Raw genomic sequence first — 288,358 nt, 5'->3', positions numbered from 1 at the left:
TCTACCTTGGCTGCACATTATTATTGCAATGGTGGTAGATGCGTTTGGTCTTGATATCCCATCTCTGTGGAAACTTGCTGCCAGCACAGGTCTGTCATACAGCGATTTGTGTGCTGTTATCAAGTCACCCCTGGCTGCAGCTGAAATAACTGAGAAGCTCCTGCTGAAGGTAAACCAGGTTGGAGTAACATCTGAATTACGTTTTGCATTGAGCATGATAAACTTCGTTGAATCGGTTGTGGGCTCAATCCCAAGGGGCAGATGTTATCGGGTAATGGAGAAAGCTATGCCTATTATCCTCAGAGAACTTGCTGATGATGCTCAGAGGGTCTTTCAAAGAGTTCTGGCCTGATTTTGTAAAGTAGTGACACTTTTGAAACTAGCATAGATCTACAAACAAGCTTTTAACTTGTTCTAATTAGACAGTGTTTGTTTCAAAATAATAAAATTCATAATCTCACTGCATCCTCACAGCTGATCAGTCTGTCCGAGGCCTCAGCAGGTCTTATCTCCTCTGATCAGAGCAGAAACAGCATTGTAACTTCTCCCACCATCACACACTAATATGTAATCTTTTTTTTTTTTTTTTTGTGTCCCGTTTGGATCTTTAGCCATCAGAATTGTTGTCTTAAGGCCAAGAAAGATGCCAAGCGGATTTATTTTACCAAGTGGATCATCATGGCCTTGCCATATTGGTCCATTTGATTGACCTTTATTATAATTATGAATTTATTTTATTTTCGGTTGCTACAAACGGGACAGACATGACTGGGGGATAGGACAGGGAGAGAGAATGAAAGAAAGAGAGGGAGAGAGAATGAAAGAAAGAGAGGGAGAGAAAGAAAACCAAAGGGGAGAAGAGAGGGTGAGAAGGGGGGGAAGAAAGAAAAAAAACAAAAAAAACAAAAAACAAACAAAGCACCTGGGTCACCTGTATGGAGAAAAAAAACAGAAGAGAAAGCAAACAGCAAAGAGCAACATAATAAAAAAAACAGCACCATCACAATAAACTAGCTAGCAGTAGATATCAGTAGATACTAAATAATAAACAATATTGTCCAGCACGCAAGATAGACAGCGCACAATGTGCTTTGAGGCAGCAGCCAAGAAAGCTGTAATCCGCGTCTGTGAATACCCGTGTGTACACCTGTGTGCATACCTGTGTGGATCAGCATGCTTGTATTCCAAAGGTTTCTCCATGTAACGATCTGCTAGGGAGTGTGGGGAGCCACAGCCCCGTCCTCCAGGGTATGAAGCAGGTATGGAGGAGATCAAAACTCCAGACATCCAGAGGCCCCCAGAACAGAAGAGACCATGGAAGACCAACAGAGGGGCAGCCGCGCCACTGTCCCAGTAAGAGCTGAGGAGAGTCCCAGATGAGGGCTCACTCAGCAGCCGCGGAGCAGAAGCCAGGGGGAGTTGCAGTGACGCGCCCGTGAGCTCCGCCGGCAGCCACCTGTGCCTGAGTGACCGAGCCCCAGGCCGAGAGGCCGGGGGCACCCCACCTCCGAAGTGGCCGGAGCGAGCCCCAGGCTCCAGGCCCCGATAAGCGGCCGCCAAGGAGTGAGCCGGTGTGTACCTGGACGCCCATCCCCAGACACAAAGAACCACCAACGCACCGATACCTGAGGGAGTCCGCCACTGGCAGGGGAAGTGGTGGTGGGTGGAGATAGGCCTCCAAACCTTGGAGGGCCTGAGATGTCCCCCGAGAGGTGGCGTCTGATACCCAACCTGACATATAGACACAGACATACAGGCACATACAGACACAAACATCCATTCCCCCCCTCATGCTCTCATATGCACTTACTCCACACTCAACCAACGTGGAGACAGACATAAAGAGACGCTGTACACACGATCACACTCCCCAAGCGTACTCTACAAACCGAGTCTAGGTACCCTTGCCCCTGGAGGGGGGAACTGCACCCAGACCCAGGTGGTGTTACCCTTTTCCCTGCGGTGGGGAGAGGCAGACCGCCCCGACTCCATAGCAGCAGGGAGGCCCCACACTCCAGACGGCAGTCGGACGGCCAACTCCTCCTAGCCCTCCCGCTCCAGCAGGCCGCAGAGAATGGGGGTGAGAGAAGACTCCAAACCTCCCTCCACCCGCTCATTGTAGTGTTGATGCATGTGTGTTCTAAGGTGCATTTAAAACCCAGGAGGGCATGGAGCTACCTGCCAGAGAGCAGCAGGTAAGCGCATAGTCCCTCCTGCTAGCCCTCAATGTCTAAGTGTATTTAAAATTGAGAGGTGGGCAACGACGCCAGGGGTGAGGTGTACACCCTGATGGTAATATGGACTCCGTGATTGTGCCCACCCCCAAGATCCTATATGTATGTGTAATGAGAGTGTGAGTAATGTGAATGTCTAAGTTGTGGGATAAAATTGAGGCAGAGGCAGCCAGAAGGGGACAGAGGGGGGGGGGGGGGGGGGGGTAGCCTCCTCTGCACCCTGGTGACATACCCCTACTCCAAGGCCCTGCATGTGTGGGTGGTTGTGGTGGAGCGGGAAGAGGGAGGCAGCTGGAGATGGGGAGGGAAGGAAGGGAGGGGCAGTGACCCCTCCCTGGGGCCAGCTGCCCCGCTGACCCCAGTAGGCACTCCCACACTCCGCGACCCACCAGGGAAAGGGGGCCCAGGCCCATCCAGACCGGGGCCCAGTGCAGCAGCGCCTCCCGGCCCCACAGAGCCCGGGACAGTCCACCCAACCCCACCACAGAGAAAACTGCACCCACCCCACCATCCACTCATCTTCCAGACTACATAAGACAATAGACGTCCAGGCTGAGATCTTCCTCCACCTCTCCTGTATCTCCCCCTCCTGCAGAGAGAGTTCCTGAAGAGAGGAAAGCTCCTGCAAGATGTGACAATCTCCCCCACCAGTTGAAGAGCCCCCCAGGTGGCTCGACGCACCGGCGGCACCCTGCTCCAGGGCTGGGCCCACATGCACCCACCTGCCCACAACCCCGGCAACACACCAACCAGGACCCAAGCCCCCGAGGCCCGGCCCGGGCCCCAGCCCAGAGACTGAGCGCCCCCAGAACCTCACGCCCATCCCGGACCCACCCAGGGGCAGCCAGGCTACCAGGTCAGTAACCCACGTCCGTCAGCACAGACCCTCCCCTAGCCCCGCTGCACGCAGCCACGAGGAAACCGTCACCTGAGAGCCAACAGAGCCCCTAACCGGACATGACCGCTACCCCGGGTTGAGCCCCCCAAGGAAGATGCCTCCGGGGAACCCCCCGATGCCCTAAGCCTGTCCCTACCCCCACACCAATCACAACAGTGAAGGCGGGACCAAACTATGACCCCCCACCCCCACTAGGTGATGGAGCTGATCAAAGGAGCCCAGAGCAATTGATCTGATGTGGTGGCAGAGGCTGTATCAAGACTAATGTAATCTAATAGATAATTTCTATATTGGTTAGAATTAAGATTATTTTTATTTTTCCAGTTCATGAGGACTGTTTTCTTGGCTAATATGTAATCTTAAGGCAGCTATTAATAGCATTGTTATTAGCATCAGCATCAGCAGTTATTATTATTATTATTGAACATATATTGTCTTTTCAGTGTTTTAATAAACTGTGATTACATTTGTCGTTTTGTTTTATATTTAAATGAGATTTCCGATAAATATACAAAACCTTTTAATGAATAAATATAAATTTGATTAAAAGAAATCATTAATATTATTGTTATGCAGAGTTATCATAATAGAGGTTGAACATTTTATCTTTCAGCATAATAAATACTTTAACACGTTTTAAACCCTTGCTCTGTGGTGCTTGTGTGCTGTTGACTGTGATGAGTGTTCACTGCCCTCCAGTGGTCGCAATGAGGAACTACAACACAATACAAACATGAACTGTAATATATTGTTTTTGTCTATGCGTGCATTATATTATTGTTTTTCAGCATTCCAGTTATTGATAAAATATTACTGATGAAAAATGTTGGCATTGTTACTTATAACAATAAGATGATTTTCTGACCTAATGTTGATAAAATAAGATAAGATAAGATAACCTTTATTAGTCCCACACGTGGGAAATTTGTTTTGTCACAGCAGGAAGTGGACAGTGCAAAAGTTATGAGGCAAAAATTAGGATACAATAAGAATAAATACAGTACACAACTGTACAGAATAGAATAAAATAAAATACTATATACAGTAGAATAAAATAAAATAAATATTCAATAAGATAAAAATAGAATACAAATACAAATGCTATATACAACTGAGTAAAAATACAACGATGACAGAAAGGATTATTGCACTTAGTATTATTGCATATGTATGGATGTGTGTGTTTGATCAGTTAAAGTCTTTATTATGGAGTCTGACAGCAGTGGGGAGGAAAGACCTGCGAAATCTCTCCGTCCCACACCGTGGGTGCCGCAGTCTCCCACTGAAGGAGCTGCTCAGTGCTGTCACAGTCTGCTGCATGGGGTGGGAGATGTTGTCCAACAGTGATGACAGCTTAGCCACCATTCTCCTGTCACTCACCACCTCCACTGGGTCCAGAGGGCATTCTAGAACAGAGCTGGCCCTTCGGATCACCCTGTTCAGTCTCTTCCTGTCCCCAGCAGAGATGCTGCCGCCCCAGCAGACCACACCATAAAAGATAGCAGAAGCCACAACAGAGTCATAGAAGGTCTTCAGGAGTGGGCCCTCCACTCCAAATGACCTGAGTCTCCGCAGCAGGTACAGCCTGCTCTGCCCTTTCCTGTAGAGGGCGTCTGAGTTATGAGTCCAGTCCAGTCTATTGTTCAGATGAACACCAAGGTACCTGTAGCTGTCCACAGCCTCAATGTCCATACCTTGGATGTTCAGTGGTTGCAGTGGAGAATGCTTGTGCCTGCGGAAGTCTACCACCAGTTCCTTGGTTTTACTGGCGTTGATCTGGAGGTAGTTCAGCTGGCACCAGTCCACAAAGTCTTGAGTCAGTCCTCTGTACTCCTTGTCGTCCCCATCAGTGATGAGGCCGACTATTGCAGAGTCATCAGAGAACTTCTGCAGGAAGCACTGGGTGGAATTGTGGGAGAAGTCTGCAGTGTAGATGGTGAAGAGGAACGGAGCCAGAACCGTTCCCTGTGGGGCCCCCGTACTGCAGACGACCCTGTAACAGAATGTAACAGAACAAAATGTAACAGAAGCCGTCACAACAATGTCTCCATTTGTTGGAAATATCAAATTACTCCCTGTGACATGTTCATTTGATCCGTGCATGTGCAGAATAAAATTCTATATCAGTCTAACATCTTTGGATTATTGTCCTCTGTGGGAAATCACAAGCATCTGACAGAACTCGTGCAGGAGGTGAAGGTGTCCTCGTGTCTTTGAATGATGGAGCAGGATGCAGGTGTGGGTATGTCTGAAATGACAGCTCTGACTCTGAGCACGCTCTTTATATCCTGTCAATAAAACATCCAGCCTCAAAGTGAGCACATAATGCATCCTGCCTACACAAGTTATTTATGGACAAATGATTCTTATTGTGATTTTAACAAAGCAGCTGAAATCCCAGAGATGCTCTCCTATGAACAGTGTTAAAAATGTTTCAGTCTAACGACGTACAGAGGAAGGCTCTCCTGAAGAAGATAGAACAGTTCAGTTATGCAGGAAAAATAGGTGAGTGTGATGATTTGAGCGGGTTTGACCCAGTCACCTCGCCATCAGTGTTTTTGTTAAAGCGTCTGTGTGGGGCTTTGTCAGTCTGCAGTGGTCAGTATCTTTCAAAGGTGGTCCGGGGAAGGAACAGCGGTGAACCAGTGACAGGGTGATGGGCAGTCAGGGCCCACTGATGTGCGTGGGGAGCAAAGGCTGGTCCTGTTGTCTGATCCAACAGACGAGCTGCTGTAGTTCAAAGGTCAGAATACACAGAGCACCACAGGTGCACAAGGAATAATTTACTTGACAGTGAATTCAGGTTCCTCAGATTTTAACACATCATTATATGAATATCATCATATGTGTACAAACTGTGTAGTGTACAAATCTTCTGGGTCAGTGGACACTGGCTCCACTGGTTTTAGAATAGAATAGAATAGAATGCTTTTATTTGTCAATTTCTTCAAATGTACTTGCCATACAAAGGAATTGAAATTACGTTTCACACTGTCCCATGCGTAGACATTGACAACAATAAGGTGCAGATGCACAACAAAAACAGCCTTAACAATAAGGTAATAAATAGTAATATAATAATATAAATAGTGCTAAGAGAAATACTAAAAATATATAGCAGCAGGTGTTTGCAATTGCCATGCAGAGGTAGTTGTTTCCGGTCAGGAATGTTTTCCAGTTCTTGGTTCAGAGAGTGTTTCCTTGTTGGAGAGTGTGCGTGGGTGGGGGGGGGGAGGGGTAGAGTCCAATCTGTCTTCCTATACTTCTGCCAATCTGGTGATTCTGCTGGCTGGGAGCCGGGAGGGAAGAGAGTTCAGCAGTCTCACAGCCTGGTGGATGGTGTAATTATTTTAATTCTTCGTAGACTTATTTTTATTAGTTATTACTCAGCTTAGCATCTCTTTGTCTACTTAGCAGTGGTTGTTATTAAAGGATTCAAGGAGCTTTATTGTTATTCGCATCACGTTTATAAGAATTGGAACGAAATTAAGTACACACGGTCCCGGAGCGAAAAGAAACAGAATAACAAAGAAGTAGAATTTAAGAAAATAGTTACACTCCATCATTGCCTACTGGAGTTTTGTTTTGTCCGCCTTCTCTCTGTTGCTGTTGCTCTGCCTTCCTGAACTGGAAGCGTCTATATGATGAGAATTGGCAGCGTTCCTGTGGAGTTTATGCACCTGGATTCAACTGGTTTCCATCTTCCACCCAGTAACTCAGAACACAGCAGCTGAGCTTCAACTTATTTACTCTGACCACCGGTGTTTCAGATTATTTGGTGTTTCAGATTATCTGGCGTTTCAAATGAGTCATGAACTTACTTTTCAGCCGCTGCTACTGACAAACCACAAAATCATTATTGGGTCTTTAAAGATGCATTTCTGTGTTTTTGTTTTTAACACATCTGCTGACACTTTGTTTTAGAAAAACACGAACATGTGAGGTTACCTGGTGACCCAAACAGCGCTGAAGAGAGAGTCCGCACTGATCAGCGCTCCAAAGTACGTCGGTAAATGTTATTCTTCACACACACTTTTTTCTGTGACGTGAGGATGATCTAAATACTAGTCTGTATGCTGTAAATGATTCAGTCCGATCCTATCATTTAAAGAATGTAAGTGCCATTTATAGTTATTTCATGTTTTATTTTATTATTTTTTAACTTCTTACAAAATAAGACAACGAGAGTGTTTTGGTCTTAAGAAAGATGACATGTTTATACCATTTATAAGAGCTTTTGACCATACTATTCATGACAAGACTGACAGTGACAGGTTATATTACCTTGAACAGTTCACCAGAGGTGAACCCAGATCCTTTGTTTGGTGACATTAAGGATGCTGAAGAAAAAGCAAAAACATCTGCAATTGTGAGAATGAACAGGTCATCCAGGCAAAGGGAAAGCACAATTGTCAACAGATTCAAGAACTAACAAGTTTATTGTCATATACACCACAAAATACAAGTGTTACCCAGAGCAATGAAATTCTTACTTTGCAAGTTCCCTTCACACAACTAATACAAAGTAAATTAAAGAATTAACTTAACTCTGAGCACAGAAAATTAAAAAATAAAGTAAAACAAGTGCTTATGTAGCACATATAGCTTATGTATGAGTGCAGTCAGACAACAGCGCATCAGCAACAGAAAAGAGCGGAAGTGGAAGACTCACAGACTGAATATCCAAGAAATCAGAACCAGAAAACAGCAGAAGCTCTCTCTAAGGTCTAACGTAAGAGAGAAGTTGTACAGGTGGAGATCAAAGTTGGACTTGATGCATAAATCTTTCAGTCCTGTGTCGAAGACAGAGTACACAGTGTGACTGTTAGATGTAAATGATAAAATATGCTGAAACTTAGTTTTCTCATTCAGCTGATTCAGTGACTCCCCTGGGTTTATAGACCTGTAATGGAGTTTAGTGGGTAGTTTATTGGTTTGATCCTGTGTCATCAGCGAGGAGACTCTCAGTTATGGCTCTGATCCATAGTCAGTCAGGAGAATGCCTGAAAACATCTGGATGTGTTCACCGTGCCCTACACTCAGACGTCGATAGAGCGATGCACATTTATTGAAATACCCCCGGTGTGGGCATCCAAATTGTAAGTTAACCCTTTAAGACCTACCATAGAACCAAGTCCGCCAGAGCTTATATTATATTTTTACATGCTGTGGAGCCATTTTTGGGAGCATTTCAAGTTGCTATACATCAATACAACCATTATAGTCCAGATTTTAATAATATGTATGCATTAAGTGCATTACATAAATTGCAAAAAAGTGCAATAAACTACAAAAAAATTGAAAATCGTTTTTGCTTTTTTAACATATATTTCTAGTTAGAAATATTTAAGAGGCTTATCCCTCAAAACTGTAAATACAAAAAAGTTGCACAAAATAGTTTCCTACCACAGGAAATTTATTTTGAGTGTCTTCATAGTTTTATTTTTGAAATACACCAATTTTTATATACTGCAGGAAAAACGAAAATGAACATTATAATGCAAATTTGCAAAAAAGCAGCATGTGCATCAAAATAAACTATTTCCAGCAGTGCAATATGAGTCCTAAGCATCACAGAAACGACACAGAAAGTCGTAAAGTCAAAGATAACTTTTAAAAACACCAGTATAAGCTCATGAGACTATATGGTAAAAAAAACTACATTTCCGCGAAAATGACGTCACTTGCGGTTTCGGGAAAAGTTTGCACTGACGTCTATTCCAACGTAGGAAGTGTTATGAACAGCTGATCGGATCGGCAAAGCGTGTTTCTGGAATATTATGTTTTTGTTGCTGCAAGTGCTTTTTATGCAGTTTTTGCAAAGCTATATGTGGAAGGAAACTGTGACCTAGGACAAGCTGATGGCATAAGATGTAAGTACAACTCCTCCGGTTTCATATGCAAAAAAAATTATTGCGCTAGCTTACATGGTTGCAGTGCTACCGGGATTTAAAAATAGTTACGCAAAACAGAGCGTGCCCGCTCCGACCGGTTTTAAAGGGTTAATAGCGCCGATACATAGTGATTTTTTTTTTCAAGACAAACTTCTGCTTAATGGTGTTGACTTGGGTCTAAAATTTGTGAGGTCGAAAGATAAATTTTCTTTCATGGCCAATCAGAATGCTCAATACCACACTAAGATAGTGTTTGTAAGCTTGTTCATACAAAAGGTGAGTGTATCACCAACTGTCAGGTTGGCACACAGCAAAGCCCTACAACATGCTAATGCTAAATACCCAATAGACAGTGTGGGTTAAAGACATTCTCCATCCCCGGAAGGACCCGCGTTTCTTCACAGGATCATGGATTTACAGGAACTCTACCAAAGTTTGTCATAGTTGGTTTTGTCAGTGAGGGATTTACAGCAAGCTATACATGCGAACCTTTTAATTTTGAAAACTGCGGCATTGAGTTCATGCGTCTGCGTGTCGATGGCCACTCTTACCCCACTAAACTGTTCCAGGAACATTTTCATAGGCGTCAATATGTTAGAGAGTATAACCAGCACGGGGCATCACCTAAAGGACAGACCTCTGGCTACAACCCGTGAGGATTTTGGTGTTGGTCACTCATTGTTCTGCTTTAACCTGGAAGCCGATGAAGGTCATTCAGGTAATGTCAGTAACCTGTGGACAACATTGTGTGTTTTTTTTTAATATCATATACAAAAAGGGATCTCTTATTCAAGACTAATTAATATGTACGGCGACGATCTTGTCTGTACTGATGCAATGGTTTGTCATTTTGTTTAAAAAAATAAAAAAGACCCGTTTCTGTATGTTTTGGAATAACTTGTGCTGTGTGGTGTTACGAGTTCAAAATATTGGGGATGGACACCAGAGGAAAAACCCACAATAACAACACTGGTCCGGTCGGGTTGAGTCAAACGATGATTTTAATGGTCACACGTGGGAGATGGACACTGTATGCAGACAGCCTCAGATCTCATCTCAAAAAACACATCACCATAGTTTTGTAAAATCAGGGTATTAGAACGCCCCTTCATGCGTAGTGACAGGTGTAATACAATCAATGTTGACAATTTTATTTAACACAAAAAATAACATTGTCTCCTTCCCGAGGGCAGACGCTGACTGCCCCCGTCTCCTGGAACCGTCTGTACCCCTGCTAAGACACAACATGGCAGCTATAAGGACTCTTTCATTTATTAAGACCATCAGTGTGTATTGCTCTAAATCAAGTATATAATATTAAATGAATATTGCTGGATCAGCTACTTCTACTTAAAACATATTAAAACATGACTAAGCACAAAATCACCAAGAATAACATCGTATAAGTGCTGTGTAAGCGCGTGCGGCCTTCCAAGCTCAAAGCCTTTGCCCTCCATAGATCAGCCAGACATCACGCTGGCTGTAGCTTTTAACCCTTAATTAACTTGAGCACAATTCTAGAATAAGCAACAAACTGCAATGTGTATGGAGTGATCATGGTTACATCTGCAATGAAAAATCATGTTATTATTCTGGTACCTGTAAGGAAAAGATCAAACTAAAGTTATAACCATCACTGTAATACAAAGGATAATATAAGGTCAAAAACTTCAATTTATGTTTAATGCAAAGCTGGTTATATACTTCTGATGAACTAATAATGCCATATTAAAATAATGAATGATAATAAGAAAAACATCCCCTCCTTATTCTACAGTGGATACTGATTTTATGTAACAAATGATAATAAAAGATGACAAAAGAGAACATTATTTAGCAATACTACAAACATCCGCTTTAACAAACTTTTCTTTAAAAACATCATCATGATTGAGAAGTAAATAAAAGGGAAAAGCAATATGCACAGCAGCTCAAGTAGTAAGTAATGAATGGTAAATGGCCTGCATTTGTATAGCGCTTTACACTACATTCAGTCATCCACCCATTCACACACACATTCACACACGGGCAATGGCAAGCTACGTTGTAGCCACAGCTGCCCTGGGGCGAACTGACAGAGGCGAGGCTGCCGGACACTGGCGCCACCGGGCCCTCTGACCACCACCAGTAGGCAAAAAACTACTTTATCTTGCCCAAGGATATTTGGCATGCAGCCAGGAGGAAGCCTGGGATCGAACCACCGACCTTATGATTAGTGTCTCACTATGGGGAACGCCTCCCGCGTGACCTCATCAGAAGCTCAAAAAAGGCAGAGCATGCAGCTGCACACACCTCCTGGATAGAAACTCCCCTAAAGAGAGCCCATGAGGTTGCCAGACCTCTAGTGGAATGCGCACGCAAGCCAGCAGGAGGTTGAAGGCCCCTGCTAGTATAGGCCAGGGCAATTGCTCCCACTATCCAATGGGAGAAGCGCTGTTTAGACACAGGCTTTTCCATATATGGTTTAGCCCAGGACACAAACAGCTGGTCACTTTTCCTGACACTCTGGGTTCTGTCCATATAAATGCGCAGAGCACGGACTGGACACAAGGTATGTAGCTGCTGTTGCTCCTCTGAGGAGAAAGGCGGTGGGCAAAAGGCCGGCAGTTCTATAGGGGAACATGTGCAGACAACCTTTGGGATGAAGTCGGGGTTGAGTTGCATACTGACCCTTGTGGGATTATAATATTATTTTATGCCATGTTAGACCCCTAATTAAAGATTGTGAATTATTATGTAGTTTTAGTTTGCATTATTCTCCTGAATTAGAAGAAGCTGATAACTATTGCATTTGTTAAACTGATTTGCATTACATTAGACTGCTGATTTTGTCACGGTTCTGGGTCCGTTGGACCCAGTATTTTGAGTTTATTATGTTTTGGTTTTAGTTTGCATCAGGGATTGTTTTCTTGTTCTCTTGTGGTGTTTATGATGATGATTAGGATTATTATTTGAGTTTCATGTTTAAGGATTTGTTCTCTGTTGTATCTCACGTTTAGTTTAGTTCAGGTTCCATGTGTCATTCTGTCTGTCTCTCAGTGTCAGGTCTGCGTCTTGGTGTGGTGTTCTCATTTCCTGTTTTATTGTGAAGGTCTGGGTCTCATGTGAGTGTGTTCAGTTTTACCTCTGTCTCGTCTTGTTGATCATTCCCAGCTGTGTCCACCACCTGTGTGTAATTCCCCTGTGTTTCTCTGGGTGTATTTAAGTCATGTCCTCCGTTATTGTAGTTGCTGGTCCGTCTGTGTATCTACCATGTCTCACCCGTGTGTTCTCCCTGCTGTCCATCATCATTCTCCTCTGCTCATTCTCATTCAGGTTTGTGCTTTGTAGTTTTAGTTGTTTCCCAGTATAGTTTAGTTCTCCGTGTTGCCGTTTGCCTCTCCTTTTGTGTCCAATAAATCACCTTTTACACCTTCACGACTGCCTGCGTGTGGATCCTCCTTTTCCTTTTCTACACGGCTCTTCTCACTCGCCGTGACAGATTTATTGTGAATGAATGATATTGTTATATGATGCATTATACTGCTGAGTTATAAGAAATACTGTTCGCAGAAAGTCATCGCCTTATTTGCCTGATTAGAAGAGAACAGACCATACTGGAGAGGTTTTCTGCCCCATCTCAGCAGGAGCAGATAAACAGGGAGCCAAGGTCGTAGCTTAGGCGCCGTGTGAGAGAAAGAAGGTGAATGTTTAGGCTTTTATGATTAGGTGGGGGCCACTAGAGGCTATAAGAGTTTGATCAATGCTCCACCATTTTGAGATCTGATGCTGTCTGCGTACGGTGTCCATCTCCCACGCGTGTGATCATTAAAATCATCGTTTGACTGAACCCAGCCGGACCAGTGTTGTTATTTTGGTTTTTCCTCTTGTATCCATCCCCAATATTTGAATCCGTAACACCCTCGTATTATCCGAGGAGAACTGAATGCATGACTGATGCACTGAGAGAGCGTGGATCTCTCCTACACGCTTAACCGAAGCTAAAGCAATTAATAGAGCTGTCTTCAAGGACAGAAATTTTAACTCAACCTGTTCCAGGGGTTCAAACGGGCAACAGGAGAGCGCAGCTAATACTGTGGGAAGGTCCCACAATGGAGCCAGTGGCCTAAATGTGGGCAATTTACGCCGTGCACCCTTCATGAAACGCCATATTAAGGGATGCTGGCCAACAGTCTTCCCCTCAAAACCAATATGACAAGCTGAAATTGCTGCCAAATACACCTTGATGGTGGAGAAGGCTTTACCCTTATCAATCAGGGCCTGAAGAAATGACAGAATCACTGCCACAGAGCACTGAAAAGGGATGGCCTGTGATTCTAAGCACCAGCTTTCAAACACACGCCACTTGTGCTCATATAGCGTCCTAGTAGACAATGCTCTAGAACACTGAATAGTGTCGATAACACTATGAGGGAGCCCCACCGTGTTCAGGTTAAACCACTCACGGGCCAAGCCCATAGAGCTAGCCTCTCTGGGTGGGGGTGGAATATTCCCCCCCCTGCCTGAGACAGGAGGTCTCTGCGTAGTGGTAACGGCCAAGGTGGGCCGCACAGCATTTGAATAGTGACTTCTCTAACCAATATTAACCCTTTAAAGCCGGTCGGAGCGGGCACACTCCGTTTTGCATAACTATTTTTAAATCCCGGTAGCAATGCAACCATGTAAGCTAGCGCAATAATTTTTTTTGCGTATGCAACCGGAGGAGTTGTACTTACATCTTATACCATCAGCTTGTCCTAAGTCACAGTTTCCTTCCACATATAGCTTTGCAAAAGCTCCATAAAAAATGCTTGCAGGAACAAAAACATAATTTTCCAGAAACATACTTTGCCGATCCGATCAGCTGTTCACAACACTTCCCACATTGAAATAGACGTCAGCAGGTCCGCCATTACCTGCCCGAAACCGGAAGTGGTGTCATTTTCGCGGAAAATGTAGTTTTTTTACTTGTAGCCCTTAGAAGCCTATACTGGTGTTTTTATAAGTCATGTTTGACTTTATGCTTTTCTGAATAGTTTCTGTGATGCTTAGAACTCAAATTGCACTGCTTAAAATAATTTATTTTGATGCACATGCTGTTTTCTTTGCAAATTTGCATCATAAGATTGTTTTCGTTTTTTCTGAAGTAGATAAAAATTGGTGTATCTCAAAAATAAAACTATGAAGACACTCAAAATAAATTTCCTGTTGTTGTAAACTATTTTTTGCAACTTTTTTGTATTTAAAGTTTTGAGGGATAAGCCTCTTAAATTTCTCCAAGTAGAAATATATGTTAAAAAAACAAAAACGATTTTCAATTTTTTTGTAGTTTATTGCACTATTTTGCAATTTATGTCGTTACTATAGACTTAATGCATATATATTATTAAAATGTGGGCTATAACAGTTGTATTGATGTATATCAACTTGATATACTCCCTAAAATGGCACTACAGCATGTAAAAATATAAAGTAAGCTCTGGCGGCCTTGGTTCTATGGTAGGTCTTGAAGGGTTAAAGAAACCAAATTTGGACCCATCTCTTCCAAGCAGTTACAGGCCAATATCAAAATGACCATTGGAGTCAAAGATGTTGGAAAAAACAGTTGCAGAACAAGTTAACAACGTTTTGGAGAAGAACAATGTTCTGGACATTTTCCAGTCTGGTTTCTGCACATTACACTCCACTGAAACCACTTTTCTGTTCTGTTCTGGTTCTGCTGGATCTCAGCTCTGCTTTTGATATTGTTGATCACAGCATCCTGATAAATAGGCTGAAGGACTTGTTTGGGATTACTGGTGTTGTTTTAAATGGTTTATGTCGCATCTATCTCAGAGATCCTTTACTGTCTGTATGAATCATGTGTTGTCTGAAACATCAGTTATGCCTTCTGGGGCACCTCAAGGATCTGTTTTAGGTCTGATTCTCTTTTTGATGTATATCCTCCCTCTAGGCCAAATTATCAGACGTTACAATAATATTTCTTATCATCTCTATGCTGATGACATTCAGTTATACTGTTCTTTCAAAGCTTCTGAGTTTTATAAATTGTCGTGTTTAAATAATTGTCTGTCTGAGATCAATGGTTAAATGACAGTTTCCTCCAGTTAAATGCAGATAAAACAGAAACCTTGATTATTGCACCTGATCACATGCTCTCAGAAATTAAGCAGCATATCAGTTTTTTAGACCCTTCATTTCAGTCGAGTCTCAGAAACGTAGGTGTTATATTTGACAGTTCAATGTCTCTTGAGAAACAACTTGTCCAGAACTGTTTTTATCATCTAAGAAACATTTCTAAACTCAGACTACTGGTGTCAAAGGCAGAACTTGAGATGATTCATGCTTTTATGTCTTCTCGTTTGGATTATTGTAACGGTCTTTTTACGTGTCTCAACAAATCAGCTCTGGATCACCTTCAGACTGTACAGAATGCAGCAGCAAGACTTTTAACTGGTACAAACAAGAGGTCACACATTACTCCAGTTTCGGCTTCTCTTCATTGGGTAAATTTTTAGGGTTCATTTTAAAATTTTAGTTGTAACTTTTAGAGCTCTGCACGGTGAAGCTCCCCAGTACATCTCTGACCTGCTGAAACCTCATGCTTCATCTCGAGCACTCAGGTCGTCAGGTCAGAGGCTACTGGTGGTCCCACGTACTGGGTTTAAAACACGTGGGGATCGAGCTTTTCAGGCACCGAGGCTGTGGGACTCCCTGCCGTTGTCTTTACGCTGTGTAGACTCTACTGACTCCTTTAAAAAGCAGCTGAAGACATTTTTATACAAACGGGCGTTTAATTAATTTTAACTTGCATGTCTGATCTAATTGTGAAGCACTTTGTGATTTTTATCTGTGAAATGTGCTATATAAATAAATTTTACTTACTTACTCTCTCTCTCTCTCACTCTGGCCAAAGTTGGAGAAATGAGGGCCACTGGGGGAAAAGCATAGAGAAGGGTTCTTGGCCACTCGTGAGTTAGAGCAGGGGTGTTAAACTCAAATACACAGTGGGCCAAAATTCCAAACTGGAACAAAGTCGTGGGCTAACATTAATATTTATTAAAAAAAAAAATCTTCCTCCAGATATAGGAATGAATCTTTTCTTATGGACTCAAATAAGTTTTGCTGGAAAACTGAATATGGAACAAGCAAAGCTTAATACTAAACAATATATATATTAGCTTTATAATACCAGTAGGCCAGCTCTAATAGTAATTTGGCCCGCAGCCTAATTACATTTGGCCAGAGGGCCCCATTCCCCATTCACTGTTCTGCCTTCGTGGGTGCCCCCCCAGCCTGAAAGATAGGCATCTGTGGAGACCACCTTCCTGGCTGAGGTGACGGGCTCATCTACATTATCACAGCCATGGAAAATCGAGTCTCCACGGGCTGCGTTATGGCAGACATTGCTCTGTTTTTCACCATGTTTGATTTTTTTCACGTGTTTTACAACACTCGACAGCGCCCTCGGCAAACTGCCTGGATGCACGTGTCAGGACTTTTTTACTGACAGAGCCGCTGCCTTGTAGCACTTATCTGTGAGGCTAGACTGGAAGCAGTCTGTTTTGGGGCGAAGGGATGGAGCCGATGAGGACAGAGACGTCTTCGGGTGAAGATGGCTCACTACCAACGGCTCCACTTGTGGCATCTGGTGGAGGCCGATAGACTCCATCCCCTCACAATCCAGCAGAGAGCTCCCTGTGATGGGGTGTTTCTTGCTGTGAGATAGCAGCCATGTCGCCGCTATGTCATTGAGTAGTTTTGGGAAAACAGGCAACACATGCTTCCCTGTCTTTGTCACCTTTGGCAATTTCTTACCGTCAAACGAGCTTTTACAACCTCGATTTGTACGTCGGGCCACGGGATGTTGAGCCTAGCAGCTGCGCGTTTGCACGTCCTGCATGTCGAGATCCAGGGGAGACGGCGGCGTCGGTTTTTCAACCCCGCCAGTAGCAGAGGGCTTTGTAGCCCAGCTCATGCTAGCCAAGGAGGTGGAATCTTCCTCGTCGTCGTCAGACAGCAGGAGTTCCGAGTCAGCCGACTCATCTCCATCCTTGTTAGCATCTCCTCCCCGGGTGACTCCAGCATGGGGGAAATAAACTCCCATTCTCCGTGTGCCTCCAGCGACGGGAAAGCAGTCGTAATGGGCTGAGGGTCTTCCTCTGCCCAGCTCGGCCCTGGCGTTGTGGCCAAATCATTGGGCATCTCAATTTCTCCTTGCGTTGAAGCAGCCTCACACAGCAAAGGGTCACCACCCGACAGGTTAGCCTGGCGAGCTAGCCTGCGGTGGAGTAGTTTGCATGGGAAAGCCGCGCAGTGGACACAGTCGTGTGTGGGTGTCAAGGCAGCCTGAGCGCGTGATAAGCCTAGCCATGCCACACACACACACAGGGTGTGTATCCCAGGCAGAAATCTTCTTGCTGCAAGGACAATGTTTTACAACTTCGTTGTCAGTCATAGCCATGGCTAGCTAGAGGGTTGCGCACGTTAGCGAGACCGACACTGAGTGTGGAGAATATTGCTATTCCTCAGCTAGCGTGGGGTGAAAAGTAGTGCTACTTTTCTACAGGTATTGCTACCTAACATCTGAAACTGCTAGCGCCAAAGGGTATTGCTACCTGATGGTGAAGCTAGTGGTACCTTTATTAGTGTTGCTACTTTGCTTTAGGAAAGTATTGCTACTTGACACCAGCACTAGCTACTGAACAGTATTGCTACTGCTTGTATGCTAGTGGACAACTGAAAAGCTGGGAACAAAACGCCCGGTGACCGAGTTGTTCACTCAAATCTGTGGACAGTTTAGCTTAGCACCCAATAGCACAGTTGTCTACAGGCGTCTGTGAGAAGCGAGAAGAGGTTTTTCAGTGACATCTGATGCTATGTCAGCCTATTATATAGGGAAGCACGAGCCCTCCTGACATGGGCATCACTTAGTCAGCCTCTAAGGGCTGGCGTGATGGTATTTGAGCTTCTGATGAGGTCACACAGGAGGTGTTCCCATAGTGAGACACGGAACGAATGCTATGAAAGAGAACCTCTGATTACTTGTTTGTCAATAATAATCTCGCCCCATTATTTCACGAAACACCCGATGCACGGGTGAGGGCTGTTAAAATAAGCTCTGCATTTTTGGCATATATGATAAAACCTCATCCACAAACATGTCCTTTTGTCTGTCACCACCACCACGACCTCCGCCGACATTAGCTTGACAGTCAGACGCATCCTGACTAGCATCATCGGGCAAAGAGAGTCAGTACATTTTTTCCACTCTTGCCCTGTCTCACAAGTGAAAGGCATCTCTGAAGAATACCAGAATACTTTTCAGCCTTCTCATATACTTCCAAATCTGATAGCTGCAGCACTTCAACCATAGCTTTGTTGAGCTCATTTTGCACTACATGTCTGATGGAAGCTGCATTTTGCTGCTGATGGTTTAACATGTCCAACTGCTGCTGTGGAACCAAAAACATTTTCTGTGTGTGCTCCATTTTCACCTTTTGCTGTAAGACTGGTGATGAAGGGTATGGCAGCCCCTAATAACAGCAACAAAAATCCTCCAGATTAGTTGATGGATCTGTCTGCAACCAGCCTGATCCCCCCCCCCCCCCCTCCCTTTTTTTTTTTGCTGTCTGCTGTTGGTCAGTCAGCAGGACGTTACCCTTCAAAGCACTGAGAGCCATCTCACACAGCCCATTAATAAAATCCATGTTAGGCATTACTAATAATATTCCTCCATACACTAGGCAGGGATTTATACAACTCCTCCAGCAGTGCAAAGTTTTTCCACATCCGTGAAGACGACATCCTTTTTTACCTCTTTAACAACTTGACGGTCTGATAACAATTTGGTTCCAAGTCTTAAATAGTCAGGCACTCTCGATTTATAATCTATTAGAAAATACCTGTATGAGGTAGATGTGTCATCATTAAAAGCTTCTAAGTAGTATTTTGTACTACGTGGAAACATCCGTCTACCTAAAATTGAGATTTGGTATTTATCTGTAGGGTTAATAAACAGAATTAAGTAACTAGTGTTCAGTGAAATTGTTCTACTGGATTTTCCCTGCCTAAACCAATTCTGAACTAAACACATGCAGCCCAAGTTCCTCTAATGAACGTATTGTGTGAACATGTTTTGAAGTTCTACGCTGTTAGAAGCTGTAACATCGTTGATAATGTGCAAGTTGCTCTTATCGGGAGGTAAAAGGTCATCGTCACGCAGAGATTCTGGTACAGCATTCACAAAGGTGATTTTTCTTATCTGGAGAAGCTGTTTAAAGGCTGCCAGCAGGAGTAGATGTAAACAATATTATCAGTTTTGGTTGAAATAATGCTGGACGCATTTTCAATGACGCTTTTGACAAAGAAAGTCTTTCTACAATTACTCAGCCCACTAATAACCAGACTAAATGGGTGTTGAAGCGTTCCATCAAAGGCTTGATCCTGCTCAGTATCCATGAGGGAGCGTTGTATAATCAGGCAGCACCTTCCCTTGTTATAGACCACCTGACCTGATGGTGTCAGACACAGCAACTAAATGTGCATCCCCTGTTGGCCACAAATACCCGGACTAAGCCTTTCAATGATTCGGGGGTAACGACTTTAGAGTTAACAGCACTGAATGTTACACCTTTACACTTAACCTGAGTCTTACCCTTTTTTGTGCTAAAGCATAGGGTTTTGGACCACCGGAGACAAACTCTGTACTGTGATCATCCTCCTCTCCAGACCCACCATCACTGAGCTCATCAGTCAGCTCGCCGAGATATGAGCCTAATGGAAGCACCCACTCACTGGGATGAGAGGTGAAGACAACTGAATCTGTAACAAGTCATACAACACGAGCCTTGCATAAGCTGTTGTCATTGACAAAGACATTCACATCCTTCACCGGCGACCCTCTACCATCAGCGTGACACCACTGGACCATAGCTACATCATCAGAGATGAAACAAAGCTGATGTCATAGTGGTCACTAAACATCACTAATCATCTGTCAGGGTCTGTAATCAGCTCACAAGATGGCATTTCTGCTCACATGGAGAACCGCAGTTTATTACAACTGCTGATTTGTGTTTAAAGAAAAAACAAAAACAAAACAATCTTAGTGGGTTCTGATGTCCTTTGTCTTCAAACTTCTGCTGTTTCTCAGCTGCTTTCACATTTTTTGGGTAACCAGATGCCTGCTGCTTGAATTTCAAAAATGTTTTGACATATGGTATAAACAGTGTGTCAGTCTTGTTCTCAGAGCAACCACCTTCTCACAACTCGCGTAATACAGCTCACCATATCAGAGCTTAGGGTTAGGGTACATGCACGAGCAGAGGTAGCAAAGCTGAGGTCTGCTGTGTTGGTGTTTATTATGGAAAGTTAGTTGTAGTAGCTCAGCCTTCACCCACAGCCCAGAGTCTGAACAGCAGTAACAAGAAATCAGGTTACAGAATCATTAATGACCCTTTACAGAAAGGACACCGAGGGAGTCTAACAAACAGTAATGTTTGCCTAAAGCTGATGCAAAGCTACTTTAATACATTAAAAAAAGAAAATCTGCTGTTATCAGCCTAAAATATATCAAGAAAGGATCAGCAAGCTAAGAGGAGCCAAACCAATAATTTTAATTTGTGTTGAGTGTTAAAAACCACTGGGGAAAAAAAAAAAAAAAAAAAAAAAGCTGCATCGCCATCATTAGGAAGAGGGCCGTTTTCCTCCAGGGAGACGCATCCCAGAAAACATCCCAAAATTTGTCTCACTCTGAAATACATGATCACATAGGAAACTCACCTTCCTACAGGAAGTCTCCTCTTTGCTTGAGTCTCTTTCTTTTCTCAGCTTGTATATTGTTGTCAATCTTTGAGCGAACGAAGCAGAACAGTTCTTGTGAGCATGCTCACAAGAACAAATGTTATGATATTCTTGTGAATATCATAACATTTTAAAACTTAGCATACTCTGCTTAATGTGTCACAATTAAGTTAATAAAAATGAAATGAAAAACAAACATTTGATCTATGCTGAAGTGAAATTCTGCAGATACAAAATTTAAAAAAGAACAATATTAAGTAGAGCACTGATATAATTTTAGTTCAATGAAAATAATATTTCAGTTAAATTCATTTCTCATTGAGTCAAATGTCTTCATTCACAAACAGTGCTGTCTTACACGCCACACATCTGAACATCAGACTCATCGTTTGGCTGAATGTAGTGTGAGTCCTCTTATCTCTGTGTTTATTATTCTCCTGTTTCAGAGTTGTTGATTTGATTGTTGTTAATTACATTCACCTGCGTCTCCTCCCCCTCCTGCGTCTAATCTACAATCATTTACTTCTGCATGAAATGATTCGAGTGTCGCCTCCTCCAATGAGAAACATCATTAAATGACGATAAAACAGTGATTAAAAATCTCTGAAGAACTGCAGCAACTAAAAAGACAAAGGATGAATGCTGCAGAAATAAAGGTTGATTCTGTTCATCTGAATGTGAACCTTTTGCGATTTACTTACCTGGATGACTGAGCATCCATCAAGACCTTCATTGAAGGAATCAGATTTCTAATTTTGTTCACATTTATTTTATGCTCCTTTTGCAACCTTTCAATTTTATTTCCCAAAGACTCTGCAGTGAGTTTGACATTGTGTTTTGCAGCCAGACCCTCAAATGCTTCAAGTTTTTGGAGACTTTTCTAGTCATTCTGACTTTAGAAAAATCCCTGACTCAGCTTATTACAGATGATTCAAACCACATTTTGACAAATCAGTCATTTCAAATTCATAATGAACGCGATAAGTTACACGTCTTTAATGCATCATAAACAGCTCAGCAGACTTTTCACCAGTGGACACGTCACAAATAACCGCTGCAATCAGTGTTTTCTTCCATACACAGCCGTTTATTGCATGTCTGGCTTTATGTTTCCACAGCTGAGATTCTGTGTGTACAATTACAGTTTCAGTGCAGCGTGAGTCTGTTCACACTGAAGTGATTCCATTTCTCAATGACCTCTTGAAATCCATAAAAGCAAATAACTGCAGTATTTCAATGTGGATGAAGTGACTTGATATCAATGAATCCACTCCAAGGATGAAGTAGGGAATGCTGCTTTGCTGTTTTTAATCAGTCTCCAAACATTTTCCACTGAGCATTTATCGAATATTTCAGCAATCCATCCACATCGCAGTCAAACCCGAGCACGTACAAACTACTTGAAGGCTCGAGACAAGACAAGACGACTGACACGCACAAGCGAACACGGTCAACAAAAACCACACTGTCCCTACTCACCCATTCTCCAGGCCGCCCGACCGGTAACCAGGTGAATGTATTTCCCACTCATTCATTAACATATTCACACTGAAATTTTAAAATTTAAAAAAAAAAAATCTTTTGACAAGTTTGGTTATATTCCACTGAACACAGTGAGGCATGAGGGTAACACCTCCCACGTGACAAAGAAGCTAACCGTAATCCCTGGAATAGACAAGCAACACCATACACACAACACTTTATCACCACAAAGTCCATATGGCTCCAACACTGTGTTTGGAAAGTGTTTGTTTTTCTAAATTTTAACAAAAAAAGATTTTCAAAGATATATTGCAGCAATGCAAAGTTTGTACAAGACAAATGTTGTTGTTGTTTTTTTTGCAAATGTTGATATTTTACCTACAAATTGATGTGAAATATGATGTCTGCAAAGACCTAAGTTGTGGATTTTAGCTAGAACAGCATAATTAATATCTGTATTATTCCTCTGACCCTGTCTGCTGACAGGTCCTCTGGTGCTGAGGTGGACTCCTCCTGTGATTTAGCCCACTTACTTACAGAGACAGAGAGACTGATTCCCTTCTTTTCCACTGTCTCATCCACACTTTCACACACAGCTGGTGATGCTTAAGACCACTGACTCACATTTTTGGATTCTTATTTTCTTTTGAACCCAGAGATTTTTGGACTCTACCCTTCAGATAAGTTTTTATTTGGGTCTGTGTACAATAAGCTGCTGTGAGGGATGTTCTCTTTGTGTGAGTGATGTTTGGGATTTTCATGGAAATTCAACTTGTGTAATCAGATTTTTCTAGAAGCGTTTCAAAGTCAGGTTACCAGGGTGCGCCCGACATTGAGACCTGAGGACTAACACGTGGCCAAGTCTTTATGCTGGTAGTTTTATGTATTAAAATGTTTTTGTCATTTTCTTTTTCATCATTGTAGCATAAACCTGTGGTTGTCAAATCTGTGGTTCGGTTCACTAAAGCTGGTTTGTTCTTTAAATTTGCATCCCTGCCTCTGGACTCATTTAAACACACGGCTGTGCTCCTGTAATCAAACCTGTTGGTCCATTAATATAATCTATTCAATAATTGTCACCACTGTGTGACAAGAATAAAACAACATCCTCCAAACCTGCAGCAGGAGAATAAAAACTGTTCAGGGTTCTTGATGTTTAAGATCAGATTTTTGAAACTAGATGAAAACACGAGGAATGTTTAATTTTCCTGTAAATCTTTCCTCTATTTATTATCCTTATATAGTTTGCTATTATTAATACACACAGCATCACAACCAATTGTTAAATTTAAAAACTGCAGTCAGTTTATCATTTCAGACCAGGCCACCAAACTGCATTTTATTTTTATTTTATTTTATCCATTTTATTCTACTGACCCTCATCCACCTTTTACCAGCTTGTCCTTCATTTGCTTTTTGTATTTCCAGCCTATAAAATTTCTTCCTGTCTTGTTTTGTGTGTTTGCTCCTTGAATTCAGAGCTCTGACCTTCTGTCCTTCTCTCTGCTGTGTTTCTGTCACAGCCACTTCTCTCTGACTGGGATTGGCTGCTCAGCCTGAAATGTTCTGCAGGAAAACCAAGACTCATATTTCCAATGACTGTAAAATTACTGTAGGTTCATTTTTAGAACAAGTCACTGAAAGTCGCTCAGTTTAGTTTCAGATTATAATTATAGATTTGTATACATGTACCAAATAAATTATTGCGTTATGGAGTAAACAGGGACCTCTATATTACATTTAAGCTGAGAGTTCAGTGATTCACCAGGTTTACTTATCCCACCCCCCAGTTTAGGAGGATATTATGAAATATGCTAAAATACATTTTATTAATACCAGACAGGAATGATGAAGATGAACATTACTGTTCATAGGGATCGTTTGTGTTGTAGTTCCTCACTGTGACCACTGGAGGGCAGTGAACTCTGATCACACTCTACAGTCAACAGCAAACAAACGCCACAGAGCAGTTTCTTTTCTACACACGTCTGCTTATCACATGACATCAAACACTCAGATTCAAAAAATCAGTTTCATCATTTTATTAAATCAGAGAAAATGTAATTTTCGATGAGAGATGCCACATCAAAAAGTGTTTAAACTCATTACACAAAAAATAGAAAAAACAACACTATTCAGCAGCTCTTCTACATTTTACAAAGTTTATAATGTTGCCACAGTTCATATCTGTGATCACATTTGTTCCTGTGTTGATGTGAAGCTGGGAGAAGTTACTGTTGTTTCTGCTGTGATCAGAGGAAATGAGACCTGCTGAGGCCTCGGACACACTGATCAGTTTCATTGTCTTTTATTTTTACAGACCCAGAGCTTTTTCAAACACCTTCTCAGCAATTTCAGTGAGCTGGTTGAGGACAACATTCATAACTTTGTTGTGAAAGAGAGACGCATTGCTGCTGGGATTCCAATGAATGGAATAAATCTGGATGCTTCCTCTGCTACAATTAATGTAGCTACGCACCCAAGTTGGGTCATGACCTTCTGGAGGAGCTTTTTAGTTATTTCTGCTGCAGTCAGTGGTGAAATGATGACAGCACGCAGATAAGAGTAGGGCACACCTGTTCTGTAAAAAGGTCTCTTCAAAAACAGGATATTGAGACCAAATGCATGAACATAATCTGTGACTGCACCAACCAGCACAGCAGCATCAACTTTAGCAGAGAGACCAGGAACTGGAACAGCTGCTCCAGCTGCAGACAGAGTGGCCAACCAATATAATCGGCGCTTGAGAGCTTATTTCTTCTTGCTGATTATCTCTGGGTTGATCACTCAGGTGATTTTTCTCTAGGGCAGTCTCCTGTTCAGATGACCTCAGTTCAGTCTCCAGTGTCACCGCTACCTGTAGCTCAGTCTTCAGTTCTGTCGGCCACTCAACCATCCATCATCTCTATGCAGCGAGAAAATCTCATATCTATCGATCGATCGATAGATAGATATGCTATACAAATAATATGTTATGTGATAGTATGAACATTTACTTAAAAGCTCTTGTAGTGTACATAGTAATAGTGTGATGCAGAATGAACCTGTTGGAGGCTGGGACAGCACAGTGTGAGGACACAGCATAGAGCTTTATACCAGCAGACAAAGGAACTCAGTGTTCAGGTGACTATTCTTTATGGAGACAGGATATTCTTCATTTCCCTGGAAGAATGTGATAAGTGGACTTTAGTGTACAGGAAAGGGTAACGGTTAATTCCACAGAGCAGTCTTTGTGGTTCACATAAAAGTTTGTAGATTAAATCATCTCCATGGAAACCAGTTATGTTTATTCACTAGCTGATAAAGAAAGGTCTGAGTCTGGGAAATTCAAAACTGTGCATGTTTAAACAAGGCTATAATCATGTTGGGTTTAACCAAATTTAGTTCAACGGTATTTCTGTGACAGAAACTCATACTGTGGTGTCACCTAAAAAAACTTAACAGGGAAGCAAAGTTGTTTGCACAGACGCACATAATAGATTTCTAATCGTTTGGAGTCTTGTGTTGTCTCAGCATGTCAAAAGAAAGACTCTCCTTATGCAATTTTCTGATACCCAGAGTCTGTATTAGTGTGAATGTATTAATATGTTGAAAGTATCAACTGATATTTACACGGATTTGTCACTTAATCTTGAAAATAAAGAGACAAACACGTTGCAGTCAATGATTAATGCAGTAGTGTGAAAAGAAGCCAGTGAAGAAAAAATGCTCAATGTGTTATGTCAAGCTGGATGATTCTACTGCAGTGGAACAAAGTAATGGCTCCCTGGCTTCAATCAGGCGGTGGGGGTGTGTAGTCGAGGTGTAGTCGCTGGTTGTGTCCCAATTCAGGAGCTGCATCCTTCTGAGGACCCGGCCTTCACGCTCTACATGGGCCGGGTCCTCCAAAGACCAAGAAGGCTGGAAGTGCGAGGCTGTGAAATTGGACGGTCTAGCCTTCAGATTTGCGTCACCGCTGTCTCGGTTTAGTTTAATAAACTCGGCCGTCTGCTCCTTTCTATCTAAAATATAACAGGACACTGGAGTAAATTCTTGACCATCTCACACATCTGTTTGATCAGTTTTCTGTTTGATTTTATTCACCTGCGCTATGAATTCTGGGATTGGTTGGGCCATGAAGGATACACCTGACCCATCCTTCAAATCTGGGGAAATTAAGGACGAATTTGTCGGCCGCATTTGGAGCAGCCTTTGAATTGGGATGGCCTTTGTCGCCTCGCTGTGACATAATTGGCCTTCAAATGTTGCCTCCGAAGGACACGGCCCCTTCATTGGGACATAGCATTTGTCTCAGCTGCAGAGGAGGGGTGGTGCAGCAGGCTCGTGGAGGCTGGCACGCCAGCTGCAGCTCATCAAGCGATCACGCTCTTCCTTCTTGAGTGCCAGCAGTTCCAGGGAGAAGTAGTGTGGTGGGGAGAGAGCTGGAAAGCTGTCTGGAACAACAAAATCTAACAATATAAGCTATTGACAAACACTCTGAGTGTTGCAAGTGGTGACTGGGGTTTACAGATCATTTTTCTACCAAAACCTAACAATGAGAAATGTTTACAAAGCACTAGCATCTTAGCACAACACATTAGGTTATATATATTTGCCATTACAGCCAAAATCTTGCTCCAGCCAGTTTGGATGAAAAATAAGTTGTGGGATCAACCTATAGCCCCTGTTGATCTACAACAGGCTTGGGATGAGTGGGAGAGTGAGCTCCCAAATCCAAAATTGAATGTGAACAACACACCAGCAATTCTGTGAGCCAAGACAAATAACATCAGTGTAGTTTTTCATACAAGCAAACTGTTTCAAAAGAACTGCTCAAGACTCGTAGCTGCAGAGTCTCTTCCCATTTCCATGAAGAGAGATGAGATAATACTGATATATATGAAAGAAGCATTTACATCTAATTTGCATAACAGAGACACGTCGGTGCAGCCGTTATAAAACCCTCGAGCCGCCACACTGAGCTTCAGTCACCAAACAGCAACCCGTCGACTCCACAGGTGAGACGATTCGACTCCGGCTCTTAGGTGAGTTTGATTCTGTCGTGCAGTGTGGCAGACACTTTGGCAGAAGTCAGCCTGTGCTGAGCTGTAATAACACCAATGTGACCTGTGCAGGTGTGCAGTTTACATCATGTCAGGTATGCAAAGGTCTCTGCTGTCCTGGACCGTGCTGGCCCTGCTGCTGTCAGCTGGAACCAGTCTGGGGGATGTTAATGTGAAGTGGCTGACTAAAACTGTAGAAATCATCAGGACGAGGTGAGGACACCAACAGCATCAGTCACACATCAAAGGCTTTCTCTAAAGTTTGCATTATTTGGCAGGTATACAGAAAGGGACCAGTTTTGTGCTGCTGTGAAGATCCCAGGGAACCTGGTGAACCAGGAGAATCAGCTGAATCAGGACCTTGAAGCGGTGCTTTCACGCGACACAGATGCAAAGATGCAAGAGTCTTTCAACGGAAATGCGAAATTTTATTATGGTGACTCAGTGGTTGCAGCAAAACCTTATGGTAACCATGCAGAATACCGTGTTTTGAAACACATTATGGATGAGTGGAAGGATGAACGCACTGATAACTTCTTGCTCATCTACACATATCTGTCTCCATGTTCAGACAGATGTGCAGACAAAGATAGCAAGAAACATATCCTTGAATTTATTGATTTTATGACAAGCTGGGGCAAAGAGTATGCACTTGTGTTTCAGAAACCTTACTCTGAACCGGAAAACCAAAGGTCCATTCCTGAAGATGAGTTGAAAAAAGCTCTGACTGCAATTGCAGAGGTGATTGGTGATCAATATATATTCCGTTGTTACAAACCAGAGAGCGGTCCATTTCACTGCATCAGATGCTTCTCAGAAACAAACGACATTGTTGATGAGTGCTATGAGACTAACCAGGAAAAGCAAAGTGCAAAGAGAGCTCATTCACTAGACTCAGGCAGTCAGACAGACAGTGATGTAAAGAAAAGGAAGAGCTAGACAGTGACAAAAGTAGCGGTTGCAGCAGCACCAATACAAGTTAAAATTTATCAAACAAACCTACATCATCGCTGAACTCACATCTGAGTGATTGAAACTTTATTCATGCTTAAAATAATTTGTTTTCAAACTGATGATTTAAATTCTGTTTAAAATGTTTAAACATTAAATTGTGTTTAAAATGTGAATAAAGTCAATCTTAAAGCTGCTCTGTCTGTCCCTTCTGTTGCAGTCACTCAGAACATCAGCAGAGCTGTGACCGTCACCTGATTAAACTATTATTGGTTTAAATGTAGCACACTATTTACAGGCTGTTCGATAACCTCACCCATTCATGGATCACTCAGCACATCTGCTGCCTTTTTTCTTACCTTCACATTAAAGCAGGTCAACTGTTATATTTCTTGTTTTTAGTTTTTAGAGTCGATTTAGGAGCTGGCCTCATTTTTGCTATAAGTCAAATAAGAATAATAGAATTGAAATCAGCTGCTCCTCCCGCCGGGCCCTCAGCCCGAGCCCTGCCCGAACTCTGGCCAGTACTTGACCCTGCACCTGCTGTTTTTGGGCGTGTGGGAAAGTTACTCAGCAGCAGGAGGTGGGACTACTGGTACCTTTAAAAGGGGGCCTGGGAAAGCCCTCGGGGCTTTTTTCCTGCTGTCTGTCCTTTGGGGTTGGTCCCAACCTGCATGCGCTTACAGAAAACACCCTAGGGGAGCTTTGCTTTTCCTTCTGTTTTGCTGAGCTGCACTGTTCAATAAAACAGCTGGCAGAGAACTTTGCTCCTCTCCTGTGATTTTTGTGTTTTTGACTTTAATTGAAATTGGGAAGCTGAGATTCACCTATTGCTAATCTGAAGAATTACTCTCAATTGTGACAACTACAGCGTCTCTTTGTCTACTTAACAGTGGTTATTATTCAAGGATTCAAGGAGCTTTATTGCCTTCGCGTCACATGCTTATATGGGGTAGAACGAAATTACGTAGACACGGTCCCGGAACGAAAAGAAACAGAATAACGAAGAAACAGAATTTAAGAAAATACTTGCACTCCATCATTGCCTACCGGAGTTTTGCTTTGTCCGCCTTCTCTCTGTTGCTGTTGCTCTGCCTTCCTGAACTGGAAACGTCTATGTGATGAGAATTGGTAGCGTTCCTGTGGAGCTTGCTCATCTGGATTCAACTGGTTTCCATCTTCCACCCAGTAACTCAGAAGATCCTTTGTTTGGTGACATTAAGGATGCTGAAGATAAAGCAACAGTCAGGAAGACTCAAACTGAATATCCAGGAAATCAGAAAACAGCAGAAGCTCTCTTTAAGGTCTCATGTAAGAGACAGAAGTCGTACAGGTGGAGATTAAACTTGGACACCAAGAAGACCTGTTGAGACTCGATGCCTAAATCTTTGAGTCCGCTGTCAAAGGAGGAGTACACAGTGTGACAGTAGTTTATTGGTTTAGTCTTGTGTCATCAGCGAGGAGGCTTATTTCTTTTCTCAGTGCTGTACAATTACAAAACTGGACTTAAACTTAACACAGTAAGGATGAGACACACTTGTTTGAACTGTAATATAACAGCACCAAAAAACATACTGTTGAGTTCAAGCAGGATAAAGTGATATATTGTGATTGTATCGTGGTGTCTGGTGATTCCCACCAGCTTGACATTTGTGTTCACATCTCACTGTCTTTGTAAATGCTGTAACAGACCCAGGAAGTCTGTGTAGAGTCTGTCTTTGATAACTGATGTCTTCAAGGGTCACTCTTCATGCATCAGTTATCATGAGTGGATGCTGCATAGATCTGCCTTAAAGATTTATTCTTTTTTACATATGCTTCATATTAGTACCACTGATTTTCACTGTGTTATACTATACATACTAGAGGAGAGAAAATAAATGCATTTGCCATCATCAGAGATTTTGGTTTTTTTTTTATAAACAGTAAAAATGTGATTTAACCCTTTGGCGTCGACAAACATACCAGTGTCCAAATCACATGAAGATGCAGCAACTTCAAAGTACAGACCAGTTTTTAAATTGAATTGACAGGCCGAGTAAAACCAGAGCTATGATTAAATAATTAGCTCAAAGTGCGTTTTCTGAATACTGTCGTCACATTTGGTGCAGGAAGAAACGGTACAGACTGGATTTTCAAAGGATAGCTTTTGGGGGGGAACAGACATCCAACCTGTTGTTGAAGCATGAGTGACAAAGTGATTCTATACATGTTTGTGTGAGACAGCCAATACACATGTCACTTCAGACATGGGGTAATATGGGCAAATGTGAATTTAAACATCAAACATTTACCTATAGTTCAGTGGGTGGGGTGTGTTTGTTTTGTTTTTTTTATCTTGTTTTTGTTTTCTTTGGGGGGGGGGACATTAGTAACTTTATTCCAGTGGCCTGTAATATCTAAGGCAGCTCATCAAAATGTCACTAAAAGTATTTTGATTTATCCTCTCCAAATACTGAAATCCTATGTCGATCAGACCAAGCAGTGTTCAAAAGCTTTGAGCTGTGAAGCAGACACACACATCAATGAAAGTTGTTAATTATGTTTTAGACCTTATATTATTTATAATTACAAATATTTAGCTTAAATTATCTTTAGGGTGAGATAGGGTGAGAAGTTCGGCCATCCGGGAGGGGCTCAGAGTAGAGCAGCTGCTGCTCCACATCGAAAGGAGTCAGCTGAGGTGGTTCGGGCATCTGACAAGGATGCCCCCTGGGTGAGGTGTTCCAGGCATGTCCCACCGGGAGGAGGCCCCGGGGCAGACCCAGGACACGCTGGAGAGATTATATCTCTCGGCTGGCCTGGGAACGCCTTGGTATTCCCCCGGATAGGCTGGAGGAGGTGGCTGGGGAGAGGGAGGTCTGGGCCTCTTTGCTTAGGCTGCTGCCCCCGCGACCCGGCCTCGGATAAAGCGGATGAAGATGGATGGATGGATGGATTATCTTTAGTTTTCAATGTCAATTGTCTGTGTATGAAATGCATAGCTTAATGAATACTCCCAACAGTACAGCACCTAAATCACAGAGGTCCCTCTGGCATACTTGCCAACCTCGAGACCTCAGAGGTAGGGAGACATTCAAAAGGGCTGTTGGGGTGGGGGGGGGGGTATACATATACATACAAGACATTTGAATTTTACAGTGTTTACTTATCGGATAAAATAAGTTAAATGTCACCGTTATTATTGTCCAGCCGGAAACAGGCCGGGGTGTCCAAATTCAGAGGCTGCATCCACCTGAGGACCTGGCCTTCGCGGTCTAGGTCCTCCGAAAGCCGGGAGATGAGCGACTGTGAAATGGGACGGTCTAGCCTTCAGAATTAAGTCATGAGCTCTCTCAGTGGAGTGAAACTCAGCCGTCTGCTCCTTGCTGTCTAAAATATAATCAGACGCTGACGTAGATTCTCGACCATCTCACACTTCTGTTTAATCAGTTTTCTGTTTGACGTTTAGTCAGCTGTGTGAAAATCCCGGAGGAACCCTCCCGAGGGATTAATAAAGTTTTTATTTAATCTAATCTAATAACTTTAATCTCAGCCAAACCGATTTCCTCACGAACAAATAAAATACTGAAAAAGGCCAAACAATAACATCTTTAAGTTATTTGAAGTTTACTCAGCTACATTCTCGCCTGAAAATATGTTAAAAGTTTATTTTGCGACCCAGAAAGAGTAACAAGAGTAATGGTGGCTCCGGGAGATTTTCGGGAGGGGCACTGAAATTCGGGATTCTCCTGGAAAAATCGGAAGGGTTGGCATGTACGCACTCTGGAGGAACATGTTATGGCATGACCAACACCAGGGATCTATATAGCAAAAAGAAGAAAGGATCTTTGTATTAGGAACGTTAGAAAAACCAAAAGTAAACCTACTCTAAGCTGTAGCTGGCAGGACTTTTATTGTAACAAACTCAGTGCGAGTGATTTACCAGTAATAACAGTTTAACACTAAAATGGTGGAAGGTGTGGGTCCATCAAGAAGTGAGCAGCTTTCTAAATGCTGTGCATGATGTTTACAAAATGAAACGATGGACAGGTCATTACTATGCTGACTATGGAGCTAGCGTGAAGCTTAGATTAGCTGGAAACTCAATGCTTTCTTTCACTCGCTGTCCTTCCACTGTCCTTATTTATATTATAGCATTTCGGTCTGTGTGACCTTCGTCAGGTACAGAGATGAAGGTCGCATTAGCATGTTCGTGTGACTTGTTATTTGAATGCTTCAGAAATCCAGAGGTCAATAACAACAGGTCGAGTCTCCTAAAATAGCCACATAATAAAAATAAAGCTGAAAACACGGTTCAGAGTAGAGTAACATGCACATTTTATTTCTCACCTTTCTAAAACTAAAACTACTCTTCTGAAAATGTAGCTTACACCAGTGGTGGCAGCAGTAGAAGGACAGTATGGTGGCTGTGACAGGTTTTGGTGACATTGTTTGTAGATGAAAACAGGTTTATTCTGCAAAGTTCAGATGTGCCAACAGTACAGACATTCTGTGCTTAAGTAGAAGTACAGATACTAGTGTTGAAAAATACTCCAGTAAAGTCAAAGTACTGATTCAACTTTTACTCAAGTAAAAAAGTACAGGCTCAGAAATGTACTGAAAGTAAAAAGCACCTCTTTGGAGGACATTTCTATTCAATTCAATACAATTATTTATACAATGTCAAATCACAACCACAGCTGTGGCTCCAGCTATTTGTGTCTAAAGCTGCCTGAACCATGTGCTATATTAATGTAATGGTAAAATAATATTATTTGAAAGGAATACAAACTTTATTTCAGTCTAAATTTTCATTCTAATAATTCTACTCATCTTGAATCAGTTCAGTTGAACATGAGCAGAGAAAAAGAAGGAAAGTAAAAATATGTTTCTATTTCCTGTTGCCTCCATTGTAGAGGGGACTTTGCCTCTAAACAGGAAATGTGTGCAGTCAGGGGTTAAAGTGGATTCAGGAGGTGGGGGAACACTAAAAGTGGTTATAATGTCTCAGTGTGGGGAAAAGAATCAAGCTCACAATAATTAAAAGCTCCAGTAGATTTTCTTAGTGCACAGGCTGTGATCAGCTGACCTGCTGCTCTCTGTGGATGTACACACCTGGATTCATCCAGATGTGAGCAGATGTTTCATGAGTTGTCCTGGCTGATTTCATCCTCTACACTGACAGTACGCTGTTTATGCTGTCTTTATATTAGACACTATACAACCATCATCAGATAAAATTCATATGAGTCTCTGCTACACTTGATGTAAGCTAACTGTGTCCATGAAACGAGAGCCACTGTGCAGCAGTCACGCACTGTTCTTTACTTTAAGCCATCACAGTGCAGCAAACTAACCTGTTTATCCTGCAGAGGATTTTCATACAGCCTTTAAATAACACAGTTAGTCTGCCTCAGTTTGATTAGCAGCAGAAAAACATAATGTCACTTGTACAGATTTAAAAACATGATGACTTGCATGTAAGCTTTAACTGAGCATCCTTCCCTTTAAATCTAAGCTCTCTTCTTCCTCTCCCGTCCTTCTTTCTTATCTTTCTCCATCTCTGAGTGAACTTAGCTCTTTTTCTTTTTTTCTCCCTGTGAAATAAGCAGCTGGACCTTTAGCTGCAACACACTGTGAGACAAACTGCACACAGTTTGTGTTTTTGCTGATGTTTGTCGAACTGATAGAAACACTGCATTTTAAATTACCTGACACAAAAACCACAAAAAACGTTACTACCTTTATACTCGCTCCTCTTCTGTAATGCCAGCTAGATGCTGAACTACCACAACCAGAATGTACAGACAACTTATAGACAAATATGGTACTCATGGTTCTCAAAGCTCAAGTCCAAGTCAAGTCTGAAGTTTTTGTGACTTAAGTGTGACTCGAGTCTAAGTCCCAGGTGTTAGTCACCATCTCTGCGCCACAGTCACTTTCTGCAAACTCATTTATTTTCACCTGAGAAATGGTCAGTGTTGCCTCCTCTCTTTCAGGAGTATCACCTCCTCTTCCTCGAGCCTTTTACAGCCATTACCTTGTCAAAGACCTTTTTAGACAGAATACCAAGCATGGCTTAAATTAAAAGAACAGTAGAAACTTTTACCTTCTGTTAATTTTCACTGACAGCACATTTTACTTAAACATTACTAAAGTAAATAATAACAAAGTTTGAATGCAACAGCAAAACATATCTGTGAAGATTGTCCACAGGCCTAACTCCACCAAGATGTCTTCTATTGTTTGCTTTTCCAAATTCTCACAACTGTCGACATTCACGCAACTTTACTTTAAGTTTACTTAATAATTCCACTGGGAAATACCAGCGTCACAGTGAACTAACCTGATGGAAATGAATTTCGTTGTGAAGTTAAGACAAAAAACTGTTTGTTCATTCCACTTCCTGACCCACAGTGGACGCTGCTCTGATCTGGTCTTCACCTCTCCACCTGATCTAAAAACAGAAGCATGAAATCTAGAGCTGACATGTCTGGGTTATGATCAACTTGGTGATGTGACAGAGTAGCAAAAACAGATTTACCAGATTTAAGATCTGGTCCTTTGGAAAGGGTAAAACGGGGGTCGGCAACCTTTCTGATGATGAGTGCATCTAAAATTTCCTCAGAAGTCAGTGTGCCATATGATTGCATTAGCAATAAATTTCATAACGCTCTATATTAACTGTTGCACACTATATAGAACAACTTTATAGAATTATTTGTTCGCAGGTGTTGGCAGCTATCAGCGAAAAAAAGACACTTTATATCCATAACAGCAAATGAACTGTACAACAGAAAATGCAAATGCTATTTATGGTCTCCTCACAACAATGATAAGAAAAATAAACTGGGCCAATATGGCATGTTTTTTAATACAGAGACACACATGTTAATGTGATCTTAGATTAATTCACTGCATGTCGTGTCCAGGGCTGGACTGGGACAAAAAAAATCAGCCCGGGCATTTAGACTAGAGACCGGCCCACCAGGTATTAAAGCCTTTGAATGAAAACAGACGCTGCTGTGACAGTGATGTACAGTCTTGTTGGTATATGTATGATTTCTATGCATTTTACGTCAGATAAAAACTTTGGTTGTGAGATTCAGATAATTATTTAGGGCTGTGCGATATGACCAAAATCTCATATCCCGATATAAGAATTCTATTGTCCCGGTAACGATATAAATCACAAAAATGTAACATTTTCTGTAAATTCTGTGTATCTCGGGCAGCTCGACTTGCGGGAAGTGTTTCCAGCTGCGCCTCATGTAGCTGGAGTCGAGTGTTTTACCGTATTTTCACGACCATAAGGCGCACTTAAAAGTCTTAGATTTTCTTCAAAAAGTGCGGCGCGCCCTATAGCGCGGTGCGCCCTATGTGTTGTAAGGAGGACGTAGTAGAGAACACCATGAGAACGCTAAAGGGTGAAGTGTGGGCATTGATCGTATATACCGGGACAATCGCACATACCTGTATAAAAGAACAGGTATGTGCATTATGCAGGACATCGTTGTTTTAACAACCCTGAAAATGGCAAAGAGACACGCTTACGAAGCACAGTTTAAACTGAAGGCCATCAGCTACGCGGAGGAACATGGAAATCGAGCAGCGGCGAGAGAATTTAAGATTAACGAATCGATGGTTCGCAAATGGAGGAAGCTGGAAAACAAGCTCCGGCAGGTCAAGAAAACGCAGCTGAGTTTCCGCGGACATAAGGCGAGGTGGCCCGAGCTGGAGGAAAGACTCGAGCGGTGGATCATCGAGCAAAGAGCGAGCGGGAGAAGCGTTTCGACGGTCACCATTCGGCTAAAAGCAGTTTCACTAGCTTAAAGATGAACATTGAACATTTCCAAGGAGGTCCGTCTTGGTGCTTTCGTTTTATGAAACTGTGCCATTTTTCCATCCGGACCAGGACTATGGTAGCGCAGCAACTTCCAGCGGATTACCGGTATAAGGAAAAGCTGGCCATCTTCCGCTCCTACTGCAGCAAACACATCGGCGACAAAAACATCCAGCCCAGCCACATCACAAACATGGACGAGGTCCCGCTCACTTTTGACATCCCGGTGAGTCACACTGTGGAGAAGAAGGGGACCAGCACGGTAGTGATACGCACAACGGGGTATGAAAAGTCTTCTTTCACTGTTGTGCTTGGCTGCCATGCTAATGGACAGAAACTGCCGCCTATGGTGATTTTTAAGCGAAAGACTTTGCCTAAAGAGAAGTTTCCAGCAGAAATCATCATTAAGGCAAATGAAAAGCGCTGGATGGATGAGGAAATGATGAAAGAGTGGCTGAGGGAGGTGTATGTAAGGAGACCAGGTGGTTTTTTCCACGCATCACCATCGCTGTTGATCTGTGACTCTATGCGTGCCCATCTCACAGCCGATGTGAAAAAACTTGTGAAGCAAATGAACTGTGAGCTTGCTGTCATTCCGGGAGGCCTGACAAAGGAACTCCAACCGCTGGACATCGGTGTGAACCGCCCGTTCAAAGTAAGGCTGCGAGCGGCGTGGGAGCGATGGATGACCGGTGGAGACCACAGTTTCACTAAGAGTGGAAGGCAGCGCCGGGCGAGTTACGCCACAATTTGCCAATGGATTGTACATGCTTGGGCTAACATGTCTGCTGGCACTGTTGTTCGAGCTTTCGCAAAAGCCGGCATCGTTTCCGAGGAGCCGCACGGCACGGAAAGTGACTCTGACGGTGAAGACCGTGAACCTGGCATGTTTGATGGAGATTTAGCGCAGCTGTTCAATTCAGACACAGAGGATGAGGACTTTGATGGGTTTGATTGATGATAAAAATGTGAGTACCAAACTTTGTTTTGCTCCTGCTTTATTTTTAAATACGCACACTTGTATGCTTGTGTGTTGTTGATGATGACAATTACCGGTAATAGAAATGTGAGTAAGGTACCGAACTCGGGTTTGCTCCCGCTTTATTTTTAAATACGCATACGGTACTTGTATGCGCCCTATGGTCCAGTGCGCCTTATGTGTGTGTTAAATACAGTAAGGGCACACATAACTGAGACTGCGCCTTTTAGCACAGTGCGCCTTATGGTCGTGAAAATACGGTAACTAATGCGTGAATTTTTAGACATAAGTTGTAACGGCCGCCGTTTTCTTTGAGTGTTTATTACACGTCGTGCTGCGGGGAAAAGCCTGTATTTTTTAGCACCTGGCGGCTCTTGTTTTGCTTCTCATCCGTAAATAATCTGCTCTTTCACGTGATTCAGTTTATTTTGAAAAGTCTTAACAGGATATTGAGCTTTATTGTGAAAGGTTTATGTGGAACATAAGCAGACACGCAATGGTGTTACCGTCGTTGTTGCTAACCTCAACGCATAAAAACAGGCGCTTGTCCGTCAGTAGTGTGGTTATATTAAATATAAGAGAAAGAGAGAACTTTAAGAAATGAATATAGCCACAACAGTGACCAACAAAACCATAAAAATATTGCCGTAAACAGTTTATTTTGCGACACCACGAAACAAACGATAGCGTAAAATGAAACGATAGACGTTTTTATATCATCATCCGATATACAGTGGGGCAAAAAAGTATTTAGTCAGCCACCGATTGTGCAAGTTCCCCCACTTAAAATGATGACAGAGGTCAGTAATTTGCACCAGAGGTACACTTCAACTGTGAGAGACAGAATGTGAAAAAAAAAATCCATGAATTCACATGATAGGATTTGTAAAGAATGTATTCGTAAATCAGGGTGGAAAATAAGTAGGGGAGACCAGGGATAGTTGTAACGTGGGTCAGTTGTAACACTTCCAATTTCTCCAATCAGGGCTAAGTTTCAAATGATGTGACTCATCCTGTGCATGCCCAACTCAGTTCTGCTATCACATGTGGAAAATCAGCACATTTTGTCAAACACAGACAATTTAACATGAAAAAAAGTAATTTGTATGCCAAAAAATAAGTTTTTCTACTTTATTTCAATTTGTAATAGCATTATCTGCTTTGCAGTTAAACTCATCAAACCTAAATTGTTATTTGTATGTCTATGGGGATATATTCTGTGTAGGTCTTTAGTGCTAATGTTTTAGCCGTTGGCTGTAATGTTAGCTAGTTCATGGCTATAGGAGCCTGGGTCAGTTGTAACAGCAACAGTCTGGGTCAGTTGTAACAATAATGCAGATGTTACAACTTACCACACTATTACTTTAACTTATATTAAACAAGTTGGGGCAACGACATCAGCAGAGAGAGGTTCACTGGTCGCATTTGTATATGCGGTTAATGCCATTGGCAACACAATTCCTCCACTGTTTGTGTTCCCACACATACATTATGCAGACCACTGTGTCAGAGATGGACCAGTAGGAAGTACTGGCAGTGGAAATAAATCAGGATGGGTGCAAGAAACAGATTTCCTCATCTTTATGAAGCACTTTGCAAACCACACCAAGGTAAGCCATGATAAAAAGTAATGGAATTGCGATGCTGGTGAACAACTAAATTTTTTCAGCTTCATTGTTATGTTCAAAATTGGTGCAAGAGTTGTAGGTTACGATGCCCACTGAGCCAATGAGGCCAAACTCAAGGAAGACCAACCAAAATTAATGAAATATTCAGTTGCAGAAAATTCCATAACTTGTCTTTTTTGGGGGGGTTGGAATATGTTCAAAAGCTAGATTTCTGCATTCTGTCACACACACACACAGCTACATAAATGGATGTAAGTGCATTCATGTGTTGAATAAACAAAGATTACATGTTAATGTTTTGTTAGTACCCTTATTTCATTGTGTTACATTTCACCCCAGGATGTTACAACTAACCCAGACTATGGGGTTAATTGTAACATTTCACTCTTTGTGTTTGAGACCATACCATGCAATGGGTAATTGTGCTGCAGAGAAAATAGCTGCACTATTTAATAGCCGAGACATGTAAATACTTTGCATTACATTTTGAATCCACTACCTTAAAAGAGCTCCAATTTACAGACAGAAATGTCAAAAATGTTACAACTATCCCCGGTCTCCCCTATTTGGTCACCTCAAACAAGGAAAATCTCTGGCTCTCACAGACCTGTAATGTCTTCTGTAAGAAGCTTTTCTGTCCCCCACTCGTTACCTGTATGAATGGCACCTGTTTGAACTCATCATCTGTATAAAAGACACCTGTCCACAGCCTCAAACAGTCAGACTCCAAACTCCGCCATGGCCAAGACCAAAGAGCTTTCGAAGGACACCAGGAAAAGTATTGTAGACCTGCACCAGACTGGGAAGAGTGAATCTACAATAGGCAAGCAGCTTGGTGTGAAAAAATCAACTGTGGGAGCAATCATCAGAAAATGGAAGACATACAAGACCACTGATAATCTCCCTCGATCTGGGGCTCCACGCAAGATCTCATCCCGTGGGGTCAAAATGATCATGAGAACGGTGAGCAAAGATCCCAGAACCACACGGGGGGACCTGGTGAATGACCTGCAGAGAGCTGGGACCAAAGTAACAAAGGTCACCATCAGTAACACACTACAACGGCAGGGAATCAAATCCCGCAGTGCCAGACGTGTTCCGCTGCTGAAGCCAGTGCATGTCCAGGCCCGTCTGAAGTTTGCCAGAGAGCACATGGATGATACAGCAGAGGATTGGGAGAATGTCATGTGGTCAGATGAAACCAAAGTAGAACTTTTTGGTATAAACTCAACTCGTCGTGTTTGGAGGAAGAAGAATACTGAGTTGCATCCCAAGAACACCATACCTACTGTGAAGCATGGGGGTGGAAACATCATGCTATGGGGCTGTTTTTCTGCCAAGGGGACAGGACGACTGATCCGTGTTAAGGACAGAATGAATGGGGCCATGTATCGTGAGATTTTGAGCCAAAACCTCCTTCCATCAGTGAGAACTTTGAAGATGAAACGAGGCTGGGTCTTCCAACATGACAATGATCCAAAACACACCGCCCGGGCAACAAAGGAGTGGCTCCGTAAAAAGCATTTGAAAGTCCTGGAGTGGCCTAGCCAGTCTCCAGACCTCAACCCCATAGAAAATCTGTGGCGGGAGTTGAAAGTCCATGTTGCTCGGCGACAGCCCCAAAACATCACTGCTCTCGAGAAGATCTGCATGGAGGAATGGGTCAAAATACCAGCTACTGTGTGTGCAAACCTGGTAAAGACCTATAGTAAACGTTTGACCTCTGTTATTGCCAACAAAGGTTATGTTACAAAGTATTGAGTTGTATTTTTGTTATTGACCAAATACTTATTTTCCACCCTGATTTACGAATAAATTCTTTACAAATCCTACCATGTGAATTCATGGATTTTTTTTTTCACATTCTGTCTCTCACAGTTGAAGTGTACCTCTGGTGCAAATTACTGACCTCTGTCATCATTTTAGGTGGGGGAACTTGCACAATCGGTGGCTGACTAAATACTTTTTTGCTCCACTGTATATCGTTATATCGAACAGCCCTAACTGATGAAGAAATTTTTTCACCTTTTCATCATGGAAGACCAAATGCAGTGAACCTCTCCAGTCAGATAGCCCCTGGTTAACCAGCTAACGTTATGGAGAATGTGCCTTCCACATCACAGGAGTCCCCCACAATGGGTCCCATCTACAATGTGCACAACAGTTAATTTGTTTAATTGTGGAAACATGCGATTTCTTTAATATTTCACGTCCCGTAACCTTAATCTGCAAACATTGTGTAAAAGTAAAGCACATCAGTTGCATAAAATGTACTTAATGTACATAAAAATGCATAATTTTTGTCAGTATATAATTTAATGAAACTTTTTTTAAAGCAACAAAAAGTACTCCGTGAATTTAAGAAAATATTTTTATGTGATTGTTAAGTTTCTCCACCCACCCATCTCACTATCTTACATCATCTACTAGAGGTGGGAATCACCATACATCCCACGATACGATATTATTGCAATTTTTTAAAAATATTTTGCGATATTCAGATTCTGTACATAAAGGTAAACTTCATCAATATTCATTTTATCTAATAACAAAGTCTCGCACTCAGTCTTTCTCTCATTTCACTCAGTTTTAATGTTGACAAACTGAACGGTTTGTATTACAGTCTAGTCCAACTTAACTGAATGCAACCATCTGGTACAATTATAGCTATTCTGAACTATGCAATTTGTGAAAACTATGCAGCCCATTCAGCAACTGAAGAATTTGAAAGTAAATTAAAACAAAATATAATTTTACATTAAATAAAAAAGTTTTAAACTTAAAATAAAACATGTCTTAAATTAAAATAAGTAAACTGTCATGTTTATTGCTGCCAAAAAAAAAGTTAAACACATTTGGACAGTGAAGGAATGTCAGGGTTCTTGCTCAGAAAAAGGATCAACATGCTCTGAAGTCAGTCCACAAAAACTTTTTTTGTAACAAAATATCGATTTCTGCTGTCCCTGTATCGATACATTATTAGCAAACAAAATATCACGATACTACACAGTATCGATTTTTTTTCCCCACCCCTTTCATCTACCCATCCATTCATCCATCCATTCTCTTCCACTTATCCAATTCAGGATTCCAAGAGCCTATCCTAGCTACCATGGGGCTAGAGGGTGTTTATTAATTGGACATGTGTACAGCATGGTGTATTTTTTTTTAATAAAATGTACTTCATTGATCAGAGAAGTGTGAGTATATTACATGCAGAAATGTTTACTTTGCCTTTATCCTCCATTAGGTTTCCAGCACAGCTAAGCAGGTCACATTCTGTGGCTCAGTCTTTCACCAAAGAAGAGATTCTCTTGCCAGACCATCTAACTGCACATGTGCCAAGGCGTAACAAAAAAGCTTGGCTTTTTGAAAATGGGCATATAAAATCTGCACTGGAGTTTAATTCAATTCAATTTTATTTATATAGCGCCAAATCACAACAAAAGTCAAGGCGCTTCATAGGTACAGAGAAAAACCCAACAATCATATGACCCCCTATGAGCAAGCACTTTGGCGACAGTGGGAAGGAAAAACTCCCTTTTAACAGGAAGAAACCTCCAGCAGAACCAGGCTCAGGGAGGGGCGGGGCCATCTGCTGGGACCAGTTGGGGTGAGAGAAGGAAGACAGGATAAAGACATGCTGTGGAAGAGAGACAGAGGTTAATAACAGATATGATTCAATGCAGAGAGGTCTGTTAATACATAGTGAGTGAGAAAGGTGACTGGAAAGGAAAGACTCAATGCATCATGGGAATCCCCGGCAGCCTACGCCTATTGCAGCATAACTAAGGGAGGATTCAGGGTCACCTGGTCCAGCCCTACCTATATGCTTTAGCAAAAAGGAAAGTTTGAAGCCTAATCTTGAAAGTAGAGATAGTGTCTGTCTCCTGAATCCAAACTGGAAGCTGGTTCCACAGAAGAGGGGCCTGAAAACTGAAGGCTCTCCCTCCCATTCTACTTTTAAATACTCTAGGAACAACAAGTAGGCCTACAGAGCGAGAGCAAAGTGCTCTAATAGGGTGATATGGTACTACAAGGTCATTAAGATAAGATGGGGCCTGATTATTTAAGACCTTGTATGTGAGGAGCAGGATTTTGAATTCAATTCTGGATTTAACAGGAAGCCAATACAGGAGAAATCTGCTCTCTCTTTCTAGCCCCTGTCCGGACTCTTGCTGCAGCATTTTGGATTAGCTGAAGGCTTTTCAGTAAGTTTTTAGGACATCATGATAATAATGAATTACAGTCGTCCAGCCTGGAAGTAATAAATGCATGAACTAGTTTTTCAGCGTCACTCTGAGACAGGATATTTCTAATTTTAGAGATGTTGCGCAAATGGAAGAAAGCAGTCTTACATATTTGTTTAATATGTGCGTTGAAGGACATGTCCTGGTCAAAAATGAGTCCAAGGTTCCTCACAGCGTTACTGTGGTAATGCCATCCAGAGTAAGAATCTGCTTAGACACTATATTTCTAAGCTTTTCAGGGCCGAGTACAATAACCTCAGTTTTATCTGAATTAAGAAGCAGAAAGTTAGCGGCCATCCAGGTCTTTATGTCTTTAAGACATTCCTGCAGTTTAACTAATTGGTGTGTGTTATCTGGCTTCATGGACAGATAGAGCTGGGTGTCATCTGCATAGCAGTGTAAATGTCTTCTAATGATGCTGCCTAAGGGAAGCATGTATAATGTAAACAGAATTGGTTCTAGCACTGAACCCTGTGGAACTCCATAATTAACCTCAGTGTGTGAAGAGGACTCTCCATTTACATGAACAAATTGGAGTCTATTAGATAGATATGATACAAACCACTGCAGTGCAGTACCTGTAACACCTACACAGCATGTTCTAATCGCTCTAATAGGATATTATGGTCAACAGTATCGAACGCTGCGCTAAGGTCTAGCAGGACAAGCACAGAGATGAGTCCACTGTCAGAGGCCATAAGAAGATCATTTGTAACCTTCACTAAAGCTGTTTCTGTGCTGTGATGAGCTCTGAAACCTGACTGAAACTCTTCAAATAAGCCATTCCTCTGCAGATGATCTGTTAGCTGTTTGACAACTACTCTTTCAAGGATTTTTGATATGAAAGGAAGGTTGGAGATTGGCCTATAATTAGCTAAGACTGCTGGGTCTAGAGATGCTTTTTAAGTAAAGGTTTAACTACAGCCAGCTTGAAGGCCTGTGGTACATAGCTGATTATTAGAGATAGGTTGATCATATTTAAGATTAAAGCATTAATTAATGGCAGGACTTCATTGAGCAGTTTTGTAGGAATGGGGTCTAAAAGACACGTTGATGGTTTGGAGGAAGTAATTATTGAAGTTAACTCAGAAAGATCAGAGAGAAAGAGTCTAAAATATCAGCAGTTATCAAATTTGGCTTTTTTATTTCAGTAATGGTTACATTTTATTTGTAAAGAAGTTCATGAAATCATTACTAGTCAAAGCAGGGGTGGGGAACTCCAGGTACCAGGGCCCGGTGTGCTGCAAGTTTTAGATAACACGCCCTGGGTCAGCACACCTGAATCAAATGATTAGTTCATTAGCAGGCCTCTGGAGAACTTTAAGACATGTTGAGGAGGTAATTTAGCCATTTAAATCAGCTGTGTTGGATCAAGGACACATCTAAAACCTTCGGGACCTGAGGCCTGGAGTTCCCCCACCTCTGTTTTAAAGGGACTGTTGGCTCAACAGAGCTCTGACTGTTTGTCAGCCTGGTTACAGAGCTGAACCTGTACCTGAACCTGGGGTTGTCCTTTCATTTTCATTTATTTATTTATTTCACACTTGGTACAACAGATCAAACAAACCAACCACACTTTCTATCAAAAAGCACTACAACCATGTGGTAAAAGGAGCAGGAAGAAGAAAATCTTCTTATTAAACCCTGCCCGCTAGCTACATTCCAACGTATATTACAAGTGGGCACCAAAAATCAGGGAACAAACTAACATTAACATTTATCTCCGGTCCTAACCCAAACCAAACAACAAATTTACAATCAGAATATACCACTCCACATAGTAACAAGGAGAAAAATAAAATTAAAACAAAACAAAATTATAAAGGATCCTTTTTCAATGAACTCCAATTTCATTCATATTGAGTTATCATTTTAAGCATGTAACACTTTTTAAAACAATGTAAACTTATACAATTCTTTAAATTATAATGAAGAGAGTTCCACAGTCATATACCGCTAACCGTTGTACTCATTAATCTTTGTGTTGTCCTAGCTAACTGATGCTTAAAATAAAATTTCCTTCTGCTATCTTCTCCCCCTGAACACATTAAAAATACTCTTTGTAATTTAAAGGGCAAAATATTATTTTTAGCCTTAAACATAATAAATAGTGTCCGTAGTTTCACTAAATCTCCTAATTTTAATAATTTTGATTTTATAAATAATTTATTTGTATGTTCTCTATATTTAACATTATGAATCATTCGTATCACTTTCTTCTGTAATAAGTTTAGAGGTTTTATAGTATTCTCATATGTATTCCCCCAAATTTCCACACAGTAACTAAAATATGAGAAAAACAATGAAAAATATAAAATGCGCATTGTTTTATAGTCTAATAAATCTCTAACATTTCCCAAAATATAAATGTTTTTAACCATCTTCTTTCTAATATACTCAATATGTGATTTCCACGTAAAATTTTCATCTACTATTACACCCACAAAGCGAAATTCAGTAACTCTATCAATCAATTCTCCATCAATGGACATAATAACTTCTTCCTCCTTTACACGACTGCCAAATATCATGAATTTCGTTTTTGTCAAATTCAAGGGTAATTTATTTACATCAAACCATATTTTTAATCTTAACATCTCAGAAGTCATAATTTCAACCAAATCTTTCAAATTCTCTCCAGAGCAATAAAAATTTGTGTCATCTGCAAATAAAATAGAATTTTACCTTTTTGATACGTCACAGATATCATTAATATATAAATTAAAAAGTTTAGGTCCCAAAACAGAACCTCGAGGAACGCAACATACAATCTTCAATATTTCAGAGGTGTTACCGAGATAATGTACATATTGTGACCTATTTTCTAAATAACTCCTTAACCAATTCAATGCCACTCATCTCACACCATAATTATACAATTTAGAAATCAAAATATAATGTTGTAACGTATCAAAAGCTTTTTTTAAATCAACAAATACCCCAACTGTATATTTATTAGAGTTCTTAGGGTTGTAGTGAGATGTTCTGGCTTTGTAGAGGTCTTTCTTATAAAGCAACAAACTATTTCTCCAGGCTAAATGATGATCCTCTAAATTTGTGACACGGCATTTCCTCTCCAGCTTACGAGTCATCTGCTTTAACTCAGTAACCAGTAGGTGGCAGACAGTCACTCTGACAAATAAGTGACTGGCCAAGTAATCCCTTACAAAAGGAACACAGGACAGTTATGGTAACAAAAGCCGTCAGTAACACAGAACTGCTGTTTTGCTGTGTTTCAGAGCAATAAGCCTCAGTGTGCACCTGGATGAACCTCGTCCTCCTTCAGTGTGTAACAGTGACAGTAAAACTAAGACACAGCAGTGAATGTTTGGAGTGGGGGCTCGATGAACAGGTTGGTTAATGGAGGTATGGAGAAGCTGCAATTGGGGACGGTGAAACAGATTGATTCCTCTTCTAGTCTTAAATACTGCCTGCAGATTGGCCTGGATCTCCCACAGGTGAGTATAACAGGTGTAGTGACGAGGGCTCCGCCCAGAGGCGGGAACACAGGGACGCCATGGAAAAATCCAGATAACTCAGCCGGCCCATGACCACTTCTCATTTGAGACTTTTGTTAACAGCAGATCCTTAAACTTTGTTACAGCACTTTCAGAAAGACACCTACTGTGATCAGAGTCCTCATGTGTAATCCATTATTCTAAATGTAAAGGCTACCGTAACTGATTTTCAACATCTGGATGTTAAAATCATCTACAATTAATATTTTTATCAGAACTGAGCACTAAATGAGATAAAAGTATGACAATCAGAAACTCTAAGGCCCAGATGGACGATCGATAACAACAAATAAAACTGTTTTTTTTAGTTTTCTGGCTTTCAAGTGAATTAAAACTACGTCTACATTGTTGGGTGATTGATGAGTGTAAGAATGCTGCCACTCCTCAGCCTGTGCTTCGTGTGTGTGTGTGTGTAACTTCCGCCCAAACTCAGGTACAACCAGTCGAACTTAAAACACAACAAAACGAACATTCTTTGGTTTTGACTCATCGCCCATCACAGCAGCAAACACAGTGATCTTATTGGCTGAGCTCTGCTGTAGGCGGTGCTCGTGGATTTTAAGTATTAGACTCTAATTGTCCAAACAGTGTCTGTGGTTCACTTCATTAACCATGATGTTTGCTGCTCTTGCAGGTGCAGCTCTGTTATCAACACACAGCCTTCCTCTCTGTTTCCAACAACACCTGGGCCCTATTTCAGGAAGCCAGTTTGGAAAACTCAGAGTGAAAAACGATACTCGGGGTTGAGTAACCCCGAACTGTCCAACTCGGAATATTCGGTTTCAGAAAGGCTGATAACAATTAGTTCAGTCAACGCGGAGTTGCTTTAACCCCAAGTTAAACGCGCGCATGAGGATACATAAAGCCCTGATTAGTGGAGCACAGATTAAGCGAGTCACCATGGAGACGGAGGGAAAGAAGGCGCGGTCAATGTATTTTACATCGCTTGAGGCCGAAATTCTGATGGCAGCATATGCCGATAACATGCAAATTTTGCAGAAAAAAAGTAACACAGCCTCAGCTGCAAAAGAAAGGGAGCATGCATGGCAAAACATAGCCGACAGAGTCAATGCGTGAGTGTTAATTTAAACATTGATCTAGGGATTTCCACCCATTTTACACGTTATTTTTTTTATTTTATACATTTGATTTTGTGACGTGATGTGAGCGCAGGTGCAACCCAACAGGCCCCAAACGTTCCTGGCAGCAAGTAAAAATGAAATATAAAAATATAGTCCAAACAGGTAAGGTGTAATTGTATCATGAGCCATAGTGCTTGGTCTGTTTGTCCTATGTAAATCAATTGCAGTTAGAGGCTACATTAATTTTCTTTCTGTAAGCACATTGAAATTATCTGAGCACATTACAAGTACATATTTGCTTAGTCTGTATGCTCAAATGTGACCCGTTATAGCCAACAGAAAAAAAGCGGAGGCCCGAAAAACAGGTGGGGGTCCTCCACCACCACCACTCACAGAGGCTGAGCAGTTGGCTTCCACATTTGTCATAATGTTGGCAGCATCACATATGATCTTCACAGTGCAGAGAACACAAATTAGCATCCATTACTATAATGAAATAATTTGTTAGTTTGAAATGCTACAGGGAACTATGTACCTGTACATTAATGCTGTGGAAAGACTTCCTGTTCACATAGTCTCCTTCATTTACTGAAGGAGCAATGATTGGAATGTGAGTGCCATCTATACAGCCAATCACGCCTGGGAACCGTGAACATAAATGTAAAATTTAAGTAGTAGTTCAAGTATCACCATATAATGAATTAAGTTTTCTTCATCCTGATACCTGCAATTTTGTGGAATCCCTCTTTGATAAATCTTGTGGGTCTATGACCGGGGAACACCACAAACGAGTGCAGGAGACGTTTCAGTGCAACTGTAACATTCCTGACTGCCCGACAGACGGTAGCCTTGGAAACGTGCTCAGCGTCACCAATATTATACAGAAAGCTCCCGTTTGCAAAAAACGAAGTGCAATACAAATAATATGTACAGAACTGAGAGAATGTCCGCGATGTGTCACATGAGCAATATTAGGCCTGAGGATGTTATTCAAAGAAATTATAGATTGTGCTGAAAAACGGTAACGTTCACACAGAAAATCATCAGGAAATGATAAAATGTCCAAACGCGCTCTAATCACTCTCTCCCGGCGGAGAGCTCTGCGGAGAATTTGGGCTTCAACATCTACTGGCTCTTCAAGGAAGGGGCACGCCATGTCTGACACTTCCTACAGTCAGGTTTCCGACAAAGAGGCGGGGACAGTCAGGGTTAGTTGAAGCTAACCTGCTAGGGGGCAGGTTAGCTTCACGGAGTGTGTCGTCATAGTAACTCACTCAGAATTAATCTAAACTCGCTTTGTGAAACCGAAAACCCAGAGTTTTCGTTAACTCAGGGTATACTTACTCAGAGTTTGCACTAAACCGGCTTCCTGAAATAGGGCCCTGCAGTTAAAAAAAGAGTAAAAACAAACTGGTTGGTTCAGTTTGCAGCATTTTCATCGGTCGCTCTCTGTGGATCTGCCCTCACCTGTTCTGCACCTCTATAACAACCAGGTGAGAACAAACTGAAGCACCGATCGCTGTTGTTGCTGATCCAGCTGTGTGTGTGTCAACAGTACGAAGAATCCAGTGAGTACCTGCTGTTACCTTAAACTTAGTTAAGTGACAGGTTTGCTGTCCTATCAGAACAAGAATGAGAATAAGCACAAATTATTTTTTCAAGTCAAGGAAAAGGAAAAGTTTCAGGTTTATAGAAAGATATTATTTGTAAATTAATGTTAATGTTGGATGTAAAAATACTCAACAAACCCCAGGAAGAGACTTTGGTGGCCTCAGTGTTTTCTCATATAAACACGTCTTTTACCGACATTTAACGTTTTACCTTTAATCACTTACTGCCCACATGTGCTGTGTCCGTGTGCCGTCAGTAACATTACTGATTATCAATAGTATATGTCTGCATTCCAAAATAAAAGTCTTTATGTTTTTCTTTCTGTCAGGATGAGCATGGAGGATCCAGATGATTCGTGCCCAGAACAAATTCCTGGAGTTAAAGAAGCCCTGAAGAACAACGACACGGCCGGAGCAGCAAAAAGGATTAAAGAATATTTAGAAAAGCAAACCAATGTCTCGTTAAATATCGCCATCACAGGAGAAAGTGGTGCAGGTAAATCCACCTTTATTAATGCCTTCAGGGGGATAAAGAACAGAGACGAGGGAGCTGCTCCTACTGGTGTTACAGAAACGACGTCGGAGGTCACACCGTACCCCCATCCAGATAATCCCAACGTCACTTTATGGGATCTTCCTGGAATCGGAACCAAAGACTTCCCAGCAAGGAAATACCTGAAGCTTGTTGGGTTTGACAAGTATGACTTCTTCCTCATCATCTCAGACACTCGCTTCAGAGAAAATGACGTGAAACTCGCTCAGAAGATTCAGAAGATGAAGAAAAATTTCTACTTTGTTCGCTCAAAGATTGACAACGATATCCGAGCCGAGGAAAGTGTTTCCGACTCCAGCAAAGAGAAAACTCTCACAAAAATCAGAGACGACTGCGTTCAACGTGAGTGAGGTCGAGTTTTCAAAATCATTTAAATCTCGTTTTTAATCGTTTTTTATTTGTATGAATCTGATGGTGTTGACATGTTTCCTCTGTGACGCAGGACTCAAAGACTTGGGCATCGAGTCTCCACGAGTCTTCCTAATGTCGAGTTTTCAGCTCCACAAGTACGACTTCTCTCTCTTACAAGAGACCTTAGAGACAGAGCTTCCCAAAGATAAGAGAGACACTCTGCTGTATGTCATGCCCAACGTCAACCCCGACGTCATCAGCAAGAAGAAAAAGGCTTTAAAGGTACACTTATACCTCTTGGCCACTCTGTCTGCAGCTGCTGCAGCTGTTCCCGTTCCTGGGCTTTCTGTTGCTGTTGATGTTGCTGTGCTCATTGGTGCTGTCACACATTTTGTACATGCGTTTGGTCTCGATGTCCAATCTCTGAAGAGACTCGCTATCAGAACAGCTGTGTCATACACTGAGCTGCGTGATGTCATCATTTCACCAGTGGCTGCGAAGGAAATTACTAAAGAGCTCTTCCTGAAGGTGTTCGCCCAACTTGGAGGAGCAGCTGGATTAATTGGAGCAGAGGAAGTATCCAGATTCATTCCGATAGTGGGAATCCCGGTAGCCATGAGCCTCTCCTTCGTCACAACCTACAGAGTTCTGAACTTTATCCTCAACCAGCTCGCTGAAGACGCTCAGAAGGTGTTAAATAAGGCTCTGGTCTGAGCGTGAAAGGAAAAGGCAATGAAACTCAGTGAAACTGGGATTTACACATGAAACTCAGTAAACCAGTCTCCTTGCACAGCTGGTCAGCTTCACACTCAAACTTTTCTCATCATCACATACATACAGAAACAAACATCATCATATTATTCAGATATGAACTGTGTAAAGTGTAGAAGTCTGAGTCATTGTCATGTTTTTTCCTTTGTGTAAGTGCTTCCTCAGGACATCAGGAGATACGATGACCCAGCTTCAACTAGTTGCGGCAGATGGCTGAACTTCCTGGGTCTCCTTCCTGTTAAAGGCAGTTTTTCCTTCCCTCTGTCACCAGGTCTTTCGTCATAGAGTGATGTCTGATTGTTGGGGTTTTCTCTGATTTGTAGGGACTTCACTGAACTTAATTTATCTGAGCTGTTTCTACCTTTACTCAAACATGTCTTGTTGTTTGAATAAATTGTGATGAAACTGGTTGTTTTGCTGTATTATATTTTCACATCATAGCTTCCAGAGTTAAACAGACTGTTTGATGTAATGTGAGAATCAGGGGTTGTTTTGATGTTTTTACTTGCTGTTGACTGTGGATTGTGATGAGTGTTCACTGCCCTCTGGTGGCCAAAGTGAGAAACTACAACACAAATAATAACGATATGAATTATATTACTTATCACCATCACACCTGTTTATTATTAATAAAATGTTATTGATAAATAAATATCAGTGTTAGTGTGTAGGTCAGCCACTATATCATTTATAACTTACCTCAGCACTTCAGTCATCTGATACTCTTCTACACCACCCAGAGGCTGTCTCCACCTTACAGTTTCCTGTCTGTTTCAGAGTGCACCTTCTGCATAAGACGTCGTCCACCTGTGTGCATGTACAGGGTGCAGGGTGGACGCAATATTAGATACCTTGACTCTGTGGTGTAGATTTACGTTATGCACAAAACAGAATGAGGATTAATGGTGGAGAATACTAACGCATCTAGGAAATAACAGAACAGACTGCAGCCATCAGATGTATCCTGAGTCCTTCGATGACAGCCTCATCACCTGTAACAAAGACAGGAAGGATGAACTTGAACTGGCTGTGACGTCAGTGAAATGCATCGCATAGACACGAGGTGGCGCCATTTCACTACCAAATACTGTCAGTTTGTTTTGGAGCCACAAACAGCAGCAGGAGAGGAAACAGGAGACGCACTGCAGTGAACATTCACACAGAGAAATCTAAATCTAAACACGGAGCACACGCTGATCAGTGATCAATCGTTTACTGGGTTGTGATCAGTTACAGGGATGGAAAATAATCACAGGTGATGTTGTGAATATCTGACTGACATTAATATCACAGGTCTGTCAGTAAACTCGGCCTCATCTGTTTGATTCGTATTATTATCTCCAGTTTTTTCCACCTGCTCTTCATCCCTGTGAAGCTGAATCTTTGGATTTAAAACTCAGATGTGAAATTTGGCAGAACTGCAGTTTTATCTATAATCTACAAGTTGGCCAGATGGTGACTGAGTGATGATGATGCCCCACATTGATCGTCTTCATCTTCCTCAGTTCCCTGAAGCTCTGCTCGTTGTTTACCCGTTGCCACAGTGAATCTGTCCTGTCACCTACATGCGTTTCTGTGAAACTGGAAACTCTGAGTTAAAAGTTAGAGTTTGGTGAACTTGGTGCTTTGTGGAGCAATCTCTGATTGTTGTCTCAGATATTATCCCGTAAATACAGAGAAATAAAGTTCAGCTTTGCTCTCAAACTCCCAGAAAACCTGCAGCTGACGTCTGACATCATCAGTTTCTGTTCAAAGTTAGAAAACAACAGAGATGGAGGCAAACTTCCTGCAAAAACCTCAAATGTTTTGAAGTTTATTTACTTATTAACTGTTATTTTGAATGGAATTTATTTTATTAAATAAAGTATAACATGTTATATTATGTAAAACTGTATTAAAAATACAGAAAGAAAGAAACTTGGATTCTTCTGGATGTTTGATTTGGTATCCAGTATTTATTTGTACATTTACCTGTTTTCCACTGATAATGCTGTTAATAAATAACTAATAAAAATCCCAGAAATGCTTTTTAGATTTCCTCTGTGTGGGATCATTGTTCTGTTGATTGTTTGGTCCCAGTTTGGTCCCAGTTGTAGCTGTGGAACAGACGACCTCACAGATGAGTAAATACTACTTTGATGTACACAGGATTTATGACTCACATCAGGCCTGGTGCTGCAAACATCTGCACGCTGGTCTCGTCTGTCCAAAGAAGATCGTTCTTGCTGTGTTTGATAAAGGATGAATTTCATGATTCCCTGATATGTAAAGACCTCAGAATAGAGGAAAGGTGTACTTTATTTTTACTATTACTGTAACAAACCACTGTCACTGGTGTTACTGTAACAGTGCGGTGTATGGAGCACACGGATGACACACAATGCAAATATTGTGGGTTCTCCTTCCAAATCTAGGCCGGGTTTATTTAACTAATGTATCTCATAACTCTAAAGTTGTTGTTTGTTTGTTTTAAGGCAACAGATTAGCATTTTTAAATAAAGCCAGCAAATCAAATGTTACAGTTTCCCACAAAAAAGAGAAATCCTTCGTGTCAGACGTGACCTTTGTGGGGGCGGGTAAATCGCGTAGGGAGAACGTCCCCACGCGGCTGGTGACGGCTTTGCTGATCAAACCATCAGATAAGGAAGCTCCGTGTGAGTGCGAAGATCAGAGGAGCTTTTCACAGTCATCGAGCCCGAGAGAACGTGGCTTTGACTGTGCCTGCTTTGAGGTTTTGTTCTTTGTGGTGCCATCACCGTCTTCTTACCCACACAGAGCGAGGAGCTGTTAAAGAGCCGCCGCTCTGTCAGGAGTCAGAAAAATATCGGCTCAGGGAGAACGCTCTGCAAGGTATGCATGCTCTACACTTTACTGTCTCACTGCATTGTGATTTTAGTGTGTCTGTTTTCACTGTGCTGCATCTAAAGAAACGTTTGTTTAGATGCAACACAGAATTAATTTTAAAGTTTTAAAGAAATGATCAGACTTTAAAGGATAAAATGCCTTTCACAGATATTATTTCATATTTGGAGAACTGCCAGTTCTGCAAAAACATGAAACCCTGTTTGTTCCCAGTTTGCATTTTTAGAAAGGTGTTGTCTTTTCTTTACTGCCTTTCTCATTAATAACAGCCTCACTGAGGGTAGTGAGAACTGAAAGAGGTAAAGTGAGAGCAATATCAGCCTGTCACATTTGTTCCTCACGGCAGGTTTTTAAAGAAGTTCAAGTTCTTGTTTGTGTCTTTATCGCGGCGCTGCAGGGTCCATTTACTCAGAACTTAAATGTGTTTCCTCAAAGCTGTGAAAACAGCATCCATGTCCTGCCTCCTCATTCCAGAAACAGAACGATACATATCAGGTAATCACGTAATTAAGACGATCGTGGGGTCAAATACAGATTAATCTGACTGCTACCTGCTCCACATGCTAATACGAGCCTCGAAGGTTTACCCAGAATGCACTGTGATTTATCAGAAACAGATCAAACATCAGGACACTGAGGTTGGTTTCTGCTCCTCTGTGTCACAGATATCAAACCGCTGCAGTTTATTTATACCGATGCTCACAGCCTGTCAGCGAAAACCATCTGTAGCTCTGGACTCTTGTGGCTCCAACACTTTGGTTTTTAAACAGAGCTTCAATGTGTTTCTCAGCTTTGAACATTTCATGTGAACATCTGATGGATTTGTGACATTGTTAAAAAATGCTGGAATTTTTTTTCAATGCTTAAATCTGAACCCACTGGCTGTGGATTTCAGGGCCTGGAACTCAGAAAACATCCACAGTATGAAAGTAAAGTGTAGCAATGTTTCATTAAAACAATAATAATAATGCTTCATTAAAAAAACGAGTTAATGTACCTAAAAAAAAAGATTCTGAGGCGTTCGGGTGGGAGGAGCCATGACCTTGTTTTTTTGTGTCATCTATCATAATTATAAGAAGCACGAATGCTGTGTGAGGAAAAAGCAAACGAAAACAAGTGACTGGAACATTAAGTTGTCCTGATGCTTCCTCCTCTCGTGCGGATCCATCGCGCTCTGATTTCATGTGAAATAACTGACGCCTTCTTGCTCGCCCAAACTCTTTCCATCCCTCGTTTCTATCTGCTTTGATGGTTTTTCCACAACTGCTGTGACTCAAATCTCTAAACCCCAAACTCAACTTTCAAACCTCACCAATGCACCAAAACTGTCTTATTGGCAAACCACACATTAGGAGACAGACACAGTCAGTCAGACTAATGACGGCGCTGCAGAGGCTTCATTGTTAACGCAGCTACAGAAACGTGTTACAGCAATTCTACAAACACGTGAAGTAAAAGCAGAGCTGGACCTCAGATTACAGACGAGTCACACCTGCAGCTAATTTACAGCCACTAATTAACCCTACATGCAAGTCTGTGGCCTGCAGGAGGAAACCAGAGCACCGGCACACTCAGCCCACACTTAAATATTATTATTATCATGTCCATGTAAAGCTTCATGTGTTAAACATAGCATTTTAATTTGGTGGGAAGCGTGAAAAGGTGTGAAATATGTGAGCCGGCGTCCCAGTGACTGCTGGGCCCTGACCTCAGGACCCACAGGAGTCTCCTCAGATCAATGAATTAAAATTTAACAAAGAAACAACACATAATATTAATTATTAATGCTGCTTAAAAGTTTTTACTTTGAAGGTCAGCTCTCTCCGTTTCCTGCTGTTTTCATTATAAACAGCTGAACAAGCAGAATTATTATCATGTTGGATTTTTTTAGTTAAATTTAAACAGATTTTTTTGATTTAGTTGCTTTATAAGTTTTAGTTTTCATTTCATGTAATTTCTGGGATTAATAATAATAATAATAATAATGATAATAATAATTATTATTATTATTATTATTATTATTATTATTATTATTATTATTATTATTATTATTGTTGTTGTTGTTGTTGTTATGTGGGCTTATTTTTGTTACAGGCATGTTTAACTCAAACACTACTGTTGGTGGAGAGGAACTAAAAATGAAACTTTTCCTGTTTAATTATCTGTATTTTAGCAGCTTTGTAATCACACGTTGTTCAAAGACACAATGAACGAGCTCATGTGGGAAACAGCTTCAAAGCCTGCAGACGGATCCTTGCACAGACCCACGTTCATGAATGCATCAAAAGTGAGACATTTAAATCTCACACTTTGCATGTCCTCTGCTTTTTATATGGGTTAGGACTGTCTGTACGCGCTGCCCTCCATCTTCCTCCCTTCATCCTCCTCTGCCTCTCACACTCTCCCACCCTCGCTGCTTTATATCAGCTCAGATCAGAAAAACTGTGAACAGTTCTGAGTCGTCGTGTTTAAGAAGTGACGTTTGAAGTCTTAGATGATTTAATTCTGCGAAAGGATTTCAAAGAAGGTCAAATGAGGTACTTTAATCTCATCAAGGTGACACACTGTCTGTAGGTCACGGCCCACGTGTGGCCTGGTTTGATCTCAAGTAAAAATGCTTTATTAAAAAAAAAAAACTTCAAAATTTATTTTTTTTACTAAAAATAGTTTAAAGATTTCTCCTGGAAAAAGCACAAAATTTAACAGCGAGGTGATAAAATCTAGATTCAGTGAATCTGAAACTGTTACATTTTATCCACACGTTTAGTTCATCACGTTAGTTCCTCTGATTCTCAACAATAACAATAATAAATCTGATCTTGTTTTTTATGTTAGTAATGATTCAAACGAGCTCTGAAACAGTTTTACAGCCACAGATGTGACGACCTCACAGCCACAAACTGAAATGAAGCATAAAAACTCTAAAATTGACCCAACAATTTCATTGTTCTCTGACAATGACAATAAATAAATAAATACTAAATACTAAACAGTTAAACTCAGCAGTAAAAGCCAGTCTGTGAAGATTCTGACTGTTTGGATTTGACATCATTATATTTGGTTTGTCTGCATCTAGACCGATTTTAACTTCTCATCCGACAGCATAGTTTTATTGACAAATAAATAAATTAACGAGTGAATGAAATGTTATCCGGACTGGAGGTTAGAGCTCGCCGGCTTCTTCAGAAATCAGAATCTGATTCAGAGAATCTTCGTTTGTGTTTGAACAATGCAAAAAAGTGCAGTTCTGCAGACACAAAGCCTCTGCACTCCCTTTTTTGTGATTTTCTCACTTCAGTTTGGCTCTTAGTGTTTGTTTTTTGACCTCATTACATCTGAGATGCCCTCTGATAACAATCGGATCATTTTCTAAGCGAAGCACAAAGCACGGCGTACCTGTGCAGGCGTCGCCTCGGGCTGAAAGTGGGTCATTCATAACCAGAGGAACAGCTGACACAGAACGATGGTTTATTTTCTGAAACCACCAGAAAAGGTGTGAGGAGTCTCAACCCCCGGTGTGTGCAGGGTGCACGCTGTGCTGGATTGATTTGTATTGTTGGTGCTGAACTCTTCATATCTTCTTTCATCAGACAGCGCAGTGGTCTGTCAGAGGTCAAACCTGCTTTCTAATGATGGCACAGGGCTTTCCTTTGGTGTCATCACACAGATGATTAATTTTGGCTTTTTTTTTGGCACCACAGATTTCTACATCTGGAAGTAAAACTGCAGCTTTAGATCAGGACAGAAATCACAGTAATTCAGCTGTTTGTGAGAATCACATCACAAACTACCCAACACAACTGATGTTACAAAGTTTTCCTTCAAATCAAAGGATCTGATTCAAATTAAAATTGGTTCAATGTTAAAAATTATTATTACAATATTATTCGTCACACGATCATACATTTAGAAATCAGGCGGTGTGTAAACTTTTACAACTTCAGTGTCCTGAAACTTTTGCATCTGCGTCTCAGACTCGTTCTGCTGAGTTTGCTGTTAAATGGATGAGACAGACTCATCTGGAGAAGAGATCGTTATGTGGCACAGAGCAGACAGGAACACAAAAACCACCAAAGACACTGTGCTGAAGTTTAAGGTCGGAGCTGCTGTGGCGGCTTTATGTGGATACGTGGCAGAAACAGGAAGCTATTAGAGGCACAGACCAAAACACCCACATGTGACTGCGAGACCTTCACTGACTGGTGGAAGCAGACGCCGCGGCTTCAGCTCATGTAGCACGTCAGACACTTCACGCTGGAGGGATCCTTGATGTCAACATGACTGACCCAAAGACACGAGAAAGGTCGGCTCCAGGACGGCGAACCCAGGCAGCGCAGCAGCTGGACAGCTTTCAGGAAACATTCACAATTTATGTGTTTTAATTCTTTATAAACAAGCGTTTTTTACAATGTACAACGTCTGGTTTCTGTGAGCGGTGGAGCATTAAATAACACGTCAGATCTACTGGGAACAATGGAGGCCGGAGATCCTCTCTGAAGTCTCTTTTCTCATTGCTCAACCTGAACAACATCACATGATCAAAGCTTCACTGACAGCGTGTTTCAGGTCCTTCTGCAAATGTCTCCAGTCAGTGCTTCACTCATCATGTTTCTTTTCTTCTCCAGGTCGCAAACATGACGGAGAGTCCTGCAAACGCGACATTCGGTGACTATGACAACGGTACTGAGACATATATCGATGACGACGGCTTCTGCATCATGGATCCTGACGCCAGTGAGGTCATCACCCAGACTTTGATCCACTCCATCATCTGCGGATTCGGCCTGATTGGCAACGTCCTGGTGATGGTGACTTACAGCTTCTACAAGAGAACCAAGACCATGACGGACGTCTACCTCTTCAACATGGCCGTGGCCGACCTGATCTTCGTGGCTACACTTCCGTTCGTCATATACAACGAGCAGCACGATTGGTCGATGGGCAGGGTGGCCTGTAAGGTGCTCCGGTCGTCCTACAGCATTAACCTCTACAGCGGCATGCTGCTGCTCGCCTGTATCAGCTGCGATCGGTACATCGCGATTGTTCGGGCGACGCGCTCCTTTGGGACGCGCTCCCGTGCCCTCGTCTACAGCCGCCTGATCTGCTTGGCGGTTTGGGTGTTTGCAGTGGCGTTAACTCTCCCCACGCTCATCTACACTGAACCCTCTGAAGATAACTCCCCGGGGTCTGACCGCGTCACCGTGATGTGTCAGATGTCTTTCAACCAGACTGAAACTGCGGCGCTCGTGAAGCTGCTGGTACCCAGCCTCCAGATGGCTGTTGGCTTCCTGCTGCCACTGTGCATGATGGCGTTCTGCTACTCCTGCATCATCTACACGCTGCTGAGGGCGCAGAGCAACCAGCGGCACAAGGCCGTCCGGGTGGTGTTGGCGGTCGTTGCTGTCTTCATCGTCTGCCATCTTCCGTACAACGTGACCCTGCTGATCCACATGCTGTCTCTGTTCAAGCAGAGGAGCTGCGACGCCGAGAACCTTAAACTCAAATTTCTCAACATCTGCAGGACCGTCGCTTACCTGCACTGCTGTCTCAATCCCTTCCTCTACGCCTTCGTCGGGGTCAAGTTCAGGAACCACTTCCGCCAGATCATGCTGGACCTCTGGTGCTTCAGCAAAAGGTACATCTACACCGCTCGCTCGTCACGTGGCACGTCCGAGATCTGCGTGTCAGGGCTGAAGTTGTCGGAAGGCTCCAACAACATGTCGTCGTTCAGCGCTTAACACTTCAGCTATAAAGGGAAATCAGTCTGGCGCTCATCGCTCTCAAGCTTTGCTATGAAACTGTGCTTTAATCATAGAGACTGTGAGATGTTCTCATCTACTGCATCCAGTTTATATGACACAAAACTGGACATCAAGTCCAACAGCTGTCCTCAGAAACACAGGTGACCACAGCAGCTTATTATCCATCAAACTAAAAACACAGCAGCAGAATCTCACGCTTTGACTTCACGTATTGTTCTTGTGATTTAGAAGTAACTGTGTCGTGCAGGTTGCAACTGTACTCTTTGCTAATGAAGTTTGATGCTATAAACCGCATCTCTAACTGAACTAAACATAATGTACTTTTTTTAACGGGCAGGTTTGGATGTTTGGGACATCGAGGTCGGTTTTCTGTGACATGAACATGTAAACACATAATCCTGCAATCTGAGAATGAAGCGCCCTGTTGGAATAATTTGGTATTACAGTCGAGGCGTTTATTCCTGTTCTCGTGTCACCAGCAGGAGCTTCTTTTTTGTGTATGATGATTAAATCTGCTGTTTTTAAAGATAAGAAGCTAAACTTCTTCATTTTCTGGATCTTCCCATAACTGTCACTTGAACCTCATCTTCTTTTCTTGAAGCATGCTGTACACCTGCCCTGCTGTTTTTAATATTTGGCATTTTGTAGACCTGTGTTTTGTTTTGTTTTTGCATTATCTGAATAAAACTGTATGAAAATATCAGGGTTTTAATCAATATTAATTATTAATTTAACTGGATGTGCCAAAAGTTTGCAGACTAAAATGTATTTTTAAGATATTGTGTGCGTGGTTTCTCTGTGGATAGATATCATCGTACAGTTCTGAGTATCATGTCTGAGAGGAAGTGGGTAACCCGAGCAGAGCAGTGGGCCGAGCACGGGGCTCTGGGGAACACCACAGCTAAACTGGGCTTTGGAGAAACAGGAAGATGGGAAAACTAGATGTAGATCAGATTAACAGTGAAAAGAGAAGTGTGGCAGCAGATTGTGACACCGTGTGCGGTTTCCAACAATGACTTTCTCAGATGTGCTGATGTGCTCCTGCAGCCTGCTGTGGAGGACAGGGACCTCTGCGCAGGTCAGACTTTTGAAAGCACACATAAAACATTTTATTGAGCACTGATGTGTGAGTTCATGTTGTACCTCACATGTCATTGTTTGTGCCACGTAAAGGCCTCAGGACAGGAAATGACACATGAAACTGTCATTAATGGAGAAATTATGATCACTGGAGCAGGAAACTGTGTCTCTAATACACTAAATTAGTTTCAGTCAAAATCTGTGCTGGCGTTTGTAGTTCCTCTGCAAAGTTTCCATAGAGATAAAAAACACTGAGGACAAAGCTGCCGTACTGACCAGAAAAATGTGTAAAACCTTTAAAAAGTATCACAAAGTGTTAGACTGTGTGTTTGAACAGCTGTACCTCAGACATAAAGCACTTTATCAAACGCTGGCTGACCTAAAACTGAAACTCCAAACTGTGTCAGTCACTGCTCCAGAAACCTCTATAACAACAAGATCAGTCCACGCTTGAACAATGGCAGCGCTCTGCTGGAAGCTGCTGCATCAGCATGAACTGTGAACACATTACTACAGTACAGGCAAATGTGCACTAGTAACACTGTTGAATTATTACTGTTAAAGTTTTACCCATAGCTTCTCAATCCTTACACGGTCACATAACTAGATCCAGGCTTTGTTTGTTCGATCCAGACAAAGGTGACTGCGTCTGTGTGACCTGTTATGTAAATACAGTCGTGTGGGAGCCACAAAAACCCTGAATCTCAAATAAAAGCTCATAAAAATATTTCTACGACCATCAAACAGGTAAAATAACAAACAATTAAAAGAGCATCATTTCACCAACTGTATGGAAACAAAAAACAACCGAAGCTCAGATTTACTGGAGCGAACGTCACAAATCAGACGACGCTTTCATTACGCTCCGAACCGCAGACGTTTCACGTTCGATAAACTACAACATGAAGCGATTCCACAAAACTGCTACGACCCTTCTGTGAGGCCTCCACCTTGGACACCAACACAGAGCCGTTCACATCAAATCGCCATTTCCAGCCCAGTTAGAGAGTCGTAAATTGTTGTAAATTTTACAGCACGTTTTTCTCACCTTGCAACTTTTGACTTGTGGGACTGATGTAAATGTAGTGACGTTACTGTGATTCTACTGTCAGCCATGCAAATCAGCCAATAGAAGCCGAAGTTCAGCCTATTTAATCAACTCTGGGGCACAACGTCAACCATCCCATCATACTGAGAGTGTTGGTAATTCTTCAAAAAATATTCAAACAACAAACATTTTTTAGGCCTGTAAATAAAGTTCAATCATTTCTGCTGTTCAACAGAAATTTCTACTCACAGATGTGTCACAATGTGCCAAACGCCGGCCTGTGTCCTCATTAAACCCACTGTGTAATTTCTGTGTTTGCACAGATGATGCTCATATGTGGTTTCCTGGAGTTTATTGTCCACTGTGCATATTTTCAAAGAGTTTATAACCAATATAATACAAACAAATTAGGTGATAAAAAATATTCTTACTTCTTTTTGCTCCAGCCTTGGTAACTTTGACACAGTAACTTCTGCTGTAATATTTACACCTCTAAAGAAATCTCACAAGCGTTCGCTTTACTTTGATACCAAGATGTTTACACAGAGTCTGTAATTGCAGAGAAATACATGACTGGAGCACATGTAGAATTGACGGCTCCTTTTTCTTTTTCCACTGCTTTGCTTCTAACAAGCAGACACATGCACTGTAGAAAAACGCAGCTGCAGCCACTGCGGGCTGTCCGCTTACATGCATACATACATACGACCACCAGGGGGCAGGATAGGATCATTACTGCATGCCTAGCTTTGTTGGTAGTTTCATGGATGTGAGGAGCGTCTACGCAGGGAACGGCAGCGGTCTCTGCGGTCAGGACTCACAGCATCAGCTGATTTATGAGCATCCACCTCTCGTCACAGAAATGGCAGCTTGTAAAACGTTAGCGTGTTGACTGAGAGAGCCCATCAGCCCCGGGCTCATTCCAGATGACTCGTTTTATGTTTTTCAGTTATTATGGATGAGCTGAGATAGATAGATACCTCAGGGCCTCAGAGAGGTCTCTCCTGTGCGGCCTTTTCATGAGGAACGTCAAAACATCTGGTACCTGATAACGAAAGCACTGGTTTCTCTCTTACAGCTGAGTGATTATCTCAGGAGTCGTCACTGACGCATCGTGGGGGCTCATTTGGTTATCTGTGAGCTTTAACTGGAGCTGCACTCAGAAACGGCCCTAACCAATCTGGCGCCCTAGGCAAGATTTTAGGTGGCGCCCCCCTACATCAGCAGTGTAGTGTAATGTTGTAACAAATAATATTTCTATTAAATAAGCTTTACTTTGCATTTTAATTAACGTGGGATTATTTTTTGTATTTAGAAATAATAGTACCAACTTTTTTTTTTTTTCTTTCAACATTTGTGGCACTGGCGTGGCGCCCCCTGATGGACGGCGCCCTTAGCATTTGCCTATACGGCCTATGCCACGGGCCGGCCCTGGCTGCACTGGTCCTAGTTAGCAAATCTACACCTGGTTAAATGAGACAAATCACAGCTAATAACACTTTGAGTTCCTTTGCTGGTTGATTAGAAGTTAAATTTGGAGACGTGCAACATTTCTTACACGGATTACAAAAGTGAAGCCAGTGCCATAGTACCTTAAACCTGTATTTTTCTCTCATGTCCAGCAGGGGGCGACTGTGCTGTAAACAAAAATGCAATTTTTGAAGTCTTTCAATGGTGTTTTTCACTCATTTCCAGATGTTGTTCACTTGTATCTGAACGTTTTCAGAGGAGTGTTTTTGAGCTATGAATCATTCCAGTGTTGTGTTGTCACAGCTTAGCTTAGAGCTGCATCTTTGGCCTCTTTGTCATCAGCAGCCTGTCACACAAACACATTTATTCACCGTTCTTTAGTTGCATTTTTTTTAAAAATCCCAAAGATAACACAGTGAAACAGCATATTTTTTGCACCAACAGGGTGATTCCTGAAGAACTGAAAACTTGTGGAGAAAAGGCCTGAGAACAATTATCTACAGCTGACGAATCTGAAAGTACGTTCTTTAGAAAAGAGCAAAAGATCCAGCAGAAACCTGACGGAGGCCCTGAGAGATGATCTGGACCTTCAGCCGATCATCTTCTGTTCATTGAAGCCTGGGTTAGTGAACCCTAACCCCTGACCCTAGCTTCATCAGAAACTCTCTCAGTGAAGGACGGCTGTCAGCAAGTCAATCTTAATGAAGGGAAACAGGAGCAAAGGCTGATGTATGAAAATGACACAAGAACTGAACTGAAGATCCGAGGAACAGGTCTGACGGAGAGATGGATCCACACCCTGATCCTTATGTTTGAGGTCTGCTGTGTGTACACCACAGCGGAGGCTGTCATGGTGTCAAATCTTTAAGAAAGTAAAAACAAAAAAAGTGTCTTATCATCTGCGTATGAATATTTTTTCACTTTTAGATCTCTGAGAGCGATTTCAACAGATTAGTAAAAGACCCCAAACTCTTTGAGCCTCCACCGTGGTGTCACACAAAGGTGTGTGAAGACGAGACAAAGACAAATATCCACCAACAAAGTACCAAAGGAAACAGAATATCACACACAAACAGGGCACGACTTCAGCGAAACAAACTGAAGTTTTGACAAAGAGCTGAAGAAACGGGGCGAAATATGGAGAACATGCAGAGAACTGACTGAAGACTAGACACAGGTGAGGGCCAAGAGCAGCACGGCTGGGCACAGAAACACAAAGTATGAAGAAAAACCTCAAACAAGACGAGAAAAGCCAAGTGAACAAACAGCCGCGAGCACTGAAACAGCCAAGAAATCCAAACAGAAACTCAATCGCATCAATCAGGAGTGCAGAACTCAAACCCTGAGACCAGGACCAGGAGACATGTCCAAGTCTTTGTATGCTAACACGCTGTCATGTAGTCAACCGAGGGGCAACACCCTGAGCTGCAGACACCCCCCCCCCCCCTCACTGAGCACCTGACATCAGCCCGTCAGCGCCGACAGGCCTCAGAGATACGGTCGCAGATGAACTCCATCGATGAAAACCAACATGCATTCGTTTTGATTCCTCGTGCATCCAAGTGTCTCTCAGTGGTTTTGCTGATTTAGAGTTTTATTTTCTCCCAGGCTCTGTGAAGAAAGCTGCAGACAGGTCATTTATCTTTCTTTTTTAAGAGATGCAGACAGATGGTTCTTTTTGGCGTCACAGTCTGTGTTTGTGTGCCTGTGAACATACATTCCTCCAGTGTGTGCTTGGCCCATTTTATGCCTGAAGGAGGGCCGATTAGGGGGTCCTGGAGGCGAGGAGAGGATTATCACGCTGGGTCAGACTGTACCCCGCTGGCGTCCACCGAGGAATGCGGGCAAATCAACCAGCGGGCCGATCAGTCAGTCACGCACCGAGTCATCCCATCTGCCAGTCAGTCATCTGCCAGCAAGGCACTCGGCCAGTCCTCACATGCTTGGCTCTCTATCAGCAACCGTTACTCTGCCCAGCACTCACACGCCTGAAATAATCGTATCTAACCTGGAGAACACTGACGATCAAACCTCCTCTTATCTGTGTCTGCGTTTCAGCCACAGGAGACACTCTGCTTAGGCAATCACACTTTACAGACCTGGGAAAGCAGTTTGGTATTTTCATAAGGGGGGAAAGACTCCCCCTGGTGGGAGGGGGGTCATATGTAGCACTCTATTTGGCGTCGAGTTACAGCTGTAAATCTAATTTGTGTAACTTAAACGCTGGAAGCTGAAAAGAGCAAAGCTGAGAATGAAATCAGAGACTGAGGAGGAAAGAGGAACAAACAACCCAGCCTTCACTTTCACACAGACTAATGCAGCAACGCCACACAGGCTTCAACCCTTTCAGCATCTGTTTTCAACATGCAGGGCAGTGTGGTGGAGTTCATCCGGAGCCACTCGTGTCTGCAGGAGATGTGATGAAAGTGGGTCCGAGTTCAGGGACTGAGAGCAGCACCAGCCAGCGGGGCAGCAGGTAGTGCTGCCGTGTGCTTTAGCATGTGCAACAGAGACAAATCTGTCACTCTCAGCTCATCATGGCCCAATGAGCAGTTTACTGCCTGTAAGGAAATCTTTTTACACCAAGTGATGAAATGTTCCTGAACCTAAAGTGAGCAAAAGTTTAAAAAAAAAAAATCATATTTTGTTCTCAAGTCCTCAGACAGCTCTCTGCTCTCCTTTCTGTCCTCCGTGCAGCACACTCACGCTACTACTGGCTTCAGGTGTGATTGCTTCATTGCCAGCACCTGTTTCCTGCCACAGGTGATTTCAAACAAGCGTCATACGCTTGACATAAGACAATTCACCAACAATATTGAAAAGATGCCAATAATTTTGTCCAGCCCGAGTTCTGTGTGAAACGCTTCAAATGTGACTTTTGTTCTTTTGGGGTTTTTTGATCAAATGCAAATAAACGAAATAAAGTGTAAACCAAAACATTTGTAACTGTAACAATATTCTGGGAGAAATGGTGCTTTTTCTGGAAAGATTTCAGGGGTGCTGATTATTTCGGCTGTGACTGTACATAAATAACATTGTTTGCCATCCCATCCCCTCCAGTGCACAGGAATCATTATGTCATGTATGCACGATGCTTCCAGTGTTAAGACGACACTTTTATTTGAGGATACGATGCCTGAACACATCTGCAGTAGCTTGTTAGGATTACCTTTTCTGCTGCTGATGGCGCCTCTGTGCAAGATGCATATTTGTGGTGGTCCCATCTGTTACCAGTTATAAATAAAACTGAGGTCTTTGTGCGTGTAAAGCAGCCATACTTATCAACGTGAGCATCCTCTCAGATTCACGAGTCTAAATATGGAAGGCTGCCGTTTGACATAAGGAGGTGCTTGCTTCACTTTTTTTTAAAGCGCTCGAGGCGAGCGTTCAGGACAAAAACACGAGTTTCACAAACATGTCGAAGATCATCGAGCAGCTGGAAGGAATAAATGAGTCAAACATGCCTCGTGTTTTCTGAGTATCACTGCCACTGAATGAATTAAGTCCAGTCCAAAGCACACTGGACACAAAGAACAGGAAGTAATCATGCTGAATGAAAAGATGCTTTGTTAGCAGTTAGCTGCTGATGCTAACATCACAGTAGATGTGATACAAACAGAAACGTTGAGGACATCAGGCTGAAGCTCCACAGAGACCTCCTGAGAGGCAGTTACTGCAAATGAGGCCAATAAGCTCTCTGCCAGGTTTGATGAGCACAACTTTTCCACTGAGCATGCAAACATTTCCTCATCACTGTCTCCCATTACGATCGCTCTGGATTGCCATCGTTAATGCTGGCAGATAAGCACGCAAGCATTTAGAGTGAAGCTTGCTTATGAACTTTACATGCAGTCTTCAGTAAAATCTGCCCAACCCTGCATTCAGCACTGCAGCACAGGTGACTAATAATCTGTGCACTGAAGTCAGAACATCTGAACATTTACAGGAAGGATGAGAACTTTTCTGTGGGGCTCACAGCAGATTTGCTCCCTGACTGATGGGTTCTTGGTTTTAAACCTGGAACCTGTAAAAAGCCTGTACACAGAGTCTGACTCATGTGAGTGGCTAGGGGACGGGCTATGGGCAGAAATCTGTGCCATCAGAAACTGAATTTGAATAAGTTCAATTTGAATTTGAATTGCTCAGATTGAATCTGAACTGTAACTTGAATAAATGCTTTTGAAAACTGAATTTGAATTAGTCTAATTTGAAATTGAATTTATGGTTTGAAAATGATCATCACTAAATTGAAATTGAATTTTATATTTTGAAAATGAATTGATTTGCTTTGAAACTGCATTTTATCCTTTAAAAATTCAGCTCTCGAATAATTTCAGTTTCACTTCTTACCATTCAGTTTCAGTTCTACAATTCAGTTTTTTTGGAACTTACATCCGGTTCCGGTTCAAGCGCAGATTAATAGAACTACGTTTTACTAGCGGACCGAAAGTGTTACTGACAGGAATCTACAGCGTCTTGAGCTGAATTAAGACTTCAGAAGTCATTCGTCATGTCGAATGACCAGCGGATAAACTCTCAGGTTGGTAAAAAATGTATTACATGTATAAGAACAAGCGTCATGTTAACAAAAGATAGCCGTACAGTAACTGTTATGCTTATTGTAGCTGTTAGCTAAAAACGGTAATTTAGCGTAGTTTGCCCTGAATTCAGCTTTGACAAACAAATATGATCGACTGTTTCTAGAAGAATTCCAAAGTTGTCATCTTGTACCCTCTCAGAATGCTTGCAGAGACCCCTACAGTAGGGAAACATGCAAAACGGTGCCCAAACCTTTGTATTTTAGCTTTATTTATGCCTTACACAGCATCCAACTCTTTAGCTAACTTAATAACTTTAGCTAAAGTGAATAGTTAGTCTAATTCATTAGTGCAGCATTACTGGGTCACCTCTGTTTGAAGTGATATAATGTGATATACAACTATCACTGAAACAGCAAACTTTGTAAATAAGCAAACAGCACTTCTCATTCTCTAAACGTTTGGCCACAGCTGTAGATTACACTATCAGTGCTTGTTCACTCTTGACATTAATTACATTTCTAAATTTACTTTGTGCATTTACAGGTAAACAACAGAGGTGGGACCAAGTCATTGTTTTGCAAGTCTCAAGTAAGTCTCAAGTCTTTATCCTCAAGTCACAAGTCAAGTCTCAAGTAATGTCAGGCAAGTCAGAGTCGAGTCTCAAGTCACTGGTGTAAAAGTCCGAGTAAAGTCACAAGTCTGAACTTTTGAATTTCAAGTCCTTTTGAGTCTTTAAAAAAAAAAACGAAAAAATAATGTTGCAGTTATGCTAAATGTAAATATTAGACCATGTAATTGTTAAATCTGTGTTTTTCTCAACACATGACGAAATAGTGAACGTAGAAAATATACACAAATTGTGTATAAAGCATGCACTCTTTAAAATGCAGCTCAATTAAACCTAGCTCCTAGAATAATTTTCACCGACTGTTCTGAGATAAGCTGCATGTTATTCTTGGATGCGGTTGTAGGACCGGCTTTAAAATCGCATGACAAAAATATCATACACATTAAAAAAAACTGCATCACCAACGTAGCCTGGACAACATTTGCTAGTTAGATGAAGTCAGCTATCTCATCCTAGCATATTTATATGCATATTTATAATCATACGGTTCTTGGAGTGAGTGCATACACTCATGAAAGTTTAGTAACTTCAGGTCACTGCAACAAGCCCAGGTACAGTTTACCGACGGATGGGTGCAGGACCTTGAAATGCACCGTGTAGAAAGTAAAGACCATCGTACGAACAAAGGTAAGTTTACCAGTCTCACAAATCGTCTTCATAAATACAGATTCGTTAACCGTTTATTAATATAACCTTTGAGCTCAACGGTAATTAATTAGTAGTGGAAATAATTTCTGGTTCGCATTACAGAAATGTAGCAGTGACAATAATACTGTGTGCTGTAATCGTACTGGGCAATTAGTGATACAAAAAACCGGTTTTATCCTGTGAATAAAAGTATATGTTTTTGTCAATGTACCATAATAACAGAAGCGAAACACAATATTGTGTCAGGACAATTCACTATTTATGCACAATAAATAAAGGAGCATAGCGCGACAATTTCTGTTCAGCGCCAGACTTGCTTGTAACCTATATCACCAGTTATGTTAAGAAAATGACGCATTAACTACAACAGCAGACTGACCTTTGTGGGAATGCTTGGAGCAGACTAACCTGTGAGCTGGAGTGTTCTGGGACGTTATATTTGGTCTTTGAATGGCTGCAATCCAGTCGCGTCTTTGTTACTTCGGAAACATGGCTCGAACAATTTCTCTTCAACGACGTAATCCGATAACAACCGATCTCTTTACCCGTCGGCTTCCCGTGGCTGTCATGTGACTGGCTATTGCAGTTAATAATACAACAGCTTCTTGACATTTTTGTGTTTCTTTTTATCGCTGTGTAACTGAGTTCAATTGAAAGCCTGCGTGCGCTAGTACCTCTTGCCACGAGTTCCCAGAATCCTTTGCGGTTCTACCCCGGAATGACGTCACATTTTCAATCTCTATATAATATGCATGTTAAATTTTGTATTTGGGGTAAAATATCAAGTCTTTTCAAGTAAACCGGTTCAAGTCCAATTCAAGTCCCAAGTCATTGGTGTAAAAGTCCAAGTCAAGTCACAAGTCTTAGAACATTTTTTCAAGTCAAGTCTAAAGTCATAAAATTAATGACTAGAGTCTGACTCGAGTCCACACCTCTGGTAAACAATATCTAATATTTTATCTAAATGACTGCTTTGTCTTTGAAAAGGGTGAAGAGCCTGAGTAGAACAGTCCAGTTCTACTCCAAGTACATCCTTACAGTGGCTCACAGGACAAGGCCACATTCCTGTCCTGCCAGAAGAGAAGACAAACTTCAGAGTCTTCATGCAGTTCAACCACACCTGTCATATTCCATATGACAGGGGTCTCAAACTCCAGTCCTCAAGGGACTGGAGTTTGAGACACCTGCCGTATGGTGTTCATGCTGTTTTCTACCCCACAGTTACAGCATGTCTGACTGCCTGTTCAGCATATGCAAAAATATATGATGAGTTTAAGCATGTGATGACTAAGGCCTTCCATTATGGTGTTTGTCATCACATGTCACAGACATCTGGATGATCATTTGGAATAAATAAAATACTAAAAACGTGTTACTTCATCTTTTATCTTTATTATTATTATTATTATTATTATTATTGTGTGGATGCTTTAAGCATCCACACTATTGAGTTCCTGTTTCTCTTTATTCTTTATTATTCTTAGGACTTCCGTACACTTTTCGCCGTTTAACTACTTCCACAGTTTTTGTGCTATTTTCACCGTTCAAACTTTAAACTATTCAGCTATTTTTGCTAATTCCTGCTATATCTTTTGGTATTTTTAACTATTATACTTTTTAAAATATTCCACTTTTTTCCTTTAATTTGTCCCATTGAAATGAATGGGAAACTTCAGCAATTCTGCTAAAATTTGCTTGTTTTTGAAACTTAACTACTTCCTCATATTTTCACCTAGAACAACCATTCAAACTTTAAAATGTTCACAAATTATTGGGCTATTCAGGTATGATTCAGCTTTTTCAAATCTTTTACTGTTTTACTTTTATGCCTCTTACAGTTTTGAGTTGCAAAATTGTGATTTTTCACAAAATACATGTGTTGTTATGGTTGCTATGCTCTTGGCTTCCAGTGTGCCACTGAAGGTTTTGCAATTTTCACTTCATGTCCGAACAACTTCCTGCTACTTGCTCAATTTTCACTCAACTTCCACAAATTATACATCAAAACGTAGGTATTTTTGCTGGCTTTCAGAAAATGTCACCATCATTGTTGTGGGATTTATAGAATTTTTGCAAATCTCCTCAGACTAACACAAGGTCAGAAAACTCTCCATATAAAGTGAATGGAGAGCTTGTTCAAAATCACCGCTGGATTTCTGTAATGAGAGGCATATTCGAATCGTCATATCTCCTTAACGAAGCAAAGTTAAGACATGAGGCTTGTCCCCGAATATCTTCAGACACCCCTGACGCTCACAATTCAAGAATTTCTTTCTCACCTATTACCGTTCTGAAATGAGTTGGACTTGTTTGAGGGTAGGAAATTCGTCCTTCGCTCAGATTTCTTCAGATTTCAAACTGTGGAAATGAACCACTTTTTTCTCTCGTCATAACTTTTTGTTGGATTTCCACAGAGACCTGAAAATTTCCATGATTGTTCACCAAAGCCTGCTGTCTCTTACGGTGAAAGAATGATATCGATACTCCAAATAGATTTCAAGTCACAAAGCGTTGTTTGAGGGCAAGTCAAGGCAGTTTTTGCTTCGCTCTACTCAGTTATGGTGCATTACAAGTCAAATATCTTTAATAATTCATATTTTAATGATAAATTGTAAACACTGGAAGATTCCCCCATCTCTTCTGAACAAAACGGTGTAAGAATGACCGCTCTAGCCCCTACGGTTTGGAAATTATGGTCATTTGTTTGAGGGGAGTCCTCACTATGAGAAATAGGCTGCAATAATCCTGTGCCTCTCTGTGCTGCGTGTGTAAAAAGAGGCACATGTTTTGGCGGGAAAAAGTACACAGGCTCTCTGATTGGTGGATTCAAATTCAGCAGCTCCCAGGCTGACCTAGAAACTTACTTCTCTCTCCCTGTGCATTTTTTTGCTGATTTTTTCATTTAACAAGTATATTTGAGGGACCCTCAGCATGTTCAGCATTTTTTCAGCTGTCCATTTTGCTTTTCCAATTTTTCTGTTTAACTTATTACTATTGTGCTAAATAATACTATTTCTGCTATTTTATAAGATTTGTGCCTAATATAGTATTTCTGCTAAATTACAATATTTCTGCTTTTTATACTATTTGTGCTAAAACATAGTATTTCTACTAAATGTAGTATTTATGCTTAATCATACTATTTCTGCTTTTTATGGGATTTGTGCCTAATATAGTATTTCTGCTTTTTATAGGATTTTTGCTCAAACATAGTATTTCTACTAAATGTAGTGTTTATGCTTAATCATCCTATTTCTGCTTTTTATAGGATTTGTGCTTAATATAGTATTTCTGCTAAATTATAGTATTTCTGCTTTTTATAGGATTTGTGCCTAACATAGTATTTCTGCTAAATTATAGTATTTCTGCTTTTTATAGGATTTGTGCCTAACATAGTATTTCTGCTAAATTATAGTATTTCTGCTTTTTATACTATTTGTTCTAAATTATAGTATTTCTGCTTTTTATAGGATTTGTGCTTAATATAGTATTTCTGCTAAATTATAGTTTTTCTTCTTTTTATAATATTTGTGCTAAAACATAGTATTTCTACTAAATGTAGTATTTATGCTTAATAATAGTATTTCTATATATTTCTGCCAGGTCCCCAGGCAGCCAATCCTCTGTGAGGACTGAGACATTCAAATTTTCAAATCAGGGCCTGCACGGTTTCCCAGCCAATCAAATAAGTGTCCTGAGGCATTCAAATTTGCATATTGGGGCCTTCGTGGCTTCTAAGCCAGCCAATCATATCTGAGGGCTGAGGAATTCAAATCCACAAATCAGGGCCTGCACAGCTTCCCAGCCAGCCAATCATGTATGTGGGCTCCAGGTATTCAAATTTGCATATTGGGGAATTCGTGGCTTCTAAGTCAACAAGTCATCCGTGTCATATATCTCTAAAAATTCATATTTTAATGATAAATTGTCAACACTTGAAGATTCCCCCATCTCTTCTGAACAAAACGGTGTAAGAATGACCGTTCTAGCTCCTACGGTTTGGAAATTATGGTCATTTGTTTGAGGGGAGTCGTCATTATGAGAAATAGACTGCAATGATCCTGTGTCTCTCTGTGCTGCGTGTGTAAAAAGGATGCACCTGTTTTGGAGGGAAAGAGTGCACAGGCTCTCTGATTGGTGGATTCAAATTCAGCAGCTCCCAGGCTGACCTAGAAACTCACTTTTCTCTCCCTGTGTGTGTGTGTGTGTGTGTGTGTGTGTGTGTGTGTGTGTGTGTGTGTGTGTGTGTGTGTGTGTGACAGAGAGAGAGAGAGAGAGAGAGAGAGAGAAAGGCTTTTAATGGGATGATCTCATTCTAATATTCAAATTCAATATATTTAGACTGGTTGACTGAATTGGATCTTGTGTGTGTGTCTCTCTGTGCATGTGTGTTTTCTTATGTGTACATATTTGTGATTGTGTGGCTGTTATAGATTTTTTTGCTGATTTTTTTCATTTAACAAGTATAGTTGAGGGACGTTCACCATGTTCATCATTTTTTCAGCTGTCCATTTTTGCTTTTCCAATTTTTCTGTTTAACTTATTACTATTGTGCTAAATCATACTATTTCTGCTATTTTATAAGATTTGTGCCAAACACCGTATTTCTGCCAAATATAGTATTTCTGATTAATTATAGTTTTTTCTACCAAATCATAGTACAGTATTTCTGCTTTTTATAGGGTTTGTGCTTAATATAGTATTTCTGCTAAATTATAGTATTTCTGCTTTTTATAGTATTTGTGCTAAATTATAGTATTTCTGCCAAATTATAATATTTGTGCTAAAACATAGTCTTAATTTAAAATTACAATATTCATAGTTCATCACAGTGTCTCTGGTAAATCACAATATTTCTGCTCTGTTGTACTATTTTTCTAAATCATAGTGTTTCTGTAATGTTTAAGTATTTTTGGCTAAATATATTCTTTCTGTTATCTTATACTATTTCTCCTAAATTCTTGTATTTTTGAGAAGTTATCATGTTTCTGGTAAGTTACAATATTTCTGCTAAATTCTGCTATGCTATTGTATTTCTGCCAAGTATTATGTTTCCTCTAAGATATTGCAGTTCTGCTAAGTTATTCCATTTTAGCAAACTTCTTTTGCTTCTGCAAAGCTTTTACAATTTCTGCAACTTTTCAGCTTTTTCAGCTAGTTTTTGCATACAGCTTCAGCTTTAAGCATCCACACTGCATTTTCGCAGGAAATGCAAATTTTTCTAGTTATTATTGTTCTTATTTTACACTTTTCATTGTTAGGCATTAGGTTTATTTGTAGTAGTCCTTTCCAACGTCTTTCCCTCTTCCATGTTACTGTGTCAGCTTGTCAGCATCTATTTGGGTTTGGAAGTGGAACAGAAAGTAAAGAAATCCAAAGTGCCATTAAAACCAGCAGAGGTTCTTATATTTCAGAAGAAGGGATTAATTCAAAAGAAATGACCTCAATGCCATATTTTATTTAGGAACCCTAGAGAGCACTTTGCAAAATAACACATTCTTATAATTTCACCCACAGATGAGCCAAGCTACGACTGTCAGGGAAGGTGATGTAGGTACAGAGCATATGAGAGTGGTTAAGTTAATGTCTCTTGTCTATATGAGGGCACAAGAGGGATCAATGGCAAGGCATAGAGATTCAGTATCTTCAGTCTTCAGTGGACACTCCATTTCTGGCACAAAACACCTGTAAAAGATGGTCGATTTAGGAGGTGACCCGACAACTTCAGCCTGTCAAACATAGTAATGGAGCAGTATGTTTAAAAAATATATCTAATTAAGCATGCACTCAGTACCCTAAGAATTATTATGGTAGTTAAACACAGTGATAGTCACATATCATATCACTTCAAACAGAGGTGACCCAGTAATGCTGCACTAATGAATTAGACTAACTATTCACTTTAGCCAAAGTTATTAAGTTAGCTAAAGAGTTGGATGCTGTGTAAGGCATAAATAAAGCTAAAATACAAAGGTTTGGGCACCGTTTTGCATGTTTCCCTACTGTAGGGGTCTCTGCAAGCATTCTGAGAGGGTACAAGATGACAACTTTGGAATTCTACTAGAAACAGTCGATCATATTTGTTTGTCAAAGCTGAATTCAGGGCAAACTACGCTAAATTACCGTTTTTAGCTAACAGCTACAATAAGCATAACAGTTACTGTACGGCTATCTTTTGTTAACATGACGCTTGTTCTTATACATGTAATACATTTTTTACCAACCTGAGAGTTTATCCGCTGGTCATTCGACATGACGAATGACTTCTGAAGTCTTAATTCAGCTCAAGACGCTGTAGATTCCTGTCAGTAACACTTTCGGTCCGCTAGTAAAACGTAGTTCTATTAATCTGCGCTTGAACCGGAACCGGATGTAAGTTCCAAAAAACTGAATTGTAGAACTGAAACTGAATGGTGAGAAGTGAAACTGAAATTATTCGAGAGCTGAATTTTTAAAGGATAAAATGCAGTTTCAAAGCAAATCAATTCATTTTCAAAATATAAAATTCAATTTCAATTTAGTGATGATCATTTTCAAACCATAAATTCAATTTCAAATTAGACTAATTCAAATTCAGTTTTCAAAAGCATTTATTCAAGTTACAGTTCAGATTCAATCTGAGCAATTCAAATTCAAATTGAACTTATTCAAATTCAGTTTCTGATGGCACAGATTTCTTCCCATAACGGGCTCCCACAGGAACCAATACACAGCAGATGCTGCCTATAGATTCCAACATCTGCTCGTGATTATAATCTGTTCTCCTAAGGCACTAAGGCACCTGGCTCTGAACCAGCACCTAAAGATGTGTCCAGTTTGTTGTGACCACAGAGACGAGTCAGACGGGCAGATAGGACCGGAGCACACGCCCACTCATGGCGTCTGCAGCTAGAATTCTCAGGGCAAGAATCACAGCGCGAGTCTGAACCCAACCACCAGTTTCATCCAGGTTCACTCCGTGTGCAGGGAGACTACGCTGCATATCAGCGCGTCCTCGCAGGCGTGAGCTGGCTGATAATTCCACGTGGGCTCAGAAAACGACCAGCTGTGATCAAAAGGTCCAGTAAGAAACATCCATAAAAACATAACTGATGTAAATTTGTTCACTCTCACACTCATGGTGATCTTCTCGAGCAGCTCTGGACTGTTTCCTGCAGTCCTGCTGTGTATTCTTGTACTCGTCTCTCTGTGACGGATGCTCGACCGCCTCCCGCGAGTCAAACCGTTGATCCTCCAGTTTGAGTTTTGTTTTCAGGAAGTGGGACAGGTCACAGGCCGAGAGATGTGATGAGTGATTCATGTGGGGAGTGATTGTGTTGGTTGCTTGCTTTCCTTTGTTTTTTTACTGGTGCATTATGGGTAGCCTCAGGCTCTAACTGAGCATGCTCCAGTGACAGGCCAGCACCTCATGGTCAGGTTTCAGGTTTTTGACTTTTATAGACGTATTTTCCAGTTTTGTGATTACACTTCATACACATGGTATCGTGATGATTTACATGTATTTTTGTAAACCTGAAATAAACGTTTGATCTACTTCAAGGCAGCAGAAGCAAACTCCAACAAAGCTGTCGTATAACTAATGACATTATGACATCAATAGACTAAAAGTAATAAACCAGAATAAAGTGAACATACAGGCAGGAAATGGGCGGGTTGCTCATGTCAACAAGGGGAGAGACGAGAGCTGAGAGTGTGGAGCTTTTGAAAAGCTGTTGAAAAGATAAACACTCAGCTGCAGTCCATCAGCACAGACCTGCTTACAGTTTGCTTGTCTGGACTCTGGCAGGAGGCTCACAGGAAGCTGCAAGTCCACGAGCTCTCAAAAAGATCCCCCCCGTGCCTCCAGCAGGACTAAGATTACGTCTGCATGAAATAAAGCGCCTGTAATTCTTAATAACTCGGTGAAGCACATTAAACTGCATCTCTTGTGATTTCAGCAGTTGCTTTATGCAAACACCTGCCCTGTAAACTCTCTGCCTCATGTGTCAGAGCCAAAAACGCTAGCGGGAATCCATCTCATGACACTTCCTACCCGCCGGGGTCACAAGCCATCGCCGCAGTCCTTTGAGTGCTGGGATGCAAAACCCATTTTCCCTCAGCAGGACACCACTTCTCTGGCTTTCATCCGCCCCGCTCTGGAAATGAGAATGACGTTCCATTAGCGAGGGGAAAGAATCCCCCACCTTGGCGAGCGAGAGGTGCATCGCTGAGGGCCAATTGCCTAAATGAAATTCCAGTATGTGATGAGTGGGAAGCAGGCGGCTCGCCGGGTAGCCAGGACTGTGCAGCTGCAGACTCGTGTCCTTTTCAAACCCTGAAGTTTAGCTCCAGTGCTCTGCCTCAAACTCTGACACACACTGCATGGAGATCCAGATCTCAGGGTTGCTTTAGATTTTGTAGGTCTGCATTGCTTTGCTGAGTGTGTGTGTGAGACGTGCTGGTCTAATCTAGCCCGTCCACAACACTTACATAATCAGATTTTCCACCTCTCTCTGAATCGCTCAGTCTGGACCTTTGGCTTTCATGTTAAACTCTGCAGCAGACAAGGAAACAACCAGACACAGTCCATGTGTGTATTCCTGTTTGGATCTCCAAGTGAGCCAGGTCCCTTGTTGTCAGGGCGATAATGTGTTTTCCTGCCAAAGATTGAGGCTCTTTTATCTGTGCAGCACTGGAAACCTCATTTCCCGGTCCGGTTTTCCTTCCAGAGGCTCTGTCCACTCCGGTCCGGCTGCCAGAGCCGAGTCTGTGGGGAGAAGCGTGGAAGACCAGGCGTAGAGTTCAACGAGACAACTCCCAGAGCAGAGTTCATTTACTTCAACCCACATGTGGCCAGCAGTCTGAAGCTGCTAATATTACTCACCTTGCAAACATCCCTCACAGCTGCTTTCTGCTTGTCTGCACATAGTTTAGATGCTGTTGTTGCTCTTGGCAAAAGCTGGCAGTTAGTGTGCTAACATGCTAATGTTTAAAGGCACAGCATACTCAGTCTTGTCGCCTTCATGTTTGCAGGTGTGTTACTGATTTGCTCTCATCCACAGAGCTGCCAGAGCGACCAGCGATCACTGAAGGTCAGTGACACGGTGAACGGTAGCAACAGGTGGAGCAACTGTTAGCAACACAGAGTAGGCGGTGTCCCTGCTGAGGTGAGCGACTGCAGCAAAGGATGGGTCTGATTAACCTGACACAGTGGAGCACAGGTTAGAAGGTTATTTACTGAACCGGAGCCTGAAGGTAGCAAAGAGCAGAACAGCTCCTGTGAGGTTTTAGGATGTTTGCAGATTACTGCAGTTTCCATGTTTGCATGAAACATGCAGGCCTGCGTGACTGAGGCCTTTTAACCTGCAGACGAGTTTTCAGAGACGATCAGATGTTCGGGCCGAGACGTCCTCTTCCATCTGCTGCATGAATTGGCCGTTGACTCTGGAGCCTGGGTAGGAGATGATGTTCACATTTGGAGAGTCACACCAATAAACTGAACTCAGCTCAGCTCCACTTTCAGCCCTTTATGAGCTTATTGGTGCGACCCTCCACAACAGTCCCAGTTTTTCATGTGGCTGTTGGGGCAAAGAATTGCTGGGTCCGCTCTGGAGCGTCTGCTGTAGCAGCAGATATCTCAGCCAAGACTTCCTGTTTTGTCTGCTGGTCAGTTTCCAAAAGCAGATTGATTTCAAAGAGTGAAATGCACTTCAGCAGTTAGAAGAGGACAAATGAAAAACTGATGGTCATCGATGATTCTGAGATTAGACCAGGTGGGTACTACACTAAAGGGTTAACTACTGTTAGCCCCAAATCTACTGACAGGTTTCATTTTATATGCAGATGACAGTTTAACCTCAGCAGGAAGTTTATGTGAGGACAGATCTGCAGAGTTCCTGTTGCACGTGAGAGTCGTGGTCAAGATGAATTTCAAAAAGTTCCTAAAAGGCTAAATATTCACAGGTATGGATGGAGGTGGACTCACCGTACTGATAGTCGATGTCTGCGGACACATCGTCTTGTCCTGGTTTCAGCCCCCCCCCCAAGGATAAGTGGGATGGATGGGTCTAAAACTGTAATGGGACCCATCCAGTCATGACTGACAGACCAACTAACAAACCAAACAGGAAGTGCAGGAACTTGAGAGTAATCAGAGTCAAATGCAAACTTGTAGGCTCTGTAGTTTGGACCTGATCAAGTATCTGCTTTAAACCAGAACACTAAATCAGACGAGTCATGTTCAGTGAAACAAAAGTCATTTTGTGATGAGCAAATAAAAAAGTCCTCTCATTAATGATGAGCTGACAAAGAACAGGCACCAACATGTGACTGTAATTCAAATGTGGCTTTTTTATTTATTATTACTGTTGAGAGGCATACATTACAGTGCAAACCATTCTTTGGCAAAGGTACAATACAACTGTCATGACAGGCACTAGGTTGTCCACAATGACCACTGGTTAGGACAGTGTAGGTAACACACGTTCAGTACTGTAGGGCAGTGCGCTCCACTGACACTGGGAACCTTTTCAAGGGGAAATAAAAAGAGGGACTCACAAATACACACATCTATCAACACACACAGACGGGTAACGCAAAGAGCTCACAGAGCTTCGGGGCGCAAGCCAAAGCTAGTAGCTGTGACCGAGACACGGGGACACGAACACACAGTAACATGGTGCTGCAGGAGAAGGAGACACCACTGTAAACACAGTTCGTCCAGTATGAGGTGATACTGTTTACCAGTGTGACTGTTGGTGCTCTGACATCTTTACTGTCACCGATCAGCCCCTCAGCTCGCAGGATGTTACCACTGAAGAAGAAAACACAGGAAAGGAAAACTGCACACGCTCCGACACAATCGGAGGAAAACAGGAAGACGAGATCGGGAATTGTGTCGCACGGAGCGAGTCAGTGCACGGAGAGTACGAGGAGTACAGTACGTGTGAAAGGCGGTAAATCGGTCTGACAAACAGCCCCCCCGACCCTGAGCGCCCCTCCCCCAACATCACTTCCTCTCTCATATGGCTTCAATTATGAAGGAATGAGGGTCAGAGGCCCGCGCCACACATGCTCGGCTACATGGCGTCATCCTCCATATCTCAGAGCATTCCTAACCTATATAAACACCCAACGGGGGGGGAGCGAGGAGGGGGGCTGCTGGACAAAGGAATGCAAGCGTGTCCTTGGACCGAGAGAGCTGCAGAGCAGAGCTGCTCGCAGTCCTCCAACGGTGTCGTCGGCGCCAGCGGAGCCGCAGGCTGTGACCCCGCCCCCCCAGCACCTCTCACTTTATTCTTTTAAACTGGATCTAAACAACTTTTAGCCAAACTGTCCATAAATGCACAAACTGGCAGCAATATTCTGCTACTTATTAGAGCATTAAGTCTGTTATGGACAGCAGCCATTTCTGTTATATTTCAGCTGTTCATTGTTTGTCACGCTGACCTTTAAATGTGCAGCTTTATAACTGTAATCAAGAGAAAGAAAAGTTTCTCTGTTTTTCATATCAGGGCAAAATAAAGTCTGTAAAATTAGGTAAATACGACCTGGAATAAGCGACACATTAATTCATTATTCATGCAGACGGCGTGTATGCGAGTCCAGCCTGTGATTCATGGAGGAGCACTGGAAGTTTCCTGTGTGACCGCCTCAGTCGGTCTCTCCACTGTGAGGTTTCAGCATCTTTGGAGTTCATGGTCCAGCTGTTAGGTTGGTGGACAAACATCTGCCCTCTGTTCAGCTTCCAAACGACCCACGCTTGTTCTGTTTTCTTCTGCTTGTCGTGACCTTTAACCTTTCACATGCTAGCTGAGTTTGAGCCGGAACTCTTGGGTCTGACCTCACGGTGAATTTTCTAGGACGTCCACTGCTGTGAAGATCCAGACCTGCAAACTGACACAGCTCCTGCTTTTATAGAGGCGCTGGTGATGATGACGATGATGATGATTAATTAATCAATGCATCTGATTGGCAGCTCCACGCTGACGCTGACTCCTGCAGAAGCATTAAGAGTGGACTCGGTTTATCACGTTGTTTCTGCATTTTGCATTAGCGTCTGCAGGATAGATGATAACAGGTTGTGTTAACCTCATTTAGACACCTGATGAGAATCGAATTGTTTATATTTGATATTAGCGCACACGACTGTGGCTGAGTGTTTCTGGCAGGTAAGCATCGTTTCAGCTACTTAATAAACAGACACTGGTTTGTTTGGCTTTAAGCCTTTGTGCTAAAACTTGTTCAGATCCAGTCAAATATTCGTTTCATTGAAATTACTGAGCTCATCTTCCCACGACTGCAGAAGCACCGGTCCGAACATGAGCAGGTCAAAGTGAGAATACTGAACCAGGACAACATTCAAACATAAACTCATAAAATCATACTTTTGGCTTTAAAACACTGAGGAAAATACTGGAATAAAGTCCGCGGCACGTGAACACAGTGGTACAAACAGGGTTTCTTTCAAAGGCGCCGGAGCGAGAGCCGGCCGAGCGTCCGGCACACACAGCGAGGGAGTCGTCAGTGGACCGACGAGCAGAGATCAGTAGACATTTCTTTTGCATTACAAACATTTTTGTAGGGCTTCACATTTTCTTCATATGCAACAATTTATACAAAAAGGGAAAAGAAGAGAATAACATGATAAAAAGCACCGCGGGTTAAAGATGCAGTAACTCTACTCATAAGTACAACAGTCGTCTCAACTGTGATGTAGCATTAAGGACATACTGAGTGTATATAGGCTGCTTTGCATATACAACAAAATACTTTGAAGGTTTAGTGATTAAACTGTGATAAAATCGGGGGATAGCACCAGTTTTCGGCATCTCTAACCTGAGAATATTGTGTGAGACAAGAAAATGGCGACCGCCTTTCCATCTACTTCCCTGCCCTGCGATTTATCGTCGAGCGGGAGGAGCAGGACGGCAAACGGCGGCTGGTCGCGGCTCTTCGGGAGCCTCGGCGCAGGGAGGAAGGAGAGGCCGGCCCATCTCACGCCCGTTCGTCCATCCGGCGGGTCAGAAATAAATCCACGTAGTGACAGCGGCTCGTCGCCGGAGGATTTCGAAGCGAGCCTCGCGCCGCTGGGTGCAACAAACAGGAAACAAAATAAAATCCCTCCCTGGGTCAAGAAAACGAAAAACTGAGACGAGGCTGTTGGGTCTGTCGAGGTTGTTGGCGGCGGTGGAGCCGCGCAATTTCACGAGTCTCATGTCCTCTCCGTGCGTCTGATTGCGAGCGTGTGACGTTCAGACGCCAGAGGGCGTGTTTGCGGGGGTCCTGAGGGTCGTTACGGGCGGCGGGCGGGCGCCGTCAGCTGCTCGAGGCACACCGGGCAGCAGCTGCCTTTTAGCTTGACGGGCCGTTTGCACTCGGTTGCTGGGCAGGACTCCACGAAGCAGGTCACCTGGGCGTCCTGTCGGGGCGGGAAAACACAACAAGGGCGACAAGTCATGACGTCGTTACGTGTGAGATGTGAGGCGAAACTGACAGAAAAGACGCCAAAAACACCAAAACGGGAAAGAAAACTTAAACTGACATCATTTAGCTCACGTGATCAACAGCCAATCACATGGCTGCAAACCAGGGCAGGTCGACATGATCGCGTTCAAACCCAGGTTTGATTTTGGGTTCTGTTTGTTTGCTTGTGACAATAACACCATGTGACCCTCAGCCGGTCACTCCGCCTCCTGCCACCAGGACCACCTGACCTGGGACTGACCTGCCCGTCATGCTCGCTGTGTCGTCGTGCGGTCTGTTTGCTCGCAGGCTGTCTTCCTCGTCTGCTTCTGCCTGCCAAGCTCAATTACTGCAAACATCCCTCTGAATGCAGAGAGGTGTGGAAGAGGAGAGCGAAAGATGGCAACACAGCGGCGTGGAGGCCAGGCCTGCAGGAGGTGGGAAGGTCTGGCATCGGAGCGCCATCGCCAGCAGCAACACAGTCAGACACGAAAACTGAACATGATACCAAGAGCTGCTCAAAGAGACGAGACGCTTCCAGACTCTCAGAAACATTTAAACGGCGTCTGACAGAGGACGTGTTCACGTGTTAACTCACAGCCCTGCCCGCTACACTCACTCTGCATTCACATGTGGCGCACGGGTCCTTTTTCCACCGCTCGCCGTCCGCTCGCTCGCGGCCTTCGCTGTCAGTGCAGTCAGTGGTGCTCAAACGGGCTTCAAGTCTTTTAATCTGCAGAAACATGAGAACAACACATTTTAAAAGTCAGAACACACACCTCACCTCCCCAAACACACTGACACCTGCAGCTGACCAGAGGGCGGAGCCAGCACACCGACCTCGGCACGCCGACCCCTTCTTGAGGAATTAACTGTGCTCTGAGCAGTGAGACATGGCAACGTTTTTAAGATGGTTAGAAGTTTCAGACACTTTGATCACAAACATCACAATCTGGATTTAAAGGATAAAGAACAGCTGCAAACATCTGTCTGTGGATGCAGACACACCTGCTTTCGTAAGCTGGTGATGGTCTTCTGCATGTCGGAGACAAAATCCTGGAAGTCGTTGATGGAGGGCTCAGTGCTCTTCCTGGAAGTCGCAGAGACATTTCCCAGACTGCCCGGGGTCTCCTCCACTGAGCTGCACACACACACAAACCAAATGACTGAAGATGTTCACAGTTAACAGTTTACAGGACAAAGATGCACAAATGAGTGTTTTACTTATTCTACACCTCAAATATCTGTTATCGAGGTATTGTCAGGACAGCATTCCTCGCCACATCGCAGGTCACCTGACTCACACATCTGTAAGTGTATGTTGCAGGTTTCTGAGGCCTACAAGTGTTTTTATTTTTGCTGTAAAACAAGAATTTTCTGGCCTAAAAACTGATGCCAGACTTTCCCACGCTCCAGGACTGCTGACACCGAGGGAACGCTGTAAGATTACACAGGAGGCAGCAGTGAGTCAGCCATGTTCAAACTTTACAGCACATATAAACATGTTTACAGCCTGATACACAAACTGGTTGGTCTCCATGGATACTTCCTGAAGGTTTGCATGATTAGGGGCGTGCCCTGCTAGCTATCTGCTGGACTCGGGTAACCAGAGTCCCTGAACTGGACCTCTGGACAACGTCTGTGCTGTTGGAGCAGTTTAAGTTTACAGGTGTTGTTACCTGTTCTCCTGGGAGCTGCTGGCAGGTTTGTACTCTTTGTAGCTGTGCTCAGCTGACCGGCGTCCCCTGAAGTGGTACGACAGGGCGTTGAACTGGCCCTTAGTTCTGCAGTCTGGTGGGTTAAACACAACACACTGAAAATCAGTAGAAGAAGAAAACAGAGTCGCTGAGGCCAACAGAAGGACCGTTTACGACCTGACTGCAGTGCTTTTAGGCTGAAGTGCTGGAATCAACCACAGGAGCACACGGTACCCTCATCTCTTAGCGCGAGTTGTTTAAATCTTCTCTGACGTGCTTCGTCTTGCACTGTATCGGCTCCTTTAGACTCTCTGCTATGCAGACGACTCACCCATTTATCGAGCTGTGAGGGAGACGACCGCGACCCCCCTAACGATCCCGCTTTTGTCATCCTGGAGGATGAAAAAACTGACAAATCCTTCTCCACTGTCACAGTGACGCAGCTTCCAGGTTTACGAGCGCCGCGTCTTTATGTAAACGCTCAAATCTCAGCTGCGGTTGATTCACAGACTGCGTGTAGAAGACGAGAACAACAACACTTCCTCTCTTGTGCCGACACATAAAAGCGAACACACACGTGTCACTGTTAGCAAACGCAGCTATATTCTCTGTTTATTGTTTCTGCTCTCCTCATACAGTGAATATGTGCAGTATGTAAGAGGCTGCAGTCAGAGAGCAGACTCATCACCAGCGTCTGCTTCCTCTTTAAAGAAGAAAACATGTTTCCATCCTGTGATTAAACTCCTGACTAAACCTTTACATCAAACACTGAGATCACTCCAACCGCAATAAAAGCCTCTTTTTAATAATGGAGGTTTGTTTTCATGCACCAGTATAAAATAATAAAACTGGGATCAGATTTGTGCAACAAATTCACACTACGGGCCAAAAATAAACTTTAAAAGGTTGAAGCAGAGACAGCGACCTCTGTGACCACAGAGCCACTTTGTCTCAGCTAAGATCAGAAAAACAACCAAAACCAAACAACGTCCTGAAAGCTCCTCTCGCCCTCACGGGTCTGCAGGCTGTTCTATTTGTTGTTCTGCGCTTGCTCAGGGCTGCAGCTGTACAACACATCTGGGATACACTCGAATGCTAATATTCAACCAGTGATTTATTCAGTGGAGTTTAATTTATTCAAGCTTAAAATAAATGTTTGTGTTTTGAAAACAACAAACGTCTGCTAAGGTATCCTGGTCGTCGTGATCTGAGCTGTCGAGTAAACTGAAGAATAAAGCGAGCGTTTGCTGACTCTTACCTTCGCAGCAGTCCTGCCACATGCGCAGGTCGATCTGAGGGACGTCGTCACAGCTGATGTAGCCGTGAGGCAGCTCGGCCACCCTGAACACGTCGCGCTGTACGCGCGTGATGTTGTCGCCGTTATCGCACAGCACCCGGGCGAGGGACGCCTGCTTCAGCTGGGTCAGCTGGGCAGGCGTGAACACGCCGGGGTTCTCGTACCAGAACCTGAACACGGCAGGAAGGAGAGAAATAGGATTCATTTGTTGCGGTCACGTGACGCTCGGCGACAGTTCGGTACTGAAAGGTTGACCTACCTGTCGCCGTCACGCACGCGTTTGAACTGAGTGGTGAGGAGACACATGAGGGTGGGGCCCAGCCTGCTGCCGGGGACCAGATCTTCAGCCATGAGGGCGGGGAACAGGTCGATGTTCAGAGGCGTGCCGTACAGCCTGCAACACGAGGAAATAGAAACACGCTGAGCTCATACCATAACTCTGGCGAGTCACACTGAGCCTGTCTGAGGCCACGCCCACCTCTGCAGCTTCTCTCTGACCGACGGATTCTTAATCTCGTTCTTTAGGTCATCAAAGGTCCGAGCAGACGTCAGGTTACAGAAGGTCCTGTAGTCGTTATACGGCGGGATGCCGTGGTCCCTCCCTCGCTGTATATTCATGGCGGCCAGGTCCAGAGCCACGGCGTGGGCCATGGAGAACAACCGCTCCGTCAGCTCGGTGTTCAGAAGCTGCGTGGTGACACGCATTTTACCGGCGACGCCGAAGAGCCCGCGAAGCAGCGGGTCGATGCCGCCCTCGTTCACGATGCGGAATGGCGAGAAGAAGGCCCGGTGCAGCGAGATGTGGCCCTGCGGGATCGGCTGGAAGTCCTCATCTAACCTGTACAGGATCGGGTTGATGAGGGTGTGGCCAAAGCGGAACGCGGCGGTGGCAAACGCGTTGAAGACGCCGGCGTTCACGTTGGGGTCGTAGCCCCCGTACGGCCCCATCATCTTCATGCCAACCTCACCTAAGATCTGAGAGAAGAGGAGGGTTAGTCTGCCTGCTGTGACATCATCAGAGAAGCGTTTCATTGGCTGCAACTTTTACATTAAACAGCTGAATGAAGTGAGCCCCTCCCTCTCTCTGTGTCCCGGGCTGTCACACTCATGCTAACCCTGAGCTCACCTGATGATCAGCTGAGCAGCGCGGGCGCCATCAGCTCGGAGCCGTTACCTTGGGCAGCCAGTGGCTGTAGGTGATGTGCTGCATCTGGGCGCCGACGATCTTCCGGGCCTCGTGGTAGATGGTGTCCCCGTCCCAGTGGGGGTTCAGCCTCAGCAGCTCTGTAGCGATGCGGTTGTGCTCCCTGAACCACGCGGTGTGCATGGCGGTCAAACCCAGCTGCTCGTTGGCTCGGTGGTCTCCGGCGAGGAAGCACGGAATGGGACTCTCGTTCTCGTCCCTCATGCACTCGGTTGGCGGCCCGCTGGCGAACGGCAGGAGCGGCTTGCCCGTCCGCTGTATGATGCCCTGCCGCAGGAGACCCCTCTGGCTCGCCAAGTCGCGGACTTCCTCCGATTCGTGCCGCGAGCTGCCGTAGACGTTGGAGGCGTCGATGTAGGAGGTCAGCTGGTTGATTTGCTCTCTCGGGTAAACGCTGTTCATCAGCAGAGACGTCATCCCGCTGCCGCACACCGGGCTGGACCGGACGAAGAACATGCAGCGGGCGCCGCTCCGCAGCTGCCGCTGGTCGTTGGGCGGGAACTGGATGGGGAAGCAGGGCGGGTCGTTGGTGCACACCTGAGCGCACAGCTGGCCGTCGGAGAACCGGGACTGGCTCAGAGCCACCACCGTGGAGTCCAGGTCGTGGTCCAGGAACTGACCCCACTGCATCAGCATGTGTGTGTAGCGGTCGTCGGGGGTGATGGTCTCCGATCCGATCATGGTGGTGGACACCAGCCTCGGCAGCGGCAGCTTGTAGCCGTTATGGACGCGGTCGGTGGCGCCTCGCGGAAGGTTGAAACCGTTATCGTAGACGGACTTCAGCAGCCGCTCGAAGGCGGTGAGCGAGGCGCCCCACATCGGGTGCTGCAGGTTGTTGCAGGTGCCGTCGTGGCTGCGGTACTTCTGGTGGAAACAAATGTCCGAGCAGTTGTTGATGCGGCGGTGGGCCGTGCAGCCAGACAGGTTGGCGATCATGTCCAGGAAGCGGGGGGACACCAGGTCGTTGTAGCGAAACGCTGCGGAAAGGAAACACACGCTTAGACGTCCATCACAGAGTAATCATAGCAGCCCGGCTATTACACTCGGCCCCGCCCCCTCTGTTAACGCCAACACCTCCCAAACCAAAGCCTAAGATGTCACGGTGGATATGGCCATCTTTTATATACAGTCTATCACTTCCAGCTTCAGCCCACAGCGCCTCCTGGAGACGCCGCGGGTTAGAGACCTGCTCACATTCATCAGGTAATCCACAGGATCAGGCCCTGGAGCCCCTCCCACAGAGGCCACAGGGCGCCCTCCATCAGCTTTGAAATGAGAGCACAGCACATTCAGGTGTGTTAGCAGTGCAGCGTTGCACTTATGCATGACAGCAAGTGTCAAGCGTGTGTGAGGTGAGACTTCCTGTGTGAACGTTCCCACACATCACTGCTGCGTGTTTGTTTACTGGGGAGTTAAAAGGAGAACGTGGGAGCCGGCGTTTCCCTCCACGAACGTTTGTTCAAACTCGCCGTCTGTTGTGTTCATCGCTGTTCCTGCGTTTCCCCGTGAACCTGAAACTGTCACTATTGGTCTCACTACATTTACACCACATGAGGCGTCAACTACACTCAGCCTTTGTTATCATTTCAAGGATGAAAATATCCCAAAGAGCAAAAACAGGAAGTGAAAAAATGGTGAAAAAATTAACTAAAATAAAAATCTTGCAAAGAGAAAACTGCAGATTTATGAGGGAAACACTGACACATTTCAATATGACAAAAAAATGAACAAAACTCTTTAGAAGAACTTGCAGATTCAGGAGAATTAAAGCCAGAAATTTAATTTCAAAACTAAGAAAAACTCGATTTCCCGTCACACTGATGGTGAAATGTAGATCAGCTGACCTTCGTGCTGTTAAAATTAAACCCCCAGAACAACGACTGCTTCATGAGCCAGAAACTAAAACAACCCCCCCACATGCTTTTGCACATAAACATCAAAATCCCCCCGTGCTCCCCCCACGCGCAGGTATAATTGACCCAGTGTGAACACAAACCACGTAGGTGAGGCGCTGCGGCCAACCGAGGACTAATAAAAGTGTTTACGGCTCCTCGTCAGCGGGCCGTGGTCACGTGTCCGTCCCTCGGCTGTCGCTGAGGAGAAAATGACGCACGGATGGAGGCGTGCACAGCAACGAGAGATTCATAGACAGAATTAAATTATTGGCACCACAAGACTCCACTCAGGAAACTGTGTGGAAGCTGTTTACTGAACAGCAGCTTCATTCTGCAAAGTCTGAAACTGCATATGTGCCCAAAATATCAGCACAGCAGAGATGACCGATCAGTTTAAACCGATCAGCGAGCGCGCTCAGTGTTCACGAGGGTGTGGTTTTGCATTTTCAGCAGCGTGTCGAGTCTGAATCTGCTCACCGGTGCCGTTGGTGTCCACCATGAGACCCTGGTTGACGTGGTTCTGGATGAGCAGCAGCGTCTGCTCGAAGATCTCTCCGGCCCGCGCCTGCTCCACGGTGTAGGGGTCCCGCGGATACCGGAAGAGAGCCAGCAACTCCCCGGGGGTGCGAGGCTGACTGCAGGGCGAGGGAGGAGAGGGAACAATAAATATGACAGATCACAGAGACAGTAAGTGTGGAAGTAAGAGACAAAGACAGGTTAAACAAAAGCAGGAGGAAAGATTGCTCCGGTCTTTGGGGATTTTCCGTTAGAGCTCGAGGACTAGAACATCAGGCGGGAATTTCTCCAGTGCAGGTCGGAGAGTTTAAACACGCAGCAGCGTCTGAGTCACTGCGCAGCTGAGTCGCCGCCATCATTTCACTCTTTGTCGTTCCTGCTTCCTCCCAAACATCAGCTCGGTGGTTTTCAGCACAGCTATTCTAAACTTGCACTGAGCCTCGGGCTGTTGAAACTCAGCGAGGTGCTGCAGCCACGATCACACCGCCACCGTCAACGCCAGCGCTGTTGGCGAGCAGGACTTCCTAACCTGGTCACATGACCCCAGGACACCTCACCGGTACACATGTTCTCATCCTGACCCATCATACGTCTCACCATTACACTCAATCCCATGATGCACTGCAGCAATAACGACAAGATGAAGATCAGGCTCAGGGAAGAGGGACACACGTGGTGGCGTAGGAAAATGGAGACACTTCAGAGCCTTCCAGGTTTTTATCCTCGAGGCCGTCGTGAGGGTCAGAGTCTCATATCGCGTGTTTGTCATATCCTACCCGTCAAAGAGACGCCTCCTCGTCGACTCGATGGCGCTGTCCACAGTACGGATGGCCTGCTCTATGGACGTGCTGACGAAGGTGTCGCCCTCCCTGCTGATGGCGGGCACTGTAGAGACACACAGGTGGAACATCAGCAAGCACGAGCAGAGCTCGGCCAGGGTTTACATCTCAAACAGAACCAGAGTTTTCAATAAAGAGGTTGGTGTCATCCCTAACACAAGCCCCGCCCACCTCCCCCACAGTGATGCACAAAGTTGCACAAAGGCCTGTTATGAGATAAAAACAATGAATCGTGCAGAGCTGCTCCAGTAGAGCCACAAAATAAAAGTACGGAGGTATATCCGAGTAAGGCCGTGAGGCAGACTGCGGTCTAAACCCAACAGGAAGTCGTGTCCATCTTTCATACATTTAAGTAACGGCCGTAAGCAGCTCCAGTTCACCGGTGTTCTTTAGTTCACTGAAATCCTGTGAGCTCTTCCCTCCTGAGTGATTTCTGGCGCTCCTTCGTCTTCGTGTGCCACTGAAAACATCCAGCAGCTGATGCAGTTTAAGGTTCGGTTGCAGAGCGCTGACCTCCAAAAGTCTCAGCAGGAAACAGCAACACACTCCGAGACCCGACAGCGCGGCTACATCGGCTGAGCAGCAGATCACACACACCGAGCAGCGCCACAGACCTTTGGTCCCGGCGGCGCTCTGATATCACTGCTTACCTGTCACAGTTAGCACCATGCTAGCCACCTGGTAGCCGATGGGGTTGCGTGCGACACACTCGTAGCGTCCAGCATCAGCCGTGCCCACGTCCTTCACTTCCAGGTAACCATCGGGGCTGATGTGGAACTTTCCACTTTCTGTCACCTGAACGCCATCCTGAGAGACAGACAGAGGTCAGAGGTCACGGTGCTGAGAGCTGGTGCCTGAACTAAGCCCTCGGTGCATGCTTGTGTAAGGACACAGACGTCTGAGTTTTACAAAGGCTCTCAGCGTCTGGTTTGAGCGTTAGGACCCTCTCGGTCTGATTGACCTGACCTCCTGACCTCTGCACCTGCACTGAGGTCGCCTCTTTACCCGCTCACCTTGTTCCAGGTGAGGACCGGCTGCGGCTGGCCCTGAGCGCTGCAGGGAATCTGCACATCCTGCCCGGACTCCACCGTCAGGTCCCTCGGGGCATTCGTGAAAACAGGCGTCACTGAATGAGTAACACACACACACACACACAAGTTAATGAGCGGGCAGCAAAGGGTCCATATGTGAAGTGCATTTTGTAATCAATCACAGCCGACATCAAACATTTTACTGTCGCAGTGTTTGTGCTTCACCAGAGCTGCTGCTTCCCTCTGCTCACACACAGGAGCATCAATCAGCTTAATGTGAAGCTCAGAGCAAGACAGAACACACACACACACACACACACACACACACACACACACACACACACACACACACACACACACACACACACACACACACACACAGACAGTCATATTACATAAATACAAACAGATTTCTGATTGAACCCTTGCGTCACTGTCAGAGTCTTGACCCCGCCCCCTGCGGTTCCTGTGCAGAGCGAGCAGCACGAACACAAAGACTCATCGACATCTAAACACCTGAAAGTCTTTGTGCCTGAGAATGAAGAACTCTCTCTGTGCGTGTTCACCCGACCCACACTCGCCGGCGTGCTGCTAACGGCTGAATTTGAGGTTGTCTAATTTTTACAGGTCACCTCTGCAGGCATTCCCCCGGTGGTCGTTGACAGTACTGCAGGTCTTTTCCAATATTCATGTTTTATATTTATAATATATATTTTTGCAAACAGATATTCTTAATTCTTAATTCTAATAAAACATGAATGTGTTTTAAAACGTGTTTAAAAACTGTACACGGCTTGATCCTACGGGATAAACTTGGGACTTTCCCGTTGCTTTCATGATTCGCGCTCGTGTCACTTCACGCTCTCTACGTCGGCTTCTCCATGAAACAGCTGTGGGCTCACACAGTGCTCCAGTGTGCAACCATTACGCAACTAGTACTTTGCAGCGTGTTAACAGGCATTACAACATGGAAAAACATGGCGTCACCTCAGGATTACAGGCTGCCGTGTTTTCCTGTGCCACGCCAGGCCTGTCATTGCAGAACACGCACACACACAAACACACACCTTCCAATGAGCTGTGACTTAAACGCTGCACACCACTCCCACCCTCCCCTCCACCTACACAAACAAACAGCCTGTGATTGGCAGCCATATTTCATCTATGCACCACCTGCTCTTAGAGCCTAAAGCTCCGCCCCCCTCCTCACCTCTCTGCTGGATGCTGAGCTGCACGGCGGTGCGCGTGGTGCCCACGGGGCTGACTGCCTGGCACTCGTACTGGCCCTCATCGTGGGCTGCCACCCGAGTGATGCGCAGCGTGCCGGAGGGCAGGGTCACGTGACGGCGGTCCGAGGGTAACGGGCTGCCGCCTCGAGTCCAGGCGATCACCGGCTGAGGATAGCCGGTCGCCTCGCAGGGGAAATCCACCGTGTGGCCTTCCAGGGCTAGCTGGTCCTGCGGCGTGACGGTGAACTGAGGGATCGCTACAGGCAGAGCAGGAAATGATGTTTTAATTGGTCAACAAAGGCACACAGCACCCACACCTTTCATCGATCTTCTGATTTACCTTGTACGATGATGTGCGCCGTAGCGTGTATGGTATCAACATTATTGGAGGCGAAGCACGTGTACTGTCCTCCATCAGCCTGCTCCACGTTCTGGATGTAGAGCCCTCCGGAGGGGGTGATGGTGATGCGGGCGTCGTTGGGCAGGGGCGTCCGGTCACCCTTCGTCCAGGACACCCGAGGCTGCGGCTGGCCCGTGGCGCTGCACTCCAGGGTCACGCTCTCCCCCACCAGGACCTCCGTGTTCTGGGGCTGGATCACAAAACTGGGCCGTGCTGGAGGAGCAGACATGGGAACGGTGGTGACCTCACTTTTTCTAAAATAAAGATCTGAAGATGTGAAGCGGCAGCTCGTGCTGGGATCGATGATGCCACTCTGAAACCATCCCAGTTTGTCACGGCACGCAGCTGTGCCCTGTCCTTATTTGGCAGTGATTACAGTGGAGTCAGAGCAGTGTGTACACAGCCGGGGACCTGAGGTTTACAGCCACACAGAGACAGGAAATGCACAACATCTGCTCCCAGAGGCTGGCCGTGACCTTCAGCTCAGATTTTAGCTCATTCATGTGGTTTCAGCCTTTTCCCAAAGCTTTGCAACTTTAATACCAGTTTAGCTAGCTGTAGTTTCAGTTGTCATGGAAACATGACAGATAATCTGATGCAGGTTAAATAAGTCAGCCATGAACTCCAGACTTGCTGTTGCTGCCACATCCATACAGGAAACCTGGTTATTCTACACACGGCTTCTTCCTTTTGCTTCTTTTCACAATAAAAGCCCCTCACATATACAGAAGTGCACTGAAGTTTTTCACACTGGTTCTGGGATAAAAGTGAAACGATATCTTTGATTCTTCTGGTAACCAGATGTGAAACTCACTGATGTTTCATAAAGCGTTTAGAAACCAGCCTCAACATCAATCATGACCATAAAATGCATGAAAGAATAAACAGAAATGAAAAAAGGCAAACAGGACTGCATCCCATAATGCATTGCATCCACAGCTTTAGCTGCATAGAGTGCATAAAAAACATGGCACCTACATTTCACTGACATCAGTGTGAAGATGATACGCAAACAGGTAACCACAGTAACTTTAATTAGTCTGGAGCGTTGACAGGAAGTAACTAGTAATAAGTAATGAAACTTAATGAAATCAGACTGTATGTGTGGCTGAGAGTTTGTAGCTGTGAATGTTTCTGTAACACCTGACCTGCTGACCTCGGAACTCTTGGTGCAAACACCGTCTTTAAACGTCTCAGTGGGATGTCGTGTATTTTATGGCTGTCACAGTGAACGGGCTCGGGAGCGCACACTTACACGGAGCTCCGAAGTATCGCAGCGTGACCTCGGACGTTTTGACCTCTCCGGCCACATTTTTGGCCATGCACTGGTACACTCCCTGATCCGTCTCCCTGGTGTTCTGGATCATCAGCGTCCCGTCCTCCAGCAGGTTCAGACGGCTGTCGTCGCGCATGTTTAGCGCATTGCTACGAGGAAGACGCACCGATAAAAACCAGAGCTCGTAAATGCGTGCGATGCGTTTCGATGTTAACCCACCCACCCGTTAGCCTTACTTGTTCCTGAGCCAGATAATCTGTGGTTTAGGGTTGCCTTCGGCTCTACAGGTGAAGTAGACGGTGTTTCCCGACGTCACGTCCACATCGTGAGGCTCCGACGTGATCCTGGGAACCTCTGCAGGAGAAGATCAGACAGAAAACCGATGTAATGTATAAGCAAGCACACGTCTCTTCATATGTATTTCTTAGCCTACTGAATCGAGCTTCTGCTGAGTCTGTCTCGTCTTTTTGAACCTGCTCAATAATATCAGGGCTAAAATCCAGATCCAGAGGGAGGTCGGACAGGGACGATGCAAACTTCATGAGGCTTTTTGTTCAAAGATCATCGTCATTCTGACCCACAGAGCGGAGAATGACTCGTTCAGCAGCTGCACATGGAGACCAGTGGAGGAGTCCCCCAGGGTTCAATATTAGGGCCTCATTTTTTCCTGTTTTTTGGTTGGTAGGAGACTTTGTGCTGAGTTTGAAGCACAAACAGACACAAAGCTCCCAAACACAAGCGGGATGATATATGAACGTCCAGATCTGAAAAGTGAAGCCAGGTTCCTTAAAGCTGCACTTTATTTACAGACCACCAGGGGGCGACCCTCATGGTTACAGATATGCTGGTTTTGGGGATTCATTTCGTCAATTTTGGTCATTATTTAAGTCATAAAGGAGACTATTTTGGAAACCCTCCTCCACACACTTCACACCGCCCTCCTGTTTATCTCCACCAACAGGAGGCGAGTGTCCCCACCAGAAACAGCTCGTGTGAGGAGATGGCACTTCACCTCCAGCCACTGCTTTGTTTTGACAGCTCCTCCACCCACCGTGCAGGGGGGGAGGAGGGCGTGGAAAGGCTTCCACCGCGTTTTCAGGCAGACATTCCAGACAGGGCCACGCCAAGCAGGCCCGGGCACGTTTGGGGGCCATCGAATTAGCTGCTGAGGTTTAAATGTGGCGGAGACACAAGCAGCTGCCAGCCGGCTCAGCGTGCAGCCATGGCCGCAGGAAACGCAGAACTGAGACGGCGGGATTTACAGCTGCTCATAAAACCGGGTGAACATCAGGACACAGACGAGCGAGGAAAAGCAGTTCAACCTGAGCTGAAGCAGCCTCTCTGTGACAGAGCTCAACAGATTTTCTTCTTCTCTTTTGTTTTACGGCACTCAGCTGCACAGAAATGAAACTTTACAGAGTTCACTTGTTAACTGATGAAACAACTTTAAATAAAATATGAATTTTTGTGTCGACTGATGAGAAAAACAAGCAAAATACTAACATGACGGTTTCACACCAGACTAAGCACTTCTCAAACTAAAGTGTCTCACAATGAGGACAAAGGCCTCCTGTGGGCCTCCATCCTCACACACACACACACACACACACACACACACACACACACACACACACACACACACACACACACACACACACACACACAGCTATCAGCCAGCCCATCTCAGCAGCTGCTGGTGGTCTGACGCAGGGCCCACAGACACGTTGAGCTCCCTTCGCCCTCAGACTGTTTGTGGTGTGTGAAGGATGGAAGTGGGGGCTGCAGACACAAAGAGAGGATACACCTGTGTGTGTCTCAGCTTACCTGCAGGGAGGGGGGCTGGGGGGGCTGTCTGAGAGTTTGCAGAGTTTGGCTATAAAAATAAGTGGATGTGTGTAACGCATGACTTCCGACGTGCTTCCTGTTAGGCTCCAAAGTCTTGAAGCTTTCTGCTTCCTTTGTCCAGCAGAGATGAGAGGAGACGTTCAGGAAACCAGGAATGCAAGCTGCACATCCAGCTGCTGTTAAACAGCTGTAACTTCTCCACTTTATAGCCAGTGATGGGGGGAGACTGTTTCTATAACTCATTCTGTAACTGTTCTCAGTACCGCAGTTGAGCTCCTCAGCGGTGAGCGTCGCCACCGATCTGCCCTGCAGGCGGCTCGGGTAGTCGCAGGTGGCAGCAGCCTGAGCGTTGCCCGACTCGGCGTACTGCTTCAGCAGGTCGGCCAGCCAAAGCAGCTCGCAGTCACAGTTCAAGGAGTTGGAATCCAGTCGCCTGCACACACAGAAACACAGAGACAAGTGGGCATGTGTGGATAGATGGAGCCCGCAGTCTGGATAAGCAGTAAACCCTCCCTCACACTGGACACGCCCCCTTCCTGACGTGAGCACAGGTTTTTCAGGGACGAGGCTCTCGAATATTTATTTGAATCTAAAACTTCACAAATGACCGAGGCTCATTTATAAGTAATAAAGGAAACCTGGTTATTGTTGTGGAGCCTCCTCCACCTGCTCATAGCTCTGTATGTTTATTTGCTCTACATCAGCATCATGATTACTGAGACCCAAACTCCTCCGCTCATGTCTGAGCCAGCTGCAGTACCTCTAGCATCCAGCAGGGGCTCCAGCAGTGAGTCAGTCTGCTTAAATTTTAATAAGGCTTAAAGTTTGCAAACTGGGGGCGTGGCCTCTTTGACTGACAGGTGGTTGGTGACACAGGTGGCAGCAGCTCGCTGTCTGCTAACAGGACCTCTGAGCAGTGTCTGTGCTGTTGGAGCATTTTAACGATGTCATGTGACCAATAACATCGCTGCTGTACTAACAGCAGCTCCAGTTTCACTGTTTGGACACAGATACATGTCTGCTTGCATCATCTGGTCACCTCTGGCTCCACAAAAGCAACATGGCGGCAGCGCTGTAAACGGCGTGCGGCACAACGTGACGTCTGGAATCAAAGAGCTGCAGGCTGTTTGGTAACTAAAGCAAACAGGAAGTCTCTGTTTGGTAATCAGAGTCCTCTGAGACACACAAACATGCTGTGATGACATCGTTATTACCCAGGAAAATATGCAGAGCGGTAGGCGGGGCTGTGCGACCATGTAAGCATGTCTGTTCCTAATGACATCATGTAGATCCTGTGGCTCAGGAGGATTCACAGAAACGTGTTTATTATGAACACTTACTCGTGAGCCGGAGAGACACGACAGAAAATAAAGAAAAGCACAAACTCTAAAGACTTCGTATTCTCTTAAATGGAGTCATTTATATGAGCGACGTCTCAGATGGACTCAGATCTGCTGCAGCTCAACGGGAGGAAAAGCTGTGGGAGGGCCGAGCGCTGCAGGCGAGCGTGAGAACAGCGCGCTGCGGTTTCATGGCATCTAACCGATAAACACGCCTGTCTGATAGTGAGCACAGAGTCTCGCATGTGTTTGTGAGCTTGTCTTTTCCACTTACAGTCGCTTCATGGCCTGAAGATGAGAGAAAGTTCCCGGCACCAGCTGGGTGATCCTGTTGTTGTGCAGAAACCTGAGAGAGGCAGAAAAACATCACAGTCGTCAAGCAGGAATCTGTCGTTTCAGTGAGGAAACACTCTGAGGGCTCACACAGTCCCAAAATCGATCTGCTCAACTAATAACAGGACATATTTGCCTTTAATAGCATCTTTTGGGATGGGAGAAGAAATATGATCGTTTTCCCAGATGATGACTCACGCTGGCTAAAACGCAGGCATGAAAACATTTTCCTGTGTACACGAGTCTCAGGCCAAACACATTTTTAATACTACAAAATGACATTAATTTTCCATCCCGCCCTCAGGAACGTCATCCTGCTCTCCATCTCTCTCTCGATGCTTTGACCGCAGAGAAATTTCCCAACCATGACCGGAGTGTGCGCCTGGGAATTCCACCCTCAGGTGTTTTCCCCGTGCAGCAGGTGTCCTTCCTCTCCTTTACTCAGGAGACTGGGAGGAGTGGAAACCCTGCTGGCTCATAAACAGTGAAAGAGATCAGGACACCTGCTGCCGATCGCTCGTCACGCCTGAAAGTCGGCACACGTCTGTGCGCGCCGCGTTTACACTGTAAGAAGGTGCTTACAGTGTGCACAGCACAAGCAGTGCACTGCTGCAGGATAGTTAAACTGGGATGTATCCCATAATACTGATGGTCAAAACTGGTCAGGCAAAAATAATCACACTTGATTTGTCTCAAAACTGCTGAAGAAATAGTGAAAGCCAAAGTCGAGGTCCTGAAACCGTGTGTGTGTGGAGGGGCTTAGCACACAGCCCTGCACACCCTGCAGCACACACATGCAGGGAGCGACGGTGCTACCAACCCTGCACGACTTCCTGCAGCCGTTCCTCAGAAACCGTCCTGCAGCCTCTGACATCAGTGAAATGTCTGAGCGCTCTTCCAGTCCACATTCCTTCAGCTGAAGGATGTTCGAGCGCTTCCTGGCATGTACCGTCTGCTTCAAATTCAGATCTGGGCTCCGCGAGCCTCTCCGTTCTTTGTTCCCAAGCCATTCCTTCCATTCCCCGCCAACTACATCATGCTAGTTATTGCTTTCTGGTTTCTATCAACTGTCACAGTAAATCCAGTCGCACCGGTGGCTCTATTATTCCACGGATCTTAAAATTACCGTTCGGAAAAGCTTTTGGTGAACGCTCAGGCAGGATGAACTTACAGTCGCTCCAGCTTTGGTAGATGAGTGAAGGACTCTGGTTCCAAGGACTCGATGTTGTTGAAGTGCAGGTACCTGCAGAAGAGAGCAGAATGTAGATAAAGCAGAGTAAAACTGGATTATGTGATCTTAGTGTCCTGATGAGCTTCACCGGCTCTTATCTTAAAGCTACAGGGCCAGATTTACTTCGCACAGGCTGCAACCATGAAGATGCTACAGAGGGAGAGCAAAGGTTTGGGTTGTAATATGAAGAAGGTCTGATGAGGTCACACAAACACAGGGCAGCGTTAACTCGTCTCTGCCTCTTTGGAAACCGCCGCCTGTTAGGATCATGGAGGCAGCTCTGAGAGAATCAATGATTTTATCATCAGGGCAAACTGATGGAAACTGGTGGGGTCTCTGAGGCTGGGCAGCAGGCAGCCATCCCGCAGGATGTGCAGAAGAAGAACACTGAGCATTACTGTCAGACCCACGTGTGTTAATGACGTTAGAGCGCTACGTGCATGAGCGTGCACGCTGTCATTGTTCTCTCCGTGCTGCATGAGGCCGCAGGGATTTATTAAAGTCAGAGGAAGGACTCTGACTCACAGCCAACTGTGGCCAACAAACAGACTGAAAAATCACAGATTACAGCCAGCGCAGCACGCCGTGACGCTGCGATGGTGCAGCCTGATGGAAACCTTCACAAGGCACCTTTGTGTGGTTTAAATGCTCTAAATCAAGTGGAACAATTAATTAACTGTACCCAGACCTTTGTGTAACAAACGCCACCGACACTCGTTTGTAAATCACAAAAGTACTTTTTAAAGCTGAAGCAGTCTTTAGTAAATCTGGCTCTTTGTCTACAGCAGGGGCCTCGAGGGCCGGGGTCCTGCAGGTTTTAGTTCTCAGCCTGGGTCAGCACACCAGAGTCACATGATCAGTTCATTACCAGCCTCTAGAGACGAGGTTAACTGAGCTGTGTTGGATCGAGGACACGTCTGAAACCTGCAGGACACCCTCGAGGCCTGCAGTTGGACACCCCCTTGTGTTTGTCTGTGTGACTCTCTATCATTGATTCTGAGTGAAAAGCAGGGACGCTGATTGTTTACTGGAGAGCAAACAGAATGAAGCTCATATACAAGATCGGGGTAAACAAATCCAACAGCTGTGAGGTTCAGCCGGGTGAGGGTCAGAGCAGCAGAGCAGACGTCATGTACACCACACCTTTGAGTTTAGAACAGAAACACCTCCAGACGAGCGCACCGATCGTATCGTCACGCTTTCAGAACCATCCCAGTGTGGCTGCTACGGGAACCAAACAAACGCAGACGAGCTGGAAATATTTAACTCGGTGAAACGTTTCCTCGAACGTGTCGCGAAAGCCTGTCAGCTCTGCCGAAGCCTCCAACACTCAGAGAGGGAGGAGCTTACTGTCGCTGTCTGAGGCGCGACTCGTTTCACTTTTATACAAAGAACAAAACGCAGAACCAGGAGAAACTCAGACACAGGTCAGTGCTGAAAGCAGGTTATCACTGCTCATTCAAGCTTTCCTTGTACTGAAGGAAGGAAGCAGCGGGCGTCCGAGGCACCTGATGTCCCAGTGTTGGTTTGTGGATCATCACAATTCATGTTTGTCGAGGTTTCAAGTGCACAGTCACTAGGGCTGCCACAAACGATTATTTTGATAGTCGACTAGTCACCGATTATTTTTGCGATTAGTCGACTAATCAGATCATCATCCATACAGCTTATTGCACCAGCAGCATCTGCTCTTATATAACTATCATTAGCTTACAGCTTTAAGTGTTTAAGGTCTGTGCTAACTAAAAATAAAGACAAGATGATAGTTTATTAAATTTTAATGAAATGTGCAGATTGTTTCGGTGAAGTTTAATAAACTCCTTGCTATCTAAAATATAACAGGACACCGGAGTAAATTCTCGAGAATCTCACACTTCTGATAATCAGCTGTCTGCTTGACGTTTATTCAGCTGTGTAAAAACTATAACTTTAATCTCAGCCAAACCGATTTATTCAGGAACAATAACATTTTAAGTTATCTAAGTGACTTATATATGTTTAACCTGAGTAGTGAAAGACGGCGGTGGGTTTGAAGCCGGGAGTCCGGTGTTCTCACGGCTCTAGTGAGCCTTGCCCCGGCTCGCTATGAGCTAGTGGGTAACAGACGTCTCCGAAAATGTCGGAGCGCTTTTGAAAATATGTGGTGTCCTGATAAACTGAGCAGATATTTGAGGTTTACACAGCTACATTCTCGCCTGAAAATATGTTAAACGTTTATTTTGTGACCCAGAAAGAATAATAAGAGTAACATTAAAACTAACTAGCTGCCGCCATTGTTGGAAACTGGGCTGGGCCGCGCTATGAATTCTGGGACAGAGCTACTTCTTCTTCTTCTTCAGGGTTTAACGGCAGCTGGCATCCTTGTACATGCAGTGCTGCCATCTTCTGTTTCAGTCCGTTATTACACTCTTAAATCCTACTACTCATTCCTGCGTCTTTTGTGATCTTACAAAGCTTCAAACGAGCGTCGACTATTAAATTAGTCGTCGACGATTCTGATAGTCGACGTAATCGTGACTAGTCGACTAATCGTGGCAGCCCTAACAGTCACACTGCTGTGATGTCATAGTTGTGCAACTGCTTACGTCCACTCAGAAAAAAATTTTAAAAAATTGGGCGCTCAAGGTCCGAGTCGGGGTCAGGGTTGGAAGTTCGGTGGGTGGGGGGTGATGATGCAAAACTATGACATCACTACAGCGTGATATCCAACATTACGATGACGATCCAGGCACCCTCGCGTACACGGGGACATCAGTAACTCTCCGTCTGAGCACGCTCAGTTACAGCGATGACATAAAACGGTGGAGTTACCGATGATGTTCTGGGCGTTTTAAAATTTCATTTTTCTAGATTTGACTGAAAAACTGTCACCGATACGTGACTCCCATCACGTCTGCCGACGGGCTGATGTCATCGGTGATCAGCTGATAACTCATGAATCCGCGGCTCTCTGGGCTGTGACGCGTTCAGCCCTGAGGTTTCTTCGCTCCGGTGTCGTCACAGGTCCGATTCCCTGACAAACCGCAGGCACGCTGATAAACTCGAACGGCGCGCGCTGTTGGGCTACTCTTCAGCCTTTGGCATGCGTCGCCCGATGATGCAGGACCATTAAAACTCAAAACCCACATATACGTAAACTCAAAACAGATGTTGGAGTGCACTTGGTGAATTGGCCGTTTGTTCTCTGTTGCAGCGAAGAACAGTGAGTCACAGGCTCCTCACAGATTACTGAGCCTGAGTTTCTCAGCAGACGCAGCAGAAAGAGCAGCAGAAGCCTAACAGCAGACCATCGGCACATTTACGACCTCGTGTACAGCCACACATACGTCTGTCGGACATGCAGGTTTACGGAGCTCGACGTGTTTCTGACAGGCAGGATTTGCATCACACAGATTAAACACACACGATGCAGATTTCACACAAAGAAACAGCAAATTTACAGCGAATCAGAGCAGGAGCTGTTTCTGCAGCGGGACAGAAGCGAGTCAGGCTGTGGCGTGCAGACACGCTGCTCCACAGCAGCCGTGCTGGACGTCCCAGCAGCGCAGGTGAATTCATGCTGCAAGCTTCACAGGAGGGAGGGGCGCAACGTCGCCGCCATCCTGACCGCACGGCATGAAGCCAGTGTTTCCCCCACTCATGTCCAGGTTTCACAGTACATGTGGTTGTTAATGCTCAGATCAGCTGATCTGAAGAACGCACACTGAGTCGGGATCTGAGTTTGTGATCCGGCTTCAGTAAACCTAACGACGTTCACCCTTGAGGGCCAACGGAGGAACTGTGACGAGTGCACGTGAAACAGGCGGAGTCCATCCTTCGGTTTGTGTTAGAGGTGGGGGGGGGGGGGCAGCTGTGGAGGAAACACTGGTGACTCATGCAGAAAGGGTCACGGGAGGCAAGCGCAGCTGCGAGGGGGCTGCAGTCACGGCATGCACGGTGGCAGCAGAAAGGTGGATGAAGGGTGGGCGTAGCACACTGTGGGGGAAACATGACACCTGCAAAGTCTGCAGTCATGCCACAAGAACATGCTCGCAGATAACACGTCACATGACGGAGACTTTGCCAGGCTTTATGGAGTGTTTGTTTTTCAGGAAGGGGGGAGGGGGTGGAGGCATTTACAGCTGGAGAAGAGAAGGAGGAGGAGTGGTGCTGCGAGCAGAAGGAAAAGGTGGAAGAGGAAGTAGGTCACTTACAGTTGCTCAAGAGAGACAAGCCCCTTAAATGCTTGTCTGTCAATTGATTGGATTTCATTCTTGTACAAATAGCTGGAAGGAGAGATAATCAGCATCATTAGTAACACACACACACACACACACACACACACACACACACACACACACAGAAAGGATAAACGTTTGCTGTCTGTAGAAGTATTCAGACGTGTCTCGGGGGCGGAGCCCGTCCTGCTTCACATGGACAGGTGTGGTCAGCAGGTGAGTGTTTGGGGCAGCAAACGGTTCAAGCTTCAGGTGAGACGATCTCTGCGAGCACCGCCCGGCAACGCGAGCTTTCTTAAACTCTCTGAGATGTTTTACGACACGGTTGATCCTGATCCTAAACATCTACTACTGCAGAGGTGGGGGGTGTGGCCTGTGTGCGTGTAACGGGAACAAAGTGACAGATGAGCGTTGATGACAGCATTACAACTTTTCACCTGAAAACTTAAAAACATGAACTTTTTACAGGCAGGGGAAGTGGAGCTGTGCTGGTTCTCACAGCTCTCAGGTCTCCTGTTCCTGTGCTGCACGACCTTTGACATGTGCATGTTTTTTCTCCGTGGCACATGTGAAAGAAATGCGACAAAAAATAAGAGCTAATGACTGCCTGACCTTTCACCTCCCTCCTCAGTCCACTCGTGACGAGCTGTTCTTTGCACGTCTGCCTGACTCACGGTGTCGGTCGGGCTTCACGCCACCGCTCGGCAGTGACGTCTCCCCGAGCTGCGTTCATTGGACTTTGTTGTTGTAGTGATCGTTTTCATGGAAATGAAGCAGAACCACAGCCCGGCTGCTCCCTTTAGCTCGACAGCTGAGTTTATCACAGTAATAAAATCAGGAAGAATTTTTTCTCCCGCAGGAAAACCTTCAATCTTCACTGGAATTTACGGGAGGATTCATGGGAACGCCATCTCAGCCCATAATCTCGGTGAGGACTTCGTCAGAACTCCGATCTGCTTTCTGTCCCAATCAGAGCTGCTCACGCCCACACAGGGGGGAGGGGCCAGGGGGAGGGGCCAGAGGAGGACAGAAGGGAGGATACAGAGGGGAGGACACAGTGTGGAGGACACAGAAGAAAGGACACAGAGAGGAGGACACAGAGAGGAAGACACAGTGTGGAGGACACAGAGAGGAGGACACAGAGGGGAGGACACAGAGAGGAAGACACAGTGTGGAGGACAGAGGGGAGGACACAGTGTGGAGGACACAGAAGAAAGGACACAGAGGGGAGGACACAGAGAGGAGGACACAGAGAGGAAGACACAGTGTGGAGGACACAGAGGGGAGGACACAGAGAGGAAGACACAGTGTGGAGGACACAGAGAGGAGGACACAGTGTGGAGGACAGAGGGGAGGACACAGAGAGGAAGACACAGTGTGGAGGACACAGAGGGGAGGACACAGAGGGGAGGACACAGAGAGGAAGACACAGTGTGGAGGACAGAGGGGAGGACCAGTAGCCTGTCAGACTCACAGTCCTGGTTATGCTAACAGCTAATGAGCACGTGTTACATCGCTGTGTAACGACCGCTGGCAGTGCGGCGGCGGTGGGAGCGTGCGCGGTTGCCTCATGAGTTTAATAGCACAACATGATTGTGGGGAAGAATGAGGGCCCACCCTGCTGCCCCCCCTCTGTTCTCTGCACTCAGCTTTGCTCTGCTGCACGAAGCAGTAAAACGCCTCCTAAACACTAAAGTGGACAACACACTACCTCCCCCTCCAAGCACCTCGCTACCTACTGACACAGCCAACTATCGAGGTGCGCACCAACCTCTACAGTCATCATCATCATCAGCATGAGCTCCTCTATGAAAGCACAGGTTTTGGCAGTTTGCAGGTCTTGCTGTGTTAACTCACAATCCTCTCAGGAGTGGACGTCCCATAAAAATTCACCCTGAGGTCAGACCTCAGACTCTCTCTAAAACAACATGGCAGCGTAGGGTTGCACGACCTGAAGAAGAGCGGCCCAAAGCCCGCCCACAGTGATGACACAGACCGATCACTGCAGGTTACTGCTGCTGAAGGAGGAGCTACAAGCTGCTGAGTCGGGACCGGACTCCACAGGTTCTCCAAAGGTTCTCCACATATGCATAATAAAGAAAACAAAATGAAGCACTAAAGAGAGAGCTTACAGGACGGAGCTGAAGAAGGACTAAATAAAGAGGAGTGCTGGGGGGAGGTGCTGTACGGTTGTAAGGAAGTGAAGAGGTGAGAAGAGTGTGTGTGAGTGTGTGTGTGTGGGGGGGGGGGGGGGGGGCATCTTCAAAGGGTCAGTTCTTCACCTCCACTGTGCTTTAAAGTGAGCTCTGTAATCAAAGCAGCTGAGGATTTCATTACAACATGAAAGTGTGTGTCTGTGTATGTGAGCGTTTGTGAGTGTGAGCGCGTGTGTGAGTGTTTGTGTGTGTGTGAGCGTGTGTCTGTGTGTGTGTGAGTGTTTGTGTGTGTGAGCGTGTGTCTGTGTGTGTGTGTGTGTGTGAGCGTGTGTGTCTGTGTGTGTGTGTGTGTGTGAGCGTGTGTCTGTGTGTGTGTGTGTGTGTGAGCGTGTGTCTGTGTGTGTGTGTGTGTGTGTGGAGGGGGGCATGTATTTCAGGAATGTGTATGTTTGCTCTCTGGCTTACTGAGTAGAAACGGCTGTGGGGTGGGGTGTGGGGGATCAGGGACGTTTGGTTTCTACATGTTTCAGGTCACTTGGGCTCCATCATCTCCATGACTAAAGAGCGGTCAGCGGGGCTGATCTGGGATCAGAGCAGGGGAACTAAAGATGGCGTTAAGTTTCCGATGTTTGGCGCTGACAGTCGAGTTGAGCTCTCGGCTGCAAGCTCAGCTGAGGCCGCGGGATGATCGCGCGCGTGACTCACAAAGCCAAGCCCGAGGCTTCACACGCCTGCAGGTCACCGCGTCCAGACACATAAGTACAGAGGATCAGACAAAAGGAGGCCTTTCATTCGCACAATTTCCGCAACGCAGCCTCAGCCGTCCACGGCTTCTGAAGCGCCCGGCGAGGCTTGTTCCAGCACGAGCGCCTTTCTGCTGACTGAGCGAAAAGCTTCTGAGAACAGTCTGACACAGCAAACACAGGAAGTGACGGCTGAACTCACAGATATTTGAGGTTTTCCAGGTCTTCGAACGCCCCCCTGGGGATCCTCCGGATGTGATTGTTGTTGAGAAGGCTGAGGGGAAACAAACAAACTGCTTCAGTGTCAGTGCCTGTACTGTGTTAGCTTAGCAAAGAGCCGCAGCAGGTCAGAGGTGCAAAGCGAGCTCAGGTGAGACGTTCAATTCCTCGAGCCGACCTGCACGCGTGCGAAAGCAGCAGAACGAGGCATGACTGTCAGCATGAACCTTTCAGCTCCGTCGTCACGCTGAGCTCGTGCGTCTGGCTGGAGAACACTTACAGGGTGTTGAGGTTCTTTAGTCGCCTGAAGGAACCCGGCTGTAAATCCTTGATTTTGTTGAACCTCAGGTCTCTGAAAATAGAAGAAAGCATGTTCATAATCAGGAACACGAGCCGAGCATAACATTTATTTATCCATTCAGACCAGTTTGTTCTGGGAGATTTCTATTAAAAAGACAAGACTGGACCATAAAACATCTAAACAGCACATTTTGCACATTTCTGTTGCGCCGTCTTCGTTTAGTTTTTTTGCCATTTTTGCAGGTTATGTAGTCCCGTGTTGACTGTCTGTCATATGTAGCACCACGGTCTCACTGTACACCTGCACATGGCTGAATGACAATAAAGCCACTTGACTTGAGTTCAGACAGACAGGAAACCTGCTGATGTCCACGAGTTCAAGACTCGGCTGTCAGTGCCAGCAGAGGCTTTTTAACCAAGTATGACGTGGACATTTTTACTTATTTAAGTTGTCAGATTACTTTTGAGCCCCTGAGATGAAGGAACTGTTAAACATGTGATCCTCACATTTGTAAACAAATGAATTAAAGCTGAATCTGAGCTGTTTCATTCAAATTCACTGAGACAGAACCAAGTCTGTCCAAGTGTTTATGGACCTGAGTGTAAACGTCTGTTAATTCATGTGCATAGCACGAAACTGATCCAGAAATTACATAATATCACTCATTTCATTTATTTGTGTGTCATTTATTTTTCTTTTTATGCATCTGTGTAAAATAAGTTAATAAATACAGAAACAAATAAAATGGAAATAATTATTTCCTGCTTTATTAATTATTATTATTATTAATTATTTTGTCTGCTTGGACTTTATTCATTAATTTATTTCACTGAATAATTGAATAAATAATAATGCACTGGCATGAATAAAGATCAATAATAATAACGACCTTTATCTTTGTTTTAAATGCTGCTTTTAATAATGAGTTTTGCCAAATGACGATCAGAGAAAATGCAGGAGGAAAATCAATCGATCAATAAAAAGCTAAATGAATAAGCAGCACTTCTATGAAGGCTCAAAATCAGCAAACCTATGAATGCAAAGCTGTGCTTCATTAATAAAACATGCAGGAGAGCAGGATGTAAGTACTGGATAAAAGCTGAACAGGGACCATAAAGTCCAGCGCAGAGCCGCCACGCTCTCATCCTGAGGCATGTCTGGGCGTCTTACTCATGTGGCAGGAATGCTCTTATCGAGCTTTAATCACGAGGACCGATTTAAAGCACATCAGCCCCAAAGATAACAAGCAGAAGGCTTCGTAATGAGCTCAGGCACTAATCAGCCTTAATAAGAGCGAGCGTGCCGTCGGTGCGACGAGCTGAAAACACGCCGCTCCTCCAGCTTGGTGAAATCTGAACGTTGTGTCTTTGGCTCTGAGACATCTGAGCCGTGATGTTCTTTCAGCGCCACAGAGACACGAGCGTCAGGACGGATCCACGAGGCCGAATCGTCACGGAGCTGAGAGTCGAGACAGGAAAATATCAACGCTCCTCCTCCTCTAGAAGAACTCCTCCCCCGGCAGAGCTCCCAGCATTCTTCGTATCCGCCGACCTGGCAGAGGAAGTCATCTGGGTCATTCAGACCCAAACTGACAGACATCCGGCTGCTGAGAGCCCGACAGCCCCCCCAACTCTAAAGACTCATCCTATGAAATCCAAAAACTTGAAAATCCAAAAGCTTACACCTGAAATCTGATCAGTTCCACTGAAGAAATCTACACAGGGTGCATTCTGGGTAAACTGAAGGCTCCTGTCAGCATTCCTGTTCACAAATTCCTTCGTGCCAATATTTAAAGGACCCGCTCCAGAGAGCTGGGACCGGGCCGGGTGCAGGACCTCCCGTCTTTAACTGAACTACACCTGACTGTTTGCAGCATCCTCCATCTCTGCTGTTTAATGAGGGCTGAGCGCTGCTTTACATCCTACCAGGGCAGACATGAGGAAATATACCACGTCTAATAATCCCAGAAATTATTCTTTTATAGTTAATGTGTGAATATTAGACCATCACCTCTAGTCTAATCAAACACCTGCTGCTGTTGTGCTGTGATGCATGTGAGAGTAAATGTAACGGAGACTTGAGGACAGGCATAGTCTCAAACCAAAGGTTTGCTCTGCAGCTCAAAGACAGAGCCATGAGGGTCCACGAGGAAAGAGCAGGTACGGTACCCACAGAGCGCTCTGTCCAGACACGCCGAGGCCGTCGCGCCTACACCGCCCCCAGCTGTGAGGACGAGGAGGAGGGGGGGCTACGTGCTGGATCAGGCAGCTCTCCTTATAATGAACTTCTGTTAGGAGGTCTGAAAAGCCCATATCATACATGCGACCCCGCCCTCAGAGCTGCCGATGGCTGTGAGGTCGTTAACTGGACCGGATTTAACGCGTCCTGCTCGGTGGCTGTGTTATTCTGGCTCAGTGCGAGTGTGTGCCGCTTTCATGGCTGGCATGACTGCGGCTCTTTGTGGAGAAGGCTAAATAAGGTCAGCAGAGCTTTGTCTGCGGGTGTGTTTAAAGCATCAGCTGTCGAGGCTCAGCTGACCAGAATGTCCTGGAAGGACGGGAGGCGGTGAAATCAGCCCCGAGGCCCCGACAAGCGCTCCAATGCAGCGGGAGGAGACAGACTGAAAGCTGGCTGTCCTACAGCTGGATCGTGTGTTTGTGTCAGAGCTCGTTCTGTCTGCAGATCTGTTAATGAAACCCTCGTGAGCGCCAAAGCCCGACGCTGCCCATCCATCATAACCACAACCACGTCTAATCCCCGCTCGGAGAGAGGAGGCAGCTTTGCAACGTGCACGTCGACGCTGCTTCTGCAAGCACGAAAGCAAAAACCTCAATTGTCTCAACACAATCAAACAGGATGTAATAACTCGCCCGAGGAGCACGGCGGTCTCTGGAGCCGCTCGATAGTTTAGAAAGAGGAGAAACCGGAGAAAAGCAGGGGAGGCGAGTGAGTCAGTCCATAAAGGGGGAAATTACAGTGCGGAGCACGCTCAGTAAACAGTGTTTGTAGACATGCACGTCCACGCAGCGCTGCAGGCCGGCCCAAAATCCACACGCAGCATTTTAATGCTATTTGTGGCAGAGCTGATTTAATGAGTCAGATAACAGCCATTACGGTCCCACGCCTCGAGGAACCGGCAGACAGCAAGGCTAACTCCCACACAACAGCAAGTCTGAGAACGGCGTCCCAGGTCACAGATAAAGGGAAATGAACAACAATGGGAGCAAAGGCAGGGAGGCGTGGAAAAAGATCGGCATTTCCCACACAGAGGCTCACTCAGACACTCAGGTACACAAACACAAGTGCAGGGAGGCAAATCCTGATCTCATCCACTGCTGAACTTCTAAGTTTGCTCCCATCAAACGACCTGAAACACTCAAACAGATCCATGTATGCTACACTGCACACAGCCTGTCCCCTCACATCACACCAACTCTGAGGGAACGACTAACGAGCAAAACAGCAGGAACGAGGCAGAAACACCGACTCGGCCAATCACTGCAGCTGATATGTTCATCCAGCCACCCGTCCTCTGACAAGTCTCTGAAAGTCGCTCCTCTGACCCTGACCATCGTCGGCTCTGCTCGGTTCATTCTGAGCGCGCTCAGTAATCCGAGGAGATGCTGGGATGACCTCCAGCAGGTCTGTGGTGACCCTGGATGGGTTGGTATGGAAACCGAGCCAGTTTCATGGACTAATCAGAATTTTTCTTTGAGATTTGTGAATCATTTCCACGATAATGCGACTCACAGTTCTCTGCCACAGTAACAGGAAGTCATTGTGTTTGCTGTGATCCGTTTGACATGTAAACAGTCAAAGACACGCAGGAAGTGAAGCACGGTGTTCCTGCGAAGAAAGGAAATCAGTTCACAGCTTCACAAAGACCACGAACACATGAGACCAGGGCCTGCAGCAGGTGGAGGTCTGGCACTGCAGCCAGGTGAAGCCGCTGAGCCACACAGGTGAGTAAATGTGAGCCTCCGACGTTCTCGCCCGTCTGGCTGCACATCAGCTGCAGGAGCAGAAGCCGAGCGGTGTGAACGGGGCCGACGTGGCCGGCGTCCAGATCACAAACACGAGGCAAAGCCAATTATCATGCAGGACTTGGTGGGCACACAAACCCAGACAAAAGCAACCGGTCCTGTGTGAAAGTGCGGCGTCTGCCCCGCAGCTGCTGCACGCACCTGTAATCTGACCCCAGATCAGGTCACTCAAGGAACCTGCAGCTCGTCTGGCACCGACTCGCAGACCTGCTGGCTTTTTATTTTCTGTTCGCCTCTTTAAAGCTCTGACGCTGAGCTGGGAGGATTTCAGGTTTCTATGAATGTGGCGTGAGCCGGACGGCGAGCGGAGCTGGCTGCCTCCCAGCTCCTCCAGCATCTGAGGGCCACGTGTGCGCCTCACCATGCTCGACGGGCTCTTCGGCTTTGCATGCCGAGCTGCCAGCGGCTGCCGGGCCTGTACGAATCACAGAGTTAAACGAGTACATAACGGCCCCCATGATTTTAAATACCTGAAAGAATCACTGCAGCCTTCAGACTCCAGTCACAAAAACAAGAATGTGACCTGTCACAACATGTGAGCTGCCATGTTTGGCATGTTGGTTTGTGTAGTTACAAAAAGATGTAATGTGATTACAGTTACAGCTCCCTGCAGAGAACTAAAGCTGGGAGTAAAACACATCCTTCAGCCTGACGAGGCGTCTGTGCACACGTGCACTGACCGACACGCTCCCCACACAATCCACAATCAGCCTGCGTGTTCCAAAACAGCCAATCACAGACGTGCACCATACGGACCCACTGATGAATCGCGTGGCTGCAGGTGGGGGCCCAGCGGAGAGCCCGGCTGTGCAAATGTTTGTTCAAATTAACCAAAAATCCAGTAAAAACAAACTCCAATAATAACAGGAAGTTCAAAACTGCTTTCTAAGTTTAAGGGCGGAGTCCTGCAGCGCGGTGAGAGGCGAGGTTAAACCCTCAGCGACTGCAGGTTTGTGCCCCGACACGAGACCCAAGGAGTTGGTTTGTATCTCGGCCGGTCGGCCTGAGCGAGCAAAGCTGTGGGGATTTCTGGCTCTGCATTCCACTGTGCTGCCGACACCGAGCCCCACAAACCCTGACTACAGCACATTCCAGCGGCCGCGCTGCTGCCCGTCACGCAGGCAGATATCGGGCCGTTTGGGGAGAGGACACTACCAGTGTCTCAGCCCCGTGACACGAATGCACGCCGAGCTGACTCACAGCGCACATCCCTGTGTGAGCCACTAATACCGAAAACAACCAGTTTATACCCCATGTTGGCAAAACAGGACCATTCGTCCCACTGCTGCAAATCCCTGAGAAGATGTGCAGAGACCGTGAGTCTCAAACAGGCGTCCACAGAGGACACAGCTGACAAATACACACAAACCTCCATGTGTGGAGGCCCGAGAGCCAAACAGGAACGCTGCGGGCACAAAACCAGGACGGTCTTTGTGTCGTGACCCAGATTCAACAAGACATTTCACACAGAGATCATCTTTCCTCTTCATAAAGGAAATCAGCACTTTGTATTTATCTCAGTTATCTTTGTCTAATATTAACATTTAAATGTGACAAGTATGCAAAAAACAGCGCTGCACGCTCTGACGTGGCTGTGACATCATCGAATCAGGCGGGCCTAAACAAACAAAGTCAGCTCTGCCTGATATTTACATGACATCATCAACTTCAGCTTCTGTGACTCTAACATCATCATCCTCCAGCTGAGCCCACACCTTCACACCAAGCAGACCAATCGGTGCTGGGAGGAGCTCGTGGAGAGCGACATCATCTCTAACAGTCACTCACATAAACACGTGAACAGCACGTGTGCTGTTTCGACTTTAATCACAAATATCTGAACAGAGCTGTAATACCAAGGTAGTAAAGGTTTAGCAGGACAGACACGGGCTGACGTGAAGCATCATCTCCCACCTCTGTGATATTATCACTTTAAATTCCTCCCACGGCACGCCGCCAGCTGGACTCGGGGGCCGTTCCTGTGGAGCCACAGACGGAGGTCAGAAAGAATCTGCAGCAGCTGCGAGCTCGTCCTGAAACCACCTCACAGCTCACGGTAGAAACTGTGAAAGAGTTTCAGATGAAGGGCTCGTCGCCTCACACGCAGCGGTGACGATGACCGGTGCTGAGCATTGAAGATGCATTTACACCTCGACCAGCAGGCGCGACTTCCTGCTGAGATCAGCGCTTGAACAGGCCTTTCATCTGTGGCCACACACATCCTCCTCCATCCTCCTCTGGGGTATGTGGGCAGCGCCGCCGCCGAGGGCTGACGGGCAGGGAACGGCTAATTCTGGCACGCCTGGCTGAGTTGCCCCCTTTGTCCTGGATGAAGCTATTTATAGTGCGGCGTATGACGTGCCCGCTTAAAGACAAAGGGGCCACATGTTTGGGACGGACAGATGTGGAGCTGTGTGTTCTCCCGCTGAGCCGAGCCGCTACGACATGCTGACCAGCGCATGCCGGAGAATTTCCGTCCTTTCATGGCAGAGGAAGAAAAACATGAACAACAAAAAGTTCCAAAGACAATCAGAGAAGGAAGGGGAGGTCACTGAGACGCACTACGCCACGGCGAGGACGCTGTGGGCGTGAGGGCCTCGGTTTGGGAGAGGTCAGCTGACCCAGGCTGGGAGTCGGTGCTGACGAGGCCCGCCACAGGGTCAGAGCTCACTGTGGAGAAACGAGCCAACACGAGGAAGGGCAGCAGCGCTGCCGCTCACAATCGTCTTCATCTTTCTTTTACTCATCCTCGCCGCTCTAACGTGTCTCTGAAACGCCACGAGGCGCCGCACGCAGACGCAGCATCGTGACAGCATCAGTGGTTCTCCTCCAAACACGCCAAAGCGAGCAGATCCAGATGTGTGAGGCGAGGCTTCCGTTTTAAAAGCAGAGGGAGAGTTTGCGCCCCCTCGCTCGCTGAAACTCTCTCAAGTCTTTGTCTCTCCGCCCTCTCCATCCTTCTTCTGTGGTTTCTTCTCCTCGGACGCTCCATCAGATGTTGTGCTCCTTGCTGAGGCTGTAAGACAGTCGTGCTTGATGCAGAGATTCTGAGACCACCTGTTTCCTGATGCCCGGTCACAATGGCCGTCAGAGCGTGGAAAAACGTCCGTGCTCCCGATGTGCAGTCTGCTTCCAGCGTGGCTCTTCTTCTCCACACTCGGGCTGAGGGACGGCTGTCCTCAACCGAACAGCGAGGAGCTGCTCGGTATGGCAAAACGTCTGATTCAGGTGCATGCAGAGACCATGATTATAAACAAATAAATAAACAATCAATAAACAATAAACAAGGAAGAACTGAACTCTCACAGAACAGCTGGGCAGGGAACAGCTGGGCAGGGAACAGCTGGGGAGGGAACGCCCCCCCAGAGGACTTTTTAGCCCAATACTCTGACCCAAACCTTCCTACCCGGCCTGAAGGTCGGGCTCAGCGTCAGATACGAGCTCAGGCCTCAACAAAGCCCAGAATGAAAGCACAGCAGAATAATCACATCTATAACTCACATATTTACATTTTCAATAAAAAACTGAAGCAAAGATCTTTGACGTCACAGCTAGAAAACGACCACACCCACCCGGACATCAGCTGACCCCCACCCTCACTGTGTTTATCTTTCTCATATTTATTTTATATTTACAGTGAACAAAGCGTCAGAGCTGTTCTACTCAGAAAAACTATAAATCACATAACTGCAGTTTTTGGAAACGTCGCTGGGACAAATATGAAGAACACAAACGGTGCGAGACCCCTGATTGGCTCCGGTGTACAAATGCAAACACACAAGAAGCAAAAAGCAACACCAGGATCTGCTGATGTGTCCCTAAAACACCAGCTGGGACAGTTTAGGGGGACACAAGCCCCAGAATCTAACTTCAGCTTCATACCAGCTTGGTTGGACCTCTTTCAAAGACCTGCAGGCTTCCTGTGACCTCACAGATCGACTTTTAAGGTGGATCCATCGGATTCCTCCTGAGCTCAGCCTGCGGTGTCCTGAAAGATTTCCTCTTCTCCAGCTCGGAGACCCTAAAAGCGCCTCTCCTGCACTCTCTGATCCCCAGAACCTGCAGCAGCACGGCTCGGTGTGCACACGTCCCCCTCCACCCTCACTAACACTAACTCGGACCGTGTCTCGGGCCTCCCCCTCCGCAGGCTTGCGGATCGAGCCGCTCTCCGCCGGGAGAAAGTACTCACAGGATGGTGGTCTGCGGAGAGACCGCCGGCACCGTCTCCAGGTTCAGATGCATACATCTCACCGTGGTCCGGAAACACAGGCAGCGGCTCGGACAGCACAGGCCGAACCGCCGAACCGCGCAGAGCAGCAGCAGAGAGGAGAGCAGCGCAGCCCGCAGCGCCATTTCTAACCGAGCAGAGCCGAGCGACCAGCTGCCCCCTCACACACACAGACACACACTCAGAGAGGAGGAGGAGAGGCAGCACACACATACACGCAGGCTGGAAGCTCGCAGCCCGGCTGTCCTTCTCTGAGCGGAGCTCCTGAAACAATGAAACTTCAGTTTCCTTTCTGAAGTTTCACCGACCAATGATTCTGAGCAGGACAAAGCTGCAGTTTCTCTGCCCACCGGCAGGGGCAGCAGGGAGTCCGCCCCGTGCACTCGCATGTTAGAACTTCACAGCAGAAACAAACATGTTTACAGCCGGATACACACACAGTCCTCCCGCTTTCTTCTAAAGGAGATCATATGCAGCAGTACCATCGCTCAGCGAGCTCACGGCTCCAACATCCCTGCAACTTCTGTTGTAGCAACTTTTATATTGTAGCAACTTTTATGTTCCAGCAACTTTTATATTGTAGTAACTTTTTAAACCAACACTGTGTGCACGAAAAGACTTCAGCATGTGGAGACAGTCATTCATAATCATAACTGTATTTGTACAACATGCACACACAGAGCTGCAGAGGAAACACGAACAACAAGGCAGCAGGTCAGGTGTTGTCTACACTTCTCTGCTGCTGATCTTCTGGACAAAAGTCTCCACTCAGGTCTCATCAGTCCAAAGGATGTTGTTCTGGTGCAGCTTTGCAAACCCAGGCTGTGCTGCCATGTTCTTATTAAAGGAAAAGGCGTTCTCCTGCAGGGTCAGTTTTTCTCATTGTGCTGTCATGAACTTTGACCTTTAACCTGCTGACTGAGGCCTGTAGAGTCAGACGGGCTCTCAGGGTTTTTCTTCCTGGTTTGAACTGGGACGTCCACTCCCGAGGCTGAAATGATGATGATGGTAAAGGAACATTTTATTTTATGATATTAATTATAGTTATGATTGAAAATAAGGCGTTGAATCTGTCCACAGTTAGTGGACACCCGCTCTGTCAACCACAAACGACACATTCATGTCATTTCCATTATTTCTATTCATCTTTGTGTTATCGGCACAGTGAAGCAGCCACAGGTTAAACGTTTGGCTTTGTTGACATCTGCTGGAAAATTCACGAATTACAGCACATACCAGCAAGTAATGACGTCACTATCTTCAGTTATTATTACGGGTGTTTTAAATGTGTTTTTATTGAGCTAATATTAATTATTTTCTGATTTCCACTCATAAATCCGCTCTTCCAAATTATGCATGTTCATATTAAACGTGACTAAAGTTCCTAATAATGAGCTCAGTGTCTGTGCAGTGATCTCTGTGCTCCTACAGCCGAACAGCTTTATTACTTTTCTTTCTAATCAGTGTTTTTTCTGTTCCGTTTTTATTAGTTTCAGTTTTACTGTCCTTCATTCTTCGTTTCTTATTTAGTGGCAACTCAAACAAAATTCCACAGTAAGAAGACGACGTGGAGGGTCCTTCAGGACCTTAAAGCCTGCGACTGAGGGCGTACTTCCCCTGTAATTAAAACGTCAACTTATTTCATCTGAAATGACAGTATAATTATATTTACCAACAAATACTTTAACAAGTGTGCACTAGAAAAAGGAGGTATAGTTCAGGTTTGTACAGGAAACAAAGAAATACTGTGATTTAAGTGTATAAGTAATTTTATGTAGTACTATCTTTTCTGTGGTTTCCAGCCAAGGAGACACAAATTATAGTGTAAGTAATTTTACTGCTTTGCGTCTCCTTACCTGTAAAATACCCAGAAGTTAGACAAGGTTCAGATGCTTCATAATAAGCCCCGTGATGAAAAAAGTACAGCATACATATGATATGTTGTTGTTTTTTTGGTTAAATTACCAGGAAATTACAGAGTACCTAAAACCTGTTACAGAAGAATTTGTGTCTCTTTTCCTGTAAAACACCTGAAGTTAAGGGTAACTTAGAATTGCTCATGCACCTCGTAAATGTACCTACAGTATCATTTTTTCCTTGACTCGTCCCATCATGCCTTCTGTCTGCCCACTTTTTAACTAAACCCAGAGTTTGGCTAAAACATGACCAATCATTATTTCCACAGTTTGGTTACAAGCACAGTGTCGCCACCAGCTCCAACCTGGCCAAGGAGCTGGAGAAGAACTCCCAGACCAGCTTCACTTACAGCAGCAACAAACCGCAGGGCCGTCGCTCCCAGAGTTCAGAGACTCGGAGACACGAGCCATGAAGGATGTGGCGGCACGACTTCACAGCAACATCAGACCTTTATTTCTAGAAAATCGATAGCTTGTGTTTGAATTTCCTCTTTTTTGTTTCAAAAGTTTCCTTTGCTTTTTATTTCCTGGAAGTGAAACGCCTCGGTTTAGTTCCAGTCCAGTTTCAGTCTCTAGAATAACCTCGCAGCAGGAGCATGGTTTCTCCGGGCTCCGTGAACTTCCCATCAAACATTAAAACAAACGTGTCTGTGAGTCCAGAAACACTGATCAGGTTTCAACTGCAAAGATGAAACACTGAAGACAGCTGAGTTCCACATCAGACTTCTGATCCTTTCTGCTAACATGTTTATCTCCAGTAAAGAAGCCCCACCAGCCTGACAATCACACTTTATGTTTCTGAGGGGCAGCCAGTCTTATCCAGTCCGAACTGTCAGGTGGAGCTATTAGCCTGCAGCTAATGTGAAACAATGAAACTCAATTTACTGTGACAGTTTGAAACAGCCCTCACTGTCAGCTGCAGGCTGACAGGAGCACAGGAGCCAAATTATCCATCCACCCATCTCCACTTATCCAGGGTCAAGTCTTTGGGAAGCAGATGAAGCGCAGAAGCCCAGACCTCCCTCTCCCAACCAAACTTATCAGGGGGAACAGTCAGGTGTCTGTCCTGGGTCGACCCCGGGTCCTCCTCCTGGTGGGTCACACCAGAACACCTGACCCAACTCAGCTGGCTCCTCAGCAGGTAAGTAGTAATAAAAGGCAAAATTACTGCATGAATGATTCACCTGGATACGTGATGGTCAAAAAACAACAACAAAAAAAAAGAGATAGTTTCCTAAAAGTATGTCTAACAGTAATAACTGTCATGTGATCATGCTACCTCAAACTATCAAATCAAGGTCCTAAAGTAGCCCGTAGTATGGATATCATCCATCCATCACTTCTTCTGCCCCAGCTCAGAGTCATGGGGGCCTGTCTTAGCTATCATAGGGCAACAGGTGAGGTACACCCCAGACAGGTGGGTGTGGCCAGCAGCTGAAATTTAGCAATAAATCAATGCAATATTTACACATTACAGTGTAGTAAAAAGGGGACTGTTCAAAAACAAACATACATATTACTAAACAAATGTTAAAATTCAAAGATAAACGTTATGATTATTTACGCTAAATAATAATATTAATCCATTTTATTTATAGCACCTTTAAGACCCTCAAGGTCACCTTACAATAGCACAGAACAGTAGAAACAGTACAATATAAAAATACATAAATAAAATTTAGACATAAGATAAATAAGAAAAAAAAACAAGCATGAAAGTTAGGGTAGGTAAAAAATGGAGATTCATGAGGTAGAGCATAAAGTATAAAATAATAGAGTAAACACTATATTTAGCTGGTTGGACTGCCCCCTCAGAGGAGGGGTCGCCTTATCTTAATGACCTTGTAGTACCATATCACCCTATTGGAGCACTTCGCTCTCACACTGCAGGCCTACTTGTTGTTCCTAGAGTATTTAAAAGTAGAATGGGAGGCAGAGCCTTCAGTTTTCAGGCCCCTCTTCTGTGGAACCAGCTTCCAGTTTGTACTGGAAATACGTTTGAACTAGCTGCGATGCTACAGGCTCAGGCTGCTGGGGACTTCCCATGATGCACCTGTCTCACATCTTTTCACTGTGGTTACACACCAAAGCAGACGTCTGCTTCTGTCGGAAGTCACTTCCTGTTAAAAGGGAGTTCTTCTTTCCCACTGTTGCCAAGTGCTGCTCAGATTGTTGGGGTCATCTCACAAGATAAAGCATTCTCAGACGATAGCTGATATGAGCCGGTGTTATATCAATAAAACACAGCTGAAATAAACCTGAACAACGAAGCCGACAGTGAGTCGGTCCACACAGACTCCCATGTTAAAACTTAAACACATTGCTTTGGTACCTACAGATAATTTCCACTTCATAACACCTGTATGGGGGGGAGACTGTTATAACCTACCTGTTTGCATTATTAGGGGTGTGGCTTCTGACTGACAGGTGGACAGAGAAACAAGCAGCTCTCTGTTAGGTTTCACCTGAGCTAACTGGAGTCCCTGAACTGGACCTCTTGAACGTGTTTGTGTTGTTGGAGCCTTTCAGCGCATTTTTAATGACATCATCTGACCAATAACACGGCTGCTGTGAGGTCACTGTACTAACAGACCATTCATGAGGTCTCAGTTTCAGCTTTGGTGACATTCTTGGATTTTAATTGGATGTTACTGACCATGGAATGTCACCTCTCTGGTGGGGAAGGAGCCTGAGTTAGTGCGTGAGGTTGAGAGGTTCCGGCTAGATACAGTCGAGCTCACCTCTACGCATGGCTTGGGCTCTGGAACCAGTCTCCTGGAGAGGGGCTGGACTCTGTCTCAGTCTGGAGTTGCCCCTGGTGAGAGGCGGCGGGCTGGGGTGGGTATTCTAATATCCCCTCGGCTTGCTGCCGGTACGTTGGGGTTCTTCCCGGTGAATGAGAGGGTTTGTTCCCTGCGCCTTAGGGTCGGGGAACGGGTCCTGACTGTCATCTGCGCTTATGCGCCGAGTGGCAGTTCAGAGTACCCAGCCAAGTTGCGGAGGGCTTTCACTTAGGTGGCCTCAGAATCTCTTCTCTGCTTTTCGCGGATGATGTGGTTCTGTTGGCTTCATTGGGTGAGGGCCTCCAGCTCACACTGGAACGGTTTGCAGCCGAGTGTGAAGCAGCGGGAATGAAGATCAGCACCTCCAAATGGACGCTGCACCGGTCCGTCGTGGAGAAGAGGGAGCTGAGCGTAAAAGCGAAGCTCTCAATTTACCGGTTGATCTACATCCCTACCCTCACCTATGGCCACGAGCTGTGGGTAGCGAAAGAACGAGCGGCAGAAATGAGCTTCCTCCGAAGGGTGGCTGGCCTCTCCCTTAGGGATAGGGTGAGAAGTTCAGCCATCCGGGAAGGGCTCAGAGTAGAGCTGCTGCTGCTCCACATCGAAAGGAGCCAGCTGAGGTGGTTCGGGCATCTGACAAGGATGCCTCCTAGGTGAGGTGTTCCAGGCCCCGGGGCAGACCCAGGACACGCTGGAGAGATTATATCTCTCGGCTGGTCTGGGAATGCCTTGGTGTTCCCCTGGATAAACTGGAGGAGGTGGCTGGGGAGTAGGACGGTCTGGGCTTCTCTGCTTGGGCTGCTGCCTCCGCGACCCGGCCCCAGATAAAGCGGATGAAGATGGATGGATGGATGTTACTGAGCACTGATTAGCAGGTATGTGTGTCTGTGTGAAGCTAGCGTGTCCAGATATGGTCTAGAAACAAAAACAACAACCTGTGGTGAAAACACACAGGAGATGATTCAACTTTATTCATAAAGTTTACGACATCATTTCCTGACGCCCGTCGCGAGCTGTAACCCGTCGAAGTGCTGCAGCGTCACACGAAGAACACAAAGAAATAGTTTCCAGGTCTCTGGCAACACATTTGTCTTTATTCTGAGTTTAAGATGTGTCAACATCCAGCATGACAAAAATTGTACAAAGTTCACAATTTATAAATGAAATATCACAGCAACTTGTGATCTCACACATTTATAGCAAAATTAAAATGTCAACAAATCCATGCTGTGTAGTACAAAAATAAATCAAACTTCAGTTCCACAGAGAGCACAATAGTTTATACAAAATCCTGTCTTTGTTGATGGTCACTGAACTCAACCTCCAACTAAATCAGCTGGCTCCGACTAAATAATAAACTCTGATGAATTCACAATAGTTTCTATGAAAGGTTCTAAATATGCGACGACCTCTTTGCGTTCCCTATAGATAGTCACAGATACTCTTTTTCAGGCTTGTTATTTATGTCCCAACGTCAGATGAGCAGCCGGTTTGTGCTTTAAAGTCCCTCCTCCATGTTCACTGGTAATGAGAATTAATTCAAAAACTGGTACTAGCTATTACTCTACTGAAGCGTTACTATATTGGCAAAAAGCTGCAGACACGATGCTGTGGAAAAAGGCGTACGCAGTCATGGATGATGGGAAGCAGAGTCCCGACAGAGGACGGTAAAGTACAATAGATGAGATTCGGTCAGGTGAACGACGACGAGCACCGTTGGCATTCGCTCTCGAGAAGGCAAATCCTGAACGTGAGCGCTAACGACTAGGACGACTAGGAGAAGGGAGGGGCGCGCACAGCGGCGTGGCCCCATTATTTTTTATTCAAACCTCGAACTGATTGACTATTTAACCATTTGTACAGTGATTAGATATAAAGTGCTGCGGGGGATAACTTCATCTTCCTAAAACAGAGCAAAAATGGCTGAATGTTTTTACACTCGATAGTAGCCTACAGCTAACTGCTATGGTTTGAACCAAGTCCCTGTTCTTCCTCTCTCAGTGGTACGAAATCCGATCGTGTGCCAGAGAGGTCACCTGGGAAATTGCACGCCGCCGTACGTAAGGATAATATCTTCAAGGACAAGTGCAAATAGTCTACTGGCACATAAGTGGGGACAGTGACCCTGTAAGTCCCGCTGTCATACTCTATAAATACTCTTTACAAAACCCTCGGAAACCCTCGCTTCAGGCTCTCGGGTACTGCTTTTAGCTTCTGTAAGAACATCAAAACATGGAAACGAAGGTGTCCCTGTGCAAAGTCGTACAGAAAAAAAGTGGAACTCATATACTTCTGCTCCTAAAACTCCACGTCCAGGTTCCCTCCTCCTTTTTTAAAAAGACTTTTTGTATTAAAAGATTTGTATAAAAATCAATATTTTACATTACAGGCTATATTAAAAAGATTCCTGTTACCCCACTATGCTTATAAACAAGAGATTGCATATACCCAACCAACGTTTTTCCTTTGCAGATTGCATCGCCTCCCTGCTAGAAACCATAGTTCTGATATTGCAGAGACGTTTCCCACACGAGTCTCCAAATTGAGCAGATTTGATAGCAGAGAGCTCTCTGTAGGTCTTTTCTACTAATTAACGATGAGCATGTGAACATGACGCGTTCCCCTAGGACTCAATTGGCTCTCCTAGGTAACGGGATTTCCACCATCGGGTTTCCGTGTAATGATGTTTCCAATAGAACTGTTCATACATACATTCATACAAACATCAGGTCAGTTTCCTCTCCGGGTTCGTTTACAGCACCGATTTTAAAAATGCCCCCACCTGCAGCTGCACGTCTTTTCTTTAAAACAAAGCACAAACTTTTCTCGAGCATTGGCAGAAAATAAAGCGATCCGCAAAGCCAGTTCTTGTTCTGGAACAATCTACACGCAAGAAGAAGAAGAAGAAGACGAAGAAGAAGGAGGAGGAAAAAAACATTGAAAAGTCCAGAATCGTCCACAGGAGAAAAATCCTCCTCCATCGCTGCGTTTCGCTTCCACCGTCCACCTTTTTTTCCATCTCGAATGCTTCGTGGCCACGCGTTAAAAAGAGCTCACGTTCCGTTAGCGTTAGCTTACTGTTCAGAAATATACACTAAAAATGTGCATACATGAGCAGCTAGAAACATACATGACACTATGTGAGCTCATATGAAAACGTACAAAATGTGAATGTCCTCAAAAACCGATTCTCTCCCTCACAGCGAGACCCAGAAAGAAAAGAGAGAACGAAAAGCTCTTCCTACACTTAGAGCCTCGCAATTTTTTCAGAGAACAGAATTTAGAATATATAACACTTTAGTGCACCGGACCGAGGAGATCAAACCATCGCTGCCTGTTTGTACGTGGATTCTGATTCGCCGCCCACACCTGCGGCGGGAACAAAAAGTCTCCCTTTGCTGATTGGTTGATTACACCTGGATCCCTTGGACGGCTTGCTTGATGTTTTCCAACAGTGCTTTGTTCTCGGGGCTCTGGTACTGCTCCTGGTTTGTGTACATGTCCGTCAGAGTGGTGACGTAGGCGTCAAAGTTCTGCTCGCTGATTGGCTCCTGCAGGAAAACAAAAAGCACCACATGGACACCGTCAGAGGCAAAAAATCATCAATCACTACAAACTCCATGTTAGAGTAAAACGCTGTTAACTCAAGGGCCGGAGTCCTGCAGGTTTTAATCTCACCCTGGGTCAGCACACCATCACCAGGCCTCTGGAGAACTTCAGGACATGCTGAGGAGGTCCTTTATCCATTTAAACCAGGACACATCTAAAACCTACAGAACCTGGAGCTCCCCACCCCTGTGCTAAAGCATCACTGGTACATGAGCACAAACAGAAGGAACACGGACACGTGAAGTACGGAAGCAAAGAAATGCCAAAACCACTCAACGCATCACAGACAGCTGCACACGCTCACTGCTGGACCTCCTCGTACATACGGACCAGGATGTGGATCCAGCTCTCCGTCAGACCTGTTCCTCTGCTCTTCGGTCCAGTTCTTATGTCATGTTCATACCTTAGCCTTTCCCTTCATTCAGACTGGCTTCCTGACAGTCGTTTCTCACTGAGATCATGTCTGATCAATCCAGATCATCTCTCAGGCCCTCTGTCAGGTTTCTGCTTGTTCCTCTCGTTCTTAAAGACGGATCATCAGCTAACTGCTCTTTAGGAATCACCTTGTTGGTACAAAAATACTGTTTTAGAGTCGGCTAAAGAAACAGGAACAAGTGTTTGTGTGACAGGCTGCTGGTAACAAAGTTAGGTCAGTGTTAGTTAATGATGATGATTGGGCAGAAGGACTGAACTCAAAGAAAACGCTTCAGAAAGCAGAACTGTTGCTCATGAGCACTTCAAAAATGACAAGAGTCCTGCTCTCATAAACAATAAGTGGTGGCCCAAGACTTTTGCACAGTGCTGTAACTTCCTGTTCTTTGTAAAACATGACAGCATGAAGACGTCAACCTTGTCATCGTTGCGTTGCAGGACACATCACTGGATGAAGCTCTCAGTCAGTTTAGCGTCTGCACTCATGCTTTAATGACATCATCTCCTCGCGTCAGCATCACGAGGATCAGGTGACGCTGAGGTCGAGAGGTGGCAGAGGTCCCAAATCCTCCTGCGGGCTGTTGATGATGGTGGAGTCCAACACTGGTTCCTCCAAAGTCTGTGTCCAGTGAGAATTCAGAGAAACTCGGGACCGGTCTCTGCAGGAACTTTTCCTGTAAGTCCGTCACATGAGAATGAAAGCTCTGTGGTTTAATAAATGAACAGCTCAAAGATTAGCGGGAGACTTTGTGAGTCCTTTCAGATGTTTCTTTCATGATGGAAAAAGCTGTTCGGGAGACTCGTCCATTGTTGTAGCTCACATGGCTGAGAGACAGACTGTTTCAGACTTCCTAAACTCTGAGACGCGGTGCTCTGACAGGTTTGGAGTAAAATCTGTGCCGGCAGACACAACCTGTGACTCATCATTGAGTTTCTTCCCCAGAACAGTTCGGCCGCATCGGCGCATCTCAGTCGGACACCGGAAGCTAGAGTTCATATATCTGACAAATCAACCAGTTCAAACTCGGCAGCCAAATGTTTCTGAAACCAACATTAAGGATTTAGTGCTGATAAAGAGTCACATTAAGGTGTTTAATCACTTTTCTTTGCTTCCATAACAACAGAAGTGCGTCAGACACGAAGCAGAGTGCAGCAGAGTGCAGCAGAGTGCATGAATCACTGCTCACTTACTTGCTGGTGCATCTGTAAGCAGCTGTTAGTCCTCAGAGGCGGCTCTTTGTGCGTCAGTGGTTTCTGGAAGGAAAAGAGGGACAATCTCCTTTAAAATCCCTTTGAGAAACCAGTCTCACAATCAAACACTAGATGGCAGTATTTAACTGAGAAACAACACGAGCTGGTCTTCATTGGTGATTCTGCTGCAGTGCTGTGGACATTTTTCACCAGAGGAAATGTTTAAATGTAAAAGTTGATTTTATAAAATGCTCCAGTTTCACTCGTTCCTCTGTCAGCGAAACGTGTTCGTTAAATAAAAGGATATGAGAGCAGTGTGATTACCATGAAACACTTTTTTAATCACTGAGAGCAAACAGATGAACATGTATATAAACGTACACTTTAATTCCTCCTAAACAATTAAACTAACAATAAAAGACAAAAACCTCAATATTTCAGTTCATGGAGACGCTGAGAGAAACTACCACTCCCCTTCGCTGTTTGGAGAGACAAGCAGCGTCCCACACTTCAGGCTAAGCAGCATGCACATTGGGCTGAGCTTAAATACACAGATAATGCTACGGTCAGCTTTAATCTGCAACTTGCTGGCTTGCCGTTCCTGGTGGCCCTTACCATATGAGGGAGCTGGACATTAGCTAAACTGTTAATCAGTGACTGGCTGAGGTTGGCCAGCTCATGCAGGAGAGATTCATTTTGCTGTTCAATCACCTTGTTTTCCTCTTCTATGGACTTCAAGTTGGACTCCATTGTTGTGATCTGCAGAGAGGGACGGTGCAGAGTTAGTGCACAGCGTCACAGGCAGCTACGCACCACTGCAGGATCGGCTCATACGAGGTGTGACCAGAAAGTTCTGCAAATCCACCTCGACAGCCTCCAGGGCTGAAAAACAAGCCGCAATTCCCCCAATGTCCACAGGAGGCGTAGTACCATTTACGCATTCATGCTACTTTCTGCACGTTTGAGGCTCAAGCTGCAGCGAAGGATCTACAGGTAGGAGGCCCAGGGGTGCACAAGGAGACGACCTTGAAGGGAAGGCTAAACGTTAATCAGGCGTGTAATGTTGGTGTTAAGCCGGGATTTGGTGAGGACACCTAAACAGTCCAGCCTGAGGGAGCCTTTTGCTTCTCTTTAATTTGGCCTCCAGTTCAGTGGTTTGCTGACTGATATCTGCACACGCAGGGGGAGGAGCTACGTGAGACGTATGTCCACTTTGACATGTGTTCCCCTCACTTCAAGATGATCGCCACCCCTTATTCTAGCATACCCACCTCTAAGTATTTGCAGGTAAATCTTATTAGATTGTCACTTCAAATTACACCTTTAGTTGGAGGCAGCATTACAGGAGGAGGTGCTCAAGGAGCTGATCCACTTCCCCAGAACCTTTTTAGCTCCGCCTCGTGACCTCATAATCTCCATAACAACGTTTGGCTTTTGAGCTCTGAGGGGCGGAGCTGCAGAACTTTACAATCACACCCGGTACAGACAGGAAGCGACTCACCTGTGTTCTGAGTTTGATCATGTCTGCTTCCACTTGTGAATTCGATTCACTTAAGTCTTTGATTTCTTCATCCAGCTGTTTGATCTCCTCGTCGTGCTCCAGCCCTGCACACAAGGAGGGACTCTCAATCACACGAGCACCTTCTGTGTGGAATAATTAAAAAGTGTGCCGGACGCTCGGCGTGCGACCGCCTCCACCTACACCGCGTCAGCTCGTTTAAGCTAATTAAGACTCAACAACCTCACAGACACATTACAGCAAACCCAGCCCTGTTCCTCGGCTCCCCTCATTATTCACACCCACTCTCACACACACACACTCCTGATTGGTCCATTATGTGGAATTGGAAGTCTCTTCAGTAAATCGCTCCATGGCCGTGTTCCTGATTGGCTGTATTGTGTGTGTGAGTGGTAGCTGCCGTTACCGTTGCTGGCACGCTGCTGCTTTATTGTTAGCATTTCCACTCCGGAGAGCCTGGCTTTCCTCATGGCGGAGGTGGCACGCGGACAACCTGACAGACTGGAGGCAGCGACAAGAACAGGAAGCATTGTTTCAGTATATGATGGGCGCCACAGACACACACAGAGCGAGCCAACGCTCTCCACAGATGGAAAACACAACCCCCCCCCTCCCCCGACCCAGTGTGTTCTTCCTAAAGAAGAGACGCTCGTGCTGGTGTGGCAAACTTCAACCAAGCAGCAGCCTGCAGTTCCTGCAGCGTCCAGCAGAGGCTCCAGAAATAAACATGTTTACAGCCCACAGTGCTGTCATCTGAAGCCCGGCACATATTTAATATACTGTCAATCAATCAATCGATCAATCAATCAATCTTTATTGGCAGAATTTACGTCCATAGTTAAAAAAAACAACACAACATATAAACCTTAAAAAATGATAAAATATTTTTAAAGACATAAAACCATAATATACATAAAATACACAATTACATAAAAGAAATCAATAAATACACAAACTGGTGCTTCCTCAGACTGTCGATCTGTGAGCTGCTAACCTGTTAGCAGAGCCGTGCAAACGTCCAAACACCCACAGCTACAAACATCTGACTGACACGACCCCCTGTAGGTGTCCTACCAAGGATGCTCATTGCATCATTATATGCAACGTGCAGTTTCTGCACTGTCTGTAAGATGTCCACAAGGGAGCAGCATGTAGCGGTGTGCAATACGCTTTAAACAAAGCTACTGGAACTGGAACCGAACAGAAGCTGAGTTTGGACATAGAGCTTCCAGCGCTGTCTGTATATGTCATATAAGTGTAATTGGTTTCCATGCAAAAGCTAAAGGAAGTGCTAAAAACGTCCTGCAGTCAGACATGTAACCCCGTGAGTGACGCTCAGGCTATAAGCTCTCCATCTACGCTTGTCTCCTGACACATGTTTGCTTATTCACTGCGAGCTCTTTCTGCACACATGGAAGCTCGACCGCTAAGCTTTTGACTTATTCAGCAGTCGAGCTGTTTTTCCTACGGTGGGGATGAAACTGTGTTCGTCTGTGGCAGAAGTTCCCACAGGTTGCTCGGCCGTCCCCCTTCTGTCCGGTTCATCCTGAATCAGCTCAATGGGCTTTGTGTTTGCAGACTGTGCAGCTCTTCCATCGTCTGAAGCCTCCATCTGGTCCTGTTCTCCTAATGTTTTGTCTGTAGGACGCAGCCCTGCCTGACCCGCCTGTCTGCCTGCTTACTGTGTTTCCATCCACACTGCAGACCTGCAGACAGCACCGGCCTAATAACACATCACAGTGCTGCCTGTGTTTATCCATTTATGTAGGGACTTTCATGCACGTTCTTCTCCTTAAAGCTCCGCCCACACACCCCTGACTCACCTCCGATGCGTCAGGAAGCTTCCGCTGACGTGACCCGAGCCGTCGCAGCCCGGCGTCGGGCAGGACATGCCCTCCGTCTTCCCGGACTTCCATGTGAACTGAATGCCATTCAGGTATCCGTCCTTTTGCCTCTTGGCTGCGATGGGGCATCCGGACGCGCTTCTGTGGGACGCGTACTTCCCTGTCACATGACCCTGACCGTCACATCCCGGGACCGGACACCTGAGGGGGGGAAAAAAGCACATTTTCATCATACAGGAGATAACGTCCTCTCTGTGACCTGTGAGCCGGAGCTCGTGCTTCCTCAGCGGTGAATTGCTGAACAGCTGATGTTATTTTTCTGTTTTGCGTCTTTGCTTTCGCTCTGATTTAAACAAAGATACGATCATCTTATTTTAAAGCTGTCCCAGTGGCGGCTCTTATCGCGGGGGGGGGAACAGTGTCAGTGCATCAACACCCGCGCTAATCAGATGCATCGAGGCAGTAAATTATTCCAAATGTCACAGCACGCACAACAGATTACGGCTAAAGCCGTGGACGTATCAGTTCTGTCTGCTTTTAGTTCAGCCTCATGGAAAACAGATAGAGGGAGGTTCACCGGCTTTCTGCACTGACAGGAATTTATTTCATTCATCTTTGTCTGTTCTGCCCAAAGCTTCCCCTGAAGTGATGGGACAGTCCTCTCACACATGCAGGACAGTCTGAACTTGTCAGACTGAGCTGCTTTACTAGTTTCTTTCTGAGGAGAAATATCTGATTAGATCTACAGCACCCCCCCCAATCTGGGGCATATCTCGTTTCCCCGCCCCTTCATTCATTCCTCACATAAACTCTCCATCATGCCGTCTCAGTGAGCCTCACCGATAAGTGTGCATAAATCAGGAAGACGCTCTTGTTTGCAGCAGCTTGTCTTCCTCTTTCGGCACGCCCTGTAACCACGGAGCATCCTAACACGGTCAGCGTGAGCCGACTGTCCTCGCAATCCGGCAGAATGAGGAGCGTCGGAGTATTGTTTGTGCTCTGCACCACCAGAGAAATCAATGCAGCTGCAGAGCTGAGGCCAGAGAAGCACATCGCGGGATTCGGCTAAAGTCAATCAATCTCTCTGCCTCCGTCTCTTTGTCTTTCCTACCTGTGTGTGTCTGCAGGAGACTGCAGAACCTCCCCCAGCCTCCTGTGAACTCACACAACCCGCGCTCTCCGACTTTCTCCTTCACACTCCGGCACAAACTTTGCCCTCCGAGGACATTCGTCCTGTCAGAGCTCATACTGACTCCTGCTTACAGGAGGCGAGCAGCGGCACAGCTGTGCACGGCTCCTTTGCATCATTTAAAAGTCATTCATCACATCACGTGTCACGCGGGAAATATGTGGTGAGCAGAGCTGGTCCAGGAGGAGGAGTTATCACGGCGTTTCAGGGAGACAGAAGACAGATGATGAGTGTCTGTACTGCACCTGATAGGCTCCTGGTCCTCCTTGTTCTCTTTGCTGTGGATGATCTTTATCCCACTTTTCCTGGCACGCGGACACCCTGAAAGACTGTAGATAAATGACAGCGTTACAGAGAGGAGAGCGATCTGCAGGATTAATACGTGCACGGCGCGGCGGTGCTTTACCTTCTGTGTGAGGCGTAGTTGCCAGTGATATGTCCCGAACCGTCGCACCCTGGTGTCGGGCACCTGGGGCACAAAACACAAAAAGGGCTCAGGGCCTACGGCATCTCAGCTGCAACGCGCCACATTCATCTAAAGGAAAGAGCTGCGAGGTCTGCTTAAGACGGATGATCTGATTCATTCATTCATTTATGAAATTCCAGTGTTGCAAGGACAATATGTACAATGTTTACCGTTTATTAAAGAACAGTATCCTGAAATGCAACAAACTCTAACTGCTGGATTGGTGGACAGAGGCGGTTTCTCGCAAGTCAAGCCGATTTTGTTTTTTAAGGCATTTTTTCCAAAGTTGCAAAAGTATGACGTCACAACAATGTGATTGGTCACTTGCGATGTTGAACCTGGAACAACATTTATTATGATGATGTGGGAACAACAGCGACACGAGGTTATCAGATCGTGCGCTTCAGTGTCAGAAACCGCAGTTCCTCTAACGTCCACCGGAGGCTCTAAGAGCCAGCCAATCCCCATCCTTTCATAACGGCCGTGCTCAGCTTTTTAAATCACATCATCTGACCGATAACACAGCTGCCGAGAGGTTACCGTAGTAACTGAGCCGCCAACAAGTCCGAGCTGCAGTTTAGGTGAAATTCTGGGATGTTACTCAGCACTGATCAGCTCACCGTCCGGTGATATATCATATATAATATCATCCCTTGAGGGTTAGAGCAGATCCGCGTGCAGATGTGAGGACGTTACTGATCTTAATCCGGAGGCTTCTTTAACAATATTTACGTCTTTTTTTGCCATAAAATCTCTAAAATATGCGCCGAGCTCCTGCTGCTGTCGTTACGGCCTCACATTTAAATCACATGCACGTCTTTCCCACTCGGACCTCTTCAGTCCCCTCATCTCTTTCACTCAGGCCCTGCCTGCAAACCTCTCCGTCAGCAGCGCGTACATTTGTGTGAGCTCGACATACAAATCAAACGTGTGAGTGAATCATGTCACGCCTTACTTGAGCTCTTGCGCGTTGTTGGCCAGCATGCTTCGAATGCTTTTGTCAGCTAAAGGACAACCTGAGAGACTGGAAAATACAGCAGTGGAGCATTAGTCACACAAGGATCAGGGAGGGAAAACTCCAACACTCCCACTACTGAAACACAACACAAGCAGCCTGCACTCACACTCCGCTCCAAAGCATGCACAGAAAACACACGATATCAACCAGGAAATGTAATAAAGCCATGATGCACGTGCAGGGAGCTGAGCTTTAACGTTAACCCTCTGAGTATTTGCGCCCGTGGCCAAAGGTTGGGTGCGGCGCTCGGCTCAAACGGGGCTGAAGGGCGTTTCCGGAAACTTTGCCGTGAGTTTCGATGTGGGGAATCCAAAAGCGTGAGCCTTCGCTCGCTCCGTGCACACACGTCCCACACTCAGCATTTCTGCTTCCACCTGCCGTCTCTGAATGCTTAGTCTGCATCACGCTGTGGGAAAGGCCTGGAGAACCGAATAACACCAGCTTAGACGGCTTTACGCACGGCCCATCGAGGGATGGCTTCATCCCGGGGTTTAGCTTAGGAAAATGTAGCCGATCTTTAATTAATTTCTAGTCTCTTCTTATTCCGTATTTCAGCCCCGCTTCAGCGTGACCGGTCAAATAGTCAAAGGGCTAACAGATCAGAGAGAGAGAGGGAGAGAGAGAGCCTACAGGTGTCTGACAGCATAGTCGAGGTAAGCTGAAAACAATAAAGAGAAATAGACTTAGAATCCACCAGGAGAAAAGGAAGTCACACCTTCGATGTGAGGCGAAATTGCTCGTCAAGTGACCACTTCCATCACACCCCGGTGTGGGACATCTGCCACCGGAAAAATAGACAGATTTATAAGCCCAAAGGGAAGGAGAAGGAAAAGTGAAAATTAGAGAAAAAGCGGGGGAGGGGGGTCGTTTCTGGTGTGTTCGGTTTTCATTGTTTCCAGTTTAGCTTCACTGTCTCTGCTTCACACTCCTGACATCTCCACACTGACGGCTGCCGTGTCCATAAAGCGTCTACCACAGCGCAGGATTTACCAGGTCTGAGATCAGCGTGGACACACGGACAACGCTGGGAAATAAAAGTCATAGAGCAAAGCCACTGCCAGCAGCGCCGCACGGGGGGAGGAGGAAGGGAGGTGGTAGGCCGAGAGGAGGATGGAGGAAGAAACAAGGTGGAGGGGAAGCAGAGCACGAGTGGGGAGAGGCAGGTGGGGTCAGGTGGGAGGAGGAAGAGGGGGAGGGCGCTTACGTTATCAGGTCCTTCTTCGTCTCCTTGCACTGGAGGAATTTGGGCTTGGGGCTCGGCATGTTGACGTCTGTGGTGTAGGAGCGGTCGTCCAGGAGGTCGTGGAAGGGGTCGAGGTCGTCCGGCTGTGGGACGGGGGCGTGGAGCAGGAAGACACGGGGGGAAAAAAGATTTTTAGTGGTTTTACACTTTTCAATAAATCCAATCTTTCCATTAAAGGAACAGTTCACCTCAAATCACATCGACATCTTTTCCAGCTGCATATTTTCAAATATGATGGAACAAACTTCTGTACGGAAATTTAAACAGATACAGAAATAAATAAACGGCTCCGATAATAAATATGCGAGACATTTTTAGATAAACTTCATTTATCCAGCAGCCAAAACATTAAATACGTCTGCGTAGAAATAAATGAAACATGACAAAACAAATAATTTAAAGCCACATAAAAGAAATTAAATATAAGAAATAAAGTAAATAAACAAGTACAATAATTATGGAATAATTTAAATAGAGTTAATGATGTTTCATTGTTATTTGTGTCTGTGCTGTTTTTATATATTTAGTTATGGATTTATTTGCTGTTACATTTCTTTATGCATGTGCTTTTAAATAAACAGGAACATTAAAACAAAGGTAATGATTTTCACATTTGATAAAATATTCACTGACATTATGAATATATTTATTGCATTTCTTTCATTTTGGCCGTTCCTGTCCTCCGTAGCCTCGAGGCACAAACTGCCAAAATTGTTTTTATAATTTTTTGTGTGCTTGGAAAATAAACTGGAAACAATTAAAGAAGCAAATAAAAACACAGATATCAATAAATTATATATTTATAAATTATTTATTTTGGATAATTTTTTATGTAAAAGTCTTTTTATTCCTTTGTTTTGGCAGTTTCGATCCTCCGTACTTGCTCTGAGCTTCACAGACTCTCGCACAAACTTGTGATCACAGCCTTCGTGAGCAGTTTCAAATATATGAATTCATTTTGAAGCACTCGTTCTCACGAGCGTCTCTCTTCTCATAAACTCGTGATCGTCTCTCAGCGGGCGTGAAATCTTAAAATGTAGGAGACGTCTGATAAAACACAATAAACCAAAGTGAGTGTAGGACGAGCTCGATGTGGTCACGTGTGGGTCGAACGATCATCGCTGTCAGTCTGACAGGAAGTAAGCCCTGAGAGGAAGCACTGCCTCCCTCATGCATTTGCACACATTCATGGTGAGAACACTCAGGGAGTCGGCCCCCTCATGATGCAGCTTTCGGCCACTAGATGGCACTGCGGTGAAGCGCCAGCACGCTGCAGCCTGCGTTCTGTGGGCCTTTGTCTGCAGTGCCGTGGATGCAAATCCTCTTTTCCTTCCCTCAGTGCTTGCAGAGTATGTACAGTAATGCCCATAAAGAGACAGGTCCAGATACAGCCCAAATTATCCAGCACTCAAGCTGTCTCAGGGTGCGCGACGCTGGGTCGGGCCAGCCAGTTTTGCCAATTAAAGGGAGCGCAGGCTGCGAGGCGGCCACGTGGGGGAACGACGCAGGCATACTCGGAGATGCAGAAAGTAGGCTAGCATCTACACACTCCCAAAGAGACACACACACTCTTATGAATATTCACACACAGCAAAAGAGGCACATGTACTGTACATGCATGCGCCCGTCGCAGCAGTGGTGCATTGATTTCCTGCAGTTCTTTGATGAGATGAGCTATTCCGATTCCCTCCCAAGGTGCTACTTTGCATAATTCATTTTTGGAGAGGAGCAAAATGTAAAAACAGAAAGCCAGCATGCAGCGAGCACGACGCAAACAGAGACGGTAACTCCGCGCACGGCGGCGCTGACATCAATTAACATGCAGATTCATTAGGTTTCCCTCAAAAATCCCCCTCATATGACTTTCTAATGATTCCAAATATAACAGCGAGTCAGACGGCGAGGTAAGAAACCTCGAAGACGATCAGACGGCAGTGCAAATGTTTGACTTGGAGACAGAGTGTTGAATCAATGGCTTGGAGGGAGATAATTTGGGCTGAGCCTCGCTGAGCAGACAGCGTAAGTGACGCATGCCAACTGTATGGTCTATCAGCTTCCAGAGACACACTCCTGCTTTGTAATTATCACCGGCAGCATCACGGCCGCCTGTGGTCCGCCGCTCCCCTCCCTCACCCTCCTGCGCGTCACTCATCCGTCACGAACATTCAAAGATGGAGACAGACGTGATCTCGGCGACCTTTAGGCCGTGACCCCTTTACCTCTTTCTCGTCCTCATCTATGTGTTTGATCTTGGTGTAGTCTACGGGCAGGTCCCAGCAGTCTGCCGCGTCCCCCATGCCGTAGCAGCGGGAGCCCAGCAGGGCGGCCTGCCTCTGGGGGGACATGGGCTCAAGGGGCGTTAGCACCGAGTCGCCTACGCCGCCGCTGCAAAGACGCTTGCTCACGCTCAGGTCCAACGTACCGTTCTCATCGACATCTAGACCGGGACTCTGGAAGGTGCGCGGGGTCGGGGTCGGCGTGCGCGTGTGTTTAAAGTCGGGAGGATGAAGAGGCGGGGATGGAGAGAAAGGGATAAAAGAGAGAGAGAGAGAGCGTCTGATTAACAGCAGTCAAACATTTTCAGGCTCTACGGTCAGAGATGGCAAAACACTGAGGAGGAAAAAAAGTTTGCAGCTGCAGTTCAAACATCTGAAACAGCGCTCCAATTCTGTTTGGTGTTTTTGCCCAAGTCTGCGTAGGAAGAAACATTAGCAGAGCACAGTAACAGATCCAGGAGAGGGTCAAAAACCCGAAGAGGTCGTCAGCGCATCCCTCTGCGAACCCTCCTCTTCCTTTCTGTCTCCGTCTCTCTTTCCTTCCATCCCACCGCTCTGCAGTGTGTGTTTGTGTGTCGGTGTGTGAGTCTAATGTGAGCGGACATCGCGGGGGGGGCAGAGGCTGAGGGTTAGGGAGGGCTGATGAGCAGCGGCGGTTGAAACAACGCCCAAAAATAGAGACAGAACTGGACTGTAACGAAGTGGGCCGAGACTCGGGACCTGAAGACTTCAACAACCGAGGCTTCAGCAACAAGGAGCCAACAAACGTCCCGGCTGCAGGCTCGTTTATCCAAGGAGGAAAACATCACATGAGGAACAACATAAAGTAAATCATGCACGAGTCCCGTCTCCTAAAAATCCCCAAACAGCTGAAATACAAGCCTGGCTTCTCCCTGCAGGACGCGTCTGAGCAGCTCATGTTTGTCTCTGTGGGTCGTGTGGAAAATATGATTTCTTAGTTTCTGCAGATTTATCAGCTTACAAAGATAACCTGAGGAAATGATGCAGAGACAAAGTGATCCACACCTGTGTGCAAAAGTAACTGCCCCCTGAACTTCACCATTGTAATGACTGCAGTCAGTGTTTGTGATGACGTCACTGTGGAGGACCCACTCTGTGCACCACAGTCTGAATCCAGACGCTGTGTTTGAGGTCACGCCGTGTGTTCTGGATCCTCGTTGAATTCAGGACATGAACTGATCTCCAGCCTGCTTCACTTCGTCTCACAGCGATCAGGCTGGTGTGGAGCTCAACTCAGTAAAGACGTGTTTACAGTTTATTCATCATTTATAAAGTTTGGTGCTTTAAATCATCCCCGTATTTACTCGGGTTGTCTTTGTCTGATATCAAAGCTAATTCTGAAACAAATATGCAAAACACTAAGAAATCGTGAAAGAGGACTTTTCCACAGCACTGTGTCTGTTCCACAAACAGGAAAAACAAGTGTAACAAGAATAATCCAACAAGGGAACAAACACAGTCCCCACAGGGAACCTGAAGCTCGTTCTCTGGGATTAAAGTCCTCTGGATTATACACACACCACATCCCAGCTTCCCCGACTGACTCAGTCTGTTTCATGAATTATATTTTGTGTTTTGTTGGGAGTAAAACCTGTCAGATAAAACATGTAGGCTCTGTGCAGGTTTCACCCAGCCCTACAGCTGCAGTCTCCTCCGCCCTCCACAGGGGGCTCCACACAAACTCGCTCGTGTCCGAGGCTTCGTAACTGAACGTCGTCACCCATCGGGCTGCTTCTCCCGTCTTTGCTGTGATCCCAGGATACGGAGCAGCCCGGGACAAAGGCTTTTTAAACTAGAACCGGATCTTGTGCAAACCTCGCTGAGCAGAGCTCCAGTGTCCTGGATGAAAGTCTTGTGGATTGTAAGTACGAGTGATAGTTTACTGGTTTTACTGGTTGCGCCTTTGTGCTGCTGTGGTTACAAACAGAGCACAGTGATAAACAAAGTGTGCGAGGCACGGCCGTGGCGCCACGTGGCTCGCCGTGTGTGCCGCTGACTTGTTGCCCTCGTGAGCGTGCTCAGCACATCGCCCTCTCCTTGTCAGCTGTTGTACTGTGTGTCACTGCCCAATTAACGTGACCCACCCCTTCATATCGAGTTAACGAGGATGAGATGTAGAGAGAGCCGCCTTCCTGATCCGCCCAACCCCCTGTGGTGACCCCTGGCCTCTGTTGCCATGGCAATGCTGGGTGTAAAGGGGCCAGGTCGCTGACTAGTTCTGGCCACATTATTTCCGCCCTCTAATTCCAGTTCTTAAAATAAAACCAGCTTCGCTGCTCGCTCTGCTCTCTGGTTCCTGCGACTGCTCTTTGCCGTCGCCGTGACTCCTGCTCTCGGTGCCGCTCTCAGACCTCTGCGAATGTCAAACGACGATTATTACGTACAATAATAATGTGACACGTTTCCAGCTGATTTCAACGTTCCTGTGATTGGCTGCCCCTCATCAACAGATCTGAATAGCAGATCTCTATGACATCACAGAGAGCCAAAGGAAGTCTGCAGCCCAAGCCTCTGGCCCACAGAGCTGTCATGTCGACCACAGGACGAGCACGAACATGACAGGATAGAAGCAGAAGTGTTATAGATGCAATCTCAGTCAGTAACACGAGTGTGGTCCACATCCTTCTACATGCATACGTGCACAATCGTGCTTTTCCACCTGAGGAAGACTTCTGCCTGAGCCAAAGGGCTGGCACAGAGACGAAGGTGCGAGGTGCTACCAGGAGAGAGTGATTGGCAGATGCAGATCTCCAAGTTCAAGATTGCTGTTCAACCAGGAAACAGAGGACCGCCCACTCTGGGTTGGGGAGGAGTTGCTGCCCCAAATAAAGGAATTCAACTTCTCTGGTTCTTATTAATAAGTTGGGAGAGAGGAGCGCTGTACTGGTCTGTTGTGGTGAAGATTTCTTGGTACACTTATGTTCCTACAGCCATGTGATAGATGGAGGACAGAAGCAGCAGGGTCACTCAGGAGGAACTCGGAGTAGAAAACAGTCGGCCGAGGGGGTTCATTTGACCAGGAAACCTCCGGGTGGCTTCGTTCTGAGATGTGTCGGATGTTGTACTGGCAAAGCAGACCCAGGACACGGGCATGCCTCCGAGGAGCTGGAGGAGGTGGCCGCTCGCAGGGAGGTCCAGGTATCTCTGTTTACAGCACTGCCCTGTGACCTGCATAAATGGTTAGCAGTGACCTTTTGTAAAACCTCAGCTTGTGTAATAATGAGCTGTAAAAGGGGCCGAAAGCTCCGCCTCTGACTCGGCTGAACACAGTGTGGAGGTGCCTCGGTCAGACTGGACCTCAGTGCTGTACGACGTGGCACAGACCGATCCTTCAACCAGCAGGCAGAGGAGGAGGAGGAGGAGGAGGGACTGACTGAGAAACAGGAGGTGTGTTTGTGCAAAGCTTCATAAAGAAACCGTCCACACCCCGAGTCCTGTGCGATACACCTCCTCTCCTCTGTGACATTTACAAATCTGCCACCTTTCCTTTATTCTCACTTCTGTCCTTCGCCGCTGTGCTCTCTGCTGTCAACATTAGCATTAAACCAGCATTAGCCCGCCGCTGTGCGCTCCGTCTCCGGCCTCCATTTTCCGGCTCAGCGTCCGGGCGCAGATAATACAGGAACACCGTCACCTTATCTCCTCAGAAATGACACACTGGACTCACGCCGTGTCAAACGGGGCCTCGTCCTGCTCCTATCTGATCCCCAGACGGAAAATAAAAAACTGCCCGCTGAGCTGTGAGTGTGAGACACAGGCTGGATCTGTGTGTGTGTGTGCGCGCTCCTTGTCAGCGTTGGTATGACTGACGCACAGAGATAATTTTGCGGTGGATCAGTGCTGCGCCTGTGTAACCCCGCGGGTGAACGTCGGTCTCGAGCCGTCGCAGAAGTTCGCATCACTCCGGGAGCATGTTAGGAGCAGCGCTTAGGGGTCTTTTATTTTGAAAATTGAACTGATTCTCTAAGCTGTTCCTGTGTCTGACTTCCTGCCTTCATCTTCTACTTCCATGCGCGGCAGTGTGAGACTGAGTAAGACTGCTGACCTCACTTTACAACAGGTGCATTTAAAGGACATCGTGGCGGCGCCCTACCTGCGAGCACAGGTCCTGCGGCTTCCCCGCCATGTCGTGGGGCATCTCCCGGCAGCGCGTGGACAGGTTGAGGATGGCGGTGGCGGCCATGTGGGCGGCCTCCATGTCGTGGCTGTAGTCGAAGCTGCTCTTGCTGCAGGTGCTGCTGGCGCTGCTGCCCCCGCCGCCGCCTCCCGCGCCCCCTCTTCCGCCACCGCCGCCACAGCTCAGGCTGCTGCCACTGCTGCTGGGGGCGTAGGTGCTGGTGGTGCTGCTGGCCGAGCTGGAGTTCTTGCAGTAACGTTTGGCTGCGGATGCATACGAGAAATTCAACACGAGAAGAAGAAGCAGAAGTTTTTCCAGAAATACGAGCAAAAGCGTCAGATTGACACGTCAGGCCTGAAACAGCGAGTCGAAGCCCAAAACCTTTTAGTTCAGCACATCACTGACTAACGCCGGGTTAGACGTGCTCCATGCAGATGCTGCAGATGTGTCACAAACTCACAGGGTTCACTGTTTCTTATCTTACAGTTTCTTTCTCAGCAGAGCAAAGAAGTTACTGAGAAGTTTGTGCATGTCAGAGTTAGTCGCTCTGAAGGTTTCAGCAGCGTTCACATTTCACAAATTCTCAAAAATATAAAGTGAAACTTTGCTGAATGCTTAAAATTACTGATTTTTATTTCACTAATCTTCACTTTGGCAAATTTTCCCATGTGCTGCATTCTTGCTAATTAGCAGCAGGGGGCAGGATGTGATTGGAGCCTCCAGGTCAGCTGACCTCTGAGCTCGGTGAACTGTTGCCTGATGAGTTTGTGTCTCGGTCGCTGCTCTGAGGTTTGAATAAAACATGAAGGTCATTCTGCTGCTAGAGTCTGAGCAGGAAGCAGGAGAAGGCGGGGCTACACTGAGTCTCAAGGTTGTTACTAGGGCTGGGCATTGTCACTGATTTCTAGAATCGATTCGATCCACGATTCAATTCGATTCGATTCAATTCGATTTGAATCTGGGAAATTTTACCTCAGACAGTCAGAAATATTATAATTCAGATCAGTACATTTACATATTTTTGTATCTATAAAAAGGAAGCTGACACTCGCGTGACTTTATCACAGGTGTGAGCATCACAGCAGATGCCTTTGTGTCAAAGTAGCTGAAGATAAAACACAGAAACACATGAAGGTGATTTTCCTGGCCTGGACTTTATAAAAATATTCTGCAGTAGATCAAAAACGAAAGAAAACCATTAATCAACACATGAATGTTACCTCTGACGTTACAGCGGTTTTATTACAGACACAGCGTTTTGCATTTTGCATAATATTAAAAAGTTTAAATTTGTTCAGACGCCTGTTGAACAGCAGAAATCAGGTTTTCTTTTTGGAAGTAAGTAAAAGGAAAAAAACAGCATTTTTTTGTAAACAACGGTAGACTTGTGCGTAACAAACAAGCGAATAATGAAGAAAACAGATTTTTAGACGGGAAACTGTTGTTGAAGTACAGAGAGAGCGAGAGAGAGAGAGAGAGCTGTGCATGAAGTGTGATTTTATCGTGGTGGAAGCAAAACAGCAAAAGTCAGAGTGAATTCATGACGATGTTTATGTGAAGCGTAGTTTGGATCTTCTTTTGCTATTGGTTCGGTCAATATTGTTTGGAGAGAGATAAACTAACAGCTTTAGAATCAGCGCAAAAAGGGCGTAAACACAAAGCTCAACCCGCCGAAACATCAGAATCAGCGAGCTGTCGGCTTTCAGCTTATCTCACTGATTCTGATCCGCGGGTCCTTTGTGTTTACGTCTTTGTGCAGAATCCGTGTTCCTGCTCTCATTTACTGTCTTAGCTGAAATTTTGTGAGGTTTTCACCTGAGATTCTGGCGTTTCGGACAAAATAAATTTATATAAAAAATCGATTCAGGATTTTAATGAATCGATATCACATTATCCAGGCCAGCATCGATTTTAATCGGTAAATCGATTATAAAAACCCAGCCCTACAAAGGTTTAAATTTTAACAGTGAAGTTAAACACCCCTAGTTGCTACACTGTAACAGTGAAGAGTGTATTATTGAAAAACGTGCAGTTTTTACTGGTTTTCAGTGTTTTTACTAACAAACTGAACCAAACAAACAGAAAATGAATTTCTGTCTATTTTGAATCTTTTTCTCTTTGAAAACTCATTTCAGTGACTTTTAAAATTCGTCTTTACTTATTATGTTTAACATGGTCCCGATGTCTCTCCCTAAGGAACATCGGCGTGTTAGAAAACGCGTCACACAAACGTCTCGAGTTTGTCGTACCGTCGTAGCCTTTGGGCGACGTGTCCCTCTGTCCATGCACTTTGGGAGCGATGGCCCGTTTCCCGTACACGTGGTGGTTGTTGCCGCCGTCGAAGGCGCTGTAGTCAAAGCTGGTCTTGGAGTACTTCTCCAGCTCCTTGGCCAGGTTGGAGCGGGGCGTGCTGGTGGAAACATTGTTCTTGTAACCATACTGTGGATAGTCCAGTTGTTTGACAAAGCACATTGGCCTGGAAAATAAATGACGAGGGGGTGGAAGTTGGACCGAGGCATTCAACATTGCCCACGGGGGGAGGAGAGGAAACTTGGGGTTCGGCTAAAAATGGGCAGACTGAGGGGAAGATGGGAATACCGGAGGTTTAGAGGGTGGAGGGTGGGGCTGGATGATGGAGACGTGTCCCTTTATGTGCCACAGCATGGATGTTTCTGCTCTTCTCTCAAAAACATAATCCCGCTACAAGTATTTTTCAAGCGTAGACAATAAAAACAGCTAAATTAAATTTAAGCTTTTATTTCACTTGCATACTTCTGATACGCTTTCATCATCTGATATGTGTTTATGGCCTCAATCGGAGACCGAGAAGAAATGAAATGCAAGATCTTAAACTGCTGATGTTCAGTTAGATATAAATATAAAACGCACAATTACTTGTGACTTTTTCATCACAGCATTTTCATGACTATCACAGAGGCGCTCGTTCAAAAAGCTCTGCCTTCGCTCTGATAAATGAGGCCAATTTTGTTAAATGTTATAAAGCGTCCATGACGAGCAGAGCGATGAACATGCGGTCTCTTGGATGTGTTCTCAGGGGACGGGAGAACACGAGCATGAAACAAAAAAGGGGAAGACGTCAAGTCTCAATTACAGGATGCACGTGAAGAAAGAACATAACGTTCCAACATGACAAGAGCATTTTATTCTGCTTAAACCAGAACAAAGCCACGTCCCGCCTGCTGCTGCACTGCATTCACAACACACTGTGCTGAATTCTGGGGGTGTGGAGTGAATACTACCTTAGGACTCGGTCGGACGCCTGGTTGGACTTGGGTCCGTCGCAGCTCTGGTGCTTCTCCTTGGCTTTGGCCAGCTTCTCGGCGGCAGCGATGGGACACCCTGACAGACTGCAAAGAGAGAGCGGGTGGTGGAGGACGCGTTTTGATAGGTGAAAGTGTTACAACGAACACACACGCCGCGAAGCGTCGGGCTCGTTAGAGCGCCTGTCAGAGCGTCAGCCGGGCTGAAAACAGCTCGAGCACATCTGCCTGTCAGACAGTCGATTGCGGCGTCTACCGTAGTTCACAAAGTGTTAAAAAGTGAGGAAAATTAATGAATTTGCATTTTAAGTAACAACACAGTCAGTAACAGCTTGTGTGTTTCTGGTTGAACAGCTTAAAATCATTCTCAGAATAGATATTCCCATATGGACAAACGTGCTCGTTTCCTTCAAACACCTGCTGACAGGAAACGCAGCGCAACTTCCTCCTGACAAATAACTGACCAAATGTGACAAAAGTTCATGTTGTTATCCTTAACCCCGATTATTCTCCATCCAGGCTGTCAGCTGCAGCGCTGGAAAAATGATCTGTGACAATGGCCCGGAGCCAGCGTGGAGCACCTGCCATCAGGGTGCATCAGATGGGGAAGTGTGAAGGAGCACACGATGGAGGCTTCTATCAGCTCTTTCTCCTCCACGTCTGCAGCGTGCGCCTGTTTTGCGCTGCCGCCGTGTCACCGAGCGCGGCGGGGAGGCGTTCTGGTCCTCCCAGGTCTGCACCTCTCCCGTCACCCCGACTGAGTGGCAGAGAGGTGCTAATGGCTGTTGCTACGCCCGACTCCCTGAGCATCTGCTGTGGGTGACACTCCTCTTTCACTGTCACCTCGCCCCGTCTGACAGGCACGAGCGCCCTGCTATTTTGGTTTCTCCCTCCAAACCTGCACCTGACAAATGCCATTTTTTCCCGCCACGAGCTGATAAATGATTTATGCTGCCGAGCCGCTGCATTCGGAGCAGGCTCGACTAAAATATGGCAGCTGGACTACTTTAATTACGTCCTGCGATCCAGGCAGGGCTATCTGTGGAAGACCAAACTGCTATAATCAAAAATAACTAAGTAACGACTCAAAGAGCCTCTGAGGTTTTCATTGTGCAACTTGAATATTTTTGAGGCCCTTCAGTCAGCGCCCTGTCGTGGCCCCATCACAATCAGCATTATTATAATTAATGATACCACAGCAACATTTTATAGTCTAAAGTCTGAAGGGTTTTTTCTCTAACAGCATTGGTATGATGGGATGTCTGTGATGCAGACGAGCAGAAACCAACGTTTCACTGCAGGAAATTTCAAAAAGTGCATTCTGGGTAAATTTTAAAAGTTCATAGCTCTTATAATGCACCTATTAACTGTGATAAAGTGGTGAAACTGTTGTCATGTTTTCATGTAACTGCTTAAATTCACCGTCCAGTTAGAACTTCACAGATGTGAAACAGGAATTGATGCTTGCAGACTGACTCAGGTGAGTGCAGCATGTCTGCAACCCGTCTGTGTTTGTAAGTAAAACCTTCGCCAGTCTCTTTGAGTCGGGCTGCTGTTGTTTGGAGGCAGGCTGCCTCCCAGCAGAGGCTGAGGGTGTTGCATGGTAAGGCCTGTGTGTCTCATTGGTCAAAAAGATTGAACACAAACACCAGGCAACGACCAATTTTAACTGATTGCAATTAAGTTGCTGTGCAATTTTCACTGTAGTGCGACTACAAGTAGCCAGCAAAAAAACCACATCAGACTAAGTTTTACGTATTTAAAGACATATCAGCTCTTTTGATTAACTCATTTATTTTTAAATATGGCAGTGTTGGTCCTCCATATGTTTTTCACATAAACATAATGTGAGAGGACAGCAAAAATAACGAGTTTAAGGATAATTCAATCAAGTGAAAAGGACACGAAGGGTGAAAACAGAATCCATCGAACATGCATGAACCGAAATAAGTCCCACAGCAAAATAACCGAAATAAGTCCAACAGTAAAATCCCCGAAAGAAGTCCCACAGTAAAATAACCAAAATAAGTCCCACAGTAAAATAACCGAAATAAGTCCCACAGTAAAATAACCTAAATAAGTCCCAAAGTAAAATAACCAAAATAAGTCCCACAGTAAAATAGCCGAAATAAGTCCAACAGTAAAATAACCAAAATAAGTCCCACAGTAAAATAACCGAAATAAGTTCCACAGTAAAATAACCGAAATAAGTCCCAAAGTAAAATAACCAAAATAAGTTCCACAGTAAAATAACCGAAATAAGTCCCACAGTAAAATAACCGAAATAAGTCCCAAAGTAAAATAACCAAAATAAGTCCCACAGTAAAATAGCCGAAATAAGTCCAACAGTAAAATAACCAAAATAAGTCCCACAGTAAAATAACCGAAATAAGTCCCACAGCAAAATAACCGAAATAAGTCCCACAGCAAAATAACTGAAATAAGTTCCAAAGTAAAATAACTGAAATAAGTCCCACAGTAAAAAAAACAAAAACAAAAACAAAATACGTCCCATAGTAAAAAACATGAAGCAAGTCCAACAGTAACATAACCGAAATAAGGAGGGGTGCAGGCGCTGGGTCCGGGCTGAGCTCTTACCTTCGGTGGGAGTTTCTGTTGCTATTGACATGGCCGCGTCCCGTGCAGCCAGGCGTAGGACACTTAAGAACATTCTCATACATTGCCACAACTTCGCACAGACAGGAGATAGGAGTGAAAGACAGGGAAGGTTAGGAGCCCCTTACAATCAGCCATGAGCTCTATTAGAGTGTGAGGAGCTTGGCATTATAAACATCATTAAGAAATGAGCCTGAGTGAACCCAAATGACCTCTTCTTCATTTTAATGAACACTAGTTTGAAAGGGCAGGCGAGGTTTCCCACCATATTGCTTCCACTTATCCAGCTCTTTCAAATTAGTATTCATGGAACGGGGCAGTCATGAATAAAAAGATGTCATTTGAGTTTAGCAGGACAAAGCCAGCAAGAAATGGAGGGAAATTTCTGGACATGCAAAGAGCAGAGCGACCAACAGCCAGCAATCATGCACAACAACACATGCCGCCTTAAAATCAATGAAGAAGCAGACAGAGGGGCGCAGCGCCGTGATGGAGTGCGCTCTGTTATCACGTGCTCGTCGTTAGAGTAAGAGTGCAGTCTTCAATACCGTTTACCATTAAAACAGTCCATAACTGCCTCGCATCCCCTCGGCAACCGGCCATTTAGATTAATGATCTATGGATGTCCAAGAGGAGCGCCAGAGCACCGCGGGCGGGGGCGCAAGGAAGGGGTCGGCATGACACCGCTGACGTGCGGGGCCAAACCCCATTGGCACCAGCTTCATCATTATCACCCCCTTAAACTTTAACCCCTCATCATCCTCCTTCCCTTACATACTAATTGGTGTTGGGTGCAGGTAATTGGACAAAGCCTGCCGCCTCAGCTCGCCAAAAGCCAATACATTATGCATTTCCCAGGTTTTTCCTGCCCTCTGCGAGGACGCACGCACAATGCCGAGGAATTAAAGGCAGAATCGGTGAGCGCAGATATTAACCGCAGCAGGATGTGGCTGCGCTAGCGTCGTGTGCACCAAAGGTAAATCACTTTAAAGACCAAAACACGACTCCCTGATGAAATATTTTAATATTCCACAAGAACGGAGCTACAATGGGCAAGCAGCAACGGGAATTAATGAATTTGAGATCTAATTTAATCGTCATTTTTCACAAGGAAAGGAAGAGTGTGGCTACACTGTGTGATTTCCCAATTAAATGAAGCCACTGCATTAATAATACATCGTCCATTCAGTACAGCAAATGTGTTAACAGGGGGGAGAGGCTCGCCCGCCGCTGAATCCGCCCTGCAGGCAGTCACATGTGTGGCATGTATTTGTCTTTACAGGAGTCTCTGTGCACGGCCGCTTACACGTCAGCCATGACACGACCGATAACACTGAAAGCTCCTGATAACGTCTCTGCACAGCAACGGTCCTGATGGAATGACATCTGTTTGCTCAGGTGCACGGGCACACAGGTAGCACGCCCTAATGCCCTAAAGCTTGTTTCACACCCGTACTGGGTATATTTGTAACCAGCACACCAAAATCAGGCTTCTCCAACATTCTGGACAGCAGGTGCTGCGCAAAAAGACACTTAGCTCGAGCCCGAGCTGTTTGTTGCATCCTGTTTCATTTCAGGATTGATGGCAAATTAAATACAATCTCATGGTTTTGTCTCGAAGCAGGTGAAAGCACTCATGAGCGCCACCTGCTGCACTCCTGGCTGATGCGCGGCCAGTTTCGGTACAAAAACAGGAAGTGGGACGGCTCCCCGAACGTCTGAATCATCCGTGGTATCGTCTTCTCCAAAAGTTAGCCGGACGTGAGAAAGAAGGAGGAGGAGGAACACGGATATCATATCCCCACATCTCCAGTGACAATCAATTCAAGACCTTTCCAAATTCCATTTTGGGGCTCTTGATCCCACTCAAGGTCAGCTGCCCTGAGCGACTTCACATTTCTGGGAGATGATTACATCTCAGGTTGGAGACCTTGTGCGGGCGGCACTCCACGGAACAAGAGACATCTGTGACACTGTGCTGGTCTTTACAAGCCTGCCCTTAATGGTAACTAATTTCTCCTCTTTTATTTTGATTGCAGTCCAGGTCACAGCGGATCATAACTTGATTTTCATGCTGCGTTTAATGAAACGTGTAAAGGGGCTTTTATTGAGAAGTTTGCACAAGGTGAATGAGACTAAATAGCCGGGGTGAGTTCTCTAAAGGGAAACGTCACTATTCATTCAAGGCTAATGTTTATTGCCACTTCACTTGATCTGTGGCTCGGAGATATGACACTGCCTTTCTATCCAGTGAAACTTAATTGAGCAAGGAATACAAATAAATGAAGAGGGTTTGTGGCGTGGACGGCTGCAGCGCGCACCAAGGTCTGTGAGCTTTTCAGACTTTAGAGAAAACTGAAGAACTCAAAAAATAATTAAAAAGGTACACAAATAAAGGAAAGACCTTTTCTTTCAGCCACATATACACTGATGAAGCATGCAACCCACATCTCGATCGCTGTCAGTCAATGCAGCTGACTCCAGTCGCTGCATTGCAGCGATTAGTGCATTATCACAGCCTCATTTCCACCTCATCACCACGGCACATTAGGCAGGCAATCGGCAAGCAAACCCACGGCCCCGTGCAAAAGGTCACAAAAGAAGTGCTGCCGTGACCCGTGTAATCCCCGAGGCATCAGACACTCACAGCACCGCACGCACGAGCATGCCTGAGCAACAACATTGCTGCTGAGCGCTTACTTTCAGGTGGCACCCGGTCTTTGTGCGGGCAGCCCGAAAGGCTCCGGTGGTGCGGGTACAGGCCCGTCACGTGACCCGTGCCGTCGCAGCCCGGCGTCGGACACCGGCTCTCCTTCTTGTCCACACGTGAAGCGTCTGTGAGGGGAAAGATGTAGAGGTTATTAGCACCCAAGCGGCAGCTGACTGTACGTTACAACTCCTCTCTGGACTCCTGCAGGGCTGCTTTGCATGATTCACGCTTCAAAATAATCCCCCTGTGGTTCATCCTCTGTTTGAAACAAGCTATTTAGCTCCTCCCTCTTTAACACGGCTTTCTTCTGATTGGCTGCCCCTATAAAGGGCAGATGGGTGGGGCTTCTATTACATCTTTGTGACCTCATATTGAGCCAAGAATAGAAAAAAACTGTGATTGACTGACTGTTTACATCAGTCAGCAGCTTGAGTTTACTGCACAGGTTCTGAGCTTATTATTAGAAACTTTGGTTATATTTAATATGAACACCTGCCGCTGGAACACGTCATATATGACAGAGTATAACAGCGATGGTATTTAGATTCTACATGTGTCGGCCTTCCCCGTCTCCTGCCATTGATGAAACCTCTACTGAGGACATCCCTGTTGACTGCTTCCATGGAAACAGTGACATTAAATTAACAGCAAAGAAACGAATGACACTATTCTGAGATGAAGAGCAGCTTCTGCCTCGTGTTGCGATTTAGTAACGTTAACGGTACTTTTACGATTGCACGTGTTTTTTCTGATGTCATGAAATGAGGTCAGAACAACTTCATGCTAACACATCTGTTTTTTGGTTTCACATCGTGTATTCTTCACTAACTTTGGGATAAATGGCACCTTATCACCTTTATTCACCTTTACCCATCGGCCAGCTGTCTGACCCTGATGGTTGAATGAGGTGATTATGAAGTTAAACAATACAGCTTAAAGTTTAAATCTTAAAATCCAAAGTAAAGGACTATTTATATGGAGTCGCACGACATCACGTTCACCGCGTTTCAGACGTTCTTTGTAAGCTAACCACAGACAGTTCAGTCCTTCAAATATTTCAGGGTAAGTATCTGTGAGTATGGACTCTCAGGTTAACGCAGACGGATGGAGGCTGAAATTTTGGATGTGTGATCTCTGACCGACCATAGAAACTGTTTTACAGGTCAGCAACAGAGATTTTGTTTGCATGTTCTCATATACGAGGCTCATATCAGCTGAATACCTTCACACATATTATACATTGTGGTCAGATGAAGTATGACAGCATGCACCAAATCCAAACGAACTTTTTCTGAAAGGAAAAGTTTCTGTTCATCAAACATTTGTGATGTTGTTCTCCCTCTCCCCTTTTGGGAGAGACCATTTGGCCTTTGGTGCAGGGATGCAGGGACGGCCATGGACCAGGACCACTAACATTTATTTATCACAAGCTCTCTGTGAATATTCACCACAATTATGTAAACATGAATGAATGTACATTTGAAGCTCAATTTTATATGTATGAATATTCATTTATAATGATAAAGTGAAACTGACAGACACTTTCTGAATTTCCAGGCTGTGTTTGTATGAAGAAGCAGAGATTCTGATTGAGTTTGTTTACTGTTTGTTTAAAACTGAAGGAATTGTGAAATATTAGAACTTTTACATGTTTGACCTTCAACAGAAAGAACTTAGGCTCCTTTAAAGCTGCATCATGCTTTTCTTCATTAAAACCAGCTCACAGCTGCACGTGACAGTTTGCTGGGTGCACGCACGTGTCCTCAAACACACACAGCGGAGAAGATTGTGTTTCCCTTTCCAAAACCTGGATCTCTTCTTTCCTTCAAACTCAGGTTACCACCAAAAAGCAGCAATGCCAAGTTGTGCCAACTGGCATTGTTTCTGGAAATTCAACCATCCAGCTTTAAAATCCTCTGACCCCCGTGTGCAAAGTCAAGCTGAAGTGCAGTAAATATGCGATATTCGAAAGTGAAAACAGGTTTGTGCATTTTCATGGCAGAGTTTTGGAGCCGTGTCAGATTGCAGAATGAATTTGGAGTCGTTGGATTGACAGAAACCTTTATCAGGAGCATGTTTTAGAAGAGTAGGCAGTGGAGGGGTAATTATCTCACAGCACAGAAAGAGAGACCACTGATTAAAGTTTCAAAGGCCCGTGTAACTCAGAAGCTCCGACTAAAACACGGAGCGATGAACCAAAATAAAGCCCTGAGTTGCAGAGTAAGAGAAGGTTGGGGTTCTGTATATGAGTGGGGGAGGACTGCTACACTGTTGTGGTGAGGAGAGAGCAGAGCGTGAAGGTGAGCTTCCGATTCATTGGCCAGTCTACATTCCTATCCTCACCCATCACCAGCAGATGTGGGTAATGACCGGAAGAATAAAATAAAGGATACAATCTATAGAAATGAGCTTTGACTGAAAAGTGTCAGGCCTCAGCCTCAAATGGAGACCAGGACTCGGAGTTATGGCTGTAAAAGAATATTTTATACACGGTTATATAATTTGGGGGGCAGCTGTGGCTCAAGAGGTAGAAAAGGCCTTCCAGTAATCGGAAGGTTGACTGATTCATCTCGATCCTGACACCAAAGTGTCCAGATACAGAACCCCAAATTGCTTCCGATGCATCCATGTGGCTTGCAGCGTAAAAGCACTTTGAGTGCTCACTGAGAGCAGAAAAACTCTATATAAATACCAGTCCAATTACCATTCACCATAAAGAATAGACATCTGATTGTGAAAATTGTGGGAAAATAGCAGTGCTACCAGCAGCTGTCTGTCTCCCGAGAGGCCTCGAATGCATGTTGGGTTGACACCAGAAAAGAAGTTAGACCCGGAGCTGCTGGGGGTTAACGGAGCAAACTGTGTGGCAAAGTCGGAACGACTGTCTGGTGCAGCTGCGAGATTCAGAAATAATGCTGCTGGTGCAGAGAGTGCAGTGAACGGGCTCCTGTAAGTGGATGGAGATCAGCTGAACCACTGAAGGTAAATACTCCTGAGTCTGAACATTTACCTGGCTGACTAACTCTTCCAGGCTGCAACAGTAGGTAATAACACACATTAGCAAGCTCAGTGGTTGAAGTTTAAGTCTAAAAACATCTTTAGAAACCTGAATTCCCTGAACTTTTGCTCTTCTCAAGATTGATTTTATGCCTGTAATAACTGGAGGCCCATTGTGCCTCATGAGGTGAGGTTTCCAACCAGTAGGAGATCCTGAGATAGGAGCTAGACCCCAGGAACTAGATCTGGATGGATGGATGGATGGATGAAGGGGGGAGGGATGGATGGATGGATGGATGGATGGATGGATGGATGGATGGATGGATGGATGGAGGGAGGGAGGGAGGGAGGGATGGCTGAAAAGGATGGGTGCCTGGTTGGATGGATGAGAGGAAGGGATGGCTGGATGGATGGATGGATGGATGGATGGATGGATGGATGGATGGATGGATGGATGGATGGAGGGAGGGAGGGAGGGATGGCTGAAAAGGATGGGTACCTGGTTGAATGGATGAAAGGATGGATGGATGGATGGATGGATGGAGGGATGGCTGAAAAGGATGGGTGCCTGGTTGGATGGATGAAAGGAAGGATGGATGGATGGATGGATGGATGGATGGATGGATGGAGGGATGGGTGAAAAGGATGGGTACCTGGTTGAATGGATGAAAGGAGGGATGGTTCGATGGATGGATGGATGGATGGAGGGATGGCTGAAAAGGATGGGTGCCTGGTTGGATGGATGAAAGGAAGGGATGGATGGATGGATGGATGGATGGATGGAGGGATGGCTGAAAAGGATGGGTGCCTGGTTGGATGGATGAAAGGAAGGGATGGTTGGATGGATGGATGGATGGATGGATGTGTGGATGTGGTAAAGTGGAAAGAGTTCATAAAAGGCAAAATGAAGAGGGGACATGAAGGCACACCTACTCATTCATTTACTAATGAGTCACCAAACCAAATCTCGTCTCTCATTCATCAGAACAAAGCTCCTCGTTATCCTCGGTGGCCGTCGTCCATCTATGTCACATTACAGAGGCCCATGAATACGGCACATACTGCTCCGTCATGTCTGGCTCTCGTGTCTGGCACCAGGGTAATATCACGTTGATAACACCGAGGCTTCTTTTTAATGGCCTCTTATTACATTGGCTGTTAATGTTTGTATGTTGGAAAAAATTCCCTACTTCCATACGCCTGACCGCACGTGCACACAGACATGATGCTCGTGCCTGCCTCCACTCCTCTTGCAGGGAGTGGAGGCAGCCAAGTGGAAGGCATATTAGAAAGCAGTGGATATTGATTGTGGCTGGGGACGGTCTGCGCTTTGCATAGCAAATGGCCCCCATTACCATACCATCTCTGGATAATTAATGTGCAGTCAGTAGGCCCGTCGTTCGTTATCGGTCATTCTGATACTGTTCAATTTTCATCTCAACCTCATGCTTCTCTCTTCCCCGTCCCGCCCTCTTCCTCGCCATGCTCTACTTTATAAATCACGCACAAGAACCCTGGTCAACGAGTGTCTGCTACCATCTCGCCTGAGGGAAGATGCTATCGTGACGCAGCCGTCTTGCGTCCTCTCATTATTCCAACATTAGCCAGACACAGAGGCCACAGAAGGCCCTTGAAATTAGCATTTGTGTGGCATTTAAGTCGCAATATAAACCTGCTGTGAGATGTGTGGCATTTAAGGTGTGATACCATCCTGCTGTGAATTAGCATGCTCTTATTTGTTGCTCTCATCTGATATCTTCCTTATGGGAGGGAGCAATTTAACCTTGTTAGGCCTGTATATTGTTGTTGTAAAGGATATGATAAGAAGAATAATTAAGAGTTAAACAAAGGAATTTGCAATCAGACCGCTGCGTGAATGCCAATGTAATTTTTCTGTGACTTTACTTTGTGCGCAGTACACAGCATAACAATTAGAACCGAGGGTGTTCTGTAGTGTTTGTACTGCAGGATTAGCTTGATATTTGTCGGTATCAATCTGAATGGTAGCTCATAGCTACTCTCAACAAATTTAAAGAGTTCCCTGCAGAATGAATCCTTTCTGCAGACAGAAGGCCTCTATTTTGTGGTTTCTCCTCCCAAGTGTTTGCACAGGTTTAAAAATAGGCAGCTTTACCCCAAGCTGCATCACAGGGATGAGATTTTCAGTCCTAACAGGCCGTGCAGATTGCCATTACTTATGCCTGACAAGCCTACCCTCTGATGTTTCCATGCTGGCCTATTTTAACAACATAAGCTGCTGCTGCCGTTCCCGCTGCTACCGAGATGCGAATTTCCAAATTGGCTGAAAAAGCTTGTCCTGGGGTTACAGCGAGGTTCCCAGAATGCATGTGGGCTGCCTGGCCTCCAGCACAGGATAGATAAAATACAGAGTTGTCAGGAAAACATTTTACCTGAGCTTGTTAAGGTCTTAACATCCGCCACGTTGCCGGGGACCGGTCCAGGGTTAGGGTTCAGGTTGGGTTTTATTATAGCCACATGCTAAAATTTCTGAAGCTAAAGATGTTCCATTAAGGTGTTGCACAAAGCCCAATGCCAATCCAAACTTTGGTTGGGTTCCCGATGACCTGGTGGAACATGGTGCGATTCTCCCATTTCCATGATACTTTTTGTTTACCAAGCTGGTCGAGCTGATTAACTGTCCTAATTCTCTAAAATGAGCTACACTGTGAAAATGTGGAGGAACTTACCGATCGAACAGTTCATACTGAAAACTGTTCAAACGCTCGGATTTCTTTTACAAAATCAGAAACCACACTGAACCAGCTTAAATGCTGCTGTTGTCGTATGGTGTGCATCCGTGTTTGAGAGAATGGCTCACCTTTATGGTAGAAAGGCTTCTTCATACCATCGGGAAGACGGGCTTTACGCTCAACGCCGTAGCCGTGCCGCGGGCCGTGATCTTCATGGCCATACCTCACCCCGTCTCTTCTTGCAGCCTCGGCAGCCATTTTATCCCTCATTGCCTTGGCGCGTTCGGACTCTAGTGCAATAGCCTTCTCCAGCAGGGACAGATTCCCCTTTGTCATGTCAAACACTTCTTCTGATCGGTCTGAGGTCACAGAGGCCGTGTCCTCATCGAAGTCCCGGTGGTGAGTGTGGTACCGGTCATCGTGTGCACAACTGGAGAAGGCCTTGGAGCGTGGGCTCAGCTGCTCCTCGAGCTTCATGAGATTGTCCATGTCGGAATAGTTCCTATCGAGCATTCGCCTGTCGTCCTGGCTGTTGTGGAAGTCCCCATAGCCGTGATGCTGGGGCTGTTGATTGGGATCCTCACATGAGAAGTGATTTTGCTGGGACGGTGCGTTTCGGTCAATGGACTTTGTTTCGCTGAGTTTCCGAGCGAGGTCGAAGCACTGGTTCCGTAGACACTCCAGACTGCTCAAACACACCTCCTCATCGCTGTTTTCTATTTGTCCATTACTGGTGGTCTTAATTTGTCCATTACCACCGTTGTGCGCATTTACCCCATTGTTCGTGCAGTCAATCGCATCCCCGTTGTTGGCCGTGCCGTCCTCGAACTCCTGTCCGTCCAAGTTGTCGGACAGCACGGCGCCATGACCCTGTGCCAGCAGTTTGAGGGAGTCCACCGTTTCCCGAACCACGTCGCTGTCGACGTCCAAACTCAGATCGCCCCTCTGAGGTTCATCCCCTTCTTCTTCTTCCTCCTCTTCCTCCTCCTCTTCTTCTTCCTCCTCCTCTTCCTCTTCATCCTCCTCCTCCTCTTCCTCCTCTTCCTCCTCCTCTTCATCCTCAGCACTGTTAGAGGAGTTGCTGTTCATCTCAGACTCCGTCATGGCACGGTTTGCAGCGTCTTCTGCGATCTTGCCCAGGTTCAGGAGCGACTTGGCCACAAGTTCGTCGTAGTTTTCGTACTCATCGTTGTTGTTGTCGTCTTTCTCCGCCGTCGGGCCCGATTTGGAAGTGCTGCTGCCTCCGCCTCCACCGCCATTGCCCTCGGCCCCCTCACCGCTGCTCATCTGATCGTCCTCTGTTGGAAAGAAAGAACAAGCGTCTTGTAATTTCATTTCCGTCATTCTATTTTACTGCTAAATCAGATTTCTGGGCTTGGTCCATCTAAATTGGATAAGGAACTCTTTGCTTCCCCTAATAATTTACTTTGAGAGCCTTAACAGCAGCTTGTGTTCTGAATTGTGAATCAGCACAGGAAGTTAAATGCAGTGGTTTGGGAAAATTCCAGAGAAAGATGCTCTGCTAAATGAGACTCTATCAAACAAGTTCTAGGTTACCCCTTTCCCTACCTCTTAATTTACAGGTCCTCTGGTTATCCTTTAACACCCACCACATCACCAGTGAGCTGCTTAGGGTTAAGGTTGGGTTTTCATCTATGCCTTTATCTGTTTTTTTCATCTGTTAGCCCAAATGGAAACGTTATTAGAAGAAGACACCTTGTTTCAAAGGTGGCGTTGACTACTTTTTCAAACTGTGCTTACTAAGCATTAACTCAGCTGTCCAACTCTCACTCCAAATGATTCCCTGGTGAAAGTTAGCCCTTCACAGGTGGGAAGACTTTTCTTTAAATATGTATCTGTTATAATGATTATTTTCTTTGTTATTTGGCTCAAAAATGACATATACCAACCTACCAACCTTTTCCCATACAGGGTTACGGTTGGCGGCCTGGGGGTTTCCATCAGTGACGACTTAGACCTCAGAGTATTAACAGGGTGATGATATCGCTTGATAATTCTATAAATTGTCAGTCTGTAGTGTGAAAACCGAAAGCGAAACTAAAATCATTGCATTACTGTGAACATTTCTCACAGGACAGTCTAAAATCTAAGAGATAAAATGTTCCCTGTGCACTACCATAAACCCCAAACAGCAGCTATTCATCACGCGCCTGTAAAGTTCCTTTTTTCATTCAATCAACAACATCTTTAGAATTCCTTTCAGTGCCTAATTGATTCTGACAGACTGCGAAAGGTTACTGAACCTCTTCTGTCAGTAATTTCAAGCACTCACTCCTGGAGCACTTCCAATCTCTCCTTTCACATTTCCGCCCCGAGCCGCCAAGAGCACATCGCTCACATTGGCGTCACATTTGCCACTTACATTCCTGCAGAGAAAATGAACCCACAGGCTCACACAGACACATATCTAATGAGAGATTTCATCACTTTTGGTGCAAAGGAGCAAGGCAAAAAAATAATATTAATAATAATAACAATAATTATAGAAAACAATATAACATAATGGAAAAAGCATGTAATTAGTGATGCAGACTGTTTCATTAGTGATGAAATACTACTGCTGGGTTCAAAGACTTAATTGTAATCAAAACAATGATATGAATTTAGTTTTTTTTTCCAAGGAGCTACAAAGGATGAGATCTACATTTTCATACATTGGGGGGTCAAAAGGAAAACATTATGCATCAACTGTGCAACTTGAAGAACCTACTAACAGTTTTTATGAAGACTACGTGAAATCAGCTGTAAACAACTTCTACAATGGTTGCATGACGTTGATATCTCCATCACTGAGATCCTGCGTTTGGCGTGATGATGCTGGATGTTTTTAGCTGATGGATTTATGTCCAAACGTCTTTGCTCACCTCGTTTCAGACCAACAGCCTAAAACCCGGTGACTGCAATCACAGCCACAAAATGGTGACTGGTTCATTCTGGATTTTAGACGTCAAGTAAAGGTGAGAGGTAACCATGACTTTCTACACATACACTGCTTTCCCTGCGCAAACACACTTACGAGCTAACGAGAGCAGCACAGTATCACCGCTTCGGAGCAAGAAGAGGGAGCAGTCACGAATGACCGGCCTTTGACAGTGCAAGGCTTCTTATTCTGCACCAGAGGTTTCATTTTTGATTGCATGGAAACAGTCTGAAGAGCAATCAAGGTGCACAAAAGGGTTAAAGAGATTAAACGGGAAACAGAGTAGTGGTGTTGGGTGACGCTCCAGAACAGCGCCCGTATTTGCCCAGCGACGGAAAGAGGTTTCTGCTTTCCTTCTGCAGACGTAAATGCAGGAAGTCCTTCCACGCCAATAAAAATCATGATGATTATAAAGAAGGGTTTGGCAACAACAGCACACGGCAGCATGCAAAGCACTTATCAAAAATACATGGTAATCAGGCAGTAGCCACAGAGCGCGAGGGAGAGGCTGCTGACAGGCTGACGAGGCGGTGGCAACAGTCCGCAGTCTCATTGTTAAGGATAAGACCTTGGCTGTGGGCTCTAATGAACACCAGTCTGCAGAGATGTTTTCACATGGCTGCCGAGATGCCACATCAACACGTTGGGTGGGTAGAGCTGCGCGCCAAGCAGGGTTAACACACTCCTCTCTCTGAGCTTCACTCTTAATTGGACTTGAAGGCACTGTCAGGTCCAATCGTGATGCGGGGGTGCAAAGCTGAATCTGCTGGAGAGAAACCTGCCAGATCTGGTGTTGGGCACGCCAGGCGGGGGGGAGACGAGATAACATATGGGGCAGGAGTTTCTCAAATCCCAGTCCCAAACCAGGGGCGCTGTTTTTGTATTTTATCCAAATGAAAGGCAACATTCAGCTGAACCTGGAGCTCAGAAGCTTTTCAAACGAGAAAATAATCGTTTTCCAAAATAATCTGGCTGCCGTTTGAGTAATTTAACATGATTTAGTTCCTTTTAGCCTCTGTCCTAACGATGAAGGTCAAACAATTTCAATGGGGAATAACTGAAAAAAGGCGACTCCATCAATTTAGATCATTTATCCATAATTAGAAGAAGCAATTAATATTTTTTTTTTTTTTTAAAAAGGAGCTCTCTGAAAAAAAAAATCAATAAACCAACAGATAATTTGGTCTCAGAGCAGCTGCAGTAAAGGCTCTGAAAATAATATGCAAGGAAAATGTGCAAATGAATGAATGACATTAACAAAGCATATTAGAGAAATAACTAATCACTGTAGGAACAACAGGCTGTGTGGATCAGCCTGTCGGTGCACATCTCTTATTCCAATGCAGAGGTCTGCATTGGACCTTCACCTGTACCGGGCCAACACTACGACATCACAGCTAGGGCTGGGCGATATGGCCTAAAATCCATATCGCGGTATAATTTGAAGCACGTGCGGTAACGATATATATCGCGATATATTCTTTTCTTCTGTATAACGTATTTTCCACACTATAAGGGACACTTAAAATCCTTTAATTTTCTCAAAAATCGAGAGTGTGCCTTATGTATGAATTCTGGTTGTGCTTACTGACCTCGAACCGATTTTGGCTGCAGAAATCTGTTAAAAAATGTTTTAGTACAACTTTGGTAAGCCGCACTGCTTGATGGATTGTCAGAGCATTACGGCTGCCGTAGTGAGGAGCTTCACGGAGTAATCTGGGTGCAAAACTCCGTCTGCTTCAGGTCCCAAAGTCAAACGAACGAAATCATCAGCGTTGCTGCTTTACCGGGTGTAACAATTAAGTTTAACATCCAGGCATCGATGAAAACAGGATTTATTAAATTTAACAGAGTTAGAAGTTAACAGGAAGTTTGCAGGAAGTTAGCTCGCTCGTTTACACCTAAACATTTCATAGCATGTTCTGACTGAGATTTTTGAAACTAATAAAACGTACAGCTCTGCTACCACTACCAACATAAATGAAGACAGAAAACTAAACAGCAGTGGCGTTTGCAGGGTTACTGAAGTTGGACTACCTGGTATATAATGTTGTGCTACGTGATTGCTAGCGACACAGCTATGTTAGCATAACATTAGCACAGTGAAGCTGAAGGATGAACGCCAACTTTTTTTCCACTCGATAAAAGTTAACGTGAGGGATTCTGGTGGTCAGGGACAAATGCAGTCGCATAGCAGGATGCTATACACGGGCCAAACTTCAGTCAGGAGAACAACTGAGATTATTCATCCACAATACGAGGTTAGTTATTAATATACTGCAACAACATGGGAATAGAGCAGCTGCGAGAGAATTCAACATTAATGAATCAATGTTACGGAAGTGGAGGAAGCGCAGTTTTTGGCGATGCTTTTGACCAAAACAGGCGCAGCTTGATGGTATCATTAACATGCCCTATCGCGGTAGAGCGGTATAGTCAAAATCTCTATCGTTGGCCAAATTTATATAGTTTCTATCGTATATCGTTTATATCGCCCACCCCTAAAAACCGCAAACAGAACAAGTGCTGCACTAAAAGCAATAGAAACAGCAAATGGAGCCATTTTTATGAGTAGAAAATATAAACTGTTACCCAACTAATATACTCTTATTTCTGTGTTTGGCAGTGAATTTGGTTAGCTGAGCACAGCAACCGCTGCTAGTCTGGCTTTCACAGCACTTCTTGAGATGTTCACCATGATTCAGGAACAATTTATCCTCCACAAACTCAACACAGTTGTGCACTGGTTGGATTTTAAACAGCTTTTTCAGCTTTTGAGTTGAAATGCAAAGACAGCATCTTCACCTGCATTCTTTCTGACGGCCAGCAGAGGGCGGCTTGTCCGACTGTACAGGGAGTGCAGAATTATTAGGCAAGTTGTATTTTTGAGGAATAATTTTATTATTGAACAACAACCATGTTCTCAATGAACCCAAAAAACTCATTAATATCAAAGCTGAATGTTTTTGGAAGTAGTTTTTAGTTTGTTTTTAGTTTTAGCTATTTTAGGGGGATATCTGTGTGTGCAGGTGACTATTACTGTGCATAATTATTAGGCAACTTAACAAAAAACAAATATATACCCATTTCAATTATTTATTTTTACCAGTGAAACCAATATAACATCTCCACATTCACAAATATACATTTCTGACATTCAAAAACAAAACAAAAATAAATCAGCGACCAATATAGCCACCTTTCTTTGCAAGGACACTCAAAAGCCTGCCATCCATGGATTCTGTCAGTGTTTTGATCTGTTCACCATCAACATTGCGTGCAGCAACAACCACAGCCTCCCAGACACTGTTCAGAGAGGTGTACTGTTTTCCCTCCTTGTAAATCTCACATTTGATGATGGACCACAGGTTCTCAATGGGGTTCAGATCAGGTGAACAAGGAGGCCATGTCATTAGTTTTTCTTCTTTTATACCCTTTCTTGCCAGCCACGCTGTGGAGTACTTGGACAGTGTGATGGAGCATTGTCCTGCATGAAAATCACGTTTTTCTTGAAGGATGCAGACTTCTTCCTGTACCACTGCTTGAAGAAGGTGTCTTCCAGAAACTGGCAGTAGGACTGGGAGTTGAGCTTGACTCCATCCTCGACCTGAAAAGGCCCCACAAGCTCATCTTTGATGATACCAGCCCAAACCAGTACTCCACCTCCACCTTGCTGGCGTCTGAGTCGGACTGGAGCTCTCTGCCCTTTACCAATCCAGCCACGGGCCCATCCATCTGGCCCATCAAGACTCACTCTCATTTCATCAGTCCATAAAACCTTAGAAAAACCAGTCTTGAGATATTTCTTGGCCCAGTCTTGACGTTTCAGCTTGTGTGTCTTGTTCAGTGGTGGTCGTCTTTCAGCCTTTCTTACCTTGGCCATGCCTCTGAGTATTGCACACCTTGTGCTTTTGGGCACTCCAGTGATGTTGCAGCTCTGAAATATGGCCAAACTGGTGGCAAGTGGCATCTTGGCAGCTGTACACTTGACTTTTATCAGTTCATGGGCAGTTATTTGGCGCCTTGGTTTTTCCACACGCTTCTTGCGACCCTGTTGACTATTTTGAATGAAACGCTTGATTGTTCGATGATCACGCTTCAGAAGCTTTGCAATTTTGAGACTGCTGCATCCCTCTGCAAGATATCTCACTATTTTTGACTTTTCTGAGCCTGTCAAGTCCTTCTTTTGACCCATTTTGTCAAAGGAAAGGACGTTGCCTAATAATTATGCACACCTGATATAGGGTGTTGATGTCATTAGACCACACCCCTTCTCATTACAGAGATGCACATCACCTAATATGCTTAATTGGTAGTAGGCTTTCGAGCCTATACAGCTTGGAGTAAGACAACATGCATGAAGAGGATGATGTGGACAAAATACTCATTTGCCTAATAATTCTGCACTCCCTGTATAGAAGTCTACATGAAAGCGAGCCTGCTGCCGGCCTCACATCTCAGCTCAATAAACACTGCTCTGATACGTTTCTGGTCTCAGTCGCTGGTTTAAAGTCTTACTGAGTAAAACACGATGCTTATTTTGTAGTTTATGTCTTAACTGAGTGGAAAAAAGGAACAATAAAGGTGGGTATGCTGCAGGTCACTTTAATGCCTATGCTCCCTATAGCTCATTAGGCATAGTTCAAAATAACCAACATGGCAATGATGGGAACACAGTGCCTGCATTCGTTTATAATCTTCCTGCCATGATCAGCCTTTGTGCTGAGTGAAATTTTAACCTTCCAATTAATGCAGAGACACTAAAACGTTATTTATTCAAACACATGCTTTGTTACCTGTCTCACCTGTTGATGGCTATTTTTGCTACAGGTTTGTAGCATTAGCACCAGAATTTCCTGCAAATTTCATGGGAAGAAATGGTGACTAACATCCGTGAGCTGCATCTGGCAGTCACTGGTGAAGTTACTAGCTGCCCTTTCATTCGCCACTGACTTTTGGTTACATGCGTAACCTCGGTTCCAGCTTTGAGCCGAGCAAACGTGTTCCAGCTGTTTGGGCCTGGCGCTGGTCTTTTTGAGGCAGAAATACATGGAACCAGTTCTAGATCAGGCACCGTGTCCACTGGACCTGGGTGCGCTTCTGTGGTCCCCAACCCCCTGGGCCACAGACCGGCCCCTGAGTCGTTTGGTACCAACTCACGGGTGTGAAATTTATGGTTTTCAGGGTTTTTATCGTTAATTCAGTTTCCTGTGTTGTAGTTGTTCGTCTTATTTTGAAATAAATATTTACGCGTTACCATAGCGACCTGACAGGGGAAGAGAGGAGGGGCAGAGAGGAGGATGTTACTGTCAGTGTTGTTGGTGCATTTCAGAAGGACGCTGCTAATAAAGCTACACAATTACACAGTGAATTCATGTTTACTATTATATTTACCAAATACCACAGTTTTTGTCTCGGTCATATTGTTTTATTTTGTTGTGTTTATCCGCAACACCTTAAAGGCCGGTCGTGAAAATATTGCGTGACATTAAACCATCTGTGGGGCAAAAAAGGCTGGGGGGCCGCTGCTGCAGGGTGTGTTTCCACTGTGACAACGTTTCTATAACCAGACGAACTAGCCTACATTTTGACAGGCTTGATAACTGTTTGGATACTTTATGTCATGGAGGACAGAGTCTGTGGGCTGCATCTGTGAATCACTGATGAGTTTCTTCCAGTCACCCCTCCCATATCCACTAACAGCAGTACTGGCACCAGTGTTTTAGGGGTGGAAATGCACAGAACCAGACCAAAATGTCATTCTCCATGGAGTCAGAGGACTCACCTCCTCTGAGGCAGTGTGTGTGAAAATGAGAACTGGCACAACCTCCCACCTCAAACACAACGATGGGAGTTGTTGTGCAGCAGTAAGCTGCTGCCTGTGGGGCCGGCTGGACCTGCACAGCCGCTGCTTCAGTGGAAAGTGGCATTAAAACGTGCCTTTAAACCCTTCACTGAAGGTACTCTTACCCATTATGCCTAACACGTTATATCAATAATTAATCATCAATAACAATAACAGGTGGAAATGACGGTGCTCTCACCTTGCCCTTGATTCTGCTCTCCTTCCTCCTCCTCTCCGTCTTCATAATCCACCTCTTCTACTCCTTCCTCCTCCTCCTCTTCTGCCTCCACCACCCTTCCTTCATCACCCTCCTCTTCTTCTTCCTGCTCCACCTCTACCTCCTCCTCCTCTGCTTCCTCTTCCCCCTCTCCATCCCCTGTCTCCACCTCCCCGTCCTCGTGCTCCATTTGCTCTACATTGTAGTCCATGTAGGCTTCTACCTCCTCCTCTTCCTCCTCCTCCACTTCCCCCTCCTCCTCCTCATCCTCTACAGCTCCTTCCTCCTCCTCTTCCTCCCGGTCATCCATCTCCTCGGTTCCGTCCGTCTCGTAGCACTCCTCCATTGTGGAGTTGTCCATGTCATCAAGGTAGGTGCTCCTCTTTGGGGATGTTTCCAAGGTTTGTCTGTCTATGCTCTTCCTCTTCTTGGCCAGAGGGCAGCCGTACACACTGCAGAGGAGAGATAAGAGGGCAGCCGTTAGCCGTTAGCACCACCTGCCCATAAACGTTCACTCTGGTTTGTGCCGGGGCCTGTGCTGCGACGCTGTGGTTATATAGTACATCGCTCAGGAGCAAAGAAATATTCAGAAGATCAAACTTTGCCCAAACGGCCTTAATTAGACACGCACTCATTAACTGATAAACAACAAAACGCAAAGATGTCGACTCTCTATCTGTGCAGGGAAACAAAAAGCAGAAGATCTGGTTTAGTTTCCACATTCATTGATATTCAGGTACCATCAGTTTGCTCTTCCGGCAGGAGAAAATCACTGTGCATGCCCTGCAAACGCTTTGTTCCAAACTGATATGTCCTTGTTCCCAAGTGAAGCAAAACACATCTGCCTGTCTGGAATTGACTGTAAGGGGAAACAGACAACCTGTAGCCTGATTAATTGAATCTTGCCGAGGCACCTCGGGTTTTAATGTATTCTCCGGCTCCCCCCGGCAGCAGGGGGACAGATCCTAATCTGATAATCTGATAATCTGTGTATTTGCCCCGGCTATTGATCACAGGGGCTTAATCCATTTGATTCATCAAACCTCGGAGAGTCCCGACTCCTACCGGGCCCCCCGAGCCGCCCGTGTGTGCGACCGTTCGTGTGTGTCGTGGCTGCGCACGCACATTTGGCACGTTAGAACAAAAGCACCACACAGTCAGAATTATGATGAGTTCTGCTGAGTGTTTTGGCCATCAAATAAACCCCCTGTCCAGGCCCGAGTGCGAGAGAGCTAAACACGCTTTGGGCATGTTCACTCGGCTGTGAAATATCCCTGGCTCCCATTTTTACAACCTCTGGATGTTTCCCCGGGTTCTGCGCTACTTAGAGTGGGACCTGATGTGAACGAATGGCACAGGCGGCACGCGAGGGGAGAAAATGGCAACTGTTAGTCACTGTGAGCTACTTTTGTGCTGGGAAAAACTCATCGCAGTGGTCAGACGGTCTCAGGTACCCCTTTTTGTTTCCTCTCTTCCTCTGCTTCATCCAATATCCTCTCCCTTGTGCTCTCTCTTTCTTTCTTTCGCCCATCAGTCAGTCAGCTGGCAGGCTCAATCTCGCCCAGCCCTGAAATTCCTTAATGGTCTGACCCCCTGCACCCCCCGCAACCAGGGGGCTCATTTCATTAATCTAAGCCCACATGGAAACTCATTCCCTGCCTGACAACCTCTCCCCCAGGGCAGCGAGAAGGTCTGCAGGACAGTGAGGGAGGGGGCGGTGGCGTGCTGCAGCACAGTGATCAATAGTGCTTGTGACCAAACATCTCAAAAGCACATTAAAATGCCACTCATCCCAGCCCCTCTGTTCCAGCGCCCTCTCCAAATAAATCAAGGGCCGGTCCCAGCAGGTTAGCGGCTGCCAAGGCAGGCGGGCTGGCAGGAGGGGGGGATAGGTGAGTGGGAGGAGTGGGGGGAGTGGGGGAACGGTGTGAAAAGCAGATAAACACCTCACCCCTCCTCCCTCCCTCTGTCTTCTAGTCCTGCAGTTCCACCTTTATTTTAGCAGTGAAGTAGTCCTGCAGGCGACCAGTGCAGCACCGTGTGCAGGATACCGTCGGCCTGCGTGTTCTCTATGTCATGTATGTTGTCCTGCAGCTGAGAGAGCATAAAAACTGTTTGCCCAAGTGTCAGTGTAGACACAACAAAGCAGCCTTTGACATGCTGAAACTACAAGTGCCCACCTTATCCACTCAAAGCAGCGCCCCTGACAGCAGCGCCACCCCTCCCCAAAACACAGCAGATGGGCTGAGGCCTCAGTCACATACGCCTCTGATTGGTGAATGGTTGGTGAGTGGTTGGTGAATGGTTGGTGAGTGGTTGGTGAGTGGTTGGTGAGTGGTTGGTGAATGGTTGGTGAGTGGTTGATGAGTGGTTGGTGAGTGGTTGGTGAGTGGTTGCTTGAGGTCGCTGGCTGTTGCCAAGTGAACTGGGTTGCAAAGAGTGTGCAGCACCAAAACCCTCGATGTTATTGCTTTGGTTGCTCACACACTGCCGCTGCTGACATGCACATTTTGCATGGAAGATGCAGACTGATCTGCAAACACTTGACTCGTGCTCTCTGAGTTGAAGTGAAGCTCGAAAAAGTGCAACGCAAACCAGAAACTGAGATGTTCTCCTTCAAAGTAAAAGTCTAGCGTCACCGCTGACACTAAACATTTTCAATAGGTGCATCTTTTACTTTGAAGGTAAATGGTCACTGTTTCCAGTTTGCATCAATGTTTTCACAGCGTTTTTTAGAAAACTACAGGCGACGACAGCAGAGGATTTGCAGCCTATTTCACCTCCAGCAACCAGGCAGGGAATATATATTTTTCCCTAGCGACTGGTGGTTACCATGGGATTACTGACTGGTCTCTAGGCTTGCATTATCGGAGTCTCACCATCTATTTCACAGGTACCACCAGGAACCAGTTGCAGCCAGTTGGTTCATTTTCCCCTAGCAAGTGGCGGCTATCAGTCAGTGCTCAGGCCTGAGTGACCGAGGCTTTAGCTAGCTCTCTGTATTCATCTGAAGCCTCTGAAGCTACCAGTGTTGGTTTTTGTGGAGTCTGCTGCGGTCGTTTGGTGACGTCCTGATTAGTCGGCTCTATTGCTAAGCTTACGTTAGCCAGCGTCGCTCAGTGTTGGGAAGCACTGCAGCGAGGCTCTCGGGGAACAAGCGTGAGCCTTTTATCTCCTGGATTTTCAGACAAACAAAAGTTGGGCAATGTCTCGTATTTTAGACTGCGTTATCCTGTGTTCACAAATTGGCAATAAAAAAGCGTTTAATACCTGAAAATGCTGCACGGAGCACGTTTGACTTGGTGTTTGCTGTCAAGCATTCAGCGCCGGCTCAGTGGCTGACAGGTATTAATGTGACTACACCTGAATCAAAACAATGCTGTTGAATTGCTATAATTGCTCTGCAACATCAGCTAATGGATAGCAAATAATAACTGCTGGCTTGTGTATTTTTCATTGTAGTTTTAAAAGGAGTCGAGTGCGCTTCATTATTTCGGGTCAGGCTTGTACAAACAGGGATGCCTTTTAGCAGAGCGTGAACAAGCTTTAAAACCTGACGCTGCTGAAAGTTCCGCCTACGGTCCAACAGACATTTGGATGCCATTAAAGAGCTCCGGCTCGCTGAGAGCAGCCACACAGATTCTTATGTAAATGACTTTTAATCACGCTGCCGTTGAGGAGCGCTGCATACAGAGTGCCCGGCTCTCAGGTGTCCTCTCGTCCCTGAGCCGTCAGCTCGTTGTGACACGGTGAAAGGTTTGTTTGCCCTACGATGACTAAGCCACAGGAAGCCTCCGCAGCTCGGCCATCCCACGTTCCCTGGCTCCATCGCTGTGTGACCTTGGCTGCGACGTTCGTCATCACAGGCACTGCATCCCACTCGCTTCACTTGGCAATTAAAATTCCAGAAATAATTAAAAAGAAATTCTGCAGTCACTGTGCAGACAAAGGAAGGCGATGAGAAAATACTGCACCATCCTGAGTTTGCTTTTGCTTTTGTCCCCCCGGCAGCATCACAAAGTCCTCCAAGAAGAGTGAGCCGTACGAGAGGTAGTAATCAAAGAAGAAAAGAGCCTCAGATCACAAAAAGACCACTTCATATTTCATGGAGTGGGCATCCTTGGCATTAGAAGATGGAACAAATTCTATTACAGTGTGAACAAGTGGCCTTTTAATGCAGAAAAGAAACCTTTTGGATACGGAGAGGGCCCCATTCCCTGCGATTTAATGTGAGGCGGGGGGGAGGGTGGCGGCAGGAGAGGGAGAGCTCCTGTTTGGCTAATTTTGGGTGACAGTTGAGCGACTGCTGGAATGCGACAGCGTTCCACGGTGCCTTTATTAGCAGTCATATTAGCGGCTGTTCGCAGCAGGGGCAAAAGCTTTAGCCAGTCATTAGCATCACACACTATTTGTCTCCGTGACGCACGGATGAGGCAGCTGCTGCTGCTTTTTCCCTCTCTCCCTCGTCATCTCCTCTTGTCACCAAACATTCCCACCTCAAATCTCTCTGTCTGTTTTCACCCCGGCTCCTTTCTCGGCTCATATTTTAGAATAACATTACAGGTCAGCATCCTTCATCCTCATTTAGAGTCACAGAAGGTTCTAAAAAGGTTACCGAACTTCAGTGTCGTGACCTACAGGGACGAACACTTTTGATGTCTGTCATCCCACTGTTCTTTAAAGAACACAGCACTGTGATTGGGAATTTTCTGGAACATTAGGCAACATCCATTCTGCCAGCAAACATTCCCAAAACATCCCGGGAGTCTAAATTGTGAAGTTGCTCGATGCAGACACTCTGTGGAAAGGGAACGTCTCCTAAATATTTCTAGAACGTCCAAAAGTCCACTGAGTGTCTGCCTCCGCATCGTGAGCAGAACTAAAGGTTCTCCAAACATCCTGGGGAACCTGAAAGGGAACTTTAAGACTGGTTCCCTGAAAATCCCGAGAACAACTTGACTGTCCCCTTGTTGTTCATGAAATAAGCACAAACTCAGACCCCATCAGGTCTTTTAAATGCTCCCAAATATCTCCTGTGTAATCCTGCACAAAAAAAACAAACACATGCAGCGTCATCTAAAAGTGGGGACTTTTTTGTTTTCATGTGCACATAGCTGACCTTTGACACTGCAGCGTTGTACTGAGACAATATTAAATGTTCTTGACTTCTCAAAGGGATTTTCTTATTTTACCAACAGGCGTCCATCCTGAAGGTGTCCTCTGTGTTACGCTGTCATGTGACCCATGAATAAACAGAACTGGACATCCTCTTAAACGCACATTAAACGAGCAGCTTAGATCCATATGTGAACATCCTGATTAAGTCCTCGAAACCTCTCAGCGTCACCCATCGGGAACCATACAGGAACATTATCGAAACAAATGTCACATAAGAACGATTTCATGAGACCGACTTGGAGCCATATGCGAATGTTTGAGATGTTCTCACGTGTCCAACGTGGAAACATATGCTGATGTCCTCTGTGTAATGTCACCAATAAAGAAATTTAATATGGAAGTTTTTGAACACCCTTTCCTGACCGCTCTCATGGGAATGATGGATCCATGTGGGAACACCGCCTGAACATCCCAAATTCACCATCCATGTTACGTTGAGACTAACAAACAAAACAACTGGAAAGTTTAAATAAGAACAGCTGAGCCTCATATGTGCACATGCTCAGTACGTTATTGTTCTCATGGAACCACTTGGAATATTCTCTAAACATCCCAAATGTCATCCATGTAGTTTAAAACAGGAAAAACAGAATTCCCTTTTAAACTCTACAGGGAACGTCTGCATAGGACCGACCTGGACCAGTGGGGAACCATGAGGGAACGTTCTTTGTAGGTCCCACATGTCTTGTGTGTAGTGCTGCACTGAGCATTTCCAATAGCTAGAAGAAGATTCTTATGAAGTCCTGAACAAAATGTTCCCAAAGGGCCAATGAGGAACCACGTGGGAACCTGAAACACACTAAATGTAATGTAAAGGAACTAACATGTAGATGTTCTCTTAACGTCACGCAGAGCCCTTTAAAGAGCAGCATAGAATGTTCTTGATGTTCAGTATCGTTTGAGAACCGTTAAAGAAACACTCAGCTCCGTGGATTTCCTCCCATATTTCCACCTCCTTTCCCATTTTCTCATTCTTCGCAGCCTCTCTGTCTGCCTCCACAGAGCACAGCAGAGATGGAGGGAATGCACCACCTCTAACTGTGCTCCCTATCCAGCAGGAGGATCTATAGACATGTGTGGCAGAGCCCTGTCTCCATGGTGATACCCTCCAGAAATCCATGAGGGATTCACCATCCTCACCGCCAGCCAGCGAGGAGAAAGGAAAAATGAGAGGGAGGCAGAGCAAATGGGGGAGCAAAATGGGAGGCTATAGGAGGGAGGCAGAGGGAGAATGTATGTTTCTGTGCATGTTTGCATGCATGTCCTCCAGTCTTCTGTGTGTGTGCAGAAATATGGGGAATCTATGGCAGCAGAGTTGAAATGAGAAGAAGAGTTGTGTGTGTGTGTGTGAGAGTGTGAAAGAGGAGAGAGGATCATTTCAGAGCTGTCAGGCTTCTCCCGCGAGCAGCCGAGAACAAAAGGCAGCGTCTCGGTGCAGGAGGCTCAGCGCATGGCAGACGCTGCAATTTGGGGCGTTTTCTGGCTCCAGCTTGGATATCAGCTGCTATCACCCATTCACACCCCAACACACACACACAGATTCAGCAGAATAACTGTCAGACTGCCCTAAAGCTCATGAAAAATTACTTCGGAGCAGCGGTCTTGGAATAATCCTCACTGTCAGGGAAACTTACATGATGTTTGTAGGTGTTGCAGTTCCATGTCCACTTGGATTTACGCACACGCGTTAATAATGAAAGCATCATTTAACTGTAATCTTTTCGTGTTTCGTTTCTCCAGGAAGCATTAACATGCCACAGTCCCCGTTTCTTCAGCCGGTAATTTAAATGATTTCAGACAGCGGGCGCGGCGGTGGAGAGGCTGAGAGGCAGCGGGCCCCCAAAGACTCTCTGCTCATGTCTGCTCGCTGCTGCAGCTCTAACGTGCAGCCTGCAGCTACTAAACCCAACTTTTAGTCAAATACTCCACTTGCTCTGCCTCGACTCTTGCCGTTAACTCTTGCTCTTGATTTTATCCGAGCCTTGGCTGGTGTCCTTACTCCCCGCTGCCTGTCGAGTCTCCTCCTTTATCCCGAGCCTGGCGAGAGCCCGGGAGCTCAGCTCGGCTGAGACGCACAACAGTGGCGAGAAATCAGCCTCACGTGTGCTGAGCAACATCTCCCTGCAGTCGCCCTCATTCCTAAAATGCTCAGTGTCATTGCCGTGGTCTCATACGCTAACATCTCCTGGTACATGTGTGTGCACGGTGCTCAGTCATCCAGGTCACGGAGGCAGCTGGACTTCTTTTCTTTTTCCTGGACACTGCTAATACAGTTTGGGTCGATAGCTATGCAGCGTTGATCTGACTGCATTACATGTAGATTCAACTTTGGTCAGGTTTGTGACATAAATCTGTGTCCTTGACCCAAAGTCAAGCATGCTTTCAGTGGCTGTTTGGCTCTGGGTGGGTGTTTGCTACTTGTCCACAGTCCTGTTTGTGGTCTTCATGGACAGATGCTTTCTGCATCATGGTGTGTCCATCTGCATGCGGTCGAGTGTGAAGCAGCTGGTCCAAACATTTGCACCTCCAAGTTTAAGGCCATGATTCTCTACTGGGAGATGGTGGACTGAGTCCTTTCGTCTTATCAGCCTGAGCACCACGCTTGAGCGAGGAGCATCTCCGTGTCTTTATTATGGAGCTTTTATGGGGCTGTGATGGGACAAGACGGGCCGGGGTTTTTCTCGTTGTACCACATGAAATGCCGAAAGAGTCGAAGGAGGAAATTTATAGCTTCAGAGCTGCAATGGTTGTTCTTTGTCCTGTTGGGTTACGTTAAACTAATGCCTACCACACACTGGAAGACATCTAAAGACAGCCAAGAGTCAGTTTTTAATCAGAGAGTAGAGGATTTTGCAGAGATATAGGATCTTACGGGGTCACTTTTTGCAGCTAAAGTCCCTTTAAGATGATTTCCCTTCATGCTTCTGGTGGAAATTCAGAAGCAGAAGCAGCTTTTGTGTCTGCTGTGGTTCGTTCTGGAAAAACGAAAAGAAAAAGAAGATGCTGCAGAAGCTCTGTGGGGAAACAGAAGAGCTCCTGTTGGTCGTCGATGATGTTCGTGTGGGTGATTTTGACCATTTGTATAAATCTGAACAGATGAAAATTAATATCTAACATCAGCTCTGTGACCAGCCTACAACAAAGCATGGAGGTGACTGCAGCGCGCCGTGACTTTAGCACAACTGTCGGGTTTTCCTCGCTGTGAACATTTAAATTGCTTAAAAAGTCTTTTGGACTGAAGCTGAAATAACTACAATGACATGTGATTTTCACTTACTGTGTACCTCATTGTGAGTAAATAACTAAATACTCTGAGCACAAATGCAGTATTTATCATATATCATGAAGTATTTGTGTTTCGAGGCCCCTGAATTAACTCCGAGGTCGGAGATTTGGTCGATTATTGATCTGTGTTTATCGTACAAGCTACTCTGCATAATGTTCCAGCAGAGCTGGAGGCAGGGAGCTCATCGGGCAGCAGAATCAGGGGGTGTAATGTGGCTATCTGTCATGCTGCAGCTAAAATCACTCCTGGATTAGCCAGGTAAGGAGTCTCTCCACAAGTGTAATGACTTCAATCAATCACCCTCAACTCAGAGGAGCGCACAGGGAAGCCGGTGAGTTAGCTGCTGGCCTATCTGCCATTTTGGAAAGGAGCTCCTTCTCGTGGTTAGCCCATTTATTCGGATGAGCAGATTTGTTCCTTATACTGGATATACTGCTAAAACCTGCAGCACGAAGCTGTCTTTTTAAATCAAAGTGCACATCTTCATGTCCCATTTCTCCAGATTTCCATCTCCAGCAGGAACCAGCAGACTTTCTGCTGAGAGCCACGGAGCAGCTGGAGAACAGAGAACGTATGGATGCACCGACGCACGGCTGCTTTCGCTCTTTTCGTGAGATTTGTCGACAATAACAAGAAACACCAGCCTCATCTTTTACCGAATACTGGCGTTCAGAATAAAGCGTCTGCCCTTTGTGTGTTTCATTGTGATTCCCACTCTGTGCCATGTTTACTAAGCCCTGTCTCTCCAGCAGTGGAGGAGGAGGAGGGCTTTTTGACATTGATGTAATTTAGTTGGCAGCTGCTCTAAGGGAAGGGCTGGCCAGAGGAGGCAGGCGGGGGGGAAGGGAGGGCTGGTGGTGGGTTCAGGGGTTAGGGGTCAGGATGTGCCCGGGCCTGAAGCTGGCCCTGAGCAGCTGCCTGCCCCCCGCCTCCCCTCTTCATGCCCATCATGTCCCCCTGGCACGCTCCGCGCTCATCGCACATGATCTGTTATTTCCTTTGATGTCTTTCCTCAGGGATGCGGTTATTAAAAAAGAAGAAAAAAGAGGATGAAAAAAGCATAAACACCACCTGTTTATCTGACGCCGGGTGATGTCAGAAAGGTAGTCTGCAGGCTTGTCATAATATGCACAGGAGGCAAATAAGGGGGAATAAACAAATGTCATCAAAAAGGAAGTCGCATGTGTGTGCCACTGTACATTTAGCAGCCCTGGCTTTGAAATGCTTTCAAAGGCTTTTTTAAAATGCATTAAAGGTTCATACAAGGAAACAACAGACAGCAGAAAAATGCACAGTTATTCTCTCACACAGGAATTTAGGCCTACCAATACCCCAGGGGGTACGTCTGCAGTATCCTAGGCTGATAAATTCAACTTATCTCACAAAACGAGAAATTACAGTTTAACAACTGAGTAAACATGAAGAGCTGAAAGCTGCCTAAAAGTAAAGGATACACAGTGGAAACAGCCAAAATGCACTCATGTAAAAAGTGACAGAAATGGTGAACTCGCTAAAAGTAGTGCTGCTAATATCAGTCATAACTGTTGACCAACACTAGATGACTGAAACAACCAGCTAACATTATGATTTAAGCCCCTCCCATCTTCCTCCAATTTTCAACAACATAAAAATGACCAGAATTAAAACAACTTAATAATCCTGTCTCATCATTTTCAGCTGCATCCTCACATTTCTGCACAATTAAAGAATCATATCAGACTGATATGGAGCAAATAAAACACGATGAAAACACCTCCCTGCATAAAAAACTGCATTATTGGCAAACTGCACATAACGCATTCAAAGTAAAAGCAATTATTAATAGTAGTAGTAATAATATGATTATAATAATAGTAATTATTCTACAAATGTCCCACACCAGTGTTACATGGATCAATATTACCGCTGCAGATGTTTAAGGCTGATCGAATTTTAAAAAGTGTATAAAGTATTTAATTTCCAATGATGCACCAAATTCCACAAAGTCATATGCTTGTTGTGGCTAAGATAAAAACAGCTGTTAATGAGGTTTTCCTTCAAATATATTAATAGCAATAAAGCCACAGCAGAGTTAAAAGGCTTTGAGCTCTGTGACATGGCTAACTGTTCATATCTACGGGGGATTAAGACAATAATGGTCACACTTTGTACAGTCAACTGTTTCAGTGACTTGATGTCAAGCGGAGTTCATCCTGCTTCCAGAGACTGGAACACTGCCTGCTAGAAGAATAGCTAACAGCTAATAATAGTGGAATAGTTAGCTAAAACATATTGACTGAACCTTTGAAAATGGTGATTTAACAAAGTGAATAGCTGTTAAATGGAGCAGTAAAGGGTTGTGACTGTTCACATGTGGTAAACTAAATATATACTAACTGGTGAAGTAAGCGTAAAGCTGAATCAAATCTAGTTTAAAATGAATTAAAACGGGCACATTTTCACATGAAGGAGTTCACTGAGTGAAAAAGGACTCACTGCTCTGACGTGCAGTAGGCACAGGAACAGGAAATAGTAACCTTATAATGCGCTGTTTACACCATAGTTCCTCTGGTTGCACGTGACAGCGACCGATGTCTGACCGGCTCCGTCATCATACTGCGGGAATGATAACAATTGCGTCGGAGCCAAACCGAATGAACCCCGAGGCGCCACATGAAGTCTAAAGTGTAGAAGCTAATGACAGAGCTGACAGATCCGACCGACTCTGTTCTTTCACCCTCAGCCCACACTGTCTTTTTGGTGATATAAAGCTTTCCCATTAAATATGGAAATTTCTGTTTCGGTGACAGATACATCACAGAGGGGGGCTGATGGCAGAGACGGTGTTTTTTTGGAAGGGGAAGTGGCAGATTTTGATTAATGCGACCTTATCTGGTTCTGCACATGGAGGCAGAGGGGTTCCTGAGCTTGGCGGGGGTGGATGGCTGCCTCGTTCTCTCTTCACAGTCACTCTGCTTCTGTCTTCTCTCCATTTTGCGGTGAGCTCGCTCGTCTTCTATCTTTGCTTTAATGTCTTGTAGTTGCACTGTCCTTTAGCTTCACGCGGCCTTCAGATAATTCTGTCTGATTCCTTTCGTCCCCTCTTCACCTCTTCACTCTCTTCATCTCTGTACCGATCCCACTTAGCATTTCCCTGTTTCTGTTAAAGCTGCTCATCTCTCTGCTGCTCCATTGTATCTTCAATTTCCATATCTGTTTCTCTTCCTGCCAGGCAGAGAGCGAGGTGCAGTGTTGCTGCTTCCCCTGTCGCTCCATCACCACCTGGCCCACTTCCAATGCTTTTAGTGAGCGCTATCTGTCAAGCTATGAATAATACAGGCCCAAGGCTGGCGTTAGCTTGCTAGCTAGCTATGTGGAATCCAAATGAGGTCTACAGCAGGAAGAGAGCACTTGACTTTTAGCTCGCTACCACGCTCCCCCTACCAAGACAGGCAATTACTCAGCCCACAGCCCCAGCTGCAGTCGTGGCAATCATAAACGCAACCCCTCACATCCCCCATCTGCACGCACACACTTTGCATGTATAAGTAGGCGCGCGCTCCATCTCCATCCTGCACAGACATTGTCTATGCAGAGACAGAAAGTCCATATATGACAGGAAATCCATAGCTTTTCAGGCGGTGAAAAGAAAAACTGAAATTGTGAAAATCTCCAAATATATTTTGGCAGTGTTTTCACACAGGATGATGATGATGATGATGATGATGATGATGAAATCAGGGCGCTGGCTTTAAGTGGAAAACTCGTGGCCGCCTACAAATGGTAACGCCGCAGGAGCAGATGTTTGATGAGGCAAATTTAAAGTGCCAAGTGACACCAAAGGAACTCATTTAGGAGCCACGGAGATCTATTAATCAGCTGCGGCGTTACTTCATCATGCCTTATCTGCAGATTAACAGGAGACACATCGTCCACCTTTATCGCACCTGTTCCAGAGTTATGGCAGAAGGCTGAGAGGGCTATCAGGTATGTGACACGTGTACGCTCGTATAATTAGCTCAGCACCATGGCATCCTAAGGTGACAGCGTTAACCCATCCATCATTGCTTCTAATCACTCATTGGTGGAGTGTGGGCTGTAATTACAGAGCGCTAGGCAACGGCAGGCTTCACAGGTAAAAATAGTCATGCAGGATGAGAGACTTGTGCATGAGTTTGGCATGTGGTGTGTGGGAAAATGTGTGTGTATACATGCCTGTGACTACGGAGGTAATGAGATCTAGTTAGTGATGCTCCAGAGTGTCTTATTAACAAATAATAACAGCACTCCTTTGTTTTTACCTCTCCTCCCATCTATTATTCACACCTCACAGATTCACTCATGATTCATTTATACAAGCATCTTGTGCAACCTAGAAACTAAATGTCACCCAAAAACATCCCCGTCAGATGTTGCTGTGGGTACGCGTTTCCGTGTGCTCGTCGCTCGCTCGTGGCGTGCAGGTTTGACTGCGTGAAATTGGTCCTGCGTCACATAGAAGCAGCATTTCCAGTGAACAATTTGGACTCGTGCAATCTGCCTCCACTTGTGCATGCACACATAAGTGCAAATGATAGAGTGCTATTGAAACAGATGAGTCGGATCTTGCCGGATCAGTAACGAGGGCTGTAGTGAGGCCATTCTGCCATTCAACCCCCCTGTTGTGAAATCAGCATGACGCCCTGTGTACTTTAGCTGGATTCTCTTTCCGCTCAAATTGCCAGGTTGGAGAGCGGCACTCAGCTGGGAATGCTGCTCTACATGTGAAGTAGGTTGTGCGTGTGCGTGTGTGATCGCATTAAGAGCGCCGATGTAGATGTGGATGCGAATGTGTGTCAGTGAGCTGCCCCTCGCCTCTGTCCCCTCTCTTTCTTCAGGTGAAGAGCCTGTTCTGAAGGCTCTGCTCCAGTCGAGGGTCCTTAAAGCCAGGATGGAAGCACTTTACCCAGATAGAGGTAAACCTACAGTACACCATCTGACTCCTAGTGGACCATCAGACCATCAGGAGGAATAAGTGGTTTGGCACAAAGCAGCAACCTCTGGGGGTGAAAAGTGAAGCTGCAGTTCCTCTAATGGCCACTTGAAGCTGTCTTTCAAATATAATCAGTCCCTGTAGACTCCCATGTTAAAATGTCCAACCTTACAGCAGAAATAAACAGGTCTACATACAAACACTGGTTTGTTCCTTTTGGAGTATTTTTAAAGCATCTGACCAATATAATATCTGACTAACATGGCTGCTGTGCAGCTAATTATACTGAGAGATGGTCCAACAAGTCCGAGCTCCAGTTTCGCTGAGTGAATTTTTGTCTGGATGTTACTGCGGACTGATTAGATTAGTATCTGTGAATGGAGCTGAAAGTAGGACTCCACCCTCTGATCCAAATATGGTCACTTATGGCTCAAAACCCAGAACTTGTCACTAACCATGTAACCTGTCCAAAGACTGCTCTGCAACTGCCTGCCAAACAGTGGTCACCAGTTTCTATTCTCCACCCATTTGGCAAAAACCTCTTTCCTTTGGCAGCTACGGTTGCCGTGGTCACCACCAGTTTGCATGGAATTTGTACACAAAAATTAACGATCTCAAGTGAAACTCTGAAAAGCTTTTATTTTGAAGGCGAACTGTCTCATTTTCAGTTTGCGTGACTTTTTGGTGTTTCGCTGCCACTCAGCAAGTGTTTGCAGACAAGTCTGCATCTTCCAAGCAAACTACGACCACAGTACTCTGCTAGCGAGCGCAGAAATCAACCACTCACAACTCAAGTTTCCTGGTTGAACTGCGTCCAACGTAGATGACAGCGTGACACGATACGTGACAAACCATGAGAAAGTCCAATTAGCTGAATCTAAATATTATGGTTAAGGTGGGTATTTGTAACTTAGAATTTCCTGTTAGAGAATTTCACATTGTAGATTCAGCAGCTTGTAGGCTATTTTCAGACGGCCTACATAACAAAATGTGTCAAACAGTGAGACAAGATGAGGCTGAGTAGTTTCCAGATGTTACTCAGGGACAGTTTTGGTGTGACGGGGTTGAACAGCTGCAGCTTGCTGTCTGATTGGCCTGTACTGCTACTGACTATTACTACAGAGAAGTCATTGATTTAGTGCAGGACAAAGTCAGTACTGTTCTGCTTTAGTGTAACACATCAGGTTAGCATTTCATTTTGCTTTGCTTATTTTCATCACGGTCGTAGTTCATAATGAAATAATCAGGTCGGACAGTTTGGGAGGTTGGATGAAACAGCTGACCTCGAGCCTGTATTAGAGCGCCTGCAAATGGACAGTGAAAGTCATTAACCCCGCCCTTCAAATATTGGACGTTCAATGTTTGGCTGTGGTTTTCACCTGGAAATCAAATTCCTGGTGGGAAAACAGGCTTCATTCAATTCGTCCTTCACTTAGAAATCAGCCCACAAACTGCTGGAGGCAACGAAGGAACGTCTCACTTTTGAAGTGCTCGTGATAACCGATGTGTTTTTAATCACAAAGGAAGAGGATATTTGTGGAAGCAGATCATTCTTTGGGTCTTTTCTCTACGTTACGAGTAAATGAGGTTCTTCAGAGGGACGCTGCAGATTTATTCTCTGCTTTGCAGCGATCCGTCACTCTTTCTGTGCACTTCCTGCTGTTGTTGAGCTCCTCCACTGTAGATACCCGAAGACTCATTGTGCCACTCTGCCGGCCGCTCGCTGCTCTCATATCAGTCTGAGTGCTTTGAGAGCATGACATAGTGGAGAGAGCAGAGACGGCTGTGTGCAAGGGAGAGGGAGTAAATAGCATCCCAACTGCAGAGATGGCATTTAAGTGTCTCTCCCTTTGCACTCCAATAGTACTGCAGACCCATTACCTCAGCGCGAGCCTTTGTGTGTCTACCAGCATCCGTGTGTGTGCGTGCGTGTGCCTCAAATGTATTTCCGAGCCATTCCTCCAATCATCTCCGTGCTCCCACGCGACTCACCCGCTACCTTTCCGTTCTGATCTTTTTCTCATTCATCATGCTTCCCCTCCTGTCCTCCTGCCAGAGGTCTCTGCTAAGGTGTAATTTAGCTCCTGCTGCTCTCTAATTTCTACCTTAGTCAGGGTGGGCGTGGCTGGCCCCCCTGACACCATGGATACAATCTGTCAATCATTCCCCACAGCCAGGAAATTGCGTTCAAAGCGAGAGTAATTATTAAGTCTGCCCTGTGTGGGTTGAATTGAACACCCTCTCCGTTTGGCACACAGAGAAATATGTCCTCAGAGGCAAGGCCAGGTGGATTAGCGAGGCTTTTATTGCTGCTTAGAACAAGGTGAGCGCTCTCTCATCTCACCTTTTGTTTCGCCTAATCTCTTTGCCTTTCCCTTCCTACCGTCCTCATTCTTCGCTCATCAATATCAAAACGGCCTGTTCTACGAGAACGTTTAAAAGAACGAGGGCTGGAAAACAACACTTCTTGATGTTTATGCCCAATTTACTGCAGGTATCTCTGTGAAAACAATGGCAGAAGCCAGAGGTGAAAGCATGAAAGAAAGTCTCCCTAAAGTGAGTGCGTTCAGTGAATCCTGTTTGTTCAAGTCCTTGAAAAGCTGAAATCAAATCCGGTGAGCAGGATGTTGTAACAGTCTGTCTCTGCTGCTGCTTACCTTTCTGTTTCCACACAAAAATGTTGATTTATTTCCAAGCCTCGCGTTCAGGAACCACATGCCTTTGTTTGCCAGCGTACGGCTGAATAAACGCTACGATTATGTGGATTCTAGTGCTCAAACCACAGAGTTTAAATAGCATCAAGGACAGCAATTCCCAAGATGCCTTGCGCCAACATTTGCTGATAACTTCCCCTTGTCATTTTTAATTACTGCCAGCATCTTCTTCAGTCACCTGTATCAGTGTTGACTAACCATAGAAACCTTGTTAGAACAGACCCGTTAACCTCTGCTCGTGAGCAGATAAGTCTGAGTTAACAAGGTGTCCTGCTGCTGCTGCTGAATGACTCCACTTCTGACCTCCAACCTTTATGTACAGGACATATTCTTCATTAACGGCGTCCTGCTGAAGGCTGGCACTGCACTCAGAGTGAAGCTTTACACGAGCTTCAGCCTCAGAGGTGGGCTACCATTACAACCTATTTCTGCCACAGAGTGTAATTAAAAGCCGGGTTAGGGTTTGGGTATGTGACGCTTCAGAGTCTGAAAACTGAAGCCAATGTCCAGCAGGGATGACTCGTCAGATTGTATAAAACGAACCTGCTGCTCATGGATCTGTGAGCTCAGTAAACATTAAAGACTCCTGATGCATTTATGGTTTATTTCTAGTCTTATTGAATATGACATGATGTTCATTTAGGAAATTATGATCCCATTACAGTCAAAAAGGACCGGAAGGTCTTCAAAAAGCTAAGATGGCAACAGCCAGAACACTCAAAACAGGATTTTACGAAGCAACATTGTGGCGGCTTCATCTATATTTCATACGCAGTGTATGACTGCTATACCTGCAAAGGGGAACTCCCACTGTCTGGACTTTCTGCTCCATAGAGGGCACTCTCAACCCAGAATAAATGATGCTTTATGGAGCGGTTGAGTTGAAATTGATCAGAGATGATACTCAAAGCACAGTCTCCGGGTTGAAAGTCATGGTGCCTGATAGCAACAAGCCCAATAAGCCTGTATTTCTATACAAACACGTGATAAATACAAATAGATGGACTGATGGGACTTGGTTTTTTATTTCAATACGACAAATATTTTGAGCTCATAGGAAACCAGTTTGGCCTCCTTCACAGTCTACAAGTTAGGTGATTCGTTGTTTGTTTGAAATCTGTTTAGCTCCCTGATGAAGTGATTTTTTAAATAAATGTGACAGTGCCATGGGAATACAATTATTAAACTGTACTTCAGAACTTTCGCGATTTTTAATACACCGTGTCTATTCATGTCAGTCAGTATAACTGGGAGTACAGGCTTCCACAAATGCAATGACAACCAGAACAGGTTTGCTTATGCTGGTCTGAAATAAGAAATAAACCAGGACCAACATTAACACACCACAACATACACCTACAGACTTAACCCGAGCAGATGGTGGGACTGGGAACTCGATTCCACAAGAACCAAAAGGTAACCAACAAGTGAAATGCTTCCAAGGCAATGTGCGCCCAGGTTCTCAAACATGCCTAAGTAGAAATACTGATTATGAATCACTCAAAGGAGCTCTCAAACAGCAAATCAATCTAAAACACAGATCAAAACCTACAAGACACTCCAAAGAATATTATTCACAAAACTAAAAACCAAAGCCACTTCAAGTGTGCACGCAGAAAAACAAATACAATTTCATTTCAACAAACCAGACAGGGTTCAAAGATCCCGGACAAGCCCCCAATCATCCCAGATTAAGTGCCGTACAGGGACCTTCAAAGATTTAAAAAAATTAAAAACACTCAAGGACCTCAGAAATTATTCATTGTATCAAGGTAAGATTTTGCATATATTGTGTTAAAAATGCTAAAAATTAAAATGAGCTGATTCTGAGCAGGTCAGGTGGGAATATCAACCAGAACCGCCTCCAAGTCAACTCAGTGGCTTGATTGTTACTTCTAAGCTTGGCTTAGCATTAACACTCAGTGTTTTCTTTAGGAAATAGTTAGCTCAGAGTGCTAATAATAATAATAGAGTCTTACTTTAGACATATATTTTACATTTGTCTTTAATTTTGTGTTTGATAATAATGAAAAGAAAACATATCATCTTCCACTTACTTAAAATTCAGACATCACCGTGACTGAGATAGACAAACTTGTCTTGACGGCAAAGATTGATAATATTTGCTCAATTTTGTAACCACATCATTACACGGTGCTAAAATTTCCTATGCAAAACTCAAACGTTGCTAATCCAACAGCACAGATGTGTATTTGTCTGCATGCATGCAAACGCACTCTCTATACGTCGTTGTGAACCTAAGCCCTGTGTGTGCATGTCTGCAGAGTCTTATGGTATTTGCAGGGCCTCTGAGGGTATTCAAACATTCAAAGGCTGAGAGAGGTGGAGGATACGGATGGTGCGCCAGCATCTAAAAGGCGGGGGGAGAAAAAGGATGGAGCGAAGGGGCTAATTAACATATTAATGACCCCACCTTCCTACAGCTTCTGTCGGATAGTCCAAACACTTTGATAAGTATGCAAATGAGAGCCGCACCATCTGAAGAGGGAATTAGCTCTGCCAGAGAGAAAAGGGAGGGGGCAAGGGAGGGAGGAAGGAAGGCAGGGAAGGAGGCAGGAAAGGATAGAGTGTTAGGAAGGGGAAGAGGAGGAAGGAGAGTCGGGCATGCTGATGAAGTGATATCTCCATGTTTATTTTAGCTGTCTTTAATTATCTTCTGTGCACAGCGTGCCTTGGTGTGTTATAAAACCACGAGCGGTGAAAGAAAAGACTTCCATTCTTGCTGCTCTTGGATCGATGCAGCGGCGCCCGTCAGCCCCGCGGCGATGTGCAGAATGGCTGCAGGGGCTCGAGCCCGTGGGCGGCTCGGAGCGACGACCCCGAGCAAAAAAGGGTGGGTCAGTGTAACGCAGCCTATGGTGGAGCTATAAGGACGAGGGAGACGTGTGGGTGAGACAAAGAGAGGAGAGTGGATCTGTGCCGTGTCAATCGCTTCCTGTTTGGCCTCGTTTCAGCTCTAACGCTGACGATCTAAAGCCCTCTTCCTCGGCCAGGCGGTGACCACCTCATCTCTTTTGTGAGGGAGCAGGAGTCTGACAGGGGAAAAATGAGGAGCTTTAGCCGTTATCCTCCTTACTTAACTGTTCTCAACACTTCAGAGATAAAGCACAGAGGGACTGACAGCAGAAATCTCTGTGTTCAAAGTGAAATCGAGCAAATCTGGATTTGATTTCCTTGATGTATTTATATTTTTTGCACTGAGTTTCTCAGGATTTTGCAGCTTCAGTTCCATTTTTGGATGAAGAACTGAACACAACATAAAAATATCTGCACGAATCTTGGCCTTTGTTTGAAATCAGGGGAATTCTTAACACCATAATTAGCAGAAGCCTGTGCTGTCCTAGTTATGTAAGATGGCTCTTTTTGTCTTTTTGAAATTGGATTACCGCAGGAGGAACCATTTATTTCAAAAATGGGGGGGCTGGGGGTAATTTTTATATCTCACAGTCTCCGGCAGAAAGCTGTCCTCCGCCGTCGAGCCCATGCGCAGTTCTTATACACCCCAATAAACATGATTAGCATGGCAGACTGTAAATATGCAAATGACAGAGGAGATGTGGAGCGAATGTTTATGCTGTGAGCTTTCCCGTCTGCACAAACTCGCCTCCCCGTCTATCTCACGGTGAGCTTTATGGAGACGGGGTCCTCTCTTAAAGCCACCTTTGCTTTTTTCTTTCATAAAAGAAATTCATCCATGTAATTGGAGCTTTAAACGTGAAAGGATGCCTTTTCCTTCAGTGTCTTTGCTGCTTTAGCTGCGCACAGATGAAGGCAGCTGCAATGGCCACATGCTGAAAGCACCCTCTCTAAACAGCTTCTTCCCACATGAATCTGAATTATGCTCTATATGCGTGCCTTTCTGCTGCACTCTGACTTCAATTAGCCATCCTGCACATCTATGATTACTGTGCCAGTTGATGGTGACTGAAAAGCCACTGAAAAGTCAGAGACCCCACTGGTGTACTGCGGCTGAGACCTGAGATCCCACTGCCTCAAATGATTTACATTCTGTATAATCTATGAAAGCGACTTAAATAAAGTTAATCTGAGTGGATGAAATGTGCCCTACAGCACAGCTGCTGCTGTATTTATCATGCCAGTTATTCACCAAAGTGGATCTTTTCTTCTCTTTTAACCTTAACATCTTTATTGTCACTCCATTACAGCAGCTTTGCATGATTCACAGTCCAAAATAATCCTTTTGTACGTCACACCGGTGCAGCTCCTCAGATCGTCCTCTGTATGAAACAAGCTGTTTTAGCAACTTTCTTCTGATTGGCTGCCCCTCCTAAACAAAGGTGGGTGGGGCTTCTTTGCACAAGCTGACCATATTAAGAATATCCCCTGTCTATGACATCACCTCGATCTAAAAGTAGAAAAAACCGTGACAATCTGTTCAGGGATTACTGCACATCCGCTGATTATTAGAAACATGGGCCATGTGAATGTCACTCAGGTCCATTTACCATATGCAAGCCTGATATTGATAACATTACCTAGACACTTAATGCACTCGATCTTGGTCCAATAAAAGCATTTACCCAAACACATTTATTTATGGATCAGCCGTATTAAACCTGGAGCGGTTCTTAAAATATATTGAATTCATAGATTTTTATGGTTTTAAATCAATTTTGTTTCTGTTTTTTATAACAATTCTCTAACAATGATATAATAACAAAGGACAGCAGATCGGGATATAAACTAATGTGTAGATAAATATTAAAGTATGAATATTTTAAAAAGAAAGAATGGAAAATTATGTAAAATCAGCCTTTAAAGTATTATCAGTAAAATCAGGTCAAAAAGGTTTGTGTTGGTTTTGGGGATTTTTTCACATAAATCAACAGTTTTCATCTTAGAAATTATTAGTTTTTCATATTAATTTCTTTACGCAGCACTATATTTGTCTCTCACTGCATTTGTAACTGTGATCATATAGTGTCCATGCTGAATAGGATTTTAAACACACATACGCAGAGCCGAACGGCCCATGTCAAGCGTGTTCGCCCTGAAGACTATCAGCTCTCCGGGGAGAGAGGCCATCGAGCAGCATTATCGACATTATAGACGCCTCAGCCTGGAGATAGGCTTCCCATCGATCCCCTGATTAATTACTATCTGCAGGCAGCAGCACAGTGAGGGATGGAGGAGGAGGAGGTGAGAATGATAGAAAAGGGGGAGAAAGACTGAAAGAGAGGGGGAGAGAGCAGGGAGAGTACACCTTGGACTATCTATGAATATCAGCTAAAGGCTACGCAGTAATCTTCCAGGTGGAATATTATTTATTGATATATAGGTAGGCAGGAACCCTTATCTTACCCCCCGAACACACAGCCAAGGACAAAGTGAAACTCACACATTACTGTGGTGGAAACAACTCGCAAAGACGAGTAGAGGACACTGAAGCATCCACACTTTCAACCAGGTGACACAACATGGCTAATAGAGAAAAACAAGCATGCCACATGTATATTCGAGCCTCTGTGCGCACTGTCAGCACCTCCTTGTCTTAGCCTCCACCGTCTAACCAGAAGAGTCCGTATTGGTTAAGAGATAGCCTGGATTGCATAGTGTATCCACAGCTTTGTTAGGAGCTGTTCAGGTATTTCACAGAGTGACACGGCCCGAATGGAGGCGCATAAGCTTATTGACTTATGTTACAGCGGGTCGACAGTCTCAGGGGGACGAGGAGTGAAGCCGCAGCCTTTAACTGGAGTTCATTAATGGTAACTGCTTGTCCTGACCAGTCGCCCTCCTCAGGGGAAGGAAAATAAACAACCAAAACCTGCACTTCCTCTAATGTCCACTCGAAAACTGAGTCAGGCCATTACTGGGTTGTGGCCTCTCTGACTAACAGCTAGGCTTCACCTGAACTGGACCTCTGAACCATGTATGGAGCATTTTAATGACATTATCCACCAACAGTGTGGCTGCTGTGGTGTTACTTAGCACTGGGTATTGATTCGATTCCAACTCACAAGGTCCCCTATTCGATTTGATCGTAACGTTACTAACAGACCGCCCAGGAAGTCTGAGCTCGTTTTGAGGGAAATTCAAGGATTTTATTTGGCAATGCAGAAGTGCCTTAAATGTGCCTTACTTTTAATGGCCACAAGGGGGCAATACACGTGGTTGCCCACACCTTTAAATTGCCCTTTAACCTCCTAGGACCTGGTGTCCACATATGTGGACATCACATTTTGGGTTATTTAGACCAAAATACTCAATTTTGCTCTACAAGCACCTGATATTCACTTATGAGGACATTATGCTGCTCCTGTTCTATCAGAATTTTAAACGAATATCCTCATATGTGGCTCTGATTTTTCTTAAAAACAAAAATAAGGTAAAAAAAAAAATCTGGTAATTCTTTGTTTTTACATTCATCGGACCCCAATCAGCCCAAATATCAAAGAGAAATTAAAAATGCTGCTGTGGAAGAGTTCAGGTCTTAGGAGGTTAAAGTTAACGTCACTTACAACCTTATGGAAGTCAAATAATTTGCTGTAATGAGCACATAAAGCTCATTTAAACCAGGAAGTCCTGTTTTTCAAGGAAGATCTGGCCATGAAGGCACAACCTTAAATCATATAAAACATGAATAACATAATACTTTATAAAAAGCTCTCAACTCTCCCTGACAGACAAAAGCCTCCAGCTTTAGAGAGCTTATTGGTGACCAGAAAGGTTCAAAGATTATGCAAAGGTTCAAAATAAGAAAAAGTTCAGAGAAAGTTCCGGGTCCCCAACAAGGAGCCGACTGTGATTAGCATAAATCACAGGAACAGGTTTGTGCTGCTGTCTCGTCAGGCTGAATGAGAAGCTTGACTCTGTACAGCCAGCTGAGTAAAGTATGGTGTCATCTGCATAAAGGTGCACTTTAGCTGTAAACATATTCTGTGCTACATATGTTATTAATGATAGTGCAAATTAACCTGAACCATGGTGGACTCCTCTGAAACTCTTCAGGAAACCTGACATCTGAAGCTTCCAGCAGCATCACCAAGTCTGCCTAACAGCAGCTCGACACAACCAAACCAGACTCGGATCGACAAATACAACAACACAATTATTCTTCTGGTCCATTAATATTGTGATTTGTTCCCAACATAGCTGTTGGTACCATGACCCAGTCGAACGTCAGACTTTCGTCAGTTTCACCTAAGATATTAATATCAGCCAAACATATAAGCTAAGAGTTTATTTCAGATTAACAGGGTGATAATTGTTTAAACCTGGAGGGTCACAGCCTTTCATAAGATGCCTGATGTTAGTCTGGAGACTGTCAGGTGAGTAATATACATCGTGTAAATATAAAGCAAACAAGATGTTTTTTACAATTCTATCCAACATTTTCTTTTTCTAGCAGCACTTTCCAGCACGAAGCCTTAACAGCTTAAATGTGGCTCCAGTCACGTTACCTTACTTAAAGCAGGTAAATTAAGCTAATTAGTATCTTGAAGTAGTTCCTGACACAGTGGATGGTTTTAGAAATGACGGCACTTCCTAAAACTGTTCTGAGAGGAAACTTTTCCAGTGACAAAGAGAATAAAGTTCTACCTTCCACCCACTCCACTCACCCAGCGAGAACTTTTAGGGCTGTAGGCGTAGAAAGAGAGAAGGAAATGTGCTGAATGCTTAATACATTGATAATCGACCATCATCGAAATAACATTGAGAACATTAGACAAAAACAGACAAGAAATCCTCTTATTTAATATTTCATGTGTGGAGTTGGAAAAAGAAAGTGGTGCATGTTTTTGTTCTGCTGTTATCAGAGGATGTCCAAAGGGAGGGACGCGAGTGTGGAACTCACATAGGAAGAATCTCGAGTATGGGATCATCATGGAAAACAGGCAGGTTTGTGTGTGTGTGTGTGTGTTCATTCCCACTGACCTGAAAAGCTCTGTTAATGCTGGATCCACAGGCACTGGAAGAGAAACACAGAGAGATTATGAAACATGTGAAATCCGCCTGAACGGCCACGACTGTGACTCTGCATCAGTTTCCTGCGACATCATCAGTGAAACACTCGAAGCTGGAGAGAACGTCACTGAATGCAGGCGTATATTCATCATCTGTACTTGTGTCTGAGGACATGTGTGTGATCTGTCTGCAGCTTATTACTCTCGTCTGAATGTTTGGATCAACAATATGGAAACGATGCAGTGTCACAAAGTTGTCACTTTCATATATGTATGAAGACCAGGACGACTACATGAATGTGAGTCAGTGGACTTCACACTGAAATTTAACACCTGTTCTAAAACTGATAAATATTATATCATATTTGATAAATTAAAAAAACTGAAACTAATAATAACAAAGCTTTTAAGATAAACATTAAAAACTACTGTCAGACGACAGTTTAACGTTAATAAACTGTCTCTAAATCTAAATATTACAACATTTGGAAACTGAAAAGAAATTCATTCAAATCTATGATTTAAAATTAAAAGAATTATTGCAGGAAAAATCTCAACATGGTGACAAATATGATTATAAAAATTCAATATACTTTATAATATAAGAGTCGAAATTTCATTTGTAATTTCTCTGTGGCAGTATTTTATTTTGATATAATATTTTTATATGATATGATATATATACACATTTGGGTTTTGTGCTAGTAAAAAGTAAAACGCTGTCATGTTTGCACACGATACACGTTTATTTTGCTGTATTCAAAGGCAGCTGGAGCAGAAACGTTTGGTGTGACGATAAGAAATAATCTTTAAACTTTCATGAAAACAAAATTGGTTCGATTATTTATATTTAACATCTGTGATTTTAAAAAGTGCAAAGTGTTCAAGTGTCACGAGTGATCATAAATTAACAAATAAATATGTTGAAAGGAAAAAAGTAACGTTGTGAGATCCGAGCCATCACAATGAGAATAATTTAGATATAATGTGTCTTTGGTTTGTTGGAATATTTCACTTTAATTTCATGGGACAAAAAGCATGTAGATGATGGAAGCTCTGAAAGTAACAACAACAACAATAACAATAATAATAATAATAATAATAAAATGGATTATTCCTAAAAATGCAAGTCTAAAAACCTGAACTCGAAGTCACCAAGATCCCATAATTTCCTTGTACATGAACAGTGGCAATAAAGTGCTATTCTATTCTATTCTATTCTATTCTATTCTGACGTTTGGGATCCTGTCACATTTCACTGTGTGTTATACTTGTATAGCTATGCATGTGACAAATAAAAAACCTTGAACCTTAAACCTTGAACCTGTCCTTTGGTGCACAGACGTGACCCTTGACCCAAACAGCAGACTCGTTGCTGTGTGTGTATGACCTGCAGGACTGTTAGATGTCCGTTTGAGATGATTTGTATGTCACTGATTGCCAAAACTAAACTTTTTTAAATGCTGCTTGTCTAACAGCTTTAACTGCTACGTACAGCCTGAGTGGGCGTTACACAGCTGGGACTAGTTTCACAGATGAGAGCTGTAGAAGGATACGGGCTTAAACATCACTGGGATTAGCAAACAAAGGTCAAAGGTCAGTCCCATGTTATACTGCAGATGCTCTCTGTTTAAATGATTCTGTCTAAATGAAGGGAACGATGATCTCAGTGACACATCTTTGGTTTCGCCTGAACTTCAATCACACGGCTGACGAGCTGCTTGATCCTCGTGATGGAGGAGCAGCGGTCACCACTTTCATCCTCGCCTGGTCAAAGATGTCGGGCACTCAGAGTTGGAGGGGATAAAATATGAATGTAGCATCTTAGATGTTTCAGACAGAGTGGACTGAGCCTCGGTTCAGTTTTACTGAGATGTTCCAAAGGAGAGTCGCTGACAGCTGCCGTTTCTTTGGTTTAAATAAAGTTCAATAACCTGTTTTCACTTCGCAGGGTTTCATAGGAGTGGATATCGCTGCGGTAGATATTTCATTGTGAACAAAGCTCTTAAAATGTGGATTTCTGTTTCTGTCAGATATAAAACGAGCGATAGAGGAGCAGAGAGCCGCGAGAAAAGCCAACTCGAGTGTGACAGTCTGGGATTTGTGCAGTAGCGTGTGTGCGCTGTGTGTGTTTGTGTTGGGGGAGTGAAGGTCACCCTGAATGGTGTATGTGTGCATGTGTGTGTGTGTGCAGATACCTTTGGAGCGTGTGCGATGGCGCTTATCATCTGCATCCACCTCCATCTGCAGAGAGGCACAAACAAGCTGTTAAACACACAACAGACATGTCGCAAAATTAGCTTTCATTTGGATCCATGTTCGCTCAGGTGCTCGGGACTTTTCTGCAGCTTGTCAAACATTTCAATTCACACCCGACATTGGAAAGAACATTTCACGAGACGACTGACGGCAGCGTTTGTGTAAATGATTAAAATCCTTCAGTAAGATTTGAGTTGTCGCCCTGCACTGGTAACAGAGACCTAAAAACCTCATGAAAGCAAACAGCCAAACCCACGGGTGTAACGCCAATGCTGTGCTTCGCTTTTCCTCAGAAACTCTTTGGGAACCGTATTAATTTCCAAAGTCTGACCACAACAGATGTGGTCACACAGACTTTTTTTTTTTGTATCGAAAAAATATCGAACCGTGACACCAAAGTGTCGAACCGAACCGAACCGTGAATTTTGTGTATCGTTGCACCCCTAATAAACATGTGACTGTTCAATCAGTCATGTTACAGATTTATTGACCTCATCAAACACAGATGGCTCTTCATTTACTGGGATAAATATTCCACCTTACTTTCACATGGAGCCCTGCTGTGGGGCTGAAGAACAGTATTTCCTGGTCACACAGCTGTCCTGAAGGAGGAAGCACTTTGTGTATCAGGGCAGTTTAACATGAGGACTCCCATCATTGCTGGAGCCCCTGGTGGGCGTTAGAGGAACTGTAGGTTTTATTTCTTTATTTTGGCCGGCCTCTCCCTCAAAGATGGGTGAGGAGTACATCCATCCAGGAGGGGCTCAGAAAGCTGACGAATTAGCGCTTCTGTCAGGACAGAATATTTTACTTGGATCACTGAAACCAATATCAAAACACTGAGCTGCACAATAAAAGCACTTCCTGTCCGCACCATTAGAAGCTCCTCCTGCTGATTTGAAGTGATTGTTGGGAATCATCTAACTATTAACATGAGCCATGCGAGCACACAGCCAGCACACGAAGGAACAAAGACTTTTACGTCTCCATGAAAGGCGCAGATACTGCAGCATCCGTCCTGGAAGAGCTGACATGAGGTATAAAAACCCACAAGGTGACTTTTCATCCAGTCTGAGGTGGATTACACATGTTGGAGCGATAGCATCGCCGCTGCTCGTTGTTCCAGAGAAGCTTTGATAAAACAGGAGAGCACTGGGCATTTTAGTCTCATTTTAATCTCCCGCTCTCACACACACCAACAACACACGCTCAGCCGGTCCCTCCTTACTGCACTAATAAGATTTACGAGGTATCCTCGCTTTTCATCATTTTATTTTTCTCCCGTCGAAACATTTATGGGCGTTCGTAAAGAAACACACCATTAGAGCTGAGGGGCTCTACAGTAAAGTAAGTGTGGTGTTAATAAATCACGTTTAATAAAAAGAGACATCCAAACAGGGCCTCCGTCACAGCCCAAACCTGCCAGGCAGGCATGAATATTTAGGGACATCTGGAAATAAAGCAGGGACGCTCCGAGGTGTTGGGATTTATGACGGCTCGTTGAGAGGATAAACCTGCCTCAGAGGGATGTGCAGGTCTGACATACATGAGCCCCAGCGGTATCATGGGTGGGACAAACATTGCTGCGTGGCCACAAGAATTTGATTTAGTTTGAAACTTTGGACTTTGGATTATTCTTCACGGTTTTCGCTTCACTTCATCAGCGGAGATGAAGCAGGATGTTAGTCCGACATACGTCAGCACGTGCGGTTCAGTCGGGAGGCCCTGCAACATAAAGCACCTTTAAAAATGTCTCCAAATCTCTCAGCTGCCTCCAACATCCTGTGAACTGATTTGTAAGCGACGGCTGGCCTTTCCATGCGTGCAGAGGAGATATGAGCTGTGGACTACAGTGTGAGCCCGGCTTGTTTAAATGCACACACATGCATACTAACAGAGCCTATCTGACGCTGTCAGACTTTCTCTGAGGGTTTGAAGCGAGGCCCGAGTCGCTGCCGAACACGAGCGGATCCGGGAAGCCTCGTCGTTTACTTCCCTCGAGCTTCCTCGGGAGACTTGGACCTGGGAAGCGCGCACGCCTCTGCAGCTCGCCATATGTTGGCGAGTCATGCGTATTCCGTCTGGCATTTTCTCTCTCTTAGCACCCCATGGGAAAATGTCACGGCTGTAATGAAGGTTAGCCTGCTTATTGAGGATTAGTTGGAGGCCCACTCCTTCTCTGTCTGTGTCTCAATTAGAGCTGGGATCAATGGCATTAAAGGCCCAGATGAATGACCACTGAGTCACGCTGATCCCTGCTCCAAAAGTTCACACTGCTTAGTTAAGAAAACACCTCGAACAATGAGAAAACTCTGCATGTGTGATTATTTCTGCACAGCAAGCAGATTTAACCCAACTAACTGATTGTGTGTCAAAATGAAAGCTGTCCACTGAACTTTCGGTAAATGTTTAAGTTAATGAATTTTCCTTTTTTTTTTTTCATAAACTCATCGTTCATCGTTTTCAAAGTAAGAACTGTGATTCAAAGCAGGACACGAGGGGATGGCAGCTGGAGACAGTAACCAACAAACGTTTGATCCTGTTGTCGTTGAAGCAGTTTGGTGCTTTAACACATCCATGAAACAGGAATAAGACTCTCAGTCATCAGTGTGTGACTGGATGAAGAGGAAACAAATCTGTTGCCGTCTACATCCACAGAAACTCACATCAACTGTTTCCAATCAGACTCCAGAAGCTCACAGGCCTGAAACGCGCAGCAACTTTGCTTCTATATAAGAACAAAACCAGAATATAGTTGCTGACGACCTGTCTGTGATTATTAATGAGGCCGTGAAAAACCTCCATCAGTCAGACTGAGACTGTTTGCAGACAGGTTGCATCCCAGCAGGTGACCTTGGCCAAGGTTGCTCAGATACTTGCAATCAGTCCCTGGCATCGCCGGGGAACCGCATGTCCTGTTTGGAAGAAGGTTAGTGCTCCCCCCGGCCCCCCACAGTTTGTACGCTTCATCCATTACAAAATAATAAAACAATATGTTAAATCTAAAATATGAGTAACCTGCAGAGTTACCCAGTCATGGTATGCACTGTGTTTGGTGACGTTTGCATCAAAACATCAAAACTAAAATGATATTTTTCAAAAACAAAGTTATTACAGGCCATTAAAGTTTAACAGCAAAGATCAGAGTTTTTTATTTTTCTACACTGACAACAATAAACGGCTTCATCAGCTTTCACAGGCTCAACAGTAATCCTTCCTGCTAAAATTACAGGAATTATTATAAAAGTTTCAGCAGAATTTAGTCTGAAGTTGGACAACAGCCACAAATGTTTGTTGGCCAGTTAAAAAAACAGAAACACAAAATCTCAGCTTGAACATTAATGTTGCAGTCAGCCAATCACGTTTCAGACTGGTGTAGGACTCAGTGGCGCCTAGATGAACCCTCTGATGAGCGCCGCGTGTTCGTGCAAACATGACAAACACGTGTTCAGCAGTGCTGCGAGGCACAGCTCAGACTATCACTGTTTTTTATTCTCCGGGATCTTTATGACGTCACAGAGCTGGCCCTTACATGGTCATCCCAGGCACAGAAGCCACACCTACCTTCTGTTTATTTGTCACAGAGTGCCAATCAGAATAAAATGCTTTAAAGGGGGAGGAGCTAAAGCAGTTTCAGACAGAGGATGAGGTGAGGCGGTTAAAGAAGGATTATTACGAGGAGAGAATCATGCAAAGCTGCTCACTGATGAAACCACAGAGCTGGAAGCAGCAGAATGAGTCCAGTTCAGAGAGGCTGAGAGTTTTGATGCACAACCTTAATGTTAATGAAGCTAACGGAGTAATTCACTCTTCATTTCACGCATGACGTCCTCGTGGGTTTGTTTGGTAGAATCCAAACCGAGCACAATCCTTTTAGCGCGTCCTTATTCGGAAGTTCTTCACGTGTTTTCTGATTTGCATCCATGAATATTAGCCTGGGCTGCACAAACACACGAAGCCAGGTCATGAACGGGAGCGAGACTCTTAATTCAGCTCACATATAGGAAACAGCAGCAGCACTGATCAGAGTCGAGATCAATGCCAAAATAAAATGCATCAAAAAATGTAAAAAAGGTTTCAGGGAGGAGAAATGGGGTTAGCATTGGAATATGCACAGAGACACAGAACAAGCATTTTGTATGTGTGTGTTTACGATTTAGGTGGTGATGGGGGAGGGGGGGGAGGGGGTGGGTCTCAGACATCTGTCACAACAGTTCACATCGTCATTGCTTCCCTTTGTTTTACCCTTGAAGTTTTGGGAGAATGCGTTTCAGGCATATGGCGCCCAACCCCACCCTCACACACATACACACATTGATATTCTGTGCAGCGTAGCAGCAGGGGGGAGCCACCAAAACCGTGCTGGCATTATCGAATTTCACTGCAAATAGGTATTTACGCCGTGCATCATCCAGTGGCAGTAAACACGTGTGCCAAACCGACGCTAAGTGCATCTGAATTAGTGTGAAGGGCCGCCGAGATAGCATCTGAGTGGGCGTTCGGCGTGTGTGTGTGTGTGTGCGTGTGTGAGGCTGAAATCTGGGGAGTGATTCCTAACTAGGAATGAAAATGGTTTTGGTGGGTGACAGCAGCTGTGCAGGGCGCTGAAATGCTGCGATCGCAATAGAATAAAACAATTTATGAGCTGGTCCGCCGATGACAGCGCGCTGTAACGGTATGGATGTGAAACTAACCTGATTTCTTTAACGCCTAAGCGGGTCTCGTGTTTTATCCTTCATAAAACTCTGATTTTATTCAGCCTCGCCATCCGGGACGCTTGGAAAACATTCCATCTTTGAGCCTCGCGTTTGATCGTTACTAAACATAAAAGCAGCTGTAAACATCTGGGCTTCTATAGTCACCTGACCCTACACCACAGTTCAGACTTAGCCATAAAGGATGGACACGCCACCAGGACATGTTTGTGCGATCTTTCCGCTGCTTTGGTGGAGCCAGAGGTGACCACATCTATGCAACAGGGTGCAGCTATAAGCTAACACTAGCACTAAAATGTACCTGTGCAGTTCTTTCTACTGTCCTGCAGGGGGCGACTCCTCTGGCTGACTGTATGGAAAATAAGCTTCCTGCTCACTTTCCTGATGACTTCATGGTCTCAGGTGCTTTCCCAGGAAGCAGGACAGGATTCAGAGCAGGGGATCGATAAGCTGATAAATTAAAATAAAAAAATCTGGTTCCTAAATGTTTGGCTGAAGCTTTTATTGGACGGATCGCTGAATCTGCTTTTTATATCCAGGCAGCGATCGAAGCTGAAGCTCCAGAACCTGCAGTTTGGTTTTGCCAACACATTTTTGTGTGAGCAAATAAATAAATCAGAAATCAGTACAAAGAGTCATAAAAGCTCATTGTTGCCATGATTTCAGGAGGAAAACCAACATGAATGGCAATGATCCTGCAGACGCGCTGTACCTGAAGCGTTGTGGGCGTGACACAGCTCGTTGGCCCCGACCTCTGCTTCCAGCGTGACCTTCTGACGTTCGGCGAGGGAGGAGCGGCTCACCACGTCTCCTCCAAACTCATTTTCTGCACAGAGGGAGGAAGGAGAACACGCATCATTAAAATCATTCCCAGAACAATCACATTCACACACAGAGCCGTGACAGGATCTGAAATTTCCTCTCCTCCTTTGACTCCGGGCTCATGAATAGTCATATAGCGTCAGCTATGCGGCGCACGCCAAAGCCAACGCTGATTTCCGCCATAACGACGGCCGCTTGTCGTGTGCGATAGGCTTGGCAACATGGGGTAATTAGCTAGATCTATCATCTGCTGCAGGAAGTGGGGACAAATATAGCTAATGATCCGTGCCTGCCTCCATGATTTCTCTCCTCAGCTCTCCATCCTCTGCTGAGCGCGAGGAAGAGGAGGCAGAGAGGGGGTCCCCGCTCTGTCGATGGAAAAAAAATGACCCGAGATGGAGAAAGGGAAGAAGACGGAAGAGACGGAGGTGTGAGAGAACATGTCAACCCTCCCTCTGCCTGTCAATGCTCCTCCATCCGCTGCAGCTAATTGAGAAAACGTATGGAACGAGAACAGATGAGGTGTCGATGGTGTATAGAGTGAAGGCCCCCATAGGGAGCGCAGCAGACGGCCGTAACACACACACACACACACACACACACACACACACACACACACACACAGACGCACACACACACACACACACGCTGAAAGCAGAGTGAATCCAAACAATAGCTGCTCCCTGAGGACTAACACCCGTACACTGAGTGTGTCTGCGTTATGTAAAAGGAGTGCTGGTGCTTAAGCGGACTTTACTTTGAACCAGCAGGGGGTCTCTTTCTACCCCCCATCCACACACACACACACACACACACACACACACACACACACACACACACACACACCTCTGCTTTCCATTTTCTTTGCAGCGTTTCTTCTTTGTAGTTTGAATGGTGCGTGCGGAGGCAGCGTGGGTGGGGGCTGTAAGGGGATCGCACAAACAACTTTGAAAGTGGCTATTAACAGGAAACCCTAATGTGAAACAATGGGACACTCAAACTATATTTTCACTTCACGAGCGCGGCCCCGCTGCCTTTGTTTCATGAAAAAAAAAACGCGTCAGAGGCTGCCGGTTCGTATTTGATTACAGCCTCCGGGGCATTTCATTCAGAAAACGTGGGAATAAAACAAAGTCGGAGCGAATTCGGACGTGGGTGGCTGCGAGAAATGTAAAACCTGCAGATAAAACAGCAGCTCGAGAGGTAAAAGAATCAATCGTGCCGTTTGCTTCCTGTTTCTGAGCACCTTTTTAGGCGAACGCTCGTCTGTCTGTCGGACGACTGTGCAAAAATGTTTTCATCTAAGAAAAGTAGCATCCAGTGAAAATGTAGAAAAAGTTCAAATGTTTAACTGTAAATTAAAGGGTGTTCTCAGTGATGGACTGAAGACGCCAAAAATGGAGGTGACTTGAGCCCAGAGAAGGTCTGAGATGATCCAACCACAGCACGAGGTCGTTAATCTGCTGCTGCACAGTTTGGAGTAAATCTACAGCGTCAGGTTTGAAAAAGCTGCACAGAAACATCAGTAATAATCAGGTCTCACCCAAAGTTTCCATTTCTGTTTAAACATTCTGATATTATCTTCACATCATCATTCAAAAGTTTCATGTTTTATTATTTTTTACCTGTTTAGCATCTTTCTGTTAAACGGGTTTGGAAAAATTCATCTGTGTTCATCTTTACTTGCAATAATATCAATAACTACAGCAGGTTAGCTCCTGTATTTGAGTTCAGCAGCAGTCACAGGACAGAGTAAACTAGAGGTGGGAATCACCATACATCCCATGATACGATATTATCACAATACTTAACGCGCGATACGATATTATTGCAATTTTTAAAAATATTTTGCGATATTCAGATTCTGTACATAAAGGTAAACTTCATCAATATTCATTTTATCTAATATCAAAGTCTCGCACTCAGTCTTTCTCTCATTTCAGTCAGTTTTATTGGTGACAAACTGAACGGTTTGTATTACAGTCTAGTCCAACTTAACTGAATGCAACCATCTGGTACAATTATAGCTTTCTAAACTATGCAATTTATGAAAACTACGCAGCCCATTCAGCAACTGAAGAATTTGAAAGTAAATTAAAACAAAATATAATTTTACATTAAATAAAAAAGTTAATTAACTTAATTAAAATAAAACATGTCTTAAATTAAAATAAGTAAACTGTCATGTTTATCGCTGCCAAAAAACAGTTAAACACATTTGGACAGTGAAGGAATGTCAGGATTCTTGCTCAGAAAAAGGATCAACATGCTCTGAAGTCAGAGCACAAAAACCTTTTTGTAACAAAATATCAATTTCTGCTGTCCCTGTATCGATACATTATTAGCAAACAAAATATCACGATACTACACAGTATCGATTTTTTCCCCCACCCCTAGAGTAAACCTCTGGAGTCAAACATCTGGAGAGGGCAGCAAATAACCAACATCCACACAGCCAGCACCGTGCAAAACATTTATCAAGGTCTAAACCATGAAGAAAAAACTGTAGTTTTCTTGTAATTCACTCCACAGGAAGTCATGAGACTGGTTCAGTCGCTCTGTTGGCTAGCAAGTTTGGTCAAGAAGTTGGACCTTGGCTCAACTTCCTGGAATGTTTACCAATGAGCTTTGGTGACATACGTCCATAAATAGATACTGGGAAAGATTCTCAGAGTCCTCAAGCAAACATCACAAACTAACCCAGATCCAGATCCTGCAGGATCCAGCTCAGACACAGACACCTGCTAATCACTGCTCAGTAACATCCACATAAAATCCCAGAACTTATCTTAATCTCACAGCAGCCAAGTTATTTTCAGATGATGTCATTAAAAATGGTCCCAAATGCTCCAACAGCACAAACAGTTAGCAGGCAGCTAGCTGCTACAGCCGCCTGTGTCACCATCCACCTGTCAGTCAAAGAGGCCACGCCCCCAATAATGCAAACAGGCACCAAAAGCAGTTTCTGTATCAGGCTGTAAACATGTTTAGTTTAACATGGGAGTCTGTGGGCACGGACTGGCTGGTGGAGCCTCCAGTGGACGTCAGAGGAACTGCAGGTAGTTTCATCGAGCTTAACGTGAGTAATCAGCACAAGTTTTATGTAGCGTCTCCTAACTAAGGACAAATTCATCAAGTTTTGCGAATGATTTCAAGTAAATTTCTCCTCCTTTTACCCCATTAAATACCCAAAAACACACACACACACACACACACACTCCTGGGTCTTTATAATCAGAGTGCAAGTGATGGGTCTGTCCTCTGATCAAGGTCTTCATGTGGAGGCTGATGACAAATCACAGCTCTGTGACTCCTCATCAGCACGAAGCGTGTGCGTGTGAGAAAAGAAGACCGAAAAAGGTGTGTATCTGCAGCAGAAAGCGATGCAGCGTGGCTGTTGGTGGTGTCGATGTTGTTCCGGTCATGCAGTCGGTTTGCTAATCTGCACGTTTCAGCACAAGGACAGCGACAGGCAGCAAAGCGGAGGAGGAATCGGCCTTCAGCTCGAATGGGAACACACACACACACACACACACTCTTACACAGTCGCACACTGGGATGTGCACACAGCTATTCTTGTTCCCCTCCTTTGTTACAAAGGAAGAATATATGACCAAGGACTGTTAGACTGTGTGTGTGTGTGTGTGTGTGTGTGTGTGTGTGTGTGTGTGTGTGTGTGTGTGTGTGTGTGTGTGTGTGTGTGTGTATTCCTAAGAGAAAAAGAAGAGACCATGCCTGCCCTTTTCTGGGCTTCTCTATCTATCAAAGCCACAGTACACACTGTAAATAGGCTGGAAGACTGGCTGCACACACACACACACACACACACACACACACTCTCTCACTCACTCACTGTAATGATACCCTGTTGTATGGTGATGTACACTGCAGTATGGGAAATGGGCTGTGACACAAACTACACACATCACACCCAAAGAAATCACACCAGTCACACAGAAACACACACACATATAAGCACATATTACAGCAGAGACACATGCTTTATTCATGTGATGTGTAAGCAAGCACGCGCACGCACGCACGCACACACACGCACACGCACACACACACACACACACACACACACACACACCCTCTGAGAGCGACTGGGGCTGCCTGACCTACATTCTCGATATGTATACAGGCTGAGAGGAGATGAAATCTCTCTCTGTTTCTTCCTCTATGTTCTGTATCCTCTATTCTCCTCACTGCCTCGGACACACACACACACACACACACGCACAGAGGAGATGAAGAAGGACTCAGGCTGCAGATGCATCCTCAGCCATGTGTGTCCTGATTCTTCATCTTTGCTGCTTTAGATAACAGAAGCTCTGCTCCTCAGAGTCACAGGTAAGACCGTCTCCTGTTGGTCACACGTCCCGCGGTGGGTGATGGAGGATCTGACGCTGCTTTTTATCACCATGATATGAAGAAATGTTCCAAAATTATGAGTCAAAAACAGAGATAATCTTTATTAAACACAATAAGTTATTTACATCTCTGCAGTTTCTTTGAAGAAATGATGCTACTGAGCTGCACGCGTCTTTGAGTCTGAGTTTATATTTTCAATAACTTTACAATATTTTTGTCTTTTGCCTTCTTGTTCTTGTTTTTTATTTTATATTCTTCTTGTCTTGTCAATGAGGGAAAATAAAGGATATTTCTACTCTACTCTACTCTAACTTATTCCCTCATATGTGTCCATTTCAGTAGGCTTTATGCCATGAAGGATGAGGACAGTTACCTGCCTTCATTTTAGATGTAAGCTCACTGCTGTATGTTTAGCTAATCGACTCCATCAGTCTAACTGTTTCTGTCTCTGCATTTATTCTTTTACCGAGCTGTCGTAGCTGCTGTGACCGGGCGTCCAGCTCGGTCACAGAGAGACGATTTATCTCTTTGTATAGTTTCTAATAATGAACTCAGTAATCGCTGTGAGCCCAAAGCTCAGGCAGCAGCCTGCTCTAAACACTCAGTTTATCACCGTGTTTTCTATTCTTGGAGCTCTGTGATGTCACTGAGACTTACAAACCCCACCCACCTGCTGTTCAGAGCCACTGTAGGACAGCCAATCCAAAAGAAGCTGGCTTAAAGGTGGAGGAGCTACACGGGCTTGTTTCATACAGAATGAAGGGAGCGGCTATGAAATAAAGAAGGCTTATTATGAACTGTGACTCATGCAAAGCCTTTCTAAAAGAGTGTCACCATACAAATGTGAAGCTAGAAAACAGATCACCCCTTAGTCATTACTGCAGAAGGCAAACCGCAGCGTGTCTCTAACCTGCAGGTTAAACGCACATGTAACACACAAATGAAAATTCTTTTCCAAATATTTATTTATAAGTGACTTATGTATGTATGTATGTATATATATGTATATATTGTACTATTCTTAGTTAGCGTATTGTCTGTCTTGTCTTAATGTTGGTTTAAAATGGAGCACTGTAACAAAAAATAATTTCCCCCAGGGATCAATAAAGTATTCTGATTCTGATTCTGAAAACAATGTAGAATTTTATGTCTCACAAGTGAAAATAAGAGCCTTTAAAACATTTTATGACCTGCCTTTTTAAAAAAATCTAATTCAATACTTTATGAGGATCCACAGGAATAAAATATTTACATCCCCCCAAAAGCAGCGCAGACACGAGCTTCTTCAGAGAAAGGTGAGACAGGGGACGACGGCGTGCAGGCAGAGGGCGAGATAACTCGGTGATGAGAAGTGGAATTAACGTATGCCTGCGTACAAATATGTGTTTATTGGAGATGGGATCGGTCTGATAATGAAGCCAGCTGGCGCCTTTTCTCTTCTTCACGCCGCTCGCTGGAAATCAATGGACCGCAAACACACGGGGATAAAACCAGCAGCACGCATCTCCTCTCTGAAAGGCACCCGAACCTTCTAACGCCACGTCGGCGCCGTTTGCTCATGCGGCTGTGCAGAGAGCAGATCCACCTCCGGAGCGTCTGCAGGAGCTCCCCCTCCCTCCCCTCATGCCCCGACAGCACAGAGGTTAGTAATTCAAAAGGTTCTCGGTGTAAAAAAAGACCTGATCCACTATATCCCCAAACTAAACCACCCAAACCCTCTAAATCCAGCGAGGCATTACACTGACCACACTGTCAAAACATTGATACAGCACAAACCAACAAATCCTGCGACCCTGCATCCAGCCTGCTTTAATATTACAGCGTTTCCCCAACAAATCCTGCTGCAGGTGAAGAGCAAGGACGACACGTTACACGTCTCAAACTTTTTCATCACACCTTCTCATATCCAGTCACCCCACGGAAAATCAACCAATCAGCTGATTGTTGCTATGCGATATTTAACCTTCAAAATGTGAATATTTTCAGAGACCCTCCGAGTACACAGAGGTGGGAAAAGCTGGTCAAAGTCCATGAAAACAGGCGAGCAATCAAACAGAGCAGACCCATGTTTCTCCAAACGAGCTCTGAAAACTGTCGTTTACTGAGCAGCACCACTTCACTATTTCATCCAGCAATGGGGGTGTGGCCTGGCCTGACAGCCAATGAAATCTGCCCTCTTATTGATTGTATGACTTTATGAGTCTTTATCGTCACTAAAGCACAAAGATTCAGTTCAAGTTACAAACTCATAGAAAATAAAAAAGATGACATTTTCATGTGTTGCATCACATTTTTGGTTTTTGGGGGAATTTTGAGCCGTTGTCACTGAGAACCACAGAAATCCACTCAAGTCTGTGGAAACACATTTAAGCTTAAAAGCTCTAAAGCCAAACTCACATTTCTGATTATTCAATGGAGAAAACTTAAAGAAGTGCCTTCTGGGTAAACTCTCGGGGTTCGGATCACCACGTGGGCTCGGAGCAGAAGTGCATTCTGGGTAAACTCTCGGGGTTCGGATCACCACGTGGGCTCGGAGCAGTGGTACCGGGATCATCTTTAAACATGTTTTTCATCCCTGAGAGTTTTTCGTTGCACGGGACAATAACGGCCTCGCGAACTGTGAGGGCCCGAAGCTGAAACTGTTCATTTTATATTCACGTGAAAGTAAAATTCTGCTTCATCGGATACACCGAAAAAATTAAAACAGCATCACGCAGCATATTCGTTTACATATGAATGCCTTTTTAAAGCTGACTCGCAGCAAAAACAATGATTGTGGAAATAGCCGACACCTCCAGGATCCTTCCAGAGGCTGTTGGACTATTACAGAAATGTCCTTGTTAAAGCAGAGTGCAGGAGCGAGCTCCTCCCCCCGCCGCCCCTCTCCTCTCTAATCTTATTGAGGCTGCGGGCCTCTCACACCGGGCGCACAGGCAGAGAAAACAGACACACCTGCATCAAATCAGCACATCTCTGATTGGAGCTGTTGGCTGATCTCCTGCTACAACAGCTAGAAAATGAATCTGCCTGTTGGTCTGAATCTCTCCCACAAAATATCTTTGGACTCAGCGGTGCCGTCGGAGACTCCGAGGTTCAAGGGTGAGAGGGGCTGTCAGGCAGTGAAGTGGACCGGCTCTTTATGACTTCCCTGCACCTATCAAAGAGGAAGAGCACACCAAGGTAAAAGCAGTTTTCTGACCCACTTTTCTCTTCAAGGACGCCAGAGATGGAACTGACCGCGCGCCTGACCTGCCGAGGCTTCGCAAACACAGGCGGCGAGCCGCGCTGTGTCCACGCCGGCAGTCTGGGAGGAAAATAAAGCAACGCGGCAACGCGGCAACACGCACGCCGTGCTCGTTATTAGCTGCACCCCTCCTAAAAAGACACAAATGCACACACGCAGCTAAAAGTGCACTCCTCCATCCTCCTTCTTTGGGGAGGCGCCGCCCCTGTAAGCTCGCAGAGTGGGGGAAATAACATCGGGCGAACAGCCGCCGCAATTACCCACAGTGGGGTAATCACCACAATGCAATATGGGCTGGCTGCCTGGGAGAGAGAGCGAAATACTCAGGTGAGGAAAGAAGCCAGACAGCAATCAGCCCAGCAGGACGAGTGAGAGAGGGAGAGAGAGAGGAGAGCAAAGGGCCATTCCTTTAATTTCCAAGGGAGAGCCAGGGCCTTAATTACTTGATGAGTCTCCTCTCTTTCTCTTCTTCTCTGTGGCTGTTAGAAAAAAGCAGAGAGGGAGCGCGTATAGCGGCCTATTATGGGACTGGGAAGACTCCAATCACCTCTCAGCACAGACAGCGAGCGGCGAGAACAACATAGCAGTGATGGAGGGGAGAGAGGGAGAGGTGATTTACGCCTTTAGAAGTGTTAACACCATCTCTCATCCCCGGCAGCTATAGAACACCAAGGTCGAGGAGGGAGACTTGAAACAGCCGCAGGAAAACAGGAGGCTGAGCGGCGCCTCCGCCTATAGAAAACAGCAGCGTTCACACCGGCGGAGAGGCAGAGACTCTCCCCGCGTCCCCAGGGCTCGACGACGTCTGTTACACCTGCGAAAGCAAAATAATCACAAAGCATTAACCACCCATAACGTCTGCAGACACACGGCTGCCCTCTGATCCAAACCACAGATCAGTCGGCCGTGTGGGGAGCGCTCGGTGCAGGTCGCTAGGTGAAACTGGTGCAATCACGTATTGCATGAAAACCTCATTCGCCAACTAACTGCTGAGAGATTGGGGACAAGTTGATGACTGCAGCTGGTTGTCTTTTCCTGGGTCAAACTAAATCAAAAAGGCCTTAAAGGAAAAATGAAACCGCCCGCACATCACAGGCGGCACGAAGAACAATGGAGCGCTCCCACCCAACGACGAGACGTTGACACGTCCGTGAGCCGCTGTGCATCAGCAGCAACTGCTTGCTAACCCCTCACAAACATTCACTGGTCTTCAAACAGCAAATCCAAATCTGCATTTGACCCCACAGAGCGGCTGGTGGTCCCTGATAGGTCCCAAGGCCCGTGTGATTGGAGCTTAATCAGCAGATTACATTTAGATGTCTGCCTGACTAAAAGCCCAGGCTGCTGTCTCATCCAGCCAGAAACCCAGCTGACATCATTCCTCAAAACACTTCATGATAAACTCCAGATCCATAAACGTTTTTCAGGATGGCTCCATTATCTGGTTCCTCGGTGACACGTTTCACAGTCAGGACGAGCTTTACTCAGACGGGACTCTGAGTACCTTCAGCGTTTCTTTGGCTTTTCAATGCTGCCTTCCTTCTTCTTAATCAGCCAACATGCATGCTGTTATTGGGCTCCATATCAAATTGGATGAAATGCAATCAAAGCCCACTCCCACTTAAGAAGAAGGAACAGGCTCTGGCTGTCTGCAGGCTCCCATCTGATGTGTTCACTGTTAGGTCCCGTGTACAGTTTCTCAGTCTTTCTAAGCAGTTTGCAGCCATCGGCCCGGGACACCAGCAGGTCCAAACGTCCAGGTGTGATGTCTCTTCTTAAGGCTCAGTGACTTACAGTGGTTTGTCTCAGACTTAAGAACTACACGTTATCACTAATGTTTCAGCCCATTAATTTATGCAGCAGGTGTCCTTGGGCAGTGACTGCAATCTTCATTTATTACATGTGCAGGGTAAAGAAAGGGCTTGACAATAACGGAGCAGCTTTCAGTGCTAAACCTCCAGTTAATGAAAACAAGATGAACACAAAGATCTACATCAGATGATTTACAGTCATAACCGTCAGTCAGTGTCCTAAACAGGCAGTTATATCGCCATGCATCAAGCCACTGGTGCTAAAAGTAGCACATTATTATTCTTTGACTCTGTGGGATTAAAATGTGTTACTTATACATCAAAGCTGTAGTTTAGCATCTATTTAAAGCTCAGTTTTCTGTGATGCTGCCGTACACTTCTACACTGATGACTCTCAAACATACCTGCCTTTATCGGCTACATTATTACAGTATCTGCCTGCAGGAGGTCAAATACTGGATGACAAAGAGTCACATGGCCAGAGGAGACCTCGGCGTCACGCTGGCGTGTTGGTGGCATCGGACACAAATGCATTATTTGGTTACATTTTATGACCAATTATCATTGATTTCCTGCAAACATAACATCTGCTTTTACTTGTAGCGATAAGTTTTCCATGAACGCTCAGCAACACCTGCAGTATAAAGTGTAACGAAGCGTCCCGATCAGTTCATGAAGCGGTGCTGCACATTTGGAGCGCGGCAGCTTTGAGGTTTGTGTCTTCTGTACACTTGAACATTAAATGTGATCCATTTTTATTTAGTAATGTCACATTGTCTACAACAATGGTCCAGATTGATCGATAGGAACATCTTCCTAGCTGCACTTTGTGCTCAGAAATCTGAGCCGCGGTGTCCACCTGTCATTGGAGGCTGAATGCTTGTTTACTGGGACAGTTTATATGATCTTCCCTCAGCACACGGTCACAAAGACCACTGTGAAGACCCCGTTTGCACGATTGTGCAGTGAAATGATTTCTCTGAAGGTTAGCGATCATTTATCTGGTCAGAGGGGAATTTAACCTGAAGCTATGCGAACCCGATGCCGGGCCGACGCTCTCCGGCACGGCTAATGAAGCAGCTCCTTTTGTGTGGCATTTCCAACCTTCGCTGCTTCTCCTCAGTCGTATCGGATCTCCGGAACTGATTGATAAGGACGCGGTGCGAGAGCAGGATGAGCGCGCTCGCCTCAGCGTTGCAGGTATACAAACACGTGGACTAAATCAACGTGTTTGTGCGCGTTTGATTGCACCCTGGTCTCAATGCACTGATGAGCTCTATTGTTCTCTTCTGTTTTTTCCCATCTTCTACCCTCTCTCCATCCTTCCTCTGCCCTCCCACCCCCTGCCTGACTGCCAGCGTCTACCCAGAATACCAATGATGCAGTCTGCAGATAGATAGGGCTGTCTGTCACATGACCCTATATGTCCTGAGGCTTTACCCCAGGATGACAGCAGGCGTAGCGCGTGCACGCACACACTCCCACACAAAGGTACTCCCAGTAAGGCGTGCTGTATCTCAGCACAGGCACCGAAGCATGGCAGCACACACAAAATATTCAGAGCTATACACTCGCTCGGGCAAGCTAATGGGCACACACACACCGAATCACCGCAGGGGAGAGAGGCAGAGAGAGAGCGAGCGGACACCCCGTCACCGTTCACACATGCCGTCTCTCTATCTGCCTCTCTCGCCATCACACACACAGCGCTGCAGGCGAGACAGAAAAACACTGAATATCCCCCCAATTCCATCCATCTCCACCAACACATACACACACACACACACACACACACACACACACACACATCCTCCTGTGGGAAGGCACCCCACCCCTGTTTCTCACACAAACACATTCGTCACTGACAAGGCTCTACACAGTCACTGGGTATCCTGTGGCACCAAAAATAGCAGCCCCTAATAGGACGGGATAGAAACTGTCCCTTCGCTCTCTGCTCAAATCAGCTCCGCATTTCCAGTGTGGGATTCGAAGGCATCGGGCTACACGAAGCAGAATTTGTTTTGATTTGAATGAATCACACGGTAATTTAAAAACGGCTCCCCCAAAGCCAGAGAGCATCCTCTGAGGGGGACGGCGGCGGGCTGCGCCCTCCACCCCAAGTCTGCCGGATTCACTGCACGTATAAGACAGCAAGGCCGCTTCATCGCCGTTATTAGTCACTAACACCTGCGAGTGACTCACATGTTTCCTGTTTTTATACACGAGCTGGATGCATTTCCTGTTAGCAGAACCTCTGCCTCCAATTATGTCAAATTTCACTGTTAGATTACATGAAATTACTGCACCTGCTCTTTTTACTGCGTGTTTACTGTAAGACACAAGAAATGCTGTCACGGATTTTTCCATATAAAACTGAGTGCATTCATTTATTTGTTGATTTAACCTCCTAAGACCTGAACTCTTCCACAGCAGCATTTTTAATTTCTCTTTGATATTTGGTCACATTGGGGCCCGATGATACTAATTACTGGCAGACGTGGAGAAAAGCTGCTGTAACATATACTGTAGTTTATACACATATAAGAACTGCACGCTAACATACAGAAACGGAAAAACCTCACAGGATTGTGAATAATTAAGTAGAAATCGCTCATTCAGCAGAGCTGTGACGGTTACTTTAAAATGTTTGCGGGACTGAGACAAATCTGCAGGTTCAGCCTCCTCGACCAGGAATTCTGCAGCGATTAATCGTCTTCAGAGTTTACAGAAAAACATGCATTAAATACACGTTTGATCGAGTAGCATTCCTGCAACAGCTGCACGCATTAAACAGAAGGATCGCGACAAAGCTGATCTCGTGCCGTCGTTCCAGAACATCAAGAAGAAGAATGGAAGGTGTGACTGGTTAATAAACAGCACAGACGGTCAGCTGTTGGTTTGCATGGCGCTATAAAGACTATATGTGTTTGTAGATCACAGCAGTATGAACAGGAGTAACAAAGCAAATGTAGCTGCTGCAACTTTACAGTCATTTAACAGCAGAACGTCTCACGATGTGCCTCATTGTGGTCACGTTACACTTTCAACACAACGACTGTCAGAAGCCACCGCAGCACGCAGTGCACAGATATTCTTATTAAAAACACAGTAACTGCAGCCTGTTTTTACCCTGTGTCACTATGAGAAACGCTGAAAATAATTCAAACCAAAATTAATCGGAAAAGAAAAAAAAAAATGTAACAACAAATACAATAAATTAATATAATTTAAATACAAATCACACAGGAAGCAATTACATCACAAATACTGATTTATGTCAGTTTGGACTGATGTCTGTTTTAAATATTTCGATGTTTTTATTCTTCCTTTATTTTGACTGCGACAGCTCTGATCCTCCGTATTAATGTGGGGATATTTACTCAGACATGATAGACGTGCACTGCTCACGTGCACGTGCAAACGGCGAGGAGAAACCCTGAAGCACGCTGTCAAGCTGTACTGTTTACTTTTAATCTCATTAATAATGAGAGACCAACATAATGACGTCATTAATAATCTGTGATTTTGGACGTTACACAATCCCATCAAAGAATAAAACGACTTCATCAAAGAGCAGCAACGAGACAAAATCCCCAACTCCAGAGGAAAGCGGCCTCCGAGTCTCCGACCTATAAAAGCTCAGCTGTGCGTGGAGCTGATGCCGGCGGGCTCGGTGTGAACGCAGCAGCCGTAAAGCTGCGACCGATCCCCGACGAGTGTCGCCGGCAAACACACCGAATCTCAGAAAAGAAACGTGCGATTAACGCGCCGCTTGCGAATGAATCTGATTGGAGATCGTCCCAGAGTCGCGCCGGCGACGTGGAGCTCGTTTCAGTAATTATCATCTTGGCGCTCGGCGTGCCAGCACACACTGAAACACAAACTGAGACTACAGCGAGCTGCAAACACGAGCGGCGCATGAATGGCTGCACGTATACGTCGCTGTGTTGGGGCTCGTCTTTTCTTTCCCTCGTATGTCTCCTAACACCTGTTGTGAAATATGTATATGTGCGTTTCTGGATCCTTGTCAGAAAACTTGTTATGTTGATATCACACTGCGTGCCGCAGCGACATCAAGGTGACAGCTCGAGAAAAGGTGGGATGTTTTTATGCAAATGGCGCCTGAACGGAGCTGCAACCAGAAAAAGACTCGGCGAGCTGCGCAGGTATGCAGCGAGCGTTGGAGGTTCTGAGGTGGATTTCTGCATATGTGTGTGAGTGGGGGGAGGAGGAGGGCTGCACATGTGTGAGTGGGCTCAGGTGGATTGTGAACTCCACAGATGGACATTTGGAGCAGCTTTGCGCCCTGCAGCAAACACACACACACATTCACACTCCCACGCACGGCTGTAACATTAACCTCGTGTAACTGTAGCCGAGAGAAAGCCATAAAAACCCTCCTCAGCACCTCGAATCACGTATCGACACGCTGATCCAATAATTCAGCTGTCCAAACACCAGGAAAGTCGAATCGGCCTCCAGATTCTAACGTTTCGTCTGCGTCCTGAAGATGCCTCCGCAGAGAGGTTTCCTTCAGCAATTTTAACTCTGCAAACGTGATGATCGGGAAATATTATACAGTCGAAATTAAACCTGCTGCACTGCCATCACCACAGAAATAGAAACGTGCTTCATTCGGCTCTATTTGACTTGTTTATTGTTGCTGATCACGAAGCTCGTGAAACAGAAGAATATGATATATAAACGTAACTATGACACACGGAGGGAGCTAAGTTTAGACTTTATAATATGGTAGTTTTCCTTTTGCAGTGATGCTCTGAGATCTCGGAAGCAGGGAAAGCAGCAGCACAGAGGTGATCCTGAAACTATCAGAGGATGGGACGGAGGGCAGGGCAGGAGGTGGGCTGCACCACCACCTGGCGACTTCACCACCTCAAACACCAGCTTATCCTGATTTCACGTGGTAGGTCATGAGTGGTGATGAGAGCTGGGCCTGCAGCTGTGCGGGTTACAGCCAATGATCAGGGACCAGTAGGTCCTTTTGTTGTTTCTGCAGTGTGAGTTCCTCTTCACTCATATCAGGATATCTGCAGAGTTGTACTGTAACATCCTGAGGCGGCTGAGGGAGCTTCTTTTTACCCAGCGACTCCCTAATTAACCCGACACGCATGTCTTTGGATAGTGGGAGGAGCCTGTGCAGGAGAACATGCAAAAGTCAACATGAAAGACCTCGTGTGACGAGGAGGTTTAACCCGGAGCAGCCAAACTATCAGCGTCTGAGAGCAGCGTCCTGCCAGGTGTTTGACCTCTACGTGTCGCATAGAAGCGTTTACATTATTTATGCTTCGACAATCCTGGAAACCTCCTCGCTGTCACTGTCGGTCTGTCAATCAGGCCAGTGAGCGTCACACCTGGGCTGGCCTGAAAGCAGCTCCTCTCTGCAGCATCGTTGTGCTGCCTTCTGATCTGGGGGTTGAATCTGTGTTCAGAAATAGCGTCCTAACGACGCAGTCACATGGCGTGATCTAAATGTGTCGAGGGGGTGAAAATAGCAGCTCGGTGCGACATGACTAAAACATTAAAGACCCGACCGAAGGAGAGGCCGCGTTCCTGTGTCCCTGCGCCTCATTCACGGCTTTCTGTTTTCGACCTTTACACGACGCCGTTTGTCGCTCCGGCTCCTCGTTTCGTGCCTTCTTTCACCTCTTTGTGCCACTGTGTGCTAAAAGTCTCTCCCCTCACAGGCTCGTCTTCCATCCCGGCTGGAGGTTGAAGGGATGAAGGGCTGGCGGAGGCGGGGGGTTGGTGTAGACGGAGGCTGTGTGGAGCTGCTCGCTCCCCGAGGAGCCTCTTCTGCCAGCCCAGTGCCACAGATCAGCAGTCAGCCAGCCAGCCGTGCACTGACCTCATCCCTCTCCCTCTCTCTCCTCTATTTCTGTCTCCTTCTATCTCGCTCTGCCTCTCTGCCAGAGGCACTCGCTGTCCCCGTGTCTCCTTCCTACGCCAACTGCCTGTCCTGCTACCAACGGTGCATGTCTGTCTGGCAACCTCTCCGCCCGCCTTTCTGTCTGTCTCTCTTCCAGCCGGTCTTTCTATTATTCCTCCAGTCCTCCTGTCTGCCTGCCTGTCCATCTGCCTGTCTGCCTGCCAGCCTCCTTCTCCAGCCAATACCTCCACAGCGGAAAGCGTCCAGGCTGTCAGCCGCTCTGCCAATCTGCCCGACTATCTGCCCGTCTACTCGTCATCTGTTTGTGTCTCTGTTTGTTTGCCCGCTCGTCTATCTGCCTGTTTACCTGTCTGCCTCTCCATCTGTCTGCTGTCTGTCTCGCTGCACGGCTGTCTGCGTCCAGGTAAAGAGGGAAACGAAACCCTGCCTCCGCTCTGTAGCGGCCTGTGAAATAATTCTGCAAAAATCTGATCTAAAGCATAAAAAAGAGAAACAGAGGATACAACAAATGACAGGAAAACATCAGACTCTAAAGCATCTGCAGTCTGAAGGTGAAGCAGAGCATCTGTCGGGCTGATGATCGGGCTCAGTGTGGTTCTGATAATCCTCGAGCACTCCACCAGGCCCAGAAACCATCCACCCACCACCAGGTGAGAGCTTCATCAGAGATGTCACTCTGGAGGAAATCTGAAGGACCAGATTTAATCAAATTCCCTTTGGAAGTCTCAGCTCTCCATCTTTCTGGCTGGATGCTGTGAATTCTGTTTATTGCTGGTTAAAACATGAACACATGAAATATTCTCATTGTTATAAACATGTTTTCATCCACACAGGCCGCCGTGACTTTGGCTCTGCACCCCACCCAGGCAGGTTGAACTGTGTGCTGTTTCAGCGTTATGCTGCTCCCAGTGCTGCCGGCTACGAACGATGATGGAAACCAGTTTAACCAGAGTGAAAATCACCCTCTCCACCTCTGTGGCAAACCAGAGGTCACGACCCCGATAAGCAGTAGAAGAAGATGGTGGTGGATGACGACATTTTATTATGAAAGGATAGTTTGATCCTCTAACTTCCTGTCACCGCTACAGGTTACAGTGAATGTTTTTCTGCTGCTGTTGGATTGAAATGACTGAACTGTTGTTTCCTGGGATCAGTGTGTCTGTGTTTCAGATTTCTTTTTCATCTGGCTGATAAAGTCAACTTTTATTGTGCTCTATGTTTAGCAGGAAGTTTACCACAGAAATAAACAATACCACTGTTTAATAAAAAAATGCAAAAAGTTTGTTTTTATTTTACTTTTATTATAGAACCTAAATAAAAATGTTTGATGAAACTATTAAATGATTGGAGAGCTCCAGCTGACACTGATGAACTCGGACTGGGTTGCAAAGCGGCTTGCAGGATTGATTATCCATCATTAGCTGTTTCATTCCAGCTCACATTTATAATCTGTATTATATTATATAAGACAATTATGACAATTAAGTGGTGTCTTTATCTCAGAGACGAGTGTAAATAACCATTTGGGCTGTTCATCAGAGTGCCCTCTAGATGAAGCTCAGCCGGTTGGGGCGCAGTGGGATTAAATATTAAGAGAGCGGGCTCTTTGTGCTCGGCTCAGTCTTTTCCTGCTTTAATCTCATATTCACAGACGAGCACCTTCCTGCTCCTGTTGTCGACTGTAAATCTCAGTGACTGATGCACCACAGTTTGTGAGGGTTTCTTTCTTGGCAGACGACGACTTTTCATTCACTGTCTTTCCAAACGAGACGCCCGGAGCGCTCCTCTGTCTTCAGACGCTTGCTCATCAGGCCAACTTCCTGCTAATAGTCCTCCACGCTCTCATTCACAGCTCCGTGTTTTAAAAAAAACAGAAAAGGCTGTCCTGTCTTTTCTCGCTATCCTTTCTGCGTCTCGCTCTCCCATGTCCTCTTCTATTCTTGTCTCAACGGGAGAGCGAGAGAGCATTTGACTGGCTCCTCTCGACCAAAGGCTGCGCCGCGCGCTCGCTCGGCAGTCAAGGACGAGTCTAATAGAGGTAGAACAAAAGAAGAGGGGCGAGGGAGGCGAGCAGAGAAACAAGCCTGCTGTGGCGCAGAGCTCTTTGAAATCAGTGGAAAATAATAAAGGTGTGCAATTCCCCGTCTGTGGCGCCGACGTTTGGCCCGCACCTCTGTCCACAGGTGGGGAGGCCAGGGGAAGGAAACACAAGTTTGCCCGTGCTTTACATCTCGCACGGCTCCACGGGAGGCTTCAAATGAGCACTGCATCTCCTCCTGCACAACCACAGCCACGTGCATTATGTTCATTCACTGCAGGGTCAACAAGATGCTTCACACATCCCATCCACCTCCAATTTTTCCTGCATGTAATCTTCTCTCTGTGTCATTTCACGAGAGATCGCTTCTACACTGCGTTCAGGCTGATTCTGCCTTACCGCGTTCTCTTTGTCTCCACCCGTGCGCTACAAATAAAGTAAAAACAATAGAGTACAAGCGTTTCCTGTCTTGCTGTTCTCTCGCCGTTTGTGTTTACGCTCACTCCCACATGAAGCACATTTAAATGCCTCTGCAGCGAGATGGCTAATCCCTGTTGTGGATTGGCCCAGTTAGCGGTTCCCGGCTTTTGGAGGGGAACGTGGGGATGAGGCGGGAGGGTGCAGTGGGTAAACCCGGCCCATGTTTCTGCAGCACTGATAGATGTTATCTGTGTCAGCCTTTGTTTCTTCCTCCCTCTCCTCCTCCTGTTTCTCCCTCCACAGCCTGTCTCCTGCTCCTCTTATTATTATTATTTTTGCCGCGCTCCTCTCCTCCCTCCTCCTTCGATCCGGTGCCCAGATGCAGAGACGGCAGCTGTGTTGTGTTTTAAAGTGTGCCCGGTTGAAACCGCTGCGCCTGGCATCTGCTGTTGGCAGAAAATAATAATAACCAACCCCCACTATAGGCATCCGTCTCTCTCTCTCTGCTCTCGCTGCCTTTTAATCCTCTGAAACGAGATGAAACACAGCGGCCGTGCTTTTGGGGATGAAAGGGTTAACCTGCTGCAGAGCTCCTCTTCCAGCAAGCTTACTAATAACCACCAATTACTGAGCTGTACACGAGAAAAGAAAAAACAAAAAGGGCCCTCTATGTTAGTCAGGGCTTGTTAGCCTCTGGGCATGTGGCTAGCTAGCTAGCTAACTAGTCTCTCTCCTGGAGTAGCCTAAATGAGCTCCCTGCAGATTTCTAATTCCAATGTTTGTTAGACATGATGCATAGGAGCCTCCTGATCAAGCTAACAAGCTAAACGTGCCGGGTGGCAGTCTGGCAGCGCTTCTCATAGCTGTCAACAAAGAGACTGACAACGTCGTCAGCTAGCTAGGGATCTCATTTAAGCCGGCTAATCAGACACAGCCGTGCTTCGCGCTAAGGTGGCGTCCTCCTGAGAGCAAAGCTTCGGAGACGAGGGGAGCGCGTCATCCAGCTCTGACACCCAAACACAGGGGCCGATGGAGAAGCGGGCGGGTGGGCTGCGTTAGCCGGCTGGGGCTGTAATTAGGTGCCCAGAGCTCAACGCCCACACGCCTCAAATGAGACGCCATCTCTCCATCCCCTCCCTCCCTCAGCCTCTGCAAACAGGCTCCCGGGCGCCTGGAAGCTGCTGCACACACACACACACACACACCTATATATATTTTCCATGTGCAGCATATACATGTATCATCAAGCTACCAACAGGAGACGAGCTCGCCCACACAGATTTATGCAAAAACACATAAAGACATGAAAGCAGACAACGAGGGAACATATAAATACAAATACTCTTTTGTACACTTTTTATAGAGATCATGAAGAGTTAGAGCTCAACAAGTCCCTCAAAACTACACCTGCTTACACCTAAAGCAGCCTGTCCTCGTCCCCGGGGCATCAATTAGAGCCAAAGCCACTGATGTGGTTCGTTTACACACGAGGCGTCCTCTGGCTCCGAGCGGCCGAGGACATGTTGAGGTTTACTGCAGTGAAGACCTCACCTCAGACTCGTTTCCACCTAAACCTGACCGATGTGGCAAAAGCAGTATGCAGTGGATGGCTGAAGAACTGCAGGTTTCAGTGTTATCGTAATGTTTCAGCTCTGGAGGCTCTTATTGGTTTGAGCTTCTACCGTTTTAACACAACGATTCAGACTCAGAGTTCGTACGTATTCTGCAAACAGAAGACGATTTTCCCGTGAACGCTTTTACCGTTTATGTGATTCTGTCTAACGGTGGGACCATGTGAAGAGTGCCACATTTGAAAGTCAACTGCAGCGACATGTAGTACAGTGATATACTGACTCACACACATCGCAAAGGTAAAACATGCAGTTCAGCTGTATGTGAATCAGTAATCAGGCTCAGGTGAGCCTCTAAATGTGCTTTGCTGTTGTATCTTTAAGAAGTGCACCAAATATATTCCAATTCGGCCAAGGACAAAAATAGAAGCCAAATCAGTCCGAGGCACGGTATGGGAAAAACGCGAGCTAGCAATCTCCACTGCAGTCTGTCTCCTCATCTCCCCTGGTCTGTGAGAGCAGAACACACTGGTGCACTGGCTTTTGACCACGGCAATTTTAATCAGTCTTTTTCACACTTCATTGGGAATTCATCGCCGCCTTCCCCCTTCAAACATTGTTTGGGAGAGTTATCAGCGGCAGGCAGCATATCCGGTAATTATACATGCAAGGTATCGCTGGGAGCGGGCTGAATATTTCAGCCAAATGCATGTGCTGCTGAGAGGCACTGGAGGATACAGCTGCTTCACAAAGCTGGGTCTGCAGCGAGCGGCCGCCATTGAAGAACGCCGTCTGAGCGTCACATCCAGAGAGCGGTCCTCAGCTCGGCTGAAAGTTTACCGCAACACAGTTTGCATCACAACGAGGCGGCGCGTCACGCGTGTTGTTCTTTAACGTAAATGATGAATTAAAGCAGATTGCGGCGCCACAGAGCCGAGGAGCAGATGGAGAGTGTGAGAGCTTCGGCACGTTGCAGAGTCGCGGCACTACGAGAGACTAGATGGCGAAAAATTTTCGATGGTGATTGTTTACTGTGTGAGTAAGAGGCCAGCTGTTAATAAGCCCTAAACACACAGCCAGAGAAACACACACACACACACACACACACACACACACACACACACACACACAGAAACCACCAGTCAGACACTAGAGGGTCCTCTGGGGAACATAGCAGCAGAGGCACAACAGTGACTCATCCAAACGGTCACGGCACACACACACACACACACACACACACACACATCCTCGTGGCGGCCGGGCTGTCAGATAGCATCAGCAGCCAGCCTATGGAGCGCTGCTGACAGGTGTGGCCCGCCAGTCACGCACGCACACACGAGCCAGCCTCGTCCTCCAACCCCTCGCCTGACAGGGAACCTCATGCGATAATGTACCCCATTCTGTGACAAAGGGAGCGTGTGCGCCCTGTCGCGTGTGTGTTCGTGGCTTTATCTGCGTGCATACAGTAGGCTGAAGCACGCCAAGGCCAATCGGTGCAACGCTAACGCGCCGCCATGCTACTGCAGCTGAATTGAGAGCGGAGAGGCATGGAGACGGCTCGGATCGATCGAGTAACACACAGCCTAGCTAATTCTCTGTATCGTGTGTGGGCTGCACAGCGCATATAGAGCCGTGTGCTTTTCACAGTGGGGATGGGCTTTCTGACAATGATCTCGCTACATGTGTGTACCAACGGTGTGAAGCACGTCCGTGCAGGAGGGAACAGATCAGCCCGAGTGCGTTTGCAGCTTAATGTGTCACGGCTACACAAATGTAGCATTATTAGGGTAAAGGCTGCAGGTTTGGAGCTCGAGCCAGAACCACGACCTGTTTCCTGAGCAGTTTGGAGCCTCGAACACCGAGGAACTAAAAACTGATTGAAAATAGAATTAAGTAGAAACATCCAAAAATAATAACAATAATAACAATAACAATGATCCCTCAGGAGACTACAACCTCCCTCTCCCAGGTACGTCCCAGTCATGCTACTGGCACCACCTCCACCTCCCAAAACAGACTCTGTGGCTTTTGTCAAAGGCTGTGCATTAAAGGTGTCATTTTAGCCTCACTGCTGCTGCTATCCTCAGCGCGTGCAGCCACAAGTGACTGTATGAGAGCGTCACGCAGATGCACATACCTGCTAACTAGTGCTCAGTAACATCCACATCAAGTCAGCAGCGATATTATTGGTCAGTAATTACATTACTTAAAATGCTCTGAAACAGCACAAACACGTCCAGAGGTCCAGCTAGCAGCCACAGCCGCCTGTGTCGTCATCCGCCTGTCGGTCACAGAGGCCACGCCCCTAACAATGCAAACTCAAACAGCTGTTATGAAGGTCAAAAAATAGTTTTTGCATCAGGCTTCAAACACGTTTATTTTAACTGGAGCCCCTGCTGGACGTCAGAGGAATTGCAGCTTCATTTTTGCGCTCTGAAGGTTGATGCTAACTTTTTCTTCTGTTTGCAAAGTAAAAAAAAAAATGCTCCACAGCCTCGCTTCAGTTACACTTTTACAGGTAACATGAGTGTTAAAGATGTGGAGGTGAGATGGTGCATTATGCAGAAAGTCTGCCGCAGGTACGAAGCAGCCTCGCACAGCCTTCAGCACATAACACAGACACCTGCGTGCAGTACTACCTGTATCACTGCTCATTGCTCACTCCTAATTAGAGGCCATATGTTTGCAGCGTGAAACAATCTTATTCTTACTCGATGAGTACGCGAACGCACTCAGAAGCACGCGCGCCGCATTCAAAAACACGGCAACAGATGGACCGCAAAACACACGCAAACAATAGCCACCCACACCCGGGCACATTAATGCACGTCAGTCACTGCACACACACACACACACACACACACGCAGACGTATACAGCCCACTCTGTTGCCTCTGAGCGGTCTAGGCAGATCAAATAATCATGCTTTCCATCTGTTTCCATTTCTCTACATTAGCTTTGTGAAGGCGCCCTACAGACCCTGTTAAGAAGCGCCGCAGCCATGGGTAAAATAATGATTCCTCTCTCAGCCCCCCCGCTCCTCATTATCTCCATCCAAAGCCGATTCAATGACAGCGAGGAGATACGGCCCTGCTGCATGTTATACTGCTCCGTAATGCCACCGTGCTGTGATATTACGCCGGGTTTGCGGCGCAGAGAGCTTTTAATAGCGTCTGAATGGTTATTTTGATGAGACATAGCGCGGGTCACAGAATCAGCTGTGCCTGAAATATGTCCTCCCGACGCTTGTAGCACGGCGCTCCATATCCTGGACTAAACCTGCACCGCGTCTCTAAATAATGTGATGGGCCGAATCGGGCCTACAGTCAGGACATAAAGCACAAACACTGGGATGAATAAGTGAAAATGATAATATCACCATCATCCTCATGCACTGAAGTGGGAAGCTGAGATGCAGCCTGTGAGAGAGTGTGCCATCTCGCCACTGAGCCCGGAAAGGAGGGAGGGAGGGTGAGGGGATGTTTGGTCTCTGTTATGCAAGATGGAAATGAGTTTGCCACGCTTTGCTGTAGCCAAGCTATTTTGGAATGGCTCACATCGGAAAACGCTGGGCCGAGCAGGAAAATTAGGTCACTTACACGAGCGGGGCAGCGGCTTCTCGTGCGGCGGTGGCAAGGGGTTAAGACTAAAGGAGTGATGCACCTAGCGGTATTTATCCAGGGCGGGGGGACGCAGGAGCTTGACAGAGGCAAAGCGAACGGGAGCGTTTTAGCCGAGACCCGGCAACGACCCGAACGCGCCGCGGCTTCACATTCCTTCTGCGTTTGTAGCAGATCACACTACACACCGTGACTCCTGTCTGCATGCAGAGGCCGGCGCCTGCACACACGCTCTGATTTATTATGCATGGGACTGTGGGGCGCACTCGGTGAGGGAGAATGAGAAACGATGGCATTCCCCTTGTTAGCAGTAAATATGTGATCCATCCCCCTCGTTAACCACTGAACTGAGATGAAGAAATGAAGGCAAAACTCCCCCCCCCCTCACACCCCTTCACAGTTATATTTGAACTAATCATCCGGCAGGACGGAGAAAATCCTGTTACAGAGACCGATAACAATGAGCAGAGATGCAGTGCAGCCAGAGGAGCGGAGAGACGGGAGAGGGAGAGATAAAGGGAATGACAGAAGGAGCAGAGGAAGGACATGAGGAGGAACTCTGTGTGTGTCTGTGTGTGTGTCTGTGTGTCTGTGTGTGTCAGGAGGAAGGCCCAGCGGTGCGTCGTCAGCGGTTTCAGGGGGTTGTGTCTGGGGAGGCCTGACGGTGGCAGGTAGATATGCCCTAGTTTGAGCAGCACCTCGTCTGCTAACACACTGATTCACTCACAGCCTGTATATAAAAGATGGCAGACACTACCGCAAACCCCTTTGACCACCTGATTTTGGCGTGTGGTGTCTGTGGAGCCAGAAGCGAGCGGGGTCATAACGCCGTGCCCACAGATGCCACAGACTCCAACTGACGACATCGTTCACCACTACAAGTCACGTATAGTATTTCGTAAAATTCATAAAATTACTTTTACGAAATATTATATCGTAGTGAGCGTGTGTCTCACGAACACTTTGTTTTATGGGGACATTCAGAGTTCGACTCCCGGCTTGTAGTTTGAAAGACAGACACAGGTACCTGCTAATTAGTGCTCAATAACATCCAATTAAAATCCTCAAATCTCACTCAGCAAACTGGAGCTCCGCCTTCTTGGGTGGTTTGTTAGTACAGTAACCTCACAGCAGCCGTGGTATCGGTCAGATGATGTCATTAAAAATGCTCCAGAGGTCCAGCTCAGGTGAAGCTAGCAAACAGCTAGCAGCTACAACCGCCTGTGTCTGCACCTGTCAAAGAGGCCACACCCCTAATAACGTAGACTTTAAGCCTTAATTCAGTGTAAACAGCTGTTATGAAAGGGGAAATGATATATAGCGATCATTTTCTGTATCAGGCTGTTAACGTGTTTATTGCAACACGGGGACTGACGCTCTGCTGGACATTAGAGGAACTGCAGGTTTCAGTTGAGGCTTATTCTGATCTTTTCTCTTATTCTCCTGAAACAGTGAAATTAAATATAAAATATGTGAGTTTAGTTACAGCAGTAGAGGCAGACTAACTGTTCTTACCCCGATGTCTCGGTCCTGAGATTGCTCTGCGTTTCTGTGTGATTCATATATTGATAACCAAGCCTCTGTGACAACATGTCACAAAAACCAGCAACAAAAACACAATTTCAGGACTCCAAACGAGGCGATTGATTCAGCTCAAAGGCGCGCGACACAAACCCAGATTAGCCCGACGAGTTCGGAGCTCTGTTTGTTTGCCTGACACAATCCCGTCTGCGTCGGAGTTTGATTTTCGGAGCGAGGCGTGAGTGCTAAGTGGTCACAACTGAAGCCAAATCATTGTTTCCCCAAACAAAAGCTGCATGTTCATGAAACACAGCTATTGATCTGCGCCGTGTTGCCCGGACTCAACCACACCGTCAATATTTATGCACCCGTGTCTGTTTATGTTCCAACTGTTGCATATTTGCATGTGTGTGTGTGCACGCGTGCCCCTCCCCCGCCGCCGGTCTGCACATTCAGTCCTCATGCGAGCGCTTGTGCGCGTCAGACGGGCCGTCAGTCCTAAAGAGGGCCGCGGCGCTGTCACGCCATGACACCTCTCATTTGCTGCTGCTCCTGTGAAGCGGAGCTGAAGGCAGAGGTCAGGCCACCCTCGCAGAGACGCGCCACTCAGAGCACATCATGTCCGCCCGCCGCGCTGCAGCACCAGGGCATCAGCACGCACGAATCAATCACAAATACATTTGCATATACACACACACACACACACACACACACACACACACACACACACACACACTAAACATTTATCTGTGCAACAAAATAGCATCATGCTTCCTTCATGCTTCCTTCTCTCCTTCCTCTTTCATGCATCCATCCTCCCTTCCTCCTTCCTGCATATTTAATTCCTTCCTTCCCTTAATGCATACTTCTTCCTTCCTTTCCTTCTTCCTCTCTGTATACTTCACATCATTAGTTCCTTCCCTCCTTCTTTCTGTTCTTCCTTCATCTTGTATGTCTTCTGCTGTCCATCCTTCTATTCTTCCTAACATTATGCATACATGCTTCCTTTCTCCTGAATCCTTAATAATACCTTCCTTCCTTGCAGACTTTTGTTCTTCCTTCCTACAAGCTTCTCTTCTTTCTTTGATTGTTTATTTCTTTGCTCAGTGATTATTTCCTTTCTTCCAGGATCTCCTTTACTTCCTGTATATTTCCTTTCTTCTTCCACACTTCCTGTCTTGCTTCCCTCCTTCCACAATTCCTTCCTACCTGAAAGCCTTTTATATTTCCTTCTTTCCTCTCTGTATCTATCCTTCCTATGCTGTATCCTTCCATTTCCCTGTCTGTTTACTTCTTTACATCTTCTTTTGCATGCTTCCTTCCCAGTTTCTCTATACTTCCTTCCTTTCTGTAAACATCCATCATTCCTGAATGTATCCTTTCTTCCTTCTTTCCCCTGATGCTTCCCTCTTCACTTCCTTCCTTCCTTAATCAGTCACAGATGTATTTCCTTTCCTCCGCCTGCCTCCACAGATCACTTATCCTCAGTTAAGACAACATCGTGCCTCAAATGTAGAAAACAAAGTGAGGATGATGAAGACGGGCTGTCTGTGACCTGCGCTGGATGCTGATTGGTTATTGGTCTGTAGTTGCACACGTGCTGATTTACATTAACACTTAAAAAAGGAGGAAGCAGGAGCACAGCGGCGTGTGAACCCGAATTATTCCTGCAAAGCTACTCAGAGCAATCAGCTCCTCTCCCGACACCTCCTCCTCCTCGCTCCTGCAGGCCGTCCATTCGTCTCGACCGGTGTCACATGCCGTCATCAATTACCCATTAGACAGTGTAATATTCACCCAATATTGCCCGCGTGTGACTGGGAGATTTTAGAGTGATCAAAACCGACAAATCTGATTTACAGCGCTGGCATAAATAAGGAGCGCGTGCCCGCCCTGATTGCCCTGCTGAATAATGGATGCCTGTTTGGTAATCATTTTCCAATATCTCGCCACGTTCCCATGTACTGCCCTGACACTTCCTTTTTTAGCTTCTCCTCCTTCCTTTCTTCCTTTTTTCAATTCCTGCCTCCTTTTACTTCTGTATGTCCTTTCTCTGTACATCCTTCCTTCCTTATTTTCTGCCTTCCTCATTTCCTTCTTTTTTCCAGATTTTTCTCTATGTATCCTTAATTCATTCCTTCCTGTATCCATTCATTTTTTGTTTGTATACTTTAAACCTTTAATGTCCTTCAATATCCATATTTTCTTTCTTCCCTAGTTATGTATTTCCTTCCTTTGTTATTGTATCATACATCCTTCCTTCCCTTCGTTCTTTATTTATGTATGCTTTCTTCTTTCCTTTCCTTAAGCTTATCTCTCCTTCTTTGTATATGTTCTTCCTTCATAATTCCTATTTCCTTGTTTCCTTCCTATATGTCTCGTTTCCTGCCTTCATGTGCACTTCCTTCCTTCCATTCTGGTTTGTGTGCTTTTGGTCTCCTTCCTTCCTTGGTTCCTTCCACCCTCCCCTGACATGCGGCCTCCCTCGCAGCAGTGATGTAACCGCTCTGACCCGAAGACTCTGGCGTCTTGCTTGACTTTTCGGTAATGACGCAGCAGCGTCATTAGCGAGGAGGCAGGTGTTGCTGTGATTGAAACATTTCCTTTAATGATTCATCGTTTCATTGTTTAGAGAGAAACTAAATGTCAACAGGTGCCAGCGTGGCCGCTGATTCGACTGGAAAAGATCTGCAAACTAAGCCGGAGCTGAAATAAATGCGTTTCCACGGCGAGGCGGGTAAAACGGGCAGATAGACACACAAACCGAGTGGCATCAACTTTGAACTGCAGCCGCGCACACAGAAATTCAATTACTCCCCCCGCCCTCCGTCCCGTCCTATCGCTGACGCTAAACGTGGTGCTAAAGCTAATTGTAATTGCATGACAAAGACTCCAGCAGTCTGGAGGTCAGCGCTTTGATGATATCATAGCAGCGCTCTAAACAGCTGCTCCTCACCTCTTTGTAATATTCTTCAAGGCACCGTCGTGGCTCTAATGGGAAAAGGCCAAAGCAGGTTATGAAAATCCTTATTTACAGCTCGCTGCCGGGCTGTGTGAAGTAGGTCACAGCGGCTCCTGAAATGGAACCAGCTCGGCTCACGCCGTTTAATACTTTCCTTTTGAATGCTCGCTGCCGTGCAAAGGCACAAACACGGTGTTTGCGCTGGGTAAGAGCGTCCCGACCCCCCGTTAGCGTGTCTGCAGCCTGTGGGAAAGTCCGGTTCTGACCCACCGGAGCAACGAAAACACTGGAAGTGATTCCAGCTGCTCATCGTGCTCGCATCGAGCACTGGAAGGCTCACGTTATTATAACTAATACGTGAGAAATGCACGTTTAACACAAGCAGCGCGTCCTCTGATGTGTGAACACGGAAACAAGCAGCTGTAGCCGTGACGCCGCCGCCGCCGCGGCCTGCTGATCAGGCAGGTTAACGCGGAGCTCCCGCAGCCTCATCAGGCACGCCGTCGCACGCTCGCACATCTCTTACAGCGCGTCAGCCGGTCGGGATAGGTGTGGGGCCAGCGTCGTCCCCCGAGGTGATGGATGCCTGTGGCAGGCTGTTATGCCACAAGGTGAAAATGTCCATTAATCAGCCGCACTTCCTTCACTGCCTCGGCTTTCCCATTACCAGCGCACTCCAAGCAGCCTGATTGGTTTTTAATTGGCCTGCCCGCCAGGAGATAGATCGCGTTTTCCCCGAGGAAAGGCACGAAGGTGTGTGTGTCTCTCTGGAGGGATACCCACACTGAAACTCCCTGTACTCTGTTTTCTGTGGACCTTTTTCACACGGGGGGACGGACGACCACATCCAGGTGGTAACCGCCACGTGTAATACAATTTTCTATCCACTAACAAGCGGTTTAACCTTTTGCTGTCGGACTTCAGTCCTGACACGACAGCTAACAGTTACACGAGTGCTTCTACCTGATATTCTAATTACACATCCAAAACCTCCCATTTCCTCATTTCCTCCTTTACCAAAACATGCCTTCTTCCCGTTTTCTGCACGCCTCCTTACTTCCTGTCCAGTATCCTTCCCTACCTCCCATTTTCTTTGTTTATGTGTCCTTTCTTCCTAACTTCCTGTATACTTTCCTACCTTACTTCTTATAAGCTTTCTTCCATCTTGTATGCTTTTCCTTCCCATGTTCTTCCTGTATGCCGTACCTCCTTCCTGCTCTACAGCATTCTTCCTTCTTTCCTTCCTCTTTCTCCCCCCTTTATATCATTGTTCCCTGCATGCTTCCTTTCTTCGCTTCCCTGATATATCCTTTTTTCCTCACTTTCTGTGTTACTTCCTTCTTTTTCAGTCTTCTGTAACCTTCCTGTGTACTTCCTCTTTCCCTCGGTGTTCTTCCTGTTTAGTTCTCTGTATGTCTCCTTGTTTCATTCATTCTTTCCTGTATAACTGTAGATTCTTTGGATATGCACACAGTTCGATTTGCATGTAAACAATGGGGCAGAGGAGGGAATGAAAGGATCCCAGGTGTTGGAGCAGCGACTTTGTGATCATAATAACCTTCGATATGAATTGTTGTTGGCCCGTGTCACCTCGTCCCGTCACCATCACATTGAATACAGCAGCCTGGAAATGCTGCTGATATTTTACAGTATCTGCTACAACTCGTGCTCTGACTGATGAGCGGCATAATTAATCAGCCGCCGCAGGAGTGCATGTGCGAAGGACGCGCGAGCGGCCACATCCTACACCGAGTAGATGGCATCGACGGCGTGTCGGCTCGAATCGATCGATCTCCCCTCTGCCCGAGCCCGTCACGGAGACTGATTGGAAGACCGCATTGATTCCCACAAAGACACGCACAGCGAGCTCGGAATGACCCGAATGAGACCAAAAATCCACATCGTGATTAAATGTTTGAGCCGAGATCGGCCGCTGCCGAACCTGCGACTCATCCCGAGGAACGAGAGCCCCGGCGGTGCAGACCAGGGTCACCTGATTTGTCCACACGCTCTTTCATCAGTAAACTCATACACATGCACGGTCGACATCATCGTTTCCACTCCCAGATTTTTCCCAGAGTGTGGACGCAGACGTTCCATAATTTCATCGTTTGCACATAAAAATTTCAATTATGAAGAAACAAACACATCACATGAACTCTGGAGAATGTGAGGTAAGAACAAAGGACGCTGAGGACGCCGATACGCAGCTACTACAGCACCGCAAACACCTGTAACAACAATACTGATGATGATGATGATGATGATGATGAAGAAGATGAGAGCACTCCCGATCAGCTTCAGGATGAAGTAAATCATAAATTCGACATTTGAATAAGAAATAAATCAGCTGTTTCGTTTTTCACGGTAAGCTGAATTTAAAAAACTGATTTTTTAACTGTTAACTTTACAAACAGGAGTGTGTGTGGGAGTCCACAGGTCCACAGTGAGTGGAACACTGACCGCTGTGCCGTCACAGTGATTATTTTCTTCTACAGGAATCATTTATTTATTAATCCTTTATTTATCCAGGTAAAAAATCTCATTGAGATTAAAAATCTCATTTCCAAGAGAGACCTGGCATCATTCTGTCATCTTTAGCATGTGTTGCATAATCAGGTTCATGTTAAAGGAACAGATGTGCTGCAGACGTGCGACGTGAAACTGCGTCTCCCAGAAATGATACTTTAGTTTTCCAAACTTCGCCTCGGGGAGCAAATATTTTTTCATTTTTAACTTCGGACGCCGTTTCCCGCTCTCGCTCACAGCAGCCCGTGCTGCAGTCGCCTCGTACGGAGCGCTTCACATTCCCACAGCCGTCAGCTGACCCTCGCCGCTGATCCATCTCTGCCTTTAAATACACTTTACGTCGTTTTATAATTTGAAACAATAAAAGCATCAAACACAGAAACGCTGCCTCATTGTGAGTCGTTCATCAAACTTTCACTTTGTTTATTCTGCGATTTCGTTTGAGCATAGAAACAGTGCGAGATGATAACAGAGAGATTATCTGCGTCGTTAACGTGTCACTGTTTCATTTTTTCTTGCTTCCTGTATGAGAAAAACTTTATTTATCTCAGTAGGACATGCCTGCAGAAACATGCGCGTCACAGATGAACCGACAATTTTAAAAAAACAGCTGACGTGAAACTTCAACCACAGAGTGTGTTTCGTTTGAATCCATCGATCGCGCCCGCCAATAATCGGGTTTTAACCCTCCCTTTAACGAGCGGCTCTGATTGAGGGTTTACTGTCCACAGGGGGCGCTCTGACATCAGTGAGCAGGAGTGAATACGAATGGTTTTTCACTACAATAGAAACCTGCAAGACATCTGCAAATAGAATCTTTTCTACTGTCTCGAGCTCTCCTGTCAACAATGTCCAAACAGTGAGCTCGAGAGCGCCCCCTGTGGAACAGAAAGTGAGCAGAGCTCTGATTGTACTAGAGGTTTTGTGGCTTTAATTCCCGCCTCACTCCCCTCGAAAGAGGCGCCGCCTCCTAGTGGTGAGTGGTGGTATAACATGCTGAAAGCAACGGGTTTTTAAAAATTGTTAATATTTTCCAAACGCCTAAGGAGGGCGAGTCGAGCACGTCCTCACTCGTGTCATTAAATGCACGTCAGCGTGCGACCACACGGGCAGTCCAGCCTCAGCGCACAGTCATGCTCTGTGTTACCGCACGCCGCAGTTCTGCTAAGCCTGATTCGTGTGGGATCCAGCCATTCAACATGGAAGCTAATATTAGCACGCAGCTGCCCCCACACCCCCACCCTGGCGGCTGCATGAAGGGGATCCCCGGGAGGCTTTTTCCTGCTCGTTCATTAGGCTGCCGAGCAGTAAAGACCCCCACCCGTGTCTTCGTCGATGCCATGACTCGTTACACTGAGTCCACGTTCAGCATCAACACCTGACTTTCTCTCTGACGAGCCTCCCCGGGTTCTTTCACTTTCACACCACACAGAGGAGGAGATGGGAGAGGGGGAGGAGGAGGGGGTTCCCACAGCGTTGGTCTCAGTCAGACCAGGTAGCATGCTTTCCCTCTATAATTTAATCACATTCAGCTGTCTCGCTGTCCTCGGCTCGCTCTGCAAAGCACATCAGCCACGCGCTCTCTCTCTAACAAGCACGCCGTCTCCTTCCTGCCGCCGTTTCAGGAACATCCCGGAGAACACGGCTTCACCTCAGCTCGCCGAGCGGCTCGGCTCAGAGATGCACTTCTTACTGTAACTGTAAGAGCGTCAGTGAGAGCAGTTTCACAGGTTTGAGATGACTTCACACTAAAGTCAGGACTGAGAGACTGCTCTGGGCTTTTATTGATTTGTTATGTTTTTATTCCATTTTGTGCAGAAAACAAAGAAAGAAATCTTCACTGAACTCATTTAGAGTCTCTCAGGTTTGCATCACTTTATCTCTGAATCACAGATTTACTCAACTAAATCTCAGATTTGAGGAACACAAAGGTTAAACCTGCTGAACTACTGACACCGGCCGATAAATGAATTCATCCCAGCCTGCACACACTTTCACTTTGAAAACACCGATGTGTCAGACGACGCAGGGTCAGTCTGGACTCCTCTCCAGATGTGTCCGAGCGACGCCTCCATCCTGCGCTCACAAACACTCACTGTGGAAGCAGCAAAGCTTTGCTTGTCATGACAGAATGAAACGTGTTACAGTGCATCTGTGTGAGTGCATGCAGACACACACGCACAACATCTGCATCAGGAGGAAGAGCAGACCGAAGGGACAGCATGTGCTTGAAGTTTGAGCTGAACTTCAGATTGCCTCGCTCAGCCTCGTCCATGAAGACATCAGAGTGACAGCACATGTGCGTGCAAATCAAAGCGCTCGAGAACACAAACATGGAGGAAATCTTGCAATAATCCAGCATTCAGCAGCATAATGATGAGACACGTTTCCAGCAAACACAGCGCGAATGTGCAGAGCAGCACTCAGCACCAAACTTCCACAACAAACTTGTGAACCATGCAAGTTTCTTCACGATACCTGACGCAACAACAGCCCGCCCGACTGCAGCAACATGACAGAAACAAAGCCCGACGATATGACACCGGCGCGACCGCGAGGCTCCGATTCAGCCGAAACGCTCACTGAGCCGGGCAGCCGATCAACATCACACCGTCACGTCTACGGGCACGGCAGAAACACGAGAAGCCGTTAACGGGCAGGAGTTACCTTCCAGCTGCAGTCTTCTCAGTAAACTTTTCCTCCTGCTCTCCCGGTTTCAGCCTCTCCTTTATTTTTCTCACTGCAAAGTTGCGCTCTCCTCCTGCATGCAAATCATTTTTACGACTTGAGAGATGTGACCGGCAATGAGGGAAGGAGGTGGAGAGAGCGCGGAGAGCGAGAAAGGATGACAGAGGGGTGGAGGAGTGGAGATAATGGTTGGAAGGCAGACGACCAATGGGGCCCAGAGCCTGATGGAAAAAAGGAATCAGGACACACCAATGAGGAGAGAGAGAGAGAGAAGCAGGTATGGCAAGAGCGCGGTCGGGAGGAAACGGCGTAACCCAGACCGAGAGAGACACTGAGGGAGAGAGAGAGCGAGCAGAGCAATAAGAGAGAGAGAGGGAGGGCGGGAGAGGGAGAGGAGGTGGAGAGAGGCGAGGATCCCAGGCGAGATGGGGAGAAACGCTCAAAAAAACCATGGAAGGAAGAGGCTGACTTACCCGGGCGCTGCTAGTGGTATCCTTCACACGCCGCCTTGCAGACTCACACACACACACACACAGAAGCGGCGATAGAGGCGCACGCTGCTCCGCCGTCGCCGAGACCAACCAACAGAAAAACAACAAAGGAGAGAGAGGACTTCCAGAGCGGCTGGTGTACTCTGAAGGAGTGTGTGTGTGTGTGCGTGTGCATGCGTGTGTGTGCGTGTGAGGAAGCTCGGAGGAGATGCAGGGACCACTGAAGGAAGCTGAAAGCTCGTCTCTCTGCATGTATGTCCTCCAACACTCTCTCTGCCCCCCCCACATACATTTATTCAGGGCTGCAGACGGTCTGCTCCCAGAGCGAGTGCTTCCCACGGGCCCTGCACGGGCACACATGAAGGGAGGGGGAGGGGGAGGAGGAGGAGGAGGGGAGGGGGAGCACAGATACACGTTTGTGCCCTAAAATCGCTGGAATGAGCTCCACTCGTGGTTCAGTGCTCGTCTGACTGGAGACACAAACAGGAAGCAAACTTAAAGGAAGTCTCTGCCTCATCGCTGGCTTGCCGTTAATTAATCCTCCTCTTCCGCCTCCTCCTCCACCCATCACAGGCTCCAAGGCTGGCTGAGCAGCAGAATTAAGAGAGGAGAAGAAGATGAATGAGCGTGGAAGCGGGCGAGCTGCAGCCGTGTGGAGTGCACAATAACCGGGGTGACATTCATGTGTGGGAATAACAACACACTGATTTCCATATTTACACAGATATGCAAACACACACAATGTTAATTTGATCCATGAGACATCGTCATAATTAGAGTATAAATTAGCTTCGTTTCTTACTGGACAAGAGGTGCTAATTCATTCGCTCGGCCCGCTGGGGCGGCTGAATCGGGCCTCTCGCTGCACACGAGCAATAACGTTTCCAAATACATTCGTGTTTGCACATAAATATTCAGAGCATATATGAAGCTCCAACAGTAAACACATCAGAAGCATCCAGCAGCATTTTACTCAACCAACAAGCTCTCTGCCTGCAGCAGCGCAGCAGGGCACCATAAGTACTCAGGGGGGCTGGGACCGCCGCTGCCCCCGGGGTGCTCCATATTACCTATGCTAATGCCAATCAGGCACAATTACTCCAGCAATCAGGCAGACCGACGCGCTGACCCAGCAGCCCTGCATCGCTGCGCTGTGATGTTTGAATCCTGCCGTGAATCTGCTGCTCACGGAGCCTCGGCACCGAGGATCGCTTCACTCAAACAAGAAATCCGCTGAACCGGAGAGAAGACGGCGAGTCTCACCCAGAACGTCCCTCCATAAACGAACAAACATGCGAAACAAATCCCAACAGGGACGCCATAAGAGAAGGAAAGCAGGAGACGGAAACAGGAAGCAGTGACGGGATACGTTTCCCTTTTAGGCTTTGACTGGATTGTAATTTGTTGGTAATTATTCCATAACGAGGGATAACTCAGCCACGGGGTCAGTGACAGGTTAGCAGTGAATCTTCACGGGATCTTTGAATCTTAAACATCTGCAAACCAGATGTTGGTTCAGATTCAGTGTCAGGTAATAAAGATGGAGAGCCAGCCTGACTGTGATGACATCATGAATCAGACAGGTACAGGAAGGAAGACGGGTATCCTGTTTTCCTTCTCTCACCCCAACCAATCACAGCAGATGGCCCCGCCCCTCCCTGAGTCTGGTTCTGTAGGAGGTTTCTTCCTGTTAAAAGGGAGTTTTTCCTTCCCACTGTCGCCAAAGTGCTTGCTCATAGGGGGTCACATGACTGTTGGGTGTTTCTCTGTGTGTATTATTGTAGGGTCGACCTTACAGTATAAAGCACCTTGAGGCGACTGTTGTTGTGATTTGGCGCTGTATAAATAAAATTGAATAAAGAACATTTTCAAAATCTTCAAATCAGTTTAAATTACATGTAAATATATTCTACATACATTTTTAGTGACTGTTTCATATAAAATATTTGTAATCCATGTTAAACTCATTTCAGTGCCAGTTTGTTAGTCTTATAATTCAGGTCCTGCTCTCAGGAAACATCAGCACAAACAGCTGAAACTGTTCTTACAAAAAGTTCAACTTTATTTTATTTTTTGACTCTTTTTGCATGAAAATGACTGAAACTCATAATTAACGACGTGAACACTTCAGAATGTGTCGAAGACACTTGAAGGCCATCCACGCCAGACCGACTGAGACACCAAACAACGCACACACTGAACACAAACGACTGACTTCTGTTCAACTTCATCACATTAGAGACGATCATACAAACGGCTGCCCCGAAGGCCCCGCATTAAAATCTCCTTGTGTATCCTGATGTTAACCTAAACCTGCTTTTTTTGGCCTACATGTTGCTAACTGTTTCATATGCACTGATGAAACAGACTGTATGATGTCATAAATATGGATTGAAGACAGACGCACTAAACCAGCAATCCTTCCCACAAACACCAGGGGGCGATGTCTGTGGACGCGTGTGAGGAGGACACAGTCCCGATGACTGTATGAGCTCGGCCTCTTGTTTCAGCTCATGCTGAATAAAACATGGAGTTTGGCCACGCCAAGGCTCAGATAGGACGCACTCATTGGTTCCTGACCTGTGATTGACAAGTCATTAACCAATAGGTGAGCGCTTTCTGTTTGAGTGCCTCTGACGGCCCAAACCAACCACAGCTCACATTTATTATTGGGGGTCTAATAATGAAGTGGCGTGCTTCACTGGAAGGACAGAGACGCTGCTGAAGCAAAGCAGACACAGGACAGATGTTTGTGATAGGAAAGGCTTAGTGGGATGTCCACAGTCCACTGCTAACATTTGCTCGTGCAAAGAAGCTGCAGGTACACAAACTGTAAAATCCACCAAATCAGAGCGTGTTTGTTTTCAGCTGTTTAATGAGCCGCTCTCGTCGCTCTCAAAGCTCATTCCCTTGTCACTGATTTAATTCAGACCGTAATGCCTCAGAGCAAAGGTTTATGGGAAAAATATGCACCCTGAGTAATTCATGTTTGTGTCTTTACTTTCATAAATCTCTTTGTCACTGGACATCAGCATAACTGATGCTCACTGACTGTCACTTTAATGAGCTCTCGCGGGAACACTCTGGCTCCCAGGTTGACTTTTCTGCACCTCATCATATCTAATATTGTCACAAATGAGAGTTATTATGACAAGGTTGTGTTTAAAGACATGCGACAGCACAGTTTCAGCTCCCAGCTCGTCACACGTCCACACGCCAGACGAGCGTCATTCATCAGTGTGGAGAGCGATTTGGACTCAAACCACAACCGCTGGTGAAACCTCACCAAGTGTCTTTCAGAGCAGTAAAGCAGCCACATGCTAGTTTGTAGCAGGACCCTTAGACTGAGCCTTTCAGTGCACAAACCTAACCAAGTAAATCTAAGAACATCAACCTCACCACTTCTGCATCCCTGCATAACACTTACTGAGTGCTCCTCAGTCCTTCAGTCCAACCACATCGCCTTCATTCATGGACTGTCAGGAAGCATCGCACAATGATGCTCAATGACATCCAATCAAAATCCCAGAATTTCACTGTGCACCAAAACTGGAGGTCAGCCTTCTAGTACGATAACCTCCCGGCCAGAGCAGCAGACAGCTAACAGCTACAGCTGCCTGTGCCACCACGCACCTGCCAATCAAACAGGCCACACCCCTACAAATGCATTTAAACAGGTGAGTCCTGACTCACTGCTGGAGCTTCAGCTATGCGGCTGATTTTCTGTCAGCTGATGATGAATTTAATACGAGGCTCAGCAGAAATGCCTTGAAAAGCAGAAGTGAAGGTTAATAATCACACTCATCATGTTGAAAATCATTTTTCAAGTTCAAGGTTTTCTTCTCAGACGTGGAAGAAAATGAAGAAGAGTCTACTTAACATAAATACCGTCTTAAATTCATCTCCTCACCTGAAATGAAAAGCGCTTGAACTATTTAGAGGCCATTTTTTAAAATCACTTATTCACCGACTGCAGCGCATATACATCTGTAAATTTTAAAGAAAAAAACTTCCCGAGTGAAAGAAAACGAAGGGAACCCCGGCACCGCAGCAGGGATGGAGGGAGGCTGCTGAGGTTAGAGGTGCAGCTGCTGCAGAGTGGAAGCAAGTGAGCGCCAGGCAGCCAAAGGAGGGGGAGGAAGACAATCTGTGTGTTTGGGGACTTGAGATGATAGCGTGGGAGAAGGTGAAGGCTTGTTGTTCGCTGGGACCGAGGGAGAGGAGCGGGTGGGGTTGGGGGGGAGGTGAAGAGGAGGAGGAAGAAGAAAAGAATGAGCCGAGAGAGAGAAATGTATAAGGGAGGAGAGGTTGTATTGGTGGTGTACTGGGAGTAAGAAAGAGGAGGAATAACAAGCTTCAGCCTACTTATGTACAGTACAGAGTGTGTGTGTGTGTGTGTGTGTGTGTGTGTATGTGTGTGTGTGTGTGTGTGTGTGTGTGTGTGTGAGATACTCGGGTCTTTGGAACAGGATGACAAATGTGCCAGACATGAAAGACCAGAGCACACACAAACCCACAGGGAGCCTCTTTACCTGCGCGCGCGCACGCACACACACACACACACACACACACACACACACACACACACACACACAGCAGTAGCTTCAGGGGATAAACACACACACACACACACACAGTGTGTATTGCTGTGTTTGTAAGACTAGATTCGGCTCCTCATTGTTAAACCAGCACAGGGTTTTAAAATCACACCTCCCCTCGTTACTCCCCACAGTCATAGACAAAAATCTGCTAATCAATATTTCCTCAAACCGAAATCAGATTCATACCTGTGAGGTGACGCGTGCTGCTCACCGAGACAAATCCATGGAGATGTGTCACCTGATTCAGCAGGAAGTCCCCTCAGCTTAGGGGGGATTTTTTCATATTTACGATAAAAAGTTGTCAGTAAAATCGACACAAACACTGCACATTTACACTTTTACAATTAAATATAAAAATATGATATCCTGTAAGAATGTCTGTTGCACCTTATATTTCAGCTCAGTAAATATGCGATGGGTAATAATTTGGATACACAGTATTGTATTGCACATTTTTCATCACTAAATGTGTTACATCTTACTTTTGTGTTACTTAATTGCTAGCTGGACAAAGTCCTTCGTTACATTACTCGTTACATTACTTTCTCGGTAAAATGTCCTGAAACTTATTGTCTCTTAATCACCATTGAATGATATAAGCTGAGCCTACAGACCAGTGTTGCCAACTTAGCGACTTTATCGCTATATTTAGCGAGTTTTCAGACCCCCTTAGCGACTTTTTTTCTAAAAAGCGACTAGCGACAAATCTGGCGACTTTTTCTGGTATTATTGGAGACTTATTTACTGTATGACGACTTTTTGACGTGAAAACACGTATGGCTCTTACTCTCAACAGGCAGCGGTGCTGCCTTGGGCACCTCACCGGTGCCAAAGCACTCCTAGGCGGAGGATAGTCCTCCCCCAGCTGCTATCAGGGCATGAGACATTCACACCAAACGGCAAATGAATCGCGCATGACTGTAACGCAGTCAGTTCTTTTGCTGTTATGCTGTTTCGTGGATCACAAGGTTTAAAACTACTTATAAACAAACACTCTCACACACAAAGTAACTCCACCAGAGTGCCAATTTCGGGTCACTTTTGCCGGTCCAGGCCCGGATAAAGGAGCAGGATTGGAATTGTGACATTAAAAAAACAATAATTGCTAAAAGAAATTTAATTTGTAGTTCTAAATAAATTCTAACTGCATTTAGGACGTTTTTTACTCACTTTATGTGTCTTCCATGATAGGTTACAATTACATTAGCATGACCAATTATGCAAATTAGACGATGACGTCATTTGGCGACTTCTAGCGACTTTTAGGACAGCCAATCCGATTATTAAGTGATGACGTGAGGAATCCTACTGAGGAATCCTACTTCCGGGCCTAAAGTAGTCTGCGTTTAATATGGCTTTTGTGTTGTTAACATGTTTAATGCTTTGAATTTTCTTCTATTTAATCTGAAAAAGCTCCTAAAAAAAGTCAGTGATTACCGTTGACCATTTATTTAAGCTCAGTTTTTAAAACCTTAGGATGTAGCTACAGCCCAGCCCATGCAGCAGTATATGAATGACTAACCTCGTATTGTGGATGGATTATCTCAGTTGTTCTCCTGGCTGAAGTTTGGTCCTTTTACAGCATCCTGCCATGCGATTACATTTGTTCCTGACCACCGAGAACACTCACGTTAACTTTTATCGAGTGGAAAAAAAGTTAGCTTGTTTATATTATGCTAACATTGCTGTGTCGCTAGCGGTCACACAGCACATCATTATATACCAGCTAGCCAAACTTCAGTAACCCTACAAACGTCACTGCTGTTTAGTTTTCTGTCTTCATTTATGTTGGAAGTGATAGCAGAGCTGTACGTTTGAATTTGTTTCGAAAACCCCGCAGTCAGGACATGCTATATTGTATTTAGATAGAAGCTAGCGAGCTAACTTCTAAGTCTGTTAAATGTCATAAATTCCGTTTTCATGGATGCCTGGATGTTAAACTCAATTGTTACACCTGGTAGAGAAGAACGCTGATCATTTTATTAAAGATGAAGGACTTTAGACAGTGTTTCAACTCTCAGTAATGCCATAGTGACCGTTTGATATATGGACCTGCAGCGGAGTTTAGGCCCAGACACGGCTAGTGACGTCAGACTGAACAATCAGATAGCGATTTTCCTTACTGAGGAGTTGGCAACACTGCTACAGACCCACACACCGCACACATCCCCACCCTAACGAGGATACAGGTGATCCTTCTCTTAGCATTTAGGTGTGAACACAAAGAAAAGATGAAACCAGCACAAAGATGCCTCAAAGGCAGAATCATGGTGATTCTGCTGTAGCAGTCTGTTACCTGTTGACGTGCATGCTCTGGCTGCGGGGCTGGAGTCTGCGTATGCTCAGCTTTGACGTCACTCTGGGCTCTTAGCTAGTTAGCTACTTAGCGTTAGCATGCTGTGCATACAATGAGCCCACATTATCTTAGCAGCTGGGCTGCAGAGAACCAACGCTAGCAAGGACATAAGGTGTACAGCCTCACTCCAAAAATGAGTCCCCGAGAAACACGAAGCAATAAGTCTGAATAATAATAAATAATGTTAATAATAAAATGTTCACTGAAATATATGAAATCAAAGGTTTATTTATAGAAAAAATTAATCATCAAGTATAACCAGACTGGATTAAATGTAATGTTTTATTACATTTACAGACCAACGCAGAAACATTTCATGGAGAATTCATTTTTTTCAGTGCATAAAATATCACATAATTATCGAAGAAACAACCAAGTAACAATATCAGCCAGGGTTTTTAGCAGATGAAGTGATATTGATAAATGCTACAAACTATAGAATCAAAACATCAGTAACATGACAATTATATGTCTTTTTACATTACACCATTGTTCCCATGTTTGACCAAACTGTAAGATAAAGCGATGCTCACAGTGGGTATATTTTAATGAAAAAAAACCAGATGATAATATTCAGTCTTTCCTCTACACTCATCTAGGCAGGACACTCAGGTACAGTATATTTACAGCTAAACTATATTTGGTTATTCATTTTAGCTTTTCTCTGTTTTATTTTTTATTTGTTCAACACAGTCATCCTGTACTGGACAATCCCTGACTCTTATTTTGAAAGTTTACCCACTGAGAATCCCTTCAGTGTTTTCACACAGGCACGTGGACCAGGGCCACTCTGACTCTTACTGCTCCACGAGCCTCCCTGTTGAGACAGCTTTGCATAGAGCTGTGGTGTCTGGGGAAAAGCTCCTGACTGAGTCCTGCGAGACAAACTGGTCCAAGGAGAGGGGGCCGGACTGAGAGCAATCGGACAAGTCAGAGCTGGGAAACCTCAACAAAAAGCTGGAAGTTTCTGTCGCTCCTGTAGCCGGACCTGGGTGTGGATCTCCTGGGAGCAGAGCCTGAGACAGATCCAGAACTCGCTGGAGAGAATACATCTAATCTGATCCAGGATGGCCTCAAGACTCCCCCGGAAGAGCTGGACGAGGTGTCTGAGGAGGAGGAGGTCTGGAATACCTTCCGAGTGTACTGAAACCACAACCTCAGATAGGAAAAAAAGGATGGACGCGTGGATTGCAGATCCGGTATGTTAGAACGGCAGCGATGCTGTTCCTCGTGTTCCTCTTATTCGTGCAGTGCAAACAGGCCTTTACTCTGAAATCTGAAACCCAAAATACCAACAGATCCCACAAACACACACCCACACCTACGAAAACACACACTCACACGAGCAGTTTGCAAACAAAGTGACTACACGCAGCCATGACGACGGGTACGTACACAAACATGCTCAGAGGCACGTGCTGATGGAAATTCAAAAGCATCGGCGTGAGAACAAAAGCGTGGCAAGAGGGCATACATAAACATTACATGTGCATGCATTATGCAGACACATGCACACATCCCAGCACAAACACACAGCCCATTTACCTCACTCGCAGAGGTAAGAGCACGCATCATTTCACCCCCTCACTCCCTCTCTCCAGTCCCCAAATCTGTGGCATATGACCTTCTGTGGGACAGATAAAGAATGTGCTTATCAGTCATGCAAATGAGGCTGAATTCATTTTCCACAACAGATGGCCCCATAGATAATGATGATGGAGGAGAGAAAATTAAATGTCTCTCGCTCGGTGACCATGGCAACCGTGCCTCTGCGGCGTAATATCAATAATAAGTGTGCCGCATAATAAGGTTGTCAGTCCTGTGAATCAAAACCTCCCATGATGGGATAGGCTACAGGGGGTACGGTGGGGGGGGGGGGGTGAAGTGTCTTAGAAAGTTTGGCTGACTCCATAGGGCGCAGCGGGGGGCCGGGCTGAACCGCCGCCATGCTCACGTTAAAAGGAACCCCGACTATATCAGCTTGTTGGCTTTTGCTCGTATGTTAAAAATGCAAGATGCACACATCCTTAATCTCGCTGTGTGCAGTGCACTCTGGGTACATAAACTGGTTTCATACCAGTGCTACTGTTTCTAGCAGGCCTGAAACATGGCGTGCTTCCCGTGGACACGAGGAGGAGTAAGGAGCGAGACCTCCCGCAGCCTCTCCATAAGAGCCGCGGCTCTTTTGTGAGCCCTCTCCCTGATGATGGAGATGGAGCAGCATTTGTAAAGCTTTAAACACTTTAGCTCACATCCATGACCAGTTGAGAATCAGTTTGTTTAGTGTTGGGAGATGATGATGGGTTGAATTCAGACGCAGCCTTTTACAGCCGCTGCTCAACCCTGGCTCACTGCGGTCCTTCCCATAGTTTCTGTTTCCTTTGATGGTTGGTTGTCATAGTTTCATTCTGGCTGGACTCAGATTAAAGGTTCATTTATAAAGTGAACAGGCGGCTGTTTAACCATCAAGCAGCTAAGATGTTGCAGAGAGCGTGCAAACGTTAGCGCTGCTGGCATCATGATGTTTGAGTCACGTCCTGCTTGTGTCTTTGCCACACTGTCGGTGTTTCCTGTTGTTCCCGGACGTTTATGCTTTATTTGTGTGTTGACGTATTTTTGGATCATTCTCCTTACAGACACGATTGTTCCTGCAACTCCAGGCCTCGAGTGCCAGTGTCCTGGAGGTTTTAGATGTGTCCATGATCCATCACAGCTGATCTAAAGGGCTAAATGACTCCTCAGCATTTCTTGTAGTTCTCCAGAGGCCTGGTAATGAACTAATCATTTGATTCAGGTGTGTTAACCCAGGGTGCGATCTAAAACCTGCAGGACACCGGTACTCGAGGCCTGCAGTTGCCTACCCCTGTCGTAGTCTAAGGAGCTTGGAAAGAAAAGCGTCTGGACTTCTTTAAACTGCTTGGTGTCGTAAGCTTTGAACAAGGGTGGTGGCTTATGACACCAACTTTAGAGGAGTTTGCTGTCGTGTTTTTGCTCTGGAGCTGCTGTAACTCAGATCCTCTGCTGTGTTATATTTGAGCTTTATTGAACTTAAACATGACGAGTCTGAGCCACTTATAATTACTAATGATAATTCACAGGCCTGGCTGTAACTTGTGACTTTATTTTGGTGGTTTAAACCACATTGCCGTCACCGTGTGTCTGATTCTTTCATTTCTGAGCTCTCTAACATTCCAGCAGCACGTGTGCAGCATCTCTGTGGTTCACACATGTAATAAGCCGTTATTATTCACTCATTTTTGGTGACGTGAGCGTCGCTTTCTTACTGAAAGCTCATGAGTTCTCGAGTCTGTGCAGCCAGCAGGTCCTCAGATTAGCGTAGCTTAGCATAATGACTTGAAACAAAGGGAAACTGCTAGCCAGGCTGTGCTTCAAATCCAAACAAAGCACCTGTTTCAGCAGGCGTTACCTTTGCTTTTAGAGCTCCTCGAGTGCTCGTAAACTTTCGCCTGACTGCACAGACGTGCCATCTTCCTGCATCACAAAGTCTATGAACACTGCCTGTGATTGGCAGAGGTGGCCGTCGGTGTGTTGTCTGTTGCGATTCGAGCGTAAACCAGCAGCTCTGCTTGTGACATACACTCAACAAAAATATAAACGCAACACCTTTGTTACTGCTCCCATTCCCCATGGGATGGACGTAGAGACCTAAAATTCATTCCAGATACACAATATAACCATCCCTCCCAAACAGTGGTCACAAATCAGTCCAAATGTGTGGTAGTGGGCACATCTGCTATATTGAGATAATCCATCCCACCTCACAGGTGTGCCACATCAGGATGCTGATCTGACATCATGAGTAGTGCACAGGTGTACCTCAGACTGCCCACAACAAAAGGCCACCCTGGAATGTGCAGTTTTTTGCGCTATTGGGGGTCTGGGGACCCAGAACCGGTCAGTATCTGGTGTGACCACCATTTGCCTCATGCAGTGCAACACATCGTCGCATGGAGTCTATCAGATTGTCAATTGTGGCCTGTGGAATGTTGGTCCACTCCACTTCAATGGCTGTGCGAGGTTGTTGGATATTCGTGGGAACTGGTACACGCTGTCGTATACGCCGGTCAAGCACATCCCGAACATGCTCAATGGGTGACATGTCCGGTGAGTATGCTGGCCATGCAAGAACTGGGACATTCTCAGCTGCCATCTGCCCTGAACAATGTGAACCATGATTCATCCGTGAAGCGCACACCTCTCCAACGTGCCAGACGCCATCGAATGTGAGCATTTGCCCACACAAGTCTGTTACGGCGACGAGCTGGAGTCAGGTCAAGACCCCGATGAGGACGACGGGCATGCAGTTGAGCGTCCATGAGACTGTTTCTGACAGTTTGTGCAGAAATTGTTTGGTTGTGCAAACCAATTGTTCCAGCAGCTGTCTGGGTGGCTGGTCTCAGACGATCTTGGAGGTGAACCTGCTGGATGTGGAGGTCCTGGGCTGGTGTGGTTACACGAGGTCTGCGGTTGTGAGGCCGGTTGGATGTGCTGCCATATTCTCTGAAACGCCTGTGGAGACGGCTTATGGTTGAGAAATGAACATTCAATGCACGGGCGACAGATCTGGTTGACATTCCTGCTGTCAGCATGCCAGTTGCACGCTCCCTCATTGCTTGTGGCATCTGTGGCATTTTGCTGTGAGACAAAACTGCACATTCCAGGGTGGCCTTTTGTTGTGGGCAGTCTGAGGTACACCTGTGCACTACTCATGATGTCAGATCAGCATCCTGATGTGGCACACCTGTGAGGTGGGATGGATTATCTCAATATAGCAGATGTGCCCACTACCACACATTTGGACTGATTTGTGACCACTGTTTGGGAGGGATGGTTATATTGTGTATCTGGAATGAATTTTAGGTCTCTACATCCATCCCATGGGGAATGGGAGCAGTAACAAAGGTGTTGCGTTTATATTTTTGTTGAGTGTATATCAGCTGAAATTAGAACGACAGAGATTGGGCCTTGGACTTTTATAGTAAATGTCTGAAATATGAATTGATCCCAGCTCTCATTACTAAACTTAATAGCTACACACTCGTGTGAAAATTGAAAAATCTGAGCGATAAGGCTCTCAGATCAGCGTTTATCCTTTAGAGCAGATCAGATCCTCTTCTAGTATTCTGCATTTCTGTGCTCCGTGCTTCACTTTGCAGCTTTGTGCTCCACTTTTTAATTGAAACGCAGGTTTGACAGAGCCAGCGCTTATTTAACTTTAAACGTATGGAATTCAGACTAATGCTGCTGTTTCTGTGCCGTTGAGCAGGAGCAGAGATCTCGTGAAGAACGGCATTAAATCTGTGAAAAGCATCTCATTTTGCAGCACGTACGTTTGCAGAGAGACGTGGCGCTCGGCTCTCGTTTGCATCGCAGCTCGCCTAATTACAGATCTGATTTATTTGCTCCATTATTAAAACTCGAGCCTGAGCGTTCCCGATGAAAACAGAGATTATGGCTGAGTGTGGGACTGGATCTGGGATGGAAATGTCATTCCTGAGAAGTGGGAAAGACGGGAATTGTTCAAAACTGGTGCAGGGATCTTCAGAAACGATGTGATTCTGAATTTCCATGAAGTGACCTTGGGGGCTGCTTCCTACATCATCTTTCTTTATTGACCAGTTGCTCAATCACATATGGTTGAGTACTCCTGCTCCCCCTCGCTTCAGCAAACACCTGCTCGAAGCACAAATACCACACGCCTGCTCCACTGCACACGAGTGTGCCTCACACACAGCCAATGACCCACCGCTGCAGGACTGCTCCTCCTGGATGTCTCCATTCGACGTCTAACGTCTAAGACGGCGCATCAGGGAGCAAAACCACCACAAACGCTCAAATTCACAAGAGAAAACGTCAGATTTTAAAGAAATAAACTCTGTGTTTTGTTGTTTAACAGTCTGGTTAGAAGATGATGTTCTTATAAGTTGAGCACTTCCGACCTAACTGTGAAAAGTAACATTACTCGTATTAAACTGCTGCCTTTTTGTGGTAAATGAGTTTTACTTCACAAACATCACTTCATCTGTTGCTTCACTGTTTTTCTCTCATACATTTTTTCATGTAAAGCTCTCAGTTTTTTCCTTCTGAATTTAACATTTTTATATTTATTCAAACTTTTAAATGTTAATCTGTGAAATTTAGAAATGCTTTTTCTCCCTAGAATCTCACCCCGCCTTACCCACTCCCTCGTCTCCTTTTTAACGCTCGTTGGTGAACAGCACGCTGCTGTGGGGTCAGTTTCCTGTGCTGATGTCACTCTGCAGTCTGAACTCTGAGGAATTTTTCAGTCGAAGAAAAAAAGCCTGCAGCTCTTAGAAGGGTGAAGGAGGTGGAAATGTGACTCTGTGAAGCCTGAAGGATGTTTAGATCTGCTGACCAGTGTTGGTCAAGTTACTTGAAAAAAGTAATCAGTAACTAATTACTGATTACTTCCCCCAAAAAGTAATCCCGTTACTTTACTGATTACTTATTTAATTAATTACTTATTTACTTAATTAAGTAATTAATTACTTAGCTACTTAGTTACTTTTTAAAAACATGATTTACAACCTGAAGAGGTGATAAAGCGATAGATCTTTCAGCCCAATTCTACTTTTTCTACATAATCCATCATACACAATGTAATCAAATGGAAAATTCTCTTTTTTTAAACTTGTTTTATCAGTTTTAATCTTTTAACTTTATGCATCAAGACAAAATTTAATTATATGCAACATTCTCTGAGTTGAATAAATTAGTTTAACATTTAAACCTATTTTCTGCACATTCCAGCACATAAAATAAAATATTTTTTGTGTTTACACTCAGTCTTTCAAATAGATGCAAGTAAAACACAGCAGAAAATAAATAAAGTCAAAGACTCAGGGGTCCTTTTGCTCTATTTTCACCTGTAAAGCAGGAGTGGGTTAGGCGGAGGTTTACCCTGGTGCATGTGTGCTGCGGTCAGTTGAAGAATCCACGAGTTTCTCTGTGAATTTCCCATTACGTCGTTGCGCACTTGGCGCTTGCTTGGAAGTTTAGGGGGTTTTTTCGCTGTAAAAAGAAGTTTTCTTCCCACGCACGATGGACACTAATGTTTTTGTCACTTTTTATGGAATCAAACTCAAAGTAAGGTCAGTACTTCCACGCTTTAAACGCTGCACGCTCATACTCTCTCCCACAATCGATATGTGATCCATTGTTGATCTGCACACAGCTGTTGTCACTAACGGCGCACTCGCTTACGTCATTGTCGTGAGATATTCTCGCAAAAAAATCACGGTTTTAGTAACGCAGTAACGCAGCGTTCCTACGGGAAAGTAACGGTAATCTAATTACCATTTTTGCAATAGTAATCCCTTACTTTACTCGTTACTTGAAAAAAGTAATCAGATTACGCGTTACTGCCCATCTCTGCTGCTGACCATCATGGAAGCCAGGTACAAGCTCATCACCATCACCATCATCATCCTGTAACGCTCATGTTTATCAAGCAGTGCATGAGCTCCTCTTTGTAATAAAACCACCAAACAACAAGTGTGATTCAGACCAGCATCATCTGTCTGATTAATCTGAACCCAGCCTCTGCTGTGCTGCCGGAGAAATTATTATTTAACCTTTATTTAACGAGGAAAACGACTCTTGAGATTAAAAATCTAATTTACAAGACTGTCCTGGCCGAGATATGCAGCGGTTCAATCAGCACTGGTCACAACGACACGAACATACACTGAGTAAGTGACAGAGCCACGACGACAAGAGCCGGAAAACATCTGGATTTTGATTCAAAGCTCGGGAGACTCAGAGTAGGTGAGCGCAGCCTGCAGGTCAAAGTGACGCTAGATTCATTCGGTGACAGAAACTAAAGGTTTGATGTGTTTTTCAGAGGATTCCCAGCTGATGATGGAAGGACACATCAGAGTAAAGGACCGAAAACAAAGACTGGAAAACAGAGGCAGAAGCAGAACAATTCAGTGGAGGGTAAGAGCGATAAGATTACTGATGAATGTCAGCGGTCCAGGGTGGATGGTAACAGGACAAACATCCAACATGTTCATAAAAGGTCTGTTTGTAGTTTGGTCTCAACTTTTTACCTCCTGCTGCTCAGTGTGAGGGTTTAAGAGCCCAAACATTTGAGCCTTTAGCTTTCCTGATGCAGGCGAGAGGGTCGGAGATTCTGATTGTGCACCTGCGAGCATCATCAGTTTACTTTTGTCGTTTGCAATCACACAGGTTACACAGGGGGCCGAGAGCCGGGACAGGAGCTGCACCAGCTCAGCCTCTGCTGTAGCACCACACCTGTCCTGGAGCACAGGTAATGTGCACGTCCCCCTTCTCTGGTTAAAGTACAGCTGTTGGTCTGAGACCCAGAACAACCAGCAGATATGCAGCTGTTTCATCCATGCGTTCATTGTTCGTGAATGCAGATGCATTTAAAACGATCATCAAGGATGGATCTCCATCCCAACAGCCTGCAGTCTGACTGCAAACAGGAGCCAGACAGTCCTTCCTGCAGATTCTTTACATTCATATACAGATTTGTGTTTACACAGATTACCGAGTGAAACTGAGCTGTGTGCAGGAAGCCTTTAAACAAATGCACATTACACCATTTAGTGGCCTCACTGCTGCCCTAAACTACACCCACCGTGATTTAAAGCTTAAGCCTTGTGCTCGTGCTGAGGCCCAGCAGTGCTTTCAGACTCTTTACGACCTTATAAAGGTGATAATACAGATTTTATTGTAGAGTTTTCAAAGATGTCTAAAGGTTCTGGTCTGGTCCAGTTCCCAGTCTGAGAGTTTGGTTTTGCACGTCCTCGTTTTTTCATCTTCCAGCTGTTGTAAGAGTTTGGCTGAAGAATCCGAGAGTCCGGCTGGTGGTCCTACAACTTTTGCTGGCAGATAAACAAAGAGCGTTGGGGACATTTTGATCTGTGACTGTCGTATGAAACACTCAGTCTTCGGCTCTCTGTCGGGACTTTGGTCTCCTCTGGCTTTTGTTTGAGTTCGCAGATGTTCAGGAGAGCTCAGCAATAAGAGAAAAATGAAAGGAGAGCTGGATTTGCTGCAATAGGACGAAGCCGGTTTTGTAATATGGCCTCAGTTGTATTCTGCCTGTGGCGAGGAGCGCTTGCAGTAATCAAACACAAACTTTCCAGCTAATGATTCACTTCAGCTGCTGCCATTACACACCCACCTCCATCTTTAATACATACTCGGAGCTGGAGGCTTCTTTTTGTCTTCCTCCAAATATAAACCCAAGGATGGAGGGGAAAGACGGCATGACTCATCAGATGATTGTCTTTGCTCGGGGCTGCAGGTCTTCAGCTGGTTACACATCTCAGTGGTAGGACTTCAGACAGAAGCAGGAGTCAGAAAGCTAAGGCAGGAAACTGAAAGTGATACCAGCACGCCTGCAATGATCCGGAAATTTGAGTCCTTTCAACCTGAGTTAGTGTTGCTTTCTGTTCCTCTTCACGTCGGTGTAAACTATGGCTGCGTCCTGCTTCAGCTCTGGCAGTGTAGTAGGGTGGGAACGTCACTGCAAACACGACATTTGAAACTCTGAAACTATAAAATGCATTTAAATGTGGGAACTCATCTATGAACATTTATTTATATGTAATAAAACCTCACTACAGCTTTAAGTAATTGAGCAATCTACCAATGTAATTATTATAATTTTGAAAATGTTATACAGTAAAATCATAGTAGTTACTTTGTGTCGTATCCTAACTGATGGATAATACAGTAAAGTTTGTAACAAAGAAAGAGCCAATGTTTAATAGACCACATTATTAGCATTTAATTTCTTCATTCATCTTCTGTTGCTTAGTCAGTGCTCACCCATCCATCCATTCATTAGCCTACTCCAGCTACCACATGCTGGAGAGGTCGCCATCCTGTTGCACTCACATTCACACCTATCGGTAATTTAGGATCACGTCACTGAGTCTTTATGTCTTTAAGACATTCCTGCAGTTTAACTAATTGGTGTGTGTTATCTGGCTTCATGGACAGATAGAGCTGGGTGTCATCTGCATAGCAGTGTAAATGTATGCTATGTCTTCTAATGATGCTGCCTAAGGGAAGCATGTATAATGTAAACAGAATTGGTCCTAGCACTGAACCCTGTGGAACGCCATAATTAACCTCAGTGTGTGAAGAGGACTCTCCATTTACATGCACAAACTGGAGTCTATTAGATAGATATGATACAAACCACTGCAGTGCAGTACCTGTAATACCTACAGCATGTTCTAATCGCTCTAATAGGATATTATGGTCGACAGTATCGAACGCTGCACTGAGGTCTAGCAGGACAAGCACAGAGATGAGTCCACTGTCAGAGGCCATAAGAAGATCATTTGTAACCTTCACTAAAGGTGTTTCTGTGCTGTGATGAGCTCTGAAACCTGACTGAAACTCTTCAATAAGCCATTCCTCTGCAGATGATCTGTTAGCTGTTTGTTTTAAAAATGTTTGAAATGAGTCTATAATGAGGTCAAACAGCTGGATCAAGTATGAGGCCAGGAACACAGACCAAGCAGTAGATTATCAGCCACTGTGATTGGTTGAAACACTGTCACTGACTTCAACAGACCAATCAACTTGCTGATCAAGATGCGTCTCACAAACCCACACGTATACGTTTATAGCGTGCCTAATGAAACGGCCGGCTCTGTGGCGGATCAGAGAACCTTTCTGGACTATTAAAGCAAAACAAGTTAAAGATGATGAAATGTTCCTCTGAGGTGATCAGAGCTGCAGAGTCAGATACCTGATTCAGGTTAAATGTAGTCATATTAAATCAATAGCTGCGATGCTGATATGCAGATATCGATTTGCGCCACTTTGAGCAGCCATTGATTCCCCTGAGCATTTAATTTCTCTTCTGTGGTGGCATTTGGCCACATTTAGATTATTTCTCCTCTTTTCATTGTCTCGGATTGATCAGAAAACGTTTTATTGCGCCAGATGTAAAAGGCATTGATCGGTCGCATGTATGCATGTATGTTTGAGCTCCATTATCTAACCCGCTTTCTATCTTGGTCGCGCCTGCCCTCCATCCCTCTCTCCTCTGGCTTCATCGTGCACTCTCGCCCCCTCTTTTCCTCTGTGTCTACCAGCCAGACGCTCTCAATATAGCTCTGCTCATAAACACAGAGACAAAGAGAGAGAGAGAAAGGCTCCTGTGGCAGTCATAAAAATGAGTGAGGGGCAGGGGAGAGGGGGAGACTGGGGTGAATGAGTGGGAGGAGAGAAGGAGGGAGGAGAGGACATACTCATGTAGAGCAGCAGGAACAGAGTGTGTGTGATGGAGAGAGCGAGGGGCAGAAGGAGATGAATCAAGCAAAGCAGAAAGATAAGTCAATGAGCGAGACAGTGGGGGTGAGGAGAGGGGGGAGGGAGGGAGGCAAGAAATGATGCAAGATAGCAGCAGAGAGAAAACGAGAGAGGAGAAAACAGGAAGGGGGAGACAGACGAGGAGATACCAGAGCTGATCGGTCAGTTTAGGCAGTCATGTAAGCAATAAATCCACAGCCTGGGGACCACACACACACACACACACACACACACACACACACACACACACGCTAACATCACCTGACAGCACAATTACAAACACAGAACGCACTGCGATGCAGCGGACAGGTCATAAACCGAGCTGTGATTAATCCAAGATTCATGCGCCTCCAAGACCGCCTCATCAATATTTCCCACATCAACAATGAGACGAGGAGGAGGTTCATTCAGGCTTCGAGTCGGAGCAGATTTCATTAAAAAAAGCTGAAACTGTTTTTACAGAGAGACCAACACAGAGATGAAAGCTGGAGGACTTTTTCGTGCAATCGGCTGAAAGCACCAGCGGCTGCAGTACCTCTAACGTCCACTGTGCGTCGTGAGAGCAGGCACGTCGAGACATGTCGTCTCTCCAGCGTGTCCGGGGTCTGTCCCAGGGCCTCCGCCTCCTCTAAGGACGTACAGGAACACCTCACCCAACAGGTACCTGGGAGGCATCCTTTCCACCTGCCCAAACCAACTCAGCTACCTCCTTTCGATGTGGAGCAGCAGCAGCTCTGCATGCTTCACCGGAGCCTATCCCACCCTGACAGGGCCGACGCAGTATGGTCACAAACCCAAAACAACATGGCAGCAGCCACAAAGCCAAAGTCTGTGACTCAAAACTTCAGGAACAAATGCAGCTACTTCCACCTTTGACATGCAGCTTTTGTTCCCTCATTGTTGCCTCATTAACTCGCTTAATTATCTCATTACTACTAATATAACAACTTATTGATCTTGAAGCGTGCATTTTTCTCACCTACGTCACCCGACGGGGGCCACTGAGATGGTTTCTCCCAAACACTGTAAGAAACATCAGGCTCTTCAGCTGTAAAAGGCAGCAGTGACGATGAATGACACCTTCATCGTGCAGTACAGGAAAGGTTACGGCCAGTCGCATTGACCAATGAATAAAAGCCAGAGTCTGAAAAAGTTGGAATACTTTTTTATTAATGCGCATTTGTTGCAGGTACCTGTAGAGTCAGATCATCGCTTTTCTCCAGGTGTTACCATAAAGTTTAACATCCATGAAAAACAGAGTTTATGAGGCTGCGTTAGATGTAGCAGGAAGTTATCAGCTTCCATTGAAAGACTCACACCACGTTCTGACTGCAGGACCAAGAATGATGAGTGAGCTGAAGCCTCAGAGCAGAAACTTGCTTTTTTAACATGTATAACCAAAAACACAAAGAGGCATGTGACAGTCTGAAATCAAGTGTCCTGAATGTCTTTATTTAGCCTTCCCTTGCATTAACCTTGAGCACACGGGCATGTAAAGCAGGAAGGTGTGAATGGCTGCGAGCCTGAGAGCGAGAGAGGGAACACAACGTTGTAATTACCGGCTACACGCTGGCTGGCAATCATAGCCTCTCTGCTCCTCGCCTGTGCTTCCTCCCTCCATCCTCCTCTCATGCAGACCTCCGACATCTCTTCCTGCCTCTCTCTCTAACTGTCGCGCTCACAGGAGGGGTCCGAGCGGGCCGGTGCAGGTGGGGTGCAGCTCCAGCACGGCGGCCTGCTGGGCAGCTATCAAGGTAGATATTCACTTTAGCCATCAGACGTCTACTTACTGCTCTGGTGCATAAAATTGCAGACACTGAGGACGGCAGAGACTGAATAATTAGTATGCACATCTGTGCAGAGCTGCCCTCTGCAGGCCTGTGCATCATGTGAAGGTCCGTTCTGCACGTTTTATGTCTGCGATGGAGAAAAGGTGCAATATAAGAGACAAGGGGTTTTTGTATCGACCCGCAAAAAGTTTGCAGTCTATGTGAACTGACTCGCTGCTGGAGCCCCTGCTGGACGGTAGAGGAACTGCAGATTTTGGTGATAGCTTCATGTTTTAGGCCCGATTGGTCCCAAATCTCCTGTACGGGTTCAGCTGCAGAGAGACAACCTCCATCACAACAAAGGTAAGCACGCCCCTCACATTATAGAGCCACTGCATCTCCTCACTGTAAAGGTCAAGGGTTAATTTCTCCTTTGGTTTGCATGATTGGTCAACATTTTATACACAGTCTGTCATGTTGTCTATCATATTACATCCTCTACCAGAGTCCTCCTGTCAGGTAGCTCCTACAGGGGCTGCGTGGCATGGTTCAGCGAGTGTGGAGACGTATGTGTGCAGCTGCTCTGTGATGCTCACTCCGTCCTGCAGACAAAGCAGCGTGTTAGTGTGAGCAAGTCAAAGAAAGCAGTGCAGGGATGAGTCGGTGCAATCAGAATCGCACATTGGAGCTCACTACATGCTGAATGCTTCAGGTGGTGTGTTTAGTTGTAGTTGTAGCTACGCCTCACACACAGACACACCAAACCTTCAGCTCTGCAGCTCTTTACACACTCTCAAAATATTAATTACAGCCACTGCTGCGTTTAATGTCCGCACAGCAGCTCGAGTGAAGAATGAAAATACTCACAGCTGATCTGAGTTAACGTCCACGGAAACAAAATACACCGTCTATAAGGTGTCCATCATTTATATACAGTGTATGGTCATTTGGATGTTGCCTCCGTCGTCTGTTTTCTGCCCTTTGTCCAGGTCGGACTCTCGGGGGCGGGGGGACCACCTCCTGCATGCACATGAACACCAATCAGCTCAAAGAACAGATAAAGATTTAAATACAGAAACACAAACATGCTACTTCACACGCAACGGTGCGACTGCGTGGACATGGCGAGGGACAGAGGCGGGTTGCGTCCATCCTTGCCCAGAGTGGAGGGAGCAGCGACCTGTGGCTCTTCAGCTCAGGGTCACAGCTTTCAGATATGGGCTTCAAAGACGGCCACGCGGCGCAGGAGCTCTGACTCGACCTGAACTCTTCTTACTTTCATGAACCTGTGTGCTGAAGCTCGGGCTGCGCTCAGGTGTGAGCGTGTTTGAGGTGCATTGTGAGGCCGTGCTGCAGCAAACAGAAGTGAAGGCAGACCCGCAGCTCGGCCTCATACAGGAGCTACTCAGCTATTCATTAGCAGAGCAGCCTCCTGTTCCCCCTCACCGAGAGCGTGAGCTGAGACAGAAGGCTGGCGGGAGGAGGGTCGGACGCCGCTGCGCTTTCTGCTGCAGAGTTTGAAGGAAACGAAGGGCAAGTTTCCTCTTTGCAGCTGCGACGGAGGTTAGAGACGTCAGGTCTCTGTGTGGCGTTGGACACGATGAGCAGCGGGGATTTCTCCGAGGACAGATCAGGGGATCTGCAGCCCAGCGTGGGCGCGCACAGCAAACTGAGACTGCTAATGAGTTTATTGAACGTGGCCGTGTGTGAGCTCGCGGTGCTGAGAGCTCTGTGGAAAGTTGGGGATTAAACTGTATTTTTTATGAAGCTGGGGGTCAGTGTGACCTGTGAGGGATGAGACGGGGTCCAGGTGAAGCACCTGGGCCCCGCTGATCCATTTATCGATTGAGGTTTTAATCCATTGAGTTATTGGATCGGTCCCAACTGCAAGGTCAAAGATGCTCAAGAGCACGAGTACGTACCAAACTTAAACCCAAGCATCGATATTTCACCTGGACACAATGCGCGCAGCACGTCACGTACACATCACGTACGCATTTGTGATATCACGAAAAAAAAACCAAAATGCAGAGCAGGATTTCATCCACAGGCAGCGAAGAAGCAAGGAAGGGTTTCTGTCTCTGTTTGTTTACAAGCTGACTCTTTGTTCAGCCACCCAACGGCCATCTTTTATTTACAGCTGTAACGTGTGTCACCTCTCTGCGTGTGTGTGTCTGTGTGTGTTTGTGTGTGTGTGTGTCTGGGCCACAGACACGAGAGCCGATTGGCCAACTGTCCCCAGACATCTGACGAGGCATTCTGTCTGAGCGCGCTCACACACAGCGGGTCACCTCATTTCCATCGACACGTACACACAGAAATGAGAACACGCCAGCACATGTGGTCAAACACACACACACAGACACGCACACACACACACACGCGTGCGGTAGAACATAAATCAGTGTCAGAGCTGCAGTTTTTCAGCTGCTCTGTAAATGGAAGCTTGTTGTTATTTACATCTCTGGGCTTGTTTACCTCTGCCATCGATCTCGGCTCTGCTGACTCGCAGCACATTCGGCACTTCACTCAGCGCCGCGTCCTCCAGCACGCTAACGTACAAGTAAAGCTGTTTTTTCAAGGAGCCGAATGTTTTGGGAAACAGAGAGGATCCAGATGTTCATTTTACAGCTGCTAACGTCCTCCTGAAGCCCACAAACACACGTGCTACAGGACTGTTCCACTTTACCTTTGCATGTTGGAGTGTCAGGTGAAGGTAGGCCGAGGAGCAGATGTGGGCGGGGCATTGGCGGTCACCTCAGTGGAAACACCTCAGAGCTTCTCAGGACCTCCTCTCTGCTCGTTGCAGATCATGTTGCCCTCTGGCTTCATCAGTCGGTGACCTCCAGCTTTGGGGCATTAGCACCTGCAGCTCTGAGGCCATGGTTGGAAAAGGGTGGAGCACCAACTTAGAGCTGCAGTTATCTGGATAAAGGATGGATGTACTGGTTGGTCTGTTGAAGAGACAGAAGCTGTCGTCTTACTGGTAAAGTTGCACTTCTGCTCTGGGTGAGGAAGGAGCAGGAAGGAGCTTCCTCTGAAGGTGGAGGACACACGGGGAGGAGATCAGAGATCCGGTCATTCAGCTTCAGCTGCCCTCAACAGCATCATTTAGCTCCTCCTCCATGTCTGACTGGAGATTTGGAGTTTTTGTGCAAACCTGAAGAATTTACCTGAACGAACACAGACGCAGCTGGATGAACTGATGTGTTTGCACCAGCACCGTAACCATCGATGCTTCACTTCTTCTGGTTATTTGTTCCGTGAATTGCTTTGAATTATGGCGTGGAGTGAAATTCTTACCCGTCACAAAGTGTCTGCTCTGCTCAGAGAGGTGAGAAGGAGGCACAGGAGCACATTTCTGCAATATTTAAAGAAGCGATCGAGCTCTCACTGTGTCCAGAAACAAGAGAAGCTCTCTTCCTTTGCAGATTGGAGAAACTTGTAAACTCTATCACAGCTTCGTTACAGCTGGAAGTGCAGACGTTGTTGTTTTCTGTTCACTGTAAATCCAAATCGAAGACTTTACGGAATTTTCTCGTTTAACGACGGAATAATTAGGAATAATTTTGTGTCTGTGACGGTTTGGGGCGGGGCTTCAAACTGCAATATGTGCATGCTGGGAGATGTGGTGGGCTTGTATTAAAAAGTCAAGTGTGCGTGTGTGGGATGGCACCTCCGGCTCTGTGGTGTTGATTTTTAGGGGAAACTTTAGATTTTAGTTGCTGAGTTGTGTGTGTGTGTGGGTGGTGGACTTATTCAGCTTTTGTTTAGTTTTATGACTTTTTAGGTTTGAGGAGTGAAGCCGTGAGTAGGCAGTGGAGTCAGGGAAGGTTTCTGGTCTTCGAGCTGATTTTTGCTCGTGCGTACAGATCACACCGTCACTTCTGTCAGCTCTCTTGGCGTTCCTCAATTTGATCGTTTCAGCCCAACCAGGTACGAGCACGCACTCTCTCAGCCAATCGTCATCATGCTACTACAGGACGCCACAGGAAGTCCTGCTCCAGGTCAAATCCATCTCGCTCCACAGATGGAGATCAGTTCCAGGGAAAAATGTCTTTGCACAGTGCGACTGCAGGGTCATGTGAGGTCACTGCCAAACAATGATGAATGCTCAGCGTGGAAGCAGGAGCTCAAAGGACTCAGGGAGTTAACATTAACAATAATTATCTCACTGTTCACATTCTTCTTACAGCATTTTCAGACTGAAATGGAAAAGGAAAAAAACGAGAAAGTGAGAACACAACAACACACACTGCACTGTGTGGCAGGAAAACCCAATTCACCAACAACATGCAAAAGCAACAGGGACGGCTGGGGAGGACTCAGGGACAGAGAGATGACAACTATGTGGACGTGGACACCAGGGAGAGGGGAAATAAGACACAGGTGAACTCAATACAACAGCAACAGAGAGGAAAAGGAAAGAACAGAGACACAGGTGAAAGCAACATGAGGAAATCACGGAATGGTAACACACAGGTGAACCAATCAGAACGATAACAATGGTGGTAAAGGAAGAGAGGAAAACAAGACACGTGGAAATAAAGGGTTAATAATCCCAAGTTAACACCATAAGAAGGAATAGAGGAGGAAAACGAGATGATGAAAATAAGAGTAAATAAATCAATATTAGGGTTCAGGTAGAGTCAGTCAACACCACCAGGTACAAGATACAGAAACACAAAGAGTACATAACAAGTTAAGATCACAGACACATTGCACACTGAAGTGTGTTAAACGACATTTAAACACAATGAGACAAAGGCAGGAAATGGAAGGGAGGAAGTTAAAAAATGAAGTATTGACGTATAATGCTGTCGGTAACGGAACGATCCACAGGTAGACTCTTTGGCGTGTGTTGATGCGCTCAGCAACACTGAGGCCACGAGAAGTCAAAAATGAGGCATTGGGAGGATGCTCGTCAGGAAACTCTGGTCTGTGCACAGACAGCTTCGTGCTTTTCGCTTCACTGTGTTCAGTTTTCCCATGAAAAGCTGCCGAAGTTACTACGTGACAGGAGATCCTGAACAGCGCTGCGCTGTGACGAGCCGCGAGCGAGACTCGTTATTGTGAATCAAAGAAGAGATGCTAAACGGATGGGTGGCGCTCCGGCTCCGGTATCCGCCACCCTGTGAAAGAGAACGCGCTGGATTACAGCACACGGTCCGATGTTTACAAGAGATAAAAGGCCTGATGGGACATCTGCAGCTGCTCGTGTTACCGAGGACTGCTGTGTTCAGACTGACTGCAGAGCGGCAGCGTGAGACGCTCTGACTCAGCCGCTTCACGGGACCTTTAGGATATTATCACGCTCTGAGTGCGTGATGAATTCTCAGCTCCGATCAGCTGGTCTCCTCAGATCTGTTAAAACCGCCCGTCTCATGTTGAATACCATCCAGACAGGTCTGACAAACCGAAGCAGGCCAGTGGGAGCGCCTCCAACTCTGATCCTGAGTTTCAGCAGGTCGTGCCTGTGTGTGGGGACAAGTTCTCCTTTTTATCTTCATCATGATGATGGCATTAACATTGTGATGCACCGAGTAACAGCAACAGCCAGAGGAATCTGCCACTCCCAGCTCATTACGTCTGCACCTCACCCTTGCCCCACATGTAAATGTACTGAATGTTGTGAAAGGACAGAAAGTTTTCTTAAATATAAACAAGTAGTTAACTTACATTTTAAATAAACCTAAAATGTAAGTTAAAATGACGCTCAATAGCTTCAGCTTCCTTAAAAATACATCATACTAACAGTGAGAAATAAAAGCAAAGTAAATTTAGCCTGGATAGATAAATATATGTACATATACACACATCGGTATCAGAAGAAGGCTTCATGACTGGAGAGTGTAGAGCAGCACCATCCTGAGACCTCATTGGACAGAAAGTTCCCAGCAGGATGATTCACGTCTTTGTCAACCACTCCAGCCTCCAAGTCCATTTTCTCCCCTCACTTTCTGTCCACTGAAATCAATCAGACAATAAATCCTGTCCCACGTCCAACTGTCCCCCCGCTGTGCAGACACCTCCATACCTGGTCAGCACCTGCTGGCCGATCAGTTTATTGGTGGCGTCTCAGGTTCTGTTTTGAATAGATCTGCAGATTAGCTCCTGTAATGTTTCCAGTGTTTGCTGCGATATTATGCATGCAGCGAGTTTCACTGTGCGCAGCGAACTGCTCCCCCACAGGTCAGGTGGCATTCTGCATTTGTTTGAATTATTTATGTTCTGCTTTATCGTTCTAAACGGCAAAATGTACAATTTCTGGGGGAGGACCGCTGGACTCCAGATGTAAATGGTCCGCCCCCAGAAAGCATGAATCACGATGCACATCAGCAGCGTTTCAGCACCTTATTTGTCTGCGTAGGTGTGCACGTCTGATTGACAGCGGGTGCGTGGAGATTCATCTTTCAGCCCAACACAGAAATAGGTTGGACTGTATGTTGGTGTGGAAACAGACGTATGTATCCATGCACACACACACACACACACACACACACACACACACACATACACACACACACACACACACACACACACACACACACACACACACACACACACCAGTATCTTGGCAACAGCAGTGGTCAGGTCATTGGCAGGGGTGCTAGACGGCTGCAGGGACTGACACACACACACACACACACACACACACACACACACACACACACACACACACACACACACACACACACTTGGCTGATTGTATAGCAGGGTCAGTTTTATAATGTGTGCACATGTATGTACATAGGAAGAGGGAGGGTGAGCGAGGTTGCATGAGGATAAAGTCATAAAGATTCCAGACACATACATGCAGAAGAAACAAGAAGCAGTGGAGTCAGAATAGAGTCAAATACAGTAAAACAGAGTCAAAATAGAGTAAAATGAACTCAAATAGACATTATTTAAGTCTCTAAATTCAATTAGAGTAAAAAACAAACAGTAGAGTCAAAATGGAATAAAAATACAGTAAAATTGGGTCAAAATAGAGTAAAATTCAGTAAAACAGATTCAAAATAGAATAACATTCATCAAAACAGAGTCAAATAGAGTAAGAGTCGAAATAGAGTCAAATATAGTAAAACAGTAAAATAGAGTCAGATACAGTAAAATAGAATACAGTAAAGTTGGGTTAAAAAAAGAGTAAAATTCATCAAAATAGAGTCAAATTCAGTAAAACAGATTCAAATAGAATACAATCAAATCGAGTCAAATAGAGGAATATCTAGTCAACTAGAGTAAAATAGAGTCAAAATATAGTTAAAATGCAGTAAAATAGAGCAAAATAAAGTCAAATAGAATTTAGTTAACTCTGTAAATTCAAATAGGGTAAAATAGAGTAAAATAGAGTCAAAATAGAGTCACATAGGGTAAAATAGAGTCAAACAGAGTCCAAACAGACTCAAATAAAGTCAAATAGAATTTATTTAAGTCTCTAAAGTCAAATAGAGTAAAATGCAGTAAAATAGAGCCCAAATAGAATACAGTAAAATAGAGTCAAATAAAGTAAAATAGAGTAAAATACACTAGAGTCAAAATAAAGTTAAAATACAGTCAAATAGAGTCAAAGTGTGACATGGACACAGTGCACAGGAGTGTCCATCTTTGCCGTGATATCACGTTGCTGTGATTGTTGGAGATTAATTGAAAGTAGTTGCAAAGACCACCTGGTCAATCGGAGGTTGGACACGCAACACCGTCAACCTCTGGAAGACGCTTTCAATCACAGGAAGATTACGCCGGTCACCTGGTGGGAGGAACACGTCTCCAAACGGTCTGACTCAGACTGCAGCTGTTTGGAGACAGGTTTCCTCCCACCAGGTGATCGGTGCAGTCACCAGGTGATGGAAAGTGACCACCCAGAGGTCAAAGATGTTACATTTGAATCTCTGGGTAACCATCTGATTGCAGCTGTTTGCAATCAGTCTGAGACAGCAAAGCGAATCAACACAATCACAGATGTTTGCCGTTTGACTCGAGCTCTGTTCCCATCATCTTTAAGTTCTAACTTTGGGCTCTTAACTGCACTTTTCAGCCTAGCAGCTGGTTCTTCCAGCAAACAGGAAGCGATGTAGAAAATTTGAATGAATTCATTCAAATTCATTAACAGAAAAAATATTGGCAGTTTGTTCAAACTTGAACTTCAGCTCGTTGAACTTATTTCACAGTCTTGGTATAATCTGCTCAGCAGAAACCAGCTGACTCCGACCTCGCTCCCTCGCTCAGATGATGCTGTGAGTTCGGGATTAGGAGCCGATCCGGCGCGCACGCTTACTGTAAACATCTCAGAAGTGATCTGTCACAGCGTTTATTTCATGTCCAGCTCTCAACCACCACATCCTCTCAGGCGCTCAGTGGTTTACCGGCCCTCCAGAGTGGGCTGCAAACAGAGACTCCAGCACTTCGTTTAGAGGCTTTGAGATTAGCACAATACGGCGGTGACGCCGAGAAATGGCAAACGTGTCGAGGATTAGAGGAGATTTCAGTTTCACTGCCGCTCCTCAGGAGAGACGCACAGCAACAGAAGTCAAATATGAAGTTTTGAATGGTGGAAATTTGGACAAATAACTGACATTTTCACGTGTGTGTGTGTGTGTGTGTGTGTGTGTGTGTGTGTGTGTGTGTGTGTGTGTGTTGTGCAGGGGAGAATTGTTGGTTGTGTGTGTTTGGTTGCGGCAGAAACACAGGTGCAAACATGCAAACCCCGTAATTTACAGTTTTCTTTCTGTCTCACTGTTTGCAGAGCACACACACTCACAGACTCACACACTCTCACAGACTCACAAACACACACACAGACTCACACACAAACAGCTCGACAAACACTCATTCCTAATTATGCGCACACACACTCATTTCTTGAAGGACAGCCAAACCACACAGAGAGGCTGCACAGTGGCAACTAGATCAGGGCTATACTCTGTGTGTGTGTGTGTGTGTGTGTGTGTGTGTGTGTGTGTGTGTGTGTGTGTGTGTGTGTGTGTGTGTGTGTTTTAAAGGGTGCCAGCTACCAAACCAGGGCAAAGCTATTTATATATTTATATTTGGCTGATGCTGATGGCGTCTTCTCTAGCACCCCCCTCCTCTCCTCACACACACCCCGTTATCCACGCACACACTTCACACATTAACAGTGCGAGTTCCCCCCTTTAACCACATGTCAGGGCTTCTCAGCCACAGCAGCAGCAGCGGCAGGTTTGGGCGGCGTCCAGAACGGAAAGATGTGAGTGTCTGTCGGGGGACGAGGCGGATTCTAACTGCTCGCTAATTAAGCGAGCGGCACTGTTTGCAGGGCTGATCGCAGGTGATGTGTTACACTGAATATAGTTTGTAGCACCTCCGGGTGTCAGTGACAGAGCGCGAGCATCCCTGATGGGTGTAAAGGTCCACGTGTGGCTAGGAGAAAGGTTCAGAGGAAGCCTCCAGAAGCTTCCCAGCCCCTTCTGATGACGTCTCTCAGTCCACAGCAGAAGCTCACTTTAGAGGAAAACAGCATTCTTCCAAACTTTACTTGCCGTCTCTGGTATTTTAATAATGACTGCGACATGTTCCTCCACAGAATATATTTGGTCTCCAACGTTCTCTATTCAAACCAGAAGCTGGCAGGGTCTTTTATTTTGAAAATCTATCCAGACATTTTCCATTCCTTGTCATTCCCAAACGAGCTGAGAGACATAATCCCTGCAGCGTGTCCCAGGACTCGCTGTGCCTGAAACACGTCACCGAGAAGGCACCAGCTCTACTCCGAGCGAGGAGATATCCATACGTAGTCGCACAAAAGCCCCGCCCTCTTGTGGTTTACACTGTATGAGGGGCAGCCAATCAGAAGAAGGTTGGCTTAAAAGCAGGAGGAGGGGCTTGTTTCAGTGAGAGTTTGAAGTGAGGGGCTGCACCGAGGCTCAGTATGAGACAAAGGATTATTATGAACTGTGAATCATGCAAAGCTGTTCTAGAAGAGTCAAAGAATAAAAATGTAAACCACAGAAATAATGAAGTCACCATAAAACACCAGTTTTCCTTTCATTTGTCGCCCGTCTGTAGTTCGTGTCGTGTGATCGTGATGCTGAATCTACATTATGGGATGTCAGTTGTTAACATTTGCACTAATTGGTGATGACAGTTCGTCAGGGAGGCCGATCGACCGGCCGTGTCTGCTGGAGCGCGGCGTGGCGGTGATGGATGCGTGCGCGATGGGGGATGGCCATGTTGAATTTGTTTAAAAATCCGTGGATTGACGCCGTCGCCCGTTTGAACAGCTGTTACTTTAGGGACGGAGAGCAGTGGAAGGCTCGATGTTTGCAGGCAGCAGGTCGAGCTGCCCTCACCTTCAGCTTCGCTGCCCCACTTGGATGGTGCTGGTGGGTAGAGGGTGGGGAGAGTAGATAAATGGCCTCTCCTCCCTCTGCTAGCTCTACCTCTTTCCAGAAGGTCAGCGAGTCGGAGGGAGGGGGGAGCACTCTCCTCTCCCACTTTGTCCTAAATAAGGTGTCCTGCTTAGTGCACTGCAGAGAGAGCACTACAGCGGAGACCTGAGCACCACCTTGCACAATAACACAACACACCGCTCGACAACCGAGTGCGCTTAAAGGATGATCAGTGTTATTTTCCAGCCTGGCTCTTTGTTTTTGTAGCTGGTGCAGATATGACATCAATGTTTCATCACTTACCTCACTGCACAGAGAGCATCACAACGAGCTCTGTCAGGACTCGTCCAGCTAATTAAACCGTCTGATGCCTTTTCTATCTACGAATCTCTACTGATAGGCAGGAGACTGTACATAAAAGATGGAAATTGAGCCAGCACCCGGGAGAATCGAGTGTTGTGTCGATTATTCCATCGATTAATCAAGTAATCAGATTACTAAAAAATATTTTTAATAATTTTTAAATTTAAAAAATGTTAAATTTAAAAAATATTTTTAATATTTTTTATTAATGAGCAAAAAAATAATCCAAAGTATGTCAAATAAAAGAGGCCACGCCCCTATAAGTACAAACACAAAGCCTTAATACAATTGAACCAGATGAGGCGTACAGCTTACTGACTCACTGCTGGCACCTCTGTTGGACATAAGAGGAACTACAGGCTTGGATGTTAGGAAGTAAAAGTAAAGAACAATGAAACAAAAATACTGGGAAATATAGAATTTGAATCCTTTCTTGCTTTTGCTCTGAGGCGCGGGGGTAAAAATATCGACAAGTCGATGAATATCATCTACAGATATATTCGGTAAATGCAAAGGACATCCATAGAAATGTAAGTGGCCACTTGATTCGTCCATTTGGTTGACTTCTTTTGGAAAACCCGACTGTAAACAAGGAGCGAATATCACACCGTAAACAAAGCCCTACAGGAGTTTCCCCACCGGAAGTAGCACATGCTAAGGTGCCCATAGTCTATAATGAATATACACTTTTCCAAGGGTTAACATCCTGCAAATGTTTCAAAATAAAAGTCCTGTTTTAAGGAGTGAAGGGAACATCTCAAATGGCATTCTGTAGAGCTTTTAATTTGAAACATACACAGGAAATGTTGAGGTTATATTAACAACACACCTTAGCATTACTTTAAATGTTCTTATCAAACAGAAGGAATGAAAAATGTACCTTCAGTAGGAGATAAAGGTCAAAGGTCACTGATCATGGGGGTGTCATTATGGCGCACCTGGGACGGTAAGTTTCTAACGTCAGCAGGGTGATGCTGTGTTTTTCCTATCCGAAGAGGAACGAGCGCACACACACACACACACACAGTCCTCAGCTTGAGTCGTGAGGCGGCGCGTGCAGCTGGCTCGCCTTCCTCCTGACAGAAGCAGAGGAAGGCTAATTTCAGCCTGTCTCCAGTCTGCAGTGCAGCCACTGAGCCACAACACCAGCACGCCGCAGACACCACCTCACAGCAGCACGCCACCCCTCTCTCTGTGCGAGCCGGTCAACTCCAGCTCCACAACCATCATTAAAGCGTTCTGGCTGATCACACGCTTTAATTGGACCGTACCAGCCGCACGGGCAAAATGGCGCCTTGTTAGCTCAGCTGCAGAGCGCAGCGATCGCACAAACAAACAGGCAAACAAATGAGGATATAAACAAACCCAGCGGAAGCTCACTTGGAACGCCGAGCATGTTAGGAAGCGCGCACGAGGCTGACCTGCAAATACACGAGCTGACGAGTAGACGTGTAGTAAAACAGCGTCGGAGGATCAGGGGCTTTCCTCAACGCTGCTTTTATTTTGACGGGTTTCTCCTGGCACTGTGGAGCAATGCTCCCCGAGCAGTTTGTTTAAGAGAAGCCCCCGATATACACGACATGCTCGGCATTCAGAGGAAAATTAGCATCCAATAAGTAGCAGGCATTCATTAGCAGCACTGATGGCCCTGAGGGATTTCTAATGTGGGCAATAAAGCTGCGCTTTACCCACCGAAGGGATGTTTTCTTATTCCTAACGTTTCAGACATACAGCTTCCTCTAAGTATTCCACAGTTGTCCTCCTCCTCCTCCTCCTCGCGGCATTTAATTTGGAGGTGGAAGTGTGTGCATTGTAATATTTTCCCATTTAGCGCTGAGGGACTGGGAGAATTCGGCGGGTCGTTTCGCTTTCACGCTTCGCTGAAGAAAAAGCGAGGACCATCTGACAATAGTTGCTACGAGTCACCTTGGCGCTGCTTTTATCCCGACGTGGTGGCAGATAATTCAAGGTTGTTAATGCCACACAGGCGCCGCTAAATCAGGAGCTGGAGGGGCAGCGCGGCTCCTCTAATCACTGACGGCAGCGTGTTGCTGTTGTTGCTTCGCTGATTAAAACCATTACAGTGCTCGCAGTTTCTCCCTCGCATTACCGCACACGCCCATCTGCCCATGGGGCAAAGGTCATCGCAGAGGTATTAATGTGAAATCCTGACGGCCAACTTCCACAATTCTGCCCTTCATGAGACGCTTTTACACACGAAGGCATAGAAACAAGATCGGATCGTTTAACCCTACTGTAATCACTACTGTATGCTACAGTCACAGCGGGGAAAGCTGTGGTTGGAGGCCGCAGCACGGACAAAATTACTGCAACTGGGGGCAATAACCTGGCAATCTTGTTGCCTTTGAAATGGTTGCTCCGGGGACAGGGAGCAGCTCTGCAACCGCTCACAGTCCGCTGCTGTCTGTGAAACAGCTGTGACTGATGCCATCAGAGGTCTGACTCAGGTCAAACTGGCTCCTCCCACTAGGTGACCTGTGGCTGGTTGTGATTGAGACTGAGGCTGTTGCACGTGCAACCTCTGGAGTGCCGGTCGGTCACCTCAGCAACTCACAGTCCGCCTCACGCAGCATTCATTCATCGCAACCAGCGGCCGAGTGAGAACATCTGAGACAGAAACATCTTAGCAATGATTGCTTGTTTGTTACAATCAGACAGAAAAAAAAGAAACATTTTAAAAGTTCATTTTTATTTATGTGCAGTCCCTCCTGAATGTAAAATTCAACCTGTGTATGCAAAAGATTTATAATAATAAAATTATAAAGCTGCAGTCATTGGCTAACGACCTGTCACTCGCAAGCTGTTAGCCAATGAGCACAGATCCTCCTCTCGGAGAGGCCCGTCCTCGCTGCAGACGTTCACATCGACCACGTCATTTCACAGGATTCTTTTTTTTCAGCTCGATTTTTCTGTTTGTTCACATGCGGATAAACAGATCTGACCAATCAGACGGTTGCATTTGGCAACAAGCGCAGTGATCCTGAACGACCTGCGTCCCTCAGACTCACGGCTGTCTGCTGCTCCCTGATATGATTCCTCCGCCTCAGATGTGGAGCTCCGACCGTCCCGCTGACATCATGAAGTACGAGCGAACGCGTCGACTCTGGAATCAACCAGGAAACTTTCCTGTCTCCGTCTTTCTTCTCACAGCTCATCGTCTCTTCACGTCCACTCTGTTTTTTAACAGTGTGTTCTTACGTTAAACCACAAACTCACATCTAAACTTTGTATTGTGCTGTTCGCTGTGTGACGGCTCCGTTTGTTCAACTCCAAATGAGGAGACCAGCACGGTGCTTGCAGAGGTCAGGGCCGTGGTGTCATGAGGTAAAGGAAAGAAAATGATTTGGATCCAGAAGCTTCGGTTTGTAAAAGTGTTTGTCTGAAAACATGACTGTACGAGGACTGACAATGAAATGGTTAAAAAGCACAATATTTGGGCCCACCTCGTGTACTTAGTGCAAGAACATTCACAGCATGAAGGTAACATTTTGCTGTGCATCTTTTTTATGAGACTAAGATGTTTTGCGGTTCCTCACAGATGATTTTTGGAGCGACATTTCTGAGAAAACGTCTCTTTTCACAGCGAAGGTTGCCGAGCCCTGCCGCGGGGCTTTGATACAGGTAATCGCTCCTCCTGTTTGCAGTCGTGGCAGAGCTGCCGCTGTAATCCACAGCCTCTGCTCTCTGCAAACACACATTCACAGGTTTTCCCTTCCCATCCCTCGCCAGTTTTCCAGGAAAACACAAAGCGACGTCTGCTCTGCAGAAGCCTCGTTATCTTCACATAAACCCTGAAATGTGTTTCTGCACAGATTTTGTCAACATCTCATACGGAGGAACCCACGCTGTGAAATTTGGTCAAATTACACGTAGCGACGTCCTCTGAGATGAAGCTGACTGTTAGTCTGTGACATGTGAAAAGCTGCCAGCCAATCATGTGACGGCAGAGCGATTTAAAAAGTTTAAAAGATTCAAATTCATCAGATCACGTCGTGGCTGCTCACCCACAGCATGAGCGCTGCATTATGAAATGCCCTCACATACACGTGCCATCTGAAGCTACAGTGTGTGTGTGTGTGTGTGTGTGTGTGTGTGTGTGTGTGTGTGTGTGTGTGTGTGTGTGTGTGTGTGTGTGGCGTTCGACCCCTGGCTCTCAGCAGATGCCAGCGTCTGTTGTGGAGCCCTCTAATGGACGCCCAGCTGGAGTCAGGCACATACAAGGGCAGCCAAGGTCACAGCCACGGCCTCTCAGGACCCCTCATTTGGCAGAGCCATGCAGCCTGTGTGTGTGTGTGTGTGTGTGTGTGTCCGCTTGGGTATGACGGGTGTTCTTGTGTGTGTTTGATTCGATTTTCTCGTGTTTGAGACGACGTAACAAAAGGGGCCGTCTCAGGTCGAGAGCCGCTCGCTCATCCTCTCACCTCTGAGCACGTGTGAGTTTATCGTCGCTCAAAGAGGAAACATCCCGAACGTTCTGCAGATCGTCTTTAATCCGTGTCCACACACTCGGTTTGCCGCGAGAAGTCAGTGCTGAGAGCTTGAGGGGAAGCTGATATATGCCGACCTGGTGGGTGTAGTGGGAGCCGTGGTTTTGATCAGCCGTGCGGGCTGCAGGAGTTGAAGGGCGGAGCATCAAACATAATGCCACAGACGGGCCCAGCTCCTCAGCGAGGGTTGAGCGTGGCGCTCAGAGCAGACCTGCTGATTTCTGTAGGTCAAACTTTCAGTTGCAGGATTTTGGGTTTCAACTAAAGACTAAAAGGAAACTCGTTCTTCACGTTTAGTTTAACGTCCGACTTCAGATTGGTGGATGCTGCCACTGCTCCTCCAGCCCAGAACATCACAGTGACCATGCAGCACGGTCCTCAAAACAGCACAACCTGCTGCACGGACATCGCCTGCAGCCTGGTTCAGAAACGTGTCCTCGTTATTCTACAGAAAAGTTTACATTCACTGAATCTGCATTTCCAGGATTTACCGTCACATTTAGTCAGAGTACCGACAGCCGCGGGAGCCGTCTGTCATTATTAAAGGTCAGACAGTAATAACTGCACCAGCTGACTGGATGGCAGTGGCTGCTGCACCAAAAACCTCTCAGTGATTACTAGGGGTGCAACGATATTCATATCGATATTGAACCGTTCGATACAGTGCTTTCGGTTCGGTACGCATATGTATCGAACAATACAACATTTGTAATTTATTTTATCAACTTTCCTTCTGACGATGCTGTCTGTGTCGACCGCTCAGTGAATCTGTGTTCGACTACTCCGCCTAGGCTGCACTGTCGAGCGCAGATCCGCTGAGCGCTCAACACAGACAGCATCATCAGAAGGAAGAGCACAGGGCAAGCTAGCGAGACAGAAGTTAAGCTCTCATTGCAACATGGCAAATTGAACCTCCCCCACCCTCATTCAGATCTGGCGTTTGGAATTATTTTGGTTTTCATGTGACGTATGACCCTGAAGGTAAGCGAGTCATGGACTAAAGTAAAACAGTATGTTGGATGTGCCACGCAATGCTTAATTACATGGGTGGGAACTAGTGTGTTAGCGCAGTTAGCTCGTTAACGTGTTGGCCGTCTAGCCCCATGCACTGGGCGATCAGGGGTAGCTCGTTAACGGAGATTTGCCGTGTTGTGGCGTTAAGGTCATTTCAACGAGATTAGCCTGAAAGCACTAGTGGGAACACAACGAATATGACTGCACATTTACATCATCCTAGTGCAAAGACAAGTGGAAGCAGACAAAAACAACAAGCATGCATGCTACAAACTTTACCCGAGTCATTTAGACAGCCGTTAGCGCATGATTCTCCTTATGGGGACCTGATATGTTTAATATGCTGCTGAGAATATAGCCCAGAAGAAGCGGATAGTATAGCTTTTTATTTTGGAAAGAGACATTTCTCTGTAATAAACTCTCTTTTCCAAAGATGAGTGATTCCTCAATCAGATACAGGGCTCGCAATATCGCTAGCCCGACGTCCCGGAGCTAGAGATTTTTCCAGTCGGGCTACCAAAATCTATCTCTGCCCTGCCCGTCGGGCTATTGTAGGAAGGAAAAATATATGTCAATGCTTTTGCATTCTTTCAGAAATGTAGCTGGGTAATTATGTCATTGGCATCGGTGAGCCACTGTCAATATGTGACATATTGCAATCGCGTTTGAATTTGCGCTTGTTTTTTGCTTTCACTTTGCAATCGCGCGAACTATGTATAGAGAGCGACAGCACTGATTGGTGAGTGATGATAATTTGCGCACCAATTCCTCTGACATCGTCTTATCAATCGTTAGCTTACTACGCAAACACGACGAGTGAAATCTCCCGCAGCTTAAACATGTAAGAGGATGCAGAGAATCGCTGAGCTTATGTGAGTGCGTGTGTAAAAGCAGCAGGATATATATTTTAGTTCTGCTGAGCCAAATAAGACAGGTCAGGGTGAAGAAGTGACAGCCAAAGAAAAGCTTACCACAAAACATAAAAGTTATGACAAATCAGACTATAAGGCAAAAAGAAAGTGCAGCTTTATGGTTTCATGGACAAAATAATTTCTGTGGCTGCGATATGATGAGCTATATAACCGGGGCTGCACATAAGTGGTCCGCATTCGCTGTCAAAATAAAAAACACGCAAAGGGTTAGGGTTAAATTTAAAAACTGTACTTTTGAGTTAAAATATATATTTATAATTTTAATAAATGACAAATTAAAAAGACATGAACATTTTTTTTGTATCGAAAAAATATCGAACCGTGACACCAAAGTATCGAACCGAACCGAACCGTGAATTTTGTGTATCGTTGCACCCCTAGTGATTACGTTGGTTACTAGTTGCTTTTAGTTTTCCCTGTTGTCTGCAAACACTGCTAGCTACTATCCTAGCTGGGGTAAAACTCGAGAAAGAGCGACAAAAATCAGAAATGTAGAAGGTTCGCCTTCAAAGTAAAAGTTGTGAAACAAGTAAAGCCTGAAATAATCAAACGCAATGATTCCCAAAGTGTACGCTGGGGTCCCCTTGTGGGCGATGAAGGTACTGCAGGGGTGCTGCTGTAATAACAGAAAATGTAGTTTGTGTACATCTACAGCTACAGACTTATTTAAATAAAAAGTTAATGTAAAACTGGTAACAGGAGATGTTCAGTTTGTGATATTCAACAGTCTGTGCTGTTCATGGTTTTTGCGTAAATTTGACAAAGAAATGCGTCACTCTCTTTGATTAGAGTGAAAATTTGGGAGGGATTTTCTGTTTTGAGTTTGAGTTTCTTTCATGAAAGAAATCAAGAAACGTTTTTACAAATACAGAAATTTGACAAGTACTTTCTGTAAACTCAAAGTGCTGCACAGATGTTTCTGTCATTACTGTTCTCATTTCCTCAACAGAAGATGATTTGTCTTTGAACGGACTATTAGCATAAATAAAATCAGTCTGCTGGATATCACCAGATTAGAAGAGACTCCATTTTTGAGCTAGCGTTAGCTTATCACTAAAAACCAAATGTCATACAGACTCGACCACAAACTACAAATATGTACAGGGCTCTCAAAATTTCAAAATGCCTGGTAGCCCTTCGGGCAGGGACTCTTCAGTTTTTGCTAGCCCAAAATAAATGTAAGTAGCCCGAATAAAAAAAGAGAGCAATTTTTTGATTGATGTTTTGTTTCCTTTACAATATTATACATTAAAGTATAATATTGTAAAGGAAACAAAACATTAATCAAAAAATTGTTGAAAAACAAATTACAACATTGTATAAAAATTACAATCATCAACTCAAATACTTGGTTCTAATTGAACAGAAATTTCTATGAATTTGTAAGAACTGTGTAGGACATGAATCAGTCTGTGTCAGATCCTGAATTTGAAATTTCCACCGAAGTCACGGGTAAGAGACAAGTGGAACCAAGATCGAGGCCATTTGCTTTTTGAAGTTTGCAAAGACTGCTAAATTGTGCCAGTGGTAGTTCACTCTTTGCAACATAGTACGCTGTTCTAAACAGATTTTTCAGGTTTATTTTTAGTATGTTATTTGCAATTGGTGTTTGTTCTGGGAAAGATATTGCAGACTGAGCAATAATGCATTTCTTGCATTTCTCATGGGTTCTAATGGGGGCCTTTCTTAAAATGACTGGTCCCAGTAACAAAGGCGCTTGTCGACTCAGAAATCGAGAGACAACCAACAACACACCCGGCAGAACATTATGTTATTTACACGGGTGCACATAAGTGGTCCGCATGTGCGCATTCACTGTCAAAATAAAAGACGCGCACCAGATAAGAAGTTGCAACGCGTGTTTGCGTCCATATAAAAAGCACTGTTTTTGTGCGCTAGAGTGGGATTTTCACGGCACATTCTGCACCACATCTCTGTGCGTTCATCATTTGTTTGAAGCCAGCTCACCTCCTGCAACCACTTTTCCGAGAATACGCGCTTCTTTTGTGGTTCGGACTCCTTCTGACATTTGTTTGGAGGTGGAGGAAGACCAAAGTAATTGCTTAAAGGAGCTTCTTCGACATCTTTAAGAGTTCTAAACAAATGTCTGTCCTCCTCCAGAAAATCTTATGTATGCAAACATGCGTTTCAACTTCATATCTTGTGCGGACCACTTATGTGCAGCCCTGGTTATTTAGCTCGTCATATCGCAGCCACAGAAATTCTTTTGTCCATGAAACCATAAAGCTGCACTTTCTTTTTGCCTTATAGTCTGATTTGTCATAACTTCTCCGTTTTGTGGTAAGCTTTTCTTTGGCTGTCACTTCTTCACCCTGACCTGTCTTATTTGGCTCAGCAGAACTAAAATATGTATCTTGCTGCTTTTACACACACACATAACGGTCAGCGATTCTCTGCGCGATCAACCTCTCATATGTTTAAGCTTGCTGCGGGAGATTTCACTTGCCATGTTTGCGTAGTAAGCTAACGATTGATAAGACGATGTCAGAGGAATTGGTGCGCAAATTATCATCACTCACAGATCAGTGCTGTCGCTCTCTATACACAGTTCGTGCGATTGCAAAGTGAAAGCAAAAAACAAGCGCAAATTCAAACGTGATTTCAATATGTCACATATTGACAGTGGCTCACCGATGCCAATGACATAATTACCCAGCTACATTTCCGAAAGAATGCAAAAGCATTGACATATATTTTTCTTCCTACAATAGCCCGACGGGCAGGGAAGAGATAGATTTTGGTAGCCCGACTGGAAAAATCGCTAGCCCCGGGACGTCGGGCTAGCGATTTTGCAAGCCCTGATGTACCAGAAAGGAAATTTAGTAACATCCACGCTCCGGGGCGCCAGATGAAATTATAAGCTGTAGCTAACAATTCGTCCACATTAGCAGGTGAAGTAACATTAGCTAACATTAGCCAGGAGCCAAAACTCTGGTGAGCATCAGCAGAACATCCTTTGAGTCAGGGTCAGATCTCCAACTCCAAACTGTCTGTTCAGTCTGTTGCCCGTTTGCAGAACATCCTGCCAGCGTAACAACCAGCACAGCTCGCCAGCTATCAGCTGACCGGGTGGTCGGGGCTCCCGATGCTCCTGCAGCTGTTCTCAAACTTTCTCTGACCTCTGAGTGAAGGTTAAAGGCAGAGTGAATCTTTACTCCCTGATAAATAAACGTGTTATAACTGTTTTAAGAACTGGAATTAAAGTTTAAATTTGGGAGGAAGATGCAGAAACATGTGAACCAGCATGTTGACGGATCTCCAGAAATGAACAAATGATGTGTTTTAATATTTATTCAGCTGTATTCTAAACACCAGCTGTTTGTTAAAAGAAGACTCGTAGAATAAAAAGAAAATAACTTGAACATCTGACCTGTTTGTCTTTTGTTCAGTGAGCTCTGTACGTTATAAAGTTTATTGATTCAGTAAAGCCGCACACCGCTCCGTATCACAGCCTTTCATTAATGATCAGAACATTGAGCAGATCAGTCCTGTGTTTACAGCAAGCTTTCAAACTTATTTCTCCTTAATGATCCTTTTCTAGCCGAACATCTTGTTAAAGGGCCTATAAATATTTTTTTAGATGTTTTAATGAACGCAGGTGATTAACCATCTTATTTACCATCGTCAGTGTGAATCCACACTGACATTAATCACAGTAAAAATAAAAGGAAATGATGTCACCAGCTAACCCGATCCAAGACAGTGACTTACGTAGGGCTGGACCGCTAATCTGGCATAGCGGACATTTTCCCGGTGGGCTGACACACAAGCACTGACAGCAGCTCATTAATTACTGACACCGGATTGTCCAATCAGATCTCTCAATGTCACCGGCCCCTCCCCTACCTTTGCTATGCTCTCACGCAGCTCGTAGGTTTAGTGTGGAATAGTGATGGTAAATTTGATTATTTTTACTGAATCGAGTTTTAATGAGTCACTCACCAAAGTGAATCGGATTTTTTGAGTCATTTGATCCACTGAGTCAGTTGACCAGAGAGTGCAAAAAGTTTACATTTTCACTCAAACTTAATTTGTTTCTCTTTTCATGTAAATCCCACTGCTAAGATGAATGATTCTAAAAAAACCCAACTATTTTATAGAGCAAAAAAGAGCAAAAACATTTCTAAAATTAAGCAATTTCCTATCAGAATTGCTTAATAAACATTTATTTTGTTTATTTTTATTTTATTAGTATTTTCCTTAAATGTGTTAAATATATATTTTCTCATCTAAATGTCCACTGACCTGTGAGCCGGGGGCGGTAATGCGCCTTAACATTGATTGCCAACCAAGAAGAAGAAGCTGTGAGCCAGGAGGGAGGGGGTTAGTGAGTCCTGAGTGATTTGCTTACGCTTACGATTCAACACAGGAAGGGAGGGGGTTGTCAATACCCGATCCGTACCCTGCATGCGCAAATCTTACGTCACTTCCTCTCTTTGCCAACATTGCGACATTCAATATATTTGAATGATACGGTTAGCGCCCAGTTAGCTCCCAGCATTTCTCAACAGCTCTGCCTCCTTTTCGACTACCGGGACATTTAAACAATGGATAATCCGTATCCGCAACAAATTTTTGCTTTTCTCCTCAAGAGAGAGCGTTCCCCGATTGAACAACAGCGCCGTAAAATAAGAAGAATGGTGCCTAATGACAGAGTTAATAATACAGACTTTATAATATGTCACACGAAGATTCAGCAGCCAGATTAAGTGTTTACTGGCAATTGACAGTGACAGCGGACATTATCATCACTATTCCAACAATCCTCTCCACACAGACAAGCATAAACACACTCGACTATCACTAAATCACATTTAACACACGTTTGTAATGACGCTAATTCAGTTTACAGTAGGGTTCATTCGCTCAGTCAGCAGGTGGCGGTATCCTCGTACACTGGGGAGTACACTGCCATTAAAATTCAGGCCAGATGAATGGCAGCGTTGAGCATGAGCCGCTGCTAACAGCTAAAGTTTAGCCTTTAATTATTCTAATCATTAATTATTTAATTATTGCTGCTACGAACCCAACAAACAACCGTAAAAACCTGATTAAAACCTGTTTCAATATCTATAATCAAACAAAATCCAATAAATACGTCACTGGGCTGGCTGGACCACAAAGGCCAGTCTCAGTGCAGCATTGGACAGTCTGCTGCAGAGACCCGCCGTCCCTCCCAGCTGCAGGTGTTGTCCTTTAGAAAACGTTATCGTGAGCACGGGATCATTTGCATGCAGAGTTTACGAGCTGTTTACAGACCAATGGACGGGAATGAGAGGTCGCGTCAGCCACAGCTGCCTCTGTGATGCAGCGCAACAGCATCAGCGCACTGACATGTAAACAGGCTGCTGCACTATATGAGTGTGTTAGCTGAAGTCCATCCATGCAGAAACGTGACCAAATACGCATGAATACGTGTGTGTGTGTGTGTGTGTGTGTGTACGGTGATCTGTGGCAGAGATAAGTGAGGTTTAGCTCACAGACCAGGACACACGTCTCTAACACGACCTCCTCATGAACGCAGCACCGTGACCACAGAAGCCCCGCCCACCTGTCTAATGTTCAAATTCGGTTTATGAAGAGCAGCCAATCAGAGGAAGGTTGCTGTGAAGGGTGTGATTAAATCACCAATGTCACATATCAAAATCCCATTTCCTCCAGTTCCTTTCACAATAAGAGTCCTTGACATATAAAGTTATAAAGTTACTGTTGTATATGAAAAGTTTAACAGACACAGCTGCAACATATCAAAGACGTGCTTTTGCATTTCTGTCTTCGTGCAAGTTTGCAGCAGTGCATCTGCACCTTTTCCACTCCGGCCCCCGATGTGTTGCTGCTAAAGGTGAGCCGACGGTCTGTAGTTAAAACTCTGAGTGGTTTAAATCACTTCCCCCTCAGATCCTGTGTACATCTTTCATGAAGCTGGTGGGCAGTTTGCTCCTAACTGCAGCAAAAACGTTCAAATGTTTTGCAGTCCTGATTCACCCTCGGCCTCCCTTCACGTCGCTACACGACGTTTTCAGGAGTTTAAAGAGGCGTGCAGGAAATCAAAGCTTTTATCAGGAACAGATTTGGTGCTGAAACACTGGATTTGATTATGAGGTCCATGGTTGACCAGTGTGTTTCATGAAAGTGTCTGCACGAGAGTTAAACCATGTTTTATGCTGAATTATTGCTGTACAGCAGGATGAAAGAGAGATCCTCAAATAACAGTGCAGAATATAAATGTAGTGAAAAGAAGCCATGATGCAGATCACAGCAGCACTTTGCAGTCAGAGCGCCGTCCTGCAGCAGCTACGTCACTGTTTTTGGTGTGATTTATCAATTTGTGTTTCATATCTGGGACTCTGACTGTAAGCAACCTTTCACTGATTTATCACAAACAGATTGCAGCTAACTCCTGACTCGCCTCCATTCAGTTGCAGACAGCAGACTGCGAGTGCTCCCCGTCTCCAGTCCAGTCCACGGTTTTCCGAGTGTGACTGAGGAGATCCTCAAGGTTGCACAAAGACATCTGGCTACAAAAGGCCCCTCCCCTTTTTCTGTGACCTCAGCCAACTCTCTCCTGATGAGTTTACGATCTCGGCCGCAGCTTTCAGGTCGTGCTGAATAAGATAAGAAGCTGTTTGTAAATTTTGGTCAGTTCTGGAGTGAGAAAGGAGGCGTGGCCGTTATGTGACGATGAACACGCTCATGCTGAGGGTTCATCACTGATTACCAGGTGATGCTACGATGTGTGTCCATGTTTGGTGCTGCTTCCAGTGACAGCAGCAGCCTGTCGGTGACCGTGGATGCTGAATCTTCTCAGAAACTCGATGGTTAAATGATCTGGAGAAAGCTCTGCTCAGCTCGAGCTCCTCGCCGCAGCTTCGTGACCTGCGCTCATTTAGCAGACGTACCGTGCGAGCAAACAAGCACGCAGCGATGTCGATGTCTTGTTACCGGCAATGGTGACATCATTCCTCACCTCCAGCAACTTCCAGGTCTAATTCTGTACATGTGATCCCAGTAGACCCGAGCTACCGCCGGGCTGCGTTTCTGTCACCGTCAGCACTCTCTTTCATGCAGCCCGTGGGCTTTGACACGCTCCCGTGTTCGTTTTTTTGGCTTTCCGCTGGAGCACAAACGCACCCGGAGCACATTTCATCGCCAGTGAGCTCTGATCAAACAACAGTTGGCACGCAGGTGAAAGGAACGCGAGTATGTGTGTGTGTGTGTGTGTGAGAAAAGTCAACATCGTCTTTCATGTCTGTTTGACGCCGCTCTGCGCCCGCCGTCCCTCTGATCTGCCGACTCTTCCTGTATATCTAGCACGGCTGCCGGCCGTGTGAGTAAATGCCAGGCTCGCCGCCCCCCGCCCTTTAACAAACACCCCGCTGGGACTGCAACCACACACGTCAGCGATTCCTCAACTTCACTTCTGCGTCCCAGACCACAGGAAACAGTCTTAATTCTAATTATTCAAGATCAAATTTACAGAAATGAGGTTGTCCGTCAGCAGGCTGGCGCTCCTCACTTCCTGTCACATTTCTGCAGTTCCTGTGCCCCCAGCGTCCGCGCAGAAATCCATGCTCTAAACACGCGTTTCTTTTTTTATGTCAAGCATAGTGGAAGCCCCACCCACCCGTTTACAAGGAGCAGCCAATCAGAAAAGAATTGGTTTAATAGTGTTAAGTTTTGTATTGTTCATTGTCATTTATGCTTAGAAATATTTAACCATATATGCTTAGAGGTGTATAATCATTTGAAGATTGAAAGAATGTCTCATCCTAGGAGGTCTGTAACAACTCTGTGTAGCATGAAGAGGGGAGTGCGTTCACTCCTCTACAGAGTGTTCTGGCATAGATCCGTATCTTCTCTTGTTGATATATGGCATAGCAAACACACGTATATCTGTTTAAGTATAAGAGCCTTTTGTTCAGATGGACCCGCTAGACACAGGGTCACATCTTGACCTCACACAAATCACACACACACACACACACACACACACACACACACACACACACAGTATTCTTTGTTCACATGTATACCTATGTAAGATGTTATATGTTAATGACCCTATATTCATGTAACCACAATAAAAGGAGTGCTATGGGGAACCTGGCTGAGAGTCTGACGGAGGTCAAGTGGTGGAACGACACTTGGCTCCAGGCAGGACTCCCTCATGCATGAGTAACATGAAGAACTTTGCCTACTTCGGGTCTTGCTTGCTGTGTAATTATATTGCCTTCAACGTTCCAACGAATAGGTTCAAGCTACAAACCTATCAAATAGGGCGGAGCTAAGAGGGCTTGTTTCAGACAGGATGAACTGCCAAGGACAAAAGGATTATTATGAACTGTGAATCATGCAAAGCTGATCTAGTACAGGAATAAAAACAAGTCTCCTTCTAGCTTCACAGATCAACGATTGGACGCTTTGTTAGTACAGTGACCTCACAGCAGCCATGTCATTGGTCAGCTAGCTGCTGTGGCCACCTGTGACATCATCCACCTGTCAGTCAAAGAGGCCACGCTCCCAGTAATGCAAACTTTAAACTTTTATATAACAACAGTTTTCATGAAGGGGGAAATTCTCCAGAGAAACCAGAACATGTTTCTGCGCCCATGTTTGTCCTGAAAAAGTTATTGATGAATAACTTGACATTCATGTTCCCCAAGTTGCAAACTCACCTGTGCACACTGCATGCGTCTCTCACTGCACAACGAAGTGTGCAGCTACTATGAGTCAGACCACATAGATGCTCCGTACTGAAGCTGCTTCACTGCTTTTCCAGAGACACAGTCGAGAGCGACGCTTTAACCCTTTAACACTAAGAGTTTCATATCTGACACGAGGTTTGTGAGACCTCTGCGTCATCGGTGGGATTTTATTAATCTGAAGAATTTGAATAAATTTCCAAAATTATTCAAATGCCAGAAGTTTAGATGTGAATGAAGCCAGAGCAGCAATGTTTGGAGTGCTGGTGACGTCCTCGCTGATACTGTGCTGATGAAACACGATCACAGGAGGATGGGGAACTGAGGTTAAACTGCTCTTATTAAAGGTTTTTGGGGAGACAAATGTCTGAACACAGAGAATCTGAGTTGATGCGTCCGCAGCACCAGTTCAGTCACTGCTGCCGTGAGAAATCCTGATCCTCAGCTTCACGCCCGCTCGTAGATGAGCTGTGCGCTCAGCTTTCCCAGCTCGCCGTCGTCCCGTGTTTACCTCCTCCATCCCTCTCTGTGACTCACAGTTTCAGTGTCCTCGTGTCCTTCAGACAGCATCGCTGTAACCTGCTCCCCTCCCCTGGGCCCGGCCTGCTCAGGCAAAGACAGTAACAGAGCACCATGAAATGAGAGCGTTTCCACTGTGGAGCACAGCGAGACACTCGGCTCAGCAACAGCAGCACCGCCAACAAACACCAACCCACTGAACTTGGTGCTGAATCTGTTATTAAAGAAAGGTTTGATCACGTTTGTATTGAGTGGGTTCTGTTCAGGTTTCGCATGGCGGGAGGTCACAAACACACAAAAAGCCTGCACTCATTATATTAGGGCAGCTTTTCAGCCTGGAAGCTGCAAAAAGCTCAAAAAGATTCACATGAAATGTGTCTCGTACTCATTAGAGGAAGAGCAAAGGCTCATGGGAGTGCGGCGGCTCGGGTTCGGTCGGGGAAGCTGTTTAACACGCCGGGATAACTTTCACTTATCTGGATCTTCTTAACCTCCTCAGCAAGCAGTCGAGCTACAGTGCTGAGCTGTGTTTCACAGATTAACCAGGTCACCTCACCTGTTTCTGGGGATCATCGCCATGGTAACTGATGAGCAGGTTGGGTTTGAGTAAGATCGGTACTCTCAGTCTGTGCCGTACCTCACAGATGTATTAAGAAATCCCCGATCAGGCGCGTTATCTGTGCGTACAACGCCATCAGCTGTGCGCCGTGCGAGGGTTACTGCTACCCCTCCCCACTGTCCTCACCTAAACCTGGGTGTAACACAGCAGACTGGCGCCCCTCAGCATCCTGCTGTAGCGCCGGTATCTCTTTGCAGCCCGTTCTTCCACAGCCGGCACGCCAACATGCGGACACCAGCGCGCAGCTTCTCCGTGAGATAAGATCTTAGATGGGTGAGCTGGATGCTGTTATGAACGTCGTTCTGGAGCTTTTCTGTTGATCTCGACGAGGCGACCTGCTCAGACAGCGATTTCTGACAGCGGCTCTCATCAGGCTGATTGATGCTGCTGAGGATGTGCTGGCACACCGATGCACTCTGCAGCATGTTCCTGCAGAACATGTGTGCGCATCCTTAAGCAGCTTGTCCTTCCTCATAAATCATTTGCAAAGATGATTTTGGAGAAGAGCTGCAGAGGTGATGGGACTTCTTTTCTCCGTCACCTGCAGTGTTACTACCACCTGTAGCTCACCTGCAGAGCGCCCTCCCCCCACGCTACAAGCTTCTACTTTGTGACCTGCATGTAAAAAACCTCAGTAAAGCGGCGCTAACCTGCTTCTATTTGCTCCCCGAGGCTGCAGGAAGAACTCACTTATCCGAGCAGATTGACTGTATACTCGCCTTGAGCTGCAATTAAAAAAGAGCATTTGGCCCCCTGATATTTTAAGAAGGATTGGGTTATGAGGAAGACTGACATTTTTTAAGCCAGCTAAGGGTTTTTTGTTTTTTTTTAAGGTGTTTTCTCAGCATACAAAGAGAGCAAACAGCATCAGGCACGATTTTCTGGTTTAAACGTGGACTTTTTAATAAAAAAATGACAATTTCTGGTTGTGATTTTGAGGTTAAACGGTAAGCAGGCAGGAAAGGACCAGATTTAAAATGAAAAAGTGACAGCTGGTGGTAAAAAAAAAAAGAGCTAACACAGTGAGGTGATGTGATCATATTTCTTGGTTGAGATATCAGGATGTAATGCTCTCGGTAAGCAGGCTCGCAGTGCTTTTTTTAAGGATACAGGACAGAAGAGAGCCATAAATAATGAGAAAAAGCAGGATGGAAATATGCCGCGGACACCAGACGGTGATGAAGAACATAGAGGAGGAGGGGAAGACAGGCATGGAAAAAGAAAAGGATGAGCGAGATGAAAGGAGGAAGAGGGAGCGAGGGAGAGGAAGCCGCTAATTCGGTGGCCAGGCAGGCAGGCGTGGAGGAAGGGATTTGGAATGAGCTCTGGTCCAGATCCCTGCCTGTTAGACTGACACAGCAACAACCCTGCCACGGGCCTAATCCTCCAAATCAGCCCTCCACCACGGGAGCAGAGACGAGCAAGGATTGGAGGGGAGGACTGCGAAGGGGAGAGGAAGTAAGGAACGAGGGGAGGATGAAACATGGGAAGAAGTGGAGGGAAAAGATAAAGGATGGAGGGACGAGAGCGGGGAGAAGTGAAAGGAGGAACGGGAAAACAACAGAGGGCCAATTTGGCTGAGAAGGATGGAGCGGGGAGAGACAGGCGAGAGGAGGAGAGGCGGGCGAGAGACACCAGGGGAGAATGGAGGAGAAGGGAAGAGAGAGAGGCTGTTTGAGCTGGCGTTTCAGCTCCATCCAACAGCAGGTCTGCCCGGCACTAATGAGTGTGGCTGCTGCATGTGTGTGTTGTGAGGGTGGGGAGGAGGAGTTGGTGGAGAAGCCTGGCACTGCCAACCACCTCCACCACTTCAATCCTTGTTTCTGCCCCCCCCCCCCCTCGCTCATTAGTATGATTGAATGCCCCCCTCCCTCTCTCGTCTGCTATCTGCCAGGGTCAGTGTGCATGCACAGCTTCTCCAAACCCACCACCCATCTCTTGCTATCTCTCTCCTCACAAAGCAGGCACTGCCTCTGGGCGCTTCTTGCAGCTCGGCTGGCCTCGCTCCCAACATCCGAGGAGTTAGAGGTTGTGGCCTTGAGTCACTCCCGCCTCTTTCACCTCCTCCAGGGGAGAAAAGCAGCTTCTCACTTGAGATGGTTTCCTCATCAGCCTCCTCCAGTTCCCTGAAACCACGTCCATCATTGATTGGTTAAAGGTGTCAAAGGGCAACGAGGCCGCCTCGGTGAGCACGGAGACGGGGGCCAGGTCAAACTGACTTTAGATCCCGGGCCACAGATTTGATCTCACTGCTTAAAACACTTTTTTCTTCTGAACACACTCACATCCATAACACAATGACACATCTGAGATGAGCAGCTATGGGTTTATTTTTGGTGCTTTCAGAGGTGTCTGGCTTCCATGAACTCTAAAAAACAAGATCTGGATCTCGTTTCTTCTCTCGGGTTAGAAGTCAGCACCTTCCTCTCCCTTGCCGCAGGGTTTCTTCTCCCCTCTCTGGAGGCTCCGTCTCTGGTTGGTGAGGTCGTTGCAGCAGAAACAAAAGTCCTAAAGGTTCTGCAGATGAACCTGTTGAAGGATTGTGAGCAGTTGCAGCTGACTCCCTCCGGCTCTATGACGGGGTCTCACCTGTGCAGCTTTCCTGAGGATGAATGATGTGGATGCTGTAGCGGTTTGTTTCGGTAAAAAGGAAGCTGAGCCTGAAGGTCAAAGCTCCCATCCTCACTCGTGACCTTGGGCTGTGCGCAGAGGCTGAAACAGGCTGGGCTTTCCCTTAGAGACGGGGAGGAGCTGTTACTTCTCCACATGGCTGAGGTAGTTCAGCATGTGACCAGGATGAATCCTGGACGAGGTGTTTCAGGCTCGTGGAACAGGGAAAGTCCGAGCACTGCCCCTGCAGCCCACCCACAAAAGGATGGACGGATTAAATGTTCCTGTTCTGACGCTTTAAGTTTGAAGTTGGAGATTTCTGATGTGTCACATTTCACTTTTTCTGTCACAAACATGGGGGTAGATTTGGTTTGAGCATGGAGGAGGGTCTGAAAGATGCTACCAGGACACTTTGGGAGTCAGACACTTCTTCCCTGTTTTTATGAGCTGATTTATGGTATCAATGAAATGAAGCACACTGACAACAAGGACAGGTGAGTCGCCGGCTCTCTTAGCTGTCTGTGTGTTAATAAAGATTTTGTGATGTGATATTTTCCTTATTTAAACTTCAGTCCTACTGCAGTAAACGGTCTGAGAGTAAAGCTATCCTTCTCTGCAGTTCTCACTATGAGCAGAGCCATCCAGCAGGCCGGATCGGACCCTTCGGTGGCCAGCTTTTAGTCCACACGCCACATGTTTGACAGCCATACTGTGGAGACAGGATGATGGAAATGAGGCTCAGGTGTGGGGAGCATTTCTGTTGATGGAAAGAGAAAAGCAGGAGTGCAGTGTTGTGGGATGGTGCTCAGTATGGCGTTACACAGTCACACGGAGAGGCGCGCTACCCCCCCACCGAGGGCCCTCTTTAAAAATTCATTCAGTCAATAATGACCCTTCGCCCTCCCAGCCTCTCTGAGGAGCTCGCATGGCTGCCTCCTCCCACACCGCCACCCTCTTCCTCAGCCTCACACACACACACACACACACTCCTCTGTGTCTCACATTAACCGAGCCGCAGCAGCGCCATTAGCTCTGCTATCACGTACGGCTAACTGCTAGCTGCGCGCTGCAGTCACATCTCTCATGATTAACTGCTTCTTCTGCGTCTGACAGATGTTGGAGTCGATTTTCCCTCAAACGACACGAGCAAAGAGACACCTTCTGATTCGCCACTGGCTCAACAAATTAGCAATGCTATGTGGCGGCGAAGCTAGGCGAGATAAGCGTCACGCCACGGTGAGGATGGGACTTTGATCCAGTCAGCCATGTTGCCGGCTCTCCTCTGAGATAATTCCCATTTATCTGATTACTCTCTGCTGGATCTTGGAGCAGGAGAAGACAGTAAATTATATGTTTCGGGGACGTTGGAGTGGCACCGGGACCTGGATGAGAAGCAACAAATTGGATGTAGTGAAAGTCTGGGCGGAGAGCCAAGCTGTTCCTCGCAGCGGTGTCACCGAGACTGAGCGCGAGCCATGTTTGAACTTCATTTGGCGGTTATGCAGAGTAGGACTTCTTCTCTTGTTTCCTCATTCATAGCCGATGAATAAAACGGACGTTTAATTGCCCGAGCGAAGCTAATACACTCTGCAGAAACAGGAAGTCCACTTCTATTTAAACTTCAAGGCCACAACCTTAAAAACAGCAGTCAATAAGAATAAAAACAGCCTACCATCACCTCAGCGAACATCCCAGAGCTGCCCACTGCGTCCTGCAGGGGGCGCTGTGGAGACGATTGTGATTTTACATCTGTCATTAAATGGATTCCTGTCAGCAACATTAAAGTAACTAATAAATTAAGAATAAATTGTGTTATGAGTAGAGATGGACCGATTCGATATTACGTATCGGTATCGGTCCGATACTGACCTAAATTACTGGATCGGATATCGGAGAAAAATAAAAAATGTAATCCGATCCATTAAATATCACGAAAGCACCTCACAAAACTTGCAACACGCCGTAACTCACCTCAGAACGTTAGCACGTCGGAGCAGTATGCATCACGTGATAGAGCAGCTGTGGCATGCGGGACCTGTCGGTGGTCTGGATAGCATGTGGAGCTTCGCTAGCAACCTGGCATTTCATCTCCGACAAAGTTATCCCCGAGAGAAGTAAAGCAAGTGTGTAAGTCCATCTCTGAATGTTTGTAAAGCATTCCTGCGTTAAGCTTAACAAACGACTGCCTCTCGCTCTCCGGCTGCTACTTCAATCGTGAAACTGCTTAAATCAGCTGATCGGCTTTTCTGTCGCGAGTCTCTCTTGTTTGTTTTTGGTCCACTTTGCGCCAGAAAGAGCAAACCAGCGGCTGAACAACAGCAGCACGTTTAAGCTTGATAAGCTGTTGTTAGAATTTATTTAATATTACTTTCTACTCGAGGATCTTTTTCTACAGCTGACGGCTGGTAACTGTGCAGGGGCGGATCTAGCAAAGTTTAGCCAGGGGGGCCGATAGGGCATTAACTGGGAAAAGGGGGCACAAAGACATACTTTTCTTTCTTATTCTCATTTAAAATGTCTAGCTTTTAATAAATAATTATCTGACACCCAAAGTTTTAATTTGATGTAAAATGAATAGAAGTCAATTACTGTACATAGTGACTATTAAGTCTAATATATATACCCTAGTAAGCTATAGTACTTTTTACTTTGGGAAGGTACCATCTGTGCAGTCTGCAATTTTGTTGAAGAAAGATGTTGAATCTATTTAATATTTCTTGAAAAATAATTGATTTCTGTGCATTTTTTTTCACACTGCATCAAATTAAGGTTGATTACGTCGATTAAGCATCATGAGGTGGAGCGTGAGGGGTGGTTCCCTATTTTTTATTTATTTATTTTTGTTGTTGCTGGGAGTTGGAACCCTATTAGTTAGGTTGCTTAATATTTACGCTAAGTACTCTTTAAAATACCAGAATAGGGAGGATGGTGTAGGTCTAAGTTTATTAGATTGATCAGTATTGCTGAACTATGAAATATTTTTTTTGTATACAGGTATAACAGAATAGCTTTAGTGTAGTTGTTGTTTTAAACTTGAGTATGAACTTGCAGACTTGCAAAATGCAGCAAGATATTTTAAAAAACAGTTTTGTTGATTAAAAAACACTATATCGGATTCATATCGGTATCGGCAGATATCCAAATTTATGATATCGGTATCGGTATCGGACATAAAAAAGTGGTATCGTGCCATCTCTAGTTATGAGCAGTGTTGGGTAAGTTACTTTAAATTAGTAACTTAGTTACATTACTAGTTACTTCCATCAAAAGTAACTCAGTTACTTCAAGTTACTCGTTACTTTCAAAGTAACTAGTTACTAGGGAAAGTAGCTTTGGTTTTACTCAGAATTATCTTGTTAATGTGTTGCTTCTGTAACTGGATACCCAGCCAGATTGCCAGTCTTCTAGCTTGCTTACTTGCCACAGTGCACTGTGCCACCTGCCAACAGAAAGGAAAAGATAATGTTCATATTTCCACGAGAGAAATCCCACGCCTGTACCGTCGCTGACCACCGCCAAGATTCTAGCCTACGTCACAGTGTCATGTGCGCTTTTTACATCCAACACAAAAACTGCAGTCGTGGTGCTTTTGATTGTACTCAGAACTCGGAAATTCTGCCTTCTGAATAGGAAGATGTAGGCAACACCAGACTGCAGATGAGCTGCATACAGGGCTGGACTGGGACATAAAATAGTCCCGGGCGTTTTGACTAGAGACCGGCCGCCATTATAGGAAAAATCATAAAGCCTTTGAATGAACATAAACACTGTTGTGACAGTGATGTACACTGTTCTGATGGTATATATGCATCAATCTATAAATCGTTTGTTGTAAGACTCAGATAATTATTTATTAAGAGCGAGACATTTTAAATGAGAATAAGAAAGTATTTCTTTGTGCCCCCCTCTCCCTGTTAATGCCCTACATGCCCCCTGGCAACACTTTGCTAGACCCGCCCCTGCACAGTTACCAGCTGTCAGCTACATAAAAAAGGATCCTGGTGTTATTTGTCGCTCAGAAACAGTTCATAACTTCCCTTCAACTCATTCATGTCACCTAAAAGGTAAACCTGTTTCTCCATCACCTGTTCAGCTCTGATGATCCAGTAAGGACATCTCCTGGTTTCATCTTCATGTTTCCCTCTCATCACATAACCAAACCGATATCATGACCAGCAGGTTTACAGCTGTGGCTCCAGCAAACATCAGCTGATACTAGAAATTAATATTAAATAAATTCTAACAACAGCTGATCAAGCTTAAACATGCTGCTGTTGTTTAGCGCGACATCCGCTGGTTTCCTCTTTCTGGCGCAAAGTGAGCGATAAACACACAAGAGAGAAAAGCCGATCAGCTGATCATTGATCAGTTTCATGATTGAAGTAGAAACAGGAGAGGGAGGGGAGAGAATGAGAGAAGAAGAGGCAGCTGTGCAGCAAAGACACAGAATAACTCCAGCTTTGTATCTTTTTCATTGTAGCTGAAGTCCGGGACAAACTGTGTTTCTTTTCACCTCAACAGGAAACGTGTAATATTTTCTCTGAATACCAGACGATTCCGTTTTTTACAGGATGGTTGGCAACTCTACTAACGAACCTTATGAATAAAATAAAGTTCACTATCAGTAACATCATAGCACCCACCCAGCTGTATAGAAACTCCGTCATTTATTATCATTATTAACCTTTATTTAACCAGGAAGATCCCATTGAGATTAAAAACCTCTTTTTCAAGGGAGACCTGGCCAAGATAGGCAGCAGCAGATGTCTCACAGTTACAGAAATTACTGAAACACAGGCAGCAACAACACACATGCAACAATAAGTGAAAGAATACAAATAAAATTAAATTCAATAAAATTCTAATAAAATAAATAAATAAATAAAAAGGTCAGTTAAAATGACAATCTAATTGAAACAGTTGCATGTTATGGACTTGGCCTCAAGGATCCGTAGTTTAGATTTAAAAGCACTTAATGAAATGAATTCAGTCATTTTCCTTCTGCAGTTTGTTCCAAGCCGAGGGTGCTAAATGGACAAAAGCTCTTTTACCAAGTTCAGTTCGGGCAAATGGAACAGAAAGCAACAAGTAGCCATGCGGACGAAGAGAATACCGACCAGCATGTTTCATTACAAGCAGGGAACATAAATAAGAAGGCAGCAACCCAAGTATCGCCTTATATATAAAACTGTATAGATGAGAGTTCCTCCGACTTACCAAAGCAGGCCGTCCTACCTGAGAGTATAACTCACAGTGGTGAGTCTGAAATTTACAGTTAGTGATGAACCTCAGAGAAGCATGATACACAGAATCAACCATTTGAAGACATTGAGCAGAAGCATTCATATATAGAATATCACCATAATCCAGCACAGGCAAGAATGTTGCAGCAACAAGCTGCTTCTTTGTATCAACACACAACTTATTTTGAAAATAAAATCTCAGTTTTAACTTCAGGTTTTTTACAAGATTCTCTACATGTGGTTTGAAGGTAAGCGAGTCATCAATTAAGATTCCCAGATATTTATAGGTGTGAACCAACTCTATTTTATTACCTTCAAGAGTGGTTACTGATGGGATTGTTTGGGCTCGTCTGTTAGGATGCCTGGTTCGTTGACCCAGGGTTTTTGAGTTTATTATTTATTATTTCTAGTCTTTGGTTTCTTTGAATTCTGTCTTATGGTTTATGTCTCTGTCTTCTCTAGTTGCTCTGTCTCCCCTGTCAGCTGTATTCCCTTGTCTAGTTCCCGTCTCTGTGTATCCTTAGTTGCTATATCCCCGTGTCCAGTCAGTGTCTGTGTTTGCCCTGGTCCCACGTCTCTGTTCCCTCTGTTGTAGTGCGTGCATGTGAGTCTGTGTCTTTTGTTCAGTCTGTGTTATGGGTTTCCTGTTTTACTTTGAAAGTCCATGTCTGATGTTAATGTGTCTGGTTTTGCTTCCCCTTGTCTCGTTAGGCCTGATTTGCCCCAGCTGTGTTTCCCTCCTGTTACCCATTCCCTGATTGCTCCCTCTGTGTATTTGAGCCCTGTGTTTCTTTGTGGCTGTGTTGCGATCCACCGTTTACCTAGCTGTGTGTTCTGTCAGTCCTCCGGTGTAAGTTTATTTTGATTTTTTCCAGTTATGTTATATTTGAGTTTAACATTAAAGCTGTTTTGAGTTCACATCTGCAGACACACACCGGAGTCTGCACCTTGGGTCCTATTCCTGTCTGCACACAGCCTACACATAACATCGTCTCCTTGATTTAGAAAACAACATGAGTTTTGTTTTGTCTGCATTGAGAACAAGTTTAAGCTGAAGTAATGAGTGCTGGACAGCAAAAAAGGCTTTCTGCAAGGAGTCAATGGCTTGGACAAGAGTTGAACCACAGCTGTAAATAACTGTATCATCAGCATAGAAGTACAAGTTTGCATCTGGCACATGTAGACTAAGATTGTTTACGTACAGTGGGGCAAAAAAGTATTTAGTCAGCCACCGATTGTGCAAGTTCCCCCACCTAAAATGATGACAGAGGTCAGTAATTTGCACCAGAGGTACACTTCAACTGTGAGAGACAGAATGTGAAAAAAAAAATCCATGAATCCACATGGTAGGATTTGTAAAGAATTTATTTGTAAATCAGGGTGGAAAATAAGTATTTGGTCAATAACAAAAATACAACTCAATACTTTGTAACATAACCTTTGTTGGCAATAACAGAGGTCAAACGTTTTCTATAGGTCTTTACCAGGTTTGCACACACAGTAGCTGATATTTTGGCCCATTCCTCCATGCAGATCTTCTCGAGAGCAGTGATGTTTTGGGGCTGTCGCCGAGCAACACGGACTTTCAACTCACGCCACAGATTTTCTATGGGGTTGAGGTCTGGAGACTGGCTAGGCCACTCCAGGACTTTCAAATGCTTCTTACGGAGCCACTCCTTTGTTGCCCGGGCGGTGTGTTTTGGATCATTGTCATGTTACATCAACGAGAAATGGTGCAAGAACTCTGTGCTAGTCTCTAGTTATTGCTCATCGCTGGTGGAGTTTGTGACTGTTAGATGCAGACCTTTTTACTTACCACGGGAATTCACCACTGTTTTCATTATCAGAGTGTACATTCCACCTAGCGCTAATGCTAAGGAAGCGCTATGGGAATTGTATACAAAGATCAGTGAACTGCAAAATACACACCCGGATGGACTGTTTATTGTTGCTGGGGACTTCAACCATGCAAATCTCAAGTCAGTGCTTCCTAGATTCCATCAGTATGTGGACTTTGCAACGAGGGGAGAAAACACGCTGGATCTTGTTTACACAAACATCCCCGGCGCATATCGGGCAGAGCCCCGCCCCCACCTCGGCTACTCAGACCACATCTCTGTTATGCTAATTCCAGCATACAGACCACTCGTCAGGCGATCAAAACCGGTTCTGAAGCAGGTGAAAACCTGGCCAGCAGGAGCCATCTCTGCTCTTCAGGACTGTTTTGAGAGCACTGACTGGAACATGTTTAGAGAGGCTGCAACTTACGGCGACTTCACTGACTTGGAGGAGTACACATCATCAGTGTCCAGCTATATCAACAAGTGCACCGATGACGTCACTGTCTCCAAGATCATCATCTCACGACCCAACCAGAAACCGTGGATTACTGCGGAAGTGCGTGCACTTCTAAGGACCCGAGACTCTGCCTTCAAAGAGGGAGATAAGGTGGCGCTTAGAAGAGCGAGGGCTGAACTTTCTCGGGCCATCAGAGAGGCGAAGCGCGCACACACCCAGAGAATCCACAACCACTTTAAGGACAGCGGCGACACACGACGCATGTGGCAGGGCTTACAAGCCATCGCTAACTACAGGACGACACCACCTGCCTGTGACAGTGACTGCTCCCTCCCAGATGTGCTTAACAACTTCTATGCTCGGTTCGACAGGCAGAACGACGTGGCGGCGAGGAAGACCACCCCTCCTCCGAACGACCAGGTCCTGTGTCTCACTACAGCTGAGGTGAGGAAAACTCTACGCAGAGTCAATCCACGTAAAGCTGCTGGACCAGACAACATCCCAGGCAGAGTGCTCAGAGAATGTGCTGATCAGCTGGCAAATGTTCTCACCGACATCTTCAACATCTCTCTGAGCAGTGCCGTTGTCCCCACGTGCTTCAAGGCCACCACCATCGTCCCCGTGCCCAAGAAGTCTTCTGTGTCCTGTCTCAATGACTACCGCCCTATCGCACTTACACCCACCATCATGAAGTGCTTCGAACGGCTCGTCATGAGACACATCAAGACCCTGCTGCCCCCCTCACTGGACCCAATGCAATTTGCATACCGCCATAACCGCTCAACGGACGACGCCATCTCCACTGCACTCCATCTTGCCCTGACACACTTGGACAAGAAGGACTCACACGTCCGAATGCTGTACATAGATTTCAGCTCAGCATTTAACACGATCATCCCCCAACAACTGATCGGAAAGCTGAGCCTGTTAGGCCTGAACACCTCCCTCTGCAACTGGATCCTGGACTTTCTGACCGGAAGGCCTCAGTCAGTACGGATCGGGAACTGCACCTCCAGCACCACCACACTGAGCACTGGGGCCGCACAAGGCTGTGTGCTCAGTCCTCTGCTGTTCACACTGCTGACTCATGACTGTGTAGCAACACACAGTTCAAATCACATCATTAAATTCGCTGATGACACGACCGTGGTGGGTCTCATTAGCAAGAACGACGAGTCAGCGTACAGAGAGGAAGTGCAGAGACTAACGGACTGGTGTAAGGACAACAACCTGTCTCTGAATGTTGACAAGACAAAAGAGATGGTTGTTGACTTTAGGAGGACACGAGGCGACCACTCACCGCTGAGCATCAACGGCTCCTCTGTGGAGATCGTTGACAGCACCAAATTCCTGGGTGTACACCTGGAGAAGGACCTCGGCTGGTCCCTCAACACCAGCTCCCTGCACAAGAAAGCCCAACAGCGTCTCTTCTTTCTGAGAAGACTGAGAAAGGCCCGGCTTCCACCACCGATCCTGACCACCTTCTATAGAGGAACTATTGAGAGCATCCTGAGCGGCTGCATCACTGTCTGGTTTGGGAGCTGTGCCATATCAGACCGCAAGACCCTACAGCGGATAGTGGGAACAGCAGAGAAGATCATCGGGGTCTCTCTACCCTCTATTGAGGACATCTACACCACACGCTGCATTCGCAAAGCCACCAGCATTGTGGCTGATCGGACACACCCCTCTCACACACTCTTTACACTCCTGCCATCTGGAAAAAGGTACCGAAGCATTCGGGCACACACATCCAGACTGTGCAACAGCTTTTTTCCACAAGCCATCCGTCTCCTCAGCAAAAAGGGACTGACTGATAAACACGCACACACACACATACACTAACATTATCACTCAGCTTAACTCAAATACCTCAAAACATTGAGACTGGACTGACTAACCAACACAAAGCGCAAACACACTGACCTACACCACCAAACCATCGCACACACCAACCTGTAAATGCTCTTTTGCACAATATTATTACTAGATATATTATATATATATTTTTTTTTTTGCACTAACTTGTCTTGTAGCACCTTGGTTCCTGGAGGAACGTTGTTTCGCCTCACTGTGTATTTTTAAACTGTATATGGTTGAAGTGACAATAAAGTTGAACTTGGAACTTGGAACTTGGAAGACCCAGCCTCGTTTCATCTTCAAAGTTCTCACTGATGGAAGGAGGTTTTGGCTCAAAATCTCACGATACATGGCCCCATTCATTCTGTCCTTAACACGGATCAGTCGTCCTGTCCCCTTGGCAGAAAAACAGCCCCATAGCATGATGTTTCCACCCCCATGCTTCACAGTAGGTATGGTGTTCTTGGGATGCAACTCAGTATTCTTCTTCCTCCAAACACGACGAGTTGAGTTTATACCAAAAAGTTCTACTTTGGTTTCATCTGACCACATGACATTCTCCCAATCCTCTGCTGTATCATCCATGTGCTCTCTGGCAAACTTCAGACGGGCCTGGACATGCACTGGCTTCAGCAGCGGTACACGTCTGGTACTGCGGGATTTGATTCCCTGCCGTTGTAGTGTGTTACTGATGGTGACCTTTGTTACTTTGGTCCCAGCTCTCTGCAGGTCATTCACCAGGTCCCCCCGTGTGGTTCTGGGATCTTTGCTCACCGTTCTCATGATCATTTTGACCCCACGGGATGAGATCTTGCGTGGAGCCCCAGATCGAGGGAGATTATCAGTGGTCTTGTATGTCTTCCATTTTCTGATGATTGCTCCCACAGTTGATTTTTTCACACCAAGCTGCTTGCCTATTGTAGATTCACTCTTCCCAGTCTGGCGCAGGTCTACAATACTTTTCCTGGTATCCTTCGAAAGCTCTTTGGTCTTGGCCATGGCGGAGTTTGGAGTCTGGCTGTGGACAGGTGTCTTTTATACAGATGATGAGTTCAAACAGGTGCCATTCATACAGGTAACGAGTGGGGGACAGAAAAGCTTCTTACAGAAGACGTTACAGGTCTGTGAGAGCCAGAGATTTTCCTTGTTTGAGGTGACCAAATACTTATTTTCCACCCTAATTTACGAATAAATTATTTACAAATCCTACCATGTGAATTCATGGATTTTTTTTTTCACATTCTGTCTCTCACAGTTGAAGTGTACCTCTGGTGCAAATTACTGACCTCTGTCATCATTTTAAGTGGGGGAACTTGCACAATCGGTGGCTGACTAAATACTTTTTTGCCCCACTGTAAATGATAAATAGAAGGGGACCTAATACCGAACCCTGTGGCACTCCGTTGTGCACTGTAACAAAGTCAGAACATAGACCGTCAGATTTAATGCACTGAGTCCTGTTACTGAGGTAGTTTGAGAACCATGCCACTGCTCTCTCAGAGAGTCCTGACTGGAAGAGTCTACGTTTTAAAATGCAATGATCAACAGCGTCAAATGCTTTTGACAAATCAATAAAAAGGGATGCACAGTGTTGTTTTTTTATCAAGTGCAATAGTAATATCATTTACCACTAATTGCAGCTGTGATAGTACTGTGATTCTTCCTAAAGCCTTACTGATATTCAGATAAAATGGCATTGGTGTGTAAAAACTCCTTTAACTGCTCACACACAAGAGCTTCAAGAACTTTAGCCAGCACAGATTAGATATTGGTCTGTAATTAGTTAACACTGCTGGGTCACCCCCTTTTAATAGTGGAATAACAAAAGCTGATTTCCATACTGAGGGAATTTTATTCGTATCCAGTGTGAGGTTGAAAAGTGTTGTGAGAGGCTCTGCCACAAAATCAGCTGCCAGTTTCAAGAAGTAAGGATGTAGTAAGTCTGGCCCTGGAGATATTCTAGGATCTAACAGTTTAAGAGCTTTACAGACCTCCTGCACAGAGAAAGGAACAAAGTTAAATGGCTGACCAGTGTACACCGGAAGGTTTGTGCCAGATTTTACAGAGACTGGGTTCAGAGAGTCAAACAAAGAGCCAGAAGATATAAAGTGCTTGTTAAAGCAATTCATAATCTCCTTCCTATCATAAACAGGAACAGAATCCTTAAAAACATAGGTGGGTAGAGCGTGGGAGCCTTTACTCACTAGCTAGAACGCAGTACAAGTTATTGTAAATGACTGTAAAAAGTCAGCACAGCTAAAATAAACTCCACCTAAACTTGGTTTATATCTGACCCAGATAGACTGCAGGTCATAACTTCTTACCTGAAGTTCAGTCCACCTGACACTCGGACCGGCGGCCGCCTCGGGTCTCTGCTCCTGCCTCCCCTTTCTCTCATCCACCTGCTGGCCTCCACCACTTGCGGAAGCTCCGCCATAGCCACCACCAAACAACTGAGTTATTTTTACACATCTGCCAGCATCTGGCTAATCCACCACCTCTCAGTGTTTATACCGTTACGGGAAAAAAGAAGAAAAAGAAAACACTGGCCCATCAAAACGAAAAATCACCATCGGCCCACTGAGTCCAGCTATGGCTGCATGTGTGTTTAGTAGTAATTGTTTTTTGTAGAGAGCTAGCAAAACAACCGTTTTCGAGGGCGTCGTCATATTGGAATCCCAACTTCTCTGACGAGGCTAACCAGAACGCCGTTTACTCGAGTGTGACATCATTCCCTGGTCCGTGTTCTGATTTCCGAGGTCAGTAACGAATAACGAGCCTAAATCTAAATCCCAGTAACGAGTTCCTAGTTTTGGTATAATAACTACTTACCATGCTCGTTACCACAATAATAATGTAGT

At 45.5% G+C, this 288,358-nt stretch overlaps 5 protein-coding genes and 2 long non-coding RNA genes across 19 annotated transcripts in view; 4 read left to right on the top strand and 3 right to left on the bottom strand.

The window, feature by feature from the left end:
* Positions 1 to 737, top strand: part of LOC112436584 (interferon-inducible GTPase 5) — a 2,083-nt gene extending 1,346 nt beyond the window's left edge. Inside the window, exon 2 of the mRNA XM_024806307.2 lies at positions 1 to 737. This exon is cut by the window's left edge and continues 262 nt beyond it. The gene's annotated coding sequence lies outside the window, so the exon portion shown is untranslated.
* Positions 738 to 26,683: 25,946 nt separating this feature from the next.
* Positions 26,684 to 28,548, top strand: LOC143414076 (uncharacterized). Its single transcript, XR_013094634.1, has 3 exons — positions 26,684 to 27,316; positions 27,407 to 27,547; positions 27,613 to 28,548. It is a non-coding gene; the product is annotated as an uncharacterized LOC143414076 (long non-coding RNA).
* A 20,265-nt stretch (positions 28,549 to 48,813) lies between these two features.
* LOC106675472 (interferon-inducible GTPase 5-like) lies at positions 48,814 to 51,260 on the top strand. The gene is made up of 3 exons (XM_014410116.3): positions 48,814 to 49,135; positions 49,507 to 50,072; positions 50,173 to 51,260. The coding sequence occupies exons 2-3, from the start codon at positions 49,508 to 49,510 to the stop codon at positions 50,793 to 50,795; spliced, it is 1,188 nt and encodes a 395-aa protein (XP_014265602.2). The 5' UTR covers positions 48,814 to 49,135; position 49,507; the 3' UTR covers positions 50,796 to 51,260.
* A 335-nt stretch (positions 51,261 to 51,595) lies between these two features.
* LOC143414067 (uncharacterized) lies at positions 51,596 to 66,300 on the bottom strand. Its single transcript, XR_013094629.1, has 3 exons — positions 66,244 to 66,300; positions 51,773 to 51,844; positions 51,596 to 51,659 (listed from the first exon to the last, which is right to left on the bottom strand). It is a non-coding gene; the product is annotated as an uncharacterized LOC143414067 (long non-coding RNA).
* Positions 53,383 to 60,537, top strand: ccr6b (chemokine (C-C motif) receptor 6b). Its single transcript, XM_014410115.4, has 2 exons — positions 53,383 to 53,702; positions 58,340 to 60,537. The coding sequence occupies exon 2, from the start codon at positions 58,349 to 58,351 to the stop codon at positions 59,450 to 59,452; it is 1,104 nt and encodes a 367-aa protein (XP_014265601.2). The 5' UTR covers positions 53,383 to 53,702; positions 58,340 to 58,348; the 3' UTR covers positions 59,453 to 60,537.
* A 12,900-nt stretch (positions 66,301 to 79,200) lies between the features above and the next one.
* pxdn (peroxidasin) lies at positions 79,201 to 114,645 on the bottom strand. Of its 3 annotated transcripts, none has more exons than XM_004569947.6 (23): positions 114,336 to 114,645; positions 106,083 to 106,154; positions 105,786 to 105,857; positions 102,661 to 102,732; positions 98,408 to 98,479; positions 97,178 to 97,249; positions 95,827 to 95,996; positions 93,955 to 94,072; positions 93,698 to 93,867; positions 92,383 to 92,655; positions 92,024 to 92,299; positions 90,796 to 90,908; positions 90,433 to 90,589; positions 89,720 to 89,828; positions 88,905 to 89,062; positions 86,503 to 87,509; positions 85,807 to 86,303; positions 85,588 to 85,722; positions 85,290 to 85,498; positions 84,014 to 84,125; positions 83,343 to 83,475; positions 82,954 to 83,067; positions 79,201 to 82,290 (listed from the first exon to the last, which is right to left on the bottom strand). In XM_004569947.6, the coding sequence occupies exons 1-23, from the start codon at positions 114,497 to 114,499 to the stop codon at positions 82,165 to 82,167; spliced, it is 4,401 nt and encodes a 1,466-aa protein (XP_004570004.1). In that variant the 5' UTR covers positions 114,500 to 114,645; the 3' UTR covers positions 79,201 to 82,164. The 3 variants fall into 3 exon arrangements, 2 of the variants coding, with proteins under 2 accessions (XP_004570004.1, XP_076733362.1); XR_013094456.1 differs by having other exon boundaries at positions 82,201 to 82,290; positions 82,597 to 83,067; XM_076877247.1 differs by lacking the exon at positions 102,661 to 102,732.
* Positions 114,646 to 120,152: 5,507 nt separating this feature from the next.
* On the bottom strand, positions 120,153 to 233,325 carry myt1lb (myelin transcription factor 1-like, b). 11 transcript variants are annotated; one of them, XM_023153620.3, is made up of 24 exons: positions 233,267 to 233,305; positions 231,157 to 231,233; positions 193,084 to 193,197; positions 187,596 to 187,641; positions 185,369 to 185,402; positions 161,302 to 161,771; positions 152,445 to 153,614; positions 146,599 to 146,733; positions 143,881 to 143,971; positions 141,262 to 141,369; positions 140,251 to 140,477; positions 137,978 to 138,264; positions 133,807 to 134,037; positions 131,549 to 131,670; positions 131,060 to 131,122; positions 130,282 to 130,350; positions 129,267 to 129,329; positions 129,106 to 129,189; positions 127,651 to 127,872; positions 126,234 to 126,328; positions 125,810 to 125,913; positions 124,924 to 125,067; positions 124,309 to 124,371; positions 120,153 to 122,627 (listed from the first exon to the last, which is right to left on the bottom strand). In XM_023153620.3, exons 4-24 carry the CDS (start codon positions 187,639 to 187,641, stop codon positions 122,487 to 122,489), a joined length of 3,969 nt encoding a protein of 1,322 aa, XP_023009388.3. In that variant the 5' UTR covers positions 193,084 to 193,197; positions 231,157 to 231,233; positions 233,267 to 233,305; the 3' UTR covers positions 120,153 to 122,486. The 11 variants fall into 11 exon arrangements, with proteins under 11 accessions (XP_023009388.3, XP_076733359.1, XP_023009389.3 ...); XM_076877244.1 differs by lacking the exon at positions 231,157 to 231,233 and having other exon boundaries at positions 233,267 to 233,325; XM_023153621.3 differs by lacking the exons at positions 231,157 to 231,233; positions 233,267 to 233,305 and adding an exon at positions 226,352 to 226,631.
* Between the last annotated feature and the right edge of the window lie 55,033 nt (positions 233,326 to 288,358).

The sequence above is a fragment of the Maylandia zebra genome, linkage group LG19 (assembly GCF_041146795.1).
Source record: "Maylandia zebra isolate NMK-2024a linkage group LG19, Mzebra_GT3a, whole genome shotgun sequence".
Classification (NCBI taxonomy): domain Eukaryota; kingdom Metazoa; phylum Chordata; class Actinopteri; order Cichliformes; family Cichlidae; genus Maylandia; species Maylandia zebra.
Note: the sequence above shows the minus strand (reverse complement) of the source record. Positions and strands in the feature narration are given on the sequence as shown.

What these genes read in the sequence shown, in the direction of transcription:
- LOC106675472 (XM_014410116.3), top strand. Translation starts at nt 49,508, where the DNA reads ATGAGCATGGAGGATCCAGATGATTCGTGCCCAGAACAAATTCCTGGA. An exon ending in CAGAGACGACTGCGTTCAAC is followed by an intron (nt 50,073 to 50,172) that starts GTGAGTGAGGTC and finishes TCTGTGACGCAG; the next exon opens with GACTCAAAGACTTGGGCATC.
- myt1lb (XM_076877244.1), bottom strand. Translation starts at nt 187,641, where the DNA reads ATGGAGGTGGATGCAGATGATAAGCGCCATCGCACACGCTCCAAAG. An exon ending in GAAGCCTTTCTACCATAAAG is followed by an intron (nt 146,734 to 152,444) that starts GTGAGCCATTCT and finishes TTCCCCTCACAG; the next exon opens with ACGCTTCACGTGTGGACAAG. An exon ending in AGCTTCCTGACGCATCGGAG is followed by an intron (nt 126,329 to 127,650) that starts GTGAGTCAGGGG and finishes CGCTGCCTCCAG; the next exon opens with TCTGTCAGGTTGTCCGCGTG.
- pxdn (XM_004569947.6), bottom strand. Translation starts at nt 114,499, where the DNA reads ATGGCGCTGCGGGCTGCGCTGCTCTCCTCTCTGCTGCTGCTCTGCGCG. An exon ending in CTTGTCTCTCTTGAGCAACT is followed by an intron (nt 98,480 to 102,660) that starts GTAAGTGACCTA and finishes TCTCTTCTGCAG; the next exon opens with GTACCTGCACTTCAACAACA. An exon ending in GTCAGAGAGAAGCTGCAGAG is followed by an intron (nt 85,723 to 85,806) that starts GTGGGCGTGGCC and finishes CTCGTGTTGCAG; the next exon opens with GCTGTACGGCACGCCTCTGA.
- ccr6b (XM_014410115.4), top strand. Translation starts at nt 58,349, where the DNA reads ATGACGGAGAGTCCTGCAAACGCGACATTCGGTGACTATGACAACGGT.